At 44.8% G+C, this 257834-nt stretch overlaps 3 protein-coding genes across 10 annotated transcripts; 2 read left to right on the forward strand and 1 right to left on the reverse strand.

The window, feature by feature from the left end:
• The first annotated feature begins 4602 nt into the window (after nt 1–4602).
• On the forward strand, nt 4603–59081 carry SLC7A2 (solute carrier family 7 member 2). 2 transcript variants are annotated; one of them, XM_045821301.1, is made up of 12 exons: nt 4603–4755; nt 37550–37940; nt 38421–38576; nt 41759–41924; nt 43058–43191; nt 44390–44612; nt 46444–46583; nt 49579–49681; nt 51729–51934; nt 52959–53125; nt 53903–54011; nt 56151–59081. In XM_045821301.1, the coding sequence occupies exons 2-12, from the start codon at nt 37565–37567 to the stop codon at nt 56345–56347; spliced, it is 1977 nt and encodes a 658-aa protein (XP_045677257.1). In that variant the 5' UTR covers nt 4603–4755; nt 37550–37564; the 3' UTR covers nt 56348–59081. The 2 variants fall into 2 exon arrangements, with proteins under 2 accessions (XP_045677257.1, XP_045677258.1); XM_045821302.1 differs by lacking the exon at nt 46444–46583 and adding an exon at nt 46845–46981.
• Nucleotides 59082–68564: 9483 nt separating this feature from the next.
• Nucleotides 68565–105238, forward strand: PDGFRL (platelet derived growth factor receptor like). Its single transcript, XM_045821873.1, has 6 exons — nt 68565–68689; nt 78519–78816; nt 97492–97643; nt 101729–102022; nt 102734–102873; nt 104245–105238. Exons 1-6 carry the CDS (start codon nt 68635–68637, stop codon nt 104431–104433), a joined length of 1128 nt encoding a protein of 375 aa, XP_045677829.1. The 5' UTR covers nt 68565–68634; the 3' UTR covers nt 104434–105238.
• Nucleotides 105239–105384: 146 nt separating this feature from the next.
• MTUS1 (microtubule associated scaffold protein 1) lies at nt 105385–234299 on the reverse strand. 7 transcript variants are annotated; one of them, XM_045821866.1, is made up of 13 exons: nt 234279–234299; nt 194583–196763; nt 191383–191578; nt 171274–171435; nt 137533–137747; nt 129698–129764; nt 115674–115888; nt 114787–114892; nt 113642–113715; nt 113392–113487; nt 110888–111004; nt 108247–108344; nt 105385–107679 (listed from the first exon to the last, which is right to left on the reverse strand). In XM_045821866.1, exons 2-13 carry the CDS (start codon nt 196620–196622, stop codon nt 107466–107468), a joined length of 3600 nt encoding a protein of 1199 aa, XP_045677822.1. In that variant the 5' UTR covers nt 196623–196763; nt 234279–234299; the 3' UTR covers nt 105385–107465. The 7 variants fall into 7 exon arrangements, with proteins under 7 accessions (XP_045677822.1, XP_045677824.1, XP_045677821.1 ...); XM_045821868.1 differs by lacking the exon at nt 234279–234299 and adding an exon at nt 233769–234241 and having other exon boundaries at nt 110888–111001; XM_045821865.1 differs by lacking the exon at nt 234279–234299 and adding an exon at nt 233769–234240.
• Between the last annotated feature and the right edge of the window lie 23535 nt (nt 234300–257834).

Here is a 257834-nt window from a genome sequence, read left to right on the forward strand (position 1 = left end):
GGCAATGGCGTGGGCAGGAGCCCAGTGGCTAGAAGTGAAAAACAAAATCAGAGCCCAGACCATGAGTAAGTAAGGCGGACCAACCACCCAGCTTCCCTGTGACTAAATGGTTTCCTAGGACATGGGACTTTCAGTGCTAAAACGGGGACGGTCCTGGGGAAATCAGGATGGTTAGTCAACCTCGGTGGGAGGCAAGGGAAATCACCGCTGAGTTCTGTGGGTGGGACTCTCCATTCAAAGTTTTGTCCCATTAAGGCAAACGCTTCCTCGGTGAAACACCACGCGGCGCCCTTGTGCGGGCATGCACGTTCAACGCACACTTTCCAGAAGCTTGGTCAGGAGCAGGCAAAGGTCTGGCTGGCACCATGGGTGTGCCTTGATTTTCTAGCTACATGATTTTAATTGTACTAAGTCTTTGAAATTCAGTGTGGTTTTACTCCAGCACATCTCAATGTGGACTAGCCACAGCTCACATGCTCACAAGCCGCACGGGACCGGTGGCTACTGTATCAAACAATTCAGGTCCCAAAGAACAGTTGAGAACAAGTACTGAGGCAGTTGATGGAGACTTTACATGGTCAAAGGAATTTAGTTTGAACCTATAATCGATGAGAAGATACCATGAGTTTTTTTAGAAAACTACAATAACTTGTCTTAACATGATGAGGATAGAGGTTAGGGAGATGAATCTGTAGAAATCAAGAGAAAAGATTGTTTCTGTGATGAAGCATAAAGGAGGAATAGTCTCAGAACCTTGCGACTGGTGGAATATAGAAAAGTAAAGGAGAACAAGAAGTGAACAGTCACTCGAGGACCTGGAGTCCCAGGAAAACAGAAGGAAGTTGAAGAGAGATACCAGGCTAAGGAAGAGGTGGATTTGTTTTCAACCGTGTATTTCCAGGTGCTGGCACGCCGGCCGTGTCTTTTGGAGCAAGAATGAAAGATGAAACCGGGCAAAGTAGCTTTGGGGATGGATGCTGTCAAGCCGATTGTGAGCATGAATGGAGATGAGAAGGACTCAAGAATGTAATTGTATGAGTTCCACGGTTACCAAAGCAGGACAAAAAGGTACCAGGATGGTGGGAAGAAAACGAAGAGGTCGTCAGAGCCCCAGAGGGACAGGATTTCAAGACAGAAAGGGACAGAACGCAGGAAAGAATTAGAGGTGGGTAAGAACTAAGAAAAACCCAGGGACATGATTAGGAAGCACTCTCTAGAGTGCTTAAAACCTTGGTGACGACTAAACAAAAGAAAATAAGGATTTACATCAGCTGAGCTCTTTCTGACCACCCCCCAAGTTCGCAATCCTTAGAGCAACAGACTGGCCCAAGATGTTTGCATTGAGAAGGCCGACTTGGAGCCAATACCGGCCCAGCAGGCATCCTGGCAGAAGGAAATAGAGACCAGCACAGGGTGGGTGGAGATCTGAGCGATTCTTGATTAATAGCCAAGGTAATGAAAACCCAAAAACAAGCAAAGTGAAGGGTGCAGGGGATTTCATGGGGTGCAGGACTGAAAACCATGGCAAAACCATCATTTGGTCTTAGTTAAAAGACAGGCAGAAAAAAATTAAAGATAATTTGTCATTGTAAGGACTTACTGCATTTTTCCAACCACTTTTTCTATCTTTTACTGCTTCGCTTGAAGGATGGGCAGATACGGAATGTATCCACTGCAAAGTTGCCTTCAATTTGTACATGTTTTTGATAAGGGGAGGGGAGAACCGTGGCCTGAAAACCCTGGAAATTCTAGTGGCCTGAACTCCAGCCCAGTCCTTTCTGTCTTTCAGGCTTTTTCAGTTACAACGCAAGCGTCAGTATCCAGTATCCAACAATTTAAAACAAAGATTGGGATTTTCGCTTTGCCTTTGTTGAAATGGCTTGGGGATCATGGAGTCAAACCTAGAACTAGAGAGAATGGACAGGAGCTTTTTGCTTTGGGTCGTATCTGGTAAGTGCAGTAGTACAGGATGTGAAAGTTATTTGGCTACGCAAGTGTTTGGAAATTCCCTGCAATTTCCTTACACCTTCAGACAAGCATAAGGGCTTCTGAAATCTTGGGAAGATTGCTCCCGCTAAAATGACTAAGTTTTGATTTCTGTTTCATGCCTAAGGATTCCAGAAGCATAATAGTGAAAATTGATGGAGGAACTTCAGAGAAGGGGAGGTGTAGCACCTTGGGGGAGGGCATGACTCAGCCAGGAAGATGCTAACTAGTCCCACTCTGAGCAGCGGGAACAGTGTGAACGGAAATGTGAGTGAAGATGAAGTCAAAGTAACTTAATGCACTTCAAATATTTTGTCTCTAAATCGTCTGTTCTGCTGCCATAGCCTAGTTTAGAGGCTCATACTAGATCTGTGGACATTCTATTCTTTCTTCATCAAAACACATTCTAAACATTGAGAGAACCAAAGATCACATGAGGGATTCGGTTAATCAATCATTTCAAACAGGAAAGGGATTATGTAAATCAAAGACTCCGGCAGGTCCAGATACCATCAAACTTTGAGCTGGTGAAAAAGGACTTACTAACTTTTCCTTAGACAGGAAATAGTTTTTATTATTTACCCAAACGAACACAATGTGCCTTTGCTTCAGGAAGTACCCAATTCCAACGGGCGGATTACTAGACAGACTCAGAGATAGGTACTCTGACTGAACTTTCAGTTTCTAAATGCCAAATAGCGTATCCCAAGATCATTAGGTTCCCCCCTAATCACAAGCTGTCCCTTCAGGGTGTTTATTTATTTATTTCTATTTTGGGGAGTGAGCCCGGAACCCCAGGCACTTACTGGGGTTCAGACTTGAACCCCACTTTGTGGGCATACAGCCAGTCTCTCCTGACCTTTTTTTAAAAAAAGGTTTTATTTATTTATTTTAGAGAGCAGAAGGGAGGGAAGAAGAAGAGAGAGAAACATCAATGTGTGGTTGCCTCTGGAGAACCCCCAAGGAGAGACCTGGCCTGCCACCCAGGCATGGGCCGCAGACGGGAATTGAACCAGTGATCCTTCAGTTCGCAGGACGGTGCTCAATCCACTGAGCCACACCAGCCAGGGCTCCTGTGGGGTGTTTAAATACAAACACGTGAGGGAATAAATAATCTCTTAAACTTAAAAAAGAGCAAGCTCCATTTGAAAAACACACGCGCACAATTTTAGATCGGATCCCTTCGCCCTCAGAAATGAGATCCAGTGCACCGAGACTGCTGGGCGGTGCCTCGCAGGCGTCGTGGCATTGGGTGACTTTGGTGCTGGGGGCGCGGTGCCGTTTCCCTCCGTCCTTGACGGTTCTCTGCACAGGGGATCTGGGTTACACGGTAAAAATAAGCTGAGACGGACAGAGTCTCCTCCGTCACACAGGACACCCACTAGAACAGATGACGCTCTCGTAGCCTCGGGGCGATTTCCACTCCCATTCTTTAATGCGGGGTGTGGGGGTGGAGGGTGGATGGCTTCCCACGTACAGGAACTTCAGAAATAGGCACTGGGATGTGGTGCCTGTAGCATTTCCGGAGGTGAAATCTCAAATCTTCAGTCAGATTCGCTTGGGCACACACGTCTTCAAGAATGATTTAGCGCATGACATTAAAAATGTATGTGGGATGCCCCGGTATGACTGGACCTTAGCCAAAGTTAATAGTATGACTGGTGAATGAATAAAAAGACGTTTACCAAAATTTTCAACAAAGTAAGGTAAAACGCTCTATCAAACAAAACTAATAATATACACGCATTGCCTCCTTTCGGGTGAAAATTAACGTAGGTTTGCAATGTCGCTTTCCGCTTATCAGAGACTCCTGAAGTGGACCGTAGCCTGGATGAGAACCCTTGATTGCGTGAGCTCCCTGGGTTTCGTGGAAGGAGCAAACGTCATTTTCTCAGAGCCCCCCCCCCCCGCCCCCCAGATAAGCATGACTGCCCATGTGCATTGTTGGAGCTGCACAATAGCAACTGCTCCATTTTTACAAACCTCCATGGTTTTCGAAGATGGAGCGGTCCTCCTTCACAAAGCACACCCACTTGGGCGTCTACTGTCATTGTCCTGATCACACTAGTATCAGTGTTTTCTTATTTACAAGTTCTTCTGAAAATGAAAATAAAGGTGAGATGGCTGGGGTTGCGGGGGGGCGGGGAGTGGTGGGCGGCACACGCAGACAACCGTAACTGAACAACCATAACATAATTTAAAACAAAACAAAAAAAGAAAGAAAATAACGGCAGAACAGAAAGTCCCACTGGGAAGACCGCGGCTGAGGAGCAGCTTCGGCAAGGCCCCAGGGTGGGTGGGGACTTCCGCCGAGAGCCAGGAATCCCGGACCACTCGGCTTTAGCTCCCGGCGGGGCCTGGGGTCCCCGGCCCATCCGAGCGTCCCCACCCGCCCGTCCCCAGGCCAGCGCCGGCTCGCGAGTGTCCCCACCGCGGGGCCCCGAGCGCCGGCGCCAGGACGCCGCCTACCGCCCGGACTGGCGGGACTGGGAGCGGGCGCGCGTGGGGGTGGCGAGCGCGGGGGCGGGGAGGGGAGGGGGCGGTGCCGCCCGGCCCCACGCCCGGCCCCGCGCCCCGCCCCCGGAGAGGCTACACAGAGGGGCGCCCACGTGCCCTGGCCGCCTTTTGCAGCGCTGCAGCCGGGACGCTCCTCTCCGCGCGGTCCAGCCAGGCGGCGGTCGGTGCTCCAGCCTCTCCAGCCGCGGGACGCGACCCTCTCCAGCCGCGCACCCTCCACCGCCCACTAAGCGCGGCCCCGCAGCTGCCCCAGTAAGTGGCCAAGTCCCCGGCCTCGCGCAGGGGCCGCGGGCGAGGAGAGGGCCCAGGCACCGGGGCAGGGGTGGAAGGGCTGGGGCAGGGGCGTCGAGGGCTCACGTCCAGCTGCGCGCCGCTGCCCGGTGGCCGCGCTCCGGCGACGAGGAGACGGGAGTCCGGGGGCTGCGGGACCCGGCTGCCGCCGTGAACCCTGGTCCGTAGGGACGCGCTCTGGGCAGCGCTTCTCCCCGTCGGGCGCCCGAGGCGTCGGGGTCTGGGCGGGCGTGCCAGTCGCGGGGGCTGGTGAACAGCCTGGTGTGACGACTCCGCGAGGGCCCTGTTGCCACTGTTGTCTCGAGGGTCCCCAGGCACCGCTCTCCCGGAGAGCAGATCGGGCCTCCCCACTTTCTGAACACCGATGGGTCCCCGAAGCCGCCTTCTACGGCTTCTGCCACCTTGGGGTTCTCAGGTTAGATGTGAAACACCGCTTGGAGCTTTGGAAGCCTTTTCCCATCTTAGACCTGCCCAGGACTGGCAGGACAGATAAGGTGGCCGGCCGGTCGTGCTGCGGTGTTTGAGATATTTTTAAAGTAAATGGGTTAGCAGTTTTAAATCTGTTTGAGATGGGCTATAGTTTTGAAAGCTTATTTCATGCAGTCTTCAGCCTTGAACTCGAAATGCCATTCCTGGTGCTTAGGGAATCACGAGGCTCATTGCCAGGGTAATGTCCCTCCCGAGAACCTGACCACCTCTGTGGATGCGACCTCCAATCCGTGTGGAGTAACAAACGCAGAGTTTGTGCCACAGAGGTACTGAAAAGAAATAGCTCACCAGTCCTCTGTATGGAAACACTACCTAGATCTCGAGTTAGAATTGTTCAAACTTTCACGTATCTATGCAGACCTGCCTAAAAAAGCATTCAGGTGGCAAGACTTCCAGGACTTAACGTGGGGATGTGCTCAGATGCTGTTGCAGTAGAGCTCTCTGAAGTTGTGGCTGGGGGTCTAGCACGTGAATTTAGAGTGTAGGGGTTCTCTGACTGGGTGCTTTCTCATTCTTGCCCCAGCCGGTCTTTAAAACTTCAGTCGCCTTCCCCTCCCTCCCCCAAGAACTAATAAGAATTATATCCTCAGCAAATTGCAAACATTTCTATTTATGGTCTGTTTCTAGGGGATGTACAGGGTAAGAATATTCATGGTATACCTTCTCATGGATGGCTTTTCCTCTTTCGTCATGCTAAATCCTTTTTTCCCCTTCAATTACACTACAGCTTAACACAAAGTGATTTCTCAGTGCAGAAGGGCATAAGCACTTTTTATTTCTCCTTTTACCAAAAGGTTGCCAATCTGCTGCTCTGGATGGACTCTGGGAGGCCACGTCATGTGTTAGGATTCTCACAGTGTCTCCCTTGCCCCTCCCGAGTTTTCCTCTGTGCCTTGATTAGGGAATGCCATTTATCTCAAGGCATCTTAATCTTCCAGGGTTTGCCAGGACCTTGGAGACCAGGATAAAATCCAGGTGGTATCTGTGAGGACTCAGTTTGCGGACTCCTTGGCTTTTGTGGACATCAGCAAAGCCCTTTATCACTCACTGTCAGGAGCCAGTACGGGTGGAGGCTGGAAGGGGAGACCTGGTAGCTGTCGGAGTTTAAAAAGTCCAAAACAGTCTGGAGTTTTCCGTCTTGTGGTCTCTTCTGTTTTTGCCATGTGAGCTCATGGGCCTGCAGAATTGCACCGCTCAGGGTTCTCGCTTTGCACGGCGCACCGGCTGACCTTTGCAGGGAGAGCGCCTGGTCCCCTTCCTGGACCGCCCAGCCGTGGTCCTCATCTCCTGCTTCCTTGCCCAGGTTACCTCTGCTCCGCCCGGCTCCTCTGGCCGGACCTGGGGCCCCCATCTGTGGCCATTTCGTCTTCTTACAGCCCCCCTTTTCAAATGGGCTTTCCCTTCGAGTTTTCCTTTGGTGACTTCTCAACCTAGTTTCTGTCTTCCCTGCTGTTCTGTTATCTTTGCTTGCTGCTTCACATCTGCGCTATCCAGAAATGCATGTATTTTTTTGAAGTGTTCAAAGCCACCTGCTGGTTTTATTTGGGTGTCCTTCAGTGGCCCAACTTTCAGCACGGAACCTTGAAAACACCCTGATGCTGCTATTTATTTCCCCAAACGTGACATGAACTCCTGGATTTGAAGGACGGGCTCCTTACTTCCTGGATGTTAGAACAAAAGCAGTATTTCTGAGGTGTGCCTGTGCTAAAAACCTCAGCTAACCTTCTGATTTCAATTATGCCACACTCCTTGTCTACGTGGTTTTGAAGACCTAAGTGGTTGACTCATTTCCACAACTTCAATCTGAATATTCAAAACCATGTAGGTAAAGCCATGGCCTTAAATAATTAAAAAAAAAGGAATTGTTCTTTTCATTGTCTTCTGCTTTAATAACTTTTCATTCTTCCGCGTAACACAGTGTGTGGCCCCCAATACATTCTCTGTATGTCTTCATTTTGACTGAATGCCACTGGTGTCAGTCATTTGAGAAAGGGCGTTACGTCTGTCTTCAAGTATCTGCTTTGTCTTTGAAAATCAGTGTGTCCCCCACTCTGTACCAGACGCTGCACCGCCAAAAGGAACATGCAGCCTCACGTTTAGAGGGATGCCACACTTACTTTTACAGTCTGTAAACCTTCCACTGAGGGACTTTAAGAGTAGTTTTTACTTTGTTATAATTTTACATGAAGTAACAACACCTGTAAACAGATGGCTTCAGTCCTGCCTACCCCAGAAGACAAGTAAGGAGCACACTCATCCGTGACTTAACAATGGGCATACGTTCTGAAAAATGCAATGTTCGGCGATTTCGTTGTTGTGCGGACATCACAGGGTGCACTCACGCCATCCTGGGTGGTGTCGGCTGCCACACAGCCACACGCCTAGACCGCGTGGTGTAGTCTGCAGCAGGCTGCCGATCACAACTACCTGAGATTAAATCATGATTAAATCCGAGAAGATGATCCAGAGACAAGATAAGAGGCTGCTGCCAGTGTAACAAGGCATACTGCTTGCAGGCATATTTTTTTTATAAGTAGAAAGAGTACACTCTAGAATAATGACAAAAGTATAATATAATAAATATACAAACCAGTAACCTAGTTGTTTATTGCCTATTTCAAGTATTCTGCACTGCACATAATTGTATGTGCTGCTCTTCTGTGCGACTGGTAGCACAGCACCAGCACCGGCACAAACACGTAAGTAATGTGTTGTGCCCTGACCTTAGGACGGCTGTGCGGTCGCGAGGCGATAGGAATCTTTCAGCTCCCCCGGAATCCCACGGGACCGCCCTGTAGATGCCGCCCATGGTCCGTCTTTGACCGAAACGTCGTTAAACAACACATGCCTGTGCAGAAGGTGACTGTTTTCCCACGAAAGATGAAAATGACTATGTATGAAGATGGCCACTTACTATTCCAGCATCAAAAGCACACGTGCTTGGCGCTTTTGTTTCAGTGGTGGTGCCAGATTTGTCTGGGTGCTTCTCATGTTTCCCTGTGGTTGCCTTTCTGGCTGTGGACGTGTGGTTGGTGCCACTGGCCAAACCAAGCCAACAGCTGAGGGTTCGCTTCCACTGGGCTCTAACTAGTTTACCAGGCTCCAACCAGCTGAGTTAAGATAATCAGAGCATGATTTGCCTGTTAACTTTTCTTGTCCAACTTGGTAAACATAACTGTTACACATTAACCTGTGGAAGCAAGCAGTGGACGATTGTTTTTCAGGTGGGTCTGGGACTCCTTTAAAGTTGCAGTGTTTCTGAGAATAGCTTCTCCTGCCATTAGTGAACCTCCTCATTGGTAAGTACCCTTGGTGTTGACTTTGAAGATTTTAGTGAGTGTGGTTTGTGTTGGAAGGCTGGTTTCCAGTGTGTGGGTCACGTCTCCTCCATTCTTATTTAGGCTGCCACTTCAGCTCTGTCTCCTCCCGGAACTCTGCGGTTCTCTGTTTTGCTGGATGGGCACAGACATAATAGGTTGTGGGGAATCTTGGGGTTTCTTGCATCCAAGATGCAATCATCAAGCTAGAGTGTCCTATGTGATAATGTAGTGTGGCCAATGTCTTGTATCTAATTTTATGCCATCTCCCCACCCCACCGCAGAAGAAGGAGATAAATCAGAAAGCAGAACCCACACCACACACACCCATCCCAGTACTCCACACTCGCCCCACTCCTTACAACGTGAGCCTCACCTCGAGTTGGGCAATGAGGTGGGCAACACAAGAACATTTCATAACCTTTTTTCCAGGAGTTAAGGTGTGGGGGGAGAGACTCTTCTCTACTCATTTTTGGAATATTTTGCAAACAATACACAACAAAGAATTTTTATGGCCCTTGTTGATTCTTGCTAGTTTTCCCCAAGGTTGTGGGGGAAATTCTTTTCTTTCCTTAACCCACTTGGGTTTCATCAAGGCAACCTAAGTCTTCATACAGTTCAAACCTACTGTAGTGCTGTGTGCGTGGCCAAAGCCCACTTTCTTCCAATGGAGAGCAAGTGGTCACAGTGGGTGAAGCTCGGTATCAGTAGGAGGCTGAACAATGTTGTGATTTAGTTCGATGTTCTCTTATTCTTCTTATTATATATCTTCTTATTCTACTTTTGCCCATTTTTTCTTTTCTTTCTTTTTTTTGGTCAGATTTTAAGATCATTGGATCTGTTGCACTTTTTTTTTAAAAAAAGATGATTGTTCCTTAAAAAAGGCAAGTAATAATATAAAGCTTAAAGCTCGCCTTTTATGTATTCATTTCCTGTGTTGGCACAAAGACGTGAGTTGGTATCTCGACCACAGTTAGTATAGATAAAGGTTGCCATGTGCGGTGTTTTTCTTGCCTTGGCTCCAGGTGCTGAGCTGTCATGCTGGTACATGGAGACCGTGGTGCTCATCATTAGTGAGTGGAATGAACCGTTACTGTGCATTGAACCCCAAGGGAAAAATGAGGTCTCTTTCCATGTTCAGCCTTATTTCTTTACGTTCTTAATCTGAACTTGGGGCAGATTTTTCAGAATGCAATTCAATTTGTACTTTTAAAAAACCACACTAAAGTCTCTAGAACTTGAAATAACATTAGAGTGCTGCTGCTGGAGGCGGGACATCGCCTCTGTATCACAAGCAATGTGTGTTTTCCCAAAACATGTGAGTGACATGTCCCTCCTTCCCCACATTCATGCTGTCTGGTTCCTGAAAGAAGGCATCTCTTTGGTGGAAACAACTGGATTTGATTTTTGTGAAACTAATACGCAAAAATGTACAGTATTTAGCAACTGTATGAGCATCCAAATTAGTGAATACTGTTTGCAATATTGGGATTCCCTTGGAATAGGGAATATGACTTTGGAAATTTGATTCTAAAAATATCCTCCGAGGTGTTCTATTTGGAGACTTCCCTGATCAGCAGTTAGCGAATACGTTTGGGTGAGCATGTGTTGTAGATTTCTAAGGCTCAGACCAGAGTCTGTAGAGAAGCAAAGAATGAGTAACTTGGTCTCAGTTCCCTGGGCGTTGACCACCCAGGGAAGGCGCCGACAACACACACATGGTGGGAAGAGAACGCTAATGACCCCATCGCATGATACAGAGAGCCGAAGGTATCAGGAGGAGAGAACACTCCACTGTAAGGTTTTCTTCTTTAGGTGATATGTCCCCAACATGAACGGAGCGGCCAGTCAGTTTGGGTACTGTCAACACCATACGGTCCCTGTCATCGCTATTAAAAACCACTGCTTTTTTCCCTCTTGTTGCTCTTTCGTAAACCTGGGGTCACTTGGACTTCAGTTCTGGCTGAGCAGTTGCTCATCAGAATTTGCATTTTGGAGAGCAGTGATACTTATTAATACTTTGGCAAAGTTGCTCATTGTTTATTACCCTGGGCCTCTAAAAACTGTGACAGTTAACTGAAAATCCAAACTATTCTGAAAGGTCTTAGAGAGCAAAGTTAAAGCATACTCAGAGATTATATTTTAGGTGGAAAATGTTATTTAAAGAAGTTCTGGGGTGAGTTTGTTTCTAACAGGTACAATGTACACTGTGCAATGTTATTGTTTAATGGACCTTAGGTGCTCGGAACTCCATTAATCGTAATTCTTTATTTGCAACACACTCCTGTCATTCCATGATTGGTTACTGTATGATCAATAAATATGATTAATTTTAGGTTCTTGGGTTGAGTGGTAGATGGATACTGACTGTATTATTATTTTATAGTAGCCTATGAGTAAATTGAATTTTAAGTAAATTGCTTCTGACTAAATTAGTGAATAAAAAAATTTCACAAATGCCTCCTCTGTGTTTTTCCTTCAAGTAGAGAACACCTATATTGAACAAAATTTCCCCCTTTTCCTCAGAAGAACAGACATTGCTTTACAGTGATTTTTTTTTTTTTTGCTTTCTGAAATCCCCTTTAGGCTGGCATACCTTTCCAGACCCCCACAATAGCACGAATTGTGATCTTTTCGCTGGTGGAGGATCTTGCCTTCAATTTGTAAAAAATGCAGTATCCATGGAGCGCCGTAAAGCAAACGGCAGTAAAATGAGGCGGTCCCGTACGCCCTTCCATGATGTGCCTTCCTGGTCTCCTGAGGCAAAGGGTTCTTATATTTTTGCATGGGCTTGTGAGTCCACAGGACGTTTGCAACTCACTAGTCCTGATAAAATTTAAGTGAAAGTTACCTAATAGTTTGTACCAACTTAGGTTTGAATTCCTCTGGGAAAAGCCCGTGTTTAAAAAATTCAGGCTACTCCTCATAGACCCCTTTATCGGCTTTGGTGATCATATTAAGCAACACAATTTTATACGTGTGTTCGAATCCAACAGCAAGTTGTATCTGGCTTTGCTAATTCTGTGTAACATGAGCGATTGTTTCAGAGACATTTTCGTGAGGCCTAGAAGGCGCCTTCGGTGAGTTTCGACACCCCATCCTGAGGCATCTTTAACATTCAGGAATGTTTGGGCCACTGGAGGAATTTACCTTTGTTCCAGGGCAGCCAGTGCAAGAAAAGGAAGCCACCTTGGCTATGATGAATCAGGCCAAGTTGAGATTGCTATTTCAGCATTTAGTTTTGAGATGTTGCAGTGATTGGACTTTTATGAAGGAGCTGACAGGAGGAGTAATGAATTTCATCTAAGTCCAAGACCTGCTGAGAGTTTAGTGTGTTCATGACCTGGAATCAAAGTGGCACTGCTCAGTGTTTCGGTGAGTCCCAGCTTGGAGTGCGTGCTGAGCACCAGCTCTGTGCGTGTGTGAGGGTGTGCCAGGTGGTGAAGGAGATGCTTCCGTGGACCACAGGCCAGGCTCTGTTGAGCTTCATGGTGTTCAGAGTTACTTTCCTATCAAATCCTTTTCACTTGGGCTTGTTAGTCTATGAATCTACTGTAACACATTAGGGGGAGAGTCAAAGGTCATATTCCTTTTAGAATCATACTGATACAACATGAGATCCACGCTGCTTGAGCAGTCTCTGAAATTTCACGGTGCAACTCTTAAAAGATGGGGCAAGTGAATCAAGTGGGAGAATGAAAGAGTCAGGTCAAAAAGAAGAGATTGCATTGACTTACTGTTTTATAAGTTTCATACAGTTTTCATCAACTGCATTTGAACTAATGGTACTTACAGCTCTTTGACACACATAGGAGGAACGCCTCCTTTTATAGTCTGATATTCTCTCCATTCTGAGTATGTTCCTGCTTCAGTGGAAGGAAGAAGATCCTCGCATTTCCATATAAGATGCCCCACCCCAATAATTTGTGTAGGAGTTCTGGGAGTTCACAAACACTCTGGATTCCAACCAGTGGAAACCTAGGGTTTCAGGAACCCAGGATGCGACCCCTGCAGTTCAGAAGCCACTCCGTCGCCTGGGAAACCTATCTTAGGAGAGAACCCTTTGGGGCAGGGCAAGGCCGTCGTGGTCGTACCCTTTCTGTCTTGCTGATGTAAGGCTGCTCATGGCCTCCACAGAGGAGCAGAGAGTCGGCTCGGAAGCCGTGTGACTGTGGGGAGCTGGGAGTTAAAAAGCTTTGACAATGACCCAGTGATGACCTTCCCTTTTGTGCGATGGCGGGAGCATTTCCCTGGCCTCAAAGGAACTCTCTGGACTTTAGTTGTTTCCCATGTCACCACCCTTGTGTCCTCCAAATTCTCAGGTTCGTGAGTTTCTCTGTCTCCCTGTGGGCCAGGAAATAGTTTCATTCAAAGTTCTGCTGAGATCATTTTAATTAAGGAGTTATAAATACATACATCAATGGGAAGGAAAAGAAATGGTGGGTAAGACTAGTCAGTGCCCTCTTTTCTTACCTAAAATTGGAGCATCTTTAGAGTGACATTTGAAATCCAGCCTTGCAGCTCATTGGCAGTCTGATGTGGATCTTCTGGAGCATCGCTGCGGAGTGCGGTCGGTTTTGAAACTATAAGAGAACCTACAGCTTTTCTTTCTTTCTTGTCATGTTGATGTAATAATGTGCCTAATGAATAACAGGCACAGCAAGTCATTTAGAAGTTAATTTCTCTACTGAAATTCTTATCTTTTGCAAGACTTGCTTTGTAAGTGGTTAAGATTTGTAATGCTTTGTTGCAAAACAAAGCCCTCTATAAATGCATTGCATTTGTCACACTGTGGCTGCGTAGGTGGAGTTGGGCTTGTGTGTGCCGCACTCATCGAGAAAACGGCACACAGCACATTTACATGCCATTGAGAAACAAGAGTGGGTGCTGGTGACATTTGTAGTATTATAGCTTGGACAACATATCCTGGGCTGATCCTGTCTTAAGCTCTCTGGAAACTTAGAATGTCACCTTTAAAGTGAAATCACTTTTTTCATTAGATGGTAATACATGAATGAGAGCTTAGCATCCTGGAAATGTGGTTATACCACTGTAAAAATGGTGAGACACTGTGTGATAGCTGGTTTCATATCCCTTACTCTAAACTTAATGATGAGCCATGGCTGGTGTGGCTCAGTGGATTGAGCGCCAGCCTGTGAACCAAAGTGTCGCCAGTTCGATTCCCAGGCAGGGCACATGCCTGTGTCACTGACCAGTCCCCCAGTGGTGGTATGCACGAGTGGCAACCACACATTGATATGAGTTCCTCTCCCTCTCTTTCTCGCTTCCTGCCTCTCTCTGTAAAAATAAGTAAATAAAATCTTAAAAAAAATAAACTTAACAATGCATTGCAATGTCTTGTGGACAATTCCTGAAGCTTTGGAAGGTTCATCTCCAGACAGAGGCTGGGGACAGGTACTGAGTGGCTGGCACAATGTGTATGCCAGGCACAGTGCTGGGTGGATTTGGAAGGGAAGCAGGCTTCTGAGAATGACATTTTAGAGTTCTCCTCTAAGATTAAGAAACAGATCTTAAGAGGTGTAACTCATCTGAGGTCAGGCAGCCGGGGCAGACAGAGTGAAGGCCTGGTGTCAGGCACTTTGCCTTAACAAGGGCACTGATTCACACGTGGCCATTCTGCTGTTTTTGAAACCACTGTAATATACTAATTATGGGGCAGGAATCTCATAAATGGGGATACGAGTGCAATTTTAACCGAAAAGTTGCTAGAATTTAATATATTTTGGAAATTAACATTTGAATAAGACACTAGCACAGGACATTCGTATGAGGTTAATTTTTTAGAGCAGCATTTTTTAGAGCAGCGTCCACCCCCCCTCCGTCAAAATGGAAAAGTGTAATCTTAACCTAAAGTGAAGACTGTACATGTGGGTTCCGAGCCATCTACAGTCATTAGGGTTTAAATCTCCTAAGTGGTGCTTTTAAGCAGGTGAGTTCTGTTTGGAATGCGATTGTGCTCTCTTCTTTAGAAGGCTGTTTGAGTTTTTATTTTTTCTGGTTATCGTAGGTAGCAGATGGTTTGCACTTAGCTCAGTGAACCGAACAAAAAAAAGAGCAGACTTTGCATAAAATTTCTGTTGATCGCGCATTTTGTCTCGCCGAGGCGGATCATATGAACTCTCTGAATAATGAATAACATATTTACATTATTCTGGTCTTTTCTGCTACAGAGTACAAAAAATTGTGAGGACAAACAACCTAATATTGTCACTCTAAACCTTATGATGAATTCAAGTATTGCCCTATTGTTACTGCATTGCTAACTCTAGCTGTGCCACATTCCCCGACCACATCGAAAACTGATAAATTGTTCCGGTGACTCTGAACCCCGAAGGCACCAATTTTTCTACCAAACTACTGGAAATATTATTAAATTGATTTTTATAAGGATTTTGAGCCTTAAGCAAAGCCTGAAGAACCCACATTATTTCTCTAGTCCCAAATTTGAAAGTATGTAGTACAGTTGTGATATAAAATTCCGCTTTCTGTTGATGACCCATCATCACCAGCCTGTTCACAGCTGTTGGTTACCTTTTGTGGGCAGTGATGAAAGGTGGAGGTGACAGTTGCAGAAGACAGGCAGGACGGTGTCACTAGAGTAGAGGTAGCTTGACTAATGATGAGCGCAGACACCAGCTGCAGTTGTTGGTACCAATGGTAATTTCAAGGTCAATTGAAAGACTCTTCTGTTTTAAGAATGGGCCTGTACTTCATCACACATAATTTAATGCATTATATTTCAGACCAGAGGTCTCAATAAAGTTAAACTATGTAATTTCACTTCTGACTCTGTATGCATGAGTCACAAATTCCATTTCCAGGAATTTGAAGAAAAGTGCTCTGTTAATTGAGCTAAGCGTAATGTCTCCTGAGTGAGGTAAAAGGAGAGAAAAGCACGCAAGAAATCTTTATTCCTTTTTTTGCCTTCAAAAAATGATCTATGTAAAATAATGTTTAAGGAGGAGAAAGTAATTTTGCTGTGGTGTCCACTTGAATGAAACTTCTACAGAGATTATTTCCTGAATTGAATTTTCCACATCTTTAAAAGCATAATGGTCAAAATGGATAGTTTTAGTGAATCATGGGATTCTAGGCTCAGAAGAAGCTTACGTGCTCCTGTCCTGTTCCAGAAGAAAAATAGCGAGCAGCCCTTTCTCATTTATGACTCCCTAGGGTTTCCCACCAAGAACCCATCTCTTCACACCTGGTCGGCCTCTGCTCACAGATGTTAGAGACCCTGATACGGAGCTGGGGTGTGCCTGGGGGTAGTAGCCACTGGCGGCTGTTTAAGATAATTCAGCTCATAAGTGACAATATTTGCATCTGGCTCCAGGGCCTCTTCCTCCCTCTGCCTCCTCCCCTCTCATTTTTCTTCTACTTGGAAGTGCAAATGCACAAACTACCCAGTTGCACCTGAACCTAGCCCTCACCAGAGACGCAGCTATCCGTGGCGGACGGCTTAGGTGGAGCAAGGGAAGTAAGGCAGCCAAGAGATTAGGAGATTTTCTTGCAGACAATGAGGACTCAGACTTTGTCAAAGGCCGAGGGGCGAGGGTCCATCGCCCCCTTTTGCTGTAGCCCCCAAAGTCCTTCCTTGGGGGCCTCCCACGTGATTGTGCCTGTCTTAGGTCATTTCCCCCTTGGGGAATCTTACCCGTCATTGGCCAACCGACCAAGCATTAGGGGCCAGGCAGGGTGAAGTAGATGGAGCAAAAGCGGTGCTCCTGCCAGGGAGATAAGCTTTGTCTCCTTGGTGGCTTACAGTCCAAAGTCATTCCCTCAGCCTTAGCCTTGGCAGGGGTTACAGCTTCTGATACCAGGCAGGGCGGTTCCTAACAGAGTAGCCCTTGTGGTTCCTCTAAAAATGGGCCAATCTTGTGCTTTCTTGAGATGCTAGCCTCTGTGTTAGTCATCGCACTTAGTTCTTGCTTTTCTGAGTGACTTTTAAATGGAGCTAGAAAATGCTCTGCTCATAATTTAAATTCGAGTAGTATATTTATAGCTTACAAATGCCTATTATTATCAGTGATCACATTCGTTGTTGTAAAAATCGTTCACAGGATAGATTCAGTGAATTAGGTGTGTCCTCAGTAATATCTGTCTCTAAAGCATTAATCATGTATCTATTTAAAAAACTATCACACTTAAAAAACATCTGGCAGAACATAATTTAGTCCAGTGTTTTAAAGGGTAATAACCATTTTATAAAACCTTCATGTTTCAAGGCACTGAACTCTGGGGGTTTTTACAAAGCCAAAACAACAATCCTGCCCATTGGGAACATTTCCCCCTTAGAACTTAATGCTGAAAGTTAGAATTTAGAGAGTTGGAACCGATACAAGTGCCACCAATGTTTGTGTCCCTTCACAAGCCACCTCCTGACAAACTGTGACATACAGAACTAGTGAGTCCACAGCATTATTGCCATTCTTTAAGCAAATGAAACCTTTGGCTCAATGGTCCAAAGGTAGGCTTTTAGACTTTCTAATTTAATTTTTCTTTCTTCTAAAACATATGGCCACCAAAGAGCTACGGAATGCCCATCAAAGGCAGAACTTTCCTATGTGCTTAGACACACACAGATGAAACAGGCCGTGTTTTTTTGAGCTCTTGGAACTTATATTCAAGGTCAGACTTTCGGTGTCTCTGTACCCAGGACAGAATAACAAATGACATGGCCTTTTTTAGTGCAAATAGCAAGGAATGGTGGGGAACTATGGAGAACCGGAGAACAGTCGATTTTAAAAATACCATGTGCCCCAAAACATACATTCGGAGCTGGCAGGAGTGACTGACAAAACATTTGTGAAGAACCCCGCAGCGTCCCTCACAATGTGAACAGAATAGATGTGGAATAGGAATGCAGCCCAGGAATCCTGTATTTTTACTCTAGACCTCTTAAATATGTCAGAACACACTGGGATAAAAAGCAATTCCAAATAGATCTCCCCTTCTTAAAAATACACAGAGAGGAAGAGACTGGGTAAATGTACAGCAGCTGTTGATGGGAGTTGACTCCTTGCTGCTATTTAATTTTGGAATAACTAAGATTTTTGGAAAAGTCTGAAGTTTCCCAGATTTCTTTCTTCTCTTAAAGCCACTCTGAGTGGGAACAGAACTCAGTTTTGCCCTGCGGAATCTTATTCTCCTGCTTCGTGGATCCCCACTTCATCTCTTAGGCTAGCTTCGCTCTCCTTTCATTCATCCAAAAATGTCGTCTTCTAAAAATGATGAAACAAACCTCATCTCCAAACAGATTCTGTTTTTTCAGATTATGAGCCCCAGCTGCCTTAAGTCCTGGAAGCACAGCAGTCACGAGGGGAGAGGCAGTGGAGACTGATCTATTTCACTGCAATGAGAAACATAAAATCTCCTGTTCGTGTGTGGTCCGAACATCCTCAGTGCTTAGCGTTCTCATTGTCTCGGCTAAGTGGGTAGGCAACAGAGCTTTTCCGGGCTTGTAGGAAGATGTTTTATGGGTGATCGAGAGGTGCATTGGTAGAGCTGTTATTAAAGGCATCACCTGCTATGCTGAATGAAATACTCCACATAGGGGTTTGGGGAAAAGGACAGAGAAAGAGGAATTGCAGTTGTTCACACTAAAGCAGACCTGTTGCATCAGGTCAACCTTTAAACTTCAGAGAGGTTTACCAAGTCAATATTTATTTGATCGGAATGGTGGATATGTAATGATGTAATGCCCCTTGACAGCTATCCAAAGTCACCAATATTATGAGGACATACCTGTGGGATTTTTATTTTCTGGTCACTGTAAACATGACTGCTACTTTTTTTGGGGAAGAGGATGTTGAATTGGGTGGAAGGTTTCGGACATTGTGGACTTCGGTGTAAACTACCCATTACCTGACCTCATTTATACATACACAACTCATGAAATCATGGAAAATGTAGTTTTTCAGTTACGAAAAGAAAAGGAAGAAATCATAAACCATAGAATGTGATACCTTGGCAGATACCTTAGCTAATTTAACCCTTCTAACTAAACCCGGCTGCAGAAATTTCTGAACCACATGTTCTCTTCTTAAGACAATGACAAATCTGACACCTGTAGAGGTGGGCCTCTACTTCTAGGTACGAACACTCTTTATTAGCGAGGTCTGCATTGTCTTGGTTCCATATCATACCGTTTTACATTTATTTCCTGCATTTGGAGTTTTTGTCGTGTAGTATATGCATGGAGTCGTCTTCCTACGCGTTGTCATCCACACATTCACAGGAAGCTAGCATCTCTTCTCTGTCTTTCTTTTCTTGTTCATGCATTCCTTAGAGCAGTTCTGCCCCACAGGTGAGAAGAACGAGACTCCAGTGGCTTGCCCAGCACGTGGCTGGTAACGTGAAGCTGCGGGCCAGACTCTGAGCAGGGTTCCCTCCGGGTCCCACTCCACCCCTGCTTAGTGTACCCAAGCACCTGCCTATTCTTTAACTCCTCTTCAGGTCAACATGGTTTCCAGACCCCTCACCCTCTTCTGGTCACTCTCCACTGTACACGCTTGGTTAGCATTTAAGCAACAAGATGGTAGCTCCTGGCCAAGCACCCAGACATGCAGAAATATGTGAGTGGCTGCCGTGTGCTAGGTTCCCTGTAGGTATTTGGGATACACCAGTGAACGGAGCCATCAAACGAAGTCCCTGCCCTACCCTCTGGAAGCTTCGAGTCTGAGGGTTCATACGGGGGCCCAGTCCCCTGCCCCAAAACCAACATCCAAGAGCAGTTTGGAATAAGGGACTAGGGCTGGACTAGCAGGGTGTGATGTTGAGTTAATGTGGGAATTCTATAAGCAGCCTTCAGATGATGTATTAGATATACATCTCCTATCTCGGCTGATTTCCCCCTTTTCTTTCCTTCAAGCAGATTCCTTCTGTGGATTAAGAAAATAATGTTGGCTTCAACTGAATTATACCAATTTATTTGCAGGTACAAAACGAGGCCCTAGAAAAAAATTGGTAACAGAAGGGAAAGATTCCAATACTATCAGAGACCATTTGAAATAAAATCTGAGCAAAATTAAAACACACACAAAAATGTGATTTGCAGGGGCAGGAGACTTTGGTTTTGAATATGTTTTGAATTCAGAAATATCAGAAGAATTAAGAATATTAGGCATTGGAGAACCCAAGACATGGATAAGGAATGGACTGGATAAATTGCAAAATAAATAAAATGCTTCAGAAAATCTTATGTATGTTAGTAAAAGTCATGAAGTCTTCAGCTTTTATATTATATTAAAGCCTTCCTTAATATAATCATCACAGGTTTTAATTAAATTATCACAGGTTTTTCTAGCTAGGAGAAATGAGTTTTAATACATGTTAGAATTTTAATACAGACATGTTATGTTTATCCAGTTATTTTTATTAGTCCTTAATTTTTTTCTTATATTTTAATTGCCTATATTTTAATAACTATTACCCTTTCAGTCTTAAGGTAGCGATGGTTGATGAATTTGAGAGGTTAAAGTCTGTTGGAGATGAGGTTTTAAAATTTCAAAAGTTTTCCAGATTTTTTTTTTGGTAACATCTGGATGATGACCTTCAAATTATCTTTCATTAGCAGTGTTCGGCTGCCAAGAGCCGGAGAAGAGCCAGAATTTTGCATTTCTTCTTGTGGCACAGAGGACAGGGCAGGGACTTTGGAGCTTCACAGCCTTAGAGGCTCAGAGCCAGCTCTGCGATCTTAAGCAAGTTACTTAACGTCTCCGAGCACCAGCTTCACCATCTGAAGATTGGCCATTTCCCCTGAGGCGGCTATGAGGGTTAAATAAAATAATTACGTCAACTGCCCAGACGTAATAGGAGACCAAAGAATGATCCCAACGACTTCTTTTTATTTTCATGTCCCACATTTATTACTTTTTTCTTATTTCTTCCGTCCTTCCTTCCTTTTTTCCCTTCCACAGCGCTGAAAACTAAAGGCACAGTATCCTGCAAGTCTTTAGTGTGCTATATTGAGCTGGATGACGTAATCATGAGCTAACCTTGGCTTTTCACCAAGCAGGGGCGACAAGTTTCTTTCCTTAAGGCATGCTCCGGATAGGATGTCAGCTCAGTTTAGAGTGCGTACTACATAACTGGACCATTTACTGGCAGGGAACTTCGTGTGCTTCATTTTCTGGGATGTGGTTAGTTAACACTTTGCTCCCCAGAGCTCCCTCTGTTCCCTCAGTCCGGGGCTCTCCATGGGAATCTTTGATCCCAGAAAGAAATGTAAACCTCATGCTCGTCTTTTTAGATGGTGCGTACCAATCAAAATCTTCAGTGGCCATAACGAAAATGAACCGTTAGGGAAAAGAAGTGTGTGTGTGTGTGTGTGTGTGTGTGTGTGTGTGTGTGTTTAATTGACAGCTTTTATATTATGGCTCCTACAAGGCTACTGACCGTATTATATCTTATTCTGGAGAGTCAGTCAGACTTGATTTTGTGCCCTGACTTTGATACACGCTAGCTAGGATTTGACCTCTCTAAGCTGTGGTTTTCTGCTTTGTAAACCGGAGACAGTCCCAGTACCTGCCCCACGGGGTCGTTGGGCGCAGGGTCAGCTCTCAGCAGTGGCAGCGGGAATGCTGTAAAGGCCATCATGGGGGTAGGATATTTGCATACATATTATGAACATGTCTCATTCTGGGAACTTACTGCAACTCCTCTTCACTGTTAAATTGATGGTTGAATTCTCTGTAAACAATGTCAGTGAAAGACTCTCTTCTTTTACATTCCTGCTGCCATTTTCTCTGTCCAGGGAAGCAGAAGTCTCCTGTCCCTGAGTCCTGGTCTTCCAGCTCTGCCCCTCCAGGTCAGCTTCCACTGAGGGTGGGACTGATCGGCCTCTTCTTTGGCCTCTGACCCTGCTGTACATGCACTGGGCTGTGGTCTCTTTTCTGCATCCTGGCAGCGGGTCTCTCATTAGCTTGGGGTGCCTGGATCTGCTCGGCCAGAGAGGGAAGCCCCAGGCAGAGGCTGGAAGAAAGCCAGAGTCTGTACTTGTCCGTGGACACAGTCCATGCCCAGAACGGCACGTTACAAGCATGCAACCAGTTGCAAAAGGAAGAAATCAAACCCAAATGTGAAGGCAAAGTTTCTTAATGCTTTTGTTTCCCAGATGAAAGTGTTTCCTGTCAAGCAACTTCCTGGGGGAGAGAACACCCAGTGGGCATGCTCTGGAAATTGCATTTGAAAAGTCCTTTGAGGTTACAGAACATCACTGAGACTGTACACTAATGGCTATAGGGGCTGCACAAGCTGGGCAAGAGGAGGGGAATGACACAGGGGATACTTGGGGCCTTGGAGACTGAAACCCTCCCTAGTCATAGGGAAGCAGAGCCGAGCGTGTGTCCTTGGCCCTGAATATACGATGCAACCCCATAAATGGCCAAGAGGAGGGAGTGGGCAGGATTCTCACTGCTTCATCACAGTGTCTCAGATGGTATAGTAAAAGGGACTGTTTGTCCCGAACACCTGCTTTTGTTTTCACCCGGACATATCCATAACCGTCCAAAATAAAGATTAGCTTTGCAGCCTCCCTCAAAGGCTGGGTCCAATATGCTGATTAACTCATAAACGGAGTTTTAAATTTCTATAATTATATATTTTTTCATTTCTCTAAGTTATATTGAGTTGTTTTAAAAAAAGAAAAAACTCACTGGATATGTTAGTAGTCTCTTGTTTTCATTCATTTTTAAAATTTAATCTTTCCTCTTAAAGTGTTTCCTACGTAATTATTCCATATGCTTGTCTGGTATTTCTAGTATCTGAAGTCTTAGGGAGATTAAATCTGTCGGCTGTTCCCATGGACTCTTAAACGTGGTGGTTTATTTTGTCTGTATTGGAATTTTTTACTGGGATCTTATTTTAAATTGAAGTTAGTGGGTGAGAACCCTGCAGGTGTGAATAGGGTGGGCTTTCCTCTGCGGAAGATTTGCATTTGTATGTGTAAGTGAGCTGAGAGACTCCAGGGTCCCTTAGGTGCATGCAACAGCTACCCTCCTGGACCGAGTGTGGCCCCTGTGTCTTGCCCTAGGATGGTCCTGGTTCCCGCTCTCTCATCCTGACGAGGGTCTGGGGCTTTGTGCTTACACAGGCATTTATTCCCTTCACATTAATGTGGCACCCACCGTTCTGCTTTCATCTCACTCCTCATTTCTCCTGCCTGTGTCTTGTCTGTCTGGCTGCCTTTCTCTCTCCGTGTGTCTGTCTGTGCATTTGTCCCTGCATCTTTGCCTTGGGAAGTTTTCACTATTTTCTGGTGAGCTCTGCCGTGTTATGTTGTAATTTATCCAGGGTTCTGTTGTATTTTTACAAGAGAGTTCTTCAGAATATGCAGCCCACACTACTTCTGGAGACAGAAATCCTCGTGGACTGGCTGAGAATTAGTGGTAGGGGTGGATTTTATAGTTTTCTAGAAGCAGTTATGAGAGGGGGCAGATGTCCTTGGACCCAGAAGATGTAACAGTTGCATCTACTTGCAAGACGAAGCCTCTGGTTTCTCAGGTCTCCTGACATGTGAAAGGCGGCATTGTCCAGTCTCCAAGAGACTCTGAGGTCAGCGTGCTGCTGTTTGAGCATTAGGGGAGCTTCTATGTTAAGAAAGAGAACTTTGTTTTTCAAATGCAAAATCAAGGGGTTTTTTTCCCTCTCCTTTAAATGCCTCCACCTCTAAAACTTGGATGAAAAGGAAAAGGATGTGTTTGTACAAAATCTCTTGGAAGAGAAGGGTGGGATGGGGGCAAGGATGGAGGGGCGCCCGCCCCTTGGGTCTCCCTGGGCTCCCCCGACGTGCCTCCCAAGAGCGAGCTGGACGGAGAACCGCTGTGCAGAGGTTGTGCGTGGGCCACCCAGTCAGTAAGCAATCATTTCCTCTCCGCGAGCTCTGCAAGGCGCCGCGTGTGGGCACGAGGAGTCGGAGACAGCATGCAGATGACAAGCCACACACAGTCCCCGACAGAGCACCAGTGGCATGGGCGACCTGGGTCCTCAGCTGTCTCCCCAGCTGCCCGCGTGCCTGGCGAAAGTCCCCGGCCGGGCCTCTGTCGTGTCCCGTACAGTTAGAGTACAGGGCTGGCTGTCCATTTTATTCTCAACTTTTGTTTTTAAATGTTTTCATTTTTTATTTTATTTTTTTAAAGATGTTATGTATTTATCTTAGAGGGGAAGGAAGAGAGAAAAAGAAGGAGAGAAACATCAATGTGTGGTTGCCTCTCACGCACGCCCCCACTGGGAACCCGACCTAGCCTGCAACCCAGTCATGTGCCCTGACTGTGAATCGAACCGGTGACCCTCTGGTTTGCAGGCCAGTGCTCAATCTACTGCCCCACACCAGCCAGGGCTATTCTCAGTCTTAATTTCTGTGCATCTGCAAATCTTTTAAAGGAAAAAGTGACTTTTATGCATGGATTATTTTTGGTGTTCCAAGACATGAATGTCAAACACGTCTCTGATTTCTATTAGAATAAGAAATTATCAGCCACTGCCATCCATTGAGTGCCCGCTCTGCAGTGGGCACTTCACATGGGCTTTCTCCTTCGACCTTCCTAGCAGCCTGATGAGACCGACTTCATTGTGCCAGTGAGAAAACGGGGGCCGAGAGGGGAACTCTGCCCGCCTCTGAAGCCCCAGCTCCTTCCACACTGGGTTGCTTTTAGGAGTCGGTTTTTAGAACCAAATGAATGTGGATGGTAATATTATCACACCTGATTCTCACTAGAATCTTTAAAGGCACTTAATTTTGCACGAGAGCCATTTTAATTTTTTTTTTGATGGCCGGAAGGATAAGAAGAATTTTTTGTTGTTGTCATTGCTGTTGTAAAGGGCCAAAGGAAAAGCAATTTTCACTCCTTCCTTCTTTCATCTCCAGTCTGAGGAATGAGTAAAATAATTGGCTGAAGTGTTTATGCATTTCTAAGGCTGACTTTCATTTCCAACTCTGATTTTTTTTTCTAGTTTGTTGGTAGCAGGGAAAAACCACAGAGCCACCCTGTGCACCAGGAACGAGTTTTTAGCGTGTGTGATTTGCTCTCCTGTGCTTCCTTGCCGGGTGTCCTGGTGCCCTGATAGCACTTTAACATTTAGAAATGGAGAAATTACCAAAAGTGATCGATGGGGGCAAGAGTCAAGGATGACTCAGCGCTCAACTCCATCCCTGCATCCAGATAGTTATAATTTAACATGGAACCATTGTCCTGTGTTTTTGCTACAGTTGTTTTATTAAATTGCTTTTTAAGTTAAGCCACTATCCCTCCCTGGAGCTCTGACATGTGCTGGGCTCTTGGTCTGCCCCATTAGAAAGGATATTTTGGTTGTATTTCTCTACTTGAGAGAAAAGGAAGTGTTTAGAAATCTTCAAAAAAAATCAAACAAACAAGCTCTAGAATGTGAAAAGAGGAAGTGGCCCACAATCATAGTTGCAATTACTAGTAGTTGCGTATTCTCCTGATTGCTCAATGAATTATTTTCACACCCTCAGAAAGATGTTCCAAAGAGCAAGGACGTCACACAGATAGGGGTTCGGACATGAGGCCCGTGGGAGTCGCAGGCCCTGCGGGAGGCACAGTGATAACCGGGAAGGGTGTGTTTGCAGGGGTGTTAATTCTACAGTGAGCAGCTGTCCTTCCAGCCGTCGAGGTGGGGTTCTGCGGGTGTCATCAGCGACTGGGCGCGTGTGCACTCGCGCTGGGGGCTCCACAAAGCGGCTCGGGGCTTCTGGAGCCGTAGATGATGAAATGCTGCTTTCCTGCCTGCAAACAAGGATGTTCCCGCAAGCGGGGTTGCATGACTGTGAAAGAGTGTTAAACAAACTTGGTCTCTGCTGACATAAGATACATGGAGTGGGGAGGCTGGGTAGTGAGAGTCTGGAGGGTTCAAAGAGTTTGCACAAGCTGTACTTTTTGGTAATAGTCATAGAATATTTGTCTCTGGGTGACGAGGAAATCAGTTGCTTTTATACCTTCGAATATTCCGCAGTGACCAGCTGGCAGACTCAGTCTGTGTGCCCTCGAGTGTTACAAACAGGCTTGTAAATACTGACAAAGTAGGGATGAAGCTCCAGGGGTTGTATGCAGCCCTCCCAGGTAAGGCCATTGGGAGAGAAGTAAAGACAAACACAGTGAAAATCCTCTTCGAATGCTCAGTGTGAGGCACAAGTTGGGCGGATTCCACAAAGGCTCCCAGAGGCTGCCATGGGAATTCACTGGACCTGCTCAGACTTAAAAGATGGGGGAATCAAGTGCATGGTACGGACCTGTGAAAAGTAGCAAAGGAATGTTTGAGTGGAATCTCTGTGAAACTTAGTTTGGGAGAAAGGAGAGGGGAAACGCAGTGTGGTAGCAATAGGTGACCGAGGGGAGGCAGAGCTACCAAGCCCCTATTTTACCTTTGTCTTCACTAGAAGGGTGGCTGTCTCACTAGAGGACAGAACATGTCACTGAGAGGGGACCTGGAGCCCAAACTGGCCAGAGGGAGCCTCGCTGCTCTAAACTAGTTCCCAGGGCCGGGCCCGGGTGAATTACAACTCACAACACTAAAGTAAGTTGTAGTCATGAGTCTGGAGTCACCGCCTGTAGTCTTGGAGGCGCCCAGGGTTACAAGAAAGGGAGCAGGAGACAGGAAAGAGGCAGATTTCCTTATTTTCGAATGGAGGCCAACGTAGATCTTAGAAACCACTGACCAGGAAGCTGGACACTCTTCACCAGCACAACTCGAGCCATTTGTGGAATGTAGTTGGAAAAGAAATGACCGATGTGTTTTGCATGAGTTCAGCAAGAACAAGTTATGCCTAGCAAACTCCACACTCTCTTTTTACATAGTTATTTGATTGGTGGATTTGGGAAGTTTAAACGTAATATATTAGGATTTGGGCAAAGCTTCTAACACCACGTATTATGATAACCTTGGGATAAGTAGGAGAGAAATGTGGGGTTTTTGTTAGCTGCATGATAGGCCAGAGTGTTGATTAATGGCTAGATACCAGCTTAGAGAGAGTCTTAGTGGCCTGCCACTATCTCTGTCCTTGGCCCTATGAAGTTTAAGTACACTCATCATTTACTTGGATTAGGATAGAAGACATGGTTAGTAAGTCAGCAGTGACATAAAGATAGGTAGGAAGCTAAATACATGGGTGGATGGATGGATGGATGGATGGGTGGACTCGTATTAACACATAATCCCAAATAACATGAAACTTAAAATTCCGGACTTAGGTTTCAAAATAATCAGTGAAACAAAATGGAATCAAGAAGACCAGTGTATATAAATATCTCTGAGAAAAAAAGACACCTGAGGGTTTTAATGGACTACAAGCCAAGTATGAATCATTCATTCACTGAACAAATGTTTACCTCACTTCTGTCTAGATTTTAATTGCTCTAAGTACTTTCAGAATGCAAGAAATGAATAAAATATAGACTTGCTTTCAAGAAGCCGTTAGTGTAAAGGAGTGCATTAGTTTCCTAGAGTTGCCATAAAAAAATAAATAAAAGTACCACAGACTGAGTGGCTTCTGATAAAAATAATTACTGTTCCAGTTCCAGAGACTCGAAGTCTAACATCAAGGCATCAGCAGGGCCCAGTCCCCTGTGGAACCAGCGGGGAGGATCCCTCCGGGGCTCTCCTAGCTTCTGGTGGTGGCCGTCGAGCCTTGGGGATCCTTGGCCGGCAGCTGCATCGCTCCACTGGCCACCTCGGACATCACATGGCATTTTCCTCTTCTTATAAGGACACTATTCATGCTATATCAGAGCTCACCCTAATGACCTCGTCTTAATTTGACAACAGCAATCAAAAAGCCATTTCCAAATAGGTGCCTGGGTTTAGGACTTCAATTTAACTTTCACAGGAGCACAATGCATCCGAAACACATCCATCCAAGTAGTCTGACTCTAATCCCAGCGAAGAAGTGCCGTAAAAATGCTGCGAGTCGTGGGAACTAGTGATAGGGAGACCTTACTCAGCTCAGGGGAGGGGGCGTCCAGGATGACTCGGAGCCATCTAGTGCAAGGGGAGGAGTAGCTTTCTAGGAAGAAGAAACAACTGCGCTGAAAGCCTGGAGGCACTTGGAGGCTTAGAGTTCTGAGAAAGTCAGGAGGAAGCCCAGAATAGCTGGAGGGTGTGAGTGGGAGGCAGAAGATGGGGGAAGGAGGTAGCAAGGAGCACGCCTGTCTTAAGGTGTTTTGTGGTGTCTATTCAAAATAAGACAAAAAGAACTAATAGGCGTATATTGACTGGAGGAAGATAATAAGCAAAGTAGGCTGTGAACTGGTTTCAAGCAGCGAGGTTCCCTCTAGCCAGTGTGGGCTTGACCACGTCTGCAGTGCTTTGCTTTGTTGGGAGTGTCATGGAAAGTTAAGGCTTTCACACGTGGTTCTTGTTCTTTGAGTTAAAGTATTTCCCTGAGAGGAAAGAAGTCTTAGGATGATAGCCATTTGGGATATTTTGAATGAAAAGGCTTCCATATTTGTTCTTCAGGCAGAATGAGGCCAATGGGTAGGAGAGGTCGGAGGGCTTCATGCAAGAAGAGGTCTTGTGTTAGTAGCAAGGGGAGCTTCGCAGAGCAGAGGATGCCTTGAGACTCAGGCCTGCCCTGGCCCATGGGGGATGGATGGCCACCTCTCAGCGATGAAAGCAGTTCTGCAGTGGAGGTGAGGTGGTCAACCATTTCCTCTAAGGCCCCCTATGAGAAGCATCCACTAGGGTTTCAGTTATGAGATGTTAAGATTTCTAAAATGCACTAACACATATTCCATAATTAAAAAATTAAGGGCATTAAGGAGGCTTTAAAAGGAAATGTCACTGGGGGATTATTAAATAACTGAACTCCCTGGAAACCTTTTGTAACAAGGTGCTATAGGGTCAGTGATATCTCAAGTAGCAATACCATCGCGGAACTATCTCCGCTGATGCCTTCTTCCGAGGCCGTGGAGTCACGGAGAGCATCACTAATGTCACGTCTCCGGCACAACTGTCTCTTCTTCCCCTGCTGTTCCTCCTCTCCGCCGCCCTCGCTGGCCTCGTGCGGCCCAGCTTGTTTCTAGGGATCGGTTGCCAGTCATTTATGTTAAGCCCCATAAATCCTACTCAGAAGTGGTGGTATGTAAATGTGCACATTCTGTTTGACACCAGACGAGCAGGTTTACCTTCACTGGGGGCTGGAGGGAGCGGAAGGACACATCGTACACGCAAAAGTGTTAATCCTGCCCCGGTGTCTCGAGACCCAGGATGCCTACCAGCTGCCAAAAGGATACTTAAAAGGGATTTTGACATTTCCTCGCATCTCCCGAAGGAGGGCCAGTGCGTATCCCACACCAGCACGTCCCCAAACCCCCTTTCCTCTCCGCCCTGCTTCTCTCAGCCAGATGGACGCCTTCTGGGCTGCTGGCTTTTCTTCTGTCCCTGGCCCTTTATTACACACACCAGCCTGGCTTCTTGGCTTTGATTTTTGTAAGTGGGAGGTGCACATTTTTTTTTCCTCTCTGAGTCAAAGGAAAGCTCAAGAGCTGACAGAAAAGGCAAGAAAGAACCTTTCTGCTGTCCCTGCAGCCAGCCACTCAGAAGGCCCGGGGACCGACAGCCTCTGCAGAGCAGAAACACCAGGTCGGCCGGTCTGGCTCCTTCCGTGCGGACAAGAAGGCACGTGTTCCAGGGTAGGAGGTGGACACTTGGACTGTGGGGTTCGTGTGGAGAAGAGCAAAGCGGAAGGCGAGGAGGGTCGGCCGAGGCCACATAACGGGGGAGTGGCTTTGAGACCAGGCTGAAGTGTGGTCAAGTCATTGAGGTGCAGGGGGGGCGGGTTAGCTACAAGTGCCAGTGAACAGATCCAGAGCATTACAATTCCACTCACGCTGCATGTTTCCTAACAATTCATAGTTGTTATTTAGGAGGATGCTGATATTTGTAAACGCTTACACGCATGTTTTAAAATGAAGGACACTAAACCCTGACCAAAGAATTCATTTACCAATCAATGCACAGCACGGTTTCCAATAATTGCGTCCCGGTCCCCAGGCGTCCTTGGGGGTCAGCGGTGGGACATGGCAGGGCTGGGCTCCTGGACAGAGAATCAGAGCCCAAGAGCTGGTGTGTCTCTCTCCACTTCTGAGCCCTCTAAGGTCAGAGGAAACAGCTTTGCAAAGAAATAACAGGATTGCGAAGATGGAGGGAGTTTGTCTTTATTCTTGTTATATTCTTGTCTTCATACTACAGGTCTACCATAAGCATCTCGTACTCCAGACTATGGTAGAGCTTTTGGAGGCAAGAAGGGCAAGTTACTGTTTTATTTCTGGGGAACAGAAAGCTCAAAAATAAGTGTTTTAAAAAGAAGTTTGAGAAACTGCTAGTAGATATATATGCATATATGTTTTAAATTTCTGCTTAAATGGCAGGCCTTACAGTCCTCGATCTTTTTATTTTTATAAGTTGTATTCCTTGTAGAGACAACTCTTCTCATATTATTTATCTAGAAAACGCTTACTGATCAGTGATTACCAAGTAGGGCTTTTAGAAGTGTAAGGGATACTTTGAATTTTAAATTGTATAGTAACTTAAGCTGTTGCTAATCAAAATTAAAAACCAAAATAGATGTTTTCAAGAACTTCTGATCAAGATTTTGCAGATACATATGATTATTTTTAATAATTTTTTTTGCTTTTTCTAAGGGAAATAACCTCAGTTGCTATTAAATATTAATGCAAAATTTAGGTCTTTTTCCAAGAAAGGATTTTTTTTTCAAATGAAGTAAAAAAGAGAAAAAGGTGAGCTTTTAAGTAATTGATTTTAAGAAGTGGCTGATTATGTAAATTGTCAAAATTTCAGTGAGTCTTAGAGAATAGTGATATTGTCAGGTTTTTAGAGAAATTCAGTTGGTTCTTATTTATATTCTTTGTGCTAAGGACTAGCTAAACAGCATCCGGCCTTTTCTGAAAACGAATTCCGGAATGAAAGCATGGATAAAAGTCAGATCAATCTTGGCTCCCCCGAGGAAGACTTCTCTGCCAGCCCCAACCCCAGCCCCCATTCTGAACAGGGTGTCCCCCTCCCCCACGCATCCCAGAAGTACCCTGGGCTTCCTTTACGCATGAGCATGTCACGTGGGGACAGCCCAGTTGTAACTGTTTGGCCCACATGCCCCTCCTCCAGCACCCCCTCCTCCCCACTCCCCGGACTTTTGTTTAGAAATTGCATTTAGACCATTTTACTTTTCCTTCTTAAAAATTCTATGGCTTGAGCTTTTGGAGAACTTGACAATTCACTGAGTAATTGATAATAATCCATGGGCACTAACTGCAGTTTTTCCACCTTGAAAGCCCTCATCAGAATTTTTCTCAGTTTCTGTAATACTATCCCACAGATAGAGCAGAAATATGGCAAGAATGTCAGACCTCGCCTTTAAGGATCTCATCGTTTCAGGTTACATTAATATTTTAAAATCCTTAGTTTGCATATTCTAAACGTAAAATGCAGCGGCTCTGAATGGTGGTGATGAAGAGCTGGCACTGTGCCCATTGCTTTCTCGGGGCACACAGGAGGAACGTTTTATTCGGACTTCCTGAAGCCAGCAGGGACTTCCAGACCTCTCTCAGTCAGCAGCCATATCTCGACAATCTGCCCAGCTGCTCAGAGTTCTGGTGATACACTGGTTTCTGTATTTTAAGAAGTAACAAGTCAGAACATGCTTTTTAGAATTGACAATACGGTTGCAAAAATGACCATTTTTTTAAGAAACGTCTTGCCAGCAGGACCTAAATCATAAGTACACTCAGTATATTATCCATCTAAATTTCTGGAACTTGGGCTAAAAATGCATGTGAATTCTTGTTGAATTCCTTTCCTGCCACAGTTTGATGGAAGGAGTTTTGCCTAGCATTGAAACAAACGTGGTCTAATTTGAACAATTCCTGAAATCAAGGACCGCTGCTGGGGGAGGGCATTGGGCGGTGGGTTGAGGGGGTGCTTTGACCCTGTTTGGGAAGAGCTTGGGTGGAGGAAACGGTGCTCTAGAGTATTTCTCAGTTCTCTTCTCTCAGACAAGAGCAGGGAATTGTACTTGAAGTTGCCCCCTACTTCATGGATAGACTTCTAGCATTTTTTTAAGATTTTATTTATTTATCTCCAGAGAGGGAAGGGAGGGAGAAAGAGACAGAGAGAGAAACATCAATGTGTGGTTGCTGGGGGCCGTGGCCTGCAACCCAGGCATGTACCCTGACTGGGAATCTAACCTGCAACACTTTGATTTGCAGCCCGCACTCAATCCACTGAGCTACACTTACGCCAGCCAGGGCTTGACTTCTAGCATTTTTAATCTGAAATTCAGCAACGAGTCCAGAAAGAAGTTTAAAAAATCCTTGTGAGCAATGGCTATTAGTCAGCAGGGGTGCAGGATCCTCCCAGTCACCTGGATTTCACTGGTATCCTGGACTTGGCTCCAAGTGGTATGATGGTGCATTAAAATTGGAATGCACGTCATAGAGAATGTTGTTTGCTAGTTTTTTGTTTTGTTTTGTTTTGGTTTATTTTTTTTTTTGAAACAGTTGTGTTCATTGTTTTAGGCAGTGTCTTGAGAAGTAATACTGAGCCAATCACCTTCTTATAGAGATGAGCAGATTGGACTCCTGTGACCTTAGCAGACAGCTGCCACAAGCTCGGTAGCACTTGGCGAGGTGACTGAATAAGTGGCAGGATTTGATCGACAACAGGCAAAAATTTAGAGATTTAAACTTTAGTGATCTAGAAAGCCCGCTTGTCTAGAATAGCCTGTTGCATGAAATTGGCATGTGAAGTGTCACTGCATTTTCTGACAATTCAAAGAGCTTGACATGGAAATTTGAATTATATATTCTAGAAGCCACACTGACCCCTACTTACCTCTAGCTTTCCCCAGCCCCTGGCACACGGGAAACACTCAGCAAACGCTGGCCATTTTAATAGCATAGCACTTACGTGGAGACAGGTGTGAAGTCTTTGGAAAGGGCATCTCCTGGCGTTTGTAATGGCACGTATGGGGTGATAGGTGCCAGCAGAGGACGCTTCCTTCAGTAGCTGGTTGGGGAGAGGGAACAGGGTGTACCCTCTGGCATCTGGGACGATTTATTAGCCGAAGATTGCTAAGGCCTCATGGGAGCGGGCGGCACGCCACCAAGTCCTTGACCGTGAAAACGGGGTGCTGACTGAGCAGGTACTCCGGTTACAGAGGTGCTAAGGGCTCTGCTTTTCCCTCCTCACTCGTCAACTTCCCCTCTTCTCCAACGCTGAAGGCGAAAGCAGGAGTCCATTCTTTTCACTGCTCTGCATCTGTGCGAATGAGACAGTGAGGCAGGCCCCGTGCCTTCTTGTCGCCTTTCCTGGCCCTAAAGGGGCTCACATGTTTTGAAGCCCCAGCTGCCTTGACAAACCTTCCAGAATTCTCTGTCAGCTGTTCGTCTGCTGCCTGTCCTTAGGAAAGATGCTTGTCTCCGTCTGGATTCCATATCAGAAATTTCGAAATAGTTGTAATTCCTGGTAGTGCCAGTGTAACTTCCCAGAGAGAAAATATGTTATCCCCATGGTGCTGTGAGTTTGCAGAGACCTCCACGGTGTCTTCCGTTTTCTCCTTTTTATGTAGTTGTGTTCCCCTATCTGGAGGAAATTTTGGGGGAAGATACTCTACAGACAGTTTGATTTGGAGAAAAGATAGGCTTTGGACCAAATGTAAATGAAATGTGTATGAAAAAAGCATTTTTGTTTTCAGAAAAATTAAGTTTTTAGGTTTGAAGGCAAAGGTTTGCTGTTATTGTTTGTCTTTGGTTTTTACTAACTAAAGTGGACAGTTACCCTTTCAGATTATCGTTTATATCCTGATTTATACTTTTGATGTATTTTTTTGAGAAATTAATCTCCTAAATGTAAATTAAAAAAAACAAAAGGTCACTGATTCCATTGTATTATACCCATATTTTCTCCCTTCTACAAAATTGTTTAGCCATGAATGTAATTTGAAAATATGTTTTTGAGCTTTAAAGTTGTAGAAATGTCACTGATGTTGAGTTTGCAGATTGCCAAACCCAAAGGTCAGATTTAGAGAACACACACACACACACAGTAGGACAAAGATCCAGCTTCTGCGTGGTTTAATTCCTCTTCCCCTGTCGGCCTACAGACAAAGTGCAGATGTCTCACTATGATACTGGCAGCCGAGGCCGGGAAGGACACTGGGGTTCCAACTAGGGTGAGCTAACTTGTTGAGGATGGGCTGCAGCGCCTGCCCCACCAGCTGCCACCGCTCCTTTCCCTGTAAGATTTATGGACGGGGCCTGTGACACTGAGACAGAGAATTAAGTTTGAAAGGTCAGCCTTGACTTGGGGGAGGAGGGGAAAGATTCATTTCTATGCACCTAACTGCCACAGCAGACTTTCGAGCCAAAGTAAAACTGCAGGACTGACGTTCTGATGGTGATTTGCCGGTTGGAGGAGATTCCTGTGGTTAGTTGAAAGAAGTCTGCTCCGTGATGTTGTCGCAACATCAGGGCTAGGGATTCACTTGAACTCGAATTCTGCGCCGTCACCTTTGCGACCCGGACTGAAGAAGACTGAGAAGGCCAGGTTGCTGAGGAAGGAGTTTAGCTCTTTGGCGAGAATTAATAGGGGCTCCCGTCAAGGAGTTGGGTTTCCTGCAACTGTTTGCGTAGGAGGAATACGTACCTGAAGTGTCAGGCTTCTTGGGATCATGTGGAGATTTTCTCCTGCGGGGTCTATTACAGAGCCCTGCCAGCCTTCCCTTGGCAATCACATTTTCAGATCTGTGCTGAAGCTGTGCAGATTTTTCTCCTCAAGAGAGAGGCCGCTGTCTTAGCATTTAGTAAAATAATTGTTTATTGAAGAAAGGTTCATATCTGTTTCTGGTATCACTAGAGTCACTTGTGACCTCAGAGGAATGTTGGTTAGAGTTTTATTTTCTACGGCTAAGGCCGCTGGTATGAGTGTTATGCAGACCTCTGCATGTATGCACGTTTCATGCTGAATTCCAACCCTTGGTCACAGTGGCAGTAGCTGACAGTGCTCCTGGAACAGCAGAGCCTGTGCTGTCCACACCAACAGGGTCATCTGAAAGGGCCTTGCATGTTCTCCGGGCACAGTTGCCTGTCGGTGAGGAGGGGCACCAGAGCCCAGCGAGGACAGTGGCTGCAGACCTGGGCCAAAGGATGAGTGTGAGGACAGTTGTCTTCAGCAGGGAAGGGACCTTGCAGCCGTGAGAATAAGGGTGTCAGCACCGTTTCACATAGGGAGTGTATCTTTTAAAAATGTTTTAAAGGAAGAGTTATACAGCTTTTAAAATATGTAAATGTCAAATTATATCATTCATTTGGGACACACATATCCTTTTCTTTCATTCTTCTCTTGCCATTTTACTTTTATGTATCAGTCTCTCTACACACACACACACAGAGTATTTTACAAAAACGCAGGATTTTTTTTCTTTATTGACTGAACAGTGCGTGATACACCTGCAAGGACTCAGTAAATGTTGGTTTAACGATGATTCATCACACTGACCCAATTTGTTTTACATCGCTTTTCTCCCGTCCCTTTATATTTCTTCAAAATTGATTTTGGGCCCTGGCTTTTCCACCCTGGCTTTTGCAATCAGTGTGTTATCAGCTTTGCACGGTTGAGAATGTTTGTGGAAAACACTGCGTAGCCCGTCAGTTCTAGGAAAAGCCCCTGACGTAGGCTTTTCTGTTACTCCCAAGCCGCTGGGTGCTTGACGAATGGCGATTTTATCTTATTTTCCGGGGGCGGCATGGAAACACTGAGCCTAACATACTTTCCAGAAGCAATCGGACCTTACCTGATTAAAGCTGTACATTTCTATCAAGGACAGTTCACCTCCCTACACAAACCAGAGTGAAGAAAGTTCACTTTTGTATTGTAAGGTGAGGTGATGGTCACTTACCATTTTGGTTAACTGTTAACGACATTGAACTATTTGTTAAAAATAGTGAGAGGTTTGTTTATTAGTTGGCTTGCTTATGCTCTGTCCTTTTCATGCTGTTTCTTTTTTTGTGCGTTTTTAGAAAAGAAATTTCACAAAGAACATCATGATCATAGTACTAGGAAAAGGACTAAAAAAAAAACCTCATCCACAATCCTCTCACACTCCAAAACTTCTTCTTAGTTGTCCTTGCTTTGTCCCAGAAACCTTTTCTGAAATATCCAATTGTTAGAGAATTTGTGTCTTTTTCATAAAAATTGAGGATAAGTTCTTCATCAACAGTGTTTTATTTAATGACAAACGTGTGCCTCATTTGGTGTATCAGTTGTTTACTGAAGTTGTGTTTGACAAGGTCCCATTTTCGCATGATCTTAAATTGTTACTAAATTCAATGAGTCTGCATTTCTGAGCATTTTTTTAGTTGGCAGTGGTCTCTGAATCCCGGTCTTTGCATTTCTCTTATAAAAACATTTAACTGTTGGGGAAGATGAGCATCCGGTAAATCCCTTCAATCCCGCCCCACCCCACACACCTCAGTTGACTTCTCTGTAACTCCAGGTTTTCACTTTCTGATTCTTTTTTAACTAGAACAATTTCCTACCTTATCCTCTAGATGTGTTATATGAGAAATAGCTAACTAAGGGCTAGTTAGGGGTAGAAATTAATACACATTTGAATTATAGAAGTATTGATATATTTTGATTTTCGAAGCCAGAATATTGGCAACATGGGAAATGTGATTCATCTGTATTTCCAAAATTTTCACCAAGTATTTGTGAAGTGCCACGCTCGGTGTTCTGTCATTTGGTGTGGAAGATACTGATGTGCAAAACGTTATTGTTACTGTAAGGAACTTTCCACACTTGCTGTCTACTTTCATCATTCCATTTAAAAAGAACACATAAACCCTGGCTGGTGTGGCTCAGTGGACTGAGTGCCAGCCTGCAAACCAAAGGGTCGCCAGTTGGACGACTCCCAGTCAGGGCACATGTCTGGGTTGTGGGCCAGGCTCCTGGTAGTGGGCGTGTGAGAGGCAACCACACACTGATGTTTCTCACCCTCTCTTTCTTGCTCCCTTCCCCTCTCTCTAAAAATAAATCAATAAAACCTTTAAAAATCAAAATGCAAATTGTTTTAAAAACAATACATAATACTTGGCATGGACTTTGGGTTTATTTATTTGGAAATTTCAAGTAACTATAAATAAGCATGTGTGTTTTACTACAAATTCATACTTAAAGCATAGTAGAACAGCAGTTTGAGTTAGAAACATCCAAGCATGTTTGGGGGGCAGTTTTTTATTCTTAAAGGTTCAAATGGCTCCACATAAAAAAAATTGAACAGAATGAAAAGAAAAAAGAAAAGCTCACACATGTTCGTTTGCTAAAGCTGTGGAATACATAATGGTGGGGTATTTACCTGTTTTTGGAATAGCTGGACTGCAAGTCCCGTAAAGCTGGAGACCATATCTATGCACCACGCCATTGTAGACTTACTCTGAGCACAATCCCTGGCATGTAAAGGTGCCTGAAAAATACAAGTTGAATGGATGAAGGGGAAAAAAAAGAGAACCAAAAAGATGAGGTCATTCACCCCCTTGCTTATAGCAAAGACAAATTAGCCGTCTTTTGGAATATAGGTTTATCAACATTTCTTTAAAAATTGTAGCCAAAAAAAATGAACAAAAACAGGAAATCTTTTTAATCATTCAAGGCTCCTGTTCCTTTGTGCCCCGAATCAGGCATCGTTGCAGTCTCTTATTAGAGGGCATGTGTGAGGGAACGCTTAAGAGAGTCACAGCTTTGGCTAAGAAGCCCTCTGACTGCTCTGGGACACACCTCTAGCAACGAGTGAGAAAAAAAAAATCCAGGTACCATCACAGCCCTGAGATGCTGGGCCGCCCATCGGAGGGATGACGATTCTACATCAGCTTCCAATGTGCTCCCTTCTCTCTCCCCCTCAGGTTGACCTTGGCACCATGATTCCCTGCAGAGCAGCGCTGTCTTTCGCCCGATGTCTGATCCGGAGGAAGATCGTCGTTCTGGACAGCCTAGAAGATTCCAAATTAAGCCGTTGCCTGTCCACCGTGGACCTCATCGCCCTGGGGGTTGGAAGCACTCTGGGTGCTGGGGTTTACGTCCTCGCCGGGGAGGTGGCCAAGTCCGACTCGGGCCCCAGCATCGTGGTGTCCTTCCTCATCGCCGCCCTGGCTTCCGTGATGGCAGGCCTTTGCTATGCTGAGTTCGGGGCCCGAGTGCCCAAGACGGGGTCCGCGTATTTATACACCTATGTCACCGTGGGGGAGCTGTGGGCCTTCATCACCGGCTGGAACCTCATTTTATCCTACGTGATCGGTAGGTTTCCCAAAGTTGATCAAGTGTACGGAACGGGGGCAGTAGCACTCCTGAGTGCAAAGCCTTAGGGGCCCCTTAGGCCCCTTGGGTCTGCTTTAGGTAATGATGCTGTGATCTGGAGGGAACCGCGTGGTCCCTGGGCCTCCCCTTTTTCTTACCTCTCAGTGTCTCTCCTCCTCACTGCAACACTGGGTGATTCTGCTTCATCTCTGAGTGTGCCTCTTAATGGATTTAAAACCCTCTTTCTAAAAAAAAATTTATAGTTCTTTAATGCAAATAGAGTGACCTGATGGTGACGGACTTGCGCATCTGATTACTATTATATAATTATAAAATGATGAAGGTATTTTTATATGGGATTGAAATCTTCAATTCTGCCTGAACTAACCCATGTTTATCCTAGAATAGAGTGGCAGTGGATGCCATGTTAATTTTCTCCCGGTGACCTTGTATTCTCCGAATGTTCTGTGTTTTGGGAAGGTACATCGAGTGTTGCGAGAGCCTGGAGCGGCACCTTTGATGAACTTCTCAACAAGCAGATTGGCCAGTTTTTCAGGACGTACTTCAATATAAATTATACCGGCCTTGCAGAGTATCCTGACTTTTTTGCGGTGTGTCTCATATTACTTCTATCAGGTAAGGAGAACAGTTACACCTCTCCCTATGTCGAGCCAGACTAATTGTCTCAGTAAAACAGGTTACCACTGAAACTGGCTAAGCTTGAGTTCCCAAGACTATGCAACGTGTTTATATGCTTCAGTTGTGATTGCAGATCTGTGGGCCAGGCTGGAATCACATTTCATCTTTATCAGACATCAGGCATGCTTCAAAATTAAATCTAAATTGAAGGATTGGTAGACATAGCAGTTGGGGCTAACGGCACCTGGAATGGACTAAAGAACAGGATGAGGCGCATCAGTTTTCTAATACTAACTAGAGATCTTCAGAAATGGCCGTGAAGTTTCAGTAAGGAAGCATGCATGATTTTGGGCATTATATTAGAGCAACTGAGGGTACTGGCAAGCATACTCTTCCTAAAAGAAAGTCTCTGTTTCTATTTATTCCTTTAGCTATATAATGTAGGCATCTGGTTGAAAAGAAAGCATATTCTAACCACCTGTTATTTTTTAATGTAGACACTATATAGACGAACGTACTTAGTACTAGATTTTTTTCATTTTCGTCAGCACTGTAGCAGAGTGACTTAGAAAGGCACAGGCTTAGAGTCAGAGAAACCAGGTGTCTTGTCCTACGTGGCCACCCACTATCTTTGGGACATGGAGTGACTTCAGTTTTCCATGGCTCAGTTTGCTCGTGCATAGATGCCAGTGTCTGTCTGGTGCAGGCTTCCTGCTTGGTAGCTAGTAAACACGTAGATGGCAGGCTATTCCATTTTGTAGGCATAGTTAACCCTTGCTGTCCCATTAGGTTTGTCTTTAACTATTTGAACATTGTCTGTTCTGATTGTCATCCCCACCTGCCCTCCTGCTTAAACCCACTGAGAGTAAAGTCCGTGTTTGTTCCCACTGCCTACTTGATAGGCCCTGGGTCATCTGCTCCGCCTCTGCTGGCCAACCTGGTCTCTAGCTATGTGCTCCCTTGGTTACAAAGATGTGATCGAAACATCTTCCTATAATGAATGTTCACCAGTACAATTTTACAGTTTTTAAAATAGTTTTTCCCTTTAAAAAGTTGACCATTAAATGCTTTATAAAGAGATAGGGTCAGGGACTTGAACAGAATTTATAGATCCAAAATATTTGTCACTGAGCTCTAATATCAAGAAAAATCACCTTCATTGTTTTCAACAGGTGTGAGTGTTTTGGTTTCTAAACAGCTGAGCCAACATTAAATTTGTTAGATCAAATTTTATTTAGGAACGGTTTCAGTGAACCTAAAATATCTGGCTGCGATCTCTAAACAACGAGAAGCATGTGGCCGAGACACAGTTAGAATCCCTGAGCTCGGTGATGAGACGCAGGCCCTGCCTCGTTCCACTCATCTTGTCTTCATCGACCATCAGGTCTCCACTTCAAATCGAGGCTAGGCTTGCACGCTGACATCAGATCATTTGAAGATAAAACCTCCTACTACAAATCTTTATTCATAGTGTAACGCCAAATATCTTGGCAAGTGAAGCAGTGTTTCTTAACGGCCCCAGGGAAGTGTCTGTGCAATATTTGGATGAGATAGTCACGGGTCTCTAATTAATCTGCTGGCCGGAGATGGGGATCTCGGAGCAGACAGTGCACGGGAGGTGTTGGGAGACTTCTCTAGAGCATGACGGTGGCTGGGCTGCTTTCCAGGGCGTGTGGTGGTGTAAAGCGTGTATTTCCCAGCTGCGTCGTGGTTCCTAACCTGACAGAGAGTTACAGAGTCGGAGTTGTACTGACCGCACAGTTGTCCTCAAGCTGTTAGCACAGTTGTTACTGCTGTAGATTCTGGGAGTTGCACGGGTAGAAGAATGAGGTTCGACTTCTCCCACCTGTATTTGGGGAGTTGTGCTGACTCGGTCACAGGTGTGTCGTTGAGAGAGAAGCAAGCGGACATGGGGTGTAACCCTTCCCTTGCAGTCCTTCCCCAAAAGTGAAAAGTACATTTTGTTTGGTCCGTAGTTCATGTCTTACACAGGGTGGCTTAATTATATAAATAGGATAAATATAATCATAAAAGTACTAAAAGAACACAAAATTGAATGGGGGTTAATATTAGGGAAATTCTAAAGGTAGAAACTAAAAAGGAAATTATTTACATTCTATAACATTTTTTATATATAACCAACACTAATATTAAAAGGAAATGATACACTGGGAAAAACATGAATAATACGCGATAGGCAGAGATCTTATGGCACTATTATTAAATTCATACATCTTGTAAATCAATATGAACAAGAATAGCCTAACAGCAAAAAAAGGGGCAATTTAAAGTAGGCCAAAAATAATGGAGAATATTTTGATTACATGAACCGAGAGCCTTGTAGGAAAGCGTATAGGCTCGATACCATACTAACTTAGAGAAAATGACTGTAAAGAATTAGTTAGAAAGTATAAAGTGGCATTTATGAAGAGAGGACTATGTCAGTTCTGTCTGTAGTTTTAAGGAACTGAAGTGACCTGATGGTCTCTAAATAAGAGACCACCGCACAGTGTCTCCACAGAGGGGAAGGGCGTGCGGCCGTTAAAATGAGGCCATCTGTTAGTTGACGTGCAGTGTGTTTGCGTGTGTGCATGCACACGTGTGTAAGTGTGAAATTCCGGACGGGAGGTTACACTTGATTTTATTTCCTTTATGTGTGTCCTGTCTCTTCGAATTACTTGAATGGGAAACTGACCACTTTTACACTCTGCATATAAAGTAAAACTATTAAGATAAGAATCGATTTAACGAAATATCTTCTTGGCAAGACAGTTGAATTATTTTGTGTATGTAGTCAACATGAGGCAGGCATATGACTGAGCTTTCATTTTCAAAGTTTTGAGCCATGAACTTTGAAATGACTTTAGAGCAGCCTGTCATTAAAATTAAGTTACTTTGCCTCTCCCTGCCCATGGGTGATAACAGGAGAGGTTACTAGGTTTACCTGCGTCCTGGATAGAGGGGTGTGAGCACAGTCTGCCTTCTGAAACCGGGGCGGATGGACTCAGGAGATGGTGTTTCTCCGGCAAGTGAGTACGAACTCATGATAGACAGCGATCAATGTGGCTTGAATATACGAATGCTGGTGAAATAATATCCTAACACCTGTAACTGCCTCAAAATGCCGTGCCTTTGCTAACACGTAGGTAAAACTTAAACTGCCTTTCCTTTTCCCGTAGGTCTTCTCTCGTTCGGAGTGAAAGAGTCCGCTTGGGTCAATAAAATCTTCACAGCGGTCAACATCCTGGTCCTTCTCTTTGTCATGGTGGCTGGGTTTGTGAAAGGGAACGTGGCGAACTGGAAGATTAGCGAAGAGTTTCTCAAAAATATATCAGCGAACGCCAGGTAAAGGACTTGATTTGGGCTCCTGCCCCTCTCATTTTTATTTTTTTCCTCATTTGTGTCTTATGTTACATTTTCCTCTGGAACTGAGGTTCAATGGTTCTCAGACTTTTTGCTCCATGGAGACCTTTCTCAAGTCCGTTCTGTTCGAGGACTCTTCTTCCCGGGCTCCCCCGAACATAAACACATAGGCGTGCTCACTGGCAAGCAGGTGTTGGAAGCCAACTGCTGGTTCTCGGCCTCGAGCTGTGCTCCAGGTTTAGGGGAAGGACAGGGGAGATTCTAACCATTGAAAATGGCTTTCTTTTCCCCAAAAGTTGGCCACCTCCACAGAACAATGAGTGTTTTTGAATAACGCATCCTTTAGTTCTTCCTTTGGCACCACTATGCATTGCATGTTTTCAGCCCTATAGTAATTTCCAGGCCTTGTTTTTTTGGAGAATATTATTGGTTGCATAAGCAGACCTGTCCTGGCATTTCACTTTTAACTTGATAGTCTCAAAAATTAAATTAATGATAACATATGAAAGGTGTCACCCTATGATTTATTTAATCATAACACTCGTGTGCATGTAAAATAAGATTACAAAAATATCTATTATATGGAGTGAGGATTATCTACATGTTTTTCTTTATATGAGTTGTTTATAGTCACTCCAATGAGGCAAAAAAATTAGTATCCTCTGTTTTTTTACAGGTGTTTTTGCATGTGATACAATATTCAACTTCAGTAAATTAATCAAGCCGAGAGAATTGTATCTCTCAAAGACACTTTTCAAGCGTCTTTGTCGTGAACATATAAACGTGCAGCCTGTGCAGCTGCCTGTGACAAGAGCTAGTTGCTGGCCTTGGTGTCAGGTCATGGCTCATGGCAGCTGCCCTCCAAACCCGGCCCGGCTGTGCATCCCGGCCAGGGTGGGCCCGGGCCTGCGTCCGAGATCAGTGGGTGCCTTCGTCAGGGACACCACCGTATTCCCCAGGACAGAGGACAAGAATCGGGGTTTACTCTTTGTTCTGTAAGCGTCAGCTTCAAAGAGCTGAGGAGTGCATTGAGCCCTCTGAGGATGTCGTTTCAGACATCACCAGAAGACAGTTTTCTCTAAAAATGACTTTCCAACATTTGTGCTTTTCCTCAGAGAGCCGCCTTCTGAAAACGGAACAAGTGTCTACGGGGCTGGTGGCTTCATGCCTTACGGCTTTGCAGGCACTTTGGCCGGGGCTGCAACCTGCTTCTATGCCTTCGTGGGATTTGACTGCATTGCCACCACTGGTAAGAGCAGAGTCCTGGCTCCGGGCAGGAGGGAGGGGCCCTCTCTGTGCCACACGGGTGCCCGTGGGTGGCAGCAGAGGGCCAGGACCGAAAACGGGATTTGGATTCAGTGCCAGGCCCAGGCATGACACCGGCCGTCTGTGATAAAAAGAAACTGAATGAAACTCACTCGGCCTTGATTTGCATGTTGGTGAAACTGGGAGGGCGGGACCTACCCCTCGGAAGTCATGAGAGTTACCTAAGGTACATGTATACATGTGAAAAATTACTTTGAAAGAACACACACGAAAAATACTCCGCAAGCTGTCAAATACTTTGCAAGTGTTGGTCATAATTACTACCCTCAACCTTCTGTCTGGATGTGCTGTCACAGTGAGTCATAATGATGGCCACGCTCTTAAATGATCTCTTCTTTATTAGGACAATGTATTGTGGTAATCCTCTTTTCTTTCTTTTATGCAAGAAGGAAATCACGCCAGAATCATCTCTAAGTGTCTACTCTGGATTTGTACTTTTTTGCATGGCCTAATGATTAATTTTGGATGCTTCAAATGGCAAATCTTATGAGAAGGATCCAAAGTATACTGTTTTCTTTTGAAACTAGAGTTTAGTGTAAACAAATAAATAGACTGAGTAGTGTTTATCTAAAGCCTTCATACTTAAGGGTGTACAGAAAGAATCCCGTGACAGGCATTTAATCTCTGTGGATGAATTGCTTCCAAAATGGATTAAGAGCACTTTTCTACCACTAAACATTTACTAATCCTGGAAGAGCATGTTTTTTTTCCCCCTTTCTGGAATTGGATTTCTTTTTTTTTTTTTTAAAGATTTTATTTATTTATTTTTAGAGAGGGAAGGGAGGGAGAGAGAGAGAGAGAGAGAGAGAGAGAGAGAAATATCAGTGTGCGGTTGCTGGGGGTTATGGCCTGCAACCCAGGCATGTACCCTGGCTGGGAATCGAACCTGGGACACTTTGGTTCCCAGCCCGCGCTCCATCCACTGAGCTACGCCAGCCAGGGCTTTGGAATTGGATTTCTATGTAAGAGCAAAGTACCCGCAAGAAGAGAGACCATTCCACGCAGAATAGATGGATCAAGCTAAGAAAACAGAAGGGGTGGGAGCAGAGAAGAATTACCTCGGAGGAGATGGCAAATTCACTGATGTTTTATTCTGCATGCAACCTTTTGTGTTTCCTTAGGCGAAGAAGTCCGGAATCCCCAGAAAGCTATTCCCATTGGAATTGTGACTTCATTGCTTGTTTGCTTTATGGCCTATTTTGGGGTCTCAGCAGCTTTAACACTCATGATGCCCTACTACCTCCTGGATGAAAAGAGCCCCCTTCCCGTAGCATTTGAGTATGTTGGCTGGGGTCCTGCCAAGTACGTCGTCGCCGCGGGCTCCCTCTGCGCCCTGTCGGCAAGGTAAGTTGCATTGCCTCTGGGGCTGAGTCTGTTTGGGTTACTGCAAAGTGAGGTCACTGTCTAAAGAATTCCTCTTGTGTATTTTAAAAATAATCCTAATACCAGGAACACATGGTGCAGCTTTGTATTCTCTGCAGCTTTGTTTTCCCAGAATTGCTCTTGATCTTAAATGATAAAGTTCTTTTCCCCCATCAGTCAAGAGTCAGTGTTTCAAGGGAATGAGGGTCCAAGCTGCAGCAGAAATGCATACAACAGTGGGACAGGCATCCCTGTATACACACACACGTCACACGTATTCATACATGTGTGCATTATGCTGGCATGTTTATGTGAGTATGTTTCCCTGCTGGCTCTGGTGTCACTCGTGGTACTTCAGACGACGGAGACCCCAGGTGCAGACTGGACATTTTCTGTTATCGTTTAAAGCCACATCAAGCCCATGCGTGCAGAAACGCTACACTGTGACATGGCTAACTCCAATGAGCTTCCCTTGTGAAACACTGAGACTTGTTCACATAGCACTGATCAGAGTGAATCTGGTCTGGAAACAGAGACTGCCATTCTCAAATGAATGCTGGAAATGTATGTAATATCTATGTGAAAAGGAAGGGGTAGTTAAAGCTCAAGTGTTTGCATTTTCAGTAGCTGCTTGATTTAATCCTTCAGGATTTGTTCCTCGGTTTTCCTGAGCTACTCATATGTTAAATTAGCAAGTGATTGTAAGACATTTCATTCTAGTTTTATACTGTGCTAGACAGTAGAGCATTCTGACAAAGAGAAAAATAACCTCTGATGGCAAATTTTTTAAGTGAAAATAATTTTCTATAAGCCTGATGTTGGAACAGGATATCTTTCTATATAATTCATCAGCCCAGCTTTTTTCCCCCAAAAAATCTACTTCGTCTTCTCTTTAAGATAATGGGAAGTAACAATTAGAAATTCCTTTCATTGGTTTCTTAGCCACCTGCTGATGATAAGGTTTATCCTGAATAGTTTTGAAAATCTGCAATGTGACGACACCCCGTCACCACAGTCTTAGAAGAGATGGATACAGGCTCCTCTGTGGCCAGCCTCAACCCAGGTTTATTAAAAGATAAAGAAGATGGATTTTTTTTTCATAAAATATTTTACTTATTTTCTCTTAAATGGTTATTGTTCATAATGAAGTAACGTATGGAATGGTGCAGCCAGTAAACATACAAGTTTTTCAGAAATGTCTAAAGTTTTCTTAAACTGTTAATCATGGCTGTGTCTATGTAGTAATTTCATAGTGAGTTGATTTTTTTAAGCTTTTTATATCTTGATTATCTTGTGATGCTGGGAATTATTACTAATTTGATCAAAGATCAGGCTATATGAGGAAAAATCATGGTAAATTAAACATTATTAAGTACATAATTAAATACATAATTATTAAATAAATGAAGGACTGTTCTGTGAAATCAGATTACTTAATCTCTTTTTAAATGATAATACATGTCTGTGTAGGAATTTAATTTTCTGAGTTATTGACACTATAAATGTCTTAATGGTATGATTGGTTTGGTTTATTTTTTGTTGTCTTAATTATTTAGATTTAATTCGGTCATAATCACAGGCATGCACGAATCACCTACATTATTGTTTTTGGGCTGATAATTCCCTGCAGCAGAATAATAAGCAGCACAGTGGTGAACTTGTGCCAGTACGTGTAAATGTCCAATCATAACACGTGTTAACAGTGTGTAATCCCAGCTGCGGGGCTGAGGTTCTGACAGTCACTTAATTTCGGTTCCGGGATGTAATTGTGCATGGATGTCTGCCACACTGCATGTGTCTGCTTTTTATCCAGTCTCCTTGGATGCATTTTCCCAATGCCGCGTGTAATCTATGCTATGGCCGAGGATGGGTTGCTTTTCAAATGTCTAGCTCAAATCAATTCCAAAACGAAGACACCGATAATCGCTACTCTATCGTCGGGTGCGGTGGCAGGTGAGAGAAAGTTAACTTCTATAACGAAAAAGGGGGTCTTTTTTTCATCAAGGATTCTGAAAAAAAAAATACGGAAAGCTAGGTGGTTTTCTGTTCCGATCCGTGTGAAGATCATTAACTTGTTCTGTGAATGTTTCCTGTTTTGAACGGTTTTGACATAGGTTGGTTCTGTGCTTGAGTGTGTCCAGTCTGTACCTGTAACTACCTGTGCAGAGTAATACGTGTAATAACTCATGTGGATTATGAATTTTTCTATTCTAGCCTTCTGGGCTCTATGTTTCCTTTACCCCGGATTCTGTTTGCCATGGCCCGGGATGGTTTACTGTTTAGATTTCTTGCCAGAGTGAGTAAGAGGCAGTCCCCAGTCGCTGCCACACTGACTGCCGGGGTCATTTCTGGTAAGCTTTCCAAACGTGGGCTTCTCAGTATTGGACTTGGGCGTTTTATGCGCATGCATGGACTTACAAAGCGGGTCTGCTTGCTGTGCATGTAAGTTAAGAACCAAATTATGAATAAATTGGGATGCAATCGTTGGGGTGACACCTGAAAATCACGGTGGCAGGGGTTTACCGAAGCGCATTCTTAACTGACCCTGGGGGTTTTTTTTGCCATTTTGTTATTTAAACAAAGCCCCCTTCGGGGGCTTCTCACAAATGTGCAATGGGTTGTAATGGCTGCTCCCTATGTGTCAGTTACGACAGTCTTCTCAGATTGATTAACTAGCACATAAAATTATACTGTCAACAAATAAAATTTTAATTCAAGAATGATTACTTAATTTTGGACATATTAATTGAAAATAATGATTGATTATTTTCTTTTTTTTGGTTAAGGATTTAAGATGGATATTGCTAAAGGACCATAGGGTTTTTGAAAAGCTAATGTTTACCCATGCTTAACTAAGCGTAAGAAATGTCAAAGACAATTTGTACTTGGCTGCTGTAGTCACCGCTGTTAGGGTGGTAGATAGCCCCACTTTCTGGGCCGCCAGGCCCCCCAGAGTTACCCACACCTCATGAACCCTGTTAGGAATCTGTTTTCCCTTTCTCCAGTTTTGTTATCTAAAAACTCCAGAAGCTACCTCTTGACATATCATAATATCATTGTCTAATGCCTTTGGCCAGATTTTTTGGCAGAAATTTTCAGATTTTACACATCAAGAGAATGGCCCTGAAGGTCCTGTTACAGGAAGCAGGAGAGAGGTTCTAGCAAGCTTCGCAGATAAAATGATAAACTATAAGAAAAAAACTATCTTGGCGTAGCAGAAATTCAAACTAAAAATGGCAATTTTGTTGAGGTTTTAAATTGTTGGCAAGACAGGTTAGAGAATGCTAGTATTTAATTATGTGTGAAATGGGATTTATTTTTTAGAGTCAGAGGGTATCTAAACAGCTTCACTTTGTAAATATTTTCTAATAAATGTGGCACTTCATTAGGCGTACATTGGAAGGTCAGGTCACTCTGTCGATGCTTAGATATCTGCCCCCATAAATGAAAGCTGTACTAGATCATCTAAAGCCCATTGTAGTATTACACAGTGCCTTGGGATATTATCGTTTAAAATCATGACAAAAGACCACTCATTTTATTAACTTCATAAACATTTTTATTTTTCCTAGCAAAGCATTGCCTGGTAATATTTAGAATTTTATATATTATAGCTCTATATATTCAGAATTTTTTTAAATGTCCTTTTTTCAGGAAGAATTTAATTTGGGAGCCCAATAAGATATTAAAATTAATACTTAACAAAAGATAATTCTAACAGAAGGCTTTTTTTTAATGCTCTAAAAATATTTGTTGTTGTTTTGTGTTCCCATACCTTACTTTGCTTGTTTTAACTACATCAGTTTGCTTGTGGGGATAATTAATCATGTCCTTCTGTCTTGGCTACCTCATTTGGGCTAGCTGTGATTCTTACAAAACGTGCGGAAATGTTAACGACCTAGTGTATAAGTATTCCAGGGATGGAGAGTTTTCAAAGCAAGGCCTGAGCTGCACTTAAAGAAACAATGTGTGATTGCAGGAGGTGCCCAGGGATGTATATGGGATGGAACCTTGCTTCTGGCTCCTAGTTTTAATCTGCCTATAAAACAGGGATAATAATCCTTTTATTATAAGGATTATAACCTTAAAAAGCACATAAAGTTGCTGGGGTTTTGGTAAAAAACAAACAGTCAAATACTGGCCATTTTGTGTAGCTGAACCTAAATAATTTTTCCTGTCTCTCAGGCTTATTAAATTGAACAAAAAGGAGACAGAAAGCTTGCAGAGAGTTCTAGGACACTATGTGAATGGAATGTAGTATCTGCTTACTGAGTTGGGGAGAGCTATGTGGTAAATTCAAGTTCATATTAGCACGATTTTGATGTTTCAGTGGAGACAAACATTGCTGCCTGCCAGTTAACTATTCTGCTGCGTGAAGCATATTTTGCCTGTTAACATCCTGGGATTTGGGTGAGGACCATAGAGAGAGCGCTCAAATCTAGTCAGTCCGACCCGAGTGAGTGGTTTTAATCAGAGCAGAATTTAGCCTGTACAATTTTATATTGTATATACCTCAAAATACAAATGGAAATCAATATGATTAAATATCACCCTATTGAAGGCTCTTTTATTTGAAGTTTTTTATGATCTTGAAAAAGGACCTCGGCAATGTTTCTTAGCACTGCTTTTCTCCTGAAACATCAGAAGGGAGGAGTGATATTTTCAATTTTTGCCAAGCTAATATTTTTTAAATAATCAAAATAGATAGTTTTTAATAATCAAAGCAATAGTTACCAATCTGATCACTGAGGGGGTTTGAGGTTTTGTTAGCAGTTTGTATGATCTAAAGAACATCGTATTAGTTGTGAGAAATACAGTTTTCTATAGTTGAACTGAAACAAAACAGAAACAAACAGAAAGTCAGTCAGTGGTCCCTGGCTAGAACGTTGTCAGCCGTAGGAACTTGACCACAGGCCGTTCTCTTCACCGTCTTTTTGTTTCCCCACAGCCGTGATGGCGTTTCTCTTTGACCTGAAGGCCCTGGTGGACATGATGTCCATCGGCACGCTGCTGGCCTACTCACTGGTGGCCGCCTGCGTTCTCATCCTCAGGTGCGTTGTCTCGGGGAGAGATGGCTCTGCAGGGCGTGGGTCCGGCTGCAGCCCGGGAGGTGGAGCCAGGGCCGCCGTCCCTGCTCTCTGGGAGTGAGCAGTCTCGGAGCCGAGGGGTCACGGGCATAGAAACAATAGACACAACCGTAGAAAGTATAGATCCGTACCTGGTCCTTAGCAAAGAATCCAACACAATTGATAATGAGCAAGAGGCTGGCCCAATTCTCTGGGAAGGGCAGGTTCTCGTAATATGTAAAGACACTTGAAAATACTATACTTTCTGCCCCAAGAATTCAACGGCTAAGATTTTATACTAAAGATGTAGTCATTGAGGCACACCCAGATATAAGTAAAGGACAGTCACGGAGAAGGTTATTGACATTAGTGAAAATTTGAACTAACCTGAATAGCAATGAGAATGGTTAAATCAATGATGGTACATTTATTTAGTGGGCTGTTCTACAACAAATAAAATGAGACTTAATTATTTGGAGAAATGTATCCGTTTTAGGATGTAAAGGTCTATGGAGCATCTGAATTTATTTAAATAAATTTACATAAAGAAATCACGTTTGCTTATAGATAAACATATATGCATTTATGCCTGGCTGATATTGTGCCAAAATACTAGCAGTGATTAACACTGGGCAGTGGTTTTAATTTTCTTCTGTGTACTTTTGGGTATTTTTCTCCCAGTGAACATATTTCTTCTTTAAGATGGAGGACAGATGGTACTTTTAATTTTTTCAATTATAACTTACATTCAGTATTATTTTGTATTAGTTTCAGATGTACAGTGTAGTGATTAGATAATCATACACTTTACAAAGTGTTCCCCCTGATATTTCCAGTACCCAACTGACACACCACACACAGTCATTATAATACTATTGACTGTATTTCCTGTGCTGTACTTTCTAACCCCATGACTGTTTTGTAACCACCACTCTGTGCTTCCCAATCCCTTCACCTTGTCCTCCAGACCCCTAGGCCCCCTCCCCTCTGGCAGCCACCAGACTGCTCCTCGTACCCATGAGTCTGTCTCTGTTTTGTTCTTCTGTTTATGTTGTTCTTTAGATTTCACACAGAGAGAACCCTCAGGGTTCCACTGAAAGTCTACTAGACCTGACAAATAAATCCAGTAGAGTAGCAGGACACAGAATAAATACTCAGAAACCAGTTGCATTTTTATACACCAATAATGAACTATGAGAAAGGGAAATGAAGAAAACAATCCCACTCACCATGGCATCAAAAAAATAAAATACCTAGGAATAAATTTAACCACGTAGGTAGAAGACCTGCACTCAGACAATCATAAGACACTGAAGAAGGAAATCAAAGAAGATACGAGTAAATGGGAGGATGTAGTGTATTCATGGAGAGGAAGAATTAACATCCTTGTAGATCTGAGCAAAGGCTGTGCAGAGGGAGGCGGCCGCACTGGGGAGCGGGGGGCAGATGCCGGGCCGGGAGGCAGGCTGACGTGCCGACACAGGCTGGTGGCGGGGGAGGAATAAAGGAGAATGGCATGTGCGGGGCTGGGAGGCGGCTGGATGGCTGGGTGAGCTGGTCGGGCTGAAACCAGAGGACTCGGGTAGGCAAGTTCAAGGAGATGAGACCAGACCGGTAGGTTGTGATGAGGCCTTTGAATACCAAACTGAAGAGTCTGTTATTTTGCCACTGATGCTTAACCAGAGTTTCTGGGCTGTCTTCAGGAACATTCCCTTGGGACATAAGTATGTTTAGAATGATCATCCTGTTATCACAGGTGCCTCACTTTTTTAAAATGTGACTGTCTGCGTGGCATATACAACGTTTCTAATGAAACGGCCACCAGAGGGAGCTCAGAGTTGCCGCAGACGTCCTGCGGAGCAGGGTGGTGGCCGGACTCACAGCTCTGGGGCTGGACCCACGAGGAGTGTCGGCTTACTGCCGGAGCTGTGACACTATCTATGAGATGTCTCACCAAGAGTTTCAGGAGCTCTTCGCATTGGGGCCGAGTGTCTCTTTGAGAATCAAGACACCAACCTTTATTTGGGGACAGGTACCAGCCTGGCTTATCGTACGAGCAGCCCAAATACGCTCCCGAGAAAGAAGCTCTGGAACCGTGTGCCGCTGCGGAGTCAGAAAGCGCGTCCCAGGTCACCATGCTGCAGGGACAGGGGTTCAGCCTGTCCGCCCTCTTCAGCCCCTCGGCTCTGCCCACACAGCAGTCTGGTTCTCTCGTGAGCTTCCTGGTGGTGTTCCTCGGTAAGTCCTCCTCCCTGCGGCGTTACAAAGCCCTGGCAGGCGTGTGTGTGGGTGGAGCCGGGGGATGTGAGATGGGACGAAAGGCCTCCCGTCTCCCTGGAGTAGGTTAGCAATTCCCTGGGGCCCTGAAGTGTCCACTTAGCAGGCCATTGGACATTTATATTAGCAGCATAAATGTATCATATTTTGGTGCATGAAGAAGACAGGAAGAAATTCATAAGGTGAGAGTGTCTGGAGTAGATAGTTGGTACATTTCATTAGCCGTTAGGGAGCTCCCTGTGTAAAAGCATCCAGCCAATTACAGCCACCCGTCACGGAACTGGGACCCCAGGAGGCTGGGAGGCAACATAGACAATGCTGTCTGCTTAGCCACAGTTACGTAATCTCACATTCTCAGAGACATTTATTGAACATCATCTGTGTGCCAGGAAGTCTGCTGGCACTTTGAATAACGAGAGCTGGCCCTTGCACTCCCTGGGCTTTATGACACAGGATGACTGGTGGTAAGCTAGGGGAAGTGCACATTTCTCTGAGAGCACCATGGTGGGGCCCCTAACGCAGACCTGGTGGTCAGAGGTAGGGTCGGTGGGTGGCCATGTCCCTCTGAGAAACAGGGAGAAAAGATGCAGGTCATTTTATTTGTTTACAATGGCTGAACCTGGACAGCCTTGCCATTCCCCGTTTGAATAGGGGGATGCCGACCCCTGACAGTGGCCCACCAGTCCATGTGCTATATATAGTCTGAGACAGTCACCAGGTGGCACATGGGCAGGGAAAGCAGGAGGGTCGTGCCCGAGGGGGAGGTTGACTTCCTAAGAGGAGCCGGTGGTGAGTAAGCAAGCAGCGTTCCCTAAGTCAGTGAAATCGGCCACTTCTGCCCACCCTGAACATGGAGAGTCTGAGTGTCTGGCAAAGTAGATATGAAAGGACTTGGTGTCTTATCACAACCCACTGTGGGGACGGAGGCACCCGAGCAAAGAAGCGTGGGTGCTGACTTCCCGTCACGGGCGTGTCTCCTCCGCAGCCTGTCTCGTGTTGGGCCTGAGCGTGCTGACCACCTACGGAGTCCAGGCCATCGCCGCGCTGGAGGCCTGGAGCCTCGCTCTCCTGGTGCTGTTCGTGCTGCTCTTCGTCGCCGTGGTCCTCGCCATCTGGAGGCAGCCCCAGAATCAGCACAGAGTCGCCTTCATGGTTCGTGTCGTGAGGGTCAGAGACGCCAAACATGGGGCACGGGTTCCCTCGGACGTCAGTTTTTATGGGTTTTTTAAAGCGTTTCTGAAGTTAACCAATGGACAAGAGTGTCACATTTCCTTGAGACGCTCCTTCCTGTCGCAAGTTCTCTGTTGGCGTCGGCCATGTGACTGCCCTTTTCAAAAACTTGAGGATGCCCCTATCGCAGTGTTATATGTAATAGCACACACAGGTCTTGTCAAAGAAGGTCCTGTAGAGGAGCGAAGGCACCGCTGGAATATTTTATTTTAGAAAGTCAGGACCCTCTCAGGAAGGTTACTCCCCACAAAAGCCCTTCCACTGCACAGGAAATTGACCTGTCACATTGGAACTCAGAGCAGGTTTCAGGTGGGGGAGAACTTTCTGGAAGCATCCCCAGAGATGCTGTAGGTATCCGGAGTCACAGAGGCATGGCGGGTGGATGCCCAAACTGCACCTGTGAACCTGGACTAAACGAACCCTTAAAGCCAATTGCTTCTTGGCGATGATGCAGGTGTTTGTGGTCTGCATACAGCCCCTGTTGCTTTGGGCCACAGTAAACAGTGCAAAATGTCGTGCTCGCCTTAGTATTCTTTGGAAGAGGGGCTTTTGTTCAGGTTGTCCTTTGCGTAAGACTCTAAACTTAGAGATACAGAATGAAAATGTATAGGACGTCAAGTTAATTATCCCCATGTCGAATAAGTTGGGGAATGTGCTTTCAAATTCTGAGTATGTTTAAGAAGATACTTTTCCCCGTAGGTCCCATTCTTACCATTCCTGCCAGCGTTCAGCATCCTGGTGAACATCTACCTGATGGTCCAGCTGAGTGCGGTGGCTTGGATCCGGTTCAGCATTTGGATGGCGCTCGGTGGGCCTTTCAGTATTTCCCCTGTCTCAGCTTTGGCTCTCTCTGATTTCATGCACTGTGGTGGAAGAAATGCGTCCCTTCCCCTTCGCAGAAATAAAGGGTTTTTTTTTTCTCCCCACATCCTCCTTTTCCAAGTGTGAGAACATCTGCGTGCTTACTTTGCCACATGTTTTTGGATGCCTTTTTAAAATTCAAATCTCCCAGTAACTCTGTGGAGCCATGTAGGTTCAATGTTCTCCAGCTTGTTGGACGAGAAAATGAAGCCCCAGAACATCGGAGGATCTCACTGGCAAACGGCCGCCAAGTCTCTGATCCCAAAGCTCTTTCTTCCTAGGGTGCCCGTGGGTGTTTGGATGAGCTAATAGCAAAACAAAAATACCCCCTCTTTTCTAACACTAAGTTCGTTATTATTATTAGAACCTCGGAGAGGATTTAACATTCACAGGAGTAAGCTTATGTATTTCTAAACCGCCTTGTTCCTCACTTTGGCTTCTCCAGTGTGCTCTGTGTAACTGAGATAGTTAAAAGTTTGAGCATGTTGTAACTCAAGCACTGAGCACCAAGTGCCTTACAAATGTGAGGCGAAACAGTGAGAAATAAGAGTTGAACCTGCATTGGTCTTGGAGGCCTGAGGAGTTTGGGTTTATGCTTTTTGAACAGTCCTTCCATTGGCTCGGTAAGAGCAAATGTAATTCACGTTTGTGTATGTATGTACGTGTTTGGCTATCAATTTCAGTAATGTATATTTAATTTTAAGCCACAAACCCAGTTGAGTTGATAGGAAAATGAACCTCAGTCAGTTTTACCCTTCCCCTCACACCCACAATGGCATTTGGCCTATATTTGGGGAATCTTACACAGTGCCAAGGAATTGGGGGGGGGCGACGCCTTGGGTCAAAGGTCATCCATCCACATAGGTTACACTGGGCTGTTCTCTCTTTCTGTCCAGATGGCTCTGTCTGGTGCTTTAGGGGAAGGATCCTATCAGGAATGACCAGCCAGTGGGCTATGCCCTCAGGGGTCCTTAGGGTCCTGCCACCCCCCCCCAGGTGCTGCCAAGAAGCTGAGGCCACATCCCCAAGGCCCAGGACTGGAAAGCTCACTCCCCCGCTCGAAGCCCAGAAGCCTCTCTTTCTAATCAGGTGGAGACTTCTCCACATGTCCTGCCTTTCCAAAAACCACTGCTTCTTTCCTGCAATCGTAGCTCCCTGTGGCTTAACACTGTACTTTGTCTTGGATCAAAGCAACAATTACGGAGCCAGATTCTCTGTATCTGAATCCAGCTCCGCCACTGATTAGCTGGATGACCTAGAACGAGTTACCTCCCTGGCTTTGAGCCTCCGGTTCCTTGTAACAGGGCGACGGTAGTACCTTTATTTGAGAGCAGGGAGGGCTGGGTCTTCAAGCCTCTGAGACCAGAGAGGAACCAGAATCATTCCTGATGAGCAGACATGCGGAAATGCTCATTGGAAGCCTGCTTCCCATTATCTTTAAAGGGGAAAACTAAAATGCATCTTACACAACTCTCAACCAGTCTTTAGAAATAACTAAAACCCAGCAAAATGCCCCTATATAAATTAGCAATAAACTATTTTTGTGAGGACACTTAAAACCTTTCTTCCTAATCCCCATCAGCACGGCTGTCAGCAAACGGTTGCTTTGAACCCAGTGACCCAGCCTGTCCTGGGGACAGTAACCCATGCACGGGACGCCCGCGTCCCCTTTGTGTGCACAGGGTGCGTGTCCCAGACTAGCTGATGGCGACCCTAATAATTCACCCCTTGTGTTTGGGGTGTAATGTGAGACTTTGCCCCATATTGCCTTTTGTTTAAAGTGTAGCATCGAGTTTTGAGAAAATAAATACTTTTTTTCCTACATAAACACCTGAAAAGCACTTACTGAGAGAACCCTACATTCTGTGAAGATTGGGTGTTAAACATGGAGATGTGCATTCTCCCCGGAAAACGTTGAACAAGGCCCTTCCGTGGGGGGCCTTGGGGGGCGCCGCACTTGCACCGAGTGCTTCCGAGGTAGCGCAGAGAGAGACGGCAGAGAGCCCTCTGCCTTTGTACTAAGTTCTCATGCCCCAGCAGTGATCTTCTGACCCCCCTAACACGCTGCCCTTCTCTTCGCTGACAGGTTTCCTGATTTACTTCACTTACGGCATCAGACACAGCCTGGAGAGCAATTCAAGGGACGAAGAAGATGATGAAGACTCGTATTCAGACACCGTGAATGCAGCAACGGGAGAGAAATCCGCCTTCCCGGCACATGACCACCACCAAAGAAACCTCAGTTTACCTTTCGTGCTCAGCGAGAAGACGAGCGAGTGCTAACGCTCGCTGGAGCGGAGTCCGCAGTCTTAACGTGCACATCCCCCACTGAGTAACCCGGACAGGGCAGCAGCGCCGTGCTGGCTTGTCACGGGCTTGCTACAGACCTGGTTCCCCCTAATTTATACTCACCTGGACAGCACCTCCTCAGGTAATGAATCACGTACCTGGGGAAACCTGAGCTCTCTCCTAGTGCTGAGTATCTCCCAAATAATGTGTGTGTGTGTGTGTGTGTGAATACAAGTGTTAAAAGTTGTCTGTATTTTGCTATTATTGCATTACATGTTTCCAGTGTTCGTCTTGAACTGGTGTCGTATACTGCACATGCTGAAATGCAGGTTATCACCACGTAGACAAGTGTTTTGTGTGTGCTTGGTATTGCTAGGGAAGTAACTTGCTCCTCATTAGATTCCATTAATGTCCACTTAGAGCATGCTACACATGCAGTTACTCACCTGGGTGTCTGTCACTGGTCAGGAGTAACAGGAGGGGATAAGAAATGAGCCTTTTTCTATAACTTATAAAGCCAACAGTGGGTTTAGTACAGAATTTTCTTCTGCAAGGTGTGGCATTTACTAAAACTTGAGCCAGTAGGAGTGTTTGCAGTGGCCTTGCTACGCACGGAGGCGTGACCTTCTGTGTCACCAGGGGGCGCCCCTTGGAACTGCTGTCTTCTCTGAGCGCAGTGGTCCTTCGATCTGAGGCCTTCCCCTGCTGTGAGGGACATGCCCCCTTCCCCCACTCAGGGGCTGAGGCAGGGAGTGTGATGTCCTCAAAACCCTTGATGAGAGAATGTGGTCCCCATGCCAGCATAAGTAGCAATGGTGAGGATGTGTCGGAAAGTCAGAGTTAGACACATGCTTGGAAAAGTAGCTACCAAGCATCCTTGTTTTGAAAGTCACTTAAAAGCAGCCAGTGGAGTCTCCACATCGTGCAGCTGGTGGAGTGATTCATACTTTTTCCATTACTTACTAACCAATCACAGTTCAGGGTCTTTAACCTTGTCAGACAAAGAATTCACTCTTCTATCTCCATTCTCATTTTGTCTTGTCCAAGATACGAAGGGTTACAGTTGCAAATTCTACCTTTACAATGTGCAAAAGCAGAATAAATGAAGGGATATCAGAAGGGAAAATTTCCTTGTTCTAATTTTCAAGTGCCTATTCAGATATTAAAGGGCATTTGGCTCAGTTCATGGGGTTTAGATCTACTTTGACTGTTTCTTTCACAAACATTTAGGGATGTTTTTCATCCCTCATTCCATAATAGTTTAGCACTTATAATCTCATTTATTTTTAAATGGCCACACTAAAGCTATTCATATGAGCTCCAATATAATAACCCAACAGTGGCTGGGGAATAAAATACTGTGGTTAAATACATGATTATATAAAACTCTAAGCTAAAGAATTAACCAAATGAAAGCTGTAGAAACACAGTAACCTTTATACAACTAAATAATTTGTAGATGTAGGATTCTACTAATTACTGTGTGTTAACTTGGTAGGGTTCCCTAAGAGTGGACTATTTATCTGCAGTGTGGTTTGCTTCTCAAGAATTATCTATTTGTTACAAACCCTTAAATGGTCCACTAGATGAAGCTGGAGGCTCAGCACTTAGGTGTGCACGGGTTACATTCCCAGGACAAGTTTTGCCAAGCACACCGGTTGACCAGCTGAATCCCAGAACAAGGAAAACATTTGTCAGCTCTTCCAAGAGATCTGTTATTTCATTGCTGCATTAAGAAGCAAGTTGCAACTGAATGGTCTAACCGCGAGTTTATAGTGACTCAACATCAAACAGACAGGTAGAAAGCCTGGCTCCCTGGCTGCTAGAGCCTTAGCAGAACTGACATTCCACAGGCTCTGGGGTGGGGTGGGGGGGACATGGTAACGTTGGAGGCCCAGCACTCTCGCCCAAGCTGCTTGTCTCCCCGGAGACGAAGAGTTAAGCAGGCAGGGAGTGGAGGACATGAGTAAGGGCTGCAATGCTCAGGCGTGCTCCTGAGCCCTGGCTGTCAGAGCTGGGCCCCATGGCCTGCGTTTATTCCATTGTCAGTCTAGAATAGGCCCTTCACTGGGAAACAAGGGGAATTTCGTACACGCATACTTAACTCTCTTATCGTAACAAAATCAAGAAGCTCGTTTAGAATGTGACAGGCAGCTAAAATTCCTATGCCCACTGTGTTCAGTTAGGAGCAGAGTTTAGTTGAAAAGGTATTTTTTCCACGTTGAAACACTTTGCAAACACAGATCTATGAAAAGACACTTTGTCAGTGACCGCTTTTTCTCTGTGAAGACTCAAATGTCCGTCTATGTGAGTGTGTATATATTATATATACGTGTATGTCGGTGTATTTCAACTGTCAGTGTAAAAGTCGGTTGGGTGTAAGAGGAGCTTTGGAAATAATACCATTGTGTGGATTAAAAAAAAAACAACCCAGCTGATGTAGAAATAATACAGTGTTTTGTATTGAAAGGTACGCTTATATAAAATTTTTAGGTTTTAACGTATTTTGAAATACATAGTAATTTTATATATATGATATTTTCTATAGATAGATTCTTCAAGAAAGCTGTATTTATAATGTTTCTAATATGAAATCACTAAACTCTAGTACATTGTAACAGGTGCTTTCTGGTCTGAAGAGGGGGTGGGGACATTCGGGGTCCTGTTGACTTGTCTCTGTGCCACGTGCTCAGCATCTCTGTCTCAGCCTCTCCGGAAAAAGCCGGTACTGCCGCTTGGGTACCCCTTCCCTGTTCCCACACTGGAATTCTTAACCTTTGGAACAAAATGCTGTTTTTACTTTCTTAGGCATACCAAAATAGTTTTTTTTAATTAATGACACATATGTAAAGTTCTCTCCAGAAATTAAAAAATACATAAACATATTCTCCTCGTTGTGGTTGTATAACAACAGCTTAAATTACTTTTTTGTACTAGAAAATATGGTTTTATAACATTTTCAGTGAGAAGCTTCTTATAATGGCACTTTTATTTGATGCTCTTTTAAAAGAGAAGATGGTTTGTGAATAACTATATAAAAGCTATCCTACCTTACATTTAGCAAGGTACTGTGCAAATTCAAGTTTAAAAATTATTTATGAGAAAACTTATATTTGAGCTTATAGATTATTACATATTCACATTTTCCAAAACATAGATATCAGGAAAATTAAGACTAAAACTTCATCTGGGATATATACATTAAAGCAAAACTCATGTTGATATATATATAATACTTTACTATTATCAACCATAGTTGATGAAAAATATTTGTTTCAGAATTATTTTCCCTTGAAAGATAAGAGCCTCTCTCAATTTTCCTGAATAAAGGTTTTTAGAATTTTTTTCATGAGAACTTTTTGAATTTTATATTCTGTCCACTTAAAAAATCTACTTGAACCATTTACTATATCTTCAAAGAAAATTAACGACAGATTCCTCAAGTTCAGTTTTTACATTTTAAATATTAGCCAAAATATTTTTGCAGTTAATTATTACAGTATTTTGAATTGGAGTCTATATTTACCAAATTATTTTCTAAACTCACTTGAACGCCTAGCCAGGAGAATAAGGGAAAGCAGTCACCCCCGCCCCCCACCCCCCTGCACCTCCCCAGTGCCACAGGGAGCAGGTCAGCCTTAGCTCCTGCCCTCTTCGATCGATCAATCGGTTGATCAATCGATTGGGCCTGTCCCAACATCACATCCCCAGCACGTGGTTGAGCCCAGATTCCAACCCCCTCCCACCCCTGCGATGTCACTCACGATGTTCCCTGCCTGATTTCTGCTAGTGGGCTTCCTGTGAGCACCCAAAATACAATTTCCACTGAATTTTAAGGGATTAGATCGTACATCATGGGATATTAAAATCCACACGATTAGTGTGAATTTGGGGCGGGAGGGATTAACTGTTTAACTTTACTAGTACTAGTGCCAAAGCAAAAAGTGCCTTCTCGGTCTATGTTCTACTTAAGGCTCTCTCAAATATCGCTAACACGTCCTAACATGTCAAGAGAAAAAGTGCCGAAGTTCACGTAGTGCCAAACACCAGCCCGGGTCGTTTTTCAATGTAGATTGGAAAGTAAGGCTTTTGTTCCGCTGTCTATTCTTCCCTCCTTGTGTAATTATGTTTAAACACATTTTGATGGCTTTCTGTTTTCTGGGTTTTGAGAGGCCGTCGCTGTTACTGTTGTGGTTGTTGGTTTGGTTGTTGGTTTTTGTAACATTCATTATTGTTTGTTTGTACACAGTTTAGTCGAACTGATTTCAAAGGCATTTTGTTATGGCTCAACCCAGCTGGCAACCCTATTTGCTGGGAGCACTACACTTAGCTTTTTTATTCACTACGGCCAAAGCCACTGCCACAATCTCTGGCCTCCAGAAGCGTTCGCTGACCACTGGGGCCCCGTGGGGGTCATCAACCAGGACCCTGTGCTGGCTCCAGGGTCGGCAGCCTGCAAAGGGCGAGCATCCGTAGCTACCCCTGTTGGGTGGGGTCTTAGGGTGTCAGGGGAGGATATGAAGTAAAAGCCCTCACATACAATAAGGTAGTTTGGGGTCATTAATGTCAGTTCCAAATGTCCCATGAGTCCACCAAGAATGATCAGGACAAAGGAAGCTCTGGGTCTCCTGGAAGGGATGGCTGCCTCCTGGAACCGGCACCAAGGAGCCTGGCTTCCCAGCCGTCCCTGTCACCCCACTGACAGCCTTGGCGGGGAAGGAACCTCACATCACCACCGGTAGGGCCCTGTCCCCAGCCCAAGCCTGGTTGACAGGCTCTTCACCTTTTGTGTCCACTAGGGGCGCTAAGTTGTCTGACTGCTTTATTTTGTTACTGTACTCAATAGGAACTGTCCACAGAGCCCAAAACCCTACGGGGATTCTGCTTGTAAAAACCAACAGAGACATTGGACTTGTGCGAATGTAAAGATTTTTTTGTGTAGTAGGTAATTTTACATTTAAATGTTTTTAATGATAATCAATGTTCCTTTTTACTTATAAAGTTGGATTATTTTTTAGGATTTGTAATAAATAAAAACTATTGCTGCTTTACCACTGTAAAATAGGCTTTCTAATGTGACCATGTATTTTTTAAATAAATTTTAATACAACTTGTAAAATAATGTCGTGTGCCTGTGTATCACGCGTGCCGAAGTATACATTTTGCACAAACCTCATTTAAACTGCTTCTTTCATTTGGGAAACTTGAAAGCTCAGAAACATAGCACAACCTAAGTTGAAAAAATGTTATGGTTAAGGATACTCAGCTGGTTAGCCTGTGACTAACCAAGTCCGAGAAGGTAAAAGACATGCGTCACATGTCCTCGACCCTCAGGACACAGTCCACAAAACGTGGAAGCACGCCACCCCAGGGCCACGCACGTCCGAGGTCCCGCCACTTTGACCGCCATTGAATGGACTGATCTCTTTGGTCTGTAATCGCTTCTGTCCGTGAGAAGCTCCCCAGTGTGTTCCTGACCAAATCATAGCCTGTGATGACGGGTGATCAGTTGTGTGTGACTAAGAAACGGTTTTACCATACAGTGAATAAATACCTACCCCCTTCACTCTTTCCCCTCTGGGGAGGAGGAGTCAAAGTGTTCTCTGACGTGGCTCACGTTATTTAAAATTGCAACCCCCTTGAAGGAGCATGTTTGATTTTGGAATGTCTTTATGTACATATATACACTGAATTCCTATCGATCCTAGTGAATTGGAGGGAACACCGGGTTGAATTTTAAAACTTTAATATCAAGGAAGCCAGCAATGAAAACCAAGCTGAAACAGCGAAGTATTTCCCAAGTAGCAGCCTAAAACCTCATCTGTCTAATTGTTGATTAGGACTGCTACTAGTTTTCCATGGCCCACCTCTGCTCTGGTGCCGTGTGATCGTATGAAAAAAAGTGATGTCCCAGGAGCTGTGTCGGGCTGTGGGTCTAACCAGGAACCCCTGGAGATGGGACACCTTCGTGTCCTTTACACATGGCCACAGAGAGGCTTCCTTCCCAGGCTAAGGCCCACAGAGGTCTGACTGTGCTGGCAGGTCTCCATCCATCTGTGTGGACGGAGTGATTCATGCCATTCATCCCATAAAAACATCTCCAAAAATTCTCATAGGCATACAAACTCACCCATGATCACATTATCTCAAAGTAGGGTCAAAGTATGGGGCAAACTACCTCAAAGTAAACACAGCTTATAGCTGATTTACTTACTTGAACCAGTTTAGTAACAGATTCAGAGCCAACTCTTAAATACTTTTAGAGACCGGAGATGTCAGATGTCGTAAATCCTGGTGAAGGGGCCCCCGTGACTCTCTGCTCAGACCGGAGCAGCCAACGTGAAGAGGAAAACACGAGACCGGCTGCACTACCCAGGAATGTGACACAGCTCGGGGCGCGCTCACAGTCCCACCACAGGGGCTCTGTGTCTTGGATCCACACCTACTGCCGCACTCTCGTGGTGCAGGTTCTGGAGTTTCCCAATGTCTGAGCCATCGGGTCTCCATTATCTTTCCCATCGGCTCATGGGTGCCAGAGGTTTCTCCACGCAAAGGCCAAGGGTCTCATCACCTTGGTAGAAATCAGACCCACAGTCCAGTGTTTTGGAGCTGAAACATTGACTTAAGTTGGCATCATGTTGTCAATGACTAACAGAAGATGCTTTTCAAAAAGGGAGCGTTGAGAGCCCATAAGCAGGAAAAGCAAATGGGCACGGATGTTGGAAGTGGGAAGGAGGGACACTGTTAAGAAAAAGCAAAGGAAGGAGAGGATGTTGGTTTTAAGTCATTTACACGTTAGCTAAGAGTTGCCCCTCTGTCCGAAGCCTCAGAGGCTCTTCTAACTGACAGACAGGTGACACACCTTTACAGTATGCTGCCTCCTGGTGCTGGGAGGGTCATCTCTTTCGCCCCCGCTGTTTGAAGGAGAGCAAGGTTCTGAGGTCCCTGCCCTGCCCTGCCCTGCCCTGTGGTGTCCCCTGATGACCGGGCCTGGGAGCACCAGAAATGCCCGGCGTCTCTGTCAGAATGAGAGTGTTTAAAACAGCTGCAATTAGCACTGGCTACAACCTTGAACCATTAATTTAAAAAATATTGCTTGTATTTCCGCAGTTAACTAAGAGAGGTTGGAAAGGCGTGTTGGGGGTGGTAGGGAGGCGATGTCCCAAATATAGGGGGTTTCTTTTTTCTTTTCCTTTTTCGGCTTACCTAACAAATTCCTGATGTCATTCGCCACTTTGAATGGGGATAAAAAGGTAAAAGGAGCCGAAGAATAGGACGATTTTTCAAGACAGAGTAGTTTTCACAACCATTCGTTAAAAGGTTTAGTGGAAGTGCTGCACGTGAAATAATTCACAAATGAGGAGACCGTGGCGGAAGCACTGGGAGCCGTCAGGGCTGCTGCTGCTGCTGCTGCTGCTGCTGCTGACTGTTCACCAGAGACTCACTGTGTAGCAACTCGCGCTTCTGAAGAACAGCGAAGGAATTAGGCTTTTTATAGACCTACATCGGCAGGGGCATGTGCTTGCACCCCAAGGTCATGCTCACTTCTCTCTCACTTCTGTTTCCTGACTTCTGTTCCTTCCCTCCGCCACGCTCTTCTCCAGCTCAGTGTTGGCTAAGGCGCCGCCCAGGGCTGCTGGCTGTGCTCTTCAGAGGAAGGTGGCGATGCACAGTCACTCAGATGATGCCGTGCCTTCCCGAGGATGACAGTGGTTCCCTGGACACTGCATTTAAAGGCTCTTTCTGGTTTTTTTCAGCCTCCTCCCTTTCTGTATCAGGAAAGAGCCGTTGATTCAGGGAAGCTTGGACCCTTGGCCAGTGCCATCCCCGAGACACTCTGAGCTCCTCGAGGTCCGAGGTCAGTGGATCACACACCCTAAATGCTGGTCAATGCAGGAATGGGTGGAGGGAGCGGACGGGCAACTGTTAATGAAGAAAACACAGGTTTTGCAGGTAATATAATCATTTATCTAAAACCTCAAGACATCATCTGAAAACTGCACGGACAACAGGATGGGGGTCACCAGAGGGAAGGAGGTGCAGGGTAGCAGAGCATCAAGGGGCCAATTCCGTGGTGAGAGAAGATTTGGTCTGGGGTGGCAAACACACAATGCAGTACACAGGCAATGGATCATAGAATTGTATGCTTGAAACCTGTATAATTTTATGTATCAGTGTCACCCCAATAAATTTAATACAGAAGACACAAACACACAAACATTAATCATGCCTTAGGAATCCAGGCTTCAAGTCGTATTCGACTTTGACCTGTAAGACAAGGCGTATTTTAATTGGCCAATATTATAGCCATGGTTGGAGAAAGAATGGAATAGATCAACATAAACAGAGATTCTAATAATTAAATTCTTTCTTACCCTAGAGACAAAGCAAATGGGGTTTCACAGTGAAATAGAACCTACAAAAAATACGAGTTGGCAGTGTTGTTTTTCAAACTCAGAGACATCACGAATCTAGGCTGTTTCATGCCTTGGGAAGCCCCTGCGTTTCTTGTGACCCTTGCTCCCATCCTGGCCGACTGGGGTCATCCTGCCGGGCTGCCGCAGTGACAGCCTTCGGGCAGCGAGGCCTGAACAACGGAACTGTGTTCTCACGGTTCTGGAAGCTGGAAGCCCAAGATGCAGTTGTCAGCAGGGTTCTGTCTTTTGTGGCTTATGTCCTTGCCTCCTAAGTGGTCAATTTCTCCCTGAATCTTCACAAGAGCTTCCCAGTGGGCCTGTGTCCGTGTCCAAATGTCCTCTTCTAACTTCCAGGGACACCAGTCAGATTGGATTAGGGCTCTCTCTCATAATCTCGTTTTAACTTAATCACCTCTTTAAAGACCCTAGTTCCCAATGTGGTCACATCCCGGAGGTCTGGACTTCATCATTTAAATTGGGGCCGGGGGGCAATTTAGCCTGTAACACAGACCTAGGATAGTTTAGATACCTAAATGCAGCTAAAGTGTACATGATATAGAAGAGGCTTGGGAGGTAAAATTCCGAAATTATTTTCTATATATCACTGACCCAATGTGAAAGTGTAATGGGGGAAATGTCATTCATAGCAAAACAAATAAATAATCTGGCAAAAATAAGAAATAAGCCTAACAAGTAACAAGGAAGACATACATGGGGAAAATATGTAACTACACAGAACTATACACACACACAACATCCATATTCACATAGCCTACATTTAGCCAACGGGTATTTGACATAAAAGAGGCTTGGAAATGCAGAACTCCAAAGTTGTTGTCCTAATACCAGCATTTACCAAGTATCAAATACAATGGGAACATACAAGTAGACTAGACTAAACACAAAACTATATAACATAACTTTCTTGGATTCGAAGACTCAATATTGTAAATACATCCACTCTTCAACAAAACACAAATTCAATGCAATCGTAATCAAAACATAGTGTGGCTTTTATGGAGATTGACAAGCTGATTCCAAACTTAACCTGGAAAAGGAAATTTACAATTGATGACCAACGGAAGAACAGTGATGGTGGCACCCTCGCCCAGACAAATAATAAAACGTACCATAAATCGGTACCAATTAATGCAGCGTGGTGTTTCTATAGGGATAGATAAAGAGATCAATACAACAAGACACAAACAGACCCATGCACATATGCAATTTAGTACACACTAAAAGTCAATTCAAAAAGATGGAGAAAGCACCAATCCCTTAACAATGGACAGTGTGGGAATGACCATCCAACCAGACAATAAAATTAGATGTCTAACTTGTGATACCAGAAAAATGTACTCAATATATACAGAGAGATGTATTTACAGGCTAAACATGAACAACAAAATTACGAAAGTTAGAGATGCAAATATAAAATAGTTTTATAATCTGAGGCGGGGAAGGCCTACCAAAGGGAGCATAAAACCCAGAAGCCATGAAGGAAATTTATTGAAAAGCCAATAATTACGTAAGCACTTGTAATTGCTTGAAGAAAAGCATCGCTAGCAAAACTAAGACAGGAGCAAGATGGGAAGGAAATGGCTGATGTATGTGTGACACCCAAGAGCTTACCAGACGGAATATACTAAGATTCTCTTAAGAAAATAGTGAAAAGAACTGAATGTTCAAAAATAGGTCAGTGTGATAAGGTGCTCATCCTAAATAGTAAAAAAGAAATAGGAACTGAACGAATATAATTGAGATATTCCACCCAGGGGCCATGAACTCTGGAGTCTGGGCCTTGCTGGAGAGACTTTGCACAGTTTAGAGTCAGTTAGGTATTTTAAAGTTTCATCTGAAGACAGATCTAATTGCTGGGAAAAAGTGGGTTGAGGCACGAGAAGGAGGGGCGGGGAGACAGACCCATGAGGGGGCTGTGGCCATACCCCCGTCCTGGAAGATAACAGCAGGAGCCTGGGCAGTGAAGCCAGGGATGGTGGTAAAGAGGACAGACAGACCAGGCAGGACCTGGCGACTGTGAGGAGCCATGAACCCCACGCTGCAGCCCAGAGTGACAGAATGAAAAGGGATCTCAGTGCGGAGCAGCTCAGGCAGGGTTAGTCACTCCTGTGGGTGCTCCTGGAGTTCTTTGCTCAGAATGCTCCCTAGCATGGGAGTGTGACAAGTTTAAATGCTCGTCTCCAGGCCAGTGTCCACTCCTCAACAGTAGGAATGATGTCTTAACCTTTGCATCCATAACAATGAACCCATAATAAGCACCTAAGGAGCACAGGTGAGTTTGGGGAGTTGTTGAGAGCCAGTGGCAGTGCCAGGACTTGAACCTTGCACTTCCATACTCCCAGGCCACTGTTCTCTCCCCTGCACAACTAGGAATGGGGAAGCGAGGACCAGAGCTGGCTGTGGGAGATGGAATTCTTGATTCCTCGGGCATGAAGTGGCTGCTAAGCACGGGTTTGTTCTGCGCTGCAGCACTTCTTCCCCTGGGCTCCTGTTCTTCCCCATCATGCTTGCTTTTACTTGGAACATTTCAACGAACCAGCCTGGAAGCCAGGCCCTGCTTTCCACCTGGGGGAATGCACTGGCCTGCCCGTACCTGCAAACTGCTTTGATCTTAGGAGTCTGCAAGCTCAGAAACCTATGACGGCTGTCTGCAGAGAGGCCCCCAGATGCCTAAGTCCTCTACCCCACCACAGCCCCACCGCCCACAGCCCCAGACTGTCGGTTCAGTCTCATTTCCCACGTGACTCCCTCAGTGATTCTGCCCTTCCAATCTGGTCGGGGAAAGCGGCTCAGCCAGTTTCTGCTCTGCGATATCCATGCTCCCCGGGCGGATGGCCAAACAACGGAGAGGACGCACTCCTCTGCGCGCCACCACCACCTCGCCCTGGTCTCCAAACTCAAGCCCGACCCTTCGGTGGTTTCCCCTCACTCCTCTCACCTGAACTCATCTCTCTGAGCCTCTGCAATATTCATAGCATGTACGGCGCCACTTAGCATTTAATTATATTTTGGTTTGCAATGCTTCTTCCTTTTCATCTTAATCACCTCCTCAGCACGCTTCACGATAAGCACACAGAAGGGTGGGAGGGGAAGAATGCACTCCAACCGAGGAGCCTCCTGGCAGAAAATAGATGTTACACTGAGAAGCCCAGAGCTCCGACCCTAACTCAGAAGAGGTGTGGGGGGAGGGGGAGGGGGCAGGACGTTGGGGGCAGGGCAGCGCTGATGCTGTTGCGTGGGTCTGCTCCCCCGCACAGCCCTCAAGAGCAACTGAGGGTGAGGGGCTTGTCAGTGAACACAGGTGACAGACCTTCTGGGAATGAAATGGGGGGCACTTTCTACAGAGCATTAAGGCTCTGCCTGAGCTGGTCGGGAGACATTTCAACAATTATGGTTACATCTGGCCCTCTAAGGTACCTGCAGAATTGCTCTGGGCCTTCTTGGAGCTGGTAAACTTGAGGGAAAAAAAGCCCTTTTGGAGAAACAGGAGGATTTGGCCATCCTCGTTTCGCCCTTAGCTCTTCTTCCCCTCGCAGGAAAAAGCGCTGTGCTTCACTGCTCCGCCAGGGGGTAGGAGAGGACACATTACACAGAATTTAAAAAAAAAAAAAATCCCAAAAGTTTTTCCCAAAACTGTGTTCCTCGTGAAACTGAATCCTCCAGCTGTGGCGTCCCAGGCGCCCGCCCCGACCCGCCGCGGCTCCCGCCCCGAGGCGGCGCCCCTCGCCCGCCGCCACCCCCTGCGCCCCTGCCCGCGCCCCCGCCCTCGCCCTCGCCCTGTGCTGTCCGCGCGCCTTGGATCCGCTGTTCCCAGCACCTTTGCCCCGACCCTTCGCCCTGAAGATGAACGTTTGGCTGCTGCTTGGTCTTCTGCTCGTGCACGAAGCGCTAGAGGATGGTGAGTGCCTCAGAGTGCGGGGTGACAAGTTTGTGCCCCTACTGTAGCCGGGATCCCCCGATATTAGACCTCCAGCCAGCCAGCTCTTTCCCCAACTCCGGACCTTCCGAGGCTCCGCGCCGGCGCCACTCCCTGCCGCGTGCACCTGCCCCTCCTAGTCGGGTCTCCTTATCTCCCTCTCGCCACCTCCTCTGGGTGCCCTGGGACGGTGGCAGCTACCCCGACTCTGAGCTCCCCAGCAGGACCGCTCCAGCACTCCCAGAAAGCCCTTGGCGGGCAAACGGAGCATCTCCAGCCAGCGCCTGGTCCGGCCCCCAGTGTCAACGTGTCGGTCTGGGAGGTGGCGCGGAACGGTGGCCGGCTTCCACCTCGGAGCCTCCGCGTTCGCTCCGGGATCTGTGCCTTTGAGGGTGGCTGCCACCTGAGCAAGGCGACTGCTGATTCTTTTGCAAAATTCCAAGTGTCTTCCTCCTCCCAGCCACATAAACCCTCCCGGGTTTATTTCCTGTACCACCTAGGGCTTGAATCCTGCAAGATATTCCTAAATCTTAGACCAGATATTTCTATGGATTTAAACCTCAAAAGGAATGAGAACCCCACAGCTGTTGATTATACTTCTGAACTGAGTGGATGGGAAAACAGGAAAATGCGTGTTTGTGCAGCACAAGGGACTCTTGTGACTCTACTTTTTCCAAAGCGTGCTGGTCCTGGGCCCACCCTGTTTTGGAGACTCACAACCAAAGGGTCAGGCTTTATTTTTCTGTGTGTTTGAAGGTGTTGTTTATGTCTATGTTATATCCATATTACTGTTAGTGTTTACTTGTCCTGCTGGCTCCATTATTTATTTGACTGGTATTATTTGTACAGCGCATTTTGCATCTGGGGGCATCCTGGCATCCTGGCATCCTGAACCCTCCCTTGGAATTCCTCAGCTACAGCCACAGCTTTCGCTTAGTTTTGGTTGAAAAGCAGCTTTTGCTATTATGCAACCTCACACTGGAGCCAGCTCAACCTGGCTCACATTTTATCCACTGCTCAGTCCTGACCAGCTCCTTTCTTTCCCATGAAACTAGACGCATTTGCCAAAAAAATACCACCTTCTAGACTGTGAAGTTCACGGTGGTTGCAGGACTTGAAGTTGAGCATGAGGCTCAACTTCAAGCCTGGCAGCCTTAAGCCTGGCATCTTGCTGAAAAAGATGTAGGGAGTGTTTCTACGGGGGCCGGGTAGTAAGCAGGTACTCTTTGCCCAGAGCTGGCAGGAGCTCATGTTGTCAAATGTGATACTAAGACGCTCCTGATTGCTAAAGTGATGGGAATGCAGCATTGTTATTGAGCAGGGCAGGAGATGGCCAGACAAAATAACCTCAAATAGCCCACACACTTGATTATACCGTTCACCCAGATGCCTGCCTTGGAGGCTCAGGAAACAGGGTCAGCCTCTGCCTTCTGGGTTTCTCCCGTCCCTGTGTGCCCAGACCACGGGACGGCTACAAACTGCCTGAATCAGTTAGCACTGTCTGCATCCAATGCCACTTATACCAGCAATGAACATTTATGAGACAATCAGAGAAAGTCCAATACACATTAAATATTTTATAAGAAACAATTGATTGGTTTTAGATGAGACAATAGCTCTGCGGCTTTTGTTTTTAAGGTATGTACTTTAAAATAAGGAGCATAGACAGTGATTAAAATGTTGAATACGTAATTAAAAAAGGAAATCTGCCTCGTGAAATTATATAACAGTTTCCCTAAACCTATTCAGGATGCTTTTTCTGTTTTGAGTTATGTTGTGGCTGGCTGGGGCCAGGAGCAGGCCAATGAGAGTGCGAGGCTCTGATTGGCAGGTTGGGATATGGTGTGTGGCCAGTTGCAAGCACAAGGTCATGACTCAGTGTATCCCACTGCCTTTCCACTTTTCTGATCACTCCTGGGAGGGGCCTCCTGCCAGAAAAAAGCTTCCCAGCAAGCGTGTGTTGGGTACATTGCTCTGTTTGCCTGGCCTAGTTCTAACTGGTATCATTTGCCTGGCTTAATTCTAAAATGCTTTAAATTCTTAGAAGTAGTGTCATTTCTCTTGATGAACAGTGGGAGCTGGGAGGACATATATTGCTCTTGTAGCCTGAAAGTGAGGCATGAAAGTAGCTACCAAACAGCCCGAGGTCCCACTTAGAAAGGCCGAGGTTCGCAGCACCTCGGAGTGGAGCTGTGTTCATTGCCTGGCACTGCCGCTTCGCATCACGAAGTGTCAAGTAACAGGCACTCGGCAACGTCTGACCATCTGCACCGTTTATCCAATGGCAGGAGCAAGTGGTGCAACCTGCGTATTGATTTGCTACTGCTGTTTAGTTGATCTTGATCAACGCTAATTTGATCTTCGGTCTAACATGGGTTTATTTGCAATCTTGGGAAAAGTTATCTTTCTGGGAGGACTGAAGGGATTCATTATGACACGAGGGCAGCACAGCTAGACCTCTGTAAGGAGGGCAACGCTGATGACGATTCGCTAACCAGGACTCTATCGCTTTTTTGTGTCTCAGTTTATTCCTTGGAAAAAGAGGGTAAAAATTAGTTCAGAAACTCTCATAATGAGAGATGAATTGTAAAAAATTCTCATTGTTGACAAGTGCAAATCACAGGTGTTTGGAAGCATGTAGGATTTTGGCCTGTGTGTTTGACGTAGAAAATAATCTCTGAACCTTAGACCCAGAAAGAAGAGAAGTTGGCGGGTGAGAGAGAGACCGGGTGTGCCGGCCGGAGGACCAAGAGAAGTCTCGGGGAACCATGGCTTCTCCCGCACAAAGTTGCAAAGCTTCACTTTGTGGTGCTCGTGATCTACTGAGGAGGACAGAAGAAGAATAAACAAGTAAAGATTCAGGAAGTGACGAGTGGCCTGAGGAATCACTAATTGGGGTGTATGCATTTCCTAGGGCTGCTGTCTCAAAGTAGCCCAGACTAGGTGGCTTTAGACAACAGAACTTGATTCTTGCACAGGTCTGGAAGACGGAAATCCAAAATGAAGGTGGCAGCAGGGCCAGGCCACTTCTGATACTCTGACTAGTGTCCTCCATGGCCTCTGCCAGTTCTGCTGGTAGCGCTGATCCCTGGCTTGCAGCTGGGTTACTCCAATCTCTGCCTCTGCGGCCACCTGGCTGTCTTCTCCTTGTGTGTCTCTCTCTTCACATGGCTCATTTTCGTGTGTGTGTGTGTGTGTGTGTGTGTGTCTTCCCTTCCTATAAGGACACCAGCATGTGGGATTAGAACCCACCCTAATGCGCTCATCTTAACCTGATTATATCTGCAAAGATCGTATTCCCACATGGGGTCACAGTCACCAGTACCGGGGGTTAGGACATCAATGTATCATTTTGGGAACACAGTTCACCCCATAACTCGGGACAAAGGGATGGAGAGGGCAGCAGATGGACTGAGAACGTGGTTCGAAGAGGAGCGTCAGAGGAAGCGAAGGCTGCAGGTGTCTGAGAGACACCGGGCCAAGGGCACCCGGGCCACAACAGCCTCGGGGTGGCCAGTGTGGCTGAAGGACCACAAGGTATGAAACAGGAAACGGCAAAGCCTCGTAGGGCCTGGGAAGACTGAGGGCTTTATTCTAAATTAGGTGAAAGCCGGAGAGAGTCTTGAGCAGAGACGTGCCCAGGATCCGATTCATATTTCCAAGTTCAAAGTGTTAGGGGGACAGCCAGAAGCCAGCATGTGGTGCAGTGTTAACGATCTAGTGGCCTGGTCCAGGGCGGTCCCAGTGGATGGAGGGAGAAGAGATGGGGTTCGGAGTCTATTCCAAAGGCAAAGCCATGAGGATTTGCTGCTGGACTGGACGTGGCTAAGGAGAGAAAGCAAATAATCGTGTGTGACTCCAAAGGTTTTGTCCTAAGAAACTGGGTGAAGCAAGTGGCCATTTGCCGATAAAGCCACACCGGGGAGGAGCATTGGGAAGGCCTCCAGCATCAGTGCGGGCACGTCTGATTGGAGTTGCCGGCCAGCTTTCCGAGCAGCAGTGCTGAGCAAGCGATTCAGATCCGGAGTGGAGAGGCGAAGTCAGGACAGGAACAAGGCAGCTCTCAGCACACAAATGCTGCCAACGCCCAGGGGACCGTGTGAGGCCGCTTAGAGATGGAGTGTCATTAGCGGCTGAGAGGCGTTGCGAGGATAAAGCCCTTGGGACTCAGACCAGGCAGGAAAGGGAGGTGAGGAAGGGCTGTCTGTGCCGGAGGAGAAAAGCCAGGCCAGTGCCGGGTCCTGGGAGCCAAGGAAATAAGGGTGTTTCACCAGACAAGGGATCACTTCCCAGCATGTGTACCAATATCAAACCGTTACGTTGTGCAGCTGCTACAAACACACTGCTACTAAACTACCTCAATTAAAACAAAGAAAAAGAAGCGTGATCAACTTGGTTGTCATGGATATTCTGAAAAATGTTTCCAAGTAAGGTCTTCACCCTGGAATAGAAGTATCTAATTCTTAGAGATGGCTATTTTAAGGAAACAGTGCTTTCAGAAACGGCAGGGTACTTTGGAGTGGGATTGTCGAAGGGAGTGGGGAAGGAAAGGCTCTCGTCTTTTTACATTTTCATCTCCCCAGCGTCAGTGCTTTCCCGCCTGCTCAGCTGTGGCCTTGGGAAAGTCTCTGTGTTCCTTTGGGTGTTTCTTGAGGAATGGAAAAATGAGAGTGAGGCATAGCTCTCAGTGTATGCGATCCCTGAGCTGCTCAGCACGTGTGTAGTGTGGTGGTTTGGGTGCTGCCCCTTACTGCCTGTGGGGAGCAAGCACCAAATAGCTACGAGGTGTTGATGTTAATAACTGTTCACGTGTAGTCCCCATTTAAGCAGCAGTCAGGGGTTCTTTGGATGAATGCATTTTCCCCTCCAACACAGTTCTATAGAATTAGAGGGGTTCATAGCCAGGTCACCTCTATTGAACAAGGGTTAATTGAATCTTCCGTTGATGCTGAAGAATCACAGTCCTGTCTCCAGCTTTGTAACATTTATTCATTCATTCTGGAGACGGTATTTTGCCTGGCATGCCTGTGCTTGGGGAGTCTAATGTATGCCTTGGGAAAGCATCTCCAGCCCTTCCAGGGAGGTTGTGCTCTCATCGCTGGCGTCAAGTTTTGTTTGCCTTGGAACTCGTTGTCAAAGCCCGGAGCAGAGCAAACAAAGAAACCACTTAGACAATGGCTCTGTGCATGAGATTCCTGCAAACAGAGTGAAGCTACTACAATATTTTTGTCTTTCTGTGAATTAAAAGACAACGGCACGAGCCAGAGAAGGCTCTCGACCTGCAGTCAAAGGGTCTGGTGTTTTACCACCTTCTCAGGGAGCCTGGGGTGAACCACCTGGCCTCTGGGATCTCAGTTTGTCTTTGCCTGTATACTAGGAAGAATAATAGTGTCTCTGCCTCCATCACACATTTGTCACAGAGCTCACCACGAGACAGTATCACACGGTGACCACAAAACAAGCAGCAAAGTCATCTGGCACCTACTGTGGGTTAGACACTGTTCCCAGGATTTTAAAATATTAACTCATTGATTCCCAAAAATCCATGGGAGAGTCATTAGCACCATGTAATTCTCAATTGACAGATGAGGAATCTGAGGCAGAGAGAGGCTAAGTAACTTCCCACTGTCACATGGCTGGTGAGTGAGTGGTGGTCAGGACCTGAAGGCAATGATGATACTTAATGGTTTGTGAATTTTACTACCTATTTATTATTATAAAATGCAGTCGTTTCAAAAAATGTCATGGGAATGAGCTTTCACTTTTATTTATCTACAATATAAATTCTTACGTGTTTTAGGGCATATCACTTACACAGTTAGAAATATTTAGCCCTGGCCGGTGTAGCTCAATGGATTGACTTGTGGGCTGCAAACGAAAGGGTTGCCCGTTCGATTCCCAGTCAGGGCACATACCTGGGTTGTGGGCCAGGTCCCCAGTAGGGGGCCCATGAGAGGCAACCACACATTGATGCTTTTCTTCTTCTTTTTCTCCTTCTCTTCCCCTTTCTCTAAAAATAAATAAATAAATGAATAAATGAGTCTTTTTTATAAAAGGAAATAATTTATATAGTTGGGCTGAAGAGTCACATCCTTCGAAAAGGAGCCCGGGGCCTGGGAGTCACCCGATCCTGGGACTGCCAGGGTGTCTGTGGGGCTGCTCTGCTCCTCTGACTCCTTGAACTTAGTGTCATTCCCATAAACCAGGGAGCAGCTCTATGGCCAAGCAGCTGGACCAGCTGTATGGATGGACTGGCGGGCCTGTTTGGTCGAAAGGTTAAGTAACTTTGTGGGGAGAACAGCACATATTTGGATGCCTGATATTCATGATGAGGTCATCAAATACTCCTGAGTAGGACAGTGCAAGGATCTGGTAGCTCACGAGTCGGACAAGTTGTGCTGGCTGCCTGCATTCCATAGGATTTACAGACAGTCACCATGTTTGATAGCTTGAAGTCTTGTCTGAGATAAAGAAAACGCAGCATATTGTCATTTTTTATTTAATCTTTAGTGTATGTGTTTTCCCATTACCATTTAGTCCCCTGATATCCCCCTCCCCCCAGCCATCCCCATACGGTTGTCCGTGTCCATGAGTCCTTTTTTCTTTTTGCTCAGTCTTCCCACCCTTTAACCTCCCCACCTTAGCTGTCACCCTGCTCTCTCATTATGAGTCTTGCTCTGTTTTGCTTGTTGGTTCAGTTTGTTCATTAGGTTCTACATATGAGTGAAATCATACAGTATCCATCCTTCTCTGACTGGCTGATTTCACTTAGCATAATGCTGTCCAGGTCCATCCATACTGTCACAAAAGGTAAAATTTTCTTTTTATGGCTAAGTAGTATTCCACTGTGTAAATGTCCCATAGTTGTTTTATCCACTCATCTATTGATGGACACTTAGGTTGCTTGCATATTTTGGTGATTGTAAATAACACTGCAATGAACATAGGGGCACTTACGTTCTTTCACATTAGTGTTTTGGATTCCTTGGCCATATTCCCAGAAGTGGGATCACTGGGTCAAAAGGCAGATGCATCTGAAATTTTTTGAGGTTTCTCCATATTGTTTTCCACAGTGGCTGCACCAGTCTGCATTCCCACCAACAGTGCAAAAGGCTTCCCCTCTCTTTACATCCTCACCAGCATTTGTTGTTTGTTGGTTTATTGATAATAGCCATTCTGGCAGGTGTGAGATGATATCTTGTTGTGGTTTTAATTTGCATTTCTCTGATGATTGGTGACCCTGAGCATCTTTTCCTATGTCTATTGGCCATCTGTATGTCCTCTTTGGAGCAGTGTCTGTTCAGGCCCTTTGCCCATTTTTTTTATTGGGTTGGTTGGAAAATACCGCATATTAGACATCAATCCAGAGGTCCATGAATCTCATAGGTGCAGTGCAACTGAAAGGCACAGATGATTTGACATCATCACAGTAGGCTTTTATTTTCTACCTTAAGAAAAATACGGTGACTTTCATTCTATCGCAAAACAGAGGCTTGTGCTTCACAACGGATGTTGCTGGCGAGGGTACATCTGTTGGTTTGACTTGTTTGCAGTGGTTACAGAGCCTCTCCTTTTGGGAGGCTCAGGAATTGTGTGCGCATGTGCCACTGCCCATCCCTCTGTCATCAGAACCCCAGGGGTAAGTAAACCAAGGTGCGGGGTCAGGAGAAGTCTTGGAAAACAGCAGTCTCAATGGCAGGTGCTGGGGACTCTCTTCGGTGACTGGGGCTCAAGAACTCAACTCTGCTCCCTGGAGAGACTGAGCAAGCTCAGCAGGGCTCGTGGCCCAGAGGGACCAGAGCAGAGGCAGGGACTCAGGCCTGGAGAAGGAACATGAAGTCACAGCCACACCTGAAGTCACGGAACACAGAGCAGGGCTCAGGGGACCAGGCCTGCAAGCCCAGTCAGGGCACCGAACTGAGGAGGCGTTGTGGATGCTGAGCTGGGCGTGGGACTGGGTCCAGAGCCCGGGCCAGGCTGAACTAAGAGCCGAGGCTCAATGGCTCCTGTTTCGAAAGGCAGAAGGCAACACACAAAGGAAGCCGTGTTCATCATTACGTGGTTGAGTCCAGAGCATTGACTTTTTGGTACAAACTATAACAGCATGGCTCCATGAGTGCTCACAGGGTGCCACACCCATGAGGCCAGCTCAGGTCAAGATAGAACATCTGTGGCAGTGTCCCTTGTGTCCCCTCCGGGTCATCCCCATCCCTCCAGGGAAACCACGACCTGACTTATAACCTCTGCCATTCAAGCCCGAGGTTTCTAAAACATCAAGTGTCTGATATTTATTAATCAGGAAATCTGCTTCTCTGCTGTCCCTTGAGGGATGAGATCCAGCATCCCTGCGCATGCGCCCCCGTGAGGCAGAGTCCCCTGTAGCAGGAGCAGCTGTCCCTCTCCAGCTCACCTGACTCACCTAGTGTAATCACCTGCCCGGCCTACTGCATCAGAGCTTGTAACCTTTGTCTTTTTCCATCTCTGGATCCCCAGCTCAATGCCTTTGTACTTGTGATCATTCCAAGGTAGTATTGGATAAATGCATACATGAAAAAAGGAAAAAGAGTGACTTTTCTCCTGATTATCCCACTTCTCTAGTTTAAACAAGGGCCCGTGGTTCCCTCCTTGGCCAGGGCTCTGTGGGTACCTGTTCAGAATGTGCACAGGATGCTGACCCGCACGCGGTGAAGTGGGCGCTTGCGGTGGGACTCGGAAGGCCCGAGTCCTGCGCTCCCATTCTGCCAGAGCCAGCTCTCTGCAAATTATGTAGCTTTCCGGGGCTTCCTTAGTTTTAACCTACAACACGAGGACTTGCCCTAAATGACCTCTCGTGGTCCTGTAAGTGTGGACATTTTATGATTCCGTGACCTTGAAGGTCACCTTGGAGCTCGTGCAGAGCGATGGGCATGCTGACCCTGCAGTCTCCTTCTCATCCCGCTGGGGGGACCCAGCACTAGGCCACCAACCAGGTGGACAGCTGGGCCTCCTGGGGCCCAGAGGCACGCCAAGGACAGGGCAGTGGGAGTCTCCCCCGCGTGCAGGCAGTAAGGGGAGCCCTGGCTGTGCCCAAGGGGAAATGGCAACCAAACGGACTTCAGATAGGTCCGTTTTTACCCTCACCACTGGCCAGCGAGTGTCCTCGATGTTGGTGATAGAAACTCCTCCCCCCAGACACTCTGTTGTCTAAGTTCTAAACCCTCGCGACAGCTTCTGTTGAGTCTTAGTGACTGATAGCAGTTTCGAATGAGCAGGGGTGTAGTGTGTGTTTCTCGCCAAACCTTGTATTCTGCGTGGGCATTGTTGGCCCCCGGCACACAAAGACGCCACTGCCCGCGCTGGTTTGGGCCAAAGTTCCCACGGGACAAAGTCTCCTGACGGAGTGGCGGTGCCCACGATGTCGCCACTTGGTGGAGACGACCTTTTCCTGCGTTTACACAGTGGGTCCAGACTGCACGCTGATAGCCCCGAGGTTGCGGGGACAGGAGACAGACCCTGCTGAGTGGCTTCAGTTCTGCCATTCTGCGCGACCCCCTAGAGATCGTGGGACAGAGTGTGAATTGCAAGGAAAGTATCCTCATTTCCTAAGGGCGAATGTCAGTTCCAGTGTGAAATATATCTGAATAAAACCTTTGAACCTGAAATACATTCACTTTCAGTAATTTCTTGTTCCAAAACTAAAGAATGAACCAAGAAAGCTGTGAGTATTACGGAAAATAATTTAGGTCCATGAGGAGAGGGCTATTGAGAAGGGGTGCAGGATCGGTGTTAAATACGCTGGGGTGTCATTGTTCTCTCCCTGCATCTGTCCTAGTCACTGGCCAGCACCCTCCCAAGAGCAAGAGTCCGAAGGAGCCGGGAGAAAACAGAATCAAGCCCGCCAGCAAAAAGGTGAAGCCCAAAATTCCTAAAATAAAGGACAGGGACTCCGCCGATTCACCGCCGAAGACGCAGTCTATCATGGTACAGATGATGGAGAAAGGTCGCTTCCAGAAAGCGGCTGCTACCCTGAGTCTGATGGCCGGCCAGGCTCTGGAGCTGCGGTGTAAGGGGAGTAAGATCGGATGGAGCTACCCCGCGTACCTGGACACCTTCAAGGACTCCCGCCTCAGGTGAGCACGTGTTTATTTGCATATTTACTTACTTACTTGCACTGAGTCGGGGTTTGGCTCCATTCCGTAACTAGATACTATGCTGTTTCTGACACGTGCTGTTTCACTCTAACACCTTGTGAAAATGGAAGCTCAGTGAACAAAAGTCATAGGTTTTACTTCTTTGACCAGTTAGAAAAAATTACAAATCTTATCAATGTTGGTTAAAACAGTGAAATTACATAGGAAGCCCTGTGACACATAATTGAAACTGTGGTACAGAGAGATGGGTATTTTAAAATTCATATTGTAAATAATAACGGACCCCATTCTTTATGTTATTTTTTAAGTAATCCTAATGAAAACTGAAATGACCTCACGGGAGATTCCTGTGAGCAACTTGACCTGAGACCAACTTAAACTCTTTTTGAAACTCCTCAACTGCTTCACATTAGTTTTACATCTCCTCGGTCTGTGATTTTTATATTCAGAGGCATCAGTGGGTAAGAAGGCTGAACATTTCTCACGTTTGAATGAGCACCTTCAGGAGGCGGGTTTCTTGCGCAGGAGAAGTGAGGATTTGGGAACCTGCGAAAAGCAAGGACGCAGAGCGTGCTTCAGCGGGTCCTGGGCGGGGCCTGCGGGGGTGGGGGTGCGAGTCCCCTGCGTCTTCGGCAGAGCCTCCTAACTTTCCTGGGCCTCAGTGTTTTCGTGTAGAGAATGAAGGGGCTCAGACTACAGGATTTCCAAGATCCTTCCCACCCATTTCTTCATATGATTTAGACTAGGGAAATGCAGGATACTATCTGTTTGGGATGACTGGAATGCGAGAAGAAAGAGTAGGGATAGTGGGCATCTCAAATTCTGCATATTCAAAACAGAGTCACACGTCTGCACAAGCTCCACCTCCGACCCTCACCTTCCTCTGGGACACCACCATCCACTCAGGTGCTCAGCCAGAAACCCAGGGAACACCCTTGCCTTGCCCCTCTCCCCTAATTCCCACATCCGGTCAACCGCCAAGTTTGGCCAGTTCAGCCTTCTAAGAGCCACCAGCCAGTCCTCTTTCCAGCTCTGCCGTCACTGCTCCAGTCCTAGCTGGGACCGACCCTCCTCACCAAGACTGCCATAACCACGGCCAGCCCAGGTGTGTCCCCCTCCAACCTCCTCACTGCAGCTAAGGTGCTGTTCTAAAAATGTTCTTCTGATCATGTCATTCCCCAGCTTCACAGTTGGTGGGTTCTGTGGGGCATAAAGTCCAACAGCCCCACGTGACTGCTGAGACCCTCCCCAATCTCTGCAGTCTCTCTGGAGTCACCGCTCACCTCTACATCTGCGTCTCTGCTCTCACTGGCTGGGCTCCTGTGACGCCGTCAAGTGCTTCAAGCTCTTGGAGCTGGAACCCTTGCCTGGGCCCTCCCTGCCTGGGTGGTTCAGCTGGTTGGAGTACCAAAAGGTACACCAAGAGGTTATGGGTTCAATCCCTAGTCAGGGTGATTTCTGGAGGCAACTGATCAATGTGTCTCTCTCACATTGATGTTTCTCTCTCTCCCTCTCTCTCTCTCTCTCTCTCTCTCTCTCTCGCTCTCTCTCTCTGCCCCCCATCCCCCACCTCTCTCTCTAAAAAATCAATAAACATATCCTTAGGTGAGGATTAAGAATAAAACAAAACCTGCCTGGACCCGCACTCATGGCCCCTCTTCCCCTGGCTAAGTCACTTCAGCCCCAGGGTCACTTTCTCCGGAGCCTGTATCAGCCCCACCCCCACCCCAGGGCCTGTATCCCAGAGCCCCTGGTGCATTCCCGTGTGAGAACACCTGCATTTCTTTAAAAATATGTTTTTCACTGGGACTTAAGTAAGAGCTTGGCATTTAGCTTTATCCATTGAATGACGAAATAACAATCTTTTCCCCTTTCTTTCTCAAACGTGCACATCTTGGGGAATAAATAAAGTATAAGTAATATCTCTCTACCTGACCTCTGGTGTTAAGACCTCTTTCACATTTTATCCTGAAGACACTCTTCTGGTTTCAGGGTGTATTACAGCGTAGGGGTTTTCTTAAAGGACAGCAGGCTGGAGGAAGAATGAGGGTGAGGAAGTGAAATGGTTTTTCCCACTTTCATCTCCACACGTGAAGCATACACGTGCAGGGTGCACGGTGTGTGTGTGCGTGTAGCCCCTGCTTGGAACAAATCTGGAATTATCTATTACCAGAAACCTTTTCATTTACCAAAGTCAGATGTACACATTTTTTAAAAACCAGAGTGGAGCTGTTTTAAGTTTAGTCTTTGACTTAAACAAAGCATCCTAAACCTAGATGATTTGGCCCTTAAAGATTTTAATCTTTTCTAGGAGTATTTCCAAAGTCATGTTAGCCAAAATATGTTTGAAAACATCTTAAGGACTCAAAGTCAAGTGAACATGAATCTGAATTGAAAAGAAATAGCCAGTAGCTGAAAAAGTCAGTTTTGACCTAACATTAAGTAGTATTCATTCAAAGCACAGTTAGGGCTTTATAAGAAAGTAAAGACAGGTGTGGACCCCCAAGGACTTTTAAAAAAAATGTGAAAAATGTGAAAAACATCTAGTCATAACTCTATATCAAACAACAACAAAAAAATCACGATTTATTGAGCCAGAGATTCAACAAATCGACTCTTGACATCTTTCCCGGAACGTGGTACTTTGGGGGAGAAGAGAAGTATTCATTCCGTGTTTTCTTTTCCCGTGGAATGAGTTCTTTCCATCGTCCTGACAGCTTTGGGTTGGATGCTTCCCAGGTGCACTTCCAACAAAACCTGGTCATTTTAAGCAATCTTGGCAGCTTTCTGGAACTAAGCTCCCGTGCTACCGTATTTGTCCAAATCTAATTCTCTGACCGGAAGAGGGAGCATGCTATGGAACAGAGAGGTCAGGCTGACACACAGCGAGATTTGAATCCTGCCCTTACCACTACCCAACAAAGTGATCTTTGATCCAGTAATTTCGCTGGAACCAAATTTCCTCATCTGGAATATGGAGGTGATATTACCTGTGGTAAGGGCTGCCTGACCCATGGTAAAGGTTCAATAAATTATAGTTAGTTATTACAAAGTAACATATATTTCTCAAGCACAGTAATCCAAATCTTGGGGACATTTGATTCTGACCAGGACTCACATAAATCAGGGAACCGTGCACAGCTATGTGGCATCTAATATAGAGGATCCAAGAAAGTTTGTACACTTCTGTCCCACTTTCATTTAATTGATCAATTCTTTGTAATCTGGGGCCTGTGTCCATCTTTTCCCCCAGGAAAGCGTAAGCCCCACAAGGCCATTTACAACATCTGTGTGATCCAGCGTCAGATGCTTGGCCCCTAGAACAGTGCCTGACACCTCCCAGAACTCAGGAAATATCTCCTTGGCTTCTCCAGGGGTTTAGGGACCAGCTCAGAAGTCAGCTCCTAGTCACGCGTGCCTTCATTCACTGAACATTTAAAGGTAATTCTACTCAGTGCCGGAAGGAGGGTAACAACAACCTGTGAATGTATTTGAGATCCCTCTCTACCCATCCCGACCCCTTCCGTCTGCACCTCTTCCCCTGTCTTCATCTTAGACAGAGGGGTCTGTCATTTCTACTGAGCTCTTGAACACATCTTAAGTAAGTTATTTTGCCCTCTGATTTCCTTCATTCCTATTTGGAAATTTCCAGCCCCAAATGAACCCGTTTACCTCCTTTCTCCTGTCGCACAGGGACGCTGAGCCCTGCTAAGGAATCCCTGTGGCTGGCCGGGTGGGTGCCGTGAGTTTGCGGCCGCCTCACTTGCGCCTGGCAAAGCCAAATACATTTCTTTCGAGAGCTCACTTTCCGCCTCTTCTCAAATCTCTGATCCCCATCTCTCTTACGTTCAGCTGGTGAAATTACCACCTCACTGACTGAGAAACCTGAACCATAGAATTGTCTTAACTTCCTCTTGTCACATCTCTTTCTTCCCTGCTCTCACAGTTACAGTGGCGACAGTGTCTCCTCTTGACCGAGGACAATGCTTCACCTCTGCCCTGGATCTTGTGCTTACAGCCCTTCCCAGGGGGAGCCCTAAGGTTTCAGTTATCACCTCGCCGTTCTGGCTCGTCACCCTTCTCAGTGGGACCCTTTCCATAAACCTTCTCCATACGAGGAGATCCCCCCGTGTCCCCTCCAGCCACCTCCCTCTCTCCTTCACCTTCACAGCCAGCCCACAGGAGGAGTCTGTCTCTACATTCATTGTCTTCCCTTTCCTCTCCTCATCACTCCTCAACTACTGCCCCCTGCTCCACATGTGTTCTTATCCTCAAGGTCAAGGTCAGTAAAGCCAGGCAGAGTTCAGGTTTCAATTCCCTGATAGCTGTTCTAGCAGGTCCATCCACAGAAGGGAACGCTCTCCTCTTGCTTGCACAACGCCATCATCTTCTGGTTTTCTTTCAGCCTCCCCGGCCCCTCCTCACAGTGTCCTTCACCAGCCTCCCAGCATCCTCTGCTGTCCCAGATAGGCAACGTGGGTTCTGTGCCCTCTTCTCTTCCCTCCGCCTGCTGCCGAATGCTCATTTATCTATGTCAGAGTAAATGTTTCTTCTAAGCTCTAGATCCAACTCTCCAACTGCTTGCCCAACCGCCCAGATCTTTCGGGAGTCTTTCTTTAAAAGTAGCCTGAGCTCATGGTCCTTCTGCAGCCCTGCTCATCCTCTCGAGTCTTTTAGTTTATGAATGGGCCTAATTCCATCCAGTTGCCCTTGACCAGGGGCCTGGGAATCACTTTGGACGCTTCCCTTTTACTCCCAATCAACAACCATGCCCTAAAGTTGCCACTATGTAATTATTTCTTGAGTCTCTCCACTTCTTTCCAGCAACAGCCCTAGTCTCTCACTCACAGCAACAATCGCATCACTGGCTGCTCTGCACCCAAGCTTGAACCTGACCTCAGTCCTCCATGCAGCAGTCAGATCTGTCAAAAAAGCACATCTGGTCCCGCCCTTTCCCTGCCTGGAGCCCCTCAGCTGAGCAATTCCGTTGCTCTTAGAATAAGGTTGAAGCTCCTGACCTGGCCCGTGAGGCTGTGCGTCGTCTGGCCCCGCCTTTGCCTGCGGCCCTATTTCATCTCACTCTCTCCTGTCTGCACCTCAGGCCCCATTTGGATTTTTCCTGATCCCCAGGTGTGTCACACTCCTTCCTGCCTGGGGCCTTTGCGCACGCGGCTAATGAACACACAGGAATAAGCGCTCTGCATCCTTCACACCAGGGTCCGTCTCATCCTTAGGGAGAGTTCCTGGCTCCCAGTCCCCGTTTCCCCTGGCCCCAGTCACACGCCCTCCCTGCGCACCGGTCACCCATGGTGCCATTCCCATCGCCTTGGTCGTGGATGTGTGTGTCCTGAGGTAGGCTGCGAGCTCGGCAGGGATGATGCCGGCTTCCTCACCAGTGCTTCCCCTGCCCCCAGCGCAGCTCCTGCTATGACTCTGCAGCACTCCGGTGAGACAGTGGTGCCCGGGCACTGGGCCTAAAATGGGTCTAACGTCGAGTCCCGGGAGCAAGCTCAGTGAACTTCAGAGATGAAAGGGACCTTAGTGGTGATTACGCTTAAACCCCTCCTTTTAACGAACGAGGAAGCTGAAAATCAAAGAGGACAGGTGTCTGGTCCAGAGAGACAAACTGGTGAGTGGCCACCTGAGTCTTCAGCTCCAGCCTCCTGGTCCCCAACGTGGAGCGGAGGCCCTGCTCGGTGCCCTGGGTGTGGCTAGAGGAGCACGGGTAGAGGGAAGGGCCCACTTGGCTTCATGCACCTGGGGGCAGCCTCAGAGAAGATAGATCTGCCGCCTACTTTTTATCCCCTTGGGCACTAGACTAATGAACCTGATTTCTGCAATTAAGATTCAAGACAGAAATAAAATTATTTTCCAGACGGGTGCACTGAGAGAGGTTGAAATTTCACATGGCTTTCAGATGGTTGGGGCATTCGCTGTTAAAATATTGCCTCGGGCTATTTAGGAAGGGGAGCTCTGAACAAAGGCCGTCAAGGAGCCCCCATGCTAGAAGGGGGGCTCTGACCACTCTGACCACCCCCAGGATGGAGCCAAGGAGATGGTTCTCCTGAGTCTCCCCTTCTGTGATGCTCTCTTCTTTCTCCTTGGTGAGCCTGTGTCACCAGAAGTCCACTAGAGGGCAGGCTTCAGCCGTGCTGCTACTGTCTTCCTTTCACCCGTGAAAAGCATTTCCAATGAGGACCAACTGGGTGAAATAATTGCACACTTGTACTTAGGGTCCTTTCATCCTTTTAGGCCACACAGTGGTCACAATTTAGAGCTATATTTCAAGCAGCATAGAATTCAGCTTCCCAGCAGACACGTTTCAAAAGGCGTGGGCATCTGTGAGTTCCTGTGCCCGCACAAGCTGAGTCCTGCTGGGGCTTCCAGAGCCCCGGGCGCTTTCAGCGGCTTAGGAGGCTTCTCAGTGGCAAACAGTAACTACTTCCAGATGCTGGAAACTGGTTGGGATTTTAACTCCAGACTCAGTACATCCCGATCACGTAGATCTCCATTCCCTTTTGAGGTCAGAGAAGAGTGAGGGTATTTGTCTGAGACAGTTGTTGGCATTTATTGTATACAAGTTCCTATTTGTTTACTGTTTGTGGACTCCTCTGCCTCATTCCCTGTATGTTCTCCCGCTTTGCTTCCACTTCCCAGCCTCCCTGAATTTATTTTGTTCCTCTTTTCCAACAAGTTTTTATTGTGTGTGTGTGTGTGTGTATGTGTTTAGCATCTATGATGTGCATGGTCCTGTGCTAGGCAGATGCTGGCAATACAATAGTGAGCAAGGCAGACCCAATCTCAACAGCCATTGAGCTTTTAGTCTCGTGGACAGACAGACTGTTAACTGAGCCATATTGACACATAGCCATGTGAGTGCCCTGCTCGCAGAAGGTCGGAGTCAGGGAGGAGAAAACTCGAGCTAATATCTAAAGGCTGAACATTAATCAGATAAGGAAGGGGATGGGACAAGAATATAAGAAATTTCCAGAAGAAGGAACAGCATGAGGAACTGCCCAGAGCTGAGAAAAAGTACAGCATCTGGGTCACTGAGGGTGCGTGAGGGAGACGGGGCGGCTCCAGTTTGGGGGGGAAGAAGGAGGTGACCAGGTAGAGAGGATGCTGGCAGTAAGCAGGAGTCAGACCCCGGGGGCCCTGTCTACCACGACGAGGGAGTGAGAGTGAATCTAAGGGCAGTTAGGAGTCACTGACTTGAAGCCTTCATCCGCAGACACACACGGACAGCACAGAGAGGTACGCCCCACAGTGCGAGGGTTACTCCCTCCCTCCGCCTGCAGGAGAAAGACATGCCTCTCCCAGTCTCAGGTGTGCCCGACCTCTCTCCACGTGCCCCAGCCCTGTTCCCCGCAAGCTGCAGTCTACAGACATGTTCTTGGGCCTAAGTTTCTTTGCAAGAATTTTTTTTTAAATTGTGTTCTTATCTTATTAATATAAAAAACATTAATATAAGAAATTTCTGGATTATCTGATCAACCTCTGCTGGGTGATCAGGACAATCCATTTCGACCTTCTCTGGAAGCGTTTTGTTCCTTCAGTATTATAACCCACTTCCAGACTCCACAGCGGGAAGGAAACTCTCGGCACAACGCCGAGCCAGGTAATGCAATAAGAAGAAACGTAGTAAGTGGCCCGGACGACGCCTTAACTATAAATCACTGAGGAGTGAGAGCAGGAGACGCTGGAGATCTAAGCGAGGCTGTGCCAACATCACAGACGTAAAAGCCAGCTGGGCCGATGTGGCAGTACAGAAACCCCACTCCACACCTGGGGATTTGGGGTGCAGGCACTGCCTTTCAGGGTGTCGCTGTGGTGACTGAGAGAGTTGGTAGCATTTTTCAGTGGAGCCCTGATTTCCGTGGCGTGGCTGGACAGGCCTGCAGCCAGCTCTGAGAACAATGCACAGCGTCTGGAGAGCAGGGAGGGCAGCTGGGTTTTCACTGGGTCGCAGTTGGCAACAGCTCGCTGCCCCCGCAGAGGACATGAAGAGCAGGTGGGCCGAGGAAGCAGACGGTGGGCTCCAAGCCAGTCCAATCCTGTGGTCCAGCATGGGGAGGAGAGTGGTCTGGGGGTCGTTCCCCTACGCCAAGGTTGCGGGGTCCATCCCTGCTCAGGGCTTGAACCAACCAGTGAATGCACCACTAAGTGGAATAACAACACCCCTCTGGTCTCAAGAAAGCAGTCTATTTCTTTACAATTCCGGTGTTTGTTCAGGAGATTTACCATCCAAGTAATATCAGGGTGTGTGGGCACCTTGAGAGTGTTGGCAAGACGGGAGGTTCGGTGAGTTCAGGGTGCCAGGTGCAAAAGGGCCCAGCCCAGGGCCGCTGCATTCAGTGTTAAAACTTGGCCATAGCGCCCTCACGGGCTGTGTGCCAGCCCATTAGTAACACACCGCTTGTTCCCCAACAAGGGTGGTGGCGGCTTGCTCCATTGTCTTCTGTCACCCGTCTCCCCAGGCCTATTCTCCCCGGGGTGCGGCTGTGGGCTGCAGCTACCCAGAGCTGCGGGGGTGGGGCCGCGGGGGAGCAGGCTGGAGACAGGGCTGGATTTTGTGTGTCCCGCAGAGAAGTGCTCATGGGTTTATTCCATGCAGTAAGATGAGAATCGCCAGAAATTAGTTGTTAGCACAAATAACCCTCATACAGCAGAATCGTAGGGTTGCCAATTTGGAAAGGTGACCTCGTAAAAATTACGTTCACAACAATGATTTACTTATTTCTGTGAGTTTCTCTGCATCCCCTACGCTGTGTCTTACCATCACCCGGGAACTGGCGGTGCGACCTTGGGTGAGTCACCGGGTCCCTGTGACATGGGGGGTCCAACCAGACGGCCTCTACAGTACCTTCTAGTTCCAAAACGATTACTGGTGCTCGTACTCCATTCACTTAGATGAGGTGCGGGCCAAGGAGCAAGAGCCTTTGGACACGTTATACAAGTCAGCTTGGCTCGCTGAACTCTGCTGCGTTCTGCTCGCAGTCGCCAGTAACTGCTGTCTGCCTGGAACTGGGCCGTGCAGGATGGGTGGGTAACACAGGCCTGTTAACACATGGCTCCTTCTCAGGAGGGGGTCATTTTACTAGGGAAGTGTCATGAGGAGCTGAAAAGGTCACCCCGCACAAAGCAGCAGAGAGAGAGAGAGGGATGGATCTCCAAGATCTGTGGTAAAGACGTGAAGTGCAGGGTGGGAGAAGCTTAGATCTGTGTGTCCTGGGACAACCACAATGGCGCCTTGAAGTGCTTGTTCCATGCCACTTCTAGGACCTTGTTCCGTTATTAACTAATTTAATTCTCATCACAACCCTAGAAGGTAGGGGCTGTTACTATCTCCATGCCTCAGGTGAGGAAACTAGCACAGGAAGATCCGTTTGTTAATAACGGTCACAGAGCCAGTAAGGAGTGGAGACAGGATTCAAATCATGGAAATCGGACTCCTGAGTGCAGGCTCTTTTACAAATGCCGGGGAGCAGGAAAGCTCTCCCTACAGACAGACCTCTGAGGAGCAACCAGGTATATACAGGCCAGAGAGAGACAGACGAGAGCCTTTTAGAGGGAAAGAGATGGCGGCAGGGCCGGGGTGGGAATGAGCCAGTGCAGCTGGGGTCGGGGAAGACTCTAGTTGGGCGACAGGAAGGGTCTACGATGGGTGGAGGAGCTGGGGAGCAGGGCGCCTCGAATTCTGGGCGAAGATGGGCGCCCTCCATTCTGTGCGCCCAGGAGCCGCTCACTTGTGAAGCTGGAGGCAATAACAAGGCGGTGTTTGGAAACCTCTATGGGATGCTTTTGCAGAGCACTCCAAAGAGATGGGGGAGATGTTTTTTTCTAGAAGGATCAACTTGTCGGTCTTTGCCGATAGAGTGTAAGGATTGGAAGAGAAACGGAGCATCAGTGTTGCTGTTAATATTCCACCCAGGCAGAAGGTGCAGCTGTGACTGCAGTAAAAGAGACGGGGAAACCCAGGGTGGGGACCAGGTGAGCGGGGAGGCTGCCGCAGGAGGCTCCGGGAGGGGGTGTAGCCTGGCAAGCGCGGGTGCACTGGGACCAGGGCGGGTGTGAGAGCAACGTCAAGCTGCACTTTGGATTATCTTTTACGCTCCAGCTGGCCTCTTTTTTTTTTTTTTTTATCAGAGCAAAATAATATAATGTAAAATAATAAAATAATGGCTTTTTTAGGTCTCCAAAGGAATGCCTGCTGGCCCTGCCTTTGCAACCCACATTCTAAAAAGGCAACACCACATAAAACTCACCTTCAGATTTTTTAAGTGCCAATGAGCCACTCACCATCACATGTTTACAGAGCATCTGTTCTGCAGATGCAGGTGGTTTCACTTGTTCTGTGCGTACCGTTTTTATTTTCTTCCTACAAAGTAATACCTGCTCATTTAATTTAGAACGTTAGAAGCTAGAGATAAGTAAACAGAAGGCAGAGGTCACTGAATATATCAACTCACACTGTCAACATTGCAGTGTAGAATCTTCTGGTTTTGTTTTTATATGTAAAAAAATTGCATCGAAATGAACCAACTCCTTAATGATGACTTTTCCCCTAATGTATCATGAGTACCACTCTATGTTGTAACTGTAATACCACCTTACGTTTAACTGAATTTTTATTGTTGGAATCTTACATCACCCTCCCTCCCCGGCCCCCCCCCACCCCACCTTTTTAAACGCTCATAGCCCTTGCTGCAGTGAGCATCTAGACAGCAATGATTTATTCCTACAAGCGAAATGCTGGGCCACAGGCACGCTCGTCTGCAGGCCTTTATTCTAGGAAGCCTAATGGGACTTTCTGCTTGGTTAATCTCTGGTTTGTCAGTCCTGGTTTGACCTGTGGTGTCAAAGAGATAACCACGTCTCAGTTTCTCAGACTCTGAGAAACCTCTGAAGGAGAAAGAGTCACTTTTCCTTTAGGAAGAAGCCACATGCGCTGGCTGGAGAGGTGACCAGAAAGGGTGACGTCAGCAGGGTGGACGAGGTGGAGTGAGGATAGCAGGGGACACGTCCAGCAGCGTGGTCAGTCTGTGGTCAGTATCAAGGACAGGGGCTGGAGAAAGGAAAGGGCTGTTGGCAGGTCTGAAGGGCTACCCCCTACGAGAGAGAGATAAAAGTGCCCATTATGACTTTTTAAATAGCACAGGAGAATCTGATGTACGTCACTGTAGGGGAAAAGACCTGTGTCACATTTCACACACGTGGACATAACTGGCTGTTGGCACAGAAGAGTTACAGTTCTCTTGTAAGGGCTTTGAGCATGGCCTTGGATGGTCCTCAAACACACAGAGAGAAGGAGGTAGTTCAGCTTCATTTCTGACATTGAAACTGTATTCGCTTTGAAGTTCCTCAGTTTGCATATTTGTTTCTCATACATATTTCTTTTCATCTCCTTTTTTAAAAAGCATACACTGTGGGGCTTTGATATGTCTTACCCAGCTGTCTGTCTCCCAGGGCTGTGTCTGTTGACATGGCTCCGTTCCCAGCAGATCATGGAGCTATTGTTTTTGACACGTTCTTAAAAGGAGGCTTAGTGTAAACACAGACCCTGTACAAACGCTTGCAACGCCAAGGAGCAGATACGCATGCATCTTTATCTCCCTTGATGCTGGCACAGTTCCTCGCATGTTGTACAAGCTAAATAATTTATAAATGCGAAATGAATGTTGGATAGGGAGCATATTTGATGACATCTTTTTACCTTACTCCTTATCTCTGTTTTATGCCAATAGGGCCATCCGTCTCCAAGGCAGAAGGTCCAGGATGATATAGTTGAGTGACCCTGAGGAGTTATTTGCAGAGATCTTCAACTTCTCCTGTGGCTCCAAAACTGGGGGGAAGTCCCCTAACCTCAGTCTGCTCACCTGGAATATGGGGATAATGACAGTGCCTGCCTCACAGAGCAGTTGTGAGAAGGAAACCAGTCAAAATATGTAACGGGCTTAAAACAGGGCTTACCATATAGGCAGCACTACTTAAGTTCTAGTTATTATCAGCAGTTTCATTTGTCATCATTATCTCGTGAGACTGAGAAAAAGGAATGCATACGTGCGTACGCTCGGTTTTATAGTAAGTGCTGACTGAATAACTGGTTGTTTTCTTGCCCTGTTCCCTTCCATTCCTTACTGGGTGGTTTATTGTCCTTTACTTACTTATTTGGGTTTATTACCCACTTCAGTAGAAAATGAGGTATCATGGAGAATACTGAGCTAGTACATTCAGATCTTCCATGTAATTGTTTGGTGTGTGTGACCTTATTTAATGGGACTTGCAGGCTGGGTAGGGGCACCATCTCTCAGTCAAAATCCCTTCAGTCCAGCCCTGGCTGGTGTGGCTCAGTGGAATGAGCACCAGCCTGGAAACCCAGAGGTTGCCGGTTTGATTCCCAGTCAGGGCACGTGCCTGGGTCGTGGGCCAGGTCCCTGGTCGGGAGCATGTGAGAGGTAACCAATCTGTGTTTCCCTTGTACATCAATGTTTCTCTCCCTCTCCTTCTCCCCTCATTCTCCTCTCTCTAAAAATAAATAAATAAAATGTTTTTAAAAATTCCTTCAGTCTATTTCACTTCATAGGAAGGAAACCCATGCCCTTCTCATTTATATTTATAACCTGAGTCTATGTGACGCTCCCAGCCGGGTGACCTGGGACAAGGCACTTCTCCAAGTTTCAGTGCCCCCTCATTAAAAGGGGGAAAAGCACCTCCATCCTCATGTCGTTTCAAGAACTAAAGATGAACCTTGTGATAATAATATCTAAAATATATTGAGTGCTTCCTCTGTGCCACACACAGTTCTAAGTCTTGAGCTTATCTGAAGAACTTAGTGTAATGCCCAGCGTTCTGTGGGCATTGCCCAGTTTTGCTGTGGCTGCTGCAAGTTGAAGAGGGAGATGTACCCTCTTTGGAATTCCCATGGCACTTGGATAGGGGAACTTGAGAGCAGGGAGCTCTTTAGGCGTCATGGGGTCCCTCCCTCTGTTCCAGAACCTCCCGCTTAATTTGCACTTTAAGGATTTATGGAACCAATGACTAATTATCTCGTCACCCAGGGCTCACCTCCTGCCCTTGACTTGTAGAAGGACAGGAGCTTGGACCCCACCCTTGTCACCTAGTCACTGTCCCAGGTGTGAGGTGTGTAGTGGCCCTCACTTTGGGAGCTGTCAGCTGCCACCTCTGTGCCATCCCATGAGATCAGCGCTGGTCAGGACAGAGTGTGCTGGGCTGCACGCAGGAAGCTGCAAGTCTCCACCAACGGGGATGGACCCCGTGTTTGTAGAGGCCACGAGAGCCCATAGGAAGAGCTACACACGCACACATGCACACAGTCCTGAATTTTGAACAAACGCTCTTTGAAACCTGGATTTACCCACCACTGAACTCACTGTGGGCCAGGTCTCAAGTGCTAGCTTAGAAGGAAAAGGCCTTAGGTGAGCTGATGTGCCAGGATATTCAGAGCTACATCCAATTAATGTAAACTCTGCTTTTCTTAATTACACTTTTTTGGGGTGCTTTGTTGCAGCACAAATTTTTGCTCCACTAAAACTTCACACCCTCCACTTCTTCCATCCCTGGGGATTTGTTAAGTGGTTATAAGAGAAGGGAAGGTCTCTCCGGGTGAAGCATCTTTGTACCGCACTCTGCAGGGCTCTGTGAGTTCATGTCTCCATTTCATGCTGTAGATTCTTCCCTCGGCAACCTTGGGGCATAGTTCAACCGCTTGGGTAGCCTGCTGCCTGGACTGTGTGAGGCCATTAGTAGAAATAGACGTTCAAATCCAGGCATTTAGAATGTAATCCTGCTAAATAATTTGTTTCCTGTTTTATAGTGTTTGCCTATGAGAGGGGGTGGAAAAATCCAGAAATGTTTTCCAGTGTATTTCCTTCCTTCCACCCCCAATCCTGCTAAAGATACAGCATGCAGATCCCATGGGGTGGTGGGGCTGTTCTCGAGTGCTAAATTCTTATGTGCCCAATGCCCTTCCTGGTGGAATGGCCTCATGTACTTTTCATCACTACAGTGCTAGCCAATACTGGGCCCGGAGGAAGTGCCAAATAAATGTGTGGATTACTTGCTGATTTTGTACCCTGGTACTGAACTCTGCAGGGGATGTGGCCAAGATGTTATGGTCTACCTGGGAAGACCTCCACTTCCTTTTTCTCTCCACCTTTGCACATTTTATCTGCTGAAATCCAGCTCCATCCTTACCACTGAGCGTGTTCTTTTGGTGGTTGCCAAAGACTTTCATTCCGCCCAATGAAGTGTATGTGAGTGCGTGTATGTGGTCACCAATCTCTCATAAAGGCATCTGACCTTTTGAACATCAACTTCTTGAGTATTTGTCCTTGATAATTCCTTTTCTCAGTTTCTTTACTTTCCTGATTTGTCCTTGATAATTCCTTTTCCTAGTTCCTTTACTTTCCTGATTTGTTTTCTCTTCCCTCTCTCTACCTCTTCTTTTTCTTCTGGCCCCTAGTTTGGCTCCAGGTTTTTTCCTCCGTCTTCTCATGTTTGTTGCTTTATCTTGTTGACTTCCTCCCTCCCTTCAGCCTCCACTCTTACCTCGACATAAATGACATCCCACACAAAAATCTGGTGCTGTTTTCATCTCCTCTGTGCCGGGCTTGGGTTTCCAGCTGCCCACAGGACATCCCCACTTACACGGCCCACGTTTGATCACAAATCCAATACCTCCAGGAGTGAATTTATTATTTTGCCTACCCCACTCTCCTTTCTCTTCCCAACGGTTCCATTTCAGGCAGTTAAAACCCCATTCTTTTCAACAGAAACACGAACCAAGTGGTCATTATGGATATCCCCCTCTCTTCCACCTCTCACATGACATCTGTCATCAATTTCCCCCAAGAAAACATTCCTTAAATTTATTTCCATGCCACTGCCAACAGCCAGCCCAGCCCCAGCCCTTGCCCAGAATCCCAGTAACAGCCTCTCAGCCTCCCCAACCCCTGTTCTCTTCACTGGTGTTCCAGCTTAGGTGGGCCGATCAGTCCCCATTCCAAAGCTGAGGGTGGTTCCGGCTGCCTGCTGAGTAACACATGCACCCTTCTTGCTGTTCTCACCCATCTGCCTGTGACTCCTAACCCTTCCCTCTGTCTTCTCCATAATTAATGGACCGAATCTCCAAATCCTTATTGAGTGTCTTCTACCCACCATGCGTGGGGCTATGGCCAGAAGAGAGCAGACCAGGCCCCTCCCAGCCCTCACGGGGCTGGAGTTTCCTGAGCAAGTGAGCTCATTGCTTCTCAGCCCCCCTTGCTGTCTGTCCATCCCTTTCTACCACCACCGTTAAAAGTCCAGCTTGTCTCCCCTCCTCCTCAAAGCTGCCCTCAGCCTCTTCAGCCCACAGTGGTGAACCTCTGTGCAGGGTTCCTGTTCTTGTTGCAAGCACCCTTTAGCTATTCTCCGATTTTTTCATGTGTGTTAGTTTTAATTCCTGCCTGGATTGTCATATCCTTGAGGTCCACCGGTTTTTATTTGCAGTGCTAACTATTCCCAATGTTGTGTGCGTGTTGTCATTATTGAAGTTGTATTCATACTAGTCACTAATCAGCAGTAATGTGTAATGAAGATATAATTAGGATAATACAACGAAGTAGGCACGTCTAGGAGTGCTTTATATGCATTTTCTTATCTAATGAGTATCCAGTGCATACTTAATTGACTTAAGCAATTGACTCAATATTCAGCAGCTGGGTCTCAGGGCAGTCTCTCTGTTGAGACTCAGTTTGCTCCTCAGCAGCACTGGGAACAGGATATCTGCTCTCCAAGGTCCCAACCCTTGGTTCCATTCAATTTCAGTCCACTCATTTCTTGGGAATCTTCCTGTGTACTCTGCCCAGGTCTGTGGCTTGGAGAACATAGAGCAAATAGGGCACAATCACTGCCCTCAGAGTTTTCACCATCCGTCGTAATGACAGGCAGCCAGGGGCGCCTGTGGGGCAGAGAACAGGAAGCCAATTTCATCCCCGGGAGAAAGCAGGGAGGTTCACTCCTGACAGTTGATTCTAATTAGAAGGTTCCCGAAGGAGGAGAGGTTTCCCCTCCGTTGAAAGGAGGCAGCCGGCTGAGTGGGAGCACAGAGGCGCCTCTTGGCAGAGCCGGCGGGCAGAGCAGCCCTTCAGCAGCAAACCAGAACAGGCTGTGTTTCAGTCCGACCGACGAGACATGTTGCTGCGTGCTAGACTTAACGCGGTGACTGTGCTGATGGTGCTGCTCCACAGGACGGGGGAATCTCGACCACATCCGATAAGTGTGTGGGTCTCCAAGGGGTGGAACTTTGGGACATTTGAGATGCATCCTCCGATGAAAACCATTCATTCTGGCATCTGCACACGCTGAGGCTCGGAGGAGCATCTGTCCCCGAATGAGACGTCTGGCTGGATTCCTGACACAACTCATTACAGTGACAATCAGCGAATGCCAGTGTCTCATGGCAAGAAATACTTATTTATGTCTCTCCTCATTTCAAAATGGAGCCGAGGGGGTTTGCAAATGTAGTCACAGGCGACAAGATAAAAATACGAGAGGCACAGCTCGAGAAGATAGAAGCAGAAATAACAGGGTGAGTCAAAAGAGAAGCGTGAGTGCCCAAAGAAGGCTCTGAATACTTTTACCTGGGGTGAACCTCGCACTGGAGCTCAGCATCTCGGCAACAAATGGATGGTTTTCCCAAAGGAAAGTGGCGGCGTTTTTTCACTTACTTTTTCATAATACACTTCTTACTTTAGAACGATTCCAACTCACAGAATTCTCGTGCAGAGACAGTCCAGAGAACTCCTGCATGCCCTATGTCCAGCTCTCCACTACTGCATTAGACGGGGCGCCTATGACCCTACCCATGAACCAGTTTCCGTACAATATCATTGGGTAAAGTTCCTAGTTCGCTCAGATTTTTCTTTTTACCTAATGTCCCTTTTCTTTTAAAATTGTTTTTCAAGCTTTCCATGATGCTTGACATACAATATTATATTAGTTTTAGGTGTACAACAGAGTGATTAAACGTTTGTATAACTTAGGAAGTGGCCTCCCGATACGTCCCATCTGACACCATACATAGTTACTCAGCATTACAGATTACATGTCCTGGGCTGTTCGTCACATCCCTGTTTCTGTAACTGGCGATCACTCCTTGATCCCCTCACCTTTGGCACCCACCCTCCAACCCCCCTCCCATCCAGCAACCAGCAATTTGTTCTCTGTATCCATCAGTTTATTTCTGTTTTGTTTTTGTTTATTTGGTTTTTTAGATTCTGCATATAAGTGAAATCATATGGTGTTTGTCTTTCTCTGTCTTATTTACTTCACTTATGCAATACCCTCTAGGTCCATCCATGGTGTCACAAATGGAAAAAAATCTCATTCTTTTTTATAGCCAAGTAATAGTCCATTGTGTATATGCACCGCTTCTTCTTTACCCATTTATTTATCAACGGACACTCGGTTTGCTTCCACATCTTGGCTATTGTACATAATGCTGCCCTGAGCGCAGGGATGCATGTAGCATTTCAGATCAGTGTTTTGGAGTTCTTTGGATACAATACCCAGAAGAGGTCTCGTCATGGCTTCTCCTTTATGTCCTTAGTCACAGGACTTCTGCTCAGCTAGCCTTCAGGTGGTTCTCAACGACAGTGGTTCCGTAATTTAGTTGTAATTTTGATGTGGTCATGGGCCGAGGTGGGCACAGAGTTTACCTACTCCTCCATCTTGACTGCAGGTCTAAAGGAACAGTTTTATTTTCATTTTGTAAGTGTAATTCTTTACTTTTGCTTTTACTTTATATTATTAAGTGTATTGGAGTAATAGGAATACCATTACACAACTTCCAGGTGAACAAGATCACAATTCGATGCCCGTGCACCCCACGTGTGCTCACCACATCCAGTCTCCTTCTCTTCTGCTACCCACAGTGGACTCCCTTGCCTCCCCCACCCCATTTCCTCTAACCACCACCACCCAGTCGTCTATGTCCATGCGTTCGGTTTGGCTTATTTTGTCAGTTCTTATTCTCCTTTCTGTTGTACGTTCCACAGGGAGTAGAATCACAGGGTCTTTGTTCTTTTCCGACCAACTTATTTCACGTAGCCTATAATCTTGAGAGAATTATGCAAAATTTTTATTTTTAATACAATGATGTTGCATCTTGAAGATTCCAAGCGTGTATTCGGAGCCTTATCCTTATGGATGGAAGAGACTTTGCGCCCTGGGTAATGCTGGGTTATTTCATTTACCTTGACTGCTGTTGCCACGAGCTCATTGAAAACAAAAGCGGAAAGCAGAACACCTGCCTGAGGCTTTTGGGGAGAGTGTCTGTGGCTGCGTCACACACCATGTGCCAGTGATCTACTCAAGGAAACCCCACTTTTGAGGTTGAAGAGAATTTCCTCTCTTTAGAAAACCTAATTGCCATTTTTTAATCTCCTTTTAGGCAAAGCTTCTCTCTCAGCCTCTCCCTCCACACACACCTACTCCCCAAACACACTTTTATTAGTCTGTGGCCTCTGAGAGTGGGGTATTCCTCCAGAGTAATACCCCCTGGGGCATTTGTAATGGAGAATAGGGGGGCAGGGAGTGATGATGGTCATGAGGCCCCAGCCCAGGTGCGTGACCCGGCTTTGCGTCTGTTGACAGCGTGAGGCAGAACGAGCGCTACAGCCAGCTGACCCTGCTCAACTCCACCGCGGCCGACACCGGCGAGTTCAGCTGCTGGGGGCAGCTCTGCACCGGCTACATCTGCAGCAAGGACGAGACCAAGACTGGCTCCACCTACATCTTTTTTACAGGTAACAGGTTGGCTGCATTAGTGGAACTCTTCCCACTTCTGCCCTTGCCCATGGTAAATGTTCCCACTGTGTGTGGACTATCAACTAATGACCCTCAGAGCACCTGCTCTTTGCCAGGCTCTGGGCTCAGTGCGTTCCATCAATTAGTCTCTCAACAACCCTTCAGGGTATGACTGTCATTTGTATATATTTTTCCCAATGGAAAAGTTGAGCTTTAGAGAAATGAAATACGTCCTTAGGGTCATTGTGCAAGTAATGACTGTATCAGGATTTGAACCCAGAACAGTCTGACTCCAGAGTTCGTGCCTACATTTGTCCAATATGATAGCCATTAAATTTAAAGGGACACTAATTAAAATTAAACAAAATTTAAAACTCAGTTTCTCAGTGGCACATAGCATGTTTCAAGGGCTCCACTGCCCCCCGTGGCTAGTGGCTGTCCTGGTGGAACCATCCACAGAGCGTCTCCACCGCCGCAGGAAGCTCTCCTGGACAGCACTGCTGTGGGTGGGCTTTCCATCCTATGCCCCTAGAACCAACAAGGATCCCCTCTCTGGAACCTCGGTAGTCACAAGATGCCTGGATGAAGTCTCCCTGTGTTTGTTCTTATGAGTATTGACAGCTGAACTTGTGGGGGCAGGATTCCCTGTCCCTGAGCCTCAGTGCGGTGTCTGAAAGGGAGCAGGTCGAAGGGAGCTCTCCTCTGACCCTGCAGCATTTGGTGTGTTTTTGGCAGTAGAGATGCACTCGGAGAAGCAGGCCTTGTAGAGGAGCTGGCCAGCCTGTTTCCTCTGCAGCTCTCTAACTCAGGTCTGGGGGATGACGTTCTCCAACAAGGCTCAGGGGTCAGCTTTCAGGAATCTGACAAATGCTACCTGCTGGCGCTGCTGCGGTCTAAGGCATTTCAGATGAAGTCAGAATGCCTTCCTAGTGTCAGGGCGGGGCTTTGAGGAGATTTGTCTACTTCCCGAATCCACCTACCTGTCAGACCTTAGTGATTTGGGCGGTGGCTCAAATGATCTTCTGCCCTTGCCATTAACCAAATCTCAGATGTAATCCCTTCCTGTCCCGATAGCTCCTCTCTGGAGAGCAGATGCCTGGGCAGAGCACGCTACAGTCCTGGAGGCCCACGGATCTCATTTCATTTCCACAACGTGCACCCCCCTCCCCTGGAAACTAAGGAGAAACTGCCTTGTTATCTCTGTTTTAGAAATAATGGTGCTGATGCTGAGACCCAGGGGGCAAGGGGGGCCTATTGGATGCTTCATGACTTATGGTGGCGGAATAAAGAGTTAAGCCCTGTTTACCTGACCCAGGATTCAGTGTTCTTACTGCCCTAATCCATTTCAAAACAAGGTGATTCCTTGGTGGGCAGACAGACAGGCACTGGCTGGGGTTGTCGGGAGGACGGGTAACCATTGTTCACAGGCAATCCCCCCGATCCTCATAGAGGAATGTGCCACACGGAGGGCCTGTGGGCCTTGCTGTCACACCACACCGGGAAGCGACGGGGACCACGGCAACTAATCCAGACCCACGAGAACCTGTGATTTTAGATGAGGACTGAGACCATGTTTCAGATTACAGAATGAAGCATTTCTGCCACAGTTAGCACTCTTGCGTCTTCCCAAAACACTGGTTTTTGAATTGAGAGTTTGGACAGTCAGAAGACCTCCATTGATCAGAATGTCCGATCAGGGTTATGGGCTCTCTCTGGTTGTGAGAGGCAGGGGTTCCTCCTCGACTTGTGGACGCCTCTTTGTGAATCAGAGGAACGTACTCCCCTTCAGTCAGAATTTATTTCAACGCTCCAGAAACCCGGATCAACAAGGGATGTGACCTAATGTGTTGTATCGTTTTCTCATTCCTCAACACAAAGCTCAGTGTCCAGTTGGATTTTCCGTGCGAGGTCCAGCAGTTGGTCTCTTCCGGCCTGGGTGGGTTTGCAAAGCCTGGATGGGCTGTTCGGAGAGCTGAGCTTTCTGCGGCTGGCTCTGGCTTCCTCAGGACATATGCTTCCCCGCCGCCCACACAGGGACGCGTCTGGCATTCGTTATGTGTGTGTGTTTCCTGGGGTTTGGCTGCCAACACCGGGAAGCTGCTTTGTGGCTGTTGTTAATTTGTGTGATTTTTGTCTTAATTTGCACAACTGCTACACATCATATTTATTCGTGTCCAGGAGGCACTCAAAGGTGTTTCTTTCCCTCTCTAATTTTTTTATTGAAGTGTAACAAAGAAAAAACACAAATGAAAACTATACAGCTTAATAATTGTCCTCAAGTCACATCTAACTCCCACCAGATCAAGGAGAACACTACTGGCCATCGGCCCTCCTCACCGCAGCGGGCCTGGGCTCCAGCTGTCTTATGTGGTAAAACCACATTAGTGAGCACTTTTATGAAGTTGTTTGTCATTTGGATTTCAGTTTATAGCCTATTGTCTCTATTTTTGTTTTTGGAAATCTAAATTTCCATGTGTTTAGTTTTCTCAAAGTAATGTTTATGAGCTACTCAAGTAGATACAAACATATTTGCAGGGGGCGTATGTCATCTATAATTTTTCAAATGAACTTTAACATACTTTTCGGTAGATGGGATGTACTGATGATGGAACGTACTGATTATACATGAATTCTCCCCCTTCACCCTCCCCAGTTTGTTAAAGCAACTGGTATGGTCTCTTCTCTCAAAGCACACAAAGAAGTAAGACCACATTTTTGTGTTCGGCAATTCTGATTGTTATCCTGCTAGCCTTGCTTGTTGGTTCAGTTTCCTCTAGTAGAAACTGAGGAAACTTTCCTTTAGCAGAAACAAAAGTTGCTGCTAAACATTACGATCATAAAATTACTTAAATGCTTTTGCCAAAAACATACGTCTAATAAATACGGTCTACTCTGAATTCTTCTCTTCAGAAATGGGAGAGGAGACATCCCAGGCCGTATGCACTTACTCTTTGTGAACACAGGACTATTAGGTGCAACAGTGACAAAGGTCCCGCGTGTCTGAGTCTGAAAGTCATGTATTCGTGAAGTGGCATGAACCACCCAGCCCGATACAAAGCCTCGCAGAAGACAGGGCCTCACTGGGCCGTGTGGTGCTCTTTCTGGGCCTCAGTCAGAGCCGGGGGAAAGGCCTCCATGCTGGTTAACCCGTACCCACGGCCAAAGCACGCTTGGCTCATGAAGACATTTGATAACATGTCCAGAACTTCTGTCCCCAATCTAAAACATCCCATGACTGTGGCACAGAGAGGCACAGGAAAGGAGAAAGCCAAGAGTAATCAGTTGTTTCAGGAATGCTGCAGCAAAAAACATGGAAAACAATTGAACAAATGTTGGGGTATAATTAAGTTAGAAGATTTTTCTTAATTACTATAATATTCTCTCATAGTACAGAAAACAAAAGATTTAATGCACCATGCCAAAAACCAACCAAAAACAAACAAATTAAAAAAAAAACAATTCCGAGTCCTTTGTACTAAGGAAAGGATGGGCGAGCCAGCTCTCGTTTCTGTAAGATAAAAAGACTGTTTTCCAGCATTTACAGAGCACACAGAGGAATTTCAGAGGAAACAGGTGGAGGGTAAGAAACAGGCTGGAGGTCTGCAGCCCAGGGGCAGCCAAGCGGAGCCCAGCACCGGCAAGGAGCAGGTTCCTCACCTGTCTCTCCTCGATCCCCTTTCCACGGTCCCCTGGGCTGGACCTCTCCGAGGAGCTCTGCTGTGCTGAGATGCACCCCCAGACGGCAGTTACTGAGCACAGGTTGTGGGGTTACTTTCTCCAGAGAAAGGGCAGCAGATGGTTTAAAACTGCTCGTAACCTAAGGCAGGCAGTCTCTTCCCCTGCTTCCTCAAGGGGGGTCATCCACGGGCCTGATTTGGACTTGAACTGAGACCTATTTTAAAGGGGATGGGAAGTAACATCCTTCTTCTAAAAGAGGAAAATTATTTTTAAAATAGCTTTTTCTGTTCATAAGGACTCAATATGCTGAGTATATTGCCAGTCCCCTCTCATCTTTGTGCCATCCATGAAGTGCTCCTTAGTGTATTTCTCCAGAGTAAATAAACCTGTATCTTTTCCTTTGCAGAGAAAGGAGAACTCTTTGTGCCTTCTCCCAGTTACTTTGATGTTGTCTACCTGTATCCGGACAGACAGGCCGTGGTTCCTTGTCGAGTGACTGTCCTGTCAGCCAAGGTCACTCTCCACAGGGAGTTTCCAGCCAAGGAAATCCCCGCCAATGGAACAGACATTGTCTATGACATGAAGCGAGGCTTTGTGTATCTGCAACCTCATTCTGACCACCAGGGAGTTGTCTACTGCAAGGCTGAGGCTGGGGGCAAGTCTCAAATCTCCGTCAAGTATCAACTCCTTTATGCAGAAGGTAAGCGTGTTTCCTACCTGTGCCTAGATTTTAGTTGCTTCCAGCTGGTAAGTGGCAGGTACGGATGTTCCCAAGTACAGATGGAAATTAGGAGGCACAGAATGCTGTTCCTAATGGCTCCTTTTTCTGCACCACCATTTCTAGAATGTTCTACGCCCTTATCTGTGACTCTGACCCAACACTCCCTGACATCCTTATCTCCAAATTCACCCATCATTCACTCTGGTACCGACTGTAGGACTGATCAGCAGTTCTCCAAAATCCCCAGCCTCTTCTTAGAATACTCTCTCAGATGAGAACACGCTCTTAGTTTTACCCCAAATCTGTCATCTCAGGGCGCGCACCCTTCTGTTTACCTCCACCCCTGCAGTTGCCCTCTCTACATTCTCCTTGCTTCCTCCCCAAGAACCTCCTCTCAGTGTTTTAGTTCCCTTCCTAGGAACCCCTGGCAGACCTTTCAGCTTCCTCCCCTAATTACAGGGGAAATGGCTGTACTCAGGAAGTTCTGGGTTATGACCCCATTCGGGACCAGCAAGTGAGGGAAAGAGAGGAGGCTTCCAAGGATGCAAGAGCGGTGGGTTGGAGGAGGCTGACTGGGAAAGGCAGAAATGTTACACCTCCGTCCAAAGAACAGAATGTGTTTCTAGCTTTGTCTCCAGCGTCACACTCATGGATTTCATTTCCCTTTCCCTGTCTCCTGCTTAATTCCAGTTCCCAGTGGCCCTCCATCCACCACCATTTTGGCGTCCTCAAACAAGGTCCAAAGTGGGGATGACATCAGTATCCTCTGCACCGTCCTCGGGGAGCCCGATGTCGAGGTGGAATTCAGGTGGATCTACCCAGGGCAGAAGGTAAGCACCTCACCCCAGACTCCGCCAGTTGTTTTCGTTCGGGTCTGTCTCCCCCTCGCCCACCTCCCAGGGGGAAGACCTTAACTTACTAAGCACACGTGTGTGGGACTATGGCAGGCGCCAGGGTTTGCTTGTTTTCTTCTAAGATAGTTCGGTATATTTACAAATGGCTTTTTAATTGAATAGATAGGAAAAAGGGTGGCTGGTTTCCATTAGGCAATTCACTCAGTGTACCCTCTTCATATGTGATTTTTCTTCATAATCTTTAAACAAGAAGGGACAGGGGCTTGAAAGGGACAGCAGGGGACCTCCTTCTGATGTCCTTCTGCGTGTCTTGCTCACAGGCTGTGCCTGTGGCGAGGAGCTCTCAGCAGACATCCACAGAGTGGGCACAGAAACACGGGCCCCGTCCCAAAGGCGCTGGGAGGCCAGAGATCATTTTAAAATAGACTTCCCATAAAAGCAACTACAGCTTATTATTTAGCCTCTGTGAGTGTTCTGCAAATATAAACAGCTTTGCTACCAACATGGAACAATCCTTTTGTTGCCAGAAGAGATTTGGCCTCTGGAGACGCACCCAGTAGTCAGTGCACTTCTGCTTAAGACCTGTGATTGGTGGGAAGTGACCCTGCCTGGAGAATAGTGTTTTCCTGCATTCTGGTACTAGGTACTTATTTTTAAATAGCTGTCGCAATTAGAAGACATTAATGATTTTCAACAGAGATTTTTTTACACTGATAATTGCTACTTTATGAGCAGAAGGGGGGATTATTTTAGTAATACCATACTATAATTGTTAAGCTAATCCAGAAAATGCTACATTCTTATCACCAAGTTTGGATGAAGCATCTCAAAAGTGACCATGGCTTTCTAGAAATAGGGAGTCATGTTATCCAGGGCATCATATGATCCATCATCCTTGGTACGACTGTTCTCCTACTGGAGCCCTGAGCACATTTCCCTCATCATATTTCTCATTTTATTCATTTTGTATTCATTTACATAGTGCTTTGGGCTCTTGTTGACTATAAATTCTGCGAATAAAAACCACTGAGTGAGAGGGTGAAAGTGGGCCATGTAAAGAGAAGGGTGGAAAATTTTATGCATGTTTTTATGACTAATCCCAGGTCTATATCCTTGGAGTTCCAAAGAATCAATCTTACATTAAGAACTCACTAAAGAAAAGGGCAGAGGGTCAAACAGCGTAATGAAATCCCAGACTCCACTTTGAAAAGCACACAGCTGCAAATGGCCACACAGTGTGAAAGCCCCCGTGAGCGTCACACCGAGTCCTCTTTGCTCAGTGTGGAAGGCAGCTGTGTATAGCAGCGCGTCCTTCTTGCCTCAGTCCCTGTGGGTGTCGTTAAACAGGATGAAAGGCCCGTGACGATCCAAGACACTTGGAGGCTGATCCACAGAGGACTCGGACACACCACGAGAATCTCCCAGAGCGTCATGGCAGTGGAAGACTTCGAGACCATCGACGCAGGCTATTATATTTGCACTGCCCAGAATCTCCGGGGACAGACTACAGTAGCGACCACTGTTGAATTCTCCTGACTGGGAAAATGAAGGACAATGAACTGATGGAGAGCCCGTTTGTGTATGCAACAGGCTCGGGCGTTCCTTCGACTAGTGCTTTGCCAGAGGCTGATGTCAAGTGCCAAACCCCAGCCCCTGCTCGTGAGTAAGACCCAGACATCCCAGCTCGCAGGAGGTCATCCGGTCTAATAATAGAAGTGTTAACTCCTCTGACAGAAAGCATGTCTTTTGATTGCTTACCTACGTATATGCGTTTCTAGTTTTTATACTAAGAAAGCATATATGTAAACAATTCATATAATCATTTCTATTAAATGGGCAAGTTTTTGTAAAAAAAAATTTAAAAACTGGGCTAAGTGCTCATTTTTTTAGGTTGGCAGAACAATTTGTTAGTAATGTTTGGGTTAATACCTAATACTGCACTTGGTCTAACCACAATCCACGAGAATCTAAAAATGTAGTAATATATAGTTCAACTCTATGAACCATGATATGAAGGTCTCCAAAAAAATGATAGAAACTTGCTTTTTATTTAAAGAAAACTGCTGTACTCAGAAGTACTAGTTTTAGATTAGTACATTCAGTAAGATATACAGCATGTGGTTTTAAAAGTTTTATTTTCACTATAAAATAGGTGTACAGAACAAGGAAAATTCAACTTCATTTAGATGTGTTTTTTAGCTTCTTCAAAAATACTCAGACCATATTTGTTCCCATTTTCTTACCTTAAAGAGTAGAAATTGTTAAAACCAGTCAAAAGTTATTTCTCCAAAACATACAGCTTTCAAAAAAAAAAAAGCTTAGCTCAGTTTAGCTCTGCAAGCCAAATTTCAGCCATGGCCAACTTGGTGGATGCACTGGAAACTCCTGGGAAATAGTTCAGGAAATACAATGTCAACTCCTGCGCTGTGAGAAGGGCTAGAACTGGATAACACGTTGGAGAGTGAAGTATACCACAGGTCGCATTGCTTATATTAAATATTCCAGCATTATTTATTTAATCAAGGTAAAAATACACTTTGCATCATTACAAACTGAGCATAATTACAGTTTTTTACACATCCGTCTATTTCGTGACGTGCCAACATTTTGCATCCTATGTGAAACATTTGGTTTGAAGAAAAAAAAACCCTTAAAGTTCTGTTTTGTTTGTTTCCTGTCTTCTCTCCAGTTGTCTCCCATTCTTTGAAGGCATGTTGTACTAGTTGTGTAAGGGTGACTTCCCCGGACACCTAAATGGTATGGAGGAGAGCAGAGAACAGCACAAGATTTACCGAGCGAGGGAATGGATGGCAAATCCAACTTTGGCTAATGACATTGAGAGCAACTGGAAAGGGCGAAGAGATATTTCGGAAGGTGGCAGTGAACCTAGTTCTCATGTATCAGAGCGAACATGGAAGGTTACATACATAATAAACTACTGAAGTTCAGACTTCAGACACAATCACTAAGAATAAAATAAAACATGCATCATGAATATTACTCTGCTACGTAGTGTACAGGTGAATGATGACTCGAACGTCCACCTCTAGTATCCCGAGTGTGTTCTTACTCTAGCGGTCCTGTGCACAGCCGTCGAACGTCAGCAATGCGGATTAGTGAGTTCTGATGCCACGATGCTGACACATGCAGGAGAGGGGGAAATGCCACAGTTCGTCCTCCCTCCTCCCTCAAAGGATTAGAATTGTGGGAGGGAACGGGTGAAGTTTGGAAAACGGAAATGCAGTCGGGAGAACAGTTCTACGATATAAGCCACGTTTTCTACTCGTCAGCTGGCCATTCACCTTCCCAGCGACAGAAGGATCCCTCAGAGGGCACACGGAACCTTAGCACTATCTTCTACTAAATGCTGCATCATTGGTTCACTCAAGGTACTCCTATTCATCAAGAAGCGCTGAATCTACCTGTCTGAGTTCTGCTAGCCAATGACTTGGTCTTTATTCCCGCTAGAGTTTCCCAAACCGTGCACCGTCAGATCCAGGCTGTGGTTTCTTTGGAGAGTGGTTTCAGCACCGTGAGGATGAGCTGGCTCTGGAAAAGCATTTTCCATTATCCTTGTCCCAGAGAGAAATGGGGACGAGGTAGAAGGTTAGCTTTTGTGGCTCCGGCTGGGGGAGGCGGGGTGGAGGGAGGAAGTGAGGATACTGGGAGAAGACAACAGTTGCTACATCAGAGGGCAGCGCAGGTCAAGGTGGACGTGAGGCAGAAGTAATCACTGCTGCCGCCCCTTCTCTCTACATAGAATCTTAGAAAAATTAGGGGTTTGCATTTGCTCATAGCCTGAGAACATGGATCATAGTAAAATGTTTAGGATCATGTGGGAAAGTTAGAAATCTACAGAAAAAATAACCCAGTTTGTTTTAACTGACATGGCTGAACACTGAACGAATGCCAGGATACTTTGGAAGGATACCCCGACTGCCCAGACACAGGACAAGTCAAAGCTCTTCCCGCCCTTCCCTTTGCCCCCGGCGTCAAAGGGCAGAGTGGAGCAGGTGGTACAGAGTCATCATTCAAGCGACTATTGCTCTTTTTTTCTATGGCTTTTTGCAGAAATGCTTACGCTGACTTATCTGACTAGTACATATCCAGAACTTTCGGTACACAACGAAGGAGGCAGCGTCAGACATGGGACACTCTGCCACACCCACTTTTATTCACACAACCCCCAGATAAAAATCACAAGACGGTGCCTGTGACGAAGGACATTATAAAGGTTATAAATCTTTAGCTGAAGAGGCCCCTGAGAGTTTTTTCCCCTTATGCGTACATGAAGAAGGCAATGTTCTTTAAGTGCGTTGTGCGTGTGTCCGTGCAGATTGGTTTCCGAAATCATTGGGGGATGACTCTCCTGGCCAGAGAGTCGCGTGTCCCGCCCCTCCCCCCCCACAGCTCCAGTCTCACAAGAAGCGGATGCCAGGGGTCGAGGCTTTCCAGTTCTGGTGCGGTAATGACACGTCAGCTCACGTGGCTCTTGATCCCACGACCACGGTCAGGGTCAGTGCTGCAAACCTGTGGCAATGCTCTCAGTCTCCCCGCTTCTGGCAGCGTCATCTGGGCGAAACGCTGGGGCTGGGGAAGGAGCCCGAATTCCTTGGGGACTGGAAGGGGATGGCGGGGGACGTGGGGGACCTGTCGGAGCTGCACAGGTCCCCGTTGTGCAGCTTCCACAGCAGCTCCTCGTTCTCCATGGACAGTCGCTTGTTGACTTTCGACTCCTTCTCCAGCCACTCCTGCAGGGTGGCCTGCTCCGTGGTGAGTTGCCTTGGAGACAAAAAAGAGCCAGAAACCACGTATATCCTCGTTTCTAAAACAAATGTACTTGCAGCAAATTTTCCTTACCATTTTAATTTGAGAGTCCAGAAAAACGACCCATTTGGAAAATTAAGAGGCAGTCCTGCAGAGCTACTGGGCACGGGCACTTGGCTTGCTGAGAAACCCATGGCGTGGGAGAACCGCAGCCCGAGAGAGAGCTGCACTTTGGGGCGATCTACAGGGGGCTCAGGGAGGCTCCCACAGGTAATCTGCATGTCTCATGACTGTCCTATGGTCGGGGCTGTTCTCTGTTGGGTCCTGTGATGCTCCTTCTCTGAAAGCATTCTCAGCAACAATAAGCCAGGGGGCGTGGGGGAAGGGCTGGACTGCTTGGGTCTCAGGGTTTAGTCCAGGCCCCCTGTGGTGAAAGCACGAAGCGCTACCATCACATTTTTCCAGCCAGGAACCGGCACCTGTTTCACCACCCTCTCCAACCCCACTTCCAAGGGGCACCTGGGTGACACTAAATGCATGAGAAAGGGAGGAGATCAGAAGAACAGGACCTTTTCTATTTACCTTGAAATTGCAATGTGCTTGTCTATCCGAGCTTTTAATTCCTCATTCTCCTGCTGAAATCGCTTCAGTTTGTCAACCAGGGCCGTGTTGTTGTCCACCTTGGTGTAAATAAGAATGCAAGTGATTATGGACTAAAAATACATGAATGAAGCCCCTCGTTTACTAAGACACCTTCCTGACACGAGTGCACTTTGGAGAGATCTAATTAAGGAAGTTTAATTGTATACTGAAATATCCATACACAGACTCACTGCAACATAGAATCTAAAGCAGAACAGAGCAGGTAGGGGCGACTGAGCTGTTCCAGGTCACACGCTGTAGAAGTCCCCCTCACCCCCCCCCCCCCCGAGAACTGGTGTGCTGCCTGACCAGGGCAACCCCTGGGCTGTGCCTCTCAGGTTCAAGGTGGGAAAACAAAAGCAGCAGCTAGACACAACCCTGCCTTTATCAAGGGCACCAGAGCTGCTTAGGGTCCATTTTGCAAAATATAAAATAAAATTAAAAATCCCCACACTGGATGAACACTCAAAAGGCCAACAATTCGAATTGCTGGCGATGTTCAACATGGCCTTGGACGTGGCCTCCTGGTTCCTCCTCAGCGTGTCCCTCTCAGTGGCCACACAAGGCCGCAGTTCCCAAAGCTCTGCAGGGCACCCGGTGAGGGGACGACAGGCCAGAAAGCCTCCCTCCTCCATGCCACTGAAGGCACTCGGCTCTCTGGCGGGCCTGCCCAGGCTAAAATGTCAGGGAAAACAAATTGATCGGCCATGAGGTTCAAGGATCACCTCCCAGAAGACATTTAATCAGTTCACGTGATGAACAGCGGCTTCCATCGTGGCTCACTTTCTAAAGGGAAGATTTTATTTGCTCAGAAGGCGACCTCACAGCTCTGTTAACTCTAAGTCCGTGTCATCTGCTGTCCTCTACGACTAACCCACTTTGATCATGGCTCTGAGTTGGGATCCTGTTATTCTTCACTGTACTGTCCAGAAAATGCTCAGGATAAGTCAGGTGAAATACCTTTCTGAAAAATGAGACTAGAGTGTGAGGAAAATTGGGCGTGGGAATTTCCAGTAACTATACAGGAATTCCAGGTAAAACATGAGTGGGGGAAACCTGCCGTCAGAGACGGGGCGGCACCTGGCTTTAAAACCGTCTCCCGTGCAGCCCTCACGGTACAGAGGAGGACCCTAGCCTGCTGATGACACGGGGCTGGCTGATGGCAGCAGAGTCGTCATGCTGAAGCTTTCACGCTGAGAAAGCCTCCATGCCTTTCAAGTGTCTCATCTCCCACAAAGACCTGGAGCATGCAAATGAAGAGGGAACCGTGGGGTTCCCTGTCATCATCCCAACCCGTTCTTCCACACCTGCGCAGTGCAGCGCTGCCTGGCATCGGGACAACTCTGCACCATGGCAAGACACAGGAACGTTTAGGAAGCAACAAAAATTACAATGTGTTGGTAATTTTACAGCGGAGCCTGTTCTTACTGCCACGTGACAGTCGGAAAAACTGTGGGGCGTGAAAGCCACGTGGGGCCACAAATCAATATTAACAGGCTCATCCGAGTCGTTGCTGACTGCCAGGCTTCACAGCGCAGAATAACCTTTGGCAGGAACAGGTGAATGTACTAGGTTGGGCCCATTAACCAACCACGGATTCCTTTCCTTGCTTAAAAGTCAGACTTGCCTGGTAATTCAGAGTGCCCATCTAGTCATATGGCAGCTTAGCCCTTACCTCCCTCAGTAGAGGCAGTAGTCTCCAGAAGAAACGCAAACCAGACACCAAAACCCAAATAAACAAAAAAAGCAAACGAAGAGTGACCTATGTTCCCTGTTGTCCGGGGCTGGGCTGGGTGTGAATGAGGCAATGACTCAAACATCAGCCGCTTAGAATTGGGAGAAGAGATGAGCAGGGCGGCGGGCAGAGCCCAGCAGAGCCTGGCAGTGGCTGGGGTCACTCCGGCTGCCTGGCCAGGCCCTCGCCCACCTGACGCGCCTCTGGCTGGAGCAGCTGTGCTCCGGGGCTGGCCTCGGCTCCCATGGAACCCCGGGCCCCTTGCTCCAACACCGAGTTCTAGATACACTTGTCACAGGCTGACATCAGTTCTCTGTCCTGGCGCCGCAAACTGGACTCCATTCGTACTTTCCATAATGCGTGTGATTTGTACAACCGGATTTTAATAAAGCACAGTTCTTTCATCACATTCCAATTCCCAAGAAGCAGGATGAAGAACTTAGACAGCAAGATTAAACTGCTCACAAATCTAACTGTTTGGGGCATACGAAACCTGCCCAGAGTTGGTGATACATTAAAGTAACTGCTTTTCCATTATTTAAAAATTCTTCCAACGCAGGTGAAGCTTCATCGACCACTGAAACGGGAGCCTGATTTGTCTGTTGCGGTTTCCTTATAAGGACCCCATACTGCTTTGCCTGTTCCTTGGGGCGGGGGGGAGTTCCCGAAGGCAGCAATGACTGAGCCTTGAGCAATCACAGAAAAGAAAATGAACCCTCTTTGACCATTCATAAAGTTTTCGAACAGCCTGCAGGAGCAGTTCAAACCAGCCCACAGCTGTAGCGCAGAGCCCAGTGCCTGCCTCACAGACACGGTTTCTCTGGGGAGGCCACGAAGGAAACCCACCAGTTTCTCCATCTTCATCAGCTTCGCGTCCTGCTGATGCAGCTTCTCGTTCTTGATCTCCAGCACAGCTTTCAGGCTCTCTAGCTCCTGCTCCAGATACATGATCTGAGGGTTCTTCTGGAAGAGACGCAGCAGAACATAGCTCTGACTGATCACTAAATACAACCACACAGTTCCTGTTCCTAATGTGAACAATCTTTGATTAGACTTAGACATCAGACAAGGTGGCGAGAAACGTCTCCCTTCTGACAGCAGTTTCAAAGAAAAGAGGAAAAGGAAGGGTTAGGATAACTTGAATCTCTAAGTCACTGGTGATAATGAAATAAAACATTTCATATTTGAAAGCAAGCATTTCATTCATTTATCAGTAACTTAATGTGGAAAAACAGTAGCACCGAATATCTTATTGGACGTAAGAGAAAAACTACCGCTCAACAGTAAAAAACAGAACTCGGACTAGAAATCAGGCCATTCCAAGCCCATTACTGTGTTTGGAGGCAGAAAAGGGAACAATGGTTCTCTTTCACCAAAGTCAGTAGCTGCTCAGGAACGAGAAGACATCACGTACGTAGGGGGGTCTGGAAAACAACCGAAATGACGACAATGTCCTGCGCCTTTGGGATTTTTATTATGATGGGACTGTGTTGGCCGGGCCACCCTCCTAGGGTAGCTGTAACACCCTAACCTTTCATTGTGTGACATCCCAACACCTACACGGCATAAAGCACAAGCACCACTGAAAGTCTATCAAAAGTAAACACTACGTAAGGGCAGCACAACTCCAGGGTGGATTCCCCCACTCCTTGCTTTATTGTGGAAATTCAAGTGAAATGTCCAGAGTGTATGATGCAAACAGACAGCAGAAGACCTACTGATCAGATGTTCAACGAGAGAATTTCTGAGACAAGAATCAGTGGCTTAGATCATCAAAACTACCCTCCTGGGCCAATGCTCTGGGCCGATCCTTAGGGAGAATTGGAGAGTGGGCCCTTGAGGACGATTTCATCACACCCCTCACCTCACAGAAGGAGAGACAAGTGCCACAGCTCAAAGGCCGGGCTCAGGGAACGCACTGGAGCCAGGGAGCGCTGGGGCAGCGACCTGAACCCCAGGGTTCTCCCGGACATGTCCTGCATTTCATATGCTGCTATCCTTTTACATGTGGCTTTTTTAAACCCTCAGGATAGCAGATCCTATCTTGTTTTCTTAAAAAAGAAACAGCTTCCCTGATTCTTTCAATTTTTAAAACCACAGCACTGGAAGCATGGTAACTCCTTCCCACACTGCCCTGCCCCTGCCCCCCCACCCCTGGCCACTCTCCCACTCTCCGAGGTGTCCTCTTCCCCACACCCTCGCAGGCCCGGCCAGAGCGGGGCGGCAGGGACATTCCTGCTTCCCTCAGGCTGTGTCCTCAGTTTTTCAAAAGCCTCTCCCTTCCCAGGAAGCTCTTGAAAATCTATAACCCAAACCATTAGGAAGGTTTACCTCCTGCAGGTTAAGGCTAGATTTGTTTTTGAAGCCACTCTTTTTTCCAAGAATCTTCCAGAATAAATAGCTTTGAAGTGCCATGGAGTATGACTTCATCTAAGTGTAGTGAGATGTCTCGGGGGTCTCCCGGCGACCGTCAGCGGAAGAGCTCACTGGGAGACCCCACGCAGGTGCTTCGTGAGCTGGCAACAGATGTTAAGTGGCAAAAAAGCCTCGCTTCCGCTGGCTCAGGGCACCGAGGTGTGGAATGGTTAAGTACTCAACGCATAAGCAGGAAGGTTTTTTTCTCAGACAAAGGGGTGGGGCAGGGGAAGAAGGATGCGAGTTAGAAGAGAACATTGAGCTTCCAAGAGAAATCTGTACTTTTGAAAAGTGAGGAACGATCCACACAATGAAATGCTGTTCAGCCAAAAGAGAGGCACGAAGCACCTATACATGCTACAATGCATGTGAACGTCGCTAAATGGAGGAGGCCAGACCCAAAAAGCCGCCCGTGCACGATTCCATATGTAGGCAGTGTTCGAGAGACGCAAACCCACAGACACGGATGGTAGTCTGGGGGCTGTCCAGGGCTGGGGCTTTGTGCGGAACAGGGGTGGCTGCGCGAGTGCAGGGTTCTTTGGAGCGACAGAAACGTTCTGGGGTTAGATCCTGGCGACCAACCCGCAGCTTTGCCCATCTACTGAAGACCACTGACTTACACATTTAAGAAGGTATCTCAACAGAGCGAAAAAAAGTGAAGACTCCAATAGTTTTCTTGTCTTCCTATAGCTATTAGATTAGACCACTTGCAATGTATATTGGGTTTCAGCTGCACGTCAGTTTCTAGGATTTAAAAAAGACACCACCAAACAAAGAAGCCGTTCAACACAGTTTGAGGAGCACACCACCGCAAGGATGAAAGGGATTCCGAGTGCAGGCCGTTTCTCCAGCCGCTGCACACTAGTTAGTCCGCTTCCCAAAGTAGCCGCGGAGGAGGAGAGCTCAGCAGTGATGGAGGGTCAGGCACAACTTACTGAATTCGCTTTCTCTCTTGAGATTCTTTTCTGTTCTTCCGACTTCAGCTTTTCATTCAAAGCCTCATTTTCACTCTTCAGATCACTGATTTGTTTCTAAAACACACAAAAGTGAAATGTGGAACATAAGTCAACAAGCAGACACCAGACACATAGGAAAATGTGCACACAGAAACATGCCCAAACTGTACAAACCTCACACCTCACGACCAGTGATTTTTTTTTTCTCTTGGGATTGAGATTTACCCACCTCTAGGGATTCCTGCTTCTCAGAAAGCAAATCCTCAAGTGACTTCTTTTCTAATTCATGGCTTTTCTTGATTTCTGGAAAAGAAGTGGTATTTTTTAACATCCTATGAGATCACTGTATTCTGTTGTTAAAGCACAGAGATGTAATTGTTGATGATGAAGCGATAGGACTGTTAATTTTTTATTTGTATGATGCTTTTATTCAAACTCAGCTGCTCTCAGACTCGCCCTGTGAGGTGAGTAAGGCACACACATCCCCACTTTATTACTGCGAACACAAAGGCCCACGGAGGCCAAGAGCAGGTAGGGAAGACGGGGCAGACCTCCAGGGGGCGGCCTCACCCCCTGGCCTGCAGACGCCCAGTCTGGAGCTCCTGTGCTCCCCATTTGCATTTCATGAATGCATGTTTCAAACAGAAATCTAAACATAAACCCATTTCTCGCAGGAAGGAAGAAAAACACTGTTTACGAAATGTCTGCCCTCGGCCAGTCCCTTTTACGTGTTGTCATCTTGGACTTCACGCCACAAACTCTGTTTTCCGATGGGAAAGGCCCTGCCCGGGGCTGCACAACCAGCCCCTGCCCCACCCCCGTCCACAGGCTTCTCCGTGGGACACAATGGGTTTAGTGTAGCGATTCCAGCTCCAGGGCCAACTATGTGCTGCAAGAAATGGCTTCTTATTCTTTTCCTTCGACGTCCACCCTTTCAATCGTGATGACGTCATAAAAATGAGTCTGTCTTTATGCGACAAGCGCCGTCTTGTTCTTTACAGCAGTGTTGGTTTGGTGTGTGCGTGTGTTGGTGAGCAAGGCTGCTTAGTAGGGATCCCATGCCCCGGCCAAGGTACAAACCGGCACCCCTGCTTCCCAGAACCTACGGTGGTGGAGCACGACTTTCCTAAAAGGCCTTCATTAAAATTTTGCCTACTTCCTAATGTGCTGTCATTTGTAACAAACTGTTACTTGCATCCTTAGGGGAAAGGACACCGGCCGACAATGAACAATGCAGAAAGAAACCAAAACACTCCACACTGAATGCCACGGGGTGTTCTCTGGAGGGGGAAGCTATGAATCATTTCCCTTTTAAAACACATCATGCTGTTCCATCAGATCTCATTCCATTTAAATGGGAAAAAGCATTCTTGCCTGAAAGGGAGGTTTCATAGACCTTCTTCAGTAATTGTATTTCATCTGAGTGGCTAGCTTCAATTTCCAACTTCGAGGTTTCATGGGCAGCTTTTAAGTTGTCAAACTGTAAGGAAAAAAAACACACAATAAAACAACAGTTTACCAGCAAAACCCAAAGCCCTAAGTTGAACAGTAAGCAGCAACATCAGGAAACTTGACATCCAAGCTTGCTTTCAAGTTGAAGGTCTACCACATGCAAACCAACCCCACATGCATCTGCCACTCCCAGGTCTGCACTCCGTCCCCACTCAGGATCACCAGCACCCAGCTCTCCAGGGCCCGCTGGTGGCAACGGCGGAGGCCGTCACAAGGAGTGAGGACGTGTTTCCTGGGGACGGGACCCAGAGGCTCTGCACCTGCCAGGCTGGCCTACGTGTCTTCAGTCCCTAACACACGGCATGAGGAGGCACTCTAAAAATTCGCTAAGTGAAAAACCCATCTTAAAAGGGAACATGGAAATGAAAAGAGCAGCTAATAGTATATTATTATTAAGTGAAAAAATAGGGGTTATTACATAAGTACCATTTTGACCAAGAAGAAGAAATTCACACCAATGGTTCAGCAGCACATCATCAGGATGCGCGCAAAGGGATTATTTCTAGGCAATAAGAAAACGGGTTGTTTTTAATTTTATCTTTTGCCTTCCTTTTTGCTCAACACTGGTACACTGCTGTAATCACAAGAAAAAAATAAATAAACAACCCTTGTCATTTTTTTAAGTAAAAGGCAAAGTTCTTCAAGGGATGTTCAACAAAGAGAAGTTCACAAAAGGAAGTGGATCATCAAAGAGTAACTAAAATGGAAATAAACAGCCCAGAACAGGCTCAGGCCCCCAAAGCACAGACCTGCTCCTGCAGCTGAGTCTTGTACTTCTCTGCTTCTTCAATATAAATGTTCTGGAGCTTCTCACACTCCTCGGTGTAGAACTCCTTAAGCCGATTCTCTAGCTCTGTTAGATCGGTCTGGTGCTGCTGGTTCAGCTTCTGGACAAACCCTTCATAAGCTATTTGCAACTCACCCCTGGCTTTTTCTAATTTCTCACAGGTGGTTGAAGCGGTGACTGAAAATGGATCAAAAAGGAAAAGATCACATTTGATTTGTTAAATGTCCTAAATTCCTAACATTCACACATAGCTGTGATGTCTCAGTTCTTTGATGATCAAACCTAATAGTACAATAAAAAAACAAAAAAGGAACAAGGGGAAATGGGTCCTGGCAGCAAAACACACCACAAGGCTCTCTCTAGCAAGCAGTACGAGAAGTACTTGAGAACAAGAGTCAGGTTCCCAAGCCAAGGTAACCCTTTCAAGTGGTGACCAATCAGTGCAGGAGCTATACAGAGAGGAGACTCTGATTGGCCAGGTGTCTCTAGGGACAGCCAACCAGTAAGAAGCTGCTAAGACACAAAGGAACAGGGAAGATCAGAGAGAAGCAGCACATGGGTTAACCTTGTACTTAATTTGAGCGGATTTCAATTTATTTCAAAAAATATAACAATTTTTTAAAAACTCAGAATATTAGACTATACTGAAAATGAATCACCAGAGCATAAAAATTTCAGGAAAAACACATTTTAAAAGCTACATAATATGATATAGATATCATCATCATAATATATTGAAAAGTTACCATATAAAAAATCATAATATATTGAAAGGTTACCATATTAAAAAGGCCAAGTAATTTGACACACACTATTAAAATAAAATCAGACCACTCTTCACCACTACCCAAACCAGAGTTGCCAGCGCTACACAGCAGAACTCTCTCACACACACACACTCCCATGTTCCATCCCAAGCCCTGAAAGATCTCTATTGTTTCTCAGGAAGGTTGACTTTGGACTTTCCCAGCCTCTTTGCACTGATGTTCAATACAGGGAGGTGGGATGACATAAAATGGGGACTGGTGAGTCTGTGAAAGTAGTTCCTACCTCTCTTTCAGTGAGGAGTATGTATTTTAGGAGTTTTGGAAGGAACCAGATGGTTTCAGGGTAGAGGAAAGGAAAGTTTAGGCCGATGATGATTCTACCCACGTACTGTGGAATGGGCTGGCTCCTGGGATGAATCCAGGCTGTGACACAGGCTTGCTGTCTTGGGAATGTGCCACATGGCAGTAGAAGAACCAGCCACTCTCCCATATCAGTATTGCTTCAGAGGTAAAAGGGCCATGTTGCAGTAATGACAAAACCAGTGTCTGCTACAGAGAACCCTTACAATTCAAGCAAACTCACAAGCATTTACTGACGGGGAAAGGAACTCACGGTAGAAACAAAAATGACTACTCGATGACTGGCACCACACGGGGCTCCCTATGCGTTAGCTCGTCCAGGCCCCGCAGGAGTCCCGGGGGGACTGTCTCTCTAAGTGCAAATACACACAGGGAAGCCACCAGAGGCGACAAACAGCTTGCTCATGGGCCCGTAGCCAGGAAGTGATAGAAGACCAGAATGCAGCGAGAGGTTCGGAATCTGACTGTCCGTGTTCCTCCCACCCCAACCAGCTGCCCCTTGTGCCAGGAGCTGAGACCTGAGATGGAGCCTCTCCTTGGGAGGCTCCCTGTCTAACCGAGGAGACAACGCACACGGACTGGGAGCGGGACACTGGGCAGCACCGCAGGGCCCAGCGAAGGGCGCTCAAGCTGGTTGACATCCAACTAGGGCGATCTAGACGGTTCGGTCAGCAGATTTTTTAAAATAACATTAAAAAACTTTTTTGGAAAAAGTATACATAACAAAATGTAGTATTTTAATCATTCTTAAGTGTGCAGTTCTGTGCCACTAATTTAATTCACACTGTGGTGAAACCATCACTGCTACCCATCTCCAGAACCTTCCCGCAAACTGAAACTCCCAACCAATGAAACGATCAGCCCTCACTGCCCCTTCCCCTCAGCACAGACAGCCACCATCCCACGTTCTGTCTCCATGCACGTGACTGCTCTACGTTATGTCGTGTACGAGGAACAGTGTAATATTTGTCCACCTGTGACTGGCCTACTTCCCTTACCATAGTGTCTTCAGTGTTCAGGTGCCAGAGTTTCCTGACCTGTTTGGAGCTGGGTGACAGTCTCCTGTGGGTATGGGTCATTTTGCTTGTCCTGCCATCCCTCTGTGGACACGGGCATTGCTTCCGTCTGCTGGCCACTGCGCTGCTATGCATGTAGGGGAAGGCCCAAAGGGCAGAGGGAGGCCAGGCTGCAGAGGCCATTGCATGGAACCTCACTGACAAGTCAGTCCTTTGGGATGGAACTCTGGGAATTATTTTTTTTCTTTAAAACAATTTCGTAAAAGATGACTACATCGGTCACCACAGAACACCTTCTTCACATTCACTTTTCCTTTTGTGGCACTGAGTACTTATCAAGGGAGAAAAAAAGGACTCAAGGAGGCCAGTGTGAGTCAAACGAGCCCACACAACCTTCAGTTCTGCCACCTCGCTCTGCAACGTGCATGAGCGAGACGCCGGGCCGCAGGCCTCTGTGTGTGCGCCCTCTGTTAGGACTCCGCGGGGAAGCAGGCCGCAGAAAAGTATTTCGCAAGCAGTCCATAAGGGTATCAAACAGCTTTCTAGTCAGAAAAAAAAAATGCTGCTTTCACACACTGTTTGCTTAATTCCCTTGGAAGTCCAGATATCAGGAGGACAAAGAAAAAAGAAAAGAAAAAAGGAATGACATGATCCCAGCCCATCCAAATGCACGGATCAGAACTGGAGATGTGTAAGTGCACAAAAACGTGGAAGCTGGCCACCGTGAGCGGGGTGAAGGGAGGACAGACACACAGATGGGAGGGGAGGGCCAGATGGGGAGCGGGTGCTTTACTGCCGCTGGAACGAGCCCAGTGTGCAGGCCAGCCCCAGCGGTGACATCAGACTGCAGCCATGCGGGGGCCTCTGCCCTGTTTGCCACCCTGCTGCTGCGCAGAGAGCAGCTGGGCCGAAGGGGCCACTCGCACAGAGGGCTTTACTTGGAATGAAGTGGCTCCGGAGGAAATATTTATTTGGCATAAAGGCTAATGAAATACTTTTTTATAGGACACACATGAACATTTCTCAAGGGCCCTCAGAGTGTTCCTGTCAGCTGGACGCACTCTGTGGGGGGTGAGGGGGGCGTCACCCCATGTTTCTATCATGGACTTTCCCTTGCACTTGCCACAGTTTAGGAGAGATTTCTAACGTCACTTCTGCTCCTCGCTCTCGCTCTCCGTCTCACCTCTTCCTCTCCAGAGTCCCGCTCGCTTTCAGTCAATCAGTCAGACACCCGACAAAGCCAAAACCAAGCGTAAAATCTTTCCGAATTTCGACTCAGTAATAAGCAAGGAGTTTTCCCCTGCTGTTAGGTGACACTGTTTTCAAGAAGTTACTGCATAAATACAAAGTCCACCCAGTACAAAGTCCTTCTGTTCCGGCTTTTGAAATCATTCCATTCGGCGATTTTTGGAAGCCGGTCTGACTAAGGGCACCCAAAGACGGCTGTCTGTACGAGTGAGGGACTGCGGCTCCTGCACACACGCTGGGAAAGCCCTCTCCTGCGGTCTGTCTTAAAGTGAGAGATACGGTGTTCAGGGAGAAAAAAAGGAGCCCACTCATTTGCAAGATTAGCCCTAAAACACAAGGCCACGTTATAGATTAGAAACCAACACCTCCCCTCTGGGGTAACCCAGGCCTGAGAGTTCCAGGCCAGCAACTAAAGAGGAAAAACCTAGGGACACTCCCCGACAGCCTGAAACATCGACACGTGAAGAAGGAACAGAGATTTCAGAAGAAGTGGTGGAATGCTTGATCCTTTTCCTTTTCAAATAACTCCTTGGGAGTTATTTATCTAGCTTTAAAGGCCAATGGCAGAGTCAAATATAACCCCTGAAAAACAGAACTGGAAAAACAGACTTGGATTTATCCCAGGTCCTTTAGCAGTAATCCCCAAGGAGAGGAAATGGAGCTATTACCTAATTGGTCCTGGCAGGCTTTCTCGAGAGTGGGAGGTCAGGTTTTCATTATTTCCATCTTGTAGAGACGAACGTCCCTGTGGTGGCTGATAAATGCACTGTCTGCTGAGAAAGCCATTAGATGGCCATGGTCCTACACTGCTAGTATTCTTTAGAAATAATACAGAAATTTCTTAATTTTTATATCCGAGTAGCATGCCTCCCCATGAGACCACCACAAATATTTTCATTGTTGAGAATATAAATAAATGTCTTAATAGAAAAGAGCTAGAAGTCTTAGATTCTAGTGTCAGCCCCACCCTTTACCTGAACATACTACTGAAGCTTTCTAAGCCTGCGTCTCCTCATTTTTTTAATGAAGAGAATATTTTATTGCCTTCCTTGTGGGATTCCATAAAATAATGCACGCAAAGTACTTGGCCCAGTGCCTAACCGGAGTCAGCGTGCAATAAATGTTGCTGTTATTATTAGTAGCCTTGCAAAAAGTCTACCAGTTCAAATGTCTGAAGAGTCCTGAGAGACATGCTTGGGACCCCATGACAGGATGTGAGAGTCAAAAAGACACACTGCTTGTCAAGTACTCAAAGCACACACAAACACACACACACACACACACAATTGGGCGCTATAGCATGCATCACATCAAATCTTCACTTTCCACCACCATTGTTCTTGACATTGCATGCACTAGAATGCTCCCAACTTCTGGGTGGTTTTATCTAACTTGGACAGAAAATATAAAAAAGAAAAGGAAAAATAAAACCGGGGAGGTGAGGTCACACAGAAAATCCTGCAAATTGTTGTGATGCTGTATAAGAGACTGTGACACAGAGAAAAGACAAGCAGGAAAAGAAGATGACTTCATCTCCCAACTGTACACACCCACGTGCCTTAGATGCACCCCCCAGGCCAGCTGGGGGTGCCAGCCCTCCTTGAGCAGAGAACCCCCTGCCCTGCCCCATCTGTGAGGGGGACCAGCGCCTGTGGCCAGCTCCGCTGGCCTGCTCTGGGTCCCTCGCTCAACCTCTCTCTGGCCACCTGGGAAGTCAGACACCTGCTTTCAGTTCTGGTCCATTTCACTCTTTTCTTCAATAGTATGCAGTCTTAGGGCAAACATAGTTTGGTGTTATTTAAACTTTTAACTGTGGAATAATTTCAGATTTACAGAAAAGATACAAGGAGAGTACAGAGAGTTCGTGCATGCTCTTCCCCTATCTTCCCCAAATAGTAACATCTTACACAACGTTGATCTTACTTCTCCTGTACCCCTGCCCTAGGATCATGCATGGAGATGCTACCTTCTACCCTAGTAGAGTGAACATTTCTCAACACTTCCAGAGCCAGTGACTATGTTGGTTACTCTCTTAAGCGGAATTTTAGTGTTTAAATTTGGAAACAGAAGTGTAACTGGATGAAGTAACCAAGAAGCTATTTTTAAGAAGTAAATTGCTACTTTGTGGAGAGGCAGTAGCCTACACAAAGAAGGACAAGGAAAGGGTAGGGACCTAGAGAATGTGACGACCGTCATTTCCAACTTCCTGCAGGCCAGTTTCCTGGTATGCAAGGTGGGAACAGATACCCCTGCTCCACTCCCCTTACAGTTCGGTGAGGATAAAGTGAAAAGGTCTCATACGTGTAGAACGAGTCTTCACAGACTGTCTATGGAATGGCCATCCACTCCTAAGAGCCCAGCTTTTGCGTCCCAAAAGGTAATACTTTCTCAGGCAACCAAGAAATTTGCAGACCTGTGGTAGAAAAAGGTCTTTGACTACATTTCAAAATTAGTTACAAAAGGCTTTCTGATTGCCTTTGGGAATTTTATGAATTGACAGGAAGTGATTTCAAAACTTTTCACCGACCATAACTTTCTAGAAATTTACTTCTACAAAATGACTACACTACCAAACGAATTCTCCTGTAAATAACAGCACCTAACCTAAACTCAGTTCATCCTTTACAAACTGCCCTCACATTTATTATTACAAGTCATATGACAATAAGTCATATGATAATCAACAGAGCTAAAAGGAAAAATAAACAGCAATAGGAAAATAGTTGGTGACTTTAATACCGCACTCTCAACCACGGATAGATCATCCAGAGAACCAGCAAGGAAACGGCAGATTTGAACGATCTGGCAGACATAATGAAACATCCCATCCAACAGCGGCAGAGTACACATTCTTACGTACACATGGAACATTTTCTAGGATAGACCATATGTTGGGTTGAAAAACTATTCACAGCAAATTCAAGAAGACTGAAATCACACCAAGGAGCTTCTCTGGCCACAACAGCCAGAAACTAGAAATTAATAACACGAAGAAAACGGGAAAACTCACGAACACATGAACTTGACCCTCTCCTGAAGAACCAATGGCTCAAAAGAGAAATTAAAGGGGAAATAAGAAAGTTTCTTGAGACAGACAAAAACAGAAATACCAGAACTTATGGGATGCAGCAAAAGCATTTCTAAGAGGGAAGTTCATAGCAATAAAGATCCCAAATAAAACCCCTAATTCTATACCTTAAGGAACTAGAAAGTGAGCGCAAAGTTAGCAGAAGGATCTATTTTCAGTTAATAACATAGGTATTGTATCAAATCTAATGTTACTAGAGAGGGAACTGAAGTGGCCGAACTGGGTCTTCGGCTCAGTCTGCTCAGCCTTCTTCAAAGCAGGTTCCGAACCTGGATGTTGGATCAGCTCTTTTCTCAACTTGAGATCAGTCAGAGAAAAGTTAATTCCTACAGACAGTGGATGCCTCAGGGTGTTAGGGCTTGACTCTCTTGTGAAAGCTAGAAAGACTGCAAGATGAGGCAGGTAACAAGGATCTTCCCCTCCCTCCTGCTCCCCCATACTGATTGGTCCCCACAAAGAAGGGGAGATGAGGATCCGGCCTAAGCAGTAGATCTTAGAACAGAGGTGGCAGCTGCTTCTCCTCCAGTGCAAGGCTTCGTGTCTCTCAGCTTCCTCCCCGGCCAACACAGACGTGCGCATAATCACAACAGCAACCACTCCCCGCACCTGCGAACACATTTGGGCTTGAAAGTGTGTTGGACACAAAGGCCTGGCTAAGTAACCGACATGGTGCCCGAGCCTCAGGCCTCAGGGAAATGAGTGAAGACTTTAAGGAAATCACACTTCAATCAAAAGGATACATTTAATGTTAAGAAAAAGTGATTTTGATTCATTCTTAGAGTGCAAGATTCAAAGGGTAAATGTTGACATGCATAAAATTTGGAAGCTGGTGTAGAGGAATGGACTCAGTTCAGTTAAAGCTAACTGGTTATTATTGACACTCTGTGTTTCTCGATTCTCACGTACTTTTTCGAACAAAGTAAAGTGTGTTCTGGATGCAGCTAGTGTGGCGTCGAGTGCAGGTCAAGGCGCGCCTACGTCAGGATCACCTGTCTGATCATTAAAAGCAGACTCCTGGACTCCATTCCAAGCCACCTGAGTCAGAACCAGGAATCTGCATTTTTAACCAGCTGTATTTTATTATGCAATGAAGTTTGAGAACCACCGTTCTAGACAAACAGCATGCAACTCAGAAAAAACTGAACATATCGAAACCAGACAAGGACAAGTTAGGACCAGGAAAAAGATTCAGTGGGCTTTCTGAATGGTTACCCTCGGCAATATCATGCATCTGTACAGGTAAGAGAGTACAGCCTTTTGCTTATAAATACAGCCAGCCCAACTCCACATTTAGGAGAGACCGACATGGACAGGGAAAAAAAAATGAGCTAAGTCTGAGGTATCAACTCCATCCGCAATCATCTCATGAGTAAAGGATTACTTTTTCACATGCAGTTGGTTTTCATGATATTAATGGCTGTTTCATTAAAGCCAGCTTCAAAAAATCACTTCTGCAGTTCTGCAACTCACAAGTCATGTAAAGGGCTTTAAAACTACTTTGATGACACAGCCTTGGAAAAAGCACAACTGAACGGAGGGAGAACTGACACATTCCGCGAGGTGTGAGGCAGCCGCGTGCCCAGAGACGCCGGTGGAGGGGGGTTAGACAATGTATGTGCGCTGCCTTTGGCAGAGCCAGGCTACCTCTTCCCAGCAGGTAATGACAGACATATTTTAATCTAACAAGACTTCTTGGACTCTCGACTCACATAAAAAAGATCCCAAAACTCGTCACTAGTGCAAACTAATGTTTATATAAAACGATTTTCCAACTGTTCCAATAGCTTCTCCATGCTTTCCTTTGTGATTAATAGGAGTGTGATAGTCTAGTCATTCTGGGATCCCGTCCAGGGGCTGAGCTTTTCTAATTTATTGACCTCTGGAAAGTTACTTAAACTTTAAGCTTCAATTTCTTTTCTTTGTTTTTAATAAAATGCAAACCAGTAGACTGAAGAGCTGAACAACCGACGTTAGGAAAGAGTAGGGACTCAATAAATGTTAACGCTTCCCCCAGCTCAGAATTTTTATACAGGCAGGGAGGGAAAAACCAACTAGTATTTTGTATCATTATGATGTTAATTCCAAGAATTGTTAGTGATTTAAGGGTTAAAAATCTTATTTGTATCATAAAACATGAACAATCAAGGCCAATATATAAAAAGACATGATTTGGCGATTAATTGTGATGGCTCAAAATAATCTGGAAATAGGGAAGTCTTTTTGTCATTAATTTAGATGGCAAATGTGATTCCAATGATTAACATTAATAAAAAATAGGAACCCCAAGTATCATAATTACAGTTCCCTGTTGCACCAGCATGACTCTGTAAGGAGGAAGAATAACCGAGTTACTTCCTTTCTCAGAGGCGATGTGTTTGCTGTGAGGTAGACCAGTCAACCGAAACTGACCTGTAATCGATTCCAAGGGCCACTACTTCCAACATGACCTGATTACCTGGGATTGTCTGACATAAAGTAAAATGTTTCTAAGAGGATTATAGTTTACCTTAGTTTATTATTCATTCCTAAAAGCAGGGACATTATTTTTAAACAGTTTATAGGAAAACATTTGTGCACAAAACCCACCAGATATTGGCATATTACAAGGGTAAAACCAGTTCTCTCTAGCAACTGTCCTTCACGAGTAAAACCATTCATTCACTGAGTACTGAGTGCCAGGCACAAGGCACTAGCTACGGAGCCACAAGGCAGAGGAGACACTGGCCTTGCCCTTGAAGAGCTCATGGTTCTGGACTGTGAGAAGAGGACTATAAGAATATAAGAACAACTGGAGGGCATAGTAGAAGGTACAATTAATCAACCTGCTTGAAAGATTTGGGCCAAACTCAATTGAAGACAAGATATTTTAGGTAGGATTTGAAAAATGAGTAATGAGAAGGGATTTGAGAGGCAAAGTTAGTGGAAAGAGGAGAGCGCATTTCAGGCAACAAGGGTAACATGTGCCCAAGGCATGCAGAGTAGGTACAGATGAACCTAAGGCAGGGCCCTGGGAGGAGAAAGCCAGTGAGAAGAAAGGGAAATGAACGTGCAGGCATCATGAAGTTGGACGGGAAGGTTACGGTCACATCTTACATGGTGGCTCCAGGATGTTCGGACTTTTTCCCAAAGTCAAATTGGAGTCATTTGCGTTTGTTAAAAACATCCGGCAGAGGACACGCGTGAGATCGACTGTAAGGAGAGTCCCGGCAGCACGTGGACAGGAGAGAAGCGAGCCCAGAGACAAGGTGACCTGTTAGGTGACCACTGTGAGGGGTTCCGGGTCAGAAATAATGGCACTCGTGTCAGAGCAGCAGCAGCCGGGACACTAAGGAGCGATGGGTCTGAGCCGATGGAGAACACGGACTGGCGTCTTGTGGAGGGTGGAGGGAAAGGAATCTGACCTCAGCCGTTGGCTCGGGGGGTAAGTCAATAAAAGTGCCACCGCAGAAGAGGACGAATAGACTCTGAGGACTAGGTTGGAATGAGGAGACACAGCTGCGGGCAGGGGAAGCGAGGAGCTGGGGAGTCAGGAAGGTGTGAGCACCCAGCACTGCCTCTCCTGGAGGCAGCTCCCCGCTGCTGGGGACGCCAGACCAGTACACTGGGAAGTCATCACCTTGCAGGCCGCAGCGGAGGCCATGGGGAGGGCAGGGAAAACAGCTGACGATGAAGCCCTCTCTACGCTGCAACACTGTTTGAGGGGTCAGCGAAACGATGTTACATCCACAGACTTTCCCGTCGTCATTTAATGGGACCACAGTGACTATGACCATGAGGCCAAATGGGAAGGTGCCCGCCATCCATCAACGAGAGCAGAGTATATGTAAAATACCATGGATGGCTTACAAAAACACTGTGCTGGGTGAAATCAGCCAGATACAGAAAGAACATGCTGTATGCTCCCATTGATACGAAATTCTATAACAGACAGACCTAACCTATGGTGACAGCACGTGGGTCAGTGTTTGCTTCTGTGGGTGGAGGGGTCTGCTGGAAAGGGGGGTGAGGGGAGTCCCTGGGATGAGAGACATATTCTGTACCATAAGGAAGTTGTTGGTTATGGTCGGGTGGGTGTTTGTCAAAACTGATGGAAGTATAATCATTCCATGGTATGTAAATCAGACCTTAAAAAAATATCAACAGTACAAACTTGTAGGTATTCATACAAATCAAGAAGAATATATAAAAATAAGCGTATGTCAGGATAGTGGAGCTATGAGCTCTTCTCACTTGAAAATTTTAATTTCCATACACTGGTTTTCAATAAAAAGAAAATTTAAAGCCTTGAATGCCCATACATGTTTATCAGGTACCCATAAAATAGAAAGCATATTATACATTTGTTTCATAGGAGTCAGGAACAAATCTCTGCAATTAAGGAGTTTACTATCCGAAGGCAACAGAAACACGAGATACAACAAATACATGGACGTGAAGTACCGAGGGCTCGCTGGAGCGAAGGGAGCCTCTCAGTTTGTTCTAAGACAGCCGACAGGGGGGTTGGAAGAGCGTTTGCAGAAGCAGATGGAAAGCCAGCCCACGAAGAGGCCGTGGCTCACACCGCAGAGGCACGCAGGCTGCACGGGAGGTGAGCGGGGCTCGTCTGGGCGTGCAGGACACTCGCTGGGGTAACGCGTGCCAGGACAATGGGCAAGTCAGTCGACAGAGGGGACAAGGGAGGTTCTGAGGGTTAGTAGTGCAGACTGCAACTGGGGGTCAGTGCTCCTGAGTTTGTGAGTTGTTCTTTAATCTTTGCAGTTCTTACTGGGGCGGGACCCTTTCCTCAACTTTAAAGGAGAAGGCAAACATGAATTACCCAATGGGAGAGGGATGCTAACGGCCTCCGCTTTATTTCGGAGGGAAAAGGTTGACACGTGATGGTGACAGCGAGTTCCCCATGATGGACCAGGCACCAGGAGAGTCGCTTCGCAAAAGTGCCATTTAATTCAAGCTCCCCAACAACCCAGCAAAACACATATGAACGTCACATGACCAGTGAGGAAACTACTCAAAGACGTTAGGCAACTCGTAACTAGATGCGGGTGGACAAAGCCCAGGCTATGCTTCCACAGCCCAAGCACGTCACTGTGTCGGGTTGGACTCGGTCACGTCTCACTTCCTCGTGAGTGTGGAAAGGAAGAACAGCCTGTCTTGCGGGATGTCTACAAACATTTTGTCTAATTAATATTCCTTTCCGCAGTATAGTGTATCATCTCACAAAACAGCTGATGTGGCTCATCACTGCACAGCTGTAAACTGCACACATCTTAACACCCACTCCACATTTAGCTACAGTTAACCCTTGGTGCTAGATGCTGTACAAGGCATCACCTCGTGTAATCCTCATGGCCACCCTCGAGGCAGACACTGAAGACAGCTCTCCCAAGGAGTGCAATGCGACTTGCCCCAGGTCTCCTCGCTACCGAAAATTTGAGCTTGGACCGTGTGACGACAGCCTAACCACTTTGCCCTTCTACCTCCAGTTTTAAAACTGAGTTTTCATCTTTGCCACGTGAACCTGACTTCTTCTCAGTCTGTGCTACCATCAGTCAGCCTGGCAGCTTCGAGAGCGTTCTTCCTGCACCATTCCACCAGAAGAACTATTTACAGGCTTCTATTCTGTCCCCTCACAGAATCAAAACCCTTCCCAAGATGCTTTGCGTGGTCACTTGAGCAATTCCACCTGATTCAGTAGCAGCGGATGGCAGTCTCTGAGGTAGCCTTGGGTGACCGAGAGATAGGGACGGCCAACCCCTGCGTCCCGACTCTGATAACAGCCGTAAAGGACACCAGAGCACACCCTCCTTATCGTGGACGGAAAGCTGAGAGCGGGCACGCACTGTGACGGCTATTTCCTGTCGGGCTGCGTGGCTGCCTGGAGGTGTTGAGTACCTGGGTCCCAATTCAAATCACTGAATTGGGCGATCCACCCCGAGGTAAGAAGAGGATGCCCCATTCAAGCGGAGTGAATGGGGGCAGTGTTCCGCTTGGTGTGTCTGCCTCGTCTTGGGGAGAAGCTGAAACGTGAGCCAGCAGGAGGCCCAGCCCCACCTCTCCTGGGCTATAATGAACTCTGAGCTCCCCCAAACAGGCCCTTGCCTGATCTCCTAACGCTACATCCAACAAATTACTCAAGGCACAGAGAAAAGCGAATGAAGTTGGTCATTTGGATAATCAAGAGGGCAGAAGTTCTTGTTAAGTAATATGGCAGAGAGCCTTAAAAGTCTCGGGGAGCAGTTTCTCAGCTGCGCTTTTCTTGAATCGTTTCCCTAGAACTCTCAAGTCGTTGGGGGTCCTGAAGTTCCTTCTGTCCTAAAGTGGCTTTTCCTTACAGAGTCCTTCATTTCCAGGGCCCCGAATGAGGTCGGGAGAAGAGGAAGCCCTGGCTAGCTGGGCTCCTAAGAATCTGGGGGGTTCGCCAGGAGTTTGGCGCTGCCCCGCACTGAGAGGTGGGAAGAGAAGAAACACAGAGAGAAGTCTTGACCTCACACGTACAGCTATTTGATCTTCGTCCTGGGGAAGAAAGGGTGTCTGTGTCTAGCACATGATGCTGACAATGCTTCAACTCTGCTCTTACCCCAAGAAAGATGAGCAGTTTCTCCTAGAACTAAAGGAACACCATTTTTCACCTCTGGCTGTAGCCTTTGTATTATTTATACGCATACCTGCACACAATGTATGTGGATATGCAGAAAACTGCAAATGGCAAAGAGCTCAGCCTTTCAATGAACTACTCCAGACCTAGCTAAAGCAAAATACACATGTGCGCGCTCACACACACACACACAGAGCACACAGAGCACACAGCACACAGGGGACCCCCAAGGCAGCCAGTTCCCTCCTACACGGAGCTGAGGCAGGGAAGGCAGTATTGTCTCGGCTGCATGAACCCTGAGGTCTCTTCCCGGAGAGACAAGAACTCAGGCAGAGGCCAGCCGGGAGCAGCGGGGCTGGGCGGGAGGCGCATGCTCCAGAGGCCCATGGCTGCCTGTGGGACGGGGTCCTGGTTCCCTATCCACCCCATTCAGATAGTAAGAGTAGACCAGGGACAAGCCTCCTTCAGCCAGGCTACCCCTGGACGCAGCATCCTTCTAGCTAGACTCATTACTCACCACCCACCCCAAGGAAGTGCCATGTGATTCCTGTCCTCAGAGGGAATTTTCTCACCACTCTCCAGTATGAAAAGTGGCTCCGGAAAAAAAAAATGATGGAATCATTTACCAGGAGCCAACACAATTACAAAAACCACTCTGTCCCTCTCTTCAGGAAGAGAAGTGTTTTGGTCATCAGCAGCTCTGCTAGACTTAGTCAGATCGGTGCCAGGAATTCTGTGAACTTTACGTCAAGCTGCCAAGATTCAAAAGAAATGTCGATAGTAAGTGTTTGCACAGACACCCCACAGGGGACAGCGTGCCCCTCCAGCCACCAAGCAGACAGGCAAAGAGAACTGTCCCATCTGCCCCTCGTCCCGTAACACTTAGTGGGGGGAGAAAAAAAAAACTCTTACCCAGCTCTCCCCGGAGGTTAACAAGTTCTTGAGATAGGGCTTTGTGTTGTTTCAGCGCTTCCTCCCGCTGCGGAAAACAAACATCAAGTTACTAATGTTTTCAAGAGGGTCCCTTTCAGCCAGGCACACATTTGTTATCGCCAGAAAACTGAGACTCAGAATCGGGCAACCGAGATATGAATCATTTAGGCGAACAGTTTGTGTTGTTTGAAAACACAGATGTCCCTTAGTTGTTAAGGAAATTCGTGCTTCAGAAATCTGCATTTTCCCAGGTCTGCGCGAAACTTTCATGCGAGGCACTGAAAAATATTTACTCGCAGGCATGCTTCACTGCTGCTCTGCGGAACCTTTCAGCTAATGCATACCGTACTTGAGACGTAATGCAGTCCCCCCCTCCAAGGGCACCACAGACCTAATCAGGCTAAGATAAATATTTAATGTTCTAAACATATGCACTTGTGTGCACTTTGTCCTGTATTTGCACATTTTAAAAGAAAGGTGTGTTACAATCCTGTACTTCTAAAAGGAAGACACAAAGTTTGTGATAAAGCTGTGGCAAAAAAAAATCCTTGAAAGACAGAATTAAATTGATTTTACTCAGGTACACATGATTTTCTAAAGATTATAATATTTTGAATTGACTAGAACTCTGAGTAGATACTAGAGAAATGAATCAGAGGAAGCCAGGAGGCTGTTTCTGTATTAACAAAGCAATTATCAATCTTGCAAAAAAAGAAGAAAAAAAAACAATTTCCCAGTAACCAGCTACTCACAGCAATCACACATATATACATACATACACACAGACACACACATCACACAAACGCAGCAATGAGATGCTGTTTCCTGTCCGGCGGAGTCCCTAGCCCAGGGTGTAAGGAAGAAAAAGGCAGAAGTCAACGCTCTCTGGAGATGCCCCCATCTGATCAGCCCAGCCGGAGCTCGCGCCGCACCTTGGCCACAGTGGTGCAGAGGTCACAATTCCCGGCCCTGCCGGCAAAAGTCGCTTGTCATTTAAAGCATTTCCCTGTAATTCCAGACCACCTCCACCTCAGTCCCTGACATCCTTCCAGAAAAGCACCAGAAACAAACACTAATTACCCTTGTCGCTGCACATGGAGAATAGAGGCACATTTTGCTGCCGGAGCAGCCCATTTTCCAGCTTCTGTCTCCAACTGTCCCCTCCCCCCGCACTGGCCAAGCAGTGCACAGGTGGCCACGCCACCCTCCGGTCTGTCTACACTGACAGCTCCGCCAGGAGGAGCGCCATTGGTCCCCTGTTAGCCTTACTTCATGTCCTGCAGGTTAGCGTCTGCCTCAGCCGGCTCTCCCTGCACAGAAGCTGATGCTGCAGCTTGTGCCTTTGGCACAGGCAGCCTGCGATCACTTAAAGCCACAGCCCTTCTTTTATGAAAAACGAGAGCCGGGCATTAGCCTGATCGATCGCCACTCACTTAAATACCAGCAGCTACGGGGGGAAGGAAAAACTGACCTTCTCTGCGTGGATAATGGACTTATTTTTAGATTTGTGAGCCTTTTTTATTCCCCGCTCTAATTGAGGTCATTAGACGATCACACTCACTAATAGAAAAGGGAGGCGCGGTCTCCGGCACCTGTCTAGGGAACAGGCTCGTGAACTAGGTGCATGACGATGCAAGTGTGTGTTGTGACTTCTGATTTGAAATGACATCATGAAATGGTGTTTCCCACAGAATTTAATCTGACTGCTTAGAACACTGGTGTTTTAAGAAAAAGTGTGAAATTCCGATTTGAGTCGAAGATTAGATGTATTTGATAACTTTTATTTTTTTCTTCATAATCGCGTCTCAGTAAAGAGGGAAGGAAGTTAATGATACACTTGCACTGTCATATGGACATTTCCCAGTGACTGAAATTTCGGACACTTGCTCTGTGAGGCATTTTCCTCTTAATGGTGTTCTAAATGCTTGATTTTTAAAATGTAGAAGTAAGTGTTTCTAAAATCAGAGGTCAGTTAATATGTGTTTCAAAAATAAAGAAGTCATGGATTTTCTAATGTAGAAATTAAAGTTTGAGGAAAATCAACCTGGATAAAATTAGAAGTTGAAAAATACATATATTATATACTTCTCTTAACCTCAAATGTGAGCCCTAGTTTTGTTTGCTTAGTAACCTAGTGCAGTAAGCACCAGCAAGCTTTGCCACTCAAGCTGCAAGAAAACCAGAAGACGGCTTTACCGGGTACTAGCCATCCTGCCACACACACAGTGAAACGGCTGACAAGTCACTGTTTCCAACAGTAACCAAACTGCTAACAGGAAGAAAAGCTGCAAGAAGTTCTATCACTTTTCCACAAAAAAATTCAGTTGGTATGTAGTTTCCAGAAGTCATTGTGTGAAAACTTTTACATCTTATCACAGATACATACCAGGTGACCTTTTTGCTTCTTAAAGGGACTCCAGTACTGTGGGGGTGTTTCTCCCAACTCTAGCACCCTCACCCTCCCGCCCTCAGTGCCCGGAAGCCATGAAGACCTTCCAGTCCCTGTCAATCCCGGGAGCAGGGACAGGAAAACCGTGAGGTCATCACTGCCTCTGCTTTGTCCAGATGGGTGTGCCGAAGTCAGTCCGGCTTCCTTCCTGACGTGGCCTGAACTGCTCTTTCCTATTAGGACTCCTCCACCCAGGTCCTGATCCTCGCCCGCCCGTTCCTGGACCGCCAAACACACCCCTCCACACTGCCTTGCAGAGAGGGGCTGGGGCATCCCGTAGTCCCTGTACATGGAAATACGCTCGTTCAGAGAGAGTCTTCCACTGAATGCACAAAAAGGTAAACAACACCCCGAGTCCAGGAACCTCAATCACGCAACTGCAGTTAAGACTCCTGATCCCTCCCTCTTCTGTCCAAGTCATGCCCTGCCACGCATGTCCCACCTGCACACTCTGGCATGCCTGGTCCCTTTACCTGGCCCACCGTATCAACCTTTGGGGAATGCTGAGTGTCAATCACAGACACCATCCCCCTTCCCCAGATGCCTACGCAGGACATGGATCATTCTGAGTTGGTTGGAAAACCATTACTCATTACCAATTCACCAAAGCACTGTTCCAAATGCTGGAAGAAACGGAAGAGACATTTAAGACACAGTCCCTGCCTTCGACAAGCTTGGCGTCTGGGTAGAACTAGAATGTCCAGGCCCAGGTCTCTCATCATATCTCAAAGAAGATGATCTCATCTGAGGCGAAGCAGTCCAGGATCCTGGAAAAACCAAGGGCTTTCGATACGATTCTATGTGCTATGCTGACCACAGTGCCTAACAGGTACGTACTGTTGGTTTCGGCCCAACTCTCCCTGGCAGCTTGCCCTTTAAGATACTTACCCTTCACTGACAGATGATAAAATGTGTTTTTGCACTTAGATACTGATTGCCTATTTCCTTTTATTCACCTGCTCCCACATCAGTGCCTCTGTCTTAGATAATAAACCCTTTTTAGTCCAGAGAACAAGTTTATTTAATTCTCTTTGCAGCGTAACATACAGAATGTCACACGCTGTGAAAAAGAGAGGGAGGTGGGACTCTAGACAGAAAAATGCTTTTATACTCATACATTAAATATATAAAGTGCTCCCAGGAAAAAAAATGAATTCACCATCATTTAATTAGGGCTCCCTGGGACACCAGCACTTAGTCCCTGGCCACTGTCCCACCAGCGGGTCTGGGTTTGCCAGCTGCTGAGAGTGAGCAGCACAGGGTGGGGCAGGAAGGAGCCAGGTCAGGCGGCTGAGACATGGGTGACATCAGACCTGCTCCCCAGGCCCATGCAACAAACGGTGCCCACTTTTGGTTTTCTCCTGAGACTACTTTCCTTAGAGTAGACTGCTAGTGTCATTCAAAATTCACCTGTTTAGGTGCTGCTTCAGGGCAGACTCCTCCTGCAAACAAGAGAACTAGAGGGGCACTGGATAGCCAGTCAGAGGTTGGGGGGGGCGGGGGCCTGAACCTGTTCAGGCTTACCTAGGATCGCATCTGTAATTCTTTCTATAAAGGAACTGGGATTACTACCAACACTGTCCCGCACTGTGGCAGTCTGTGTGGAAGGCTGGACAACTATGCAAAGACGAAGCAAGAATTAGAGCTAAACCCACACTGTGTTCTTTGAGAAACAGAAAGTGTGGTATCAGTTTCCAGATTCATGAGACATTTATGAGACCTTCTAGTATGTAATGAATTTTGTCTGCCACTAAAGTGGTTATTAAATAGGTTTGCAACAAAAGGATAAGTTAATGTTCCAGTATTCCTCATAATTAACCATATTTACCCATAATATATAGTTGCAAAACCACTTAGACAAAGTTAGCAAAAAACAAGATATATACGTATATACAGATCAATCTACACCTACAAAATCTATATCAATCAATCACTTCTGTAATGGAAGGTTAAGAGAAAATCGTTCTGAGGAAATTGCTTAACTTTTCCCCTGGTTATGTCTTTCCTTTCCAACCATTTTATAACAGTGCCCTGTACACATTAGGTAATGAGTAAATATTTGCTGATTGGTTATAAAAGGCTAGCAAAGAACACTCACATAAAGACTTTATATGTTCACCTCACATCTGGGGTCCTATCCTCTCTACCCATCGATTCATCCATTCATTCATTCATCCATTCATCCATCCATCCATTCATTCATCCATCCATCCATCCATCCATCCATTCATTCATTCATTCATTCAAGTATTCACTGTCTTTTATGTATAAGGCACAGCCACAGCTGCCAAAGGGTTTCCCAAGAAAGAACTAAACCCAGATCCTCTTCTCAACGAGCTTCCCGTCTTAAAAAGCAGAAACAAGTGCTAACTGCTTGCCCACAGTACAAAGTAGAGAGCGGCAGAAATCTAAGTGTGTCTGGGACCCAGAGAGCAGTCAGGACATAGAGCTAGAAGGACCCGAAGAGTCTTCATGCAGGGGGCAGTTTTGAGCTGAACTTCTAGAAATTCAGAGGAGTCACATTACATGGGCATTAGGACCTAAACTAGGAATAAGATGAAATTCCCATGCAGTAAAAGGATCCCTAAAGCTCATTAAGAATTAGCTCTGCTGTGACTGACAAAGCGTCTTGCAGCATGTCCCTCCCTGTGAGGTTTCTCCCTTAGTGTGGGAACTACTCCTTCTCCAACTGAGCACCTGATAAAGTGTCTGTGGCTTGTGCTTAGGGGCCAGGTCATACGGGAAGAGAGTATCTTTAAACACGAGTACCACACAGTGTGGAAGGCTTGTGCCCACGAGGTGTTTAGGGACCAAGAACACAGCTGGAGGAAGAGGTGACACTCGCCTCTCCTCTCACACCCATGCCTGGGCCTCTGCGCCCTGCGGGGCATGGGAGGCAGGACTGCCTGATCCATCTCATTGGCACTTTTAACCTTGGCTGTCTGTCCATCCGATGCATCTGCCAAACGGAATGCAACTTAAATGCAGGTGGTGAGGGGATGCCCCTATGAGAAGGATCTGAACATGTATGTATGTGTTGGGGGAAAGGCAGCAGTCCAGTAATGGTATCTGAACACAGCACAGGAAGTTCATAGGGGATTTTGAGTTCCTAGTGTCCGAGACCTGGGTTCAGGTCCCCATTCTCCTCTTACTAGCTGTCTGATGATAGTCAAGTTTCATAACAGCTCTATGCCTCAGTTTTCTTATTTGTAAATTCCAACATATGCTTTTGGAGAAGATTTAATAAGTAAGAGTGTCTGCTACTTAGTAAATACTCAATACATGTTAAAGCCCCCTTGCTCCTCCTCTCCTTCCCTAACTGCATAGCTGGAACATCGGGCAGTGAGGGGGCGATTATAAAGGGCAGTTGGTGCCCTGGCTGGCGTAGCTCGGTGGATTGAGCACGGGCTGCAAACCAAAGCATCGCAGGTTCGATTCCTAGTCAGGGCACATGCCTGGGTTGCAGGCCACGGCCTCCAGCGACCACACATTGATGTTTCTCTCTCTCTCTCTTTCTCCCTCCCTTCCCTCTCTAAAAATAAACAAATAAAATCTTTTAAAAAAAAGGGCAGTTGGTGCCAAACTAGAGTCTCACGTTCCCAGTAATATACCAGAGTTATTCAAAAGAAACATTATGTGAGCCATGTGTATAATTTTAATTTCCTAGTAGACACAGTTTTCAAGGAATTTAAAAGACTAGTGTTAATAAGGCATTTTATTTAACCTAGCATATCCAAAAGAGTATCATTTCCACTTATAGTTGATAGACAATTATTAACGAGACAGTTTACATCTTTTTTTTCTTTCATTCTAAGTCTTCAAAATCCGAGTGCCTTTTACATTCACGGCAGATCTCGATTCAGCCTGACTGCTCCGCGAGGGTTCAGGAGCATCAGAGGCTGGCGGCTCCCGCGGGGGACAGGCCAGCTGCCGCCAAGGAAGAGCCATGGACCCCACAGAATGGGGTTCCCTGGAGAGAGGAATCTGTTAGCAGTGCTTGGGGTGGACTAAAGGGAAGAGTGCAAGCCTGCAGACCGGCTAAGAAGTCATCCCTGTAACCTGGGGCACAGTTCTCTGGTGTCTGAACAAGGCCGGCATCGGCAGGAAAAGAAAAGCAGGGATGAACGGGAGAAACGCTGCGGGCTGAGAGGTCGCATAACCTGGTGACTGATTTAATGTGGGAGATAAAGGAGAGCAAAGGGTTGAACATGGGGTTGTGAGGCTGGGTATAATAAAATGAGTAATTGGTTTACAACCAAAAAGATAAACAAACTGTTCCCTCAACTAGACATTATGTGGTTTCACTTGGTTATATAAACAAACTCTAGAATTCCTTCCTTGCATTTTAAGGAAAAACAAAAATACCGTTTATTACTATAGTTTAAAAACTAGGTAAATGTCTCCTTCTCAAAAAAGTATATTTGGGCAAGGCTGTAGAATGTTCATCAAATATTCATCCACTCTGTCTACCAGCTTGGTAGCCCGTCAAAGGCACAAACCAAGCCTCATTCATCTCTGTCTCCCCTGGCCCCCACACAGACAACCACATCACAGAGGCCTCGGCAGGAAGTAAATATAGGTTTGTGGGGCAGAACAAGCAAATGGACCTGTTTTCTTCTTGTGATGTCATGCATACCTCTCTTTAAAACTGTGATTTAAAAATATCTAAAGAGCTCTTACACTCACACCACGGTGTTTCCTCTTAGATAGCAGTGTCTGTTGCTATGCCAGAAGCACATGTTCATAGAAACTTGGTCTTCTCACTGAATTGTAACTAGTTCCTGAACTGACATCCCTGTAGCATATGGGATCGGTGGGTTGGCGGGGGTGGGTAGTAAGTAAGCAAAGGAAATCTGTTTTGCATTTGTTGTACCACCAACTATTTTAGGAGCAGATAGAAATTCTTCCGAGTTCCCAAACCAATACTGGGAGTTAGCGTGAAAGTGTTCTTTGGCCCATAAATATTATATAATCAACCTCACTTTTCAAAGTGTTACACTAAGTGTGATCGGGAAAGCCACACAGAGTTAGACAAAACTGAAGTGAAAACATGTTCATGTTAGTATAGCCTGGAGGGCTGAGAGGTATCACTGGCAAAAAAAATCTCTCTGAACTATTGTTGGTCTAAGAGACTCTACCTAGAGAAGAAGAAGAAGTTCCTACAGGAAATGTTTTCATCCCAGATTTCTAGAGAGTCACTCAGGTATCAAGGGAGTTGGCAAAAGCATAACGGGATGAATTATATGATTTTACCAATCATCAACGTGAAGACATTCACGAAACTAACTGGAAGCACCACCCCCGCCCCGTCTCTGGCCCCTGCCTCAGTGAAGAAGACTATGGGTGGGGGGGCACGCAGCCTTACCTCTGACAGCAGGCGCTGAATCAAGACCGCCAAGGCTTCAAACCTGGTGTTGCCGCAGGAGACAAGCTGCTTCAGGTGCAGGATGAACCGACTCTGGCTCTCACATTTCGTCTTACACTGGGCCAACTCCAGTGCTTTCTCAGAGGACAGCACATCGGGACACGTCTGCGTCTGGATGCATAGGCTTCTGGGAGTCTTCTGTCTGCCGTTTTCAACTGCAGAAAGAATGAGTAATAGGTGGTAAACCATACGATTTCGACTTTTCTAATAATCACCATACGCATTCAAATACAACTAGAGAAGGCACAGAGATGCGTTTATGTTTACATAAGGAAAGCACCATGAATGAGAACTGGAAGTAGTCAGATATCTGGAAGTTTGGAATTCAGAAACACAGGCAACAGCTTTACTTCTGACCTTAAAAGATTTCTACGGGGCAGAGAATTATCTCCACAAAACAAATAAGTTTAGCAATCCAGAAATAGGAAAACTGCATACAAAATGATGTTAGTTTCACAGCTTCTAATTTTCTAGGTAAATTGGAACAGAAAGGGGACTGTTGCAATTCTTTTAACTCTATATTCTGGTCACATATGCTGAAAGAAGAAAACCACAAATTATTGGACTTTACATGCCTTTCCCTCCTCCCACACATATTTTACCAACTTCCCATCCTTTCCCTGCTGATGGCCTGGTCATTACAAAGATTTATGCTGCAGACAAGACATTCCCTAAATCTACTAAATCATCGTGTACGTAAAACCTGCTCACACGTTGTCCCTCATCTTTAAGTTCATTGTCAAGAGCCCTACACTCTTGACCACACTGTTCCGTTTCCTACCGAGCACAAGCTTTCCTGTTTTTTTCCCTTGCAAGGGGTAATAATGACTTAAACATTTTTTAAAAGCCCATGCTAATGCTCACAGCCATCTGAGGCGCCATGCCAAGTTAATTAGTCACTTGAATTGCTCTGTTTATCATGAGCAACTGTTCCGTTTCGGAGCCATTCCGAGTGTCTCGGTCTCTTTAAGTACCAAACAGAATCAGGGAAAACAGGAAGCAAGCTGCTTAGCTTCTTGAAATAAGCAGGCCAAATAAGCAAAACAAATCTCCATCCGAAAAATAAAAAGCTACCAGAAACGAAAAGAGAACCCCACCCTTCCTCGTGGGCATTCCCTATGGCGGAGCAGTCTGTGGCAACAGACAGACCTAAGACAGTCTTAGCGACAGTACTTGCTTTCTCCAGTTTTTGGGGGGAAGGAAAACCACAGGGATTTCTTGAAAGAAAATAAACAAAGAAACCTCAGTTTTCATGTTCCAAGATCCAATGGCAAAATGTGCTCAATATACTTTTTAAGTTGAAAACAGAAAAAAGGGCTTTCATTTTCTATGGTTGCTTTCCATGGTTAACTCACATTGGTATTAATGCTTGATAATCCTCCGTTCTAAAAAGATCAAAATATCTACTGTGTTTTAAAATTACTCCAAAAGAGGAGGAAAGGTGTTTATCTATTGTTCTTTATTAGCAGTCATTAATAGTTGTCTGTCAATAATTGCCCATTCCCCAGCAGATGGAGAAAGTAACTAACGGTCATAATACTAAAGTCCTGAAGGAAGAACAACTTGATCGAGTCACTGTGTTAATGAAAAAGAATCTAAATATTTTACAATATGTCAACATATCTGAGCTTCGTATTCCTCTACTTTCTCATTTCCTAAAGTGTTCTTAGAAATCATTTTTTTCCTCTACATACAATAATAATATACAGTGTTTTGCTGTTCACAGAGTGTCTCACTGTCCTCCCCGTCACTTTTGATAGGGAAGGGGGCAGGCAGGGATGTGGAGGGCCTCCTCGCCCAGGTGTGCACAGCATCTACGCGACAGATTCAAAGTTAGAATCTAGGCCTCTGAGGCCAGGTCTCCACTGTTCCCATGCATTTTGGAAAGTGGAGATAGGGTGAAAAGGTCATATATTTTGTAACTAAAACTAGGGAAGTATGCAATAATCTTGACATAATGGTGCTTCAATACATTCAAGCCCATTAACTGAGAAGTCTTCAATAAACCTACATATAAATGTCTATGTTTTACACGGTGTTTTATATATTTTGTACAAACAGAAGAGCAATAAATATTTTTAAATGTTTGACCATCTAGAATTTACTGCAATATATGCAAAGTTCATTCTTCTGATTAATGACCATTGCTATATATCCTACCAATACTTATTGAAATATTCATTCATTTATTGATACATTGCTTTGAGTTCATTTCTTGAATCCTTAACAATGTTTGGTTTTCTTTCTAGAATTTACATGCTAATCAATTTTATAATTTAACACAATATCACAGTTTTAAAACTGTTAGGTTATAATTATTTACAAACTCTGAGCAGTAAATCTTCCATATTAATGTTTTGGGAGAAAACATTCTGTAATATTCTTATCTACTTAGTCGTTCAGATGAATTTTAAGATTCAGCAGTAAGGCCTAATAAGTTCTTTCATAAAAACATATAATACATTGAATGAAATGTAAATTAACATATTAACCATTGTTTTTCACACTCAGATTCAGAATACAGGTACTGTCTTTATAGCACCACACTCTATGTTTTCCTTCATATTATGTCTTACATCAAAGTCAGGCCATAGTTAAGTATTTAGATTTGGGGAAACTAAAGATTTAGTGAAACTAAAGTTCACTAAAGATTTGGCTCTTTAGTGAACTAATATTTTTTCACTGTATTATCAAGATTTTAGAAAAATTTAACTTACAACTCCACTGAAAGTATTGCTAGTAATAGTGTCTGGCTCAATTCCTGGTTTCTCAGTGGATATAAAATATATTTTAAAATCACGTATTTACATCATGTTATGAATCTGTCAGTATCTTTTTTAAGTGTTTAAAAGTTGAATTGGGTCTGCAGACTCCTTATTAGGCTATCCAATCCATTATGATTTTTCACTGATTGTGATTCAATAAATGATGTTAAAGGCTTTTCTTATGCCACAGTGGCTTCAAATTCCGGAGAGCAGCTGATTTTTTCGGATATATCAGCGCGACAGTTACGCCGTCCCCTAGCTTGTTGCCAGGGATTCAGGCGGCTTAGGTCCTCAGGGGAGACTGGCACCTGTGCACTTCCTCTATTCTGTCTTCGCTGCTTTAGCTCTGGGTAACGAAATGGCATTTGTGCTTATAAAAGTCCCATTCCCATATTTTGAAACTGTTAAATATGTCAGAGCATGTATATTCTTTGAACATTTAGATAATTGTCTAGGGCCCCAAACTATTAAGAATGTTGCTCAGATCACTCCAGAATGAGTTTGAGTCCTTTTTTCTAAGGCACACTCTGGAAAGCGTCCACTGTCCAAGTGTGACCACGTTTCAGTCTCACAAGTGTCCTGGCCCCTAGTGGCTTTTCCATTTGTGCTTTGCCTGGGAGCTGGTCCAACTTCAGATGCAGTTAAGGGTCGGGGTGTCAACCCCAGCTACCCAGAGAGACGGGGGTGGAGGGGGGAGGGACTGCTTCAGCGAAACCCAGGCTGTCCACACACCAGCCCCTTTTTCTTGCAGGCTTTCTGCGAGGCCTGAGGACTGGAATTTCACGAGAGGAGGAAGCCCACGTCTCAGCGTCAGCCCCCAGGTGTCCAGCCGTGGAAACCAAGACATCACGCCTAGGACACAAACGCTGCTGTGCCTCAGGCAGTGGTAAAAATCATCAGGTCTGTACATCGTGATGCAGTTTTAAATGCTACCCAAGAGTCTCACCCAAAGATTTAAGACCGTTCTGGTCATGTCCCTCTGCCTAATTTCATTACCTCAAATTGATGTTTGAAAATATAAAAGCTTTGTGAGAAGCCTTCTCTAACACACACCTGGTACAAACTATTGAATTCAGAGCCGGGAAGCCAGAATTTATCCTAGCATTACTACTAGGTGGGAGTAATGACATCTGTAGAGGGGTTTTCATCGCACACCTGTTTGCGAAGAAAAGAAACAACCTGAATGTCCATGAGTGCAGGACTGGTTAAATCAACTCCAGTACATGTGTATATGGGAACCAGAGCTGTAATGGAGCACTAAGAAGCTCTCTGTGGTAAATGAGAAAACAAAAAAACAAAAAAACACACACACTAAAGAGCAATGTAGATAATATGCCCCATTGCATAAAAATGGGAATATAAGACCATATTTTCTTTTTTTGCTTATAAATGTATAACAAAATTATTATATAATACATATAAAAGTACTAACGATGTTTAATTTCCCAGAGAAGGGTACAGGAACCAGATAGATACAAGGTATTCTAATGCATTTTTAAAAATTATTTTACTTATTTATTTTTAGACAGAGGGGAAGGAAGGGAGAGATGGTTCAGCCTGCGAACCATCAATGTGCAGTTGCCTCTTATACGCCCCCTACTGGGGACCTGGCCCACTACCCTGGCATGTGCCCTGACTGGGAATTGAATCCACGACCCTTTGGTTCGCAGGCCGGCACTCAATCCACTGAACCACAGCAGCCAGGGCACATTTTTTATACTTTTTAAGCATGGGGTAAATATTACCCATTCAAAATGAAAAGGTAATAGTATTTTCTAAAGGTTGTTAAAATGAATTCTGAGCATTTAAAAATCTTCCTTTAACACTTAGCCATGGAGAAAACATAGTCAATCCGTGTTTCTTCCTCGGGGAACCTAGACAGGAATCCAAACAACACGGATTTTGTTGCATGTGAAAACACAGACTAGACTTACACTGAAGGAGAAAAGAAAACATTTACATTATTCGTCTCAGAGTACATGTCTTCAAATTTTAACAAAAGAGCCAATACACTAACAGACTGTGCTCTGCCTCCAGCTGGACAAGTAAATTGTGACCTCAATCTTCCACTCCATATACGGTGCTCCCTACAGACAAAACTGTACCACGTGGTGGCAGATAACCCAATCTGAGCAGCCTTCCCACCCTCCTCTTGCCTGGCTCAACTGAAGATCAGAGATGATGCAAAAATCTCCAGTGACATGCAAAGCCCCAGCGCTCAGAAACAGGCTACTCTGTAATACTAACACACAGCAGTTTCCCTTAAACCCCACAGGACTCATTATTTATAGGACGTGAGCATAACGTGAACCAAACTTTGCCCTTACATTCCCTTTATTAACATATTACCCCTTGGCTAACACAGCTGTATTTAAAAGCATAAAATGCTGTTTATTACACCTAGTAACAGGATATGTTCTGATGTCAAAGAATTGATTTAATCAGAAACCTTTAAATTAAATGGTAACTTCTACATAGGTTCAGATGTCGCTCAACAAGATAATCACCACCATCATGTCTGACTCGACCTCCCCAGGATCCATTCTAATGGAATGGAAAAATCAGGAGAACGCAAGTGTTAAATCAAAGACATGTGCTTATGTGGAAAACAGTTGGACAACACTGTTTGCTCTCTTTGTTCTTTCTACTCAGAAAATGCAATTTCATGACATTTACAACTAACCTAATGAACTTATTTATCACCTTAACATAGTAGATCATGAGAAATGGACCAATTTTTCAGGCTCAAGCTACTCGGGCACATAGATCTCCATCTCAAGGCTCAACATCATTCTTGAGAGACAGGGTCTAACCGTCATCACATCCTAGCTGCTGAGGACACATCCATCCTAAGGCCAAACAAGCCATTTACTGAACTCTCCAAGATTTCTCAATATGAAAATCGAGTTAGAGACAAGACCTAGCAGGAGAGGGCCTCAGCCTGCATGAGACCCAGACCTAAACATGGCATGTAGTAACGATGTTGCCTAGCTTTTTGTATACTCACCGATCTACTCACCAAATGCCCTGGTGTGCTGGGGGACAGGGGAGGCATGTAGAAGAGGTTGGTGGTGTACGGGGAGGCAAGAAGACACCATGGTTTTCTGCTGAACTCTTTTCCCTAGTATTAATCTCTTCCTGTCCCATCCACCTGTCTGAATGTAGGTGAGGCATTAGGTGGTCTGGGCTTTCTATACTGGATACTGCATTGAAAACTGATGTTGTGGGTTAATAAAATGTAGATGATGGACTAAGGGGCTGGTTAGGGTTCTCTAAATTTCTACCTGTACAATAAACAGATAACTGGTTCTTTTCTTTCTGCCTTAATCGGAACCTATAGGTCTCAAAGCCTTTATAGAAACACCTATCTCCACACAAGTTCTTTCAGTCAGTGGTTCTTCAGCCTTTAGTGATGGGTGTTTACCCTAATAGTCCACAAAAACACAGCATTGAAATGCAAACCATGGGGAAATCTGTGTTCTAATAAGAAGGAGTATTCAATTAGGAAGTGATCACCCAAGTGACTACTGTTCATCCAGTAAGCATCCACTGAAGTCTTGCTTATCAAACTGGCCCTTGCCTTGAAGGAGCTTCTCTAGAGCAGAGATAGAAATATGCCATCAACAATGGCAATGGGACTTGATGATTAGAGAACGGAATTATGTATACAGTGTGGTAAGACTTCAGACGGAGAAACGCCTAGACCTGGGGTTGCCAAGAAAGGATTCTACAGACACAGGTGCACGCTTGCACACTCGGCAGACAGAGGAGCTGAAAAGACGGGCAAATGGAAAGGCCCAGAGAGGTACAGAGAGACGGCCAGAGCGCACAGGGCAGTCGGCTCTCCAGAAGTCACAGCAAGATGAACTGGCTGGCAGCTCACGTGGGGGCGAGAACATGCGTGCCATTCAAGGTTTTACTTGTTGGAGGCACACAGCAATGCTGCGCAAGAGCCCAGAGGCGCCGTGGGAGGAGGTCCGCGGGGGTAAGGTCAGGAGGGCGGCCCAGCCAGAGAAACTCCCGGGTCAGGGGCAGTAAGAGCAGGCAGGAAAACAGGACTGTGTTTGTGAGGCAGAACGGGAGGATTAGTGACCAGCTGGATCAAGGGACCCCGGGTGAGCCACCAGGTCCCGGCAAGGAAATCACACCGAGGAGGAGTAGATCAGCACATGAGAGGGTGAGGGCAGAGAGAGGGGAAGGTGTGGGACGTGGCGAGGAAGGCGTTATAACATGCTCTCACGCTGCTCTCTGTTCCCCGGAGAGAGCCCAATCCAGACTCACCTGCTCCACCGCACTTCCCAGGTTTAATCGTCTGCCACGTCAGCTCTTCATTTCCCGTTGTCCTGAATACTGTCCCTAACACACACTATTAGCACACACTCTCTAGCTGCCTCTGTGAACAGTGAGCCCATAGTAACCTGTATAATCCCACCAAGAAATTAAAACATATATATTCATGTCATCAATTGTTTAAATTTGTATAAACCTTAACAATGCAGGAATAGGATAACCACCAGAAATACACTACTAATAAACATTAATGTGTTGTTAACACATCTTAAGTACATAAAAGCCATATCTAAAGTTGAGAACCTTCTTTCTCAAGTAAGCATTATTTTATAACTGAAAATTCATTGAAGAAATCAAAACCAAACATCAATCTCTATGTCCAAACAACAAAATGACTTGAAAGCATTTAACTGACAGTTACAAGGTAGGTAACTGTCATTACCCAAAAAGCTTTCATATCATAAAAGAGAAAAAAACAACAAGGTCTATTGCGAGATTCAACCTGCTACATGATGCAGTCCCCTTATTTAGAAGCAGCTCATATCAGCTATGAATAAGGCCCTACCCCCTCTCGTACCTGTGTGCACTACAGAGACTGGAGAAGTCAAACACTCAATGTCCCAGACTCCCTTGTGGGTAGAGACAGCCATGTGACTGAGGCTTAGCCAATGAGATGTAAGCTTTACTGGTTTGGCACCGCCCCTTCCCTACTTCTCTTTCTTTCCTGCCTGGAGCAGCCATTGTGAGATCACGAGGCCACAGCCAGGAGGAAGGCGCTGGGAGAACAGCCCAGACGGTGGTCCTGCCACCACTGAGACGTGAACAACACGGGCGCTGCCTTTTCAGCGAGGCAAACAGTCGTCTTGACAAACTGCAGCTAAAAGCAGTTCTACTGGACAGTCTCAAAAATGAACACCAAACATAAGAATGTAATTGGATGACTTTCATTCTACTTAAACAAATCTAGTTATGCTCTGCCTCACTCTTAGGGTCGCCGAATATCTAGTCAAAATAATTCCCTTCAGTACAGCTTTGAGAAAATGAAAACATTTTGTTCTGTCAATAATAGTTCTCCTGCCCTCCTTCAATAGACAGGGTTTGGAGGAAGTTAGCACCTGCTTGAGTGTGGCTGGTAGGGTGATAATATGGGTGTGATAATCAACAGTTTTAATTTGAACATTTTCCCTAAAATGTCACACAGTATGCTTGAGTGTGATATTGTTATGTTACAGAACCACACACTTATGATTTTGTACTAAAACAGGGGCATTATTTGTGCCAGACCCTGTGGCTGTATATACATCCCTCCATTTGCTCTAATAATTGCTTTTAATGTCGCTAGCTCAGCAAAAAGAACTCTAACTTTCAGTGCAATTGCCTTCACTTGAATCAAAGACAGCATTCATTCTTGAAGATTCAAAGTGGCACTTTTCAGAACAATTCACAGAGCTATCTCCAGTGTCACAGAAAAACTGAACTCTAGTAAAACAGGTCACAAAAGATATTTCTACTCAGGAGGCTTTTTCCCTTCATTAACTCATTCCAAAATAGGAACGAATTTGTTGAGGCGAAATTCTGAAGCAGGCCGGGCCGAACACTTTGGCAGCTGGGAGCCACTGCTCCTGGACCTGGCGGAAGATGGCAGTGTCTCCCTGACGCCGAGATCGTGGTCCCTCCTGCCACGTCGCCCAGAGCTCTGACAAACCCGCTCTCTTTCTTTTCTCACCCCTGTTTCCAGAGAAGGTTACATCTGGGATCCAACAGCACACTCTGTCAACAGGTGCCATGCAGTAATAAGGAACCACCACTCCCAGTGCCCAGTGCCCAGCGTCCAGTGCCCAGTGGAAGGACTCAGGGAAAGGGCCCGCTCTGTCCTGAGTCCCCAGAGCTACCACCCTTACTGCTAGTGCCTGTCTCCCCACAATCGAGGCCCAGATATACTAAAACTCCTTTCTTTCCTTGAAGGGAAAAACATGGTGCCATAAAGAGAAATTAATGCACCGGGAGTATTAACTGAGTGTGAGAGAGAAGAAAAGAATTAGTTGAGATCATATGAGTTTTCGGGGGTAAGATATTCTGTGGTTTTTAAACCAAAAGCCAGAAGATTCACAGCATCCTGGGTTCTGGGGGCTGCAGAAATCATCTCATCGGATTCCTGTTTGTTACAGCCCTGTCTGGTTAGCTGGTCAAGGTCCCTCGCTTAGTTACTAGCAGAACTAAGGCTATGACCCCGACTCTTGGAATCCAGGTCAAGACCACAGACACCACGGAAGCAACACAACTTCCTTTTGTAAGAACACAAACACGAGCTACAGCTTGCAGCCACATGGATAAGAGTAAAGGCAATGGGCTCATTGTCCATGCTGTTGGAAGATTTCTCAGACCTTAAAGTTATGTAATATGCATAAGCTCACAAGAGATTCTTACCGGAGATAACTAGAATTATATACTTAACATAATTTTAAAATAGTCTCCATGCACAGAACTCTCTTCATCACTGCTGCTCACTGGACCTTACAGAATTATAGCAAAATTTGCCCCAGGTGGTGTGGCTCAGTGCATTGAGTGCTGGCCTGTGAACCAATGGTCACCAGTTCGATTCCCAGTCTAGGGCACATGCTTGGGTTGCAGGCCAGGTCCCCAGTAGGGGGCGTGTGAGAGGCAACCATGTATTGATGTTTCTGTTCCTCTCTTTTACCCTCCCCCTCTCTAAAAATAAATAATTAAAATCTTCATAAAATAAAAGAATTATAGCAGAATTCATAGCCAGGAAATTCTAAAGAGAGGTCCCAGGTTTTTGTCCCATCTCTGCCACAGACTCTGCATCCTTGGACACACTAGTTCACTTCTCTGGGCTGCAGACTTCTTGGTATAAAATAAGATAAACCAGATCCCCTGGAAGTACACGCTAGCTCTAAAAATCATGGCTGCACTCAAGTGAATGTTTCAAAATATTTTTATATAAACTCAGAAAATAAAATGCAGCTAAAATATCCCTATCAGTCAAACTCTGGTAATAAAAGACTTGTCTCTTCTATTTAAGTTGCTCTGGAAAACTATCTGCTTCACAAAAACACTACAGCCTAAAATGTTCACTAATAGAAGACAGGTTAGACAAATTAGGGCTCGCCTGACAATGGGGTGTTACATGACCATTAAAAAGAATGAGCTAGATGAATACGTGTTAATGTGAAAATCTGAGCTATAGTCACTCTAAAAAGCAAGCGACAGAGGAGTATATATAGCATGCTTCCATTTCTGTATCACGAAAAAGGATATAAATGATTGACACAGGCTTCCGTGGGATTAGACAATTCCCAGGAAGCTACAACACACCCCTGAGAGTGGCTGTCTCTTGGGGAGGGCAGGGGCTTGGGGGGAAGGGGCTCACTTGGAATTACACAACCTTCTGTCCTGTTTGGTTCCCCTTTTAACTTGGAGAATGCATTATTTTTTTCCAAGTTAACATTAAAAGCTTTTGGCGCTATTTTAGATCACACACATCATTACCAATGCAGGCACCCTTCTGTTTTTTATTTTTTTTCACCCTGTTGTTGTCTAAGGTTGAAAAAAATGGCAGTGACATTTAGTCTGGGAGAAACAGCCACTGTTTGCCTCCTGACTTACCTCACTTACCTGCGGCGGTCCACGCAGACGGACCTCGGGGGCAAGGCTGGCTGACTCAAGGGCCAGGTCAATGGGAGTTATGAAACATGAGGAAGAGGGGCTGGGAAAAATGAGAATCATCCCCCAGAGGAGGAAGATTCCTCTGGGAAACCACTAGCAGTCGGCTGAAAAAAAAATCTCCAGGGACAGGGATGAAAAACAAGACACATGAGGGCTAACATGCATATATGAACCAGGACAAAAATCTTCCATTTCCATGCCCAAGCAATCCTGCTACAGTCAACACTAACTAGCCGAAATCAAACAGAACAGCACCTTAGTGTTCAGAGCATAAAATCGACTTTATTTACCAGAGTTGCAATTATCATCTAGAACAAGAGATGGCAATGTGGGGCGACAGACTCCCCTCACAGTGACACGCAGGTTTACATTCGCCTAAAATACACACTGCATTTATTTCTATCTTGGGCACAGAAAATAAAAAGCAGATACAAGCGGAAACTTCAGAGGCGGTCTTTGGTAGCTGCAAGCATTTTCACTATGAGGCTCAGAAAACTTGATTTGTGGTTCACTTATTACCTCTCCATAGCTCCCCGGGTGTTTTATTTCAGAAATGTTTAGAATATGGAAATCTTTTAGTCTATTAAACTAACAACATAATCGCAGTGAGAAATTACATAATGAAAACGATAGGGAAGCCCTCTCATTTCACCTCATCCTTTAAGGGGAAGAAAAATATTCTTCTTAATGTACCTACGACCTATTTCCAAAACCCTGAGAAGTACAACGTAATTTAACAGGTGTTGATTCTCCCAGATCTGGCTGGCGTCGGAGGAAAAGGCTAGAGAGAGCCAAGGCAACAATTCTGCTTCCCATAAACAAAGCAGCACACACATCTGCTTGCAAACAATAAAAGTACCATTGAAACAACAGAAACTGCTTATTTTTTTTAACAATGAAACCTACATAGCGAGAGCTTTCTTTCCCCACTTATCTACTTAGCAGATTCCTGAGAACATCTGTAAGTTAATCAAGATGTCCCCCCCTCCGCACCCCCCGCCCCCGGGCAACACTAAACAGACACCCACGCCAGACAGACCTGTATGGAAGATAACAGTGCTTTTCCTGAACCCTGAAGGAAGGCGGAGGTTTCGAAGCAATCCTTTGGCTGTCAGACGCACGTGAATGGTGGACAAGGAGAATTTGGGAGACAACAACATGTCTTCAGAGCAGGTGGGAAGATTTCACGGAAGAAACAGCTTCCATGGAGTATCACATACTGCCTTTAAACTCAGCACTCGGCCAGGCCAAGAAATACAGCGGGAGAAAACATGCCTGCCTAGCAAATGTCATCCCAGTGCACACACACAAAGAGGGAAAAAAAAAAAAACACCAGAGCTATCCAAGTGTTTCTGGCTTCCCTTCTCCCTCCCAGATGTTGCCAAAACAGTGCTCTTCCTCTGAATAAAATCTCCTCGCAGCGGATCCAGCAGTGCGCAGCCTGTGAATTACATCACGCTGTACATGCTAATGGGCTTGTTATGGTTCTCATCAGAGATGAGAAGAGGGGAGGAGGAAGTGGGTGGTCCTAGGGGTTTTATATAACAACCAATAATGTCACAGGTCCTGTAACGACTTGGAAGATTGTTAAGGGAAATTAACTACTTAACAATGCCTCACGATTCTTTAGAATTTAGAAAAAAATTAAAATTTCATTAAAGGAATCTGCCTTCTGGTTTTTAAATTTTTAAACTATGTTCACACTAATAAATCTGGGAATTCTTCAGAGTATTTATATAGAAATCTATCCATAAACCTGACACTCTGGATAAATTTTTTAAAAGTGACTTCAAGCAATAAACATTCCCATTGTAATTTTTAATGAAGTGTTTATTATAGTAATGACAGATCAATAAAAAGGTTCAAGTTCAACTTTCACACTGATGCCCTGAGGACCCTACTAGTAACCAACAATTAGAGGTTAATGCAATTTCTGTAGCAGGTATAAGATAGGAGTTTCAGAGAAATAAAAATGAGTCAATCTGATAGGCAGTATCCTAAGGATTACACTTAGTGCTTGACAGCTGCATCTGTAGCAAATCAGGGAGCCTCTCACAACGATGCACCGAGACTAGAAATGCCGGGAGGGGCAGAGTTACATGTGATTTTTGCTGGGACCTATTAAACGTTCATTGGAGTAGAGTGGTTTATGAAAGTCCATTAAAATGCGATGGCAAAAGACAAAGGGGTTGAAAGATATGAGTATGGATGGAAGAAAATTTCACCAGCAATATGTTTACTTAAAAGTAAAGCAAACATTACTGCAAACATTATTAAACCTGGAACACCCCAAACTCCTCAAATTTGTTTTAAGAAAGTACACGAAAACAATGTGTAGAAAATGATCTAGGCTTGTTTCCAAGATTTTCTTAAAAAAAAAATAAGACTCAGTAACAGAAATTGAGGTAGTAATTGTTAACTAGGAATAATCCCATTAGCTGCTATTGAATGTTCAGAATGCACACTCGCTGTTTTAGAAATTCTACGGAGCACTTTGGGGGTGACAGGGGAGTCAACAGGCAGGAAAGGAAATTCTGAATAGTTCCTTCTCCCTCTTCGTCCCCCGCCCCCCACCCCCCTCCCCACCCTTTTCAGAGACTATCAGCAATGGAGACAAACCCAAGGACTCAGTCAAGGGTTAGCTGCAGGGAAGCTACACCTGGTTGAGACCCAGTCCTGGGTCTTGTAAATGCACTGTACCCATGGCAACGAAAACACAAACACCCATGGAACTCAAGTCCAAAAAAGCTACATTTAGGTGTGGCCTTTACATTTTATCACCATTTATTATTACTAAAAACAACCACCTTTTTACCAGGTTCTTCATATTAATACAGGGTGGAACAAATGAGGTTGACAATTGTGAGTAAGCAGAACACAGTTTATTCTTTGTATTCTATGCATTACTTATTATATTATTTTCTACACGAACTGTAAACCTATTTTTGCCCCCCCTCTACGCTATAACCACCTGTCCTCCAACTCCCCCCGCCCCAAGAAACTTGTAAAAACCAAGATGCCAATCAGCATTAAAATTGAATGGTAACTCAAAGTTAAATATTAATATATCAAAAATAGACATGACACCACCCCATACAGGATCTATTTTTATTGTTGTTTTGAATTGTTAAGTAATAGTAAATTCTAAATTACCCTGGTTAAAAGGGAAATCATTTAGTCTAAACTACTCAAATCAAGAAATTAGCAACATGTCACCCATTCATTTTGTCCATTAAAATTTTTACTTGCACCGCACTAGGACACACCACATATATTAATAGTAACATTACTAATCACCTTTTTTAACAGCAGAGCAAGGAATCACAAGAATAAAGAGAAGAGGGCTTCTGGTGAAGATGGCAGATAGGTAAATGCAGCACTCAGAACCACCTCTCACGACACACCAGAATTACAACCCAACTATAGAACCACCATCACTCAGAACTGCCTGATATCTAGCTGAACAGAAGTCCTATAACTAGGGCTATAAAGAAGAAACCACACTGAGACTGGTAGGAAGGGTGGAGACAGGGAATGAGCTGGTCCCACACCCACGTGTGGTGGACACAAATTGGAAGGGATATCACGGCTGCAGCAGCCCCCCGACCAGAAGTGAGGGGTCCCAGCCCCACACCAGGCTCCCCAGCTCAGGGTTCCAGTGCCAGGAAGAGAAGTCCCCATAACTTCTGGCTGTGAAAACCATCAGGGATAGAGGCTGCGTGAGGCGGAGGGCTGCTGAAATCCCAGGTGTTCCTCTTAAAGGGCCCCCACGCAAACTTACTCAGACTCACTCCCTCTGAGCTCCAGCGCTGAGGCAGCCGCTTAAAAGGCACCAGGGACATACAGGGAGGAACTGAAGTGTCTGGCGTCAAGGTGAGGGCTGGAGGGGCAGCTTTCTCCCAAACAGAAGTGTAGGCAGAAGCCATTGTTCCTGTGCTAAGCCAAATCCCCACTGAGCCAAACCCCCACAGAGCAGGCAGGCACCATATCTGAGTCTCCAACAACCTGACCATCACTGTTAGCTCCGCCCTGATCATTCCCTGAGACCCTGCCCCACCCAACTTGCAGGCTCACTAAAGCTATTTTCAGTGACTTTTCCATATAAAAACATCCTGTCTTGGCTCATACAATGGACTTTCCTAAAATCTCACAAACAAGCAGAAACCGGCTTTGGCATGACCCCTACCTCTTGCTAAGTGGCCCCAGGGCTGACACTAGCAGTGGCTGGCCTCTGTTTGCAGTTTGGCCTCTCCCAGACATGTTCAATTCCTTCTGCAGATCATTCTGTAGCTCATGCTAGCTGACCTTAGCCTGTAGCTTCTGGGACCAGAGCCAGCACACCTGATGGACAGCTTTAAACCATGCTAGAGCACCACCCAACTACCTCCACAAGTAATACCCTCAAGGGATGGACTCAGCGAGCACCAGAGCCCTGCTGAAGCTAGTCCTGCTCTGTTTGGTTGGCCCCTGCATAGCAGATCCTCCACTGTGGTCCTTGTAACTGACTGGCCTAGAGGTAGATCCCTCCCATTGACATGCCAAGAGCAATCAAGGCTCAACTACAACAGGAGGAGGAGGGTGCATACAGCCTATGCTGGAGTACTCGGCTTGGGTGACTAGGGATGCTGTGCCACTGGGTCCTACAGGACACCTACTACATTAGGTCACTCTACCAAAACCGGGAGGTGTAGCAGCTCTACCTAATATATAGAAACAAATACAAAGAAGTTGCCAAAACAAAGACACAAACATGTCTGAAATGAAAGAACAGAACAAAACTCCAGAAAAAGAACTAAATAAAATGGAGGCAAACAATCTATCAGATGCAGAGTTCAAAACACTAATTATAAGGATGCTCAATGAACTTAGGGTAAGAGTAGAGAAACTCAGTGAGCAGTTCAATAAAGAGACAGGAAACACATAAACAGAGACAGAAAACACAAAAAATAACCAGTCAGAAATGAAGGATACACTAACTGAAGAATAATTTTCAGGGAATCAACAGAAGAATAGATGAATCTGAGAATCACATCAGTGATCTGGAAAATAAGGAAGCATAAAACAACTAATCAGAATAGCAAGAATAAGGAGCCTCTAATCAGAATAAGGAGCCTCTGGGAAATCTTCAAGCGTACCAACATTTGCATCAAGTGGGTGTCAGAAGAAGAGGATAAAGAGCAAGGAATTGAAAATCTATTTGAGAAAATAATTATGGAAAACTTCTATAATGTAGTGAAGGAAAAGAGAAGTCCAGAAAGCACAGAGAGTTCCAAACAAGATGAACACAAAGAGGCCCACATCAAAAAGCATCATAATAAAAATGACAGAAGTAAAAGGCAAAGAGAGAACCTTAAAAACAGCAATAGAAAAGCTCTTAGTTACCTACAAAGGAACTCCCGTAAGACTGTTACCTGATTTCTCAACAGAAACTTTGCAGGCCAGAATGGATTGGCAAGAAATATTCAGAGTAATGAAAAGCAAAGGAGTACAACCAAGATTACTCTACCCAGCAAAGCTATCATTTAGAATCAAAGGAAAGATAAAGAGCCTCTCAGACAAGACAAAGCTAGAGTTCATCACCACCAAACCAGTATTACAAGAAGTGTTAACGAGTTTTCTTTAAGAAGAAGAAGGAATGATCAAAAATATAAATAATAAAATGGCAATAAATACATACCTATAAATAATTACTTGAAATGCAAATGGATTAAATGCTCCAATCAAAAGATACATGGTGACTGAATGGATAACAAAGACCCTTCCATATTCTGTTTGCAAGACAATCTAAAGACACACACAGATTGAAGGGGTGGAAAAATTCATTTCATAAAAATGGAAACAAACAACAAAGAAAAGCTAGGGTAGCAATACTTATGCCAGACAGAACAGACTTTAAAACTAAAGCTATAATAAGGGACAAAGAAGGACCTAGGAATTCCACTTCTGGGTACATCTGAAGAAACCCAAAACACTAAATTGAAAAGACATGCATCTGTATGTTCATTACAGCATTATTTACAATAGCCAAGATATGGAAGCAACCTAAGTGTCCATCAACAGACAAGTGGATAAAGAAGAAGTGGTACACATACACAATGGAATATGCCTCAGCCACAAAAAAGAATGAAATCTTTCCATCTGTAACAACACGGATGGACCTAGAGGGTGTTGTGCTGAGTGAAATAAGCCAGGCAGAGAAAAACAAATACTAAAAGATGTTACTTATACATAGCATCTAAAACAAAATAATCAAGCAGAATACACACAGATTTATAGATACGAAGAACATCTTTACAGTTGCCAGATGGATGGGGTGTCGGGGAGGATGGGTGAAAAATGTGGAGGGATTAAGAAGTACAAATCAGTAGTCACAGAACAGTCATGGGGATGTAAAGTACAGCACAGGGAAAAGAGTAAACAATGTTATAGTAATTATAAAAAGAAGCAGTGACAGTGAAAAGAAAGAGTTAAAAGTCAGAAGGAACAGTTCTTGTTTTTACAGCAAAATGCATGCACACAAGTCAGGTATACTAGATAAACACTAAGAACAGCTCAAACTAGGTTTCCATTCTTTCCCAATCATAGTCTGCCCCCTGGTGGCACCTTACCACAAGTGAGTGAAGCAAAGGGGCAGCCTTGACCATCTATTAATGGTAACAACCAACTCTTAATGTAAGACAATCTACTATGTGCCAGGCACTCACCTAAACACTATATATATTCACTCATTTAAATGGTAAAATAAGCAGATACAGTAGAGAACAACAATTTGTAACTATATATCTGTTGGGGAACTGGGGAAATACAGAGCTTTAAATTGGCTCAAAAATAGTCTTTGATTACTTATTGATCAACTGTTATCACTTGTGTCCTATCTGTAGTTTCTGGAAATTATACTAAATGCAAAAGTACTTAAAGATAAGAAAGTTAGTATACAAAGTCTTAATCTGATTTAAGAGAACATAGTAAGGATCACCAAGGGTAGTAAGGAAAAATCTAAGGACCTTTGGGTATCTAAGATACAATAATACAATTGCAGCTATAAGAACTGGGAATAAGATGAGGTTTATGAAGTTCAGCGAAGCTTGTCTTAGGATGTCAAGAGGAAAAACTAAACCACAATTTAAAATTGTACGTGTAGTAGGACCCTGACTTTAAACAAAAAGAATAAAGAATATTGAAGCAAGCCTGCCAACATGTCAACAGTGCTCTGGAAGTTGGGGTGAGCATGATTTTTAACTCCTTTGCTGTATGTCTCTGTACGTCCCCATTACCTTTAACAAACACGAGAGGCAGAAAAATAAACTTTTAAAAAAGCTTAAGTGGCAGCCTATGAAATAAGCTGAGCTTCTATTAATGACACAAATAAGGAAAAACAATGAAAACATTGTATAAGTCTTTAGGAAGGCTTAAAAAAAACAGAAGAAGTGGTAGGGATGATGTAAGTATTGGGAGGTCAATGTGCCATGATATCACAGCATATTCAAACGAGAATCACAGACCCCACTGCAGTCCGAGTACAGAGTGTGTGTGTGTGTGTGTGTGTGTGTGTGTGTGTGTGTGTGTGTGTGTGTGTTTCATCAGGGACTCGGCTGTAGAAAGCAATGATGTTATGATTCTAGACGCGATTCTGCATGTGCTGTGCAGGGCTGCTGAGATGCTAGGAATTGCACACAAACATGATCTGATGTGTTTGTTGTTAATGGCCATGAAGAGTCTGGAGAAATCAGTATTTAAACCAGAGATTCAAGCCTCTCTGTCCAGCACATCTTCCCTAGAACTCCAACACGAAATATCGATCTTCACATTTATCTCCTCCCTTCCCCCTAGCGAACACTGATAGTCACATTTCCTTAATTTTTATGCCTCATAATCTTTATGATTTTATGTTCTAATCTCTATTCCAACTGTAGAAAGTTCAACTCAGGGTCCAGTTTTTTTCCCTCCCATAATGTCCTATTCCTTAGCAGGAGGAAGAATACCTATAAGGGATATTATAAATAATGATAAAAAAATTCTCATAAAACAATGAGAAAAATTTCAGCCCCTATATATTCATAAAACTGTAAGTTCTCCAAGATCGGTGATACAGTCTTTTACTTCTTTGGTCTCCAAAAATAAAAGCAATAATGTTTTATCCATGTACAATATATGTTTTTAAAACAACACAAGTTCATTGTAGAATTTTTAAAATAGAAGTTAAATTACATGTACAGCACAGTGCTCTGTAACCAGTTTCTAAACTTAATATAAGCTTAACAAACTTACTAAACTAAAAATTTCATTTATCTTTCATGGCATTAAATCATCCTGTATATTATTTAATGGCTTCAAAAATTTTATTAAAATGTCAATGAGCATAATGTAAACATGTGTGGTTTATATCAGTCTGGTTGTTTCCAATTTTCACCCCTTCTAACTAATTTTGAAAAGCAGTAAGTCAGTCAATTATTTTCCTAGAATCAATTCTGATCAATGGAAATTCCTGGGTAGAAAGCTTTTGTGGCCCCTCCCCAAAGAGCCTCAGAAAGGCTGTTGTAATTTTTACTGCATGTAGCAGCGTGTGTGAGGTGCCCGCCCCACATTCATTCACTAAAAGTAGACAAGAACTGGTAGCACATTATTTTAGTTAGCGTTTTGTACACTTTTTTCATGTTTCTTATTCTTCCATATTTCTTCTTTGGTGTCTGTCCATTCCTTTTCCTGTTGTGGCATCATCTATTTCTTGCCAATTTGAGGAAGTCTTTCAATGCGCACCAGTTGCACAGGTCGTCCCATTTGGTTGTTTGCTTGTTAACAGTGTGTAATTTTTTAGTTGAGATATAATTGACATATGTATGTCAGTTTCAAGTGTACGACATAACGATCCAATATTTGCACGTGTTATGAAGCGATCGCCACAATCAGTCTGGCTCCAGTTAACATCCATCGCCATGTTTATCATGTCTTTGATGCAGAAGTCTAAAATCTTTTCCTCTTTATTCATCTTTTCTTTTATACCGTTGTTCCTGGAAAGGCCTTTTCTACCCAAGTCTATATTCTTAGCGCTCTTATCCTTCTCATTTTTGTGTGAAACTTCAATCTGGAATATACAGGATGGGGCAAAAGGTGGCTTACAGTTTTGATACGCAAAACACAGTTTATACATGTATTATTATTTATTAATGACTACATTGTTTTCCACATGAAGAACTGTTAGCCTCCTTTCCCCCACCCTGTATTCATATGTAGTTTGTGAAGTAGGCACCTAGCGCCTGCCAAAATGACAGCCTTTGTTCCAACAAGAACTCACTAAATAATCCATACGTTTCTCTGATTTAAAACACTACATTTATTACATATTAGAACAGCATCAGCCTTTGAACCATGAGAGGGGAGCTATGACCCTGCGCCGACACTGCAAGGTCGGTGCCCCCACCGGCGGACGCCCAGGCCACCCCAGTCTGACCTCGCCAGAGCGGGTCTGCAACTCGCATCCATTTCCCAGCTCTTGGGAAGAGGGACACGGAGAGCAACCCCGGCCTCCTGCGCTGTATTTAGTAAATGGATCTGGAAGGAGCAGTGCATTTTCCACTTTCCGGAGCAGACACCATGGCACCTGAGACTGATGATCTTGTGTAAAATAATCAGGGGGCTGGATACACACCACTCTGGGGCTTCGGTTTCCCAAACGGCTTTAATGTGTGGCAGAACCAAGGTAATAATAGTATGTGGCGTGTGTGGCATCTTTCCTTACAAACAGTCGACCAAGTTTTATTTAGAGTCCCTGTTGGCTAGAATCTTATAACATCATAATCTTTAAATAAATTACAACAGCTAGACCCCATGAGGATGGTTCTTGACTTTTCAGTGGTTTCTCCTGCTTGCTTTCAGGATTTGAAATAATCCAACTTCTTCAAAAATAACTCTGAAAGTTCTAAAATCATGAGAACAATGGAGAGAATTACCATTATTACCATCCCTAACAGCAGAAGCAGCTCGCATGTGCGAGCAATTCTATGAGGGCAGAGTCACTTCCTCCGTGGGGAATTAGTCCACAAATATTCCTGTATTCCTGAGTGAGAAATTTGAGACTGGCAGAGGCTTAGCGACTAGCCCAAGGTCAGGACAAAAGTAGAATGCGGCAAGGCCAAGGCCACTAAAGACCATTCTCTTTCTGCTTCTCTTCATTGTCGTATGAGACAATAGAATTGTCTTTGAAATAACTGATTTAAGGTTAAACTAAAACAATGCTATAAAAATGTTCAATGATTACAAACAATTTAAAAAATAATACCCAATGTGGACCAGACTCTGAAGATGGCAGCATTATGGCGTCGGTCACAGAGTATGTGGGCATGATGCATTTAGAGACCAATTTGGTTGCCCGAGGGAAGTGACTACAAATATGTTTGTTTTGATTTACTTGCATTACTTTCAAGATTCCATCAGAAGAAACTTCCCCAAACTTGAAAAGCGATCATTATAAAGATGTTCATCAGAGAATCATTTTTAAATATAGTGCAGAAGGGCCCCGAATATTCGAGTAGTTAAAAGAGGCTGTGCATGCTACATGCAAGTCATTAAAGTGATGGCGTAAGTGACAAAACAGGATATAAAGTTATTTGAATTTTATTTAAATTGAAATTAAGGGTGATTTTGAAAGCACTACGTGCTGAACTTTTTAGAATTTAGCAAACTGCTATTATTAAAAATAAATGACTATGGTAATCTTCAACCACTTTTTGTTGCTTTAAATTAAAAAAAAAAACCTATCTCAAAGCCATAGGACAATTATTTAGACTTTAACATTCAGAGGAAGACGTCTGTATACGGAGGCAATATCTCCTCTATCGTCTGAAAGATGACCATTTGCAAGCAAAATATGAAGAAAGTCAAGGTGCTTTGTAGACATGGAATAATACAGCAGGGAAAAACCTTAGTGATCAGTCATTTCAATTCTACCAAATAGATAATGACAGTTAAAGAGGTTATGTGCTCCACCCACAGTCACTGGCTGTTTGGACACCACTTCTCAGCATCAAAGCTGCCCCTCCAAAGCCAACACACTGTGACTTCTCCTCCGCTGGCTCGTCATACACAAGGTTAGTCTTAAGTAATGGTAATAAATAACCAAGCAGAAAACCTGGAAAAGTCCAGTTTTTGATTTTGGAAAGATACATGTTCATACTGCAGTCTAGATTAAATTACAAAGTTGAGCCTTCAAAATACATCGGTTTTTCCACTGCCATTATTAGAACACTGATTACTAACTGCAGACAGGCATTCTTCACTCTGTCATACACCCCAGCTCTACTCCAAGGTTAAATGCTTGGCCAGACAAAACCACACCATACGTCATACCATCTTTCCTCACTTCACAAGAAGGGAGTTTTCCATTCTCTTAACCTTACCTGTTCAAGGGTCAATGATATTCTTTGGAAATAAGTCATAACATCAGTCCAGCAATGTGACAAGGGAAAATGCCTGTGCTAATGGTTTTTCTCTACAGTAAAAATGAGACATATATTAGGGATTATTATTTACTACGCCTATTAAAAGAAATATCCCTTTTAATAGCTTACACGATCATCGACTTGAGACATAAAGACAGCCTTTTCAAGTTTCATATTTAATTCAGATGAAGACAGGCACAGCAGATGATAATCTCTGAAACTCTGTGGCCGTTACAAATGGAAGACAGTGATTCCCACTCGGGTACACCTCTGTGACACAAGCCAACACCTTCAATGGCTGGATTTCCTGTTCTGTCAAGTTGTTGGTGGAATCACGCAGTCCTAATTCTCTGAAAGTCATCTCAGCATCCAAGTTGGACATCTCTTTTCAGTTATTGGTATATGTCTAGATTATGGGGTCTATCATCAATATAAACCACAGATCCATGCCATCCCAGCAAGGGGGCATTTGACGCTTCAAAAATGTATTTGAGATCCTGGACAGACAAGAACCTGCTGGCATGCTAAAAAGTCTTTTTCCATTATTTCTGCTTGTTTTCTCTTCAGTCCAGTAGAAAGGCAAAAGTGTTGACAAACCTTGAGTTACCACAAGATCCTTTGCAGAGACACACACACACACACACACACACACACACACACACACACACACACGGTGCAGAACAACAGCCACACGCGGTGGTGGGAGACTAACACCCTTCTGGAAAGATAGTAACACACATCAACGATTTCAAAAAGACTCCTACAGTTTATGCGTATTGTTCAGTTCAGCTTTCATACCAGATGGAGTCTGTGAGATAACTCATGTGGCCACCATGCAATGCAACAAGCATACCCAGGCGCTGTGAGCAGGGGCACCACCCCCGTGAGGACTTGGCGGAGTGCAGCGGGAGAACACTCAGATGCACGCTCCCTGGTGGCCTCAAGGATGAGCTCTGTGTCTGACCCACCTCTGCTCCAGCAAGTTGCTGGCTGGCACTGCCACCTCTGCTCTGCAACAAAGGTGCCCAAGCCCCAAAGCTAAAGCATGAAAGGGAGTCCTGCCTGAATAATAAAAACCATCTTTTATGTTATTTGTAAACCTTTCCTCTCTCACTCATATAGGAATCCTTGGGGGTGGGGTGGAGGGGTGGTGGAATTAAATAAGAAAAGACTTTCCAGGCACTAAGAGAAACTGAGAGAAATGTTCAAGAAAAGACTTTGGGAGAAACTTTGCTAGTAACCAGCTTTGCTTGGGCTGTGGTGTAACTCTGAGTCCACTATGTTAGGCAAAGGGGCTCCCACTGAAGTAGACCTACAATATCTGCAAGGGAAAATTTCAGGGTAAAGATAAGAGGGAAGACTTAAGTGAGCAAATACTGTACTTTAGGTAGACTATGTCAATGAGTTCGGGAAGGAGCATCTTTATCTGGTTCGTGATTTTGCTCCTCTTTTCTTCACTGGAACTCTAAGGTCAATCTTAGCTTGTCAAAGAACAGTGATACCAGAATAAAGAACAAAGCGTTAAGACAAAATAGTGATCATCTGTAACTTATTGGTTTTTTATCAGAACTAAAATTTGAAACAATGGAGAAACTATCATGGTGAAATTTTAAGTAGATGCCTTGCTTTTTATTTCTTCTTTTGCCCAATAACAACTGAAACCCTTGATATCAAAAATAAATAAATAGCTTTCAGTAGCATAAGACAACGGGGCAAGACCATGCTTATTTGGGCTCTTCCTAAACTGTGCATTTCCTCTTCACATTTATGGCTTCCCGCTGGATTAAAAGAGAAAAAAAATCTGCTATGGCATCCTTAAGGCCTGTATTTGTCTTGGGGCAGGGAAGAAAGCAGAGGGAAAAGAAAGACCAAGGTTAGTTCACACGCACTCTGAAAATTAGGGTGCATTTTCACACCATATTTTTGCTGGATGTGTGTTGGGGCCACACTCCGTCCTGTGAAATGGTGTCCCTCTGCTGTGCTCTGGGTAAGTGGACTTTGTGGCTGCCTTAGGGACTATGACCCCCATTACTGTCACTTATTGCGCCATTTGGGGCGGGGAAAATGCACATTTTGAAACCTCATAAATGTCAAAAACATTAAGAGGAAAGGTCTGAAAGATAGTACCAGCATGTAAAGATGAAACATAGAAAACCATTTCAAATCTTATTGAGTGGTAGTTAAAAAAAAAAAAAAAAGGAAGCAGCAGCAATGACCTAATTAAATTTTTAAAAATCAAATTTTCCTTTAAAAATTTTTGAAAACATTTATAATTTTCCTGATTAAATATTTCATACATGTACATTAAAATCATTGGAAATATAAATGCCAACTGATAAATGTAGTGGAAATAATGAAATTAGAAAATCTTCATTTGGTAACTATTATAGAAATACTTGATTCAGACCAGGAAATGTCAGTGGATGCTAACATCAATGGATAATTCTAATGAAAAACATGATATTTACATGTCAAATATTGCTAAATATAGTAAATATTATGCTACAAGGCAGTTGTTAATTACAAAGGAAAAATAACAATTTTACAGTGAAGAAAACTGGCAAACACCTCCTTAACCAAATAATTATAGTTACAGTCACCAGGAATGGGCAAATGGAAATTATGTGACTCTTTTTTCCACGTGGTTTTTTTTTGACATTCAATATTGTTTTATGTTAGTTTCAGGTATACAGCACAGTAATTAGATAATTATATAATTTACAAAGTGATCCCCCCAATAATTCAAGTACCCACCCAGTACCACAAAATTACTTGAATATTGACTACATTCCCTATGTTGAACTTTATGTCCCTGAGACCATTTTGTAACTGCCAATTTGTACTTCCCAATCCCTTCACTGTTTTCACCCAGCCCCCGAACCCCTCCCCTCTGGCAACTACCCATCCATTTTCTGTATCTGTGAGTCTGTTTCTGTCTTGTTTGTCAGTTTATTTTGTTCTTTAGATTTCACATATAAGTGAAATTCATACAGTGTTTATCTCCATCACATAACTACCATAGCATAACATCACCTAGGTCCATCCAAGCTGTCACAAATGGCAAGATTTCATTTTTATGGCCAAGTAACATTCCATTGTATATATGCACCACAGCTTTTTTTATCCACTTGTCTATTGATGGACCTTGGGTTGCTTCTATACCTTGGCTATTGTAAATAATACTGCAATAAACAGAGGGGCTTACATATCGTTTTTAAAAATAATTATTTTATTATCGTTCATTATAGATGTCTGCATTTCCCCCCAACCACTCCCCTGCCACCCCAGCCAAACCCACCTCCCTCCCTTGCATCCATCCTCCCCCTTGGTTTTGTCCATGTGTCCTTTATAGTAGTTCCTAAAAACCCTTCCCCTCATTTTCCCCTCTCACTCCCCTCTGGTTACTGTCAGATTGTTCTTAATTTCTATGTCTCTGGTTATATTTTGCTTGCTTTTTTCTTTTGTTGATTATGTTCTAGTTAAAGGTGAGATCATATGGTACTTGTCCCTCACTGCCTGGCTTATTTCACTCAGCATAATGCTCTCCAGTTCCATCCTTGCTGTCCCAAAGGGTAGGAGCTCCTTCTTTCTCTCTGCTGCATAGTATTCCATTGTGTAAATGTACCACAGTTTTTTGAGCCACTTGTTTACTGATGGGCACTTAGGTTGCTTCCAGCACTTGGCTATTGTAAATTGTGCTGCTATGAACATTGGGGTGCATAGGTTCTTTTGGATTGGTGTCTCAGAGTTCTTGCGATATAATCCCAGCAGTGTAATTCCTGGGTCAAAAGGCAGTTGCAGTTTTACTTTTCTGAGAAAATTCCATACTGCTTTTCACAGTGGCTGCACCAGTCTGCATTCCCACCAACAGTGCACTAGGGTTCCCTTTTCTCCACGTCCTCTCCAACACTTGTTTGTTGATTTGTTTTTGATGTCCATTCTGACCAGTGTGAAGTGGTATCTCATTGTGGTTTTAACTTGCATCTTTCTGATGGCTAGTGATGCTGAGCATCTTTTCATATGTCCCTGGACCCTCTGTGTGTCCTCCTTGGAGAAGTGTCTGTTCAAGTCTTTTTCCCATTTTTAATTGGGTTTTTTGTCTTTTGGAGTGGTATCATATGAGTTCTTTATATACTTTAGAGATCAAAACCTTGTCTGAGGTATCATTGGCAAATGTTTTCCCATGTAGTTGGTTCCCTTTTCATTCTAATGCATTTCTTTGGCCATGCAGAAGGTTTTTAATTTAAAGGGGTCCCATTTGTTTATTCTTTCCTTTATGTCCCTTGCTTTAGGAGACATATCAGTGAAGATGTTGCTATGTGGAAAGTCTGAAATTTTCCTGCCAATGTTTTCCTCTAGGACTTTTATGGTGTCACAACTTATATTTAAGTCTTTTATCCACCTTGAATTTATTTTTGTGTATGGTGTAAGGTGGTGATCGACTTTCTTTTTTTTTTTGCATGTAGCTGTCCAGCTCTCCCAACACCATTTGTTGAAAAGGCTATTTTTACTCCATTTTATGCTGCTGCCCCCTTTGTCAAATATTAATTGACCATAGAGACTTAGGTTTATTTCTGGGCTCTCTATTCTGTTCCATTGGTCTATGTGTCTGTTCTTATGCCAGTACCAGGCTGTTTTGATCACAGTGGTCTTGTAATACGGGTTGATATCAGGTATTGTGATCTCTCCTATTTTGTTCTTTCTCAAAATTGCTGCAGCTATTTGGGGTCATTTATGGTTCCATATACATTTTTAAAATGTTTTTCCTATATCTGTGAAATATGTCACTGGCACTTTAATAGGGATTGCATTGAATCTATAAATTGCTTTGGGTAGTATGGACATTCTGATGATGTTAATTCTTCTAACCCATGACCACGGTAAATGCTTCCATTTGTTTGTCTTCCTTGATTTCTTCCTTCAGTGTTATGTAGTTGTCTGAGTACAGGTCTTTTAAAAATTATTCTAAATTCATACTTTTAGTTCTCTGAAATTAACTAATTTTTGGAAAAATACACTGTCCAGAAGCTTAGCTCCTGCAAGGAATTTCGGCAGTGCTGTTTTGCTCTTCCTAAGAGATCACCTGTTATACAGCACTCAAGAGCATAAACACTGCACTTTCTCCTTTTCTCTCCATGTCCAGGAAAAAAATCCAAGCAAAAATACCTGAAAAGTTTTATTGTTCTCTTTTCCCATAAAAGTTAACCTTTAATCCATTTCCCCTTGCTGACCATACAAACCACTGGCACACTTATCACCATACACTCGCTGAGCCAGAGGGAAAATACGGAGGTTCATTCATTCGCCACCTGGTTTCCAAACCTAATTTCCACCCTTCTACCAACCCAGATGGGATTTTTTTACTGTTTTTGAGTAATCTTTGATACCCAATTCTAAACACGCAATTTTTATTCTGATAGTCAATACTTGCAGTCACACATTTCTTTATTACCAACATCAATCTCTTTCTTCATCTCACATTTCTAGAAAAGAGTGAGATGTCTACCTTGTTTACTGATGTTATAAATTTGAAACAGCTAGAAGCTTTTGACTAGGCTAAACTATCCCAACCCCTACAGTAAGTGCCTTTATGGTCATCACATTCGCACCCTCCAGAAGCATGCTGTTTTTCTTTCTGGATCCACGTCAAGTCTCCCTACAATGAGCCATCTGTTCGCTCTTCCCGCGCCCAGATGACATTTGCAGTATCAGGGGCAGATCAACACAGGGCCTTCCCTCCCACTGGCAGGTTTCTGTCAGTTTCCCATCTTTCTTCCAATTCTCTCCTTCCTCAAAACCTGGACACTTGAAGATGCTACTACTACAAACTTCAACCTAACTTTGTAAAGCATGGATGGGGAATGACTTCATAATCTTAAAACCACAGAACCAAAATATGACAGAGCATATTTTTTTAGATTTCCATACAAAATGAGTATTGGGTTTCAATTAGCATTTCATCCTTTGCTAAACCAAAATCCAAGAAAGGAAGTAAATGATGTTTAATTAGAGTCTTAAACTTGTATTACAACAATCTGCGTTATAGTCTTACTTTTCTTCAAACATTTCTAAAATTATATTCAGCAGCAAATAAAGCACCTATTCAGGTTGCTTTGAAAGTATTTGAACAGATTTTGAAAAGTTGGACTGAGTTTAATTTACATACCTAATATAAATTCGTGTGGTCCTGCATTCACACTTTTCATTACTAAGCTTTAAACACAAAGACCTTTAGTTTCCAAATAACTCAATAAAAGAATTTCTCTCTAAAGCAGAAGACACATATCTCATGAGGGACAATGCTCCTGTCCCTTGGGACTCTGTCACACACAGAACAGGAGTTCCCCTAAAAATAAGCTGTCTCATTGTCACCCTGTAGGTTTAATATTGTTATACTGATCACTAGATGCAGCACCAGATCTACCATCAACTTTGATAACATTTAAGAGTCAAAATCCATATTTTAAGGATAAAATTTCTTAGATTCAAACATGCACATATGTTTATACTTATATGTAACATATATATCATATATGTATATACATACACGCACACACTCTCTCTTTGATCATCTATGGTACACTTCCCCCTTCACTCTTCCCCATTTTACTAATGGCGGGCACAAACTGTGCGGAGCTGCACACTCTCTGTGACCAACGCCGACACGGTGTACCCTCGGTTCCCTGAACACTGTCCCCTGAGCTGGCCTACCCGAGTACACCCAGGTGCCCTTCACTGTGAGGCATGATGCCATTTAAGTTTTTCTCTTGCCCCCATTTCAGTTCCTTCTGTGGCAGCTGGTTGGTTTCCAGATGGTATCTAAATTTTCTCTTGTCCTGAGTTACTATAAGACATTGCTCAGCAGAAGTTCCAGTATAGTAAGAGAAGCATAATTATTTCACCTAATGGTGGAATCTCTAATAAGTGAGCTGTGGTCCTGACTTGGCCAGTACCCGGCTGTGCTGAATCTTTTCGCCTCTCTGCGTGGAATGAGCGGGATGGAACAGCAGGTGTGGGAACGGAACCTCAGCTGTCACGGCCCCCACTCACTCATTATGGTACTCGGTCCCACTGAGACCAAACGCATCCTCAGAATTCTCCAAAACACAGTGCCCCAGGGGACTCCGGCCACTCAGTGACAGCGGGTCTGTGGAGTCAATGGGTGAAATTCCACATGTGCTCACCTAGGTCTTAGCCAGCTCTACCACACAGTCTGAAACTGCTCCTGTTCCTAGCTGTCTCAGTTATGCCAGAATACTAGGTTCTCTGGAATCCTTAGTTTCCATTTCCTCATGGTCAAAACCTAGTTCAAGTGGGAAAAGGAGAGGGAGGGAGACGACTGAGTAAAGAGGAGATGAAGAGATATCCTCAGAGAAGCCGAAGCAGAAGCAATGATTTTCCTCTTAGAGAAGGGCTTCTCATCATTCCAGACTTTTATCTCATACTACGTTTTAGCATCTAGCTAACATGAGTATTTGTTTTGCTTATTAAAGCATGTATGTACACACAGAGCCAACATTCTGCTCATTTCCTGAATTTTTTGTGTGTGTGAATCAGCTTAAAACTCCCCACTGTGCCAGATCATCTGCTCACCTGGCTCGAAATCAAGTCACTAAGTCTAAGCTTTCACATTCCAAAGGCAAAATCACTTGGCTTTGTCATAACAAGAATGTCTTACACATACCCTAGAAAAATGTTAGAAGGATGCAAATAAAATCAACACCAGTCTGGATAATAGTATTTTCACACCAAATAGTCTGTTTAGACATACACAAGCACAAAGTGTGTCTGCAATACAGGACCAGAGTGTCCATGGCCTGTCTGTCAGCCCTTCCTCACCCCTGCAGACATCACCAGTCAAACCCAGATTTTGCTCTGAACCTGGAAAATTTTTCAGCACTGTACTCCAGGTGATCCTTAGCAACTGACCAGTGCTGGCGAGTGAGACAATACCCACTTGCCATCCTGCGAGGAGGAAGCGACTGAGGGTAAACAAGACTAACCCTTCTCGCTGTCAGCTTCATCCCTTCAACAGCCCCGAGCACCCTCCTCCCAAACTATTAGGCGCCATTTTGGAGTGAGGATGAAAAGAAAAGTGGTCAGACGCTTTTGCTGCTGCATGGATTTTGAAGATGATCTAGTCCGCCCCTCCCATGCACCAGGTGAGAATCCTGAGGCTAAGAGAGTGAATGGTTGTCCAACTTCTCATGAGTTAACAAGAAAACTAGGAGTCTGAGTTGAATGAACCTTTAAACATAATACACCGGGGGCTGGCCATGAAGGTGAAGGAAAAGAATGTCCCATTTCTTTAGTGAGCCTTCTTCTGCTCTCTTATTTCCAAGGGGCTGCAAATAGCTTTGGTGTACATCTCTTATATTTCTTCCCACTATCTGTCTCTCAAAAATAAATGTGTTTTTGTGGCCAAAATGGAAGGAAAGGGAAGCCCTTGGACTTCATATTTGCTAAAGTTATGAAATCATATACTTTCCAAAGCTTCTTTCTGCATTGGAACAATGGCCTCAAACCTTCAACTCTATTCAAGACCTACAATACATCATTTATTTTTATCCAATGATCTTAAAAACTGGACTTCAGGTATCTGATTCTGGAAGAGCTTATAACAGTCAACCTCTATAAATGCCCACATTTGCAATGTTTCATGCTAATGCCTAAAAGAAAAATTAATATCATAACATTACATTTTTCTATGCTTAAAAGAACACAAGCAAAAAACCCCTGCTCAAACCCCTAAATGACAGAGATTTATTGTCTTATACATCTTGATTCAGTCACTTTAAAATTTGGTCCTGTTACTTCCATGGAATCTCAAAGCACCAAGATCCGTATGCTAATTTTACAACAGCACTATGCAATCTCAGAAGTTCCTAAATGATGCCTCTAGCATTATCACATCACAGAGAAATGAGCAGACAAAGCAAGGAGATGTTCTTTAAAAAGGGTCGAATGCTCAGCCCAATATGTATCGAAATACTGATGAAAAGATTATTTGCTAATGTGACCCAGCCCTATCAGAAGGAGAAAATTTTCAGCTCAAAATGATTTTTCATGTTTTAAGGTATTTCTAAAAAAGTACACATCTTTATATTTTTGGATATAATGAGTAAAACAAGCAAGTGATGTTTTCATTTTAATTCTAGGAAAGTATGTTTCTATACTCATATAACTATAAGCTACATACACACAAAATACTATTTAATCAGAAATGAGGCCATCAAACAATCTTTGATAATGAAGTAATTTCATGTGCCAAGAACATCAACAATGCTGAGTTATACTGAGTTCTGAAACACATAAAATATAAAATAAGATTGATTCTATGTAGAATCATTCAAACTTAAAATCTGTCCAAGAAATACTACAAATAACACAAATTACAAGTTACAAAAAAATAGCAATCAAAAGCTGCCAACTCAGTTTAGTGAGTAAAATTAAGAGCATGCTCACAAAGAAAAGAATCAAACCAGAAATCACCGACGTACTTCTGCTCCCAGTAAGCGTGGCTAACAAAGGACCCACACAAAGGCTGTAGGACCCCAGGACCAGCAGTGTCAACAAGGTAGCATCATAGTGCTTCTCTGAGCCAGCCGGCGGGGTGAGTGTAGAATTGATCAATATGTTCGCGGAAATATCCGTTTCTGTACAGCTGCGAAATCCTCCTGGCACAGTCATCTAAAAGCGTCAAGGCAAGCTTAAGCAGGAAAAACTGCAGCCATGTTCACGCCCATATCCTTCATGCTTGCTCTTAGTGAATGAGCATGCAGGGGGAGAAAAATCTGTAAGCTCCAAGGCACCACACAAAACAGATTAGACCAGCTCGCAAATCAAACTGAGAAAGAAACGCGTGGATTTGAATGCTTCATCTGCAGCAGGGACACATCGCCGCTAGACAGGCTCTGTGGGGAGAGGGTAAACCCCTTTGTTAGAAGACAAAAAGGGACAGACAAAAGCATTTTATAACCTCCTTAGGAGTGTCAGACACGGCACTGTGACGGCGGCCAAGGCGGCAGGGCTGTCAATGGGAGAGGCTGGGAGTGGTACTACAGAGCGTGTCTGCTGCCAGCGTCACAAATTCTGTGCCCACACAGCCCTTGGGGAGCCCCTGGGGAGGCAGTTCTGGCGGTTTGATTCTAAAATTCCCACTGCACACAGAGAAAGCCACGAGTGTGAACCACCTTTCCAAATTCATCAAGGATTATCTGTTCCATGCAAACCCCTCTGATTTTATGCCACCCCTTCAAAATCCAGGCAATAAACGGATAATAATCTTGTTTCATTTGAAGCAGCATAACCCAGTCTTCTTCCTACAGCTCTGGCATCCAGCTACGTGTTATGGGACCAGCCACTGCTGCTGGGAGCTCTCAGAAACGTGCTCATTACTCCAACGCCCCATCTTCCAGAGATTCATTCTCAATTCTGTTCACATACTGGCTGAGTGCCCTGGGGCCAGTGACAACCTCCTGGGCCTGAACTGTCTTATATATGAAATCAGTAACAGCAGAAGTTACTTGAGAGGAAAAAAAAGTGAAATAATGTATGGTAACCCTGCGACAGCGCGCCACACTCCAAAGGTGCAACAACCACGAGTCCACTTGGTCCGCGTCCCCTCACCAGAAAGAAGAAATGGGCCCCTCCTCGAGGCAGAGAGAACTCCCCTCCCCCCACACACCCTTATGTCTTGTTTTGTCTGGTATTCTTGTTATCCGTGTGAACAGCTTCTTTCTTCTCAACTCCCTTTTAGGTAAGGATCATTTCTCTCATAACCTGTATTTCTCACTCCATCTGTCATGATGCTTGGACACGGCAGGCACTCCGAAAGTGTTCAAATTACCTGATTTTGTGAGCAGATTTAAAAGGAAAGGAGCAAGTAAATACTAAGACCAAATACGTCTTTTGGAGGAAAGGGAGAGCTCAATTAATTCACCCATTTTACACACAGAATTCACAGTAACAGGCAACTTTTAAAATAATCTTCTGATTTCAAATTATTTAACATTAGGCTTGAATTTACAATATGCTAGTCATATTACACTGAATCTAGCATCCAGGAACTATAAGACACATATCTACAAAATTTTGTCTTTTTATAAAATAAATGGAACTAAAGTTATCATTTTTTCTGATTTCCAGTTGAGTTCCAATGGCCCTAGATTGTGTCCTTTCCTTAAACTGAAAAACACTCCCATTTCAAATGACATGCTTTAGAATTCTTCATGTAAAAAAAAAGTCCTTTTACACAAATATTTCAGTGTTTGCACATTCAGATGACTGCACATTCTTCAAAAGAGTTTCATTGAAAGAATATTTTTCCAGCCAAACTTTCAGAGCAAAAAGCAAAAAAAAAAAAAGCAGGGAGAGGAAGAAACAGTATACATACGTTCCCATAAATCACAGAATCGAAAATTCTGATAATGACAAGCGGTACGCTAGTTTTCGTACAACCACAGTTGCAACAACCCCCAAAGGCTGACAGACGACCGACTCACAATTATTGCTGTACGTGTTCAGATCGCTGTGGGTGCTGGCCGCAGAGGAGGGGCTTCCCGTCCGCCGGAGCGCAGAACTCTTCAAGGATGCGTTGGATTTAGGAAGTGGTCTAGGCACACTCACCCAAGATGGCTGTGTAGTTTTCAGAGACGCAGGTTTTCCTTGAGGGTTAAAAAAAAAAAGTTCTACTGCTATTTATTTCAAAAATTGTAAGCTTGTAAACTCAAACTCCTACACTAAGAACTGAGCGAAAATAAAAAATGAATCTTCAGAATCCTAGAACGTCGGATGAAGACTTCACCCAGACTTATCTATTTTGGACATAGCAGAAGCACAAGAGCAGAGATGATGGCGAGGCACGCAGGGTGGCTGTCACCAGGTAGCCTTGAGTAACTAACTCATGCCTTCTGTGATACAGTGACAGATCGGAAAGGGCCATGAGCTTTTGACACGAGCTTTTGGCAAAGCTGAAATCAAAGAATAAGCAAACTGATGTGACTTCTCTCCCCCACACTGTTGACTGAGAAGTAAACAAACAAGTCCATTCATGCACTAGGCTACCATGTTTTTTAAAATAGACAAAACATTTAAAACAACCAAACAGGAAGGGAAAAAATCAATTAGACTTAAAAACAAAACACTTCATTAAAAAAATGCCTTACGTCTAACCACCAGGTGGTGCTATATTAGCAGTATTCTTTTTTCCTTGTCTTTTTGAGAGAGAGAGAGAGACAGAGAGAGGACTTTGGGATTGTTGTTTCACTTATTTATGCATTTATTGGTTGATTCCTGTATGTGTTCTGACCAGGGATTGAACCCGAAACCTTAGTGTACCAGGACAATGCTCTAACCAACTGAGCTATGTGGCCAGGGCTCCTCTTATTTTTTCATCCCGACTCCTTATTTTCCAAACTTAAATGATCACCACTTGAACTTCTAAGTCTTTCTTGCAGCAAAAGTGTTCCCATCTATCAACATATACACGCTTCACATTTTCTGGCATCTCTGAAATCACACTCCCTCACACTGGCTGCTTGAATGTGGGCACTTCCCAAGTTCAAGCCTTTACTCAACGTTCTTTATCCCCATCTCTCTTACAGAGTCTGTTTTGTTCACTTTAACCCTGCCCTGTGTGGATTAATCTCAAACGCTCACCTGCAGCCCTATCTTCCTTCTGAACCCCAAGGCCACTTGCACTTCCACGCTGAATGTTTCAACCTGGACAGTTAGATAACCTCCTACCTGTGTATGCTAATTTTAAGTCTAGTTTTCCTTTTTCCCCAACCTCAAAACACTGGAGTCGTCTTTGTTTCCCGCAGAAGTGAAAAGACCTTAGATGGAAATGATAGTGTCACATATTACTAAAGGCACCATAGTGAGTAATTTGTCCAGGAAATAACACTCATTGCTTTGTCCCACTGGTTTCACCTACAAAAATCTCACTTTAATAGAGAAAAAGGAGCTTAATTTCCTTAGGCCTGACATGTGAACTCACCCATATTAAAGTTCCACCAGTCTCTAGCCTCGCTCCTGTGCTATCCTTTTATATAGGTGTGCATTCTGCTCCAGTCGCCCTACTTTTCTTTCTGACACCAGGATGTTACTATTCTAGTGCGGAGGAACACCATTTCTTTTCAAAGAGGTCTTCGTCTCAATCCAACCCTTACAAACACTCAATCCTCCCCCCTCCCTTATTTTTGCCAAACCACTTGTTAGGCACCTTAAGTGCTGGCCTTCTCTCCTGCCCAACTCCCTCACACAGATCTCCTGAACGTGAGCACCAAGTTCATGACCCAGTCTACAAGTCTCCACTTCCCCATTACCTACAGGATATTGCTTTCAATCTTCTCAACAGATGTTTAATTTTAAAGGCATAAAAGGCAGTCATAGTGGTGACGCCTACCAACTTCTTCCCTCTCGTGCTTTGCTGTGCCCTCATCCCTCTAGTCTCTGCTGTGCCCGTCTTTGTGAGGGAAATGGCCCACTGTCCATCTGCCAGCAGGGTCCAACCTGTGGCCTGCGGGCCGCATGTGGCCTAGGGTGGCTACAAATGAGGCCCAACCCAAAATCCTCAATTTACTTAAAACATCATGAGATTTTTTTTTTTGTGATTACATGTCGCAGTGTATTGAATGTGTGGCCGAGAGACGCCAAAAGCCTGGGCACCCCGATTCTAGTCCTCCATCCTGTCTGCTGAATACAAAGCCAACAGCAGGTTCTTTTAAATTGTTGCCACTCTTTTGCAGCCCCGCCCCGGACCCATGCATCATAATCTCCAGTTTAACAAGATCTCCAGGTGATGTGAATACACACGAAGTATGAGAAGCACTGTCAAGAATCGGGGCCTCTTTGTAAAAGCCTTTCCTTCCGAGACACCCTCCTCTGTGTGCAATGGACCACACCTCCCTTTACGCTCCTACTGATTCTTGCTTCTGTCCCAGCATCTGTTTCAATGTGTCTCTGGACTGGCCTCTACGGTCCCTGAGAACAGGAAGAGGTCCTTATCCCATTCTGTCCCTCGGGGCCTAGCAAAGTGTATAGCATAGACTGAGACTGAAAAAATGTTTGCTGAATTAATTAATTTTTCTTTTCAGGCCAAGAGAAAGGTGGGGGAAATAGGGAGAGGTAGGTAAAAGGCACAAACTGTTAGCTATTAGATGCATAAGGTCTGAGGCACTAATGTAAAACTTGGTGACTGTAGGTGATAACACTGTATTATATCATTGAAATATGCTAAGAGAGCAGAACTTCAATGTTCTCACACAAAAAAAGATAAATATGTGAGGTAGATGTGTTAATTCAATATATACATACCTTTCATAATATACAAATACATACAACCACCACAATATACGCTTTATATATCTTCCAACTTTATCTGTCAATTATATCTCAATTATATCTCAATTATATCTCAAGTGGAAAAAATAAACACGGAATTAAAATGATGATAGTAATAAAGCTATTAAAATTTCTTTTAAAGGCAAGAGTAAAAAAATTTTGAAATTATATTGTCTTCTCTCATCTACATTAAAGCTTTAAAACTTAACCAAGTTTATTTGTCCTTCATTAATATTAACAGACTCTTCAGTCTATTAGCTAAATAAAAGGAGACATTTTTCTTTACATTCCTTATTATAATTAGCACATATTAGATATTCAAATATCCATAAGATTTTTCAATGTACAGTTAGCCACAAGTTTTACTTGCTTTTGGGAGGTATAGAAACACAGATTTTTTTTATATATAAATTCACCAAATTGCTACCCTTTCAGCAAACCATTCTGATGAGTCATCATCATCGAAACCAATGAACAAGGCTGGGCAAGTTACAGATGAAAATTTTTGGGCCACTGCCACATGCAACCAAGACTGAACAAGTTTGGAACACCAACTTATTTCTCAGAAAGGGGCGTTTCACAGCACTGTTTCTGACGGCATCGTGGGTCTACAGGCATTCCTCAGCGTGCCTCAGGGTTGCTACAGACCAGTGCCCCCTTAGAACCCAGCACACACGCTGCCACCAGAAACAAGCTTTCCCTCAAGCCCAGCGATCCTCCTCTGGCCCGCCAAGTCACACTGTCGCCCCTCCCACACCGTGCACCCCCACTGAATGGCAATTTGCAGTCCCAGCCAAGTCTTGCCCGCTCTACCATTGCTTCTTCTGACCATTGCGTCAGGAGCATACTGAATAAAGCCGACTTTACCAAAGGATGAGCCCCTTGAAACTCAGAATAATCCTAACAGTGCATTACTATTACTATCCCCAGTTTATAGATGAGAAAACTACTGAGGCACTGAAATGGCCTAGTGGGGTCACATACCTAACCAGTGACACTGAGGCCTGGAATATAGGCCACTTCCACCGGCCCAGTTCCCCCTACTGTGTCCCAGAACTGAAGCATCAAGGTCACGGTCACGGGAAGAGGTACCAAGTGCAGAGGCTGCCTGGAGCACCACCTCCTCTCACCAGAAGGGTGCTGTAAGGGTACAACAATGAAAACACTGGGGCTACGGCAAGGTGTGGAACTGTTTCACCAACAGCCCTAACATTGACCTTAGTGGCCACGTTGTAAAGCACCTGTAAGCAGACTTCACATACGGCAGCAGTAAGACATGGACATTGTGAACAACAGTAAGGTAAGTCCTGTCCATACTGGGCTGAGAGACTGTGAGCAACCCGAGCACCAGACCCTAAAATGATGAAGTCAACACAGGACTGCTCTGATGGACAGGCCTGAGAAGGTGATGTCTATCAGCTTACTTCACATCATGTAATTTATCCCAGACGTGACCCACAAAGGTTAAGATCTACTTCAGTGGTTTAAGTCCATGCCTTTAGCATAAACTCACATATAGAGAACTGATTTGATTCTATCATCATGACCATCTCTTGTCCAGGGAAAATATGGGATGAGTAACATTCACTTTTTGCCTTACATGGCAACACAGAGAGCCCCCTGGGTTTGAAACATGCCTTCATCAAACAAGCAAACTACTCAGACAACCACCTTGGAAAATCCAATTAAATGGACAGTACTCGGCCCCCCAAAAAAATCTTTAAGAAATATCTTACAAAACAAAAAACCCAACAGAAAGCTTTATTCAGCGAAAACAATATACTATTAATATTGTCCTATTTTATAAGTTTACACTTAGCTATATATTGAAAATGTCCAGAAGAATATACCAGAGTTTTATCTCTCATGGGACACAGTCTACTGGGAGATGGAGGCAAAGAGAAGGGAAGAAGCAGGAATGGGCACTGTCCCCTCCACACTTCCTGTGCTGACACGTTCCTCCATGTGAATTCTCTCGCCACAAGCAGCATTCTTTTATAATACAAACGAAGAGATATTATTAAAGCCATGGGATTAAATATTTAATCAAATAAAGATACTCGAGACAAAACAGATAAAGAAAACAAGGAAGCATAAATTGGATGAATAATTAAAGTAAGTAGACTCTAATAATTATTTCTGTTCCCACGCATCTGTAAGCATTAGGTATTTTTTTAATTCTTTTCATTTTACTAGGGGGAAAAAAAGTCTTAAAAAACCAGTAACTCAAACTGATGTTTTTACAGTATGTGACTATGATGACAATAGCCACTTCACTTCTGGAAAATTCTTTATGGTACTATAATGGCATGTTTCCTAGGACTAGAAACTAAAGCTAAAGAATGAACTTCTAAATGGAACCCCTTTGTTCTGACGCTTACAAATGACTCCTTCTCCGGGAGAAAGATCCCAGGAACTTCATCGGCATTCTCCTTTTGGCCTCCTCCACTCTTTAAGGAAAGGCCTGGGAAAGAGGGTGGGTCCCACACGGCCCACAAAACACACGGTAATGTGAGAGGGTTCCAAAACCACAGAAACACCTACCAGTCAAAGCAGGTTCTCGTCTCGGAACCCTCAGCAAGACAAGAATGAATTCAGCATTAGTGCATTTTTCACGAGGCTGTTCAGCACTGAAAAAAATGACTTGCTGCTTTTTTATATTTAGTATAATTCATGGGTTTTGAAGATGTTTTAATTACCGTTTTTTAAAAACTGGCACTTCTATTACCTGTACTAGAAGACACAGATTATCTTTATAAAAATCTGCACAATAGTAAGATAATTGCAAGTAATAGCAAAGCACAAATGTATAGGGTGCTAGAAACACCCGACATCTTACTATAGAAATCACTACCAAAAATTTTCAGTAAAAATGATAGACTAGCAAACACATTGCCTCTCTTCACACTGAAATATTTGTTCTGTGATTTGCATCACTTAGTAGGAGCACAGGTGTCTTGGGGAAGAAACAGAAAATGAGACTGGACAGGAGGACAGTTTGCAGTTGGCATTAGATAACTGAAGATGGCTCTTTTAGAAGAGTGTTTCAGAAGAGTCTTTTAGAAGAGTCTGAAGAAGTCTTTTAGACTTCCAGGCTAAAAACTTTAGACCTTCCCGGTTGGCGTTGGGGTAAGGAGGGAAGACAGAGAGGTTGCAGCACTGCAGATTTCCTAGCATCTGCACCAGAACTTGACCGTGTGGCAGCAGTGTGCAGAACTGACTGAAGGGAAGAGCTCGAAATCAGGGAAACAACTTAGGAGGCTGACGGACCTGGCAGGGCTAGAGGCAGTGGACAGTGAAAAGGCGATTGCTGAGGTCAGTAATATATGAATGTTCACTAATAGTGTATACCTATTAGTATATAGGTCATCCATATATTACTGACCTATATAGTTTAAAATATAAATTACATTGTTATAGAAGTCTAATAAATATTAATAACTATGCAAGTGGCAGGGCCATAAACTACTAGAAGCAGGACAAAAAAATGCCAAATAAACAGATACAGTTAAACTACAGAAGAAAATGAGAATATGTTTATAGCTTTAATTATAAGTGGGCTTCTTTAAACACAACTATATAGAGAAGGTAACCTTGTGCATAATTATCTACAGTAACTAGGAATTACTATAATAAATTAAACTGAGGCTACCTAAAGGGATAAAAAATCAACAATAACTTATGGAAGAAATAAATAATACATACTCAAAATTGTGCTGCATATTCACTCTCAATCTAAAAGGACCAAATTCTCTCATTAGCACTAACGTAGATGTTAACAGTTTTCTCTTCAATGGTAGCATAGTATTGTCTAACAACTATTTAAATAAACCTGATACTATGCTTATAAAATATATAATATACAACAGTTTTCCCATGTACCAGGAAAAACTGAAAAAAGATCCTTTGCTTTAGCAACACCAAGTAGTAATCCACACCAAGTAGTATCAAAAGTGCAACACACACACTATTTCTATGAATAAAATATCAAAAGTGCTAGTATTATGAAGAAATTATAACAATGAAGAACATAAAAGTTTTGAGTAAGTGAACCTACAGGTTTAATTCTTCCCTGAATTAATGTATCAGTTGAATGCTATTCCACTCGGAATCTACATGTGGTTGTTTTGAAAGGGAGAATTGGAAGAATTTTTTAAAAGAATCTTTTAATAAAAATTACCCATAAAAATCCTAATAAAATTCAGAGAGCAAGTCATTTCCTAGTACATTTCATAAAAGAACATTTTGTCCTTTTGCAAAAAGCTCCCTTCTCATTTAAAAGCATTTCTTATTTATAGACACAGGGAGAATTTTTTTAAATGCCTTAAATTAGTCCATAATAAGTCAGAGTGGCCAAAATTTTCTGGAACATAAAAATAATCAGAAAGACTACAACTCAACAACAATAAAAAAATCTGATTTTTTAAATGGGCAAAAGACCTGAATAGACCTTTTTCTCCTAAGGGGATATACGATGGCCAACAAGCGCATGAAAAGATGCTCAGCACCATTAGTCATCAGGGGAGTGCAAACCACAAGCACATCACACCTATCGGGATGGCTATTACAAAAACAAGACAGAAAGTAACACGTATCCGTGAGGATTTGGAAAAATTGAAACTGTGCTTTGCTGATAGAAAAGTAAAATGGTCTGAGTCCATGAAAAATGGGAGGGTGGTTCCTCAAAAAATCAAAACTAGAACTACCATGTGACCCAGCAAGTCCCCTTCAGGTATAAATCCAGAAGCGCAAGCAGGATCCTCAAGAGATATCTGTGTATCTACATTTCACAGTATCATTCACAGCAGCCAAAATGGGGAGGCGACCCAAATGCTCACTGACACGTGAACAGATACACAAATGGTGGCACATGCATACAATAAACTTTTTTAGTCCTCACCTGAGGACATGCTTACTGATTTTAGAGAGAGGGGAAGGGATGTGGGGGGGGGGGGGCTAGTGGCAGGGAGGGGGAAAGAGAAAGAAACATCAATGCCAGAGGAAACATCACTCAGATGCCTCCCTGTGTGCCCTGAACAATCAGAGACCAAACTCGCAACCCAGGCATGTGTCCTGACCCAAGCTCAAACCCCAGACTTGTCTGTTTAGAGGATGATGCTCCATCCAACTGAGCCACACGGGCCAGGGTCATACAATGAAATTATAATCAGCCTTAAAAGGCAAGGAAATTCTGACACATACTACAATGAGGAATGAACCTTGAAGATATTATTATAGTTAGTGAAATATGCCAATTACGAAAGGAAAAACATTGCACGGTTCTTCTTATATGATGTTCCTAGAGCAGTCAAAGTCATGGAGAAAGAAAGAACTGTGGTTGTCAGGGGCTGAAAGAGAGAATGGGGAGCTAGGGTTTGATGGGTAAAGAGATTCAGTTGGGAAGATGAGAAGTTCTAGAGATGCAACAGTGGTAATGCTTGCACAGCAACATGAATTTACTTAAATACCACTGAACTGGACACTTAAAAAAGGTTAAAATGGTAAATTTTATGTAATGTATATCTTACCACAGTAAAAAAAAAGTTTAAAAATTAGGTGAAAGAACTTGTGCTACTAGTCATCACAGGATATTATAAAAGAGTAAAAGTTTACTACTAACATAAATCTATACTGACGGACTAGTAAACTGGTATATAAGTCCCAGAAATATAAAAATTCAGAACAGGATAAGGGAGGTATTTCAAACCAGTGTAGACATTTGAGGTATTAAATATTTGAATTTTAAAAAGTTAAAATTGGAGAGGCAGCATGGTACAGCGATGCACAGTCAAAACTCTAACACCAGGGCCCACTGCGCACTGGCTGTGAACAGGCTCTTCCACCCCCCTGAACCTCTGTTTCCTCATACGGAGGAATGGGGGTGAGCGATCAGAGTGGTACTTACCGTCACGGGATCTCGGAAGAGTTAAATGAGTTTGCCTTTTTAAAATGCTTAGAACAGCACCTGGCACCTAGTAAGTGACATTTAAATATTAACTGCCAGTTCAAACCATCAAAAAAAAATATTGAGCTAATGAGGGGTTAAAACAAAACCATATAAATTTACCATAATAATTAAATATAGATCAATCTTTCTTTTTAGAAGAGAAGGTCTTGTAAAGCACAAACACAAAGGAAATAGTAAAGTAAAAGATGTATTTGACAATGTAAAAATGCAAAATTTAAAAAAATAACACCATATACAAAATAAAAAGGCATAGAGTAAGATATAGGACAAAGGGCAACAGACAAGGTCAAGCCAACAAAAAAGAATCACATGTCCCAAAATATAAGTGAGCAAAAGCTCTAAGCCCAAGGGTAAATACAAATAGCCAAGACTTAAGAAAAATTTAACCTGATTGTATCTAACGTCTTCGCTGGCTCCCCAACTGCCATTCCCAATCCCCATTTCCATCGCTCGCATTCTACAGAAAGGTTTAAAAAGCCAAAGACTTGTGCTCCCAACCTTTCTGCTAGTCGGGGGTGACCGTGTGACCACATCTGTACCGACAGGGCTGGGAGAGACGGGCACTGGGGGGCTGGGTGCCGAGCAATCCCCCGCCCCCATAAATGTGGACAGGCATGCCAGGAAGAAGCTCTTATCTGGGCCGCTGTCCATCACTTCCAGCCTTTGTGTGCAGCAGCAGGAGGACTTAACACCTGGAACTCTCGGCGACCATATTTTAACTGAAATGTCACTGACACAAGCAGCACGCTGGGGCAGGAGGAGTGGAAGGACCGAAAGATGGCATTATTGAACCAGCAAATCTGGAAGTGCCTACCTCTAAGACTTCCTGTTACATAAACACACGACCTTCTGGCTTTACACCACATTGTGTCTTTAATGAAATCTTCCCATGGGTGATGCCATGGACGGACCTAGGCAGTATTATGCTAAGTAAAATAAGTCAGACAGAGAAAGACAACTACCATATGATTTCACCTATGTGTGGAATCTAAAGAACAAAATAAACAAGCAAAAACAGAAACAGACTCGAAGACCCAGAGAGCAGACTGATGGTTGTTGGAGGGGAGGTGGACTGGGAGCAGGATGAAAAGGGCGATGTAAAGCACAGCACAGGGAATATAGTTAACAATATTGTAGTGACTATGCATGGTGCCAGGTGGGTACTGGAAATACCAGGGGGAACACTTTGTAAAGTATATTATTGTCTAATCACTATGCTGTATACTTGAAACTATGAATGTCAACTGTAATTGAAAAATGAAATAAAAAAATAGTTCTTAACCAGCCATTCCCCTGTCAACAGCATTCGGTGCAGCTGGTTTCTTCTTTCCCCTTGAAACACGCACTTTCCTTGGCCCCCAGAACACCACTTCCGACTGCCTTCCCTCCTCCCTTCCTGGCTGCTCTTCCTTGTCTCCTTTGTAATTCTTCCTCTCTCCCTGGCCCTTTAAAGCGTAGGAGTACCCCACAGGGCCCTTGTAGGGCTTGAGGGAGGTCCCCAGGGGTGCTCTTGATGTGTTCCCTTTCTACACTAACTCTGGCGATGTCATCCATCTAGTGGCTTTAAATGCCATCTAAAAGTTGATGAGTCCCAAATTTATATCCCTAGACCAGATTTCTCCTACGTACCCTAGACCTGCCTATCCAACTTTCTACTGTACACCTTCACTTCTATATCCATTACACGACTTACTGTCTCTGTAACTGAGTTGCTGATGTCCACCTTCCAACACGTGCCTCCACCATCCATCCCCATCTCAGTAAACGGCAACACTGTCTTTCCGCTGCTCACAGCAGAACATGTAGAGTCGTCTCTGACTCCTCTCTGCTGCTCTCACCCCTCACCTCTCGTCCAGGCAAATCCTGTGGGCTTCACCTTCAACACGTGTATCTGGAATCTGGCCACCCCCACTGCCTCAACCCTGGTCAAAGAAGCCAGGGTCTCCTGCCACATTTGCAGCAGTGCCTCCTCCCTGATCCTGTGCTCGCCCCGACTCAGTGTATTCTCCACTCCGCTGTCTGAGTGATCCTGTTAAAATGTAAGTCGCTGTGGTTAAAAGCCCAAGTCCTTCTGACTTTCGAGACTGTACCTGCTCTGGCTCTCAGAGGCCTGTCAAACCTCTCGTTTCACTTTTCCTTCCCCCAGCCCTTGCTCTTCCCAGCCCATACAAGTCAGCCTCGACCTCGGGGTCTTCCCACTGAGGCTGGTATGGCTGTTCACATGTTCACATGTTCCACATGTTCACACAGCTGGCTCCCTTGACCTTTGACTCAAAAGCCACCTATCCCTGGCTGCATGAGATAAAATTGTACCCCCTCTCTCTCCTCTCATATAGCGCCCCCCCACATTTCAGATCCCCTTTCTTGGTATTAATATTTTTCATCTCTCTTTAGAACTCTACACTATCAAACACCCTATACACACTATGTTTACTTTTGTGTACACGGGTCTGTCTTTCCTGCCAGAGTATAACTTCTCTCCCTTAGCACTCTGACCATGGAACTTACATTTATTCAATAATTATTTGTGTATATTCCAAATGAAACTATAGTATCTTCCAATTAAAATAGGATGCCATTTTGTACTTTCCTAAAGAGTGAATACTTGGCAAGAGTGTTAGCAATGTCAGAATTTTTATATAGGTGTTGGGAAACACTTGTGCACTCCAAGCAGGAGCACAGACTGGTGCTGTTTCTGAAGGCCAGCTTGGCGAGGCGCATCAAAAGCCGTAAAGTGCTACACCCTCTGATTCTGCCAAAAGGAATGTATCCGAGGTACTTCTCTGGCCAGCTATGTACTTATTACAAAGTTCTGAATAGAGTTGTTTAATATAGTACTAAAAATACTGGAAACCACCCAACGTTTAAAAAAGTCTGAAGAAGTAAATCATAGCACATTCAGATGATGAAATATAACACAGTCATTTAAAATCATGTTACTAAGAAGACATAAGAATTTAAGAATTGAGGAGAATAGGTACTATACCTTTTATTTTTTATTTTTTTAAGAGTTTATTTATTTATTTTTAGAGAAGGAGAGAGAGGGAGAGAAACATCAATGCATGGTTGACTCTCACATGCCCCCTGCTGGGGGCCTGGCCTGCAACCCAGGCATGTGCTCTGACTGGGAATCAAACCGGCAACCCTTTGGTTTGCAGACCCACACTCAATCCACTGAGCTACACCAGCCAGGGCAGTACCATAACTTTTAAATGAAAAAGATAATTTAATCAACTAATTACATGCCTACTGACTGTTAAGTATGGGGTCTCCAAAATACTAGGAATGGTTTGTCCCCATTAATTTATGTAAGCAGATGTGTATGAGGATATGCAGAAAGAAAAGCATGGAATAGTTATAAATTATGAAGTTAAAAACCATTTGGTGTCGACAACATTAAGGCTAAACTATTTTTTTCTTTTTACCGTCTGGACCTTGTCTTTTGGTTAACTGACAGAACACCAGGGTGGATGTGTTCGAATTGCCCTCCTGCCCTCCTCCATAATTCCTTCCATGCATGTGCACTGACTTCCTCAGTCTTTACGTTCTAAACTCTGAACCCTAATGGCCTCCTCCTTTCTACCTCCTGGCGCACCAGCCAAGTCCTGAAAAACACTTCAACCTACATGTATCCTTCTGATTTTTCCTTCTGGGGTCTCAGCGGCAAAGATTACATGGCAGAAAGCATCAACACTAAACTAAGACTGGTCCTTATGTTCTAGAATTGTGTATATTACAGCAAGGAAGAATTGAAATGAACTGGTATTGGGAATCTACTCTCTAATGAAACCCTACAGGTTTTTTTTCTTTTAGTATAAGGAAACATGTGATAAAGGGCAAACTCATCATCTCCCATATTTAGCTGGTAACACCTTGCGGGCAGCAACCACATCGTACAATTCCTAAGGGTCTGTAGTATGACTCGCACAGGACACGCTATCGAACTGCTAAGTGAATGAATTATCTTCCAGTCCATAACACTCCCGTAACACTCCACATTTCCACATTGCGAAATCCGACTTTGCTACTCCACATTCACGAGTTAGCGAAGGCAGTGCCACACGAGCAGGGCACAAGAAACTGGGCTCTGCATGACCATTGCCATTTGCTTAAATTCAAGAGTGAACTTGAAATATCAAGTCATAATAGTGCAAGTGAGTCACAACGAAAACAGAGCAAGGCTTAGGAGGGCGGTGATCTGACAGAGCAGCGAGAGCATCCCATAAAGCAAGGTTCTCATGACGACTTTCGCTGCCAGCAGCAGAGTGTGCGTGGTGATGCCGTCAGCACCTGCCCCTGCAAGTGCGTCCACAAGAGATGTCTGCTGCGGCAGGTGGAGACTAAACAAGAATGACTCCTGTGGTCACAGGCCTGGGAACTCGAGTCTCATGATTACAGGTGTAATAAGCCAAACATTTAGAGGGGCTGCCTCCTGTCCCGAGCTACCAGACAAAGAAGAACAAGGATCTTCATCCGTTTGTTCATCAGCAAATGTACTGACTGGCTGTGTACGAGCTCAGCTGGCACTCAGCCGGAGAATTCCTAATAAGAAAGAGAAAGGAATGCGGGGAGCCTCCAGGCTCATTAGAAGCTCAGGTTTATGAACAGCAGCTTTGAACAATGAGGTCATCGAAACTCAGAATTGATCATCTCAAGTTCATGTCCTTTACAAAGATTACAAAAGTAAGCAAACCAACACTCACAGGAAAGTCAGTTGGAAGGTCTGAGAGAGACGAAGCTGCCCGGCCTGTTATCCACAGCGGCTACTCTGAACCTTGGCTCTTAAAACCCCTCTTTAATCTCCAAGTGGATCTACGTCTACACACTGCTGCGTTCCCTTCTTTACTGTTAATTGTCTTTAATCCTTACCTGAGGACACGTTCATTAATTTTAGGGAGAGTGGAAGGGGAGAGAAAGGGAGAAAGAGAGAGAGAGAGACATGCATCAGTCACCCTCCATATGTGTCCTGAGCTGGAACTGAACCCACAACCCAGGCATGTGCCCTACTTGGGAATTAAACCTGCAACCTTTCGGGTTGCTGCAACCAACTGAGCCACCCGGCCAGGGCTCCCTTCTGTAGTTACCTGTGCACTGGACCCGTGCAGATGCTGGCACTGCCTGGTCATCAGCCACCCCTGTTGCTCCTGCCTTCATCTGCTCTTCTCCCAGGGGCATCCTTCCCCTGCACACATTTCCACTGTCTCAAACCTCCAGCACACCCACAGCCCTTTGCGCTGCTTCTCAGTCTTCAGTCTGCGCCACTGAACGTGACCTACACTAAAACTGTCATTCTCCTGACTGCCTCTTCTTGACACTGTACCAGGAAGAACCTATTTTGCTTCACGGCCACTGGGACAAGAAAGCTGAGGAGACACCTAGGACTACTCACCACCAACAGTGCCTGCCAGACTACCTCTTCCTTCAAAACATTTGTACTAATTTGCACTCTGCTCTCGATTCCCAAATACTGGTCTGATTCTCACCAGTTTGGGTCCAGACTATTAGAGCTGATCTGCCTTAACCTCCCTTGGGGCTCACCTATCACTTACCCCAACACACCAAGGCATGCTGACTCTCCCCAAACGCACCATACCCTCGCATAGCTCTACCTGAGCACCGCTGGGAATGCCAGCAACCTCCCCTGCCTAGCAGACTCCTATGGGAACATTCCAAGGCCGGTTCAAACGTCACCGCTCTCCTCCGGTGTTCCCTCGGGCTGGGTTAGCGGTGGTGTGCCCTTGACGGTGAGCACACAGCACTCCGTACAAGTCGCCACTCAGATCAAGTCGGGCAACATTCTTAAACACCTGTTGCATAATAGGTACACTGTGTTGAGCACTAGGGATATAAAAATAACTAAGGCCTGGACTTCATCTTTGTGAATCTCACAGTTTTGTAGGAGACAGATGTGTAAGAAAATAATTTCAGGGCAGAATAATAAGTGCCAGGTATCACAGAGGCCAGGACAGTTCAGCTGGGGTTTGAAAAGTGAAGAGTGTGCATTCAAATGATTTGCTTAAACACCCCATTTTCACCTCACCTTCCAACCACTGAGCTCACTGAAAGGGCATTAAACATGCTTGTATCCTCGGAATCTGACTGACTGCCCAGCACACGGGAAGTACGCAAAACATTTCTTGAATGGGAAAATATGAAAGACTGCATAATGACATAATTTGAGTCATTCCATAAGGCAGTCTTCCCCAGAATTACTTGCCCAACAAGAATTGTGTGGAATGCCTGCAAAATGATCGAGAGTTTACAGTGATGACGTTAGTAGGGAAGAGAAGAGAAGACGCTTGTCTACCACGTGCCTACAAGGTGTTGCTCGGTAGGCCTCCCCCCAACCCCCAGCCCCAGCCCGCAGCCCACACGCTGTGCAGCTCAGTATTCCGAGGGCACTGCCCATACCGCCTCACCTGGACTTTGCACTTGCTGTTCCGTCCGCCTGCAAAGTCCTTCCATCTGCTACCCAAGTGTTTCCCTCCTTCTCCTCCTGCACGTGCTGATCAAACATTGCCTGCTCCTCGAGGCCCTTTTTGACTACCTTATTTAAAAAACCCAACTCCCTTCACCACTTTGTTTTCCTCCTCATCTCTCATCTTCACCTTGCACAGTAAACGTCCTAGTTTGTGTTCTGACTCACTTTACTAGAGTTCAAGCTCTGCAAGGGCAAGAATCTGTCTCCTCTGCGCACTCCTCCTTCCCAGCGCTCTCGACGCTCCTGGTACACCAGGCGCTCAAGAGCTCAGGGAACCAGGGAGGGTGCCGAGACCGCGCCCATGTGTGATGGAGGCTGAGGGCAGAGGCCCGGACCAGACTGCCTGGTCCGTTCCCTGTCCCCACCAGTGAGTGACTGGGTAACTTGGGGCAAGTCACTGAAGCTTTCAAAACCTCGAATTCTTCATTTGTAGAGCAGGGATAATCACAGTATCTATACTTCATAACTATAAGAATTAAATAAAATTAGGCATATAAAAAGCTTCAGAATAGGGCTTGGCATCTCACTAGCACTCAAAATGTGTTATCACTATTATTTTTTATGGAAAAAACCTTAAGATATATTCTTTTTTTTATAAATAGTATTTTTTAAAGATTTTATTTATTTATTTTTAGAGAGGGAAGGGAGGGAGAAAGAGAGAGAGAGAAACATCAATATGCGGTTGCTGGGGGTCATGGCCTGCAACCCAGGCATGTGCCCTGACTGGGAATCGAACCTGCGACACTTTGGTTCACTCAATCCACTGAGCTACGCCAGCCACGGCAAGATATATTCTTTAAGAAGTGTTTTAATTATATGCAAATATAGAAACACCTATGAGCAACACATTAAAGTTAGTGTTTGGAATAAGTATTAGGTGATAATTTTGCGTTTTTAATATTAAATTTATGCAAGCCTGTGAATAAATGTTCCATATTTTTGCTTGCTATCTCTCTCAAACTCTTGCCTGAAAAAGTCTAAAATGACATAAAATAAATGGAAAAGATTTTAAATTCCCTTTAACACTAAATATACACCAAAAAAAAAACAAAACCCTGTTTACAAAAGCACTAAGAAAAGAAACCTACAGGACAGGCAAGTCATTACAAGTTTGGGCTGTACTGTTGGTTTGGGAGGAATTTATCTTATTAACCCACAATAAACTGAATTAAAGCAAAGGGACACTCTTTTGAAATGTTGTTTCTCTCTCTGGAGAACAAAACGAAAGCCTGTTTCTTTCACGAGGTCTTTCTGCAGGCTCTGATGCAAACAGGCGCGCCCCTGAGCATTCTTCTTTTCCCCCGGGGTCCTGAAGCACGCAGGGGCCCCTTCCACGCCCCTTCCACGTCGCACTGTGATGCTCCGAGGTTGCTGCACAAACACGCCCCTGCCCTCCCGGGGCAGGGTAACAGGCCCTCAGGGAAGGTGGTGTATTCTGCACGAGCTCTGTCATCCTGCCTGACTCCGGCTGGTCCCTGGGAGGGCAATTACACGTCTGCCTGGAGGAACACACACTTCTGTAATCCACAACCTGCTAGGAACCGTTCTGCCCCCGGGAGTGGGGACAGGCGGGACACCGAACATGCCTGCAGTCCCTTACGCAGCCACAGTAACTGGCAATAACCATGTAAAAATCACTGACATCGCGGTAAACAGATTTAGGCCTGAAAAGAGAAATGCCACAGTTTCCAAACCATTCAGCTGAGCACAGGAATTTTAATTCACCGAAACTCACGGCCACCCTGGCAGTGTTTCCTGAGACAACAAGGTGAAGGTGAAGACCACACGGACAGGGCCCCCGGCCTGGTCTGAATCCCACCTCTGCCCCTTCCCAGCTGCACAACCTGGATGAACCAACTCCTCAGTGAAGGCTTTCTCTTCTGTAAAATGGGGGCACGCCTCACAAAACCATGGCGCGGGTGAAATGAACTGGCAGGTGACATGACTGAGAGACAGCTTCAAACTCGTAAGCATTTGATAAGAGTGAGCTGCTATCCTGGGCATTACAACCCTCGTCAGAAATAGTTTTCCCCACTATCTCACCTTATTTGAGTGGCTTAAAACACACGCATGCCTCAAAGAAGCAAAGGTACTTTGGGTGTGCCCATCATCTGTCTGGCTTTATAGAAATTTCCAGGTCTGGGGAAATGGAAGCACTCCTCTGGGCGCAGTTACAATTCTTTCTCATACTCGCTTTACAGCTTCAAGCCAATGGCTATTTGAACTCCGGTTCTGGCTTTCTACTTAGTTCTCTGAAAGAATTTATTGAAAACCCCGGGCTGGCTGGAACATTCCTGCTGCTTACCTTTCAGCGGAGTAACTTGGTATGAGCACAGAGGATATCCATTTGGTTTCCATTTCTAACACACAAGCTCATCATTGTACAGTAAATGGCAACATGCTCGCAATGCTCTGAAGGCACATTGTTTCTGCTCCCTGATTTCTGTTCCACTTTCAACTCTGTGGTGATTAGGTTTCCTGCCCGCTACAACAAACACCTCTCAATTTCTTGCGAGCATCCAAACAAGTTAGTTGCTGTTAACTTTTCGAAAACTTAACACAGCATAATAGTCAAGTCTTTCAACGCCCACCCATAAAGCTTCTGGTCACATATTTTTTTTTCCCCATTTATATGTGGAAAACCACCAAGTAAAATATAATTTAGTTTTAACTCAAATTGAAAACTCTGAATGTATATCTTAGTTATCAAGCTTGTTTACCCAGGTTAGTAAGAGTTTAATAAACTTCCCTGTCTTTTCATTAAGACTAAACAGACCAACTTTTCCCTCTTTACAGAAAGACATTATGCACTATTCAGTAAACGGACTTTAAAAAATTATTTGGCCCAGGCTGGTGTGGCTCAGTGGGTTGAGTGCCAGCCTGTAAACTGAAAGGTTGCCTGTTCAGTTCCCAGTCAGAGCACATGCCTGTGTTGTGAGCCAGGTCCCCAGTTGATGGCATGCAAGAGGCAACAATCCATGCTTCCTTCCCTCTCTTTCTCCCTCCCTCCCCCTCTCTCTAAAAATAAATAAAATCTTTTAAAAAAATGATTCATTCTTTGGTGAGACCAATCACCTACATAAAAGAATCCCCTCTTCTAAAATATAGGTGGGCAAAGGCAGGTTAATAATAATAAATAACAATAAATAACTAATAACACAAGGATACATTCTGTTTTGCATACTCACCAGTGTAAACCTACTTCTGCCCACCTCTGTACATCTGGGTACTGGTCTCATTTCCTAAAAGTATGAGCCCTTCAGCTTTTCTGGGATGTGAGCATTGGGTGGCCCAACAGTAGCCCCCACTCACAAAACACGGGGAGCTCCAGAGCGCCCCTACAAAGAGGACTACAGAAGTCGCCAGGGCCTTCCATTCTCCAGCCCTCCCACTTCACAGATGCTAAGGCTGCAGGCCAGGGAGGGGAACAGACAGCCAGGTAGCTCCCTGGCTGTGCCAGAGTGACCTGGGAGCACAGGGCCACTCACTACGGGCCAGCTGCCACGGCCGTGGCTCACCAGGCCACCAAGCCACAGGCGCTCCTAACATCCGAGCAGGATGGAGCTCCCCGACCTCTGGCCAACTCCACGGGCCTTATCGGCAGCAGCAGCACCAAGAACCGAAGCTCTGATCTCCCTTAGGCCTCAGCTCCCCAGCTGCAGCCAGGCCCAAAACAGGGACCATCATGTCTCCGAACGTCTGCAGCTTCTCCTCTGTGTTTCTCCCAGACGATGGACGTGCTGCTCATCTTCCCTCCTCCGCCCACACCTGTTCCTGGGTCTGCGCCTCCGAACCTCAGGACCTGGATGCCCGGCCTGCATCTAAATAAGTCACCCCTAAAGCCCTGCCACGCACACTGTGGGCTTCTCCCACAGGAGGGCTCGCGACGGGACTGGAAAACACAGCCCACACACGCCAGGGTGTGGGGAGTGAAGACAGCCTCAGGGACTCGGCTGGCTCTGCTCGTGTCTGTGAAACGTTCTCACGGGTGTGGACACATCATGCCCGTGGCACTTTTTTTTTTTAAGGCATTAGTAGTCACTATTTTTACAAGGGAACTCACTTCTAACCCTTTCTGACGTGGCTTTAATTTGCTCAAGGTGCTCCCTGATAAAATAAGGGGAGTTCCCTGCAGAGGCTGTCCAGTCAGCTGGAACAGCCAGCTGGCTTCTGGTCTCGGTCCCTGCGAGACAGGCCGACTTCTCCCTTTCCGTGTGTAACACAGAAACCGGTGACACCTGCCAAAGTCAGTGCGATGCGCAACAGCTACGCGTGAAGCTCTCGAATTTCATAAACCTCATATGATTTTAAAACTGCCATGGCTGAAATAACAAACCAATAGAAATAGAAGCTCCTATCAGAAAAGTTCAACTTTTTAGTCACTCCTATGTCCCTGAAAATTTCTGATACATCTTTCAGTAAAATTAAAGAAATAAAGAAACCTAGTCTGTTTACACTGTGGTGAGGGCACAGTGTAAGAACTATAATTAAGTGTTATTAAGCACGTAGCTATTTTTTTAACTTAAAAATGAAATGATTCATATATAACAGGTAGACGACTGACTGTGTATTTCTGTGCGCTTTGGAATAGCTAATAAGTGGGCTTATGCACATATGTGTCTCCCCAACCAACCTTTACAAGGCTCAGATACAGGGGCCTGTGTTCTCGACTTCTTTTTCTTCCTTCCTAAATGCCTCAGGGACAGAACGCATTAGTTCTAAAACCAAAACCTGCCTTTCACTTTCTGACGCGCCTGGTCTTACACTGGAATAACTCATAAACTGCTATGAGGCACAACTGAATTACTGCATGCTTACCAGAGCTGGACACACGCCTGATCCTCTGGTAAGATAAGGTGCGATCAGAACTGAGATTTCTGCTGCTGCTATTGTGCCTCACGCAGGACACAGAAGGCCCCACTTTGGCTTTCGGGCCAGGCTTTATCCTCAGACTGGAGGAGTCGGGCTTGGGTGTATTCCTGCCGGCGGGGGTTGCAGTTTTTGAAGCAGAACCCTGTGAAGAAAATAGGAGGTTAGTTCAGATCACACCTTCCCCCAGCGATTCCCTTGCAGTGTTAGCTACGTGAAACGAACAATTTGTTTCTATGGTGCAGTATATTTTGAAAAAATTTTTTTTGGATTTATTGGAGAGAATTTGCTTAATAAACCAGAGTTTCTCACCGGCAGGTTTCAGAGTCAAGGCTATAACGTCAACTCTCCCCTGAACTTCCACCTCCTGACCCACTCTCTGCACTTCGGACTGGTCAGCGGCCAGTCAGGTGGCACAGCCAGTCTCTGAAAGCAGTCTCTATTACCTATCTGTCCACACCTGCAGACACATCTGCATTTATGTGTGTGTGTATATATATATGTATACACCCATATGCACATGCCTATCTACACACACACATACTGCTATATAATGTTTGTCCCTCCCCCACCACAAAATGTATAAATTGAAAACCTAATCTCCAATGGGATCATATTTGGAGGTGGGGGCCTTTGCAAGTTGATTAGGTCACAAGGGCGGGGCCCTCAGGAATGGGATTAGTGCCCTTATGAAAAGGACCCCAGAGCACATTCTTGCCATCGCTGCCACGTGAAGTTACAGGGAGAGGACAGCTGTCTCTGAGGAAGTGGGCTCTTACCCGACACCAAATCTACTGCTGCCTTGATCTTGGACATCCTAGCCTCAAGAATGGTGAGAAATAAATGCCAAGTGAATATTTAATTTTCATTCTTACTATGAAGAAATTCAAGCTCGTTCAAGTTTACTCTTAAAATCGTCATCTGCTTTCTGTCCCCATCAGTGAAACTGTTCCCGAGAGGGCCGGTGCCACGCCCTGCAGGCCTTCTCTGTGGCATCTGGTGACAGTGAGTCCAACTTTCTTGGGTTTCTCCAACACGGCTCCTCCTGGTCTTCCTTCTACCTGTCTGCGTATTCCCTCTCTGCACCCAGTTCTGCTACACCTTTCCATGCTGGCCATCACAAGGGTGCTAAACTTGGCCCTCTTTTCTTACCATATCCTCTCCCTAGATGACTGTGTCCACTGTTTCAGCCACCACCTACACACCGTCACGTCCACAGTCTGCATGTCCAAGCCAGCACTCTCTCCGGAGCTCCCCCGCAGATCCAGCTCCTGCCCACATCAGCCCACCGGGCATCCTTCAGGCCCCTCTACCAAGCGACGTTGACAATAATCATATTGTTGTGGTTTACTGATCAACATATATTGTAAGTTCAAAATGCATGCCCAACTCATTTAATCCTCACATCCCTATGAGGCTGACACTTTCATTGTATCCCATTTTATAAAAGAAGTACATGAAGCAGTTTCTAAAAGTAAACTAATTTTACCCATGCATCTCAAAACTTACCTCTTCCCACATTCACTACAACATTCTTGGATACCCAACTTAAACAGCAAAAGCCATTTCTAGGAGCACCTTTCTTACTTCTTAGCCCCTTCCTGATGGCACTCCCTCCCTTCTCTGCCCACAGGGAGGCAGCCTGCATCATTTCTTGGCAGGGTTCCCGAAACCATACCCTCGGGGTCTTTCTGGTCTCACCGGCCTGCAATTCATCCTCCACTCCACGGCTAAGGCAATCTCTCTGAAGTCCAAATTAGGTTCAACGGCTTCCCTCTGTCTTCCAGATAAAGTCAAGTCTTCTTAACAAGTCACAGCAAGCCCTTTGAGACAAGTCGGCCCCTGCCATCTTCTTCTGCTTATTGCTTATGGTTCTGCACTTGTGGTTCCCATCATACGCACTGCCTGGAGTCCCCTAAATGAGGATATCTTGTGTCTTCACCTTTGTATTCATTATCCCTCCACCCAGAATATCCTTCCGGTGCCCTTTAAATTCCAGCTAGTGACTAACACAGCACCTCTCTGAGAAGCCTTCCTTGACAATGCTCCCCCCATGGCCCCCTCCCCATTGTGCCCCCTGCAGCAGCACAGCCTACACAAAGTCCCAGCTTACTACCAACACACCCTCTGGCCCACCTTCTGATATCACCTGCCGCACTAAGCACTGGGGTGGCCAGCGGCCCCAACAGTCACCGTCACACAGCACGCAGGGGGCTCCCCACGAGTGTTCCCATGTTGCACATGGGAGATGAGAGCTGACCTCTTGCCCCAGGAGCAAATGCCAACAGTGTAAGCTGTCATTTGTATCCTACCTTTACAGGAAGAAAAGTTGGGCCTCCCAGAGACTCACTGGCCTGACGTCATTCGCCAGTAAATGATGGCGCTACAATGGGAACCCACGTCTGACTCCAGGATCCTGGAGCTATGCGTGAATTCTTCTTTGTTTAAATGGAACTATAAAGTTCCCCACAAATATCCAACAGTTGCTGTAGCAAACACATTGCTTTTCCACTGTGTAAGAATCAAACGGGCTTTGTTTACTTAAGGCATCAGAAATCGACACGACCAGGCTGCAAGAGACCTCTGACATCACGTTGGGGTCTCGAAAGATGACGGCCCCAAGTCACGTTAGCTGATCAGAGGCGGGATCCAGGGTCCCCCGGTGCAAAGGAGAGGACACCTCTGCCCAGAGCCACTTCCTAACAGGAGACCAGGTGTGCCTTTTATGCCAATGCTATCTGCCCGCACTCCCCAGCCGGTTCTAGAATGTGGTTCAACCCATTTTAAAGTTCATTAAAAAACAACTTTTTTCATGAATATAAAACAATCAGGTGTTTACTGTGACTTCAAATAACTAATTATACTCAAATATTAAAGTAATCTATTCCCTTAACTTCTTACTATTCTATCAAAAGGTCCATTAATACTCAATACAAAATACTGAACTTCAGGAATTTTTTCCCCAGCATGCAGGTTTCCAATGAACACTCTAAAGTGTAGTGACCAGATAAAGAATTATAACTAATATATCAACACCTGAGAGTAAATACGCACAGCTAGTTCTGCAATATTATTCACAAGTAGTGGGTAACCAGTTGCTAATACATCTCTCGATTCCCTCCACCATTCCTGGCAAGAATTTCACTTACCAAAAACAGGGACCCACATGCAAATTCCTTTTTCAGTTCTTGTTGTTCCTGAGGTGTCTCGGTTTCTTTTTCACCCTTCATTTCGGGGCTAAGCCTTTGGATGCTGGAAACATAGGTCCTCTCCAAACAGTCTGTGCTTTCCATTTTAACAGGGAATAGGTCTTTGCACTTCTGAAAAGCTGAAGCCACAGACCCAGGCTCACAGGCTGAATGAGAAGAACTTGCTTTGTCAACATCTTCCTGATTTGACTTCACGGCAGATGTTGTGCTGGAAACCTTGTGGGAAGCGCTTTTAGAATGTGTTGCAACATGCTCGGCCTGGCTAGTAATGAGTTTATTAAATTGCTGCTTCTGTGTCTTGGTAATTGGGATTTCTGCTTTTGTGTCTGCGTTCAAGTCAGATCTTAGTTTCTTGCCCAGAACTGTCAACGGTCTTGAGGAGGAAACTGACGAGGGTGATGAGGCACTAGTTAACAGAGGTCTGGGTGTGACCTTTGACAACGTAGGGTCGTTGCACTGTAACGCTGGTCTAGACATAACTTTTGCTTTGACATCCTTGAAGTTTGGTTTCGGGTAACTTATGATTCTGTTTTTTCTAACTTTGCTGCCTACCGAGGTATTTGCTTTGGTTGGTGGTTTTCCTAGACTAGGTTTAGTAAGCTCTCGATTCTTCTTCTCCACTTTACTACTATTCTCTGTCGCTTCAACAGGTGACACAAAGAAGGTCGCATTCACAGGCTTGGGGACTGGTGTGGACATGCAAATTGTCTCACTTGTACTAATGAACATATCGCTTTCATCCCAACTCAGGTCAAATGACGAAGCCGGCTTCTGTCCTGAGGGTCTGCTTGGTACCAATTCTATGGTGTGATTTTGGATTCCCAAATCCTTTTCCTCGGAGGCGATGTATGTGTTCCCAGCCCCAGTGACTTTATGTTCTGGGGTCTGCACTTGGGCTTCACTTTTATCGAAAGCTGGCACCAGGAAAGGGCACTCATCATCTATACGACAATCAGACACTGTCTCTCTTAGATTTTGGCCCATTTCCTTCTGCCCATAGGAGCTCTCTGAACGTGCCTCACTGTTTGGTTCCTCTTTAGGTAAACAAAAGAACTCCTCCGATACAGCCCCCCTGGGGACATCCATACCATCGAAAACTGGCGTGAGAGTGTGTATCTCTTTCTCTCCCACTAGTCTTTGCTGTGGCCCATCTGTGTACTCACTGGTGACACTTGCTGAAGAGTACTGATACGCGTTTCCAATATCCGGAACAAAAGCATCCGTTTGCATCACCACCTCAGAAAATGCCATGTACGTGGTATCTTGGGCCTCTGGAGCTGTGGTTGAAGGGTGTTTAAAGATGTCTCTATCATGACTCATTTCTGTCACACGTGCCTTATCAGAATGGAAAGATGTATGGACGGAGCAGGATAAAGACGTATTTCCACTTCTCAGGCCAGGTGGCTGCAGGCTTCCAGAGGCATGTGAAGACTGACTCTTTCCGATGGCATGGTGTTTAATAAAGGTGCAGTTCGCGTGATCCACTTTCCTGTCAAATGTCTGGTTCAGCTGCAAGGCAGCTGGGTAGTCTGTACAGGCCAAATCCACATCATTAGGTTGCCACGCAACAGGCCAAGAGGTCTCAGCACTCTGGTCCTGAGCTGATTCTGGGGAATGACAATTACTATGCAGGTACTTGGGCTCCTCTGAGTTTACAACAAGGGTGGAAGACTGGCATGGGGAATCCTTATGCACATATAATACCTCCTCACTAATGATATCATTTGAAGACTTTGGGTGGTGATCGAGTACTTCAACACTCGAAGGGTTTAAGGAAATATTCTCACCAATGTCCACGGCAGAGTCGGTTGTATAATCAACCACCATGTCATCTGGGTTGGCAGAATTCCAACTGTTGGATGAACAGTTTTGTGTAGGGGGTGATTTTTGGTTGTATGCATAAGTGTTTCCATTTTTATCGCTGATAAATAGGGTGTGCAGTTCATCTTCTGTCTTGTCTTCAGAATGATAATCATTCATCCTGAATATGAACTTTAACCGTCTGCAGTTTTATTTCTTCTCTAAATCCTTTCAAATGAGAAAGAGGGAAAAACTGCTCATCTTCTAAGTTTTTCAGCACAGTTGAAAGTTTCGTAGTGCAAGATGTTTTGAAGCTGTTCCCTGGAAGAAAGAAAATGTTTAACTCAAAGAAATGTTGGAAAAATTAACAAGTCACCACTTGATTCACTTCAATCACTTTATTTTTACATTTAGAACCTATGACTACGGACACGGGTAATTCAGACGTTAGCTAAAGCATCACCCCTTCGTATAAGGACGGCGCACTAACTGATCGGGCCCCTGGAGCTCCAGAAGTATCCCCCCTGTTCAAAGATGCTCTTTCATGTGAGGGAACGGGGCGGAATGAAGACAGGGACCACCACAACTGCCCGTGACTGGCGCCACATCGCAGATTCCTCCTCCCTGCTTTCAGTGATTCTTGTCATAAGACAGAAGAAAGATATATCTGAAAATAGCGCTTCCTTCTTGTTGATTGAAAGAGTGACCATTGGTCCTAGTTTGTCTAGGGCAGTCTCGATTTATGCCTGTTGTCCCAACATCATTAGTAATAATGTCCTTTTTGTTTTTCAGAAGGGTCCTGATTGTTTCCCTGGAGGGTGACTGATTACCAGACAGAACTGGAAGGCACAGCAAATGAGCTGAAGATCAATAAAGATTTAGGGCATTACCACTTCTCTTCTCCCTGTTCTCAGTCAATAGCTCAAACATATTCCCTTTCAAAGTTGAAAAAAAAAGTTATTGATTCTTAATAGTGAAAGTGGCACTCTACTGGAAGCTCCTAAAAATGTTAAACAGAGTTACGGCATGACACACCAACTCTCCTCTTAAATACCCACTAAAGGGAAATGAAAGCAAATTTCCACACAAAAACTTGTCCAGAATTGTACATGATTCTTAATAGGAGCATTATTCATAAGAGCCCAAAAGTAAAAACAACCCAATTTCCATTAAGTGGTAAATAGATAGCTAAACATTGTATTTATACCATACAACTGATATATTCTTCCGCCACAGAAAGGGATGGAGTATTGATACATACAACATGGATAGAACATGACAACTTAAAACATCGTACTTAATGAAAGAAGCCCGGTGCAAAAGACTACATATGACGTGAGAGTATTCACAGGAAGTGTCCAGAACAGACAAGTCTGCAGAGATGGAAAGTCGATTCCTGGGTCAGGGGCAGAGGGCGTGGGAGGGAGGAGTGACTGCGGACTGGGATGGTGCTTCACGTGAGGGTAACAAAAATGTTCTAAAGGTTACGGTGAAGCTTAGACAATGGTGTGAATATACTGACAACTACTGAATTACAGCTTAAAAAGTGATTAAAAACAATCCATGAAAGTTTTCAAATCCAAGGACTTCTGCACACTGATTTTTCATTATGCTTTTAATCGTACTGTGATGCCTAAGAAAGGCCCAGGTGTTCACGCCAGGACACAGGTGTAGGCTCACTGGAACTGACTTTCTAATTCTGACATTTCGTGTCAGTCAGACGTCGTAGTTCTGTTCTGAAGAAATACAAGATCCGTGAGGGGGGAAAAGACATTCTGTAACCTGTAAGGTTTGTGAATTACGAGTAGACTTATTTTTCCATCTTGCGATCTTTTCTCTGCATTCAGACTTCAGGGACCTGGATACCACCAGGAGCAAAGAAACGAAGGAAGCACCGAGAGGACGCCCTGAGCACACCAGGAGGGCAGGAACCATGGAGGAAACCACGCCTCTGCACTCGGGGCGCCGTGTGCTCCTCGCCACGCACCCTGAGACCGGCCTTCACCGGAGGGAAAGGAGAGGCTGCGATGTTTATCTTCACGGCACTCGTGCATGTGCATGCACGCACATGCGTGCACACCCACTCAAAAACACATTCCAAACCCTAAAATAAACGCTGTATGGTTGCTGTATTGATGGAAAATGTAAACTAGTCATTTTTCTCCATGGCAGCTCTTTAGTCAATACAGAAATTGCTGAAATAATATTTTTTGGCTAGCACCTTAATAAAAGCTTTCATAGAATTAATATGTTTAGTCCTTGGGTATGAAATATGGTCAAGCTAAATGTTTGCATTGAGAAAGTACATTTACTCATTTTCTTAGACATATGTGCAGGGTATAATTTCAAAAAGCACTAAATATGCTACACCTTTCTGCTCCCGTGAAGGCCAATCCTCATTTACGAGATTCCGGGATAAGCAAATATGAGTGACACCAACAGAAACATTTAATAAAAATCATGGAGTTATTTGTATAAACAGATTTATTAGATTCAATTGACAGAGCTTTTACTACCTGCGTTCCCTCTTCCAAAGTACATAAAAGATGATTACATACAAACACACACACAGCCCTACCCTGATAAAAACTAAGCAAAGCAAATGGTTCATACGTCAAAGCACTGCAAGTAATTTTTAACTAGCATAAATGTGTAATAGGATAAACCATGTTTAAATCGTTTCTGGTTTTCTCCTTTATAAATAACACTGCGCTAAACATCTTTGCAACCTTTGACTACCTTTGATTATTTCCTTTGGAAAAACTTCCTGGGAACAAAAGCATTAGTGAGACAAAGGAGTCAAAGAATGTGATCTTTTAAGGCTCTTGATACAGTTTGCCAAGTTGTTAAATGAAACAAAAGGCGGGACTCTTTACAATATATGTGTTCATATAGGTATATAATAGGTATATGTCCTGAGTGTCTCTTTTAAAGCTTATGAATTGTGTTCAGCATTGTTTCCCCAGCATTCTTCCATGTCACTGTAACATAAAACACGTGTAATGGTTGTGAAATTCCACTAAAATCTAAATGTTCTAGATCTGCAAATCGGTAGTTTCCTAAGAGTAACAGAAAACCAGAGAAATTCCCACCCATTCAACTTTCACATGACTGCTTAGCACGCTTGGTTGGGTCCATGATTATTTTTTCACATTCACAAATACAAACAAATTCCAACATTTTCTCCAGAAAATACCACAAAAATGGATTCAGAAGAAATACTTCAGGCAAGTTTTGATATAAAATAAGTCTACTGAAGTTCTTTCTCCTTTGCAGATAAGAGCAAAGGGCTGTGGTGCAGAGATTTGGATACCAAAAAGGTTCTGAAGTTAGGCGTGTCTGTTCCAGGATGACGATGTCACCATTCGCTAAAGAACACGAGAGCTTCACGGGGCCATCACTATGAAGACAAAGCCAGGGACAGAAAAGAGTTGACCAGCCTGTCCTCCGAATTGTGCCAGAAACATGAAAAGTTAGACACTTGGTCTCATGGTCAATTCATCCCTCTCCTACTCTTAAGACTAGTACCCAAGTGAAGCCCTTGAAACAGGAGGAAAGCAGGAGCTGGTTTAGTGGATTCCAAAAGGAAACAGAAATCAAGTTGTGAAAAAAAACGCACGTTGACTCAGTGGGTCTGGGGTGGGGCCTGAGAGTCTGCATTCCTGTGCATCTCCCCGGTGATGCTGATGATGCTCCTGGTCCAGGAGCAGCCGGGATGCAGCAGACAGCGTGGGCGCCTCGCCAACCAGATCAAGACACTGAGTGGCCAGTCTGAGCCGGGCACCTTCACACCCCGCTGTGCAATGTGTCCCTCTAACCAGGAGCAGACTTCCCTTAACTTTGAACCCTTGACTTTTGCTTTTGAACTTTCCTCTCTGACAGCAAATACTCCCTCTACAGAAAGTAACTGGAGCTTTTTAGTTGGAGAGACTGTTCCATCTAAGTCCTATTTGAGTTTATTCCTTCTGTGCGGAGGAAGGTGTCAGTACAACAGTCTTGCCCTTTTCCTGTCCCTTTGCTCACATCGCCCAGGAGAAACGAAGTGGCGTAAAGAATGCTGGAAATTTGGGAAGAACTACCTGGCCAAGGACTAGGGTGAAGTGAGGGCGGCGCTGGCTTCAGTCTCTAAATTTTTAAGTGGGGGGTAGAGTACTGAAATTATTTTTTTATTTAAATTATTGCGGTGACAATGATTAATGGAATTATACAGGTTCCAAGGGTACAATTCTGTAATATACCATCTGTACACTGTATTGTGTGCTCACCACCCCAAGTCAAGTCTCCTTCCATCACCATTGATCCCCCCTTTACCCTCTTCCACCTCCCCCACCCTTCCTCCCCTCTGGTAGTCATCATACTGTTGTCTGTGTCTATGAGGATTTTTTCGTTTGTTTTAAAAAGACTTTATTTATTGTTTAGAGGAAGGGAGAAAGGAAAGAAGAGAAACATCAATGTGTGGTTGACTCTCACGCACCCTCTACTGGGGACCTGGCCCCATAACCTAGGCATGTGCCCTGACTGGGAATCGAACCAGTGACCCTTTGGTTCACAGGCTGGCACTCAACCACTGAACCACCCCAGCCAAGGCATCTAGGAGGTTTTTTGTTTTGTTCTTTGTTTAATCCCTTCAACTTTTTGACCCAGCCCCCCCAACCAGCCTCCCCTCTGATAACTGTCAGTCTGTTCTCTGCGTCTAGGAGTGTGTTTCTATTTTGTTAGTTTACTTTGTTCATTTGAGTCCACATGCAAGTGAAATCAGACGTTGTTTGCCTGAGGCACCAAATTTAAGAGAGGATCAGTAACAGCGCCCCACTGAGCCATACTGGAGCCCGAAACAAGGGAAAAAGTCAATTGACACAGACCATGTCTTTATTTTTAAATTTTGGGTTCTTTTTGTTCATCATGGAATCCTGGCATTAATGCTGATTTTTTAAAAAATATTTACTAAATATTATTTATCTTGATCACGAAGGGTTTGAGGGCACCACTGAAATCCCCTCACTCTTCTACCTCAGTGCCAGCCCTGCTCATAGACAGCACAAGTGCTAAGCTGTCTGTCCCCAGGAGCAGGCCCTGTCCCCACAGTGGAAGGGGGGGAGGGAAGGTGGCGTGGGTGAGGCCCGCCCTGCCGCTGCACTGAAGTGACTGCGTGGGTCAGGAAGTGTCTCACACACACCTGCCCTGCAAACTAGCTTTTATCTGTAATTACGGGTGAAGTCGTATAATTATACAATCTGCAATTATAATTCATCTATAATTCCATGACAATCTGTCTACCTTACTCTTTTTCTTATTTCTCCAATGGTTCCTAACCAGAGAGAGGAAGAAGGCGGGAATCATATTCAAAAGAGTGAAGGAGCGATCCTAACCATGTGCTGGTCACAGCTTGGAGCAGGGTCCCGGAGACCAGGTCCCTGGGGGGCCAGGCATTTCCCCTGCAGCTCCTGGGTTGTGGGGAGCTCCAAGGAGTCCCCCAGAAAAGGCTACAGTGGCTGCCACAACCTGAGGAAGCACGTGGGTCTCTGGGCAATGGCCATCCACCCACTGCTTCCGGAGACTGTCTGTATTTCACCAACCAGCTCTGAAGAGCTGTCTTGAAAAGGGGATATTCTATATTGAGCCCTCTCCAACCTGTAAATGTTACCCAGGCAACAAACCCTGAGATATAAACAAGGAGTGATGTTGGCGGTAGGGGGTAAGGAACGACATGTGGGGTAACGGGGGCTTCTGTCCCGAGCGAGGTGGATGGCGCTTTGATTCACTGGCCACATGGGTGGTTTGCAGCCTGCATGCTGCAGTCCAGCTCACTGTCTCGGTTGGGATGTTCGTGTTAAATAACACAGACGGGGCAAGGGGCTTCAAGCCTAAAACCACTCCTTCTTTTCATCTGAGTGGGAACTCCAGCTCACGGCAGCTCTGTCCACGGGTGAAGCGGCCATGTCCACAGGAGGAGGCCCACACAGGTACCTTCAAGGAAACAAGACCTGAGCTGCACACCTAAAGCAAAGCCATTCGGGCCTTGGCGATACCCAGGCTTTCAGCAGGCAGCCTCCTTGTGTGGGCCAAACAGCTAGACCTTGAACGATGCCCGCGCCAGCAGCTGCACCCGGGCACCAGCAAGGCAGCAGAGAGGGGGCAGGCAGGTGCCCGCAAGGCTCGGTTACAGCCTCAGGGAGGAGTGTCTGTTCAGGTCCTTTTACACACTGGTGATCGACATAACATTTATTGCTTTTTAAATGGCCGAGCAGAAGGCTTCTGGGCGCCCTGTAGAAAACGAGAGCACGTCTAGCTTTAACTTGTTAAGAACAGGTCTGGTAGGCAGTTCTAGAGGAGATAGTGCCAGCCCCATCCTGCATGCGTTAGAAGACCAGGAGGAAATGGTGGGCGGGGTAAGCTGGAGCCCTGGTGGTGGTTCCGGTCTCCAGAGTCCCAACAGCCCTCCCCACCCTCACACTCTCTTTCTAGTGTTGCCAATTAGTATTTGATTGGATAATTAAATCTTAGGGGTAAATCTTCTCCAGGAGGCAGGTTTCTTAGACTTTAATTGCAGAGGAGAGGCCGAAGCACTGGCTGGAGGTCACGCCCCTGGAAAGGCCTGCTCCTGAGAGAGAGGAAGGTGTGTCCCGGGCAGGGGCCCACCTGGGCAGCAGGACAGTCTTCGCACACACTGCACACTGTTCCAGGAGCTAGGTTCTGAGACTGTGGTTTCCCCTGCGTGACTGCTTCAGGATTAGGGGACTGGCTTGTTTTCACGGTGTGGAGGTTGGGGGACGACAGCTCTGTGATCTTCTGTCTTCTTCGCGCACTGGGTGCTGAACTAACACCTCTAATAAGGCCTGGCAGGAGCTGCCATCTTCCCCGCATCCATGGGGGGGATGTGTCCCAAGACCCCCAGCAGGTGCCTGAAACCACTAGTACCCAGCCCTGTACACATTGTGCATGTTCCTCGGCACGCACACCTGGGATAAAGTTTAATTTATAGACCAGGCACAGTCAGAGGTTAACAACGACTAATAAAATAGAGCAATTATAACAACACACTGTAATAAAAGTTATGTGAGCGCGGTGTCTCCTTCTCTGATGACCAAGGTGCCTACCACGTGGAGACATGGACAAAGGGATGATTCGGTCTCCAGTGGGACAGAGTGGGGTGGCTCGGAAACTCATCGCACTACTCAGAGCGGTGTAACACGTTAAAAGTTATGAATTGTTTCTTTCTGGAATTTTTTGTTTGATGCTTTCAGGCTGCGGTGAAGCGCAGGTCATGAACCACAGAAACCAAAACAGCAAATAAAGGGGAACTGACTCCTGTACGGCTCCCTTCACAGAAAATCTGTGCCTCGTTCGAGTCCCGTCACAGACGGTTGTTTGGAACGCAGAACACAGCCTCCATTATAGAAAGAACTGCTGGGTTCCCAGACAGCCAAGAGATGACACTTGAACCTGTAATGGAGCATAACTTGCGCCCAAGAGCACTGCTACTTCCCCCAGATATATGCATAACACAGACTGCATCACATGCAGGGCCCTAAATGTCAGAAACACACACCCTTTGCCGTAGGCAGAGCCTCTACATAAATAAATGTCTTCTCCGGTCTCCAATGGGCAAAGTTGCAGACAGTAGTCACTCTTCACCCAAACACTCAAAGAACGCGGTGCCTTGCTCTCGTCTTGCCCAGATGGCAAGCTTGCCTGCATTCTTGCCTGTGCGACAAAGGAGACACTGTCACAGCACACCACTTAGGTCGCAGAGACAACATCTACAGGGTCGTTTGTTTAAATATGGAAGCAAATGAAACAAACAGTGAAGAGAGGAACTGTGACTGCCTCTGGGAACAGACGCCAGGATGCTCTTCGATGTAGTCCTTTTGTTCAGCATTTTTTTTTGTCTTCTTAAATTCTGAGCACATGATGAGAATTAGAGAGTTGTGTAAGAGGATTAATTTGAACCTTTATCATCTGTCCTGTTTTCTCCTTTCATTATGAATCGCCTTAATGCCTTTTGAAACCCGGGACAGTGTAGCTCTCTGGAGCTTTAGGAGAAGAGCAGGGTGAAACTGCACCCAGACTCTGTGAACTAGCTGGCAAACCCGAGCTGCAAGCTGCGAGTGGGAGTGGCTGTTCTCCAAATCTAAAAGAGTGAATTATTCAGGGGCTGCTCTGTACTACTTGTCCTGATTGGCTACCGGAACCTGCTCATCTGAAGCCAGTATTCAGGCTTCAACATTTCTCTGCTGTTCACTCTCTAGGGAATGGCTGATGCAGAGAGGTCCAATCAGATCACAGGGGAGAAGCAGGGAGGGCCTTGGAGGAGGAGGAGGAGGAGGAGGAGGAGGAGGAGAAGGAGGAGGAGGAGAAGGAGGAGGAGGAGGCAGTAAACAGTCCAGGATGAGACTGGCAGAGAAGCTGAGTGCTCCCAGAGCACGTGGGACTGTGGGTGAGAAGATCTGAAATAAAAGAAGCGCTCTCAGAGCAGCACGGGCTCTCTCTGACCCTGGGGATGCGTGGATGACTGGACTGCAGCTGCCTGCATTTCCCAGCGGACGGTGTTTTGGATGGGAAGGAACTCCGGGTGCAGCCTAGGGTCAGACTGGCCTGGCAGAGGGCGGCAGGATTAGTCTCCTTTGGCTGTTCTAGAGGGAACGGGCTCAGAGGCAGAAGCCTGCTATTCTTTCAAATTGTGTAGTTTTTGTATCTTAGGTTGTTTTAGTTTGTGAACTAATCCTACAGATATAGGATAATTAAAATTAAAGGGGGGGGTGGTGGCAGGGAAATGCTAGAAGAACTCAGGTGTTAAGAGTTTAGCTTTAATTGATAGGTTTAAGTGATTTAAGCTATAACTAAGAGAATTAGAGTTTAGCCTTATTGATAGGCTTAAGTGCCTAATGCATGTGGGAAAACTGTTATTCCAAAACTGCAAGGCTTTAGAGTAAAGACCCCTTTCCTTTGCTACCAAACTTTTTCCTCTGGAATTTTGCCTAGAGGGTGGCAGCAGGCAGTAGGACCCCAAGTACCATCCCATACCGTATCTATGGGCCATCAAGGTCAAATGCCACATTCTGCTCTAATTACGCATCAAAGCAAAGAGGCTGCCTTGCAAAACACGTCCTAATATCAGAAACATTACAGTGTGAAAATATGTGTCTAAGAAATGATGAAACCTACAGAGCTCAGCACTTCAAAGTCACTGACTCTCAGGGTGAGAAGTGACCTTAAACAAAGCTCAACGGATTAACACTAACCCAACATTTAAATCCCTCTAGACTATAACCAATCAAATCTCTGCCCACCCCAGAGAAAGCACCACGGTTCCAGGCAGTCCCTGCCTCCCCTGCCAGGACACTCCCTGCCCAAAGTCACAAAGCACACTAGACTACGGGAGAGTCAAGGGCTAGCCGCTGGAGACAGAAAACCGCAGATAAATGGCAAAAAAAAAAAGGACATTTAGTTCTGTCTCATGCAAAAGGCTGTCCAGGCTTAACCCAGCTCCACCCTTCTCATTCCTCGGCTGTGCAGGCCCTCAACCTATGCCCCAAATAGCACTATCTGTGTGCAATTTAAGAGGGTAAAGAAGGGTGGGAGGCAACAAGTATGGAAAGTACCTCCATACAACACCACACTTAACACTACTGGCCACAGCTTAATCACAGGGCCACACCTGCCTACAAGGCACGCTGGGAAACGGAGATCAGTACAGGCTACCTGCACCCAGCTAAAAATTCCACAACCATCAAGAGGGGGGAAATAGAGACTGAGGGACAAACAGGCACCTCTGCCACGCTTACCAGGGACCCAATCAACGCTCTGCCCTACAGGGCACCACTCTTCACTAATTAAGAGTCCAGGTTTGTACGTAGACATCCATGGTTAACAGTTACATTTCAACTGTGGTTTTCTGGAAACCAAGACGCTTTTCAGCTCAGGTCCATTCTGCAGGTACCTCGCTAGACTCAGAGGAAAAGAGCTGTAAGAGAGCTGCATGGCCCTTTCCTAGATTTGACATAGATATCATAGTTACAACTATAGCAGTGGGCTAGCAGAGCCTAAGGAGAGATCTGGATCACTTTGAACTATCTTGATGTAACAGAAAAATTCACTTCCCGCTCATAAAGACAGTCCATTGAGCTTATTTCCAGTTGGGTTTTGCTTTTCCATGAATACATGTCCTTGAATGGTTCACGTCAGTGTGATTCAGGGCAGTTGTGCTCTGGGCTCTTGGACTAAAATTTGCATGCAATTCAAAACTAAAGACAGGTAACCATGGCAAAAGAAATCCGACCAGAGGCACTCTTTGAGGCACAGATGTGACGGCCACCGTGTGCGGGCACAGTCAGGCTTTCGGGGCTGCCGCAGGCTGGACTGGAAGCACGCGTGCAGGGAGTCAAGCCACACGGATGAGCTAGGAGCCGCACGAGAGGAAAGGTCAGTAGGCAGCAGAAGGAACGAACAGACCGCAGCTGAGAGATCTACGTTTGCTCAGGGAAGTCGGGGAAAACCATCGAGTAGAAATGGAGGGATGGGCGATGAAGCCAGAAGCCATGGCACTGAGAGGCTGGAATGGCTGGGGACAGAAAAAAACTCAAAGCCTCAGCCACGGTGGGGGCCGGGGGCGGGGTGCTGGGGGTGGTGAAGGGCAGCAGCCAGCAGGCTCAAGGGTTTGGATTCTATTCTGGGAACAATGGGAGTCTGCCAAAAAGAGGCATGCGAACCCTTTGGTTTGGCTGAAGAATGGGGGGTGTCCTGGTGAGGAAAGACACAGGAGGGCAGGAAATGGTGGGGACGGAGCTGGGAACGGACCTGAAGTAACCTAAACCCCAGCGGGGGCGAGACAGAAGGGAGATGAAGTGCCAGACAAGCTTGGGAGGCTCAGCTCTGCAAACGTCCGTCCCCACCGAGCAGTGGAGAGCTGAGCGCATGGTGAGTGCTGGGCACGTGACACTGAATTTCACCTCGCTTGAGAAGATGACCTCACGCACACGAATACTGTCAGGAGGAAACTACAGCGGGCAGTACATAGAAAAGATGCGTAAATAATCACATGCTAGATAGATACAAAAAGGCTTCAAGCGTTTGGTATAAATTTTAAGAGTAAACTACACTCTATAGAGTTTACTATATTCTCTTTTTTAAATAAACTCACATGAGTCGAACGCTAATTCTAGGTGCACCAGGTGCTACAGAAATACAAAAGACATACTCGAAGAACAAACAAGAGGTCTAGGTTAAAGTAAGGTGAGAAGCAGAGAGACAAATACTACTTAATTGGACAATCCAAGCAAAAGTAATTCAGTTCTTTCTAAAACACACAGAGTTAAGAGCATTTAAGTGAAGATACTACTCCACAATGAACACGATGGGAGAAATTTTGTTTATGCCATAGTAAAACAATGAAAATAAATGCCTCAGTGAAAACACATCACTCTCTCTTCCCGCCCCCCAGCTACAGTCTGCTAGACAGCTCAACATAGTGCCGATTGCCTGACCTGAAATTCAGAAATTCCAATTCCTGGATATTATTCCAAAAATATACTTTTAATCCAAGACTTTTTGGCTTAAGAATTTCCTAAAGCCTCAAAACCAGTACTTGGGAGACCCCACACATTGACAGATTCTTAAAACTGCATTTCTGAATGCTTCGTCAGTAATTTCGCTGAATGAAATGTTCCAATGTGCTTCTTTTCACAAATGACTGCATTTCAATATGCCCTACATTCTTTAAACATACCATAAAGTAGCAGAAGTAGCAAAGTTGTGTTCTCCCGATCCTCCTATCTTGTTGGCAGGATAGTGGGAAAGCCAAATTGCTCGGTTAAAGCATGCTCAGAGCATTTTAAATCATAAATATTTAAATAGTTCTGGTTTTTTCCACCCCTCCCTCCCCCTCTGCCTCATTCACTGACTCTTTGTTCAAGTACATACACACACATACACCACACACGCACGGGCACTCAGAGCTATAACAACAACAACAGCAGAAAAGGATTCAAACATTTCAGGTGACACAGTGCACTGAAATTTATATGGAATACTTTCCTATACACTCCCCGTTATCACAGGTGTAACCATGCAGTGACCGTGGTCAGTTGTAATGATGTATTACATTTTTATGTGTTGCCTAATGAAAGTTTTTGTATTTGTTTTGACCACTTAAGCTCAAAACAAAGCACCACATGTAACTCCCTCTCCAAAAAGTAGGTGTGAGTGCATTCACATTTATTCATAATCATCTTTGTACTGTCACACATTCCAGAATTTATCCTGAAGTAGAGGTGCTCCAATATAATAAATATCAAAAATATAAAGAGATAAAAGGATGTAAGATTTAAAAAGCAGCTTATTTTTTAAAGCATCATTTCTAAAACTTAACTCTAGTGTGTTTAATTGAAAACATCCCAAATCAATTACATCAAGGTAACTTACATTCTTCAGAATATCAAAATCAACAGCTGTGAAAGTAAGCAAAGGAAGTATTATTCATGTTATTTGTCCAAAAAAAAAAACCCACTTAGGGTTGCACCTAAGACACTGTGTTTTGCTACGGTGCTGTAGAAACTACAACCAGACTAAAAGAAACCCGAACAGCAGACCACGAAATGAATCCTCTCCAGAGACCACAGTTATTGAAAGACCGCTTGGCCTCGCAGCAGCAATACGGCCGAGTGTGATGACTTCTTCCCCGACGGAAAGAATTTCCCTTGGACTCTCTGCCAACAAAACATCGCAGACTTTTCTGAGGCCTAGAGGCGGGACGCTCGTATGCAGATGTTTCTTGGTTGTACCGAGTACCACTTACGGCAGAACTCAAACAAAACAAAGACGAGGAGTTCTCCAAAATAAGCAACTTACTGGTCTGTGCCGGCCTCTGAAAACAGGAGGGACTTCTGCTTGTCAGATTCAGTCCGCACTCACTGCCCCTGGGTGACGACGGCTCCTGGAGTAAAGGGACCCGAAGAGCCCAGTGGCTTACACAAAAAAGGGGGGCTGGGGCTGGAGGAGGTCTTAAAGGAAGGATGTTAAGTATGCATCTACACCACACCAAGAATCCTCTCTGATTTAAGGTATAAGTCTTTTTTTTTAAGGTATTCTCTTTCTTACTCTATCTACAATTTTACTTCTCATTTTCTATACTAATAAATTCTCAGGAATTTCATAGCCTGAGGAAGTTCTAAGGAGTCAAGAAGTTATCAAATTAATAAGTAATATATTTTATGTGTAAGAGAAAGCTCTAGAAGGATAAGTACCATACCATTACAATGGTTCATCACCATTCCCTTAGGTGAAAGGGGGAGGGGAGGTAGGAAGGACCTTTCACATTATAAACTTGTTTCATACATTTCTATTATTTAAATATTTACAATTACTTTTGGAAATATTAAAAATGTTTCTGCTCCAATGAAATAAGACACATTCTTTGTAGACGGTCCTTTTTTGATCAAAATTTATTTCACAAAAACCAAAATGAAAAGTACTGGAAATCAGTCACTCAGACTCTTGGGCTGGCTGCCTCCTCTTTGCAGCATGAATAACCGGTGTCCTCAAAGCTGTTACTTTACAAAGCAGTCAAGTGTAGCCCCTAAATAGACGGGACTTTCGAATTCTAACAACAGATCATGTAAACCAGACAAATAGAAGCCAAGGCGCCTTGCACGCAGGCAGTCCCCGCACGAAGTCAAACACGGCAACAGGCACATTTCTCCTGAAGTAAAACATGGCTCTGCTTCACAAGGACACAAGGACGAATTCCCTCTCCTCCCGTGAATACGGCCCATCCGTGGAAGAGGGGCCCACTGCCACTGCTGACCGGTTCATCTTCCAGCACCCAGCGTGGCTGGAGTTCACGCAGTCCACGCGACTTATGCTGTGTGGGAGAAATCTCCAGTCGAGACAGAAAACGCTGATCTCTAGCGCCACCTCTATTCCATAACTCTAGGGGTCCCCCTTCACACCGCATCTTCTGGGGGAGAAACCCCAGGGGTACCATTTACTCTAAAGATGATGGTAATGGTGCTCCCAGAGTTGGGCGACATAGGAACTCGGATGACTTCCAAGTTCATACAACTATTTAGAGCCAGAACCAGGATGAGAAACTCTCACCTCCAGCCCCTTCCACTCACTGCCATCCTGCCACATAAAACTATGTGGGTGGAGGGAAGAAGCAAACGGTGACGTGCCTTTTGGATAAAACCCCAATTTTCATCCTCTCTAACACTAGGTATTAAACTGCCCGAGGGGAAATGGCAGGAGTACCACCGACTAATCCTGCACTAAGAACACCAACACACCAAAAGGAAAGCCTGCAGAAACTAGAGACCCGTCTATACAGAACAGAAGAACTTTAAAACATGCGTGTAAAGATGCCTTACACCGAGGAAACGTGTTCAACAGTCTGTCCCCCACAGCTGCAGGTGCGAACAGGAGGGCACCCCTCACTCTCGTTTTCCTGCGGCCTCCTGGCCTCAGTCTCCCGCCACAAAGTAAACACAGCTGCCGAGTGCGTCTGCTAAAACCAAACTACCTGGGCCTGCCTCCTAAGAGGAGAGGCCAGCTTCATCTCTGTTGATGTCACACCAAGGAAGCACTTTTGGCTACGATCACCGATGCCAATCAAGATAAGCAACCAGTACATTCAGTTCCCAACTCGGTCTCAAAAGAGATTACATTTTCCTACCGAGGGAAAGTAGGCCAAGAACTAATCTTATGTTCAACCCTTTTTGCAGCCTAGTCTCACTCAGTGATATAGAAGGCCCTAAGTACAAAACATTTCAGATCCTTACTCGGGAGGGTAAAGAAGCAGAGTAGTTCTTACAATTCCTGAAATGCACAACTTCCCGTGATTTGTCACCAAAAAAAAAACAGAGAGGTGAGAAGTGGGGAGAAAACGTGGGCACAGGTCTTTGAAAAAGGTGTCAGAGGAACCTTGGGAAGATTATAGAACAGGACTATTATAATCCATACACCGGAACTGAACGAGATTAATCTTCCAAAGACATGACCTGCTATGAACTAAATCATCCTTCCAGCTTCCTAAGCGTGTGCAATAGATGCCCACAAACAGCTTCCCCTCCTCCCCCTGCGTGTCTGGAAAAGCCAGCTGAGGCTGAGAAACCACTTGTCGTCGTTCCCTGAGACACCAGCGAGGATCCAAGAGAAAGAAAGGCAGGCTGTGAAACAGCAAGACCAGGAATCAGAACCCAAGGAACGGAAGAACGAATTCAGCATCACTGGCAATTGGTGTTTCTGAACCAAACTTGTAAAGCGTTCTGTGAGGGCTTGGGTCACCTAGCCCAGGTGCAGTCGTGAGGGAGGGGGCTGCCAGGGTCTGGTACGAGCCATGGAAACTGGAGGCTGCCTGGGGGTGCTCAGGGCTGCTGGAGGCGCTCAGAAAGCCCGGTGTGCCCATCGGCGGCCTTTGCTCACACGGGCACACTTAGCGGAAGGCCCTGCACTTGGATCCAGCAGGGACTTCCCAGGAGAGCGCTCCCACACCTCCCTCATCACGTGTTTCCATCCCCCAGCGTGCAGACACGACACCTCCACACACGGGTATCAACAGTTCGTGTTTCTGAGTGGAGACTCCAGCTCAAAGCACGCGACAGGTGCGTGGCTCTCAGGTGCAAAGCAGCTCATTCGAAGCCCCACACTCTTCCGGCCCTGCAGCCCCGCACACACTGCCCCCCTCACCTCCATTCTCCTCGTGAGGCCCCTTAGCTCTGCTGGGGGTGCAGGTGGCCCCCCACCTACGGTCCTCTAACAGCAGTGCATCTTCCAGAGGTCACCTGGAAATTTATGTTCAGTCAAAACTAATTCTCCTAGAGCAACACTATTAATGAAGATTAGGTTCCCAGGCTGGCCCCCACACAGAAACCTGTTTAACCCATAATGCGAGCACCATTAGGTTCAGAAAGACCTGTTGAGCCTATTGCATATGGAAAAAGACCAAGAGGCTGAACTGAAGTTGGGCCATCACTTCAGTGGCCAAAAACGCATTCCAAGTCAAGAAACAGAAGTGAAGAAGTTGCCTGTTCTGCAAGACTCTGCGGTCCATTGCACCAGCTGCAATAGACCGCTATTCAACCATAAAGAGGAATGACACTCTGACACATGCTACAAGCAAAGGAACCTTGAAAACATGCTAAATGAAACAGACCAGACACAAAAGGATAAATATGGTATGATCCCCCTTACATGAGGTACCTAGAATAGGTAAACTGATAGCAATAGAAAGTAGAATAGAGATTACCAGGGGCTAGTGGGAAAGTCAAATGGGCAATTATTCTTTAATGAGTTCAAAGTCTCTGTTTGGGAAGATGACAAAATGTGGAACTACATAGTGGTGATGGCTACATTAATTCTGTGAATGAACATAATGCCACCAAACTATATACTCAAAAATGCTTAAAGTGGTAAGTTTATGTTATATATCTTTTATCACAATTATAAAGAAGGCAATACCACAAACTAGAAGTGCCAGGGCTAATGGTTTAACTTCATGGCTACAGCCTTGCCAATCTATAGGAGAGGAGGAAAAGGTCAATATTACACCCCAGACCTTCAAATTGGGGCAGCCTCATGAATACTTGAGATGGCAAATGCTAACTCCACGAATGAAGAGGGTCTACACCAGGGGTGTCAAACTCATTTTCACCGGGGGGTGCATCAGCCTCATGGTTGCCTTCAAAGGTCCAAAATAATTTTAGGACTGTATAAATGTAACCACTTCTTAACTGTTAAGGAGCTGAAATTACATCCGGCCCTTTGAAGGCAACCTCGAGGCTGACATGGCCCCCAGTGAAAATGAGTTTGACACCCCTGGTCTACACCATCACACCCACCACCGCCCTGACCGCAGCGGCCCCGCACAGCTGCCAGCTGGAACTGGACAGTCACCGAGAAAGAACCCCCTTGTACCCAGGAATAGACACCTCACGTGTGCAAGTCTTGTTGTTGACATCTTCGTTTAAATTCTTGCTCTGTTACTAGGAGTCATAAAACAGATAGGCAGTTTGAGAGAAGAGTCAGACTGTGCGAGCAACCAGGGCACACAGGCTGAGAAAGGGTTTCAGACGAGGCTGTTAGCGAGGAAGAAGGCAGCGCTAGGGAGAGCAGCCCCGCCCACAGCCAGCAGACAGGGGGCAGGTCCCGGAGAGCTCAGGTGTAGACCCCAGGTGAGGCAGCGTGGCCAACCAGGGGGTCTCCAGCTGGGGCCTAAAACTCAAAGTGAGCACAACACACACACACACCCCCCACCCCCCCCCCCGGCACTGGATCGCACGACGTAGGAACAGGCTGGTAGGAGGCGTTTCACAGTTACACGGAGGTGCTTGGACCCCACAAACCACTCATTAACAGTGGTGATACAATTTCCAGAGAGAGGCTAACGCAATGACCTCTACTTGGGGCATTCCCACTCAAGGCCCACTTAGTAAGGAACTCCTTCTCCGGGGTCAAATAAATCTCAACTGGATGGCACGGTCCCGTCAAATCGCAAGAGCTGTCCAATAAACAGCCCTGTATTTTAACGTAAGTCTCGGGCACAAAGTCTCAGTTTCTCTAAGTGTTCAACAAATGTTGACTGCAAATCAGATCTGCTCAGCTACCCACTAAACACCCCTCACAGACGATGGGTCAAAACCAAAAAGTACTGCCCTGGCAGGTGCGGCTCCGGGGGCTGAGTGCCGGCCTCTGACCCGAAAGGTCGGTTCCCCGTCAGGGCACAGCAGCCCTGGGCTGCGGGCCAGGTCCCTGGCCAGCTGGGCGCACGCTCAGAGAGACCAATGTTTCTCTCTCACATCCGTGTTCTCTCCCTCTCTCTCTCTCCTTCCCTTGCCCTCTCTCCAACAAATAAATAAAATCTTTAACAAATTTTTTAAATGAAAAAACCCTAAAAGTTTAGGCAAACAACTAGATTTAGCATCTAAACACAAACATAAAAAAGTAGGTATGTGTACTGCTCTCCTGACACGCTCCTCTTCAAGCACCTAATGGCCATTGTTCTTTCACAAAGCCACGTCTGTAGAAAAACAGATTTTATGTCATCTGCGTTTAAACGAAAACCTTTGAGTGTGAGCTCAGTTCACAACACCCGCTTCTCTGAGAACAGACGCTTTCACTCCCCGGAGCAGGGTCCACTGTAGGAACCAGCCCTGGGACGGACGCTACTTCATACAGAGACAGACTTTCTGTCCCCAGCTTTCGGGATCTGAAACAGCCAGCCAGTGAGGCACGAGCGTCCGTGCAACTCCCGGGAACTGAAAACCATGTCAATCCAAGCCCAGGGGAAGAGCCTCCCACCTCCCCACACCCAGAAGCAGAGGGAGAGGGTGGGTGCAGAGAAAAGAAGGCTACCCACGGCCCGAGAGATGCAGAAATGAAAAACAAGGAGGGGACTGGTGCCCTCACTTGGTTCGTGACAACTTCCTCCACACTGGGTGTTCTGAGAATATTCCATGCCCTTACAACATTTATTTATTTTTTCCCCCAGTCAGCTTGGATTTCTATTATTTTAACTAAGAGTCTTAAGTAAACTGTTGTCAAGAATTTATCAGGGAAAGACAACTGTGATGACTTAGAAACAATCAAAATACTAACAAGGGACTGATTTGAAAATTACAGTATTGTCACTCAATGGAATACTACCACTTAACAACTGTAGTTCGAAAACAACCAGGAAAAACGTGCTTTATGAATGCAACCATGTAAGATACACAGAAGAAAATGAGAACAGCAGACGTGAATGGGGGATGGGCTGTGGGTGATCAAGGCTATTTTCATGCTCTCTGTGCTATTAATTAAAACTGGAAAGAAAAATGCAATCATTGCAAAAAATGAGAGAATATAAATGTCCATCACTGGTGGATGAATAAAACATCGCAGTACATCCATATAATGAAATTGCACTCAGCATCAGAAAGGCAGGACCCCGATACAACAGGACCCACTGCTGACACATTCCCGAAGTGAAAGACGGCGACGCAGAAGGTGCACGTGCCACCTGGGAAGACACTGACGCGCTCTCTGGGAGGGCGGAGCAAGGAGGCCGGGCGCACATCAGTGTTTGCTCAGGAGTGGGGGAAGGGTGCACAGGGAAACTGGGAGATGACGGAAATGCTCACTTTTTATTGTGGTTAGTGATCATGCCACTCTGTGTTTGTCAAAATTCAATGAACCAACCACCTAAAAAAAAAACAAGGCCAATTTGACTGAATGTCAATGATACCTCAACAAACCTGACTTAACAATAAAGAAAACGCTGAGTCTGGAAACCAAACCAAAGCCAGGAGGAGGCACCTTGAAGACAGGATTTCTAACCCTGGGTTCCTCATTCATCAGACTTCATTAAGTGCCCAGCACATGCCAAACACTCTGCTAGGGGTTAACGTAGAGCGAACAAAATAGACACAGAATGACACGACTGTGCAGACAGAAAGAGGAGTGAACACGAAGAAAAGTGCAGGAACTCCAATGCTATCACGGGAGTCCGGGGTCACTGAGCAAGCCACGTGTCTAGCTGAGACCTGAGGACCACGTGGCAGGTAAGGAGGCGAAGAAGGGAAAGGTTTTAAATGCAGTATTTTATCACCCGTCAACAGCAACCCAACTGTTCAAACAGACTGAGTGCAGTTACACGTAAGCGTTTTGACATGCAGTGGAACGGGGCCTCTAAGCGGCACCCAGGAGAATGAAGGCCTTCGAACAGCAGAGTGGACAGTGGCCAGGAGGGGTGAGCGAGGGTTCTGGGTTTCAGGGACGCTCGAAGAGTACTATCATTCCCCCATCTATTACCAATATTTCAAACACAGTTGATGCATACACTCCCTGAAATGAGGTTGCCTGAGGGTAACTAGACATTGCTTTACACAGATGTGTTGTACTTGTTTTAATGTTGGGCTGATTTACCATGGTTTCCACAAGCTTATCAAAGATCCTAAACAATTACACACACATGCACACACACTTAACTTACCAAAAAGTGAGCTAAGTGTTCCCTGTTTGGTAAACAAAACTCTTCTCCACACAGGCGCTGCTTGGAGGTGGTGGGGGGTAGGTTCCAGACCACCGGACACATGAAAGTTTTCCCAGTGCAGGTCAAAGTCACGTTCACCCTTTACTGTAGTGTATTCAGTGTGCAATAGCATTATGTCTAAAAAAGGAACCTTCATACCTTAATTTTAAAAAGACTTTATTGCTAAAAATGCTCACCACCATCTAAACCTTGAACAAGTCATAATCTTCTTGCTGGTGGAGGCTCCTGGCTCAGTGTTGATGGCTTTGGACTGATCAGGGTGGTGGCAGCCACAGGCTGGGGTGGCTGTGGAAATTTATGGAAGAGGACAATCAAGTTTGCCTCTACAGTTGACTCTCCCTTTCGGGAATGCTTTCTCCATAGCATGTGACACTGTTGGACAGCGTTTTAGCCACAGCAGAACTTTTTTCAAAGTGGGAGCTGGTCCTCCCAAACCCTGCCCCTGCTTTAGCACCTAAATGTATGCAATATTCTCAGTCCTTGGTTGTCCTTTCAGTAATCGTCGCAGCATCTTCACCTGGACTAGATTCCGTCTGAAGAAACCAGCTCCTCTGCCCGTCCACCACTGACGTTTTATCGCAAGACTGCAGGCACTACTCTGTCTCTGCCCTCCCCGACTCCCAGGCTGCTCCTTGGCAAATGCCTCCGCTGGATTCCTCACTGAGCAGCCTCTGACTGTGGGGAGTGAGGCAGGGCTCGGGCCCTTGACCCCTTCTTCTCCTGCACTCACATCTTGTTCTAAGTGCATTCTGTTTGGCAACCCCCACAAGGGCAACTTCAGCCCTGATCCCTCCCGAAAGCTCCAGACTGGAATACCCAACTGCCAGTCCAGCATCTTGAGTTGCCTGTCTAACTGGCATCTCAAACTTCATTGTCTAAAATTAGAGAGCTCCAGGCCTGCAGACTCCCACCAGCTTCCTTCTTGCTCCAGCGTTCCTTATTCTCAGTGAGAGACGCCACCATGCGCCCAAGCTGGTCATGCGAAAACCCTAGGAGTCAGCCTTGGGTTTTCCCTCTCACCCCAAGGTGACTCCAACAGGTGCTACTTTAAAATACACCCCAAACGCAACCATTTTTCACCTTCACTGTTACTTCAGGTAGAAGCCACCATTGAGCAAATTGTTAGCCTCCTGCCTCCTTACGATGATTCTCCAAATTGCAACCAGAATGATACCTTCTGCATTGTAATTCAGCTCATGCAAATGCCCTCTCAAAACTGTCTATGTCTCTCATCACACGTAACATAAAAAATAAACCCCCTGATGTGGAACAATTGGCAACAGATTAGTCTTTGTGCTGAAGATGACAAGAAATATCTTCAAAGGCAAGGGAGTCCTCGCTGCCACCCCCAAGTCAGATGATTACACGTCATAGTCAACTCTGAGACGCAGTGGAAGAATCACGGAAAATCAGTGACCACCCATTCCTAAATTCAGAGAGTGTTCCAACACAACACCCTTCCCCCCTCTTATCCAAGCAGACCTCCACAACTACCCTGGAGGCCTGGGACCAAAAAGGAGGTTCATGGCCTTTGGCCATGGACTGTTTACATTTCTAAAGTGGTCTGACTGCATCTTAAACAGAAAAAAATAAGTCTCTAAAATAAATATTAAGGTTTGAATATGTTATATCCAATCAGAAAACAGCTACCACTCTGAAAGGCTATTTTGTATCTTTATTTCAGACTGAAGTTTATTCTAGTCCATATGACTTCAACATAAAATGTGCCCCGATGTATCCAAAAAGTATTAGTAAGTGTGTTACATAACGCTCCTCCAAATTTTCTTTTCAAATGTACAGGTCTTTGTGCGAATGGCCGGCTGCCTGCGAGTCTTCGCACAATGCTCACTCTGTGTTCCCGGGCTATATGGGAAACAAGGTATGCTACTGTTTCCATTCCTCAGACATACTGTGACTGGCGTGAAACACAAAATATTTTCTTGCAAACTAGAAGCATCTAGAAATATATCCCACTACACCCAGCCTCGTTAAAAAAAAAGAAAACAAAACCACCAACGGAAAAAAGGACTCCAATATTTACTCAGTACAAGTTGCTAAGGTAAGTCAGTCACTGAAAGCTGTACTTCCCCCACACAAGCCGGGAAGAACACACTCACTGTACCCTCCACGTTTGACACCTGAATGCGGGCAGCCCCTCCGCACGGGACCTCCTTACCAACGCCACAAGACAGTACAGGCCCGAGCCATGAAGGCCCTCCTCCTAGGCTGCAGCTATTTTTAGGCTCACAGCCTCTCTCTGATGTCTGACTTGGCCCTAGACACTCGGGAAGCAACCTTTAGAGAGAAACCCTTCAGAAGCCAGGCAAGTCCCAGTGGCACTAGCACCTCTCCTCGGCTAACACAGCAAGAAGCCCCTGAGCGTGCAAAGCAGCATGTCCTCCAAGGACAGCAGGGTCATGACCTTTTCAGCCCTACTGACCCACCTGCCCCCACCCCAACCCCAGCTAGACCTCCTATTCCAAATGTGCCAGTCCACAGGATGCCTATATTTCATCAGGGTAAAAAAAAACAAACAAACAAACAAACAAAAAAACCCAAAGATGAAAGATTTCCTAATTTTATGATATTTTTAATCCATGTGTGGGAAAATTTGAAACAACTCAGTAATGAGATTTTTTTTTCCTGAAATATCATGTCTGGCAGGCAACATTAAGATTGAAGATTTGTGTAACAGCCTTGGAAAGAGGTTGCTATTGATAAAAATATTCAAAAAAAATTTAGTCACCTTTCAAAAGAAAAAAAAGAGCATATGCAGACGGTGTACTAAGTTAACTATCCCCTTGTGTGATTTCACAATATAACCATATACTTTAGCAACTGTAATTGGAACAGGCCTACCAGAAACAGTAAATACGTCTGATTTTAAAACTCTACACCAACTAGCCCTGACTGGCGTAGCTCAGCGGATTGAGCACAGGCTGTGAACCAAAGTGTCAATTCCCAGTCAGGGTACATGCCTGGGTTCCAGGCCATGACCCCCAGAAACCGCACATTGATGTTTCTCTCTCTCTCTCTTTCTCCCTCCCTTCCCTCTCTAAAAATAAATAAATAAAATCTTAAAAAAAAAAAAACCTCTACACCAACTCCTGCTGCACCTCTATCAAAGATGACTATAGCAACATGAATTTCACCCTAAATGTGAGGTTGGTTTTTCCACCTCACTACTAAAATGAAGCATAAACACCTCCAACTAGGTTTCACTGTTTTAACAATTAAAATTTCACAGGAGAGCACATCTCAAAAGTAGAGGAAAAAATATATGTATGTATCTCATCTCGGACCTTTCCTCCAAGGACTTCATGACATACCAAAATCGATCTCTTTCCTTCACCCCCGACTTGAGTTTTGCACATCTTCTCTGAACACACAAGTTTACTATATAAAAGTATTTGGTCTCCAGGTTCTCACTGATGACAGTACATGAAGACCTCGTGAAAACTTGAAGGACAACACAGTGGCTCCAGCAGTTGAGAAGACAGGCTGGCCTGACTCAGAGCAGCAGACTGACCCACGGAATGACACAGATCCACTCTCTGGCGTGGCACGGCCGTGGGCATCGGTCGACTGGGAGTCTCTGGCCCTGAAGGTGAGTGGGTCATCCCTACCTGTCAGGCACCTTCCTGTCCATCCACTCCGGGGTTCCAGGAGGGCGACACGTGGGCAGGAGTGTGCCGAGAGCACAAAATAACACAACACAGGCCCTAGGAAGCAAGAAACTCAGCCACGTCCCCCCCATCACCCTCACAGGCAGGACAAAATCCCACTGCTCCGCAATTGGCTACTTTTCTGTATTTCTCTGGTGGGATTTCTCCCTGTGGGATCTTAGCATCTGTCTTCAACAGACTCAGAGGAAGAGATGGTAGGCTTTGGTTTAAAAGAGAAAAAAGGCATTAAATATGCATATTGAGCTACGGAAGAACGTAGAAATTCATAAACTCGGCTTCGTTCAGCTTCACACGTCTGCACTAACAAGTTTCCTGCAAAGGCTTTAGCTCCATGAAAGTGACTGGCTCTGGCTCCCGATCGTACAACGACCTGTGACAGCGTTTGAAGCCATTGCAACAAGAAAGGCGGTCTCAAGACAGAAACCTCTCTGAACAGCCACCCGCAGCAATAACTTCTCGACAGAAACAGTTCAACAATGCGCTGACCCATTCCTCCACGCAGCCCGCAGCTCAGCTGAGGCCCACACATCGCAGACCAGCAGCGGGGCCAGGACCACCGCTCCCCCCCCACCCCCCACAGGCCCGGGTTGGGGGGCGACAGGCTGGCTCCGGGTTCAAAGGCAGAGATGGATGCAGTGAAGATCTGCACTTAAAAACGGGAGGGAAATGCTGTGCTCATGCTCACTCAATAAATATTTGTGGCATTCGAGAGCCCGGCTTTTTAAAGTGAATACTTCCAGAATCCATGCGTGCCTTTCTCCAAATGATTCCAATCCCTTATAAAGTATTTTAATCGGAAGTTAAATGAAATAACATTTCTCTTCTTGGATCCTCACTTCCTTGTTCAGCTGTAAAAGAATATGGTTTAATTCACCCACGTTTGCAGTCGAGAATAATTCTGTTCCCCACCATTACATACCCACAAGACGTTTTAGTTAGCAATACAAACCTTTCCAATTTCCTCACACTGTTCTCTTTACACCAAAATCTTTAAAAAAGGAAAAAGAACCCTTCTGTGACCTTTACTACACTTGCGGCCCCCGATCAGCTACAAAAGCGGGCACCCGTACAGTGACACTGGTCCCACGGAAACCGACCGGCTGCAGCACGGGTAGGTTGCCTGTGCGCCACCCTGCCCACCCCCTCATCCCTGCCAGGAAGTGACCTTGTGCTACGGAAGCGTACATTCATTCAACAAACACTCATTAACGGCCTACCCCGTGCCAGCGGCTCTGCTAGGGGCAAAAGCAAGTCCCTGTGTTCAAGGAGCTTTCAAAGAGGCTTCAGTGCAATCGAGAAGACAAGACAGGACACGAAACCATTACAAAAACTGCGAAAGCAGAAGCGACCAGAGCCCGCCGCAGAGGGGACAGTTCAGTGCAGCTCCCTGAGGAGGAGCAGGTGCAAGGAGCTGGCAGAGGAGCGCTTCCCAGCCTCGTGGCTTTATGGACCAGTAAAACGTCCCCTCCTAAAACCTGGAGACACAACACGGGAAAGCCAGCTCTTCATTTTGCCACTGAAACCACCTCAGACAAAAGAACTTTTTACTACCACCAACAATTAGAAAAGGACATTTTTACGACTACCCACACGTCATAAAAGAACATTTTTTCAAGCTCAAAAATGAAGAGGATGCATCATGCAGAAGAACATTCTTTCAGTTGAGATTATAGAAAGTTAGCTTGATGAAAACTTGAGTACCTTACATGTTTTTTTCCACTTCGCTGTGTCATGGTCCACACTTTGTTTCAGGCCCCCCTGGTTCAGAGGTCCCCTGTCGGGAGCGCGGGGCTGGGTGGGACGGGCAGCCAGAGGACGGGGAGAAGGGAGGTTGTCACAGGGGACAGGAAGGGCAGTGTCCCAGCGCGCCAAGACGATCAAAGCCGAGGGCCAGAGAGCAGGACGCACCGAACACAAGTGCTTGGAGGTCTGACGGCTCGGAACAGGCCTGGGACAGATCGAGGGAGAGTCCCTGTGTGCTGACCCCTCCCCTGGAAGCCCCAGCAGAGGCCATAGGAACCAGCACACACGTGGGCAGGGCCACCTAAGGCCCAAGCATGAGGGCCCGCCTCAGCAGAGGCCAGGACTGCTGTGAGCCACCCCCTGGACAGGAGGCACCCCCCTGGGCAGGACGGCCTGAGCCACTGTCGGACTCGACGGTGCTCTGACGCAGCTCCGGGACCCCGGCAGCCCCCCCAGACGTGGGTGTGCCGGGGAGGGAGGGAAACCACCCCGGGAGGAGGGAGCAGCCCTGGACAGGAGGTCTGAACTGGCCGAGATTAAGCCCCGCAGTTAGGCGGTGTGTGTAAGAACCGGCCCTTGCACGCACCGGGAGAGTGGCTCATCTTCAGGAGGACAGGAAGCACGCACAGAACAATTCGGTCCGGGCCAGGACCCATCACCGCAGCTCTCTGGGTTATTTAGGAACTCGCCCACCTCCCACCAACTCACACTGTTTCATACATACTTCAGAAAGAAAAATCAAAACAGAATTACAAAAAAAAAAAAAGAAGAAAAGGAACTCTCCTAATAGAGTTGACAGGTATCGTAGAGTGAGGCTGCTCCAACAGCTGGAAAACTATCTGAGGCTTCTGGGGGCCAGAGGACCTGTGAGCGGAAAAGCTGTGTCTACAACACCCGGGACATCAGGGACTGGCAAGGGAGGACTGTCCCTTGCAGACATGGTGTCAGGTCCTGCTGGTCCAGCCACAGTCAGCGAAGTGTGTGAGGCCAGGAGGGGGCGGCGGGCAGCTACCTCTTTGGGGGGCAAAGATAACAAAGTCAGCACACTGCATTTCCAAGCCCACGAAGGGCTCTCATGGCCAGCCTCCCAGCCAGCAGCCCGTGGGGCCAGCAGGGCCCGTGACCATGGCCGTCCTCCCCACTCCACCCCCTTTCAGAGATGTCACACTTGACATTTGCAGAGCTTCGGTGCCTCGTCCAAGAAACAGAGTTAATAAATAGCAGTGGGCATGAAACCCAGCTCAGACGTGCCACCTTGATCCCCCTCCCACCCTCCTCCCCACAGGAACAAAATCAACGGACTTCTGGCAGCACGGAGGGAGGGCACGTCTGTTCAGGGCGGGCGTCCGTGTGTGCTCAGCCGTCGCTCACCCACCTGGGGCAGGCCGGAAAGAATCCGGGCCCATTTCCCTCAGCTGTAAACACTGATACAACAATTAACAATGCATCTCCCGAGGGTTATTTTAAGAGTTAGCAGACATTTTTGGAAACTTTCTAACCCATACACAGTTGGTAGTTGCTACTGTTATAATGGCAACAGCCCTGTGAGACAAGCTTTATTATTATCCTCATTTTACTTATGACCAACGTTTGGCAACACATTCATAAGGTCAAGGGAATTGTATGGGGCGATGGACATGACAGACAGACAGTGTTCGCTACACAGACAGGTTTGTCGAAACTCTCATAAACGTACACTTAAGCTGGATGCATGTCGTGGTACTTAATTTTATCTCTAATTCTTTTCCATAGACAGCAGCACATATTCTGGAATACATCCATGAATTCACACTGGAACTTGCAAATGTTTTCTTGGCTCTTGCTCTGTAATCCCCCTTCCAACTAATTCCTTCACACCCAATTTAAAAACCTGGAATGTGGACTCCACCTACTAGCTACCATGTATGTGCGATCTCATGGACACAGAACATGCCCTACTTATACAGAATTTCATGTTCTACTGTCACCTCCTGAATGTATTTACCTTGGCCTTCCTCAAGGAGTTGCTTTCTGGCCACGACCCTCTCGGCCACCACAGCCACAGACCCCGCATTCCAGGCGTCTGGGATCCCAAACCAGTAGACCTGAGAACCTAAAACACTCTCCAAGTCAGCCTTCCTGCAGCACCGTGTGTATTTCTGAGCAACTGAACATAAAACACTGTTCTGTGTACTTCTGATAGAAAGATGAACAAAAATTCTCGCTCTTATGGATAGCACATCATATTGTTGACAGTTCAATATCATTGAAAAGGAAGCTTTCTCATCAAGATCTGTAAAAAGTCTGAGTTGAAACAGTAAGACTGAGTCCCAGGATCGCACTGAGCCAGCACAGAAAGGACTGTGCCCACACACGCACAGAACTGAGACCAAACCACCACGTACACGCAGCACATAAAGGGCACCGACAAGGATCACACAGTTGGGCTTAAAAAAAAAGTGATGTAAAGACTCTACCTTCTGTTTGTTTCTCAGTTACATACAGCCAGTTCAACTGCCCCAAAGGCAGCACAGGTTTGGGGGGAGGGGGGCTTGGACTGGGTGTGCAGGGCAGAGTTTACAGCTAAACTAAAACCTCTTCCTGAAAGGGTTAAGTGACTCTGAACAGCTCCTTGTTCTAACCTTTCCAAAAGTTGCCATATTTCTTCAAAGTCCACTTGGCCAAAAGGAAATAATTTTCCATCTGAATCACGTCCAGGTCAAATGAAAAATGCCGTGTGTGTGTGTGTGCAGTTGCGCAACTTGGCTGGCACCTCACACTGTATCTCCCAACCTTCAGTAACCACCTACTTCTTGCACCCTTTACTTGAAAATGATTACCTCTGTTAGTCTTTCCACTGGCAAATAAGAGTTCCTTAACGGAGGCCAATGTATGTTTCCATCGACCTTGCAGGAGCAGCCCAAAAGAAGAGCCAACCTCCGTACAGGGAATTTTCCAGTCCGAACACTGTGCATTCCTCAGAAGTCACTGTAGTAACAGAGAGCTGTGGGCCTTCAGGCTAGAAACCACGATGACTCCCCAGGGCACAGCTGCAGTTTCATGGCACGGTCTCTTCCCAGTTCTGACTGACACCGGGCCTCGTCTCGCAGTTAGATTTCTGCCTGGGGTTAGCTCCACTCACCCAAGAATTCCCTGCCTCCGTGCAGCTTAAAATAAGAAAAGCAGGATTCAAAATTTCTATTAAAAAAGTGTTTCAGAAAAGCAAATATTAGTCCCTATTCAACATACATGATCTTGGATTGCTAACTGTAAAATGGGTACAGTTTACAATGTATTGTACAACTGAAAGATTCAAATGATTTTTCCGATAAAATTTTGTTTGGTTCCTCTTGAAAAAAGTCTGAAAACTATAAAATCACAGAGAAATGTAATATATCAGTGTAATGATCTGTAGCTATCAATTGTTGTGTTTATGCTAGTAATGTAATGGCTTACAAGATTTGGCATTCTGTTTTATGCTCAGTGGTTAGATGCTGGAAAAATGGCAAATCATGTCTAAGCTATGGCATCTGAAATGTTACATATCCAAACCAGTGCATGCCTTTCATCCCATCTCAGCACCAATGTGAAGAAAATTCTAGCAACAGCAATTTATTCTTATGGAACTAAAAGCGGTCAAGTAACAACATTGCACTGGGAGTGGGGCATGGACCAGCAGAGAAGGAAGACCTGGGCCTTGTCCTAGGTCCACAACTTATCATGATGCAAACATCCACCAGAACGGTGCCGGTCCTCACTTTCCTCTTGGACCCAACAGGGCTCTCACAACCTGCCCTGCACACCTCACAGAGCGGATGTGATAGTTGAATGATCATCCTTAATATCATATTGACAAGACACTTTCCAAAACCATATGGAGTTACAATTTCACTTTGCTTGAAAAATGAAATTGAGAATTGCCTTAATAAGTAAACATATAAAACAGTAACATTTTACAACCAAAACTCTTAAATATAAATGTGGAACTAAGCCCCAGGTTAAAAATTAGAACAGGGGACAGTGGTACTTTAAAATCCACAAGGGCCGCACTGGTTCGAAGTGATGACTCAACGCTAAGCACTTTTAGAATGTGCTGATAGCCAACCAGCAACATAATTTACAGACCTCAGCAAAGATGAAAGTATCTGCTTTGATTTAAAAAAAAATGCAGCTCAAATATAACAAAATATCAGCAACTCACTAAACTCAAACCCTCCAGAAAACCAAGGGGTTACCAAGCTGGAGTCCAAGAATAAGTAATCTCAACTGTTACTGGTACACACCAACTCTTTTTAAGAAAGAGGGGGAGTTATTAAATTCCAGGCTCCTATGCAGGTCCAAGCAACACCTCCACCAAAGGTGAGCGGAGGAATTTCAACAACCCTTCCTATCCATGAATCAGAAGAGTTTGAAAAGAAGAAACGAAGGTAGGTTAGTAGCATTACTCACTATCTTCTACATGCCTGACACTGTGGTAGAATAATCCCAGCAAACAGGTATTATTATCCCCACTGTCCTGATGAGGACAGCGGTGCAATGCAAAGGTAATGACATTAGTTACCCAAAATCTCGCGCCATAATATAGAAGAGCTCATGCAGGAGCCCAGCTTGGTCTAACCTAGAAGTCTGCACACTCCTGGACGCCAGCAACATTTTTTGCAGTTCTATATGTCTCCAAGGTTTCATAATGGTCACTAGGGTGAGGAAAATCTAGCAAAATGCTGACACGCCTCTATTTGTTTCATTATTCCAATTTTAATTTCAAGACAAAACAGAAGGAAGGAGAGGCCAAAAGCAACTCTGTGCCCTGTGTACTTCTTCTCATGCAATGTAAGTAGAAAATCATTTTCACTTGATCATGTGCCTATAAGGTTATAAATTCTAAATATTTAGCGTAATAAGAGATTACCAACATTTTCTGCTATAGTAGTCACACCCACAATATAAAATTATTTAAGTTTTTTATAAAAGGAGAATGCCGGATTTTTCCTATCTCATTCCCTTTTCATTGACTAGACTCACTCTTCTTGTCTCAGGATAAAGATGAATTAGCAAATCCTTCTCCACAGTTATCACAAATATCCCATAAAGCAACATCAGAAATTTTTAAGCATTAAACAAAAAAAAGTCCATACTTTAGTATTAAATCAAATTCAATAAATGAGCAATTCTAGTGAACCATCAAAAAGTTTTCCAGAAATGCAAAACTACTGAGGGACACAAATTATATTAATGTAATAAGAGGAAGAACAATCCCAGACCGAAACTTCATCAGAATTCCTCTTTAAAATGTAAATACATATTTCTCTAAACAAGAAACATCCCCAGTCTCCATCCACGAGCAGCTGTCAACTTGTAACTGCATCCCTGGAGAATGTCATGAATTCTCACAGGCGGAATCAATTCTGTACCAGTATTTGCACATGGGCATGCTCGGTACTTTATTGAAAACGGAATGATCGCTCGGAAGGAACAGGCACCTTACACCCTCCAGCTCTGCATTAGCCTAACTACTGATGGCACCCTCTTACGCAGGCTGAGCTGCCCTCCTTGGGCTGCTTGCTGTGTATATCAGAGAAGACGAGGGGGCAGGGCATCAAGAGAGGACAAGAAGGACAAAGAGTACATAGTCAAGGAAAGCAGTAAGGACACTAGTATCCACGGCTTAAAAAGACCTTCTAGTAGCTGAGACCAGCTGAAAGAAGAATTTCAAACTCCATGCCATCAGAGCTCTCGAGAATTTATCCCAGGCTACATCTGGGACAAAGAGTTCCGAAAGTGCAAATGTATCCAGCCTGATAAGGTTTAGACCCTATTCTCAAGAAACATACAAGATGTAACAAAAAGACATTGGGAAAGGTCACTAAAAAGATTATCTGGAGAAAGTAATGCAGACACAGACTGTTCTGCTGAGTATCTCACCTCTCAATGCCTGGTGAGAAGGAAGAGAAAAAAATCATGAGTCTTGATGTGATCGACACTGTCAAACCAGCTTACATTTACAAAAATTTGGTCAAGGTCACAGGCAGAATCCCCAGAGTGTGGCACGATGCTAACAATTTGGAAGACTATTCCTAGCCACCTGATCACTCACTAAAACTTCCAAGCTTGCATTTTTCACAACAGTTGAGGTTTTTCTGACAGACTACCCTGAGAACCGGGGCCAGATTGCTTCCATGTCCCAGCCTTTCTCCTTCGCACAGTGCCTGGCCCACAGAAAACACTTAGTACGAGGTTTGAGGCTCATGAAAATCAAACTTAAGATTCTAACAGCCAGGATTTGTAATCATGCCCCTTTTTACCATTTAGGATGAAAACAATTCTAACTATACCCTACACACACTTGGTTCTACATAAAGGGTCTAGATTGAGGAGCTAATAAAATAAGTGCATTTTTCTTAGTAGAAACATTTACCTTTTGCAACCCATTCCTCGTTTCTCCAATCTTTCTTACTCCCTCGCCAGCAAGGAGGACTTCCACAATCCGCTCTGGTTTTACGGTCTATTGGGTGAGCTTAGTAGCAATGTGCAAATATGGTTCAATTTTATAATTTGCCAAAATGAGATGACTGTGGTGCAGGGGTTTCATATATAATAAAATATAGATTTTTTTATAGTACAGAGTGATTTAACCAGTAGTTATTCTGGTAAGTACAACTCAACTTGACACAGAGGGTGGGGGAAGGGGTCAGCGCAGGTCTGAAAGTCATCTTGGAGACTGCTTATGTCTACACGGGCTTCTGTTCTGGTTCCAGAAGCTAACCGGGTGACCTTTGCTTTAAAGGGACATGCAGTTTCCACCTGATATCATTGTTCAAGTCATCAAAACAATCTGTGAGATAAACATAAGAGAGAACTCCTCATTTCTCACCGAACCACTGCTAGACACAGAACTGCTTATCTGAAATAAGGTGAAGGAGTACTGACTTTTCCTTCACGACCAGTATGTTAAGTAAATAATGCCGGAGTTAAACATTACCGAGTTTCCAATCCAGAAGAAGCACGGAAGCAAGCTAACCCAACAGTCGAGACTCGATGAACTCAGGCAGACACATTACTTAAGCTGTATGTTTACTTACACAAGAATGTATTTTTACACCTCTCCTTCCTGCTTTTCTGATTAAGTGTGACTCTCTCCCAGAGGGGATTCTTTTTCTCAATGACAATTTAGGACACAAAACGTCCAAAAATATTTTAGTTAAGTGGAGAGGATCAGGGAGGGCAGTTATGATGGATCAGCCCTCAAACCTTAACATGAATGCACCTTTCTTTGCATGGAGCTTAAATATAAACAGACGAGGTGCAAATATTTAAAAGTACTTGAAAGAATAAGGTCATCTAATGGCCGTAAGCCCACTTCCCCCTGGCAGCTTCCCAGCACCCTCCGGAGAAGACTGCCTTGTTCCCTGTTGTGTCCGCCGTGCCCTGGGAGGCTGGCCGGGCCTGCCCTCCCGCTCAGCTCACACAGAGTCACACTGCCCGGGAGTCCTTTCCTCCTGACCCCTTTACCCTTCCCAGCTGGTTTGAGAATCTCACATCCTGCACTTGCTTGTCATCTTCTTGCACTGCTCAAAGGGAATCTCTTCAACCCTATGATAAAAGTCCGCCTTTCCTCTGGAGAAACTGTAAGAGACTTGAACACTCACCCTTGGCTTTACAACTCCAAAATGAAATGAAACCTCTAGGCAAGTAATGGGCACACGAGAACGTGCATTCATTCAGATCTGGGTCTATTAGCGAGACTTAAAAACAACTTCTCTTTAAGTACACACATTTTTATTTCTTTTCAATATGGGGTTTAAACTGAAGGGCAAGGAAAATCTGCTAGCTTGGAGGAACCAAAGGAAGGTTTTGGAATCAAAGATTTACATGCAAATATGTACTCTTAAGTGCTTCGGGCTATTTCCTTAAGTCACACACCTCTAGACTGAACTTTGTTCACACTCTGAACGTGTTAAACGGACCATTTCTCCCTTGACTGTACAAAAGTCCGCCTTCAGGGCAATCGCAAACAACTAATCAGGTGCCACTGCGTGAAAGTGAAGTTTTACTGTCTCTACCTACATAGGAAGGGTCAGCCCCCAACTCTGTCATCCCCCAAATGGAAAACTCCTTTTTTATCTTGAGCCAACTGAATATAAGAAAATGCCACGCATGAATAACATGGATGACTGCCCACATGAAAGTAATAACTGCTGATTTCAAAGACTATTGAGGTCATTTTAAAAAATAACTGTCATCAGGGCAAGGTTTTATAAGACTTGGTTTAGAAATAAAATTTTTGTACTGGTAGCTGACGGTCAAACTCCGTTCCTACTTACAGCAGACTGCCCTGAGCCAAGGAAAATGAACCCTGATCAAAGCAGGCTTTCTGAACCAAGGTTCAGGCTGGCTGAGGTCATTCTGTGTCATCTAATCCCTCTTTTCTCTTAAAAAGGTAGCCCTGGCTGGCGTAGTTCAGTGGATTGAGTGCAGGCTGCGAACCAAAGTGTCACAGGTTCGATTCCCAGCCAGGGTACGTGCCTGGGTTGCAGGCCATAACCCCCAGCAACCGCACATTGATGTTTCTCTCTCTCTCTTTCTCCCTCCCTTCCCTCTCTAAAAATAAATAAACAAACAAACAAATAAATAAATAAATAGAAAAAATAAAAAAGAAATACTCGATGTGTTCCTTCATCCTGTCAGTCACTGCTCTGAAGGCCTCAAGCCACCACTGCCCAAGCACCCGCCGACAGAGTGGTGGCGGTCCCCTGCACTGCCCCAAGAGAGAGTCTGGGCCGCATGCTGAGTGTCCCCAGACACACACACCATGCCCTGACCTCATGGTTCCGGCCCACGTGTGGTCCCCAGGCCTTTCATTAGGCTCTGAAAGATGGAGGCTGAATGGAAGGCCCCGCCTCTGACGGACAGCACCCTCAGGGGGGTGGCCTGCAGCCTCCACAGTGTGCAGAGAGAACTCCAGTTTGGGAAACCAAGAAGACTTCCCCCCTCCTCAAATAAAGAGTTTAATCAAAAATTTATAAACTACATGACAGCTGACTAGACATCAGGAAAGACTCACGACAACAATTCAAGATAAACTATGATCATGAACAGAAAAATAATTCTGGCAAAATCATACTATTACAGATGAAACTACTAAAAGTAAATGGATTGTGAACCTCGTTGACACACTCACAGGACAGCAGGTCTGAGAGACGTTCGTTCACTGGAATTTAAAATGTTCTGTTCTTATCTGGGAAAAGGTTGTTCCTAATGGTGCACCATGCGCGACTGCTTCTCATTGACATACAGTCTGTTTTGCAACAGCCCTACTCTAGGACCTGCAGGTTCTCACCATGGATTTGAAAAGAATCTCATCCAGAATTGTCTTCTGAGGGGGGATTCTTTTCCAAGTCATCTTCTGCCACTGTCATACATAGTTCTTAAGCTATGACTTAGGAGTGTTAAAAAATTTTATTTTCGAGAAAGCTGACAAAGGTGACTACGTTAAAGCATAAACTTTTATAAGCCAAACCCACAACAAATAGGTGCTGTCTTTATCAAAGACAAAAATGGGGAAAATATCTGCAACCTGAAAGGCAAAAGTGCATCAATCCATACAAGGTTCTTATAAATGGAGAGAAAAATACGAACACCCCAAGAGAAACATTTGGCACAACATTCAAATAAAAGGGAAGAAAAATGGAAAACAACTACATTTTTGGTGCTCAACATTATTTGTAATCAAAGAAATGGAAATTTAAATACTGAGATAGCACGGTTCACCTACGAAGCCCGCAAGAGTTATTTTAACTTTCAAGGATGCTTCCCCATATTGACAAGAATGTGGTTGCACAGGCATTCTCATGCAGAACCAGCAAGGAGCACACTTTGGGGTAACATGTTTTGGAAAGCAAGTGATCACTCTGTATCAAGAGACCTTTGAACCGTCCACTGTATTTGCCGGACTCCACTCCATCCGTATACATTTAATAATAGATATAGGATATGTTAAAAGTTCATCTCTAAGAAAATGGTTAAATAAATTGTTACATCTAGATGATATGATGTAGCTACTAAAACAAGATTCTTGAGGAACTATAATAACATGGGAACTTTTCATGTGTTAAGCAGTAAAAAAAAATAAAAGATTCATCACGCAACAGGATATTTGTATAAGCCACATCATTGTAAAAAATAAATCTTTTGTTATATATTAACAAATATTAAGAAAATAATGATTGTGATGATCTTTTGATAATAGAATTATTCAACTCTTCCACTTCTTTCGAATCTACCGATTTTTATGCAGCAAGCATGCATTACTTTCGAAATCATGAGAGGACCAACAGAACAGGGCTAATCAGGGAGCTGCTCTTTAAATGCTTAAGTCTAATGACTGCAGTTTTGTTTCCAAGAAATAACCAAAGAAAAGTAGATATAATTTTACAGTCCTATGACATTCTCAAGAGCCATAAGCTTCCATTACTGATACATAATGCAAAGGCGCGGATCTTCTGCCAGCACTATCTGCTCCACATGAGGGAGATGTAAAAAAAAAAATAGGTAAAAAAAAAGTTGGTGTGAGTTCAATAAATAACTATACATTATTTTAAACCAAATTGCACTCCTCAGTAACTAGTTTCTAATCATTTCTTTGCAAAACTTTCCTTGTGGAGTATTGTACTTAAGAAAAATCATGGAAGCACATTATACATTGTAAAGCACTATAGACAAATAGGGCATTGTTGTTTCCATTTAAATTGCCCATCGTTTCCTGCCCTAATTATCCCTGGAAAAGAAGTTTGTCTACAGAAACTGCAATGCCAACTGTGCAAATCTTTTCAGTGTCAACCAAACCCTGCTATCTGGACGTATCTACACTCCTTAAGGAAGGCCTGGGTTCCCAGGGAGCAGTGAGTTTCACTCCCTCCGCCCCCCACCCCAGGAGGAAAGGGAAGGAGGGAGACTAATACCTCCCAGCCCACCCTCCAGCCCAGGCCTGAGTGTCTGGACCCATGACGGCTGAATCCCTATCACCTGGTAAAACATGAGCGCTTTCATCCCCGTCCCCGTTTTGCCTAAGACTTTGATTTTATTCAAACAAAACACAACACACTGGATTTCCTTTACTTGTTCACTGACTACCGAGACAGTATCAGTAGAGTATGTGAAACTATATGCAGGCTAAATGCAGAATCAATCTCTCCATTTTCATCCTAAAATAAGTTAATCTGAGTGAAAATCAACCAATAACAGGAAAGAGTACGTCTTGAGAAGAAAACAGAAAGATTCGTTTAAGGCACGTAAACACAGGAACCCACTAATTATTAGCGAGCAGTCCAACCAGGTGACCTCAGGGGTGGATTTTTCCGGAGAGCTGGAGGAGCACCAGGGAGCCGCAGGAAGTAGTGAGCACGGGACGAGAGGCCTCGGGGAACTGCAGCAACCCCATTAAAGCCATTTTCCAGCCCTGATTACTTATGCTGAGACTCGCCCAAGCACACCGCCCAGCGGGAGGGCTGGGACCGCTGCGCCCTGGAGGCTCCGGGGTCTGGGGGGCGGCTTCCCGCTGAAGGCACTTGCTTGTCAGCCTGCTCCACTGAGTCCACAGTAAACCCCTTCGGTCACTTTCAAGGTGACAGCTGTGAGGTCTGCAGCGGTCCCTTCCGCGTGAGCGGCGCTGTGCCCACGTGAGACCTGCAGCCCGCAGCCTCCGCTCCGGTGGGGCTGTCCCGCCACCCTGGCCCCCAACTCTGGCGCACAAGCCCCTAGAATACCCGCCCCCTCCCCCAAGGCCAGTCCAGCCACCTTAGGACGGGCGCGTTCACCACCGCGTCCTCTCCCACCGTCGCCCGCGATCCCCACCGCGGACAGGCCAGCTGGCAACGATCGACTCAACTCTGCACTTACCTCCGCGCCGCGGAGCCAACCCCGAGCCCTCCGGGGAGCCAGACGCAGCAGGAGGGAGACCTGCATTCCGAGCCCGAGAGCGCTCTGGAACCCTCGGCGGAGGCGCTCCCGGTCCACCCGGGCGGCCTGCGGTGCAGCGGTGCCCGCGGGACAGCGTCTGCACCTGGGGACACACGGGCCGTCCCCACCCCCAGCCGCACGGAGGCGGTGGCTGCAGCGGGGAGGGATCCCGGAGTCCGAGACGCCCCGGCCTCCCCCGCCCCCGCGCCTCTCCGGCCGCCGCGGGGAGGAGCGAGGGCGGGGAGTTCGGGAAACTTGTAAATAGAAAAGCTCCGCCGCCGCTGCTGCCGCCGCCGCCGCCGCTGCTGCCGCCGCCGCCGCCGCTGCCCCCTCGCCCGCGGCCGCCCCTTCCAGACGGCCGGGCCTGCGCCTCGCAGCTGGAGACCAAGGCCAGGTGGCGGCCAAGTGGGCTGCGCCCCGGAAAAACTTGGAAGACGCGCGAGGCGGTACCTCGGCACCGGCTCCCGGGCTCTCGCCGCTCTCCGCTCGCCCGCGGGCTCCCGGCTCCCAATCCCGAAGCCCCGCGCGCTCTCCGGCTAAATGCGGGCGCGCTCCGGCCCCGGCTTCCGCCCGGCGCCGCGGTGCACCTGTTGCCACGTGCGACGGACGCCCCAGGCTGCTGCCCGCGCACCTGGCCGAACCTCCCGTTCCAGGCCGCACAGATCTCTGCCACGGAGCAGAACTCTGCCGCGCCCGGCGCGTGGAGCCCCAGGCCGGGCTGACGAGAGGATCTGCCTTCCGCGGCGGTGCTCGCACCTGCATTCCCGGGGCGAGCCCTCCGACTTGCCGCCAGCGGCGGGGCCTGGCAGGGACGACGCGCCCTGGGTGTGGCAGGGCTCGGGAAGGTTGCAAAATGATCGGGGCAGTGGTTTGTAAGGAACCAGCGGGGACTCTTTTCTTAAGTGTCTGTAGAATTTTCTTCATTTCCAAGAGGTTTACTAGCAAGTATATACTCAAGGTAAAAGAAATGAACTCCAGAGCTGCTAGATCTTCGAAGAAAAAGTGCTAAGGACGCTAGAACACCCAGGAGACAGGCGCGACCTACTTTTCAACAAACAAGTCACGTCTTTATCCTTTGCCAAACAGAACATACTTCATTCCTCGCTGTCTATTAGGCCCGTAAGATACTTTCTTCTGTAGGCATACTTTTAACACAAAGCTTTTCTACAGATGCTCTGCCACTTTTGAGAGGTGTTACTGGTCGTTGAATGTCAGACAACCTAAATCCATTTTTTTTTGTATTTTAATTATCTGGTGTGGATGGGCTAAAAGCTAAGAGAAGTAAGCTCTTTCTAAGGATATTGTATGTGACAAAGTTTCTGTACTGTCCATATTAGGTCAACTAACAGATGTATTGGCACTTACAGTTATAACGCCTTGTCACTCGTTCAGTGTTCCTTTTTTTCCTCAAGAAGACGTCGGGGTGTATGGTCAGATTGTTATATCGATTTTCCAGCTGAAGACATGGGAGCTCAGGAAGGTCAAGCGACTTGCTCCAGGTCACACAGCTAGTGTGAGGCAAGTGCAAACTCAACAGGCTTAACTCCCACTCTTCTCTGTCAGTGCCCATACGTGATGACAGCTGTCGCATGCTTTTGAAGTTCCTGTTGTGAAGACAGGCATGTAACTAACATCTGTATGACTTTAGGAAAAGGCACGTGATCACGTTTAGCGAGGCAGCAGCGTTAAACACCCCTGAGGAATTCTTCCTTATGCAAAAGCACCCAAAGCAAAACCAAACCTAACCACTGACATTGTCTCTGTAAGTCATCAGGCAATTATGCTAATTAGCAACACGCCTCCTCCCTAAGCAAAATACTCCTAATGTTAAACATAGCATTTAACCTTTATAACCGTCAGGTGACCGGGATGATTTAGTCTGACCTCCCCTCCCCCACTGCAGCCACACACACGCAGGCAGTTCTAATGTGTGGCTTAGTTATACCTATAGAGAACCTACTTTACTTCATTTTTCCGAGGGACGGATTAAAAGAAGAAAACACAAACAAACACACAAAAAATGTTGTCTGTAAGTAATCAGAAGCAACTTTTGTAGCTGTTAGAGAATCTGAAACTTAGCTTGTAATTGCACCCACATAAAAACAGAAGTTACCTTCTAGGGACATCATCAGGGAACTCTGTTGAGGCAAATATGCTTGAAATGGGCCTGCTGACCTTTCTTTCCATCTTGGTTCTGGGCAGGTTGCCATGTTCTTGATCTCTGAACTTGAGTGCTGACCTGCTCCTGACTTCATAAACAATATTACGGGTCAGATAATAACTCCCCAGAACTTCGTAGCCTCTTGTCCTAAAAAGAAGTTAGCCTACCTTATTTTGTCCATTAGAAAAACACAGAGCAAAACTACATTGAGAAACTACTTTTTCACTTAAATTAGCAAAAATTAGAAAGTTTGATAAACACTGTGTATTGGCAAAAAGTGCAAAAAATGGGCAGTGACAAAGCAGATGTGCCTGTAAATTAAAACAACCTCTATCAAGGGCAAGCCACAATACCTAACAAAATTATAAATGCACATAGCTTCTGAGCCAGTTAGTCTGCATATAAGAATTTACTGTTGGGAACCTCCCTGCCTGGTATCAGAAGCTGTAACCCCCGCCAAGGCTAAGGTTGAGGGAATGACCTTGGACCTTAACGTAAGCCAACAAGGAGACTAAAGCTTATCTCCCTGGCAGGAGCACCGCTTCTGCTCCTTTTACTTCACCCTGCCTGGCCCCCAATGCTTGGTCGGTTAGCCAATGACGGGTAAGATTCCCCAACCAGGGGGAAGACCTAAGACAGGCACGATCACGTGGGAGGCCCCCAAGGAAGGACTTTGGGGGGTACAGCAAAAGGGGGTGATGGACTCTTGCCCCTCAGCTTTGACAAAGCCTGAGTCCTCATTGTCTGCAAGAAAATCTAATCTCTTGGCTGCCTTACTTCCCTTGCTCCACCTAAGCCTGAAACAATGGTGGAGGGTGGTGCAGCCCTGTGCTGGAAAGGGTGGGTTCCCCGGGCAATCAGGCCTAAGAAAGAATATGTAAAATCCTGTGAAACCTGTTTTGTTTAGAATGCTCTCAATGAAATGATGAGGGTACAAACAAGAAGTAAGTTTGTTCCTCAAAGTTTTACAGCTCTTTAGCTATCTGACCCTGACTCAAAATAGGCCCTCAGACTTCTTTGTTATCTATTGTTGATCCTTTCTTCCTGACAATGAGTAATGAGCTTTACCTGAATTCCTGTGTAAATGAACCCAATAAAAGCCTGCTCCGGTGGGAGAAGGAGGTGCTCTCCCCTAGGGAGGGTGGCCGAGGTGCTCCCCACTAGAGAGAGTGGCCATTCTGTCCCTATTTCCCCACGGGACCTGGTTGTCTCTGTGTGTGTTTTTCTCGTGTTTCAACGAGCCATCCGCAGTGTTCTGCAGTCACTGCAGGCCAGTGGTCGTGTCAATTTATCGTACAACACAAATGAGAAATGGCAGGTATATATAAGCTTGTCCATTTTGGCATCATTTATAATAAGATTGAAAAGGTATAAATGTTCATTAATAAGGGACTGGTAAATTACAAAACAGCCATAAAATTACATCTTATAAAGTCTTTTTTAAAAAATGAGAAAGCTCTTTGTACTTTTATGAAATGATCTTCAACACATTATGTGCACAGCTTTTTGAAATGCAAAACAAGTATGCTACACTTTATTAAAAAGGAAGAAATTACATACACTTGTATGTATGCATGTATTACATATGTTTGTTTGTATAAGTGTAAAATATCTCTGCAAAGAGATACCAGAAACTGATATGATTGGCTGTGTCTTGAGAAGGAAGCTGGCCAGTTGGAGGGCAGGGTCTGAAGAGAAACATTTTATTAAATGTAATCTTGTATTTTTAAAATTTTGAACCCTGTGAATAATAGCATCCATTCCAACACTTAAATTTGTTTCAGCATTTGAAGTTTTGCCATCAGAAAGGACTAAGATTCTCTCCCTACTAATGTCACTTACAGATAAAATAAATGATCAGATTTCTCAGGCATCGATGGGGGAGATAGGGACAAAATGCTTTCAAATGTTTTCTCCTCTGGTTTATCAAAAAGGGAGACTTTGGTACACAAAACTCTAACATGCTGTGATTGGGGTGAAAATGACGAGTTAGCAAATTCCTTGTAATTTTGTTAACATTGACATCTCCCTGGGGTAGAGCTTCCAGCTAATTTTCCCAAAGTCACATTCAATCAAAAATGAAGAAGAAAATTCCAGTTTAATTCCCAAAGGAGGAAACTCTGATACATTGATTTGCATCTAGAGGAAGTAATTGCATTGGAATTCCGTGGAATTTGATCATTTTGTTTTATTCCCAAACTTGATCCCCTTTTTTAAAAATGTGTTACCTATTTATATTTACTTATACCACCCCTTCAGGGAAGGAGGGATTTGAACAACTCTAAAAGACAGGCACAGTATATTTAAAAAATAAATATTTGGAAGTCTTAGGATCCGAGGAAAAACAAACATGTAGAAGTAAACATACCATTGAGTAACAAATTAAACTGCTGATCTTTCTGGCTGTCAAAGGCCACAGCCAGTTATGAAGCTGTTGTTTCAAAGGGGCTAATAGTTCTTTAAGAGAAGCAGTGCTTTGTGTAGCACTGAATTTAGGAAATTTTTTTCACTCATATTTCAGTTCTAGATTATGGAATGGAAAACAATATATTATAATATGTAAGAAACTTTATATGGTTTCTTTTCCCAGTGGCTCAAAATAGAAATCAAAAGTATTGTAATAAAACTCAACTTGATGAAGGTATTCACCCAAGTGAGCCTTATAGCAATATATTGGGAACAAGGGTTGACCCTAAATAGAGGTGTGTATGGACAGTGTTTCTATGCTTTTGAAAGTCAAGTTTGCTTACGGTAAAATTCTAACATGTTCACAAATCCCTTAACTCAGAAACAGACGCAACTGCTTTCTACAACATTCCAGAAATTTTCTAGTCACCTACCCACTTGAGAGGTGCTGAAGAATTGTTAGAAGTGACAAAGACCCAGAGTGCCGGAATTGTGTGATACTTTGATGACTTTTTTCCTATTCCTATTGAGAGGAAATGTGTACTAGAAATATCCACATGACTTTTATTTTTCAAATAACTTTAACATTTTTTTATCTCATTTTAGAGAGAGGAGAAGGGAGAGGCACATCAATGTGAGAGAGAAGCATCAATGGTTGCCTTCTGCCATCTGCAAGTGCCCCGTGCAGGCTGAGCACAGAGGCCACAGCCCAGGCATGTGTCCTGAGTAGGAATTGAACCCCGAGACCTTTTGGTTTGCAGGGCAACACCCAACCAACTGAGCCACGCTGGCCAGGGCTCCACATGACTTTTAATTCTTGTATCTTAAGATGGTGCAACAAGCATGGTCAAATACACAAACTGACTAGCTGAAGCAGTGAGTGCACAGCAATAAACAGCATAAGAGAAGTCGATGGTCCTGAATTATTTACAAAGAACTCTCAGGTTCCTAATCGTCCATTCTTCCCTCCAGTGGACTTGGAGACTCAAGCAGACTCTCCTCTCAATGTTCCAGAAGGGTGACTCTCAGAGTAGCGATGTCCTTGTGTAGATGTCTTCAGCTTTGTAAATAAAGTATCTCAAGAAACAGGTTTCTGGTTGCAAGGTGAGAGCAATAGCAATAATAAGGAAATATAGCTTCCTCTTATTAAAATGATCTGAGAGCTAGCACCCGAGAAACTCGTCCTTCCAAACCATGGAAGGCATCTTCAACAGTCCTATTCCATTTATAGACGCTGTGGAAGGAACCATTCTTATAGCATGATGCCAAAATTATTTTAGCTCACACACAAACAAGTTGTTCTGTAATTCTTCTTTTGACCTCTTCATATTAGGAAGAAATTAAGAAAAATATAGCACCACCAATTTGTTATGTAACCACTTTGAAAATGTTTACTTTGAGTGCTTAAAATGTCATGACTAAAGAAACCACTGGTCTGTGTAATCCACTCTTGACAATGAATCATAACTGTGTCACACTTGGAATTGGCTAATCTTTGCTCCAATCAGGTAGAGGAATGTATTTGTAACTTCAAAGCAGGTATTGCTTCATGACAAATACAACAACAAGTCTGTGGCTTTGAAGTCTTCTACCTTTGAGACTGTCACTGTCTACTTAGACTTTTTGAATTTGCTTTTAGTTTTTGCCCTTGGCCTTGTTCCGTTGCCCAAATATAAGCCCTCAGAGAGCAGGGGACAATCTTCCAACTTGCCCCCCTTGCCTCGGTCCCTGCTAAATAATCAGCGATCACCTGAAAACAATTCTGAGTGCACTCCCATGGAGTCTGATGGGGTCAGGGTTGCTGCATCGTCACTGGTACCCAGCGTCTGGGCCTTGTCTACTGACTGACTTTTGGTTCATTCCTTTTGCAACTTTTGGTCTTGATTCCTGGTTTCTGATCCATGTCTGACTCTGAGATTCTCCCCTTTGCAAGAGCTATGTGCTCAAGTGGACCTGGTGCTCTAACCCGTAACAAACGTTTGTGAACCATAATATTGTAGGAAGAGCTGTGAACTAAACAAGCAGTAGCAACTAGCCCTCATGTTGCATAAGCATTCTTCCAGACAGAATCGCTTTTCTAAACATAGACTGGCAAAGAGCCACTGAAAATATCATCACCATTACTTTTGCCACACGGTGAGGAGGGCTGACACTCCGTTTGCCTAAATCACGCTGCAGTGTGCCAACACTGCAAGTCAGTGCCCAGTTAGTTACCAGGAAGTAAGACGATCCTACCTGTGGGTATCTAGAACACTGAGAGGTCAGGCTGGTAATCCAGGACCGTAATTTAACGCCACCAAATATTTACCTGTTTGGGATAAGCATCCTTCCCATCTCCTTTCCAATACCTACAAAATTATATTTAGTCCCCGCTCATTTATAATCCAATTCTCTGCTCTAGAAACCCACAGCTAACTGTTATTTGTTGTTTAACCCAAGAAAAAAAAATTGTATTGCCTGCACATCTTTGCATAACATATCTTAAATAGGAGAATAAACCCACTACAAACCATTATCACTCCAAAACGTGAGACACAAATTGAAGTTAGGTGATTTAGTTCTAACACTTAGATGTGTTTTTCATTGATTCGACCTATGTGGATCTCTGTTTCTCTTTTATAAAATTAGTTCTTTAGATCTCATGGGATTGTCGTGAGATCAAGTATGAGATATTATTATTATTTATGTATTTACGCTGTGTGTATGAGCTGATGTATGGAATTACTGATATCACTCACTTCCTTTCCCGTTGGCCTGTAAACTTGACATTACAGGAAAACTTGCCTTCCCCAGAACATGATTCCCTTCAGTCTGTGGACCCCTGCCCTCCCGCCTCAGTGCGGCCTTTCAATTCATCTGACTTATACAAGTGAGTAGACCAGCAGTCTCTAAATCATTTCATTCACACTTCCCTCTCTGTTAAACTGAGTGTGTATGCCCAGCATTTCTTTATTTATAAATTAAATGGGGCACTGATATATTACGTGCACAATAAACTAGACATAAAAATAGAAAGGGGTAAGACTGAAAAATAGGCAGACAGATGTCCAGAGAGCAGTTCCCATATTTCCTTCCCACAGCCCACCAGATACCTTCTGTGCCAAGGAGCCACAGCATTTTTGTTAGTGGTCTTTATGGTAGAAGAATTTCCCATTGCTGAAAAGTTACAAGGCAGAAGTAAACATCACTTTTAGTGTAAATACTTAGAGTTACCTATTTTAGCAGTGTGGCATCCCACAACAGGTTTCATTAAAATGCGGGCACCCGGAAGCAACCCTCCAAATATCAGTGCAAACAAACCCACCCCCAGAAAGACATGGGGATGTTAAAAAGACACTTCAGGCCTACAGTGGAGTCACCATAACTCACAGCCTAACCCAATGCTAGTTTCAGCCTCTCTCAGAAGTGAAATTTTAAACCAATCAGTCCAGAATTTCCTCGTCAGCCCTAGCGAGGTCATCTGCCTGGTAAGACCCTCTGCCTTCCCGCACGGGGAAGGAGACCTTGCTGAAAGAATCCACTCCTTTAGTGTCCTTGTCTTGCCCCTATTCCTGCCTATGGAAGCCTCCCACCTGGTACAGCTCCTCAGAGCACCTTTGTGTTTACTAGATGCGATGCTGCCAAACTCATGAGTCATTCAAGAACATCAACTCGATCTTTAAATTAACTCAGTTGGATAGTTGCTCAACACGTGAATTTTTTTTAACTTCCCCCGATGTGTTTCTTTCCAACACGACAGCAAATGCTGAATGGCTGTCCTATAAATTTAACTCGGTTCCGAAATCATATCAGATCCCCCGGGGCTAAGGGCTCGGTCTCACAAGATCGCCCCACTCAGATGCCAACTGCAAGTCCAGATGGTCACGTGTGCCTCTGACCCCTGGCTAGAAGTCGGAGTTTGCCTTGACTTCTTTCTCAGGTTCCTGCTCCAGAGGCTGAGTTTCAAACCTCTGGTCACTTGGTCCTTCTGGTGACCAGCCCCATCCTGAGGCAATGTAGGGGCCCTATTCCGTCACCTTTTCACGTAAACTCACGTGGGCTCCAAAGGATCTTCTCATGAACAGCAAAAGATACTTGCATCACTCCAGAAAGTCCAAGAGTTGAAGAGCTTTGTGTCAAGAACCAGGGCCAAAGACCACATTTTCAATTATAAAGGGTAATTCAGACACAGAAAGCTGAATGACATAAATTCATAACTCCATAAATATTAAAAGTACACATTCTTTAAACCACTAACTACCTCGGTCAGGAAATAGAATTTTTCCAAGCACCCCTCCCAAACCTGACCTTTCCTTTAGCTTGTACAGGGAAGGAAGGGACAATACTCCATTCTTTCCCCATATTTACCAATTTTAATGAAACACTGAGTTGTTTTCCCAGAATCCTGCAAAGGAAATCAAATAGATCTCTGTTTCTGTTTTAATTACGAATTCATGTATTTCCATTCATTACTGTTATTATCAAGTTTTCTCATCTTTGGCCTTTGGGAGCCTTTTTAGGTTGGCTCCGGAGGCCTTGCCACAAGATCTTAGTGACCTCTGAGAGCCCCCTTGCTGTCTGACGTGGCTACTGATATGGCAGTGTTTTCCGAGATTAGCTGGTATGTTTCCTGGGTCAGACTTGGAGTTAGCCATATCTCTAAAAAGCTGGATTCTTTTAGTGGTAAGTATTCCTAGACCATGATCTGAGTGCTAAGGAAGTTTATTTATACTGTTGCTGCATCTGGCAGAGGTGGGCAATATTCTATATCTGTATTTATTAACTATTGTCTCTATCTATATCTAGTAAGTTTTCTTCACTGAGAATCTTGCTTCACAAGAACAAAAAAGGTAATAAAATTAGAATATTGCATGATTATTCATTCATTTAATCACACAGTTTATACACATAATGACCTCAGAATACCATACCCTTAATACCAATTCCAGTAAGATTACTGAAAGCAACTAAAAATTTCTGTATTTGCAATCCTCATTATTTTTTAAATCTTTTCCATAGTTGTGTTTTATCTATATTGGCAAGTGTATTGCTATTACAGATTGTACTCACACATCCTTATTAGCCGTACTGGGCTATCAGACACACGTGTGTGTGTGTGTGTGTGTGTGTGTGTGTTTAATGATTACCCCCAATCCACAGGTCAGCATTTCTCATCATTAGGGTTGTCTGAAGCTCGTTCTCAAGTACATTCCTCATGGTGTACTCATGAGAACAATATTCCGGGTTTCAGCACAGTGATAACATTTTATATGCAGACTCTGTCCCAGAAACCCTTCAACTCTCATTTTATGTCTTGGGATGTGTTAAATGTTCCTCCATTCTGTTCTGTCTAAATCATTGCTGTCAAAAGTTTGGTGAAAAATCTGATTTTTTTTACATAAGTGGACTTTATTGTCCAGATGCCTAAAATTATTTTTCTCTTTAAAATATAGTAATTTCATTATAATGTGCATTGATGTTGCTAGTTCTAGGTCAATTTTCACAGTAGGTAGTACAACTTTTTGATATGTAGTTTTAAATACATATTTTTTATTTCAAGGAAGTGTCCTTGATTATGTTTTGTTTTGTTTTTGTCCTTTGTAATTATTCTATGCCTTGCTTCACTTTTATTCTTGAGGGAGTTCCATTAAACATTTCTTGTATCTTCTTTGCCTATTTCTAAATTTGTCCCTCTCTCTCAAATCCTTTTAATAGCTTTACTTTCATTCTTTTTTTATCTGTCTCTTTCATCTTCCATTTTTCATAAGGCATATCTCTTATGTTTATTTATTCCCGTACTAGTTTTAGTTTGGTCTTCATTACTGAATTGATTTTGTTTCTCCTTCTAACTTTCTCCTAAATTCTATCACCTCATTTCTGAGGTTTTCTAAATCTCATGTTTGTTGTTCTCTCATATCTTATATGATTTCTTTCATGTCAGTTAGCTCCTATAAATAGTAGGTAATGATTTTCATCTGTTTTGTGGGCATGCCTCTGATATTTTTGTCACTGTAAGGTGGTTATTTGGTTTTATTCTCTTTTTCCTTATGGTAACTGTGAATGGGGCTTAAACTTGATTTTTTGCTCATTTTTAATGTGAAATGGTTTTCTTGAGCTTTTGGAAGGGGGCAGGGTTTGAGAAAGCTTTTCTAATTTCACAGCTCTGTTGCACTTTCTGTGGACTATTTACGTGCAGCTCACCTTATGAGATTTTTTTTGACTCTGTTCTCTTTCCTCACTTTTATGTGGACCCACTCTTTCCTTTGTCTCTATGGTTCCTGTTCTACTCAATTAGCAATATTTTCCCAGAAGGTTCTCCTCTGTGCAGTGCTTGTCCTGGAGTGTAAACCTGATTGATTAGCTTTAAACATTCCTTGAGGGTGCCCTTCCAGAAACTTTACACTGCCCTACCATTAGAATGTTCAAACTTCCAGTTTCAGCGGCTGTTCTCAGTGGAGCCTCAAGCCTTCCTGTGAGCCCTTTTTGGTTATTTCGGTCCTCAGATCCATACGTGCTTCACTGCTTCCCTCCTTTTTCTCAGGAAAACCAGGTATGCAGCTGCTGCTACCACCCAGCTCTTGTAGCTCTTCTCAGCTACTTGTATTTTGGGTTCATGCAGACACCTGCAACCTGTTTTGTTGCAGCTGTCCGCCGTGGGTTTTGAGTTTGCTATCCTTGCCCCTCTGTCTGTTTTTATGGGCAGATTGAAAAGTTCAACGATTGATGGGCTCCTATCTTCCAGACACAAGTGACAATCAGTTGGGAGATCCCAGTAGCCACGAGCACCGTGTGGCGGGCACTCCTTGACAACCCAGAGAATGAAACGTTCAGACAGGTTGCCAGAAGGCCCTTGGGTGCTAAAGAGGAACCAGAGAGAAAGAAAAGAAATGGAGCAGAAAGCACCAGCTTTTTTTTTTTGAGGTCCCCAGTGTGCTAGATATTTTGGTGGTATTTCCACTCGTGTTATTTGATTTGATTTAATCTAATCCTCACCTCGAACTTCAGAAGTAGGATGTAAACCCAGGTCTTCCTAAACCCTGTGCTCACTTCACTTGGAATTGTGAGAAATTTAATCCCTGTGAAGGAATAGAAATTAATTAAAGTGCAACAGAGGAGAGAAAACTACATCAGCATTACAGAACCTTGTGAAGTCTTCTTGGTTTTGTCAAAATTTTGTTGTTTGGTTGGGCCCTCGAAATAAGGTTATGAAAGTCATTAGAATGCAAAAGGTAACATAGGTAAAAATAAAAGGCATAAAAAAATAAATTTCCTAAAATGTATTGCAAAAGAAGTATATTTAATAATATACTGCCCAAGCAGACAAGTTAGAAGACAAAGAAATAGCCCCCTAAGAAGTTATTAATTTAAATAGCAGTATATAGTAACTTCATAGGTAGCATGGATTCAAGAATTTCCTGGTTAAAATTCTGAGTCATTAACATTAACCATGATGATGATCCAAATAATACCAAGCCCTGATTGTATACCATGCACCATGCTAGGCATTCTGCACTTGACATATGTTAATTGTTTAATTACTCATGATAACCCTGTTAAGTAGGTGTCTTTACAGCCATTTTATAACTGATAAAGTTGAATCCCAGTCTGGCCATAAACATGCCCAGTGTCGCACAGCTCCTGAATATCAGGGCTAGGGTAGAACCCAGACCAGTCTGACTTCCAAGCACCAACGGTGCCTTCACCCCTCTTCACAGTTCTGTGTCAGGTGTCCTTTTGTGCTGCCACCCCAGATGCATGGCTCCAAAATAATACACAACCTACAAACGAAGGCATTTGTAAATGAAAAAGATCAGGAGGAAATGGGCAGTCTATCGTTAGAGATCTCTGAACAAAAATAACGCTGGGATCAGGTCACATTTGAATCAATTTATGGAAAGAACAGAAATACAGTCAGGTACTCCTGTCACCGCTATCCCTAAACAGAGAATGTAAATCTAAATTTGCATATTACATTGGTGCTTACTAAAATTCCAACACAATCAAACAAAATAACTATTATATAATAACAAAAACAATCCACCATATCAGGAAATGCATGAAATACGATGCATAAATTTTAATTTGAAATATAGCTTTTTTTTTTTTCAATTCCCAGTCAGGGTACATGCCTGGGTTGCAGGCCACAGCCCCCAGCAACCGCACATTGATGTTTCTCTTTCTCTCTCTTTCTCCATCCCTTCCCTCTCTAAAAATAAATAAATAAAATATTTAAAAAGAATTTTTTTTAAATATAGCTTTTTAAAATAATCAAATCCTAAAGGAAAACTTTAAACGCACAACTAAAGAACTGTGCCAGGTGGTTTTTTTTTAAGAGAGACTAAACAAAGACATCAATCTTTTTTATTCTAATATATAGATTTATTGCAGTACAACTAAAATTCCTATAAGAATTAGTAGTAAAAAATACATGGATAACAATATCAAATCATTTCCATGGGTAATAAAGGTAGACTCAGCCTGGAAAATGTGAAAAAGTGAACACAGTCAAAATCACACGGTGTCAAGTTTTCACAGTTTGAAACACGGGCCTGATCTATAATAGACGCAAAACAGACACAGGTGAAGGGATAACCAGTGGATACACTATCTCCCCCAAAATTGGCAAACTAATTGGAAAGAATCAACTTAGATAAGCATGAGACCCAAACATTACAATAAGTTCTAGCTGTATCAAAGAGTAAAAGCATTTTACTATTAAAAACAGAAAAGTAACTTATTATTATTTTATTATTAAAAACAGAAAAGTAACTTATTTATCCCACATGGGGACAGAACATGCAGTTCTAATCACTAGGAAAATGAAGGTTGTTACCAGGAGTAAGGTAGATTAATTGCATACACTTTTAAAACCTTTCATTTTCATACAACAAAATGTAAACTAAAAATTATACATTAAAAATTTTAATGTAAATAGGTATATTACAAACATAACCTGCTAATAAATTTCTCCCAAAAGAATAGGAGGAAATAAATGATTATGTAAGTCAACAACCACTTGATAAAAGTGTCCAGTCAAGAACATAAAATAAATCATGTTTTTTTAAAAAAAATCAGTCGTATTAAAAAGGAAAAAGAAGAAGGCAACCCCAAACGACTTAAAATCTCCTTTAGATACATATTAAATGGGGAAAAAAATTAATTGTAAAACCCAATCTTAAGCCTTTGGGGAGAGGGAATACGTATACTTTCTACATTAATGGTGGGAACAGAAAACGGTTCCATCTTCCTGGAGGGTTACAGATGCAACACGCTCTTCCACGCCTTGCCCGTCTCCCCCCAACCCGATGGAGGAAAACTAACTTGTATAGCAATTTTCAGCACAGCATTACCTATACCGGGAAAACTTCGCATCAGTGAAAATGCCTGCAGATATTTAAATGTTAAGTAAACCATACTATATTATTGTGTGCAAATTAAAATGACATGTAAGTGGGGGATGTAATACAAGGATATGTGTCTATAAAATAAAGTAAAATAAAACAATCTGAACCTATAAGCTTGCTATAAAATTCTACAGAAATGTATGAAAATAATTGATCTAGATCAAAAATGGATTTTGATTGACAAAAATGATAGAACGCTGTTCATTAGATTTCTTTACCTTTTTAAATACCATTAGACAGTAATGATGTGTAACATTTGTAGAATATTTGCTATGTGCCAGGCAGTGTTCTAAGTGTTTCCACATGCATTGATTTTATTTGATTTTCACAGCAGCCCTAAGTGCTGGGTAGTACTTTAAGCTCCATTTAATAGGTGAGAAAATTGACAGGAGTCAAATAAATTGCCCCACGTTCCACTGTTTAGCTCAGCAGTTCCAGGGTGACAGTGTCTTAAGAAAATTTAGATGATTTCTACTAGCTGGTTGCTTTAACTTGGACCTGCAATCCTGGGCCTTCCATCTCTTACAAATATCCCCATTTATTATTCTAGAGTAAAAAACAAAAAAGTAAAAAATGAAAATCTGTACAGCATTTCAAGAAGTCAAAACAATGAACTACTGAAGATGGAATTTGAAAGGAGAAAATAGAACCATAGCCCCCCAAAAGTTTACTGAGGGAGATAAAAATAATAGTGAAATTGGAAGATTGTTCTGGGATTCAAAAGAGAGCTTTTTCCACACCCACCTCCCCCACTGCGCATGCTCGAAAACACACACACACACACACACACACACACACACACACACACAACCCTTCTCCTTCCATCCTCTACCCGACAACTTGCGCGGATGCACCCACCGGGCCCCAATCATCCCAAGGCTTTAAGAAGAATCAAGCAGCTCTACCACAAAAAAAAAGGTTAGAATCCCCAGGAAAAATCCTCATGCATATGAAATAAAAGGACTGCCCACTTCATTACTCAGGAAATGCACTAACAAAATCCTTGGTTTTTAAAGACGGCCGTTTCAGGATTAGAGCGAATATTCCCAGGGAGGCCTGACCTGTCAGATTTCTTGGTGGCTGCTGGATTGAGTTGTTCCTTATCTTTCATCCAGAGGCCAAGGTGGGCCGGAAACTGGAAGGTCTTTGAAATGGCTTCCTGAACACAGCATGTACTGTTTGCTATATCTGCTGTTTGTACTCCAAGTGAAAACGAAAAGCCAAGGAAAAGAAATAAAGTTCAATTCAACCGCAGGTCATGGCCCCGTTGTGGATAATTATGAGTACATATTATCTGCATGTGTGTGGTGAGGCTCTGTGGGCCACGGACATGGGATTTATAATAACCCCACGGTGGGTATTTCAGGACAATAGCCATAACGCAAAGACTCAAAAGGTTTCATCATTAGACTAATTGGAATTCACTTGATCCTCCAATGTAACAAAACCCTTCTATCTACTTTTCCAACCTATTATTTCTTACATTCAGCGTCTTGGTTTGTCTGTCATTAAATATTCATTTCCACAGGGCTTTTTGGAAGGCAAACAAAGCAGTCACTGGACTGCTTGCTTTGTATCGATTCCCGAGTTGTCCTTGGGAAAAGCTTTCAGCAGGTTCAATACTTGTGAATGATACTTAGGTTTGCTCTGGGATTCGCAAATATCATTTTCTTCTTATTTCAAAAACAGAATGTTAGAATTTAGATCTTTAAATTTTTTCATCTAATCTACACTTTTATTATTAATGAAGACCTCAAATGGTACAGTGGTAACTCATCCATTTACAAGAATATTAAAATAGAAAATAGAACTACTCTGCATGCTTTTACCAGACATGGTTTTCATTGCTTTAAAAGGCAGTTATGCCACCCGTGAAGGATAGCACCTTCAGGGAGGCCTGAAGCTAAGGGCCTCAGGCAGGTTTTTGCCTTCTTTGAAGAACTACACAGCCTTATTGAGCCGAGAAGACTCTTTATGAATCCACCTACACCTGGTTTAAACCTGAACCTGCGATGGATAGAGTCTTTCCAAACAGCCTGACTACCTTTTCACAGGATGGTTGTCACAGAAATATCCAGGTTCTTATGAGAGGCCCCTTTGGATTGAGTGTATGATATGTCTTATCCTCCATAAGGTAGCTTTAAATAAAATAGAGCCCTCTACAATCTCAAATATGTTCATTGTATGTTTGATATGGTAAATATTTAATATGGACTGATTATTATTATGAAAAAACACATGAATACATGTAATAATCATTTGCTTTTTCTAGCTTTATTGAAGTATAGTGGACATATAACCTTGCATAAGTTTAAGGTGCATCCAACCAAAATATTGTAGCTAAGCCAAAAATATTTACTAAATGGATGCCATGTTCTCTATGTGCTTTACCATGGGCAGGTGGTAAAAACCTTTAAAAATCCACTGAGCAAAATATAAAGCAGTCTATGAAATGTAGTTCTTGTACTAAGAGCTAATAGACAATGATGGTTTGAAATTCATATAAAGCATTTTGCCCCTTTTCATTATTCTTTTAATTGGTTATTTTATTATTTTGACTCCATACACGCATTTAATTACTCTGGTTGTGATCTGAAATCGCTGCAAGTAACCTGTGAAATAAACCTCATTTTTGTCTCTCCCCACAATTCTCTTAAGAATTTCAGTAAATTGTCTTAATGATGAGCATTATCCCTAATGTACATTTTACTAAACCTTTCGGAAACTGTCACCATAGTAGTATTCAACAAAGCACTTGAAATCCCAACAATTTCCAGTGCAGTCCGTCACCCCGAGAGCTCTCCCACCCTCTCTCCACCGTGTGCAGATGTAACTGGAAGTCAGACATCTACAGCCTGACAGACAGTCCTCACGGAGAACCTGGCCACGCTGGCACCGTGACCTTGGATTTCCAGCCTCTAGAACTGTGAGAAATAAATGCCTGCTGTTCGAGCCACCCTGTCTAAATGGTCATTTGTAACAACAGCCCAAAATAAGATGCAGATATAATAGTACTAGTCACAGATAAGGAAATAAATCTAGATATGGGTATATATGTATGAATGTAAATGTGTGGGTGTTTAACTGTGTGTATATTTCCTAGACCTATTTTCTGTCATGGCCTAGAAGAGCCTCTAGCAAAGAAAACACCTTTCACCCAGATGATTGTTTCTAAATATCTTTTCTCCATCAAATATGACCTAAATTCCCTGGAGAGATGCTGATTCCGAACACAGGGCAAGAAAAGTATGAGTCAGGAACATCTTACTGGGTCTGTAAGACTACGCTCAAAATATGATGAAAACAGATGAATGGGCGGGGGGGGGGGTGGCTTGAAGTGGCTTCAGCTGCTCAGAACTGGGGCAGACGGAGTGAGCATGAATGTAATGATGGTAATGGATTTTAACCTGGTGGATGAAGTTAGACTTGGCGAGTCCATACTGTTGTAAACGAAAGAAAGAAGAAAAGGAAAATGCTTTCTGCTATGCCAACTAATAAATATTGAGGGAATGGTGGAATTAGAAAATCATCCTGCAATGAGTGAAAGCTCAGTGAGGAAAAGATATTTATAGTCTTCAAGTTTCTCTGCACAACTTCATTCATTTAAGAAAGGAAAAATAAGAACTTAACAGAGGAGAATGCTTCTATACACCCCCACTAACCAATTCATCAAAATGATCATCATCAACAATGAAATTTAGGGTGAAATCTGCTTCTTACCCATTTTACTAAATGAAACTATGTCTATGTAATCCTTTGAAATCAATGAAAAAATAGCTAAGTAAACTCAAAGCATTCTGTATGTATTTAGGTGGTTATTGATGAGATCAAAGGATAGAAGGAAATAATTCAAACAAGAATAAATACCAAATCCTGAAGCTTCATGACCTGATTTAACAAAATCACTATTTTTTTTCCTGTCTCACTTTTAAGCCATTTGACCTACAAAATTCCTTCACAAAATCTGGTCTTTTTCTGGAACTTTCTGTTTCCCAGTCTGTCATCATCATCACCATCCAGTTGCTCAAGACAGAAATTTGGGAGTTGAACTTGACATCAGCCTTCTTCAGCAGCCATAGCCCTTCAAGCACTAACTCCTGACCATCTCTCCCCAATGAGCTTCGAATTCTTATTCTTCCTTCCGTCTCCTCTGGCACCATCTCAGTTCAACGGAAGCATACTTAACGGTTCTCCCCAAATTTCCCAAATCTCTAGTCCCTACCAAATCTTTGCATCAGGGTGCAAATCTGGTCACACCACCACCGGGCTTCCTTTTGATAACTTCTCCGTGCTGTCCAAGAAGGAGACCCAAAACCCTACACAGGGCCCACGAGGCCCTGAGTAATTGGACCCTTGCCTCCCTCTCCAGCTTCTCCCCCTCCCCCTCTGACCTTGTATTCCAGCCACAACGGACTTTGTCATTTTCACGTTTCTTCTCACCTGAGATCTCATCAGTCATGATCCCTAAGCCTGGAATGTTCTTGCTCCTTTTCTTGCTTAATACTTATTTAGCAGCCTGAACTCAGCTTAGTAACAGATCCCTTTCTGAGAGAAGGCTGCCCCCGTCCCTAGCCTAGGTCAGAGACTCCGCACGTTCCCACTTACCACAGTATGCAAACAAAAACAATTGCAGGTGGACAAGTCACTCCATGACATTTCACACTTTTTTCCAACACCACAACCACTAAAGAAATCAGAAGCTAGCTTCATTTGTGTTGAAGATAAAGTAGATGGATAGATGGGAAAAGGAGAGCCTGCAAGGCCACATTGCTAGGAGCTCTTCAGGCTGATGGACAGAAAGAAATTTGGGAAAATCCATTTTTGTGAATGACGAGTGGCTGGGAGCCATATTAAGAGTGTAAGGCATAGGAAAAAAATGTTAAATACCTTTTGTTGCTCAGTAAGAATGAACTCCCCTTGGGTATTTTTCTGGAGAGGCTGTAACAAAGATTTGAGTTGCTTTTTTTTTCAAAGTTCTGCTGTAATAACCAGTAGAAGGGCTGGTTTATATGGGTCACACACACTGAATGTTAATGTAGTGACTCTCTCCCCGCCTCACTCTGACTTGTACACAAACTTACAAGGTGAGTACCCTGTCTGCCTTGCTGGTCATTTTAGGTCAGGCGTTTGCACAATTCGTAGTAGATGCTGAATCAGTATTGGTTGATAATGTGTGGTTTGGGACCATTTGTTTAACCTCTCCAGGCCTCAGTTAATGCTACACTCGATGCTCCTCAACTTTTCCAGTAGAAATAGCACCCACTGCGGGGAGAACAGACATTTAAACCCTTGAAGTCCGGGGCAGTCTGAAGCAGCCCAGTATAGTTCTGATATTTCCATGGAATTTCTTCAAAGTTTTATGTGTCATCTTAAAACTTGTTTAAATTTTACATTCCATGACAATATACACCAGCATTTGTTTAAAATGACGGTAATTTTACTTTAAACCTTCTAATAAAAATGTGCACGGCCTTGTACAGATTACTCCCAGGGTTTCACAAACCTCAAACCTTTCGAGAGACACAAGTATTCATTAAGCAATCTATAAAGCTCCTTTTTTGCTCCAAGTTTTATGATTCTTTGACTCTAACAAGTCAAACAACTATTATTTACTGAGTTTCTTTCCTGGGCGAATGCAAGAAACCATCAGATAAACTGTGGGTTTTAAGGAGACTGAGCTTTGGTCACAAGCCATACACGCATACAAAATAATACGATGGGGTGCCACGGAGTGAGTGTAGCAGCGTGTCAGGGCAGAGAGTTCAGAAGCAGGAGTAAGCTCCCACCCTCCAGCTCCGACTGGTGCAGCTCACTGGTTTGATTCCCGCTCAGGGCACATGCCTCGGTTGTGGGTTTCGACCCGGCCACCGACTCTGATGTTTCTCTTCCTCTCACTCCCTCTCTTCCTCTCTCTCTAAAGACAAGTAAATCAAATGTTTAAAATTTTAAAAAATTAGCCCTCCAAGCCTCAATTTGCTCATGTGTAACATGGGGTAGCAATGCTCACACCTTGTATCCCAGATGGTGGTTATAAAGCTCATGAAGATAAAATATGCCCACTTACAAAGGAGAACTCATGTTATTAAGTGATTGGGGACATGTCACTCACACGGTGTAACCTTGACACATGGGGAGCAAACCAGTAGATAGACTGGCTTGGGGAATGGCCTTCATGGAGTGATGGGAAGAGAAATATACCACAGAGCTACAGGAGACTAAAAGAAACATAATCTTTATTGAGCTGAAAGCTCAATTATGGGAGAGATCTCTGAAAAAAAAAAAGCAAAATACTGCAGGCCTGGATTTCTGAGGTAGGGAACTTAGAATCACTCCTGTGGACTTTATTTTTTAGAGATATGCCCCTTGGTATAATTTGCTTCATATTTTGAGACAGCTGGGAACGTTTTGGCACAGACCAAAGAGCTATTTTACATGTTTCATCTCCTTTAAAGAATATTAAAAGGAGAATGGAAGAAACCAAATAATTGCTTGCAGAGATCAAATGTCAAGATTGTAATATTGCTAAAAGAATAAAGAAGGAGAACATGGTTGTGTTTTTTTTATTCAAAAATGAACTGGCACCAAGCCAGGTGTGTGAAAGCAGAAGAGAAGTAAATTCAAAAAGGAGTTTCGGTTCAACTCCTGGCGGGAGACTAAAAGTAAGCAGCCCCCCTGCAGGATTTGGAATAAATGCCAGCATTATTAACTACATAACACATGGTTCACATGTTAATCTGCAAAATTAATCAGCAAATGTGATGAGATCTTTAAATTTGTAGAAGGCTGAGCTTTTGGGGCGTGATGTGAGGAAAATAGCACCTGGTGATAATAGCTTTCTATATCTGATTATTTAATTGGGATAGTTAAAAGTCAAGTTAAAAGAAAAGATATTGTTAAGTGTAAAGCATTAGAATTGGTTTCAATGGAAGCACTTAAATACAATACAAGTGCCTATGTTAAGAAATTTCTATGAAGCACACCTTTTGCAAAACATGAAAAGTTACTGTGGAAACCGTATATGAGTACCAAGAAAGAAGGCTGCATTTGCCCTGGCCGGTGTGGCCCGGTTGGTTGGAGCATCGTCCTATGTATCAAAAGGCTGGGGGTTTTGGTTCCCAGTCAGGGCACATACCTAGGCTGTGAGTTCGATCCCTGGTCAGGGCACAAATGTTACAGGACTGTAGATCGAAGTTTCCCTCTCACATCGATGTTTCCTTTCTCTCTCCCCTCTCTCTGTCTCTAAAATCAATACACATATTTTAAAGTTGTCTTTTTTAAAAAGAAGGCTGCATTTGAACAGTAGAATGTGCTAGTAGAATTTGTGTAGAAAAGACAGTGAAGAATGAATATGCCTATTTGTAGAGTACGGGCAAAATAGCTCTGAACACAAAGCGAACTTCGAACCTTGGTTTGCCTGAAGGGCCCAGGAGTGTAGGGGAGACATCTCTCTGTCCGCTCTTTTCGACTTTTCTTTGATTTGATTCAGGTTAGTTATGTCGTCCAATAAGCAGACAGACAAGCACATCAAATGATTGCAAATAAAATGGTTATTTTTGACATGGTTACCGGAGATTTAATGTTTGTTTTATTAATAAGTCAGTCAACTTACATGAGACAGTCAGAGGGGTGAGACAGTGACTGTCCTCCAGCCCATTCGTCCCTCACTTTCGTGTGCATCACAGTCACCTGGAGGCTTGTGGGAAATATTTCTTGGCCTTGCCCGTCAGAGTTTCCGATTCCCAAGATCTGGGCTGAGGCCTGAGACTCTACTTTTCCAATGAGTTCCTAGGTGATGCTGCTGCTGGTTTGGGGACCACATTCTGAGAACCACTGTCCTAGCAGTTCTGTCAGTAATGAGTCCCCAGGGTTATAAAACTTCTTTCCATACCCCAAAGCAGAAATAGGAATGTGTGACGAGTTAGAAATCAGGCTATGGAAAATGGAAGCAAAACTTTATAGGTCTAGATTTAACAGGACCTGCAGATAATAATGTCTCTGGGCAAACAGCTTCACGAAGGTCTGCTCTGTGGCCCTTAAACCAACACCGTGCCCAGCGCTCAGCCCTTTCCTGTAAGTAACACCGGGACACCTAGGATGCTGCTCTGCTGTCAGGAAGCTTTGGATCACGAGTCCCTTTTGGATAATCCATTTAAATGTTGGCCCTAAAACTAAAGCACAGAGAAAGCATAACTCAAGGAGTTGTATGACATGGTTTAGTATCCCTTGTATTTATTTCTGCTTGATTTTTACTCTGATTCAGATTTGCAATGTTCATTGAGCAATTTACAATTTCTGTGTGGTGAAGAGAAAGCCCGTGAAATATAGATGTGGGTTTAAAGACGAGCTTTGCTGCTAAGTTTAGGAGAGCTCAACTTCTCTCCTGCTGCTTCTCCATCTAAAACTGGGTATAATTATAAATACTCCAAGTTTGGGGCTCCATGATAGTAGTTATTATATCTAATATCTATTGAATATTTACTACATGCTAGACATTTATTGAACTTCCTAAGTGCTTTGTATGCATTCATTCTTTTACTTTTATTCATTTACTATTCTTATCCCCACTTCCAGATGAGTGAACTGAAGTCCAGAGAGATTAAGAAACTTGTTCAAGGTTACTCAGTAAGTGACAGAGCCAGGATTGGATACCTGTGCTCCTCTGGCAATCACATGTTATGCTGCATCTCTTAAAAGCTGGAGGTGAAGATAAATCTTTATTATCTACCCTTAATAGGACATATATATTGCCCCCTGTTTCTTTTTAGTATATTATCCCAATATAGGTTTTTATAAGTGTACAGAAAACACATATACATATGTGACTGTATGGGTTTGTGTGCGTGTGCACAGTGTAATGTGTGTCTGAAGACCAGTGTATAGGAAGTTGTTAAATCAGACAACATCTAGTGAATGTTTACTGATTATTATACTCTTCTCTAGTTTCTGGTCAATTTTCATATTTTATTGTAAGTGCTATATGTAAGGAGGGAAAACATTTATGTTCAAATGGGAGTGTTTGCCAAGTATAGACATGGAACTCATCATCAAGAATGTCACATGAAAACCTAAGGAAGTACTTCATTAGCTCACTTATTTCTTTATCAAAATTGTTTGTACGGAATACAACCACTAAATAATCTATCAAGCACCGTAACTTCTAAATGATAGGATGAGCCTTCATATATTTTGTACTTAATGAGAAATTCATCCTCTTCAGGACATACACAAGCATTTCTTAAACTAGTCACTGGAAAACACCACAAAAACAGGACTGATAACTTAGTCTCACTAAAAGTAAGAACTATTCATCAAAAATAACATGACAAATGAAAAGGCAAGTTACAGACTGTGAGAAAATATTTTCAGAACTTGTATACAACAAAAATCGCATTTATAGAATATGTAAAGAAATCCCTAGGAAAAACATAAACATCTCAATAGAAAAAAATGGGCAAAAGACTTGAATGGGCACTTCCTAAAAAAGGATATCCAAACGATCGCATGGTATGAACGTATGAAAAGGTGCTCAGCTTCTTAGGCATCAGGAAAACAGCCGTCAGGACCACATGGAGATACCCTCCATGCCCATCGGAATGGCTAAAAGTAAAAAAAAGCAAACAAAATTGAAACATCTGATGGTGCCAGCTGTTGGTGATGATGGGAAAGAACTACATCTCCCCTGGATTGCTTACGAAGATTGAAATCAGAACTCCACTTTGAGAAACCCAATGGCAAGATTTACTAAAGAGAAACATGCTTACCTATGAGTCCAGTACTTACACAAGAGAAATTCATGTTCTTGAGCACCAAAAGGCATACTCAACAATGTCGCAAGAATGTTTATGGCAGCTATATCCATAATAAACCCAAACTGAAACAACCGAAATGTTCATCAACAGTAGAATACTTACGTTGTTGCATATTCATACAATGGAATAAAAAGGGATGAACTACCATGGCATGCAACAAAATGGGTGAATGTCTCTAACAAAGGTTTAGTAAAAGAAGTCAGCTACAGGAGTACTTATGCCACTGTTTCTCACTACATATGTCTGA

The sequence above is a fragment of the Phyllostomus hastatus genome, unplaced genomic scaffold, assembly GCF_019186645.2.
Source record: "Phyllostomus hastatus isolate PE091 unplaced genomic scaffold, TTU_PhHast_1.1 phas_scaffold_46, whole genome shotgun sequence".
NCBI lineage: Eukaryota > Metazoa > Chordata > Mammalia > Chiroptera > Phyllostomidae > Phyllostomus > Phyllostomus hastatus.

Bases quoted from the DNA above. Each gene is read 5' to 3' on its own strand.
- SLC7A2 (XM_045821301.1), top strand. From the start codon at position 37,565: ATGATTCCCTGCAGAGCAGCGCTGTCTTTCGCCCGATGTCTGATCCGG. The intron at 49,682-51,728 runs GTGCGTTGTCTC...ATTTGGGGACAG, and splicing joins GCCTGCGTTCTCATCCTCAG to GTACCAGCCTGGCTTATCGT. The intron at 53,126-53,902 runs GTTCGTGTCGTG...TTTTCCCCGTAG, and splicing joins AGCACAGAGTCGCCTTCATG to GTCCCATTCTTACCATTCCT.
- PDGFRL (XM_045821873.1), top strand. From the start codon at position 68,635: ATGAACGTTTGGCTGCTGCTTGGTCTTCTGCTCGTGCACGAAGCGCTA. The intron at 68,690-78,518 runs GTGAGTGCCTCA...CATCTGTCCTAG, and splicing joins GCACGAAGCGCTAGAGGATG to TCACTGGCCAGCACCCTCCC. The intron at 78,817-97,491 runs GTGAGCACGTGT...GTCTGTTGACAG, and splicing joins TTCAAGGACTCCCGCCTCAG to CGTGAGGCAGAACGAGCGCT.
- MTUS1 (XM_045821866.1), bottom strand. From the start codon at position 196,622: ATGAATGATTATCATTCTGAAGACAAGACAGAAGATGAACTGCACACC. The intron at 114,893-115,673 runs GTCTGTGCTTTG...TTTTCCTTACAG, and splicing joins AGACTCAGCTGCAGGAGCAG to TTTGACAACTTAAAAGCTGC. The intron at 108,345-110,887 runs GTGGGTTTCCTT...ATTTACACCAAG, and splicing joins TGATGAAGATGGAGAAACTG to GTGGACAACAACACGGCCCT.